Raw genomic sequence first — 237,596 nt, 5'->3', positions numbered from 1 at the left:
ACATGTCAGGACACTAAAGAATCTGCATTCCTGCTCCAGGGCAAGAGACCAGCGCTAAAACCAGGCTGCTGCCTTTATTTCAGCCACAGCAGAACTTTCATTGAGCCCACAATGCAGAGATGATCATGACCCTCAGAACTGCTAACACAGTTTTCTATCTCCCTCTCCCTCTCCCTCTCACTTCATCCTGTCTCTACCTGCCTCCTGCATTGCTGAAGTTCTTTATTTGACTTTACTGCCCACCCCCACCACAGTTCTCCTTTTAACATCTTTAAGCAGCAGGAGGGAGCAGAGGTTCCCAGTTCGGAGCTATCACCCTTGGGCGTCCTTCAGTGGAGTTCAGGCATTAGGGTTGCAGCACTGGGGTCAGACTCCACCTTCTCCCACCCTCCAAACCCAGCCCAGTCCCACCCAGCATGTCCCTGCTTTTCTTTTAGCAACATTTTCTTTAAAAAAAAACAACAACTTTGTACGAAGACGTTCAGTTGCCACTGATGAAGCGCTGCTGAATAAATGCAGCATTGCTCTGAGTGTCAAATAAAAGCTAGAAACGTGAAATACTCCACCTACTTCTTTCATTCTAAAGCTCCAAATATGTAGCGGAGGGAATGCTCGTGTTTTTTTAACATTACCAGATACTGTTGAGAAAGAAGTTAAAGTAAAAGCACAATGGCAGCAACAGAAAATCAGCTGTATAAATGAAGGAAAGTGGAATATCCTTTAGTTCGGTCCTCACACCAATTCTTGGAGCATCTGGATTCACTTAGAGCTCTACTGCTGGATGCATCATGTTCAGCTCTGCACTCCGACTTTGGCTTCCCAAACCAAACCTTATGAAGGAAGAATGAAAACTCTTCTGACGACTTCCACGTTGATGAAAAACGAGTTTATTCAAAATCTGGCATAAGCTTGGTTGGATGGTTTTTGTCATCAAACCCTAAATTGATATTTCAACCTTGTGACATTTTAAATCTTCAAAGTGAAGGCTTTGAGACAGTAATTCACATTATGTGTATCTTTTAGAAGAATCATCCTACAAAATGTTAAGCAGTAGGTACCATTTAAATCCTTCTACAGTGACATTTGAAACCTTCAGTTTTAGAGCAGACAAATCAAAATCCAGGAGGCTTGAGCAGCGTGTCAGGGGAAAAAGAGGGAGTGTTTAGTAGTGGGATGCAGCCCAGTGCCTTCTGGTTATTGTAGTTTTTAGCTCTGATGTGCTGCTCATCTTTGAGATGCTTATTTGGTAGGATTTTTATTAAGTCTGTTACTAGTGCAACAAAGAGTGAGTGTGTTTGTGTGTGTGTGTGTGTGTGTGTGTGTGTGTGTGTGTGTGTGTGTGTGTGGTGTGTGTGTGTGTGTGTGTGCCTGTTAAAAGGGAAAGTGGGAAAGGGAGCTCGTTGCTGTATAACCTTCAGGGCAGTACAGGCCAAAACAAGTACGCCACTCTTATCGTACCTAAAGGGTCGTACATTTCTATATTTCTTCCACCTCCACAACCTACATGAGCTCTATCAGACAGTTGTATTAATGAGTGTATGTCCACCTTTTGGTACATTACCTTCACGACCTCTATTTTTTTCATTCTAAATCTTGTTAAGACTTCCTCTTATTTATAAAGCAGCATAGTTGAAGCCTTAATTGATGTAGTTAGGAACATGCTAGAATTTTGAATTCCTTCCAGCTGGAACACTTTAGAGGTTTTATCTGGGCAGTCGCAGCGCTGACACGGCCTCGCCGCTGACCTAAAGTGTGCGGGTACGACCCCTGAGGGAGCAACATGCCGTGAGGCCTCAGACCCAGCAGAAGTCAGAAGAACCAACCTCTTCTGATGAGAGGCAGCGTCCATGGGAGGATCAGGAGAGAGCCAACGGATGACAACTCAAACCGTGTCCAGTACGTGTGGATCTGATTCTGCATCAGGCATCGGGAAGGGCTTCAGCCCACAGCCTTCTGGATGAATATTTCGCACATCTGCGTTAAGTGACTTAGTAAATATGTAACTTGTAAAGATCAGAACCCGACCAGGTCCCAACTAACGGTGGAACATTCATGCAACGCTGTGAGTGCTGCAATACGTGTGTGCTTCGAGCTGAAGCTGCCAGCAGCAGTCCCAGGAGGTGAAACCAACATTTCCCTTCTTGATCATTACTTGATCATACTACTGATCATATTATTGATCATGCTATTTAAAGGTTTGCCTCAAGAGCCTCAACGGTAAATCCGATATCTTTAACTCCCCCAGTCTTGATCTGTACAAGGGAAAAAAATGCCACATAAACACAACACCGTGCGATGAATATCCAAACCATGTGTTGAAGACTCAAATTCGTTGAGAGTTGGCTCCCCAGCCACAGAAGGGCCCCCTCTAGCGCCCCATTCGATAACACCCTCCAGCATTTAGGTTCAAACCAAACCTCCCAAGCTGACCGTCCATGTAAGCAGAGTGAGGTGATGACGAATGCGGATGCTTAGTCACTGAAAGGGGGGGGCATATTCCTACAGGAGAGGAGGGGGGCTGACTTTGAGATGAAATGTGAGAAGTGCGGATCATGTCTAAAGCATCCACTGGAGGAGGAGCTGCAGTGGGACCGAGCAGATGGGAGTGAAGGAGCAGACCTTAACTCTTTGAAACAAACACAATTCCTCTCAAAGAAAAGGCCAGATTTCCTCAGTCTTGGTTCTGAAACACGTAAATGGTGGAGCTTGTTCTGTCTCCCTTTCAGCCAGTCTGCTGCATTCAGAGTGTTGGACGAGGCGCGTCCTTCATGCCAGAGTTGAGATCTTTAAACCAGGAGGTCAGAGGTCAGCTGTTTACTGTTGCCAGGCGCAGACTGAAGTCGATCAGTCTCTCAGTGGGAGATTTCTTTATTTATTAATGAGAAAATGTGGCAGGGTTCCATTTTCTTCCCCTTTTTCTCTGAGCCTCTTTATTTATTCTGCCTCCGTCTCTCAGATCTTTCGCCTGTCTGTAATTGTAAATCACAGGTGCGAAACACACTCCCAGGAAGTATCAAAAAGGGAAAATGAAAGGGCTCGGTCGTGCACGTTCACTTTCCTTCAATCAAATAAAACACAAGATTTGTGCCTGAGTTTCTGTCTGTCTTCAGGAATGTCTCAACATCTGATAGCTAAGCCAGAATTTAGCCACTGGAAATGGCTTCAATACATATTTGTCTTAACAGGTGACAGTTTCCATTGGGAATATGTTGGGAATATGCAGACATGTGGAGCAGGTGACTTAGATTGCAGCATATTTCAGGCAAAAGGTAGATGAGACTTGCTCCACTAATAGTTGAGGGCGGCAGGACAGAAGAGGAGTTCAAGCGAAAGGTGGATTTTTTAATTTCACCTGTAGGTGCATCTAAAACTGGGTGCTGTCTTCAGACTGGGACTTCCTCTCATCTGAGTTTTTGAGGGCCTCCAGATTAAGAGCAGCTGCGGCTGCTGGCTGGGCTGGATCTGTGGGAGGCTGCAGCAGGCCAGCAGGGAGGAGCTCCAACATCTGGAAAAAGCAAAAAGCTGGCTCAGACAGAGACGAGAATCTCTGAGCCAACCCTCTCGCTACAGCGCTTTATGCTTTTTTTTAAAAAAAAAGAATTTCCAAAGTTGTCGGATTGGCCTGGAATCTCTAATGTAATGTCTCTGTAAAGTCTTCATTTGCTCTGAGGCGTGGGGCAGAGCGGACGGCTGGTTCAGGACTCGACCCTCTGGGCCTCCCCTGATGTCAGAGCATGTCTAAACATGTGGGAGCCACGAAGAGGAAAAGATTGGGGGGAGGTTTGAGGTGGCGCTTTTGTTGGTCAAGTCATTCTGCCGCTCCATTCAGCCATTTTGCTTTCTTAAAAATAAGGTTAAACACTGAAAAACTCAAGATTGTGGTAAGGTGGCAGCTGACAGGTAAACAATGACACACTCTGTTTTATCCAAACACCTAATTTTAGCTTACCTCAAATGAAACGTGTCAACCACCATATTTACCAGTTGTTCAGAGGTTTTCTGATACTAAAGGGAAGTAATGGTGATTTGAGCAGAATCATCAGTGCAAACATCGTTCTCTGAACTTCCACTTATTCTGATCAGGGCTGTGGGGATGCTGGGGCTGAACCCAGCAGTGACTGTGTGAGGTGCAGGAAACACCCTGGTCACATCCAACGACACACCATTCACACACAGACACACACACACACACACACACACACACACACACACACACTGAGCAGCAGTTAGGAGTCTCCAATCAAGCTAATGTGCATGTTTGGGAGGGACCTGGAGCCTGGAGAAAGCCTGTGTGGGTGCTGGGAAAACCCATTGACTCCACATAGAAGGACAAACCACATGTCCAGCAAATACATGCCGAGATTCGAGTCTATTTTTAGTCATTCTCTTCAAATTTAATTACCAAAATCCATGATCTGCGTGGCTGTTTGCACATCAGACCACCAGCGGCAGGCAGAGTTCAGGGTGAGCTTGTACAGCTCAGGGATGGAGCGCAGCAGACGGAGAGCTACTGGCATCCCACTGGCTGGCTGGACAGAAGGGGCATTCTTCTCCGAGGATCCCCTCGGCCCTCTCCGACAGACCTCAGTTTGTCAGTTAATCTGCCCAACGTTTGCTAAGGAAATGTTCACTTAGCACAGGAAGTCTGAGGTTTCACCGCACACATTTGATTTCAACAGTTACTCAAACAAATCTGAGGTTATTTGGGAGGTCAGAACAACATAGGTGGGAAGTACAGATCCCAGAGGGGATTTACAGTCAACCTGATCGTGAAACATCAATGAATCTCCTAATACACCTGATTCAAACCCCCCCAGAGTGGGCTAACGTTGCATTTCCTTTTAAGGAGATAACAGTTAAACAACTATATTGGGATATTATCCCTGTTAAAACTACATGTATCCAGGTAGAGTGTTTAAAGAAAGAAGACAATTTCCATTATTCATTTTACGCAGCACAGTAAAATGAAACAGCAGAAAACTGAGCAATGTAATGTTTATTTTAAGCTTAATATATGGGTACAACTACAAAAGCATGCGCATATCACAAAAGTTAGATCAAGCACAACTCGTACAAGCGTAATATCTCCTGAGATGTGTCTTCAAAAGTGATGACGGGGAAGAATCCTGCTAATCTGAGCCTCTTCTGGGGTCTTTGGCACCACGCACGTGAGGTCGAGCTCACTCACTCCAGCTTCTTGGCCAACTGTGCCATTTCCCGGGCTTTCCTCCTCTTCAGCTTCTTCTTGAGGAAGAGCAGGTCGATGTAGACGATGTGATTCAAAACGGCGGAGGCGCAGAGGAGGCCGCCGTGCAGGGCGCCGGCGATGCCACAGCTGAACACGTCCTGACCTGGAAACAGACGCAGAAACACAAGCTGCTCAACCTGCTTCTTGCTCCAGAAGAAAGGAAGGTGACACCCACGAGCAGCTTCTCATACCTGACATGTAGAGGTTTTTGATGGGGGTGTTGCACCTGTTCCGAGCCACGGCCTCGGCGTGGAAGCGGTCCAGGTTGTGCTCGGCGGAGTACATGGCTCCGCGCTGGGCGCCCAGATAGTGAGCGTTAGAGAGTGGAGTGGCCACTTCCTGGAAAACCAACTAAAAATAAGGCAACATAAATGTTCAGTCCTTCAGTGATCACGGAGAGTTTTGCTGTGGTACGTGCATTGACAGGTCAAGTGTCCCACCTTGTCTTTGATTTTAGGGAACACAGTACAGGCCCAGTCAAAGAGGTTTTTAGCAAATCTCATCTTGTAGTTGTAGTACTCGTCGCCCCTTTTGCGCACTGTGGTGTCCTTCCATTCCTCAAACCATTCATACTTCACCATGGTCAATATGGTCATGCAGGATTTCCCTGAGTCAGTCACAGGGCAACAGGTTTTGGAGTGGTACTGAGCACTTTTATAGATTGGTACTTTATTTTTGGTCATAAACTCCACTATGTAGCTGAGCATTAGTCTGGGGTTGTACCAGGGTGTCTTATCTTGGCCTCTGGGTCTTTGGAGGATGGTATTGTGATGAACATCATTGGGATATTGTCTGGTGCTTCCTCTTTGCTCAGGGAAAAGAAGTGTTCCATCCTAAAAATGACAAAGATATGCCTGGAAACTTTAGACTTGATTTTTTTTTTTTTTTTTTGAAGACTGCATTAGTTTGGAATTTAAACCGTGCAGCTTAAACCTGATCACGTGTGCCACCTAGAGGCCAGTGATACCATCTCCCAGTTGCTGGTTCAGTAAAGCACACATGCATGTTCATATATTCACATATTACATATTAAAGTGTAAAGAGTCAATCATTGCCGATTTAACACATTTACGTCTATTTCTGTTTAGGTTTTCCCTCCCGTTTTCAGATCTATGTTATTCCTCGGGCAATAGCACCCCCGTGTGGTATACAAACGCATCTGCTACTACTTACGACTTGTCCATGTCATTATTCTTGAACATCCAGAAGTTGGTGGACGTGAGGCCGAGCTCCTCTTCCGTTCCATCAAAGCCAGAGAAGATTAAAAATGACCCTCTGGCGTGTTTCATCATGTTCAGCCTTTCTTGAACGTCTGGGCATCAGAAGGTTCGTCATCAGTTTGAGACTAATTGACTGTTTAATGTTTTGAAGGATCTGTGTCTCACCTGGCCTGTCTTTAATCTCAGGGGGAAGAAGGGTCTGAAAGGTGGTGAAGATGCCACAGTTTGAAACGACCACGGGCGCATGAACCGCCACCTCCTCCGTACCTTTCCTCACTTTCACACCTGTCCAGAGGAAAGAGCCCAGTCAGGGAAGAAGCATCTTCATCAGCTGAATAGAGATGGAGTCAGTTCTTACCATAAGCTGTCCCCTGCTCATTTACCAGGATCTGAGAGACGGGAGCCCTGACCAGACAGTTTCCTCCATATTTCTGAATGGTGCGGATGATGTGGAACGGGATCTCACTGGCCCCGCCTTTTGGGTAGTAGGCGCCTCGTTTGTAGTGATGAACCAGGAGAGCGTTAATCAGAATGCTGGAGTCCTTGGGTGGCACCCCTGAAAGAGCATATTTGTCATAATGAGGTCTGAAAACCTGATTTTTGGACTCAATCATGCAACACGTTCGAGGACCCACCATAGAACAAATAAGAGAACATGACTTGAAGGTCCTTGTTTGTGGTCAGGCTGTTCATTAGGTCTGTTGCACATGTGCCGGAGAGGCGGAAGACTGGGGAGAAGAAGTTGGCGATGCCGGACTTCAGCAGGAACAGAGACACCCACTGCGGGATGAGCTTCAGCGTTGCCAGGTAGTGGGTCTTCTTAGCTGAGGTCTGTTGGATTAGGAGGTCTTTATCAGGCACTGATGCGGATTCATCATCTCAGGCAGACCAGTCAGGGGCACCTTCATAATTTGGAAGAACGTCTCAATGGCTTCGGTGTCTTCGGGGAACTGCTTCAACAAATGCTGTTTCATCTCAGTTTTCCCCGAGAGGACGGTGTACTCGCGCAGCTCCTCGCCGAGGCCGATCTGAATGGTGTCGAAGTGTTGCCGCAGCTTCTGGAACTCCAGCTGGCCCTCAGAGATCTGGTCGAAGGCGATCCGCAGCAGGCTGTTCTCGTGAAGCTGCCCGATGTAGTGGAGGCCTGGAGGGGAAAGAGAGACATAACCTAAATATCCAGTCTGTCTGGTTCTCAGGTGACTCACTTGGATTTAATCTCCAGCTGCCTCTTAACTCGGTTCCAACTTTAATGTTTATGGCGTTTTATTGTTCTTCCTGCAGAGGGCACTCGTGGCGAGTCGCGTTCCCTGGCAAACGCCCTTACCGACGTCAAACTCGAAGCCTTTCTCGATGAAGGTGTGGCAGCAGCCTCCCGCCTGGTCGTGTTGCTCCAGCAGCAGCACTCTCTTCCCCGCCTTGGCGAGCGTGGCCGCCGCCGTCAGCCCGCCGATGCCGCTGCCAATCACGATCACGTCCAAGTTCTGGGGCACCTTATCGAGGCTGAAGCCTGGAAGAGAAGCTCATAAAGCTGAGGCTTTATCTCGAGCAAGTCCAAAAGAGTTGCATAAGACCGTTACGTGAAGGTTTGAAGGTCAGGTTGGCCCGACCTCTCCGCCGTCAATGTGCGGCCCCTGAACCAACTCCTGTATCTCTGTCATGAAACTGACTTTATGTCATACCAATTAAGATAAGGTGCACAAATTAACAATTGCACAATTATTACTTCACACTGTCAATTTAGATAGGACCAAAACTGATTTACTGTTGACAGTAAAGTGTCTGTTTTCTTCTGTTTTCTTTTGCTTTTCAACAACAGCTGCCTAAAAATTAAGTAAATTTGAAGATTAAAATCACACACACTCCGTCATCTTACTTTGCTTTAGGACTTTATCCCTCTTCTTCTGGTCGAACTCTCGAGGTCCAGGAGGTCTCAGCGACTCCAGTGAAAACGGGCTCCGTTTCCCAAACAGGTACCAGTACGTCCCGCCGACCCATATCACCACGCAGCCCAAGAGAACCAAGAGCCACATTGTCGAGTCTTCTACTGCAGCTGCAAAACAGTAACGATCACGCCTTAAATACCATGCCAGGTGTCCAAGGTCGAGGGAAGAGGAGGCTGATCTAGATCACTTTCCTTGTCAGTGAAAGCTGTAAAGATAAAGTGACAAAAGAGCATTTGGATTCGGTTCACGTCTCAGCAGCAACGCTGACCAAATAACATCTTAACGCCTTTACAGTTGTTGATATCTCCTTTGAGATGCGCAATCTGTTCAGGTGACTCGAGTTCAGGTTTCGCGAGGTTTTTTTTTTTTTTTTTTACCCTTTTGGGTCACAGCTGCGGGCAATCGTGCCCGTGAGTCGCTTCGCCCCGCGCGCCCGTTGCGCACCTGGACACCAATGAGCCCCCTTCTTAATCCCCGGAGGCACAGCTGCTCCCGGCCAGGTCGTTATTCGTGTTCCGGTGACTTTTCAGCGTATTCCTGTTTGCCTGCCTGCCCGGTTCCGACCTTGCCTGCTCCCCGGTGAATCCTGCCTGCTGTCGGTGTCTGACAATAAAGCGGTGTTCGGCCTAACTCTGGTGTCGCATTTGGGTTTTTGTCTGGTTCGTGGCTCTCTTTTAGTCACCTGCAGAGGGGTGACGGGAGCAAGGGGACTTCTTCCTGTGGTCTATCTGGCAGTTGAATCATAGCAACTTAATTAGGCAGCATTATTTCATGCTCGGAGCTTGTTGTTGATTTGTCAACATGCGCAACACAGAGAACCAATCAGATGGCTTGATTTCACCTTTTTAAACCTGCTTTGATGTGAATACCTGAGGCAGGTTCTTTCATCCCCCGTTTCACCGCGAACCTCCAACCATCGCCAGAAAAATCACTTGTCTTTATTGAATGAAACATAAACAGAGGAAACGATACTGAACCAGTACTTTCATACGTCTGCAGGTCAGCTGATCTGCTCGTGTAGTAAATTGTATCCTGCAGGCATGGACTTTGTGCTCAAGGTAAATAATCTAGAATTGAATGTTTCTTTGGCAACGACACACAATGGATTATAAGCGTGAACATGACAATCACTTGATTTCATTTATGTGCTCTGAGTATAAAAGTTTGGAGACACCTGGATTAAATGAGGGTTTAATGACTGATAAAAAGGTTGGGGGCCATTTCAAAGTCCTAGTTTGTTGAGAAATGAAAACGGGAACACGAGGTGAACCTGATCAATCTTAAATAAAGACACATTTAATGTTTCATTCTGAATGAATCTAAATAATGCTGCACAGCCACGTGTTACCCCTTTTTCATTATCTGAAATGCGCAACAGCTTCATTTTTCCCTGTCGTAAAGGAACTTAGATAAAGCAATTTGTGTTTATCTGATAAGACAATTAAGATAAAGACTAAACTATGGACATGCATGTTTTTACAACAGTCCAGCTATACAAAACATTATTTTATGTCAATAAATGTGATAAATGAGCACTCTGTTAACATAATTGCATATAATTTATAGATATTTAATAAATTCTTAGATTTTCATCAGTAAATTTTCTATCTTGTAGTCATCGGACCTGCCTGAGGTTTCTTCCTGGTAAAAGTAAAAACCACCTCTTGCTGAATGAAAGACCTTAAGACACTATAAATTTGGGGTTTTTTTTGGTAAAGCTAACTATTGTGTAAATGAAATCCTGCACTTGCTGTAATTTATTTCATGTCAGTCTCCAGTAGTCCGCTCAGATCTTTAAATGCTTTAAGAGTCTCTGAATTTTATATCTAATTCTTTTTTAACAGACTTGTGCCACAAAAGCTCAAACGACGTATGTTTGCTGTGGCACCACCTGAAAATGATTCTAATTGGATGCGGAGCTCAGAATGGACGCAAGGTTGAAGCTGCAGGAAGAAGCTTATAGATTTGGACGCAGGAAGCAGCTCTGTGCCAACAAGCCTCTGTGGCTTAAATCCTGTTAGGAATCAGGCTAAGCAGCTCCCGCACGACTCCTCTGACTTTGCTCGCCTTTGTTCATCTGCTGATGAGTCTGGAATACTTGATAACACGCTATGTGCAGGTAAATCCTGTAGATTATTGACCAGCCACGATGTCTCAGTGCAATAAAAGCATCATATGTTTATGTCTAACAATAATGACAAAACACGATTCAGGCCAAAGCTCCATACCGCTAGTTTAATTTAATCATTACAAATCCACAGGGTGAGGGGTTTGGGAAGAGGACTATGGTACATTTTCTTGCCGGGGATCTCCACAGGAACAGTGTAACTTCCTCCCATATAAAACCTTGTGCCTTTTCCAGGGGCGTCTCTCTGCTATGTTATTAAACAGCCTCCCTTGTCTCCTTTGTACGGGTTCTTGTCATCTGAAACACCTTTGATCAGAGGATCATTGGGTAACCGCTCCTCAACGAAAGCAATGGTTTCTGCACAGTTTGCAGCCACCTGTTGTTCAAGAAGAAGGCAGAAGCAAAGTCAACTCAAGCACATCTTAAATATGGAATTCAAACTTTTATGCTCAAACATTCAGCTTCCAGCAGCTGAGCCACTGACTGCTGTTCTTGGAGTGTTGACTTCTTTCTTCAACTGGTCCAGCTCCATTTTCAGGATTTCCTTATCTGACATATCCCGGGCCATCCTGGCTGCAGGTGGACATAAAGAATCGCTCTCATTGTGGTAAATGTCCAAAAGGCTTTCATTTTTAAACTCATTCTTTGAAATAATTCCTTCAACTCTTACCTGTTGAATGGCGGGACTCCCAGTAAGCAGAGAAAAAAGGTTGGCTATGAGCTCATCAACTGGTTTCCGTCTTCTTCACCTGCTTCCTGCACTGTTACCTGCACTGACTGATCTGTGGCGTCCTACTGCTCTTCATCCCCTGCTGATCCCTGCTGCTGGCTTTTGGGTGAGGTCGTCACAGGATTGGACCTGATGTCACCAATCCGCCGTGATGGGATTAAATGAGCAGGAGCCGTGACCCCTGAGCAGGAAGGAGGAAACCAGGGGACAGATTATTATGATGCTGCTGAGAATGTGAAGAGAAAGTGACCTATTCGGGCAGAAGTAGTACAAATGATCATTGCTTCTTGATTTAGTGACCTTAGAAAAGTTCTTCTGGCTCCAAGGTCGTACAAATTAGTTTTTCTTACAGCACAACACTGGACAGGCCAGACGTCTTTTGAACCAGGGCTTCTTCATTTGAGTTTTTTTTCCAAGTTCTAAATCTGTGAAAACATCAAAATGCAGGACTAACAGTAAATTATTTTTGTTGTTCTTTGTCTACTAAAGTGTCATGGAAGGAAGCGGAAGTAGTTTCATAAAACTGGGGCCAAGTCCTCTGCATTGATACCCACCAACTGACGTATAACTCATTACAAGCTCCTGATCCTTGACTAAACCACCTTCAGGGCTCACATTAAGCCATTTTCAGAATCTGGGCCATAGTCTCATCCAGTTAGGAGTAACGTAGACAAGTCACATGGGGCTGACTTTAAGTTTAATATAATGACATTCTATTGGGTTCCTGTGTTCCATGCCAATCTCTTTTCATTAACCTCCATCTCTGTCCAGCAAGCTGTTTGTATTGAGGGTTGTCTCTTCAGTGATTATTGCCAGAGAAATAACCTTGAGAAATTTTACTATACATCCACAAAACTATTTAACTAGTAGTTTCTGAATAAGACCTACAGCCAAAATAGCCATTATCACTTAAATAATCATTCCATCCATATTTTTGTTTTCGCTATAATTCTTCATCTTTTGTTATAATTTTTTTTACATAAAAATGTAAATAGGTGAGGTAAAACAGAAAGTGCTGTATAAATTGTCATTTGTGACTGCTTAATTCATTCAACGGTATGTAGTTCTATAAGTTGACCAGCAGAGGGCAGTGTGAAATTAAAGTCATGCCCACGATAACGATCAACGTCCCCGCCCACTTGAAGCTGTCAGCCAATAGGACAACGTTACGCCTAAGCAGCATTTGATTTCAAAATAAGAGCATGTACATTTTCCTCATTGATACATTGTCTGTAAGCGAAGCACATTTAGTTTTATTTTGACAGGTGACGCGCGTTTTTAGCAGGAAGTTGTTAAACGTTGGACAAACCGTAGTCGTCGATTCACAATGGCAGCACCCAGTGGGAAGCGGGCTTTAAGGTTTCTCAGCCAGCTTGGAGCCTTTATTCTGACCCGGGTTGGATTTTGGAATTGTTTCAGTATGCTGATGCTGTTCGCTGAGCGAGCCGACTCAAAAAGGTGAAAATTAACATCGTCCGTGACAACATATTGAACGTTAGCTTGCGAGCTAGCAGCAGTAAAACGCAACGTCAACTTGTGCAAATACGGTCCAAAACTATGAAAGGATTTGATGCGTCGGTATCAGTTGGAATGTTGACATCAAGTGTGCCAGCAAGACTTTCATTTTAGTGCATAAATTAATTTGCAGTGAAGTGAGAAAAACTCTAAAAGTTTCAGCCATGTTGTGGCGAATCTGCAAAATCGCCTCAATTGGCTGGTTTTTAATCACATTCAGACACGAGTTGAGCTGTAATTTTTCCTTTCTGCTGCTCATCTTGTTTTAATCTCTTGTACTTGTCAGTCTCTTGTGGTTTGGTCAAACCTCCACACCCCTCTTATTCTGTAATTATACCAGCTGCAGAGAAAAAGGTTCCACCCAGCGTCTGAGATGCAACATTTAGGGGTTTTATTACATCTCGTTTTCTAAATGAAAACCTCAATAATTACTTCTTGTAATCAGGGACCTGCTAATGAATGATTGTGCAAAACGTTTCGCTTCAGAAATAATCCTGATGGGTTGCATTGATTAAAATTGTATACAACAGAAAACTAAAAATGTAACATTACTGTCCTGTATTAAATCTGCTTTATTTCATCTCCAGGAAGCCGGACATCCCAGTCCCATACCTGTACGTAGACATGGGGGCTGCGGTGCTCTGCTCCAGCTTCATGTCCTTTGGCGTGAAGAGAAGGTGGTTTGCCATGGCTGCAGCCATACAGCTGGCTCTCAGCACATATGCATCATACGTAGGAGAGCAAGTCCACTATGGGGAATGGCTGAAGGTGAGCCACCATTTGTGGCTTAAAAATGAGGTGTGTGTCTTTCGCGTAGGTAATTTGTGCCGCACCTCCCTGCAGGTACGGATGTATTCCAGAGCTCTGGCCATTATTGGAGGCTTCTTGATCCTGGCCAGTGGGGCAGGGGAGGTGTACAGACAGAAGGCTCGCAGCAGATCTCTGCAGTCCACGGGGCAGGTTTTCCTGGGGGTTTTCCTTATCTGCATGGTGAGTGTTTTCTTTTAACGCTTTATTAATCGACTAAATGAAAGATGATACGGAATCTTGAGAAACCTGGTGCCTTGCCTTTACAAATCAAACCAAGACATCGATTAATGCCAAACAAAGAGCATCCCAACTGCTGCTGTTTCAGTTTATGGTGCCGTTTTTATTAAAAATCAAACCTGTGCAGAAGTAGCAGGGTGTTTGTGAGAGCCAGCCAGGTAAACAAGAGGAGCGATGATGAGGGGGGTTATTTAGGCAGACCAAAAAAGAGGCAGTGAGGTCGTGAAGTCGCATCTAAAATTCTCTGTACCGGGTGGTAGAGCAGTACATGCAGACGTGCCATTCTTCCTCATTAATAGTTGTAAAACTAGATAACGAAGTATGTAACAGCTCTGAAGAGGAGCAGAGAAAGAGCTCTCTATCTGATGGTCTGGGAGGGGATTTACCAACGTGAGAGCCTTTAAAACTGAAGTGAAATGAGTCCGTTTACCTTCGACCACACACGTCATCAGCTCTCAGATGCAGTCCCTCTTCCCCCCACTAGGTGTACTCCCTCCAGCACAGTAAGGAGGATCAGCTGGCCTACCTGAACCACATCATGGGAGGAGAGATCACCATAATGCTGCTGGAGGTGCTGTTTGGAGGGCTTGCTTTGGCGTTCCTCTCGGGGTGCTACGTCCGTCTGGCGGCTCAGATCCTGGCCGTCATGCTGCCCCTGGTCATCCTGCTCATCGACGGGAACCTGGGCTACTGGCACAACACCCGGAAGGTGGAGTTCTGGAACCAGATGAAGCTGATAGGACACAACGTGGGCATCTTCGGTGCTGTTCTGATTCTGGCCACCGACGGTTAAACTCTCTCACCTTTAAAGGCAACTTTGTTTTTAAAGACTGACGCGTGTGAGCAGGGTGAGATTGTTGGCCGCCGATCTCTCAGGATTCCAAACATTTAAAGTTGGCTGTTGGGTTTAGGCGCCGATGAAGGTTCTTCCTATAAGTTTGGCACCTTCGGAAATGGAACGGCAGGAGCTTCGGTTCAAGCGCTTTAATTTATTCAGATTCGCGTTTACATTTTGTCTTGTTTTAATTTTTAAGTATTGATCTCGTGCAACGGCAGAAACGTGCTCTTCCAAATAGAACCTTAAATGGTCATTTTTACAGTGGGCTTTTGCAAATAAAGGGAACATACAACTCCTTAAGTGTTGCCTATTGAACTGAGCACTGCGCTTGTGCACATGGGGGAGTTTCAACAAATGAAGCTTTTTTTCTCATCTGGAAACACTGTCACCATTTTTGAAACGCGACAGTGCGCAGATGTCAGATAATGCTTGAATATTTGAAACGATTCAAAGTGTAAGGCTGCGTTTGGACGCTGCGTTTGGACTAATTAACAGGCGAAACAGCGCCACACAGAGACGGGAGTGGGTATTGCAGGCGGTAGCTGGGTGCAACGGCAATGAAAAAGTATTTTATCACATTCTCAACATTGTACATTTACAACTATGTTCACTTCATGAATGTTTGGGAGAAAAAACCCTTTTATATGCAGTTGCTTGAATTGTGCCTGATTGCAGGTTAAATAAAGATGTTAATCTCGCTGAACTCGTCAGATGTGCGTCTGCCTCAACAGTGAAATCTTTCCAATAAGTTTCAATAAAACTTGTGCTCGGTGTCTGCTGGGACTGGATCCCAATGGCAGCATCAGTGGTACCCCTTCAGTCCTCCACCCCTGGATCTGAAGGAGCTGGGGCGGGACAGGATTTTCCATGCTTTGCTGGATCCTGAGCGGCAATGGACCCGCCGAGTCTCGGTCCAGGACCCGGGCAACACCGAGGGTAAACAGGAAAATCTGTTCCGAACCTTGAGAGGTGGGCAAGAGAAGGAGCTGGGACACCGGTCAGTTTCTGCTCAGATACGTTTGGGAAATTTCAGATCAATTTGATCTTTTAGAAAAAAGGGAATGATTCCATTTTCAGCTAAAAAAATGTTGAGATGATCAGACTATTGATCGGTAAATGAACGAGTCCAAACTGAACAAATTAAGACAAACTGGTGCTTTTGGACCTACTTTAATGAGTCATCACTGAACAAATTAACTCCAGATTTGGTTTAAACTAAATAGAAACCATTCTGTTTCAAAGTTGAAAAACTGCATAACTGAACAAAAAGAACCCCTCTTAATCACAGGGTTTCAGCTGGATGCTCAAAGAGCGATGAAGCTCCTCAAAAATCAACAAAATGTCTCAAATAATAAATCCCCCATGATAGAAAATATACACACACACACACACACACACACACACAGGCGGGCCAGAGGCGACCTACGAGTCCAGCTTTCCTTGCATCCGTTTGCTTTTGAGTCCTCCAAAAAGTTACAGTATTACAGTCAGAATTTTTGTTAATTTTATTTTAGAAAATGTCCTTAAAGTGTGGCATTTCAAGTCACATTTTGTTTTAAAATACAGAAAATACAGACAGTAGAACATGGATACAGCAAAAAAAGGAAACGAATGACAGAAAATAAAGCTAACAAGCTTTTCTGACTGCTCTAGTTTTCTCTTTCTGAAGGCAGAGGGAGGAGGGCGGAAAAAGAAAAGGTTTCGGGGATGGAGGGAGCGGGGGCAGAAGGAGACAAGTTAGTTAAGGAAACTATGGTTGCTTCAGGGTTCATGTTTAAATTATTCTTTATAAAGTCTAATTTAAGATTTAATCTTTCCTCTCTTTTTTTGTCTTTTTCATTAAATGGTATTTTGATCTTCGGGATCCGGGGCCCTCAGCTCCTCCTCGTGGTCTCAGTCTGAGGACAAGGAATGCCGACGTAAGTCTGGCAGTGGGAACGGAACCACCGTCGCCTTCCTGACCGGCCGACCCGCACCGCCAACTCAAGAAGATAAAGTGGAGTCCTTCTGTGTTTGCTGTGCTTGTGAACGTTGCATGGACTTCTGACTTTCCACATCTCTAAAATGTTTCTCAACCTGGAAGAGTCGAAACAACAACCATCAACCATCAGCGATCCGCCGTCAGGCCCCTCGCACACGGGCAAAAACGCTGCGCCCAATTACATCACGCGCGCGGTGAAACCGTGGCGAGGAGTCGACGCCCACTCCGCTGTGATTGGGCGTCGTGGACCCAACCCTCCCGCTGCCAGCAGGCGTGCTTAAAGGGATAGTTCACCGCCGTCGTCCTCGGGGAAGCAGGAAGTCCGACCACAGGTGAGATAAGGCGCGAATGGTGGCGTTTTATGTCAAGGTCAGGAGCGGCGGGAGGCCTTTGGCGAATAAACGGCGACTTAAAACGACACGAACCTGCAGCCGTTCAGGGTTTGACAGCGAACGACGCCTTTAATTCAGCTCGGGTCATTCCTGATGCAGCAGCCTCTCGCGGCGTTCCCCGTTAACAGCAGCGGATTCTGATCCGCCGGCGCCCGCTCCCGAGGTCGAAGGTCGACAAACAAAAACCAGCGACATTATTTCCGTGTGAGTCACGCCGGCCGCTGGCCCCCGTCCAAACATTCCTGACACGTGAGCGTGCGCGCAAATGTAAACTTTTAGGATCGCAGCTCGGAAGGCCGGAGTTCGGAACGCTCGCGCACGGATCGGTCGCCACCAGGAGCCACGGAGCGCATTAAAGCTGCTGGCGTCCGTACGGCTGCGCTCACGCTTCGCTCCTGTCAGCCTCGACGTTTAAAGGCCCCATTCCCGATCCGGCTCGGCTGTAAAATTCCGGAGTGAGGAACCTCCGCCTGGTTTTCATCAGGACTAAAACCGTCAGTGTGATTAGTTACAAACACATCAGCGCATTTCTGCTGCTGCCGGACGCCGTCAAACGTTCCGGAGGTTCCTTCCTCCTCGCGTGGATTGTTCATAAATCATCGGAATATCGGAATATCATCCTTTACACATGAAAATCTGACGAATCGGCATTTTGCAGGGACTTTGAACCCCGCCCGGGTGATTAAACTGCGTACTTACTATTTTGCGTACATGACTTAAAGCGCTTCCCTCTTTGCCTTTGCAGTTTTCAGCTTGGTAAGGCGGCGAGATGACGACGTCGTCCATCACAATAATGTTCTTCTCCTGCCATTTACAGTCTTTGATGCTGCGGAGAAGAAAAACAGAACCTCGTCTCATCCCCTGTGAGTTCATGAGCCGCGCACGTGCACGTGCGTGAGGTTAAGGAGAGATGCAAACATCAACGGCTTTACGAGGACCCACTGGCTCCATGTGGGTCCCAGTTTGGAACCAGTTAACAGACTACAAACATGCAAAACTGGTTTCAAAAAAAGACGACAGCTCGGAAAAACCTGGAACTGGTTTGGTGGCGAACCCGAGACCCGAGGGCGGCGTCGGGATCCGAGTCGTGTTTATGTTCCTTTGTCAACATACATGTTGCCCGGTCGTCTTTTATTACGGGACAGTCGCACGAGGCTCTGGTGGAGTTGCGAGTGTTTGGCAGGTGTGGCAACAGATCATTCAACTCCACGCGAGACAAATCCGGTCCAGGTTTTATCGGCCCACCATTTGCCTGCATGAGAGCATCTAAGCTCTCAGCTTTGGGCCCGAGGACCGACCCCAGCTCCCCGTCCGGGTCACAGCGTTACTCATCCAGGACTTTGGCTCAGCTTCACCTGTAGTGTTGCACCACCTCCCGACTCAACTGTAGGCTCACTCATCAAAGCATTCCTTTCCCACAGACGTGGCTGTGACTTAAATACCGACGTTCCCTCCTGGGGACGAGCGGCGACCCAACGAGGACGGATCACTCACGTTTTGTGGATGGTCTGGAATAGCTGCTGGCCCTCCACGGAAACCCCAGCACTGATTGCATAGGCTTGCGACAGCTTGTCCTCCTTTTCTGACCGTGCTCGATTGGCAAGCTGTTGAAGATGAAAGAAAACGGAAGGACGTCGTCACATCAAGTGCTTTTGAAGTAGAAACCAGAGTTCTATCCTTTTAAAAACCTTTTTAAACTAGAATTCAAGGGGGATTTCAGGTTGATTACAGGACCGACAACTGCTGGTTGATACCACCGAGTGTGTAAACTAGGGCGATTCAGACCCTTTTGAAGATGGAAACTGACATTAACCAGTAGTAACCAGGAGCGGATTATCATATAATCACATTTACTTGTCTGAAAATCTAAGATATTTGCAGATTAAAGCATTTTTTTGGTTTTTAAAGATGACTGTAGCATTTAAGGGTTCAAACCTTTAGGGGAGCCAGACCCATATTACACAGAACAACTGTGTTTCTGTTCCATACAGCAGCTTTATGTTTTAGACATACACACACATACACACGTCACACACACACAGCGGGTTTACCTTGCTAACATTCAGTGATGCTAGTGGGGGTGGAGTCTCAGTGTGGTCATTTATTATGTCCACATCGGAAACATAGGCTAAGTTGATCAGGATGACGTCGTTGAGGTTTGGCTTACCACTGGAAGAAGCACATTCTTGGGAGGGTTAAGGAAGAAAAAACAGGAAGGTGCAGCATTAAATGAGCAATTCCACCTGAACACCACGAGTTAGCCCGAGCAGAGGCGGCCATCGGGCCAGACACCGACACCCGATTCTGAACACGCGCAGAAACTTGGACACGGTTACAGCAAGACCCCAGGTCTCAACCCTGCTGCTTCTCAGACATCATCTGTCATATTTGTAAGATTCTAAAGACCCTTCACACATCTGTAGGACAAATTATGATCTCTGCCCTAATTTTCCCTGAGTGACCTTTGACCTTTTGCCCTCATGGTGAGAAAATATTTAAGACCCAACACGGGATAAATGCTTACCTATTAATACAGTGGCAGCCGGTCTTTGTAACGGTACCAAAGCAAAAATGACCACTTATTGGTGCTCGATACAATATTTCTAAAGGTCACTGTCATAAATTTCAAAGGCAAAGCCGGAGTAAAAATAAATACGTAAATTTAAACCTTTGCAAATGGAGTAAAATTATAAATCAGAATGAAAAGCTTCCAAAGCGACAGAGAGGCCTAGGATGCTACATAAATGACCCGTAATAGGACCTTTATCCACAGCCTTCAACCTTGTCACGGCGAGGTCAAAAAACCCATCGAGACACGAGCGGGTTTCGAACCCTCGCCCATCCGAGCCGCAACGTTCATAATCCCGATCACGAAGGGGTGCAGACGTCGGCCGTCACCATGCCACGATGCTGCTCCCGTCCCGTCCCAAACCAGGCCCAATTCCACCAAAACACCCCGCGTTTGTCGCCGAACCCGGGCGCCGGACGCCGGATCGCGACCCGGCAGAGCCCCGGGGCGCCGACATCGTTGCCTGAGCCGAAGCCGCAGAGTTGTTAGCATGTTAGCGGTTAGCAGCTCGGAGTAGCGTGGAAGGGCGCTGGGTGTCCATTCATCCCTCGGACGAACCCCCCCACCCCCATCCCCGGGTCTTTTCGGTGGCCCCGCGAACCCGACTCAAGCAACGTATGGGAGCCACCCCGAAGGACCCGGAACCGGCCGAGCCGGAACACGCATCGGGTTTGCGGCTGCGAAGAGCGCACAGCCATGATGCCGTGCGGGCAGGCGCTGCAAGGTTGGGGTCCGGTACTACAATGAGCGGATCCAAAACACATGCACTTCCCTGCACGCGTAGCCGAGCCGCCGAACTCCCCGATACGCCGCCAAAACCCCCCACAAGCCATCGACGGCCGCGCATCTGCCCGACGAAGGGAAATGTTTAAAGAGGCAACGATTTTTACCCCGGCTACAATCAATTACGCCTGCGCGGAGCACTGTTTGACATATTTTCGGTTACCCTACAGGCCCTTGCAACCAGGCAGGCCAGCGGGCCGCCTGCAGCGCCCAGCGGACAAAGGATACTCAGAGTTAACATCTTAGACTGGTAGTCGAAGGCGACTACTTCTCCTTGCAGACGTTGGCCCAAGCATGTGAGGCAAGAGACATGGCTCCCGACGCTGAAATACTCCCCCGGTCCAGGAGCCGCCATCTTCTCCGCCAGGAAACCGGAGCGCCTGCCTTACGTAAAATGACGCGATGGCGTATTGACGAAAGCCGGGCGTGTCCCCAAATACGTCCCGATATTATAATTTATGCCGGCATAACAATTAACACTAGGCGGGAAAAAAAAGACACGACACACACCTGCATTACGCGCATTTGTGTTTAAATGAGTAATTAAGGTGGGCGCACGTTTTGGGCATTGTGTTTTACGGCATCCTTCACAATGTACTGTCAAAGCCCGCCATCTAGTGGTCGCACGGCGTACTGCTCATTACCTGCAGCGCTTCTGAAGTTCATCACAAATCCGGATTTCATTTTGGCTTTTTTTGTAGTGGGTCAGTCCGGAAAGAAAGGAGAATGGAATCGGTGTATACCCAAGGCATCTGGTTCGCTGAGAGTCTGCAGCAGAGGACGATCGACTATCAGAAACTGTGGCTAATAGTCACCCAAATTGGAGATCCAAAAGCAGCCTTTTTGCTTGTCTTTCCTCTGACATATTTCATCAGCAAACGAACTGGGACTGCGGTGCTTTGGGTAGCAGCTGTATCAGAGTGGCTAAACCTGGTGTTTAAATGGTAAGTGTTCAAACAAATAAACGCAGTTTATAGATATATACGTATAGTTTGTACACTCATAAAATGTTAATATTTGATAATGAAAACACACATGTCATGCAAAGCTTATTAGACTGCTGACGTTCAAAGTATATACATGTGTCATATTTGATTATTTGAATGTGATGTTCTCTGTTTTGTTTTGGTTCTTTTAATATTAATTGCCAAATAGTGACAATGGCTTTTCCTGTTGGCAATGGTGACGTTGTGCCAAAGATACACCATTGAGGAAAGATGCTCTACTCTCCAACCTCGAAAACGTGTGTTCGCGTAAAAATATCTGCTAAAAATAACAGGAGCCAACAGAGCAAACTTTTGCAATCACGTTTTATTTATGTTTACATCATTTTTTCCAGAAATGTGATTTTTCTTTTTTAAATTTAAAACGTGTTTAATAAAGCCATGAATGGAAACAAGGCCGGAAGCCTGACTCAGATCGTTCAAATATGTTTAGTGTGAGCCATCTTAACCTACCTTCAACAATCTTTGGTTACAGTCCAACGGCCAGCGCTGTCCGGGTTGAAAATTTAACACCGGAACTTTTCTGACATTATACATTATACTACATTATACATTATACTACAAGTATTTTTTTTATTATTATTTTAAACTATAAATGAAAGATGACGTATTAATGTATCTCTCAACCCGAAATTACCGTATTAAAAAAAGCGAAGATAGTGGTCCAAAAAATAAATAAAACACGGATTACTTTCATGTTGAAATTCCTCAGTACTGTTTATGGCTGATTCTAGTTGGGGTACAATTATGCATTATATATATTACAGAAATGTACACCATTTAATGTTTTTTTTTCTTAATCTCAGGATGCTTTTTGGAGAAAGGCCATTTTGGTGGATGGGCGAATCACATTTATTTGACACCGTGCAACCTAAAGTTCAGCAGTTTCCATCCACTTGTGAAACAGGTCCTGGTGAGTAATTATGGCAGCAATCACTAATCCACCACCCATTATAGCAAATAAGGCTAATAAAAATGATATTTCTGTCTCAGGCAGCCCTTCGGGACATGCCATGGTGACGGCGGCAACCTGGTGGGTGATGGTGTCCTCGCTGGGGTCATTTCTGTATTTGCGTACTCAGAGGTGTGCTCATCGAACACAACATATTTGCTGATTTGTCTTCAAAATTGTAGAATTAAAAATCCCCCCAAAAAATAGCAAAGCTCTATTTTTGGTGTCTCCTTCCATCCGTCTCCAGTGTGGTGTTATCGGCTGTTCCCTACCTGCTCTATGTTGGCATGTTGGTGGCTGTTGGACTCTCCCGGATCTTCATCCTCGCACACTTTCCTCACCAGGTCATTGCGGGGTCCTTAGCAGGTCTCAACTTTGTAACATTATGCAAACATATCCACATATGTCGTGAGTTGGTGATTAAAACCATCATTATTCCAGGTTTCATCCTGGGGATTATCCTGAGCCGCAGGGTCCCACAAGGTCGCTCCCTGCTCTTCATCGGTATTGTTCTGCTGCTTGGTACCGTCACCCTGCATTCTGGACTCCAGTGGCTGGGAATCAAGCTCTCCTGGTGAGCTCCCTGTTTGATGACATTTGTTGTATGTCATAATATGTTCTGCAAGGTCAGAAAGTCCTTTAAACCGCTCCACAGGTCCATTCCTTTGGCCAAGAAATGGTGCAGTCGTGCAGAATGGATCCGAATGGAGACGGCCCCCTTCTCTGCCCTGACTCGAGACTGTGGGGCTCTACTGGGTTTGGGTCTGGCCCAGTGCTGGAGGCCTTGCGGATGGCCCTTGTCCAGGGCCCCACGAGCGTTGTCTCTGGCCATTTCGTCCATGGGGCTGTACCACATTAACCGCCTGCCACTCCCGCTTCAGCCACAGGGCTTCTTCTACGGCTGTTTCTTGCTGAAGCATCTGCTGGTGCCTCAACTGGTCATGGTGCTGGTTCCGGGCCTTATTTACCTCTTCACCCCCAAAAGGAAACAGTGATGGACACCACAGTATTAGAGGGGGGGGAGTTTCAGTTGTCCCAGTTCACGCCGTATTGAATTTGATTCCTTTACATGCAGGTTTGGGAACTGAGGCCACGTCCTCGTGCTTTAAATGTTTGCTTTGTTTTTCACACGATCACGTTTATGTCCAATGAGCAAAACTTTCGGTCAGAACTTAACAGGTTTAAGAGTTTGGGGTGGGAATGCAGCCTAAATGAGCTTTGAAAGGGCAAACCACTGATTTATGATGTTTTTGTGGCCATAACAACTGAAAAGGTCTCCGAATCTTCAGATTTATCTTCCCTTGTCTGCAGCACATATAAACACGGTGTCGTGTCATCAGTCTTGGTTTCTGCTTCGGTCGTCCATGTTGACAACTTCATGCTGTCTGATGTGAAAAAGTGATTTTTTAACTACAACTATTACCATCACTGCTGATTCTGAATATTCACAACCACCCTGAATGTGTCCAGCTTGTTACAATGTTGCATTGAGACTTGTTTATGATTGTATATGATTTTAAGGTGATCCTGGCATGTTTGAAAACAACCTATTGAATTAAATCTCTTATCAATTCTAAGTCAAACAGCATGAAAGGAAATGTAAAGATGTGAGGTGGTTTAATTTAGAGACCAAAGAAAATGCAAGACAATTGAAATGATCTGAGGTGTAAAGTCAAAATGATGGTCTAGAGAGTGAAAATGAAAGATTTTTGATGTGTAAAACTGTCCTGATATCTAATAAACCAGCTGCTGTCTATTTTAGCATTTAAATGAACAAAATAAAACAACATGCAGGGTTGTTTTCTTTCCCATTTGGTAACCATTTATAAATAAGTTCTTTTATCCTTAATACACAGGTTTGGCTGTACAGATTACAATCAGTTATCATGAGATAAAAACACATTCTTTTTTATTGTTTTTAATTAAACTTTTTATCACAGCGATCTGAAAGCTCACATTTACAGACAAGAGAACTCCGCTCAGCAAGCAAACACGTTTAAAATCAACAAAAAGAACCTTTCGCTTTTGGGGAAAAAAGAAAAATCTGGGATGTGGGTCAGAACAAGCGTCTGGACCCTCCGAGTCAGGACACTTCTATACATGTTTCCACTGAAGCTCATGGAAAGAATAACAACATGCATCAGAATATTTACAGCAAACTAATATTTACACTCATTTTGGAACCATTCAGCCCCCCCAACCCCCCTCCAATAGCCTCCATATAGAAGTTTTCTTGAAATTAAGTATAATACAATTTATACCTTCATTTCTGTAAAGATAAGTGGGGCATCTCTCTGCTAGCGTCTGAAACGGAACCAAACAGAACCAAAAATTAAACGTTACAAAGAGTCTGTAACTGTCCCCACATATACAAAGAACCCGAATATTCTTTATTCCACCTGCTTTTTCCTCTCTGTTTTTTTTTTTTTTTGCAATGATATTTCGCAGCGTGTGCAAACCCAGTGGATCGGACTGGAACCACTCCACTTAATCGGCCTCGACTGACCCCCGAGCTGGACTGTTCTGTAATTACAGCTTGTGCTAGAAAGGCTCAACATCTTCGGCGGCTCAACGGCGATTGCTCTTGGTGTCGTCATCCCTCATTTGTACAGCGAACCATTCAACAACAGCGTCGATGACAGTCTGCTCAGAGGTCTGACTGATGTCTCTCTCTCTCACACACACACGCACGCACACACACACACACGCACAGTCCAGATTCAACAATTGTCGCAAGTGAAGTACATAAAGTGCACCCTCGTGAGAACTCAACAGGTGTTGTTTTTAGTGCAGATGGTGGAGTTGAAGAGCACAGAGCTGTGTGCAACAGTGTGATGCGTTTGCTTGCCTTTACCCCCCCCCCCCTCCCCCCGAGGAACGTGCGGCGCCACGGCCTGTGGAGGCGGGACAAAGGCGAGCTCCGATGTCCTGACATGGACTTCTCTGCATGAACGTAAAGTCCCTGTAGCCTGAGACCCAGGACGCGGCCGCTGGGACCTCTGGTTGCAGAAGGTGATGGTGGAGCGGAGTCAAGGTCGTCTACTGACCACAAGCAGCAGTGGCGTTTGGTTTTTGACATCGTACTAAGGCATATCATGAGGTCAGTGATACAGTAATGACTCTACAAAGAAATATATAAAGATCTGAATATACATGCCTGAGGTGACGTGTCTGGATTAACCGACAACAATTAAGCATAAATATGTGTATTTCTGCATGAACAACTTTGATTTGGGTTTTAGTTTCGGGCCATTTTGGGGGTTGAGTGGCAGAGAATAGTTACTAACCTTATTAACCTTATTAATATTAACCTATTCTGTTGTGAGGAGGATGTGAGGAGGTGCAGCTTTTCTGCTTTGATCTCATCTGCATCTAGGAGCTGTTAAATATCATAGGTTAGCTTAGTTTAGTGTTAGCATTAGCAAAATAACTGTAACTACTGTCATGGTGTGTGTGATCTATAGATACAGTGTATTGTTCGGTCCCCTTTTAACGATGGAAAATGAATATTCAGTCCCCCCCCAATCATCAACTTAAAGTTCTGCTGCATTTTGACGCAACGGGGGCAAATGTGTAGCTCAGAGTGGGGCATTTGTCCTCTTTCTTTCCCCTGATCATTCTTCCACATGTCTGACCGGCGGTGGGACACAAAGGCAAGTTAACAGAATACAATTCCAACACAAACTAGGCTTTGTTTTATTTCTATGTACAATATGGAACTTATTATATTATAAATATTGTTATTTTTCTCTAAGTACTGACTTGAGCCACCTGTGTTGTCTAAGCGATGTACAGTATCGAACATATAATATTGTCTTACATAGAATAGAGCCTACTAGCGACCTTGGTTAAGAGCACACTTTGAAGAAAGAGAAGGTGGATACGGAGTCCGCAGAGAGTCCGATGATTGGAACGCTCACTGTGTTCAGCGGTGGGAGCGTTGTGCCATCTTGGAAGTGCACTGGTCTCTGATTCCGTCCTCAGGACCCTCCTGTTGTCCCCGCGTGTGGAATAAGAAAATGGCGTCTTCTTCTCGCTGTCAGTGGCTGGCGTTTGTCAGTAGCTCGTGGTGTGTCGGCGCAGGTGGGGTCCTCTCTGACTGGACTGGCGTCCCGCGAGCAGAAGCTGGTGGGCTCCGGGATGATTCCCGTCTCGCTTCCGCCAGCCAGTCAAAGGGCGTCCATCACACGTTTGACTCCACGAAGGGTCTCTTTGGTTTGATGGGGGAGGTGGGGCCCTGGGTCCGGGAGTCACGCGAGAGCTGGCGGTACATGTTGTCCTGGTAGGCCTGGGCCACGGGCAGAGTCCTCGCCACCTTCACGTCCTGGTAGGTGGGCACCTGGCTGACTCGCTCCAGGATGTCCCCACTTCCGCGGGATCCGTTTGTTAGCTTGCCCAGCGAGGGGGGCGGGGTCTGGGAGTAGTAGTCCTCTTCTATCAGGTGTCCATTTTGGGCGTTATTTGTCTTGTTGTAGTAGGCGATATTGCCCAGCGAAGCGGGGGGGCTGTAGGTGGATCCTTGCTGAACTAGCTGGCCGGGCGAGGTGGGGCTGATGGCGGAGTCCATGGAGGTCATGGCCCTGGACCGGGAGGGCTGATGCAGGTACTGCTGAGTCCGCGCGGTCTTGTCTATGACGCCCATGAAAGGCGTGTTCCGAGAGCGCGTGGCCTCCCCCTGATAGAGCCCCCCGCCGCCCTGGGAGGGAGAAATGGGGGAGATGTCATCGCAGGTGCGCTCGTAAGTGGCCTGGAGGGGGATCTCCATCTGCTGAATAGAAATGGAAGGCCTGAAACTTGGAGCTAAGTTTGTGGTGGATCCAGTCGAGATGTTGTTGCTGGAGGGCGAGAACCGGAGGCCGACGCTCTGAGAGTGGATGAGAGGTCTGGGGGCCGTCACGTGCTGCTTCATCTCAGTAGTATTGGCACTGATGGGGCGTCTCGCCATATGGGGGATCTCGGGGGAGCCCAGCTGGCAGGGGGGCACGGCGCCGCTGCGTTCCAGTACGTGCTCGGTGACGGGGTAGTAGGCGGCCGACTGGCTGCGGCTTATCTGAGGCGTCTGGCTGTAACGGATGCCCCCCGGGCCCCCGCTGCTGGCGCGGTAGGCTGAGGAGGGGCGTTGGGGTAGCTCATCCTTCAACAGGCTCGACTCCATAACCCCTCCTCGGCCACCGTGCTGACAGAGGGCCCCAGAACTGAGGCTGGCCTGGACCTGGGACATGGACCGTCCATCCAGCGATGGCTGGTACACGAGTCGGCTCTCCACATCCACCGACCCCCCTTGGTAGCGGCCCCCCATGGAGTGTCCCATCTGGCCGCCGTAGAGGCTATTGCCCATCACGCCGGGCTGGTTTGTGCGGACGATCTGGGCTATTGAGGGCTGAAGACGAAGGCCTTGGGCTTGGTGGTGTTGGGAGGACAGAGAAGGCTGTGAGCTCAGCTGAAAGGAACGCTGGCTGCTCATTTTAGAGAGGGGCGATTTGGGTCTCCCAGGAAGCTGCTCCGTCTGATAGCGGACCGGGGACCCAGACTGGGACCGATAGAGACAAACACTCTCCAGCGGAGGACTTGATCTGTACTGAGCGGCCCGACGTAAAGGGGATGGTGGTGGGCTCTGGTGATCCATCCCCGGACCCCCAGAGCCCAGGGGAGGCGGGCTGAAGCTGTAGGACTGCTGGTGCACGGGGGAGGTGTGAGGCGGGCTGTGCCGGTAGTGTGAATTCTGATGCGTCGGGGACAAGGAGGGCGACGTGGAGTGGTACGTCCCCCGAGTTGGAGAGGACATGGAGGAGGACGTGGGATGGTATTCGTAAGGCGGACCCATGGGCGATCCTCCCGTTAGGTATATCTGATCCGGATGGGTGGGAGAGAGAGGCGGGCTCTGGATGATAGGGAGGCTGGAAGGATCCGAGAGAGATTCGGGTGGGGGAAGACCCACCGTCATGGCCTCCAACTCCTGCTCCAGGTAGTCCTCGTCCTCAAACAAGTCTTGGACGGGCTCCATGTCCTCTAGACGGGGTTCCGGGGGAGGGGGGAGAGGCATGGCCAAAGACAGCGACTCTTCCTCCTCGGGAGGAGGCGTAGGTGGGGGGGAAGGGGGAGGTTCCAGCTCCAGCTCCTGATGCTGGTGCTCCTGCTGGCTGAACTGGTGGCACTCCTCCTCCACCCGCTGGAGCAGCCTCTGGATCTCCCGGTTGTTGGGGCTATGCTTTATGGCCTCTTTTAGGTCCTCCAAGGCTTCAGGAAATTGTCTGAAAGCAGCAGGATGAAAGTGCAACGTTCAATCAGGTGCTACAAAGAAGGAGAACTCAGTTCCACACCTACTTTCTGTTTCCATTCTCTACTTTTAGCTTCATATTAAACTTGTGTCTTTACTTTTACCACGGTACTGTGACCAGAGTCTGAACTTACACTATAGTTTGGGATGGATCCGTGTTTTTAAAAACAAGCAAAGGCTAAAAGCTTCCAAAGGTATTGAGATGAGCTTCCAGCTTTACCTGCTGCTACGCTTGGCTCGCGCCCTGGCGTAATAGGCCTCGTAACATTTTGGTTTCAGTTCCAGTGCCTTTGTAGCAAATTCCTCAGCCATCCCAAAGTCCTGCAGAACGCAAAGAAAACACCTAAACTCAACACCGCCAACGGTGCGTGGTTGCCATGGTAACCCAGGAGAATTAGACAAATCTCCGAAGGCGGCCCGGAGGACTTACGTTCATTTTCCTGCGACATCGGGACAGGTTGAGGAACAGCGATACTTTTAGTTCCCTGAACGTCTTGAGGTCCTCGCTGAAGCCTTCGCGTGGGAACTTTTTGAGAGCATACTGGTAACGTTGTGCCGCTTCCTTCACCTTCCCCTTCTGTTCCACAGGAAAAAGACTAATAAACATCCCACTAGATGACCCCCCCCACGGTATATTGTCATAACTAGCAGCCCTAAAATAAAGACCAAGGTTATATTTGACATTTAATAGACAGTTAATACAGCAGATTTGTAGACGCATGTCTGCAGTCTGACCTTGTAAAAGCCGTCCCCCTCCTCGATGAGTTTGCTGAGTAAGATGATCATGATGTCGGGTTTGGAGGTGGCCATGGCCCATGTGGCCGGACCTGCATCAACACAGGAGGAGGAGGGATGAAAAGGGAGGATCCGAGAAACGAGAGACAGAAAGTCGGAGAAAGAAGAGAGCAACGCAGGAATCACCACACACACACACACACACGCACGCACACACACACACACAGTAGAAACAGGGATGAGCACAACTGTTGGGATGAGTGATGGAGGAGAGATGAGCGATCCACTGCAGAAAAAATATTAGAAAACATTTTGACAGTATGGAAACACCGCTGTGCTTCATGTGTTTGGACCGAGTTTTGGAATCAAATGACCTTCTCAACTTATAACCACATTCTAAAAAAATAAAAAATAAAAAAAAATACCCGTTGAGTTTTAAAAATGAGAAATATTCGCTTTGGACTAAAATAATCATTAACTGCAACCAAAACACAGTTGAGAAATACAAATGGCCACAGATCCCAGACCAAATTATGTGGCACAGAATTAGGAAGAGGACAAAAAGCACAATTATGAGTTAGACTTTTTGCAGACCAGAAATAGAAAAAAAATATCTGAAAATCGTTAGAAATGGTTGAATTTCAATTCACTCAACCTAGAGTGACCGCTGAGCCATAACATATATTTAGTAAAAGCATAATATTGTGGGAAGAGGAGGGGACCATGGTAACAATGAGGAGGGGACCATGAGGAGGGGACCATGGTAACAATGAGGAGGGGACCATGAGGAGGGGACCATGGTAACGATGAGGAGGGGACCATGGTAACGATGAGGAGGGGACCTTGGTAACGATGAGGAGGGGACCATGGTAACGATGAGGAGGGGACCATGGTAACGATGAGGAGGGGACCATGGTAACGATGAGGAGGGGACCATGGTAACAATGAGGAGGGGACCTTGGTAACAATGAGGAGGGGACCATGGTAACAATGAGGAGGGGACCTTGGTAACAATGAGGAGGGGACCTTGGTAACAATGAGGAGGGGACCTTGGTAACAATGAGGAGGGGACCATGGTAACGATGAGGAGGGGACCATGGTAACAATGAGGAGGGGACCATGGTAACAATGAGGAGGGGACCTTGCACAGGGAGACACAAGATAAGTGCAAAACATAAAGAGAGAGAAAAGAGCAAGCAGGGGTGCAGATGTGGACTGTTCACTGAGCTGGTGGGGGTGCTGGGGGGGGGGGGATGCTACTGTCTTATATGGCATGAGACATCTGAAGACGGTCGGTGCACAGCTGGGAGCGGTTGATCACCTCCGTCTGTGGTGGTGGTTGGACAGAGGAATCACAGACACATGCGATCGTATGCTAACTGACATACAGCTGTTACTGGGGGGGTTCCTCATGCATCTGTGGGATGGAAGGTACACACCTCTGAAGACAGGCTGGAGGCCGGGCATGCTCTTGTTAACCACTTGGATATTACAGTCCCGCCAGGAATTTGCAACATCATGATCACAGCAATTAAAGGAAATTGACGCAATCCCAGAGTGTCTCTGCACAAACTACGGTCCTCGTCTCAAAATGGGAGGAAGACGTTACCAAAGTCACATCTGTGTTGGCCGGTCCACCAAAACAAAAGACAGTTTTTGCAAGCAGCGATAAATCCACTGCATCTCAATTAGCCTGGGTTACCATGGCAACACGCAGATTTTCCAACCACAAAATACACAAAAGAGAGGCCAAAATGTCCAAACAACAGTCCGGACTAATCCCCCTGACAGAGGCGCCTGTGTCCACACGTGCCGACCTTCAAGGACGCCCATCAATGCTTGGTGCAAAGTTAAAAAATAAGCAGCCACATCTAAAAAAAAACCAGAGCATGTACGACCTGCTCAAGTGTTCCTGGGGCGATAAAGTTGGAGCAAAATATCACAATTACAAGAATCGTGTGCTCTGATCACGACGAGGCACGAGGCTGACACCCGCAACGCTCGAATCTGGCTTTTGGCAAAAAAATAAAAATAAATAAAAAAGAGTGCGAAACAATGCACCTTTCAGACTACAAAACTGCTTTAAAAAAAAAAAAAAAAGCCGCAAAAGTTTCTCCTGTGGGTTTGTCATGCTATAATGTGAAATGCAGACATTTTTGACCACATTCATTACAAAAAAAATTGCAAAATCCTGGAGGGACTGACATTAGCATCTACTGCTACGCAATCGCAACCGAGTCGCTGTCTGTGCTAATACCTTTTGTGTGTTATTATTTGTCAGTGTGGGAAGGTTTTTGGTAGCTAAGCTGGCCTGCTGACACTTAGGACGACACATACAACACAGAGAGAGGAGATAGAGCTGTCAAAATGCCTGGTGGGGTGAGAAGTCGACAGCCTTGGCTTTACCTCGGGGCCGACTGGGCAGCGTCTGACATCCTGAGGCCGAAGAAAGAGGCGGAGGGGTGAGGGGGAGAAGGAGAAGGTGGCGGAAGATATATAAGTGGTGGGGGGCACAGGGAAGGGGGAGGAGGCCAGAGTTGTCAGAGAAGTTATGGCAGTAGTGATGAAGGAGAAGTGAAGAAAAAAGGAACACAAAAAGCAGCAGTGAGACGCGCAGATACAAAAGAAAAGGAAAAAAACTGTGAAAAAACTACTACGGGCACTAATAACAACCTGTCTCTGAGCAGAGGAACAGAGAGAGAGAGAGAGAGGGGGAGACAGAAGCAAACAGAAAGCAAAGCAGGATATTGCAGCAGTAGTACAATAAAAAGAAACACACATTGGAGCCATAAATAGCTGAGAAGAAGCAGCAGAATGCAGCATGAGAGGGGGTGGACGACATACTGGAGCAGGAAGCTGTGAGCTACATGGAGACACAAACCTGATTCCATGGCTGACTGCAGTAAAACGCTACAGTGCGCTGGGATGACTTAGAAGGAAGTGCCTATTCACCCCTTTTCTCCATTCACAGTCTATTTCATGCAGCTCATGCTTCAGCTCTAGTCTGTGACCTTTTAAGTACAATCTCACACCGAATCTCATTTCGCGGCGGGCAAATAACCTTTGATTACGACACAAAGGGACGTGAGGTTTGCATTCAGAAGAGGTCCTTCTGCGAGCCCAACAATAGCCTCTTCACTCTGTTGACCTGCAATCGTACCTATCTTGGCTCCTTTCTTGAGCAGCGCCACCACCACCGAAGTGTTTCTGCAGCCCACCGCCCTGTCCAGGGGACGCATCCCGCTGTAGTCCACGTGCTCGATCATGGCCCCGTGGTCAACCAAGAACTGGACCTGAGCAGACAAAGCATTGTGACAATGGCGTTCACCTGTCAGATGAAAGTTGGACCCACATTGTGGGTGGAGTTATTATTCCAGGATGGCGTTCCCACACCAAGAACTCACCACCTCAGAGTCCCCGTAGAACGCAGCCAGATCCAGAGGGGTGCGGCCGTTCTTGTCCGCGTGGTCGGTGGCAGCACCGCTCTCCACGAGGTAGCGGACGACGGGCAGGTGACCCTTCAGACAAGCCCAACTCAGAGCGGTGAGACCCTCCTTATCCATCAGAGACAGAGAGGCTTCTGGGAAAATCAACACAAAGCACGTCAAAACAACAAACCGCCCATCCGAGTATTGACTTTTCCAGTTTATTGACTCTGTTCCGACCTTGAGCCAGTAAAAACTCCACAGTCTCCAGGTGTCCCTCTGAGGCGGCCATCATCAGAGGAGTCCGGCCCTGTTTGTCGGCCATGTTGACGTCTGCACCGTGTGATAGAAGCAGGTCCACGATCTGAAACCAGCAGTCGTGGTCGTCAGTGACATCTGATTTTATCCTCAGAGCATCCAAACGACGTCAGCTATAACCAGACTATTTGACAGGATCTCTGCATTTCCTGCCCGTGCGTTCACAGGAGCCATGTGACCGACCTGCCAGTGTCCCTGACGCACGGCGCTGAAGAGGGGGACGATGCCGCGCCTGTTGGTCTGCGCCACGGCCGCACCCTGCTCCAGCAACACGCGGCAAACCTCCAGCTTCCCCCGGCCCGATGCTGCGGTCAGAGCTGGACAGGTGGAAACACAACGGATCAGGAGACATTCGCTCATTTCATGCATAAAAAAAAGTGTATCGATTAAAGCACGTGGATCATAAATACTGGAAAGAGCCAGAAAAATACGAGCCTTCCTTTTTCAAAGGCAAAGTGCCCCGTGATCCTTTTTCAAGTGATTCTTGAAAAGAGCAAAAGAGCGAAAAGAAAGGACGAGGAGAGGAGAGAAGGAGCTGCGCCCTTCAAACCGAGGAGCGAAGACCTTTCAAAAGACGTCTTCCTGAATGTTGTCATTAAAACTGGAATCGGGAAATGAAGAGAGATGTCAGATATCAGCCTCTGAGTGACTGAGGGGATTGCCCCCATGTCAGGGCTTTTCCCACTGACACTGGACATTTAGAGGCTGATATTGATCCCAATAGGTGGATATGTGTGAAGAAAGATATTGATATATGTGTCGACAGCACAATGAACACCGTCCACATCAACCACTATACATACTAAAATGGAAACCTCCATTCCTCCATTTGCTGTTTCCTGGCTTCCCAATTAAGGAGGAAGTTGTTCTGGTTTTTATGCTAATGCACCCGCTCCTCTAAGGGACAATTATTGATTATCCTCATCTATAACAGCGTGACTGAGCGCCAAAGTAAATACAAATAATGGATCAAACTTATTCAGCTGGCTGTCTAGTTAAAATGGCTCCAGTGACTTCACTTATTAAAAATATTTGTTTGACAAAGCTGTTATTAAAGGAGCATTTGCACGATTGCTTCTCAACTCATTTAGCAAAATGTGAGGCTACATAATGATGTTACGTATAATGCGTTTACACTTAGCCAGACAAATTATTGTAGGAACTGGAAATACTCTATAATCATCTTCTGGTTTATTGAATAATTGAGCATTCAAAACTCCTCATACCTGCCTGCATCAAAATCGTTCTGTGCTTCTTTATTAGCACTGAGATGCACTCATCAAAACACTCTTTGGGCGCTCAAGCCGCCCAGGCTGAGCCTACAGGACAAAGACAGTGAACGCATCACACCAACAGTCAGCAATCTGGACCACCACCAGAGAAACAGCTGCACACACACGTGGCGTTGGCGTCACAGCGCTGCAGAAACCACGTTGACAAGTTAAAAACTGGTTTTATCCCAACAGCAGCCGGGACCACATAAACACACAACGTATCCCCTCTGGCACAATAACCTCCGTTTATATGACCTATCCGATAAAACAGCTCATCTTCCAGAACATCCCTCCTCTCAGAGATGAAACCACGGCTGAGCGGCAGCTTTTTTTCCCTACACCCTCCCTGCTTTAAACGAGGTTTCAGAGCATTAACTATAGTGATACATTACATTTCTCAACAGCAGCCCACAGGGCAATCAAACTTGTCATTTCCCTGAATCGCTCTCATCCCTCCCCCCACCCCCGGAGCGAGCCCAGCCCTGCGTGCGCGCTGATGACACCGCCGCACTGCCATCAGCACGTGACGCAGCAGTAGCTGCAGACACACGAGAACGGGCACTGAATCCGCACTGCAGGGCTCAGACTCGCCAAACAACCCACAGATTATCCACCGTCCGAGATTTCTGACACCTCCACGAGCCACCGAGCATCTGCCATCGTCTGTCAGTGTCTGTTTATCGGGCTTCTGGATAAACGAGCACTCCTACCTGTCTCCCCCCACAGGGTGTCAAAGTTATTGATCTGAATCCGCTCCACCTCCTCTTCATCTTTCTCAGGCAGGTTCAGCAGGTAAGACACAATCTGACAGAGGGGGGAAATCAGCACGGTAGAGATTAAACATGTCAAAAGCGAACAAGCCATCACATCCCATTACAAGTCATCTCTCGCGGCAAGTGGGATTTAATAATGTGATGTAAAAGGCTGAGCTTAAAATGATTGATGGTCTTCATTAACAACTACATCGACAGTCAGGAGTCAGTCAATCAGCTGTAAGAACAAACTGGCTAATTGCTTAAGCCTTCCCAGAGCCTAATTAGCATCATACATCATACACTGGTCTTCATTTCTCTTGCTTTTGCTTGTGACGAGCTTTCCCTATTCCATCCCTCTTTGCTCTAAACCTCCAACTTGTACAGACTTATTGGAGTTTTTACTCTCTCTTAAGAAAAAAATCTCAAAGAATGTTGAGCTTAAAAGCAGAAAACCACCAGTGTTGAAGCTGATATTAGATGATTCAATAGCATGGAGGCTACCTCTGTATATCCCATACTGGCAGCAGCGATGAATGCCTGCTGGGTCGCCTGGCCCTTGGTGAGGCCTGCCTGCTGCTGGGTTTGAGGTGACTGCTGCTGCTGTTGGCCCATTCCCCAGTCACAATGGATGAGGAACTTCACCACCTCCATGTGGCCCCTCAGGGCTGCGTGAACCAGCGCGCACTGGCGGTTCTTATCCAGGTGATCCACCTAGTGACGGCAACATGGTTCGTGAGAGAAAACAGACTTCTAGCTGCAGCTCCTCCCCTGTGCTCCACGCACCTTTGCTCTCCTGCGGTAGAGGGCGGACACGATGGCCATGTGCCCCCCCGCGGCGGCGTAGCACAGCGGCGTGAGACCGCTCTCGGACGGAGCGTCAACAGAGGCGCCGAACTCAAGCAGCAGAGACACCATGTCCATGTAGCCCAAGTGGGAGTGTACACACAGGACGGGGGCGTTGTTCAGCACCTCCGTACGGTAGTTCACATTAGCACCTCCGAGCATCAGCAGCCGGCTCACCTAAACGGCAGCAGAGCGGGAGACACGTGAGGGTGTGGAAAACTCTGGCGCGGACTGGAGTCATAATAATGAATTTAGGTTTCCGACATCCTCCACCTGCTGGCCAACCCCAGCCAAGCTCAAATAGGATTTTCACTATTGTGCTGAAATGGAGGCTGAAAACGTAATTTTGACAAAGTGGACAACATAGTAAACGAAAGTATATTATTTCCCAAGGCATTTAGGCTCGGAAATGGAGATGGAATTGGAAATATTGTTGATCACAAAAGAGGAAAACATCAGAGGAAGCAGAAAATGAAGGAAGTTCTTTTGATGCTCTCAAAATTCCTTGATATTCTCGATATCTCCGTCCCGAGAGAAGCTTCCTCAGAAAAACACGCTTCAGCAAGCAAAACACTTTCAGAAAATGTTGAAGTTTTACCTTGATGTTGGGAGTGTAGAGGTTCCGAAGTGAAGAGAGAGCCGCCGAGAGGCCCTCCGTGCAGTACGATACCCACAGGCCTTGCAAGATAGACGAGGAAACCCCGACTTTCTTACTGAGACCCTTGAACGGAGACAGCGTAAATATTCATTACTCTGCAGCCAGACCACAGCCGTGTGGGGGCGTGTGAGCGAGGACAAATCATGGTATACCTTGAAGATATGTGCTTTGAGGATGTGATGGCCCAGCTCAATCGTCTGCTGCCTGTTCAGCTTCTCCTGACGGGAGAACCAGAAGGCCAGGAGAGTGTGTCCGCTCCTGCGGAGGGGAGAAACGGGCAGCCTTTCAACGCTGGGGAATGACTCACCAGGTCGTTAAGTTGTGCTGCCGTCAGCACGCTCGGTGCAATCACATTTGCTTTTATTACAGGGAATAAAACATTTACAGGCTGAATAAACACAAATGCTGGCTGAAAGAGGAGTGCAGAAAAAGGATGTCCTCAGAATATGTAGCAGCAGGTGGCAGCAATAACAGCCATCATTTATTATAGCGGAAGTACTTCACTCTTAAAATGCGTACGTGGGTTTGGGAGGGGGACGATGTAATTGTATGTTATGGATGTAATGAGGTTTTCTTTCCCGTTATATCCGTATTTTCTTGACAACCACCAAAAAATAAGAAATTTCAGCTATTACAGTGGATTGTTGCTGAGCTTTCTCATACGCCAGAGCCGCGCAGGAGCAGAGGAACAAAGCCTTTTGCGTGTTTATCCTCCACAAACTGTGTCTGAAATGGGAGATTCCCACCCCCGCTCACCTGGGATCACACAGGAACTTTGTCTTTTCTCCTTCTTCTCTCCAGATCAGCCACTCCCTGAAGGAGGGGTGAACAAACATCCTGGTCCCATCCCTCCTCTTCACCAGGAAGACTGACAGGTTGTCGACGCGCTGCTGGAAATCCTCCCAGTCTAGAGTACCCTGCAGCCAGGAAAACAAGGATTCACATGTTTCCCAGCCTTCTGTCTCCTCCCTTCCTTCAGAACAATTAACCACCAAGGGCTCTCATTATTCCACATAAACCTGCGATCTTGTTCTTATTTAACGCATGTAATAATTTCAGCTTGCACTAAATACATTAATCGCGACATCTTGGTAATCACTTTTATGTAATTTTGCTGATGTTACGCTGGCGTGTCGGTTCAGAACTATAGTGTGCAGCCTTAAATATTTGAGATTTAACCATAAAAATGGAACAAATTTAATAACCTTTTCACTGATAGAAGTGCTCAATGGATAATATTTTCCCTGAACTGCTGTTTTAGCTCAAGGATAAGATTAGCATGGCACAACTTTAGCGGATATCTGATGCATAAATTGCTCTTTGCACCAGAGGCTTAACTCTGAAGGGTTTTCTTAGACATTTTAGAATGGCTACCTGCAGTGAGCCAGCATTAATGGCCTGATAGATCTGCTCATCAGTCAGCGGATGAAGCGAGGCCACGGCCACGTTGAGCAGAGGCAGCGCCCTCTCGAATGAAGACTGGGTGGGAAAACGCATGTTGCACTGCAGCAGGTAGACTTCTGCCAGGTTGACTGGCACCACCTGAGGAGGGGGAGGGAGAGAAGAACGCAGTTCTGCTTCACATCCACTCAGAATACGAATGCGGCACATTTGTACAAGCGTCGGCGCCACGCGGCCTTCCTCGGGAATTCGAAGGTTTTCCGGACGCAAGGCTGAATTCATGAAATTAAATGAAGCAGCTGGTGTCAGGTAAAACGTTTCATTATGAAACGCACACTCCTACAGCATCGTAGCGGTGTTGGGGGTGACGGTCATGAAAGAGCCACCATACAAAGAATATCAGAATGATCAGAGTTGGCTTTCAAATGAGGCCTCTAGTTTCTGTTTATTTCCTCCCACATTTTAATTGCTGATTCACCACCATTTTAAAATATCTTTACCTTGTAGCTGGAACTTTTGAGGACCAGATAGCCCTTCTCGATGAGGTCAAAGGTGAGCTTGAGGTACAGGTAGGAGCCCTGGCTCAAGGCCTTCAGGTGGGCGCTGAGCTTCCCAAAGGTGGTGTTATCCATCTTGCCATTGAGAGAGATGTTGTTCTGGATCTCCGGGCTGCTGTGGATGCGGTGCAGGATGTAGCCCTGCAGATCCTGGTCTATGGCATCGTTCTCCTCCAGGCCGTCCAAAGAGATGCGGTGAAACGGCAGGTCGCTGGTGATGTCCTGAGCATGGACAAAGGATCCAGTCAGAAGCTGGTTTTTAAGCTCTACTGATACACACAACTGCTCCTAATGAATGACAGGTCAAAGGGGTGACCTGTCTGAAACCTGTGTCCTCTACCTGTAATGTGGTTCTGACTGTGACCACCAGTTTGAGCCAGGGAGGGAACCTGTTGATGGTTTTGGTTAGGAAGGACACAATGGTGTCTCCGTAGTCTGGCTTGTGAAACTCAGCCTCATTCAGACCGTCAATTAGGATGATGAGGTCCTCCTCGGAGATGATCTTCCTCTCTGGAAGGAAAAGACGCTCTATTAACGAACACATATAATCAGCTACTATCTGCTCACCAAGAGGCAAATATACCTATTTTTTTATGCAGGGAGGTTTTTTTCCTCTTTGAAAAGAAAAATCACATGCAGCTCTAATCTTCATTAAAAATGAAAGCTTTTGGACTGTACGAGATGTATAGATGGAGGGTTGAGGGGGGGGGGAAGTACAGTGTTCTCAAAACTCCTCTAGGATGACCAAGGATTTGAGTGAAGGAATAAATTGGACAGTGAAGGTCTAAAAAGATATGAATAATATAGTAGGAAAAGCTTCATGGATGATTGTGGTGGATGAAAACCTCTAAATTTATAATGAAATTCATTTTTTTTCCCCTGAAGATGTTCCACTAGACACCTCTAATATAATCAAGGTTATGATCCTGACCAAAAGAATCGAAGGATACAGATGTGTGGGTGAAAATATCACTGTTTGCAATGGATGATTTTAAAATGCGCTCTATGTTTCACCTTTATAAAGTGCATCCAGTGGCTCAAGGACACCTCTCCTGAAGGAGGCCAAGGGGTCCTGGACGCAGGAGCGCAGACTAAGGATACTCTGCAGGTGTGGCTCCCTCAGCAGCTGCTCCCTGTAGGCAACGAGGTGTGGCGAGCGGCACAGCAGAGCCGCAACGTTGTGCACAAACTCTGGCACCAAGCAGGTGTAGGCGTTATCCGCCTGGCAGTAATGGTACGCCACCACCTGGGGGCGACAGAGAGTTGGTGGAAGGTTTGGTTAGATAACCTTTTACCCATCTTGTCTTCACAAGCTAAATTAAATATGATGTAGTTTCAGGCAGCATTGCTAAAAAAATATACTACAAACAAAGAAAATTGTATTAAGAAATTAAAAACAGGAAAACAAACTTACGCGACCCTGCAAGAACCTTCCTTTTCTGAAAAAACGACCTCTAAATCTAATTAAAATGAACCAATTTTGGTCTAGAGTCGAACATTGTGCAAAAAAAGACATTCATGCTAAAAAGTAGACAAACAAAGTAAAAATGCAATGACAACAGAACATTTATGGTAAAAAGTCCCCAGTCAGATTAGGGCTGTAAGGAACTACAGCTACAACTCATTCGGGATTGAGTCAACTTCACGGTGGGTGATTGCAGTATAATGGAACATAATACTTCTCGTTTCACCGCATGCTTCAGCCATTAATAATTCATTGCTTCCGGTCGCCGGGAGACTCAGGTCATGCCTGCGCTTACGTGCTGCCACAAGAGTCAAACACGGTCTTGTGAAATGTTTCTAGAAAGACCTGAGTGGATGAATGGAAAGTCTTCAGCTGCCCAAACTGTCGAGAGCAGGGACTTTTCTGAGGGGTTAGGCGACAAAACAAAAGCAGCAGGTGTGACCGAGCGCTCTGGGACTCAAAGATCACAAACTGTTCGACTTTTTAGAGGCGGTGGCAGCGATCAGAGGGCTCAAAGGAAAAAGGGGATGGGGGAAAAGACCAATCAAAAATGGAATGCTAATTTTTGGTCACAGTAGAATAAGGGGCTTAAGAACAAAGGGGGGTGAGAAAGGGAGTGAGCTTAATTATTAATGCACAGAGTTAACAAGATCTAATAGCTTGGCTGGGAAATGGCTTTCTGGAGGTATAAATATTTCATAAGGCTCCCTGGCAAAGTTGTTTTTTCTTTTTTAAACACATCTGCATAATGCATCAGGCTGGGACCAGGGATGCAGATGGCTGAAGCAGCCGAGGGAAGCAGAGGGGTGAGGCGCGACAGCAGACATCCATAAGAGCAGGAGAGGGAAAAGCATTTAGGTTTACACCAAAGACTGATTGCAGGGTAATCCTTCCAGCAACGATGTTTTCACAGACGAGCAGAAAATATTGAAAGGACTTTCACTTATGTCATTTGTTTTGCCCATGCTCTGAGGCAATTCCACAGAAGCTAATTATGATCCTATCCCAGAACCTGTGTTGGAACTAACTGGGAAAAGAAGACACAAAGCGGAGCCATTAAAATTATCTGGCAGTTCCTCAGTTAAAGGAAGACTGAAATTTTCACACAACAGAGAAATTAACATCACTAATGAAACGGTAAAAGGTCTATTTAACAGCTGCTTATGCAAGTGGAGCACAAATGAGACCCTGAAAAGGTTCAACCTTTGATGTGATTGTCAGTCTTCACACGTTGGAGCCAGTCTTCTCAGTGTTATCTACATATATATGTAAATTAACTCTTACTTCAATGATAAGATTTAGATTACAAATTATACCACAAAATGAATCTGCTTTGAGTCATTTGTGGGGAAAAAAAAACCCCACTCCAAGTTGAGTATCTCCAGACTTGTTTCTGCAGCAGGTGGTCGAAAGAATAAAATGACGTGATGAACATGTGAATTAGAGGGAACTTGAGCCATTAAAGCCTGGACGCAGTCACAGGTGTATGTGGTACCTGAGATGCCAGCCTCCGCATGGCTTCTTCCTGGCGCCGCCTCATCTCCGGGGTCCCGGGACAGCTGCCTCCTCCCAGGGTGCCGTGAGTGGGCTGAGGCTGAGACAGGGGGAACCCCTCTCCATCTGGACATGGGACAACACAACGCGCTGGCTGTTTAGAACTATTTCACCCTGTTCCTGCACGGCCTTTTTAAAAAATGTCTCCGGTTATTTTAAAGGAACTATAGAAAGATTGAAACCAGATACGGGAGTAAAAGACTGCTTACGTTTGGGTGAGGCCTGGGGGCTGTCGGAGGCAATCTGTCTCATACGGGTTCCGTGGCAGCTGAGTGCCACAAGGCGGGAGATGATGGCGGTCTTGCCAAAACCAATATTGGCCACCACCGCCACCCCGCGGCTGGTGCTGCCGCTGGGCCGGTTGAGATGGGCATCGATCTCTTGGAAAAGCCACTCGCGGCCCGTGAAGACGGAGTCCATGGTGATGCTGGGCACCTCGAACAGCAGAGGTTTGAGGGCGATGTCTTGGGGCCGATAAGGTGCAAAACGCACTGGTGGGTGAGGAGAATGAAAGGTGATCAGAGGTGTTGCACAGAAAAACGCAGGGAAATGCCCCCGCACACTCCAGCAGGTGCATTAACCTGTCATTGGTGTGTGTGTGAGGGGGGTATTTCTCCCCGTGAGATATACCCTATCGAGGGGCTGCACATAAGATGGCACAGATAGCCCCAGGAGAGCACTCATAGCTCTCGTTACGGTCACATTATAAAACTAGAAATGGAATAATAAATTTCCTATAATGCTGAGGGCAACAACATGCGGCTTCAAAAAGAGGGAGTGCTTAAAGAGTCCAGATTGTTGCGCTCAAGGCGCATTTGATTTCAAAAGAAAAGCAGGGGAGGGACTATTGCTGACTGTTTATTTTAGTCACTAGAGGGAGTCATTAAAGTGACGTTCTCTAGAGGTTGGGCATCTTTTCCGCGCAACATATGGACTATTAAAGACTAATGGGGTTAAAATGAATCTGATGAGAACTTCTGAAGCTGTGTGATAAATTCACTGTAAATTGGAGTCCAGTTATTCTGGCTGTCATGTCCCTGGTGTCGTCTTTAAAACAGATTCTAGCTCTGAGAATAAAAAAAAAAACCCTCTCTTTTATTCAGTTTGCAGTTTCTTCAAATGTTATATTAAGATCTGATAATTAGGCCTCATTTAGACTATGAGTGCGACGTGAATAATCCAAACACTATGCTGGCAAGGGTACGACCCACTGGGTTAGAGCACTATAACTTGCAGTCATGCAAGTGCAGCGGCTGCATGAAGGAGAACGAGCCTGTCTGGTGCAACAAAAGAAATTTAAAATAACTTACGTGACTGGGATTGCCAGGCATGGGTGTTATTAGCAGAAGCTGAAACAAACCAGCAAGCCAAAGACAGAGAGACAGAGAGGAAGAGTAATGAGGAAAGCAGTGAGAGCAGGAGCAAAAAAAACCAGGCAGCAGTGTTTCAGAGCACAAGGCAGCGCACGGTGAAAGCAAAACCAGTCGGCAGCTAAAGCATAAGCACAATGTGATGTCGGGAATATGAGTGGATCCACCACCAATGACCGAACGATCCAGATAAACGCACACAATTTCATAGACTACTGTGTGTTCCAAAATACTCTTTTTACTCAAAGTCAGGACATTTTGGCTGGTCCTCACTGTCAAAGGACTGTTTGGGGGTCAAGGCAAGGTTTTAAGGTAGAGGTTTGGTTCGAGACAGGGGGTTAGTAGGGATAGTTCGGGTAGAGAGTTGGCTAATGTATTTCACCAATCAAAGTCCTCACAAAGATAGAAGTACAAGGAAGCGTGTGTGGGTCTGGCTCTCGCAGAGACAGAATTCCTAGATTCAAGTTTTTGTGGACAGCCTGTGGAATTTTACTTTAGCTTTAAACCTAAGATTTGGTTCTTTTAGAGCGGTTAAATTGAACCAGATTGGTGCAGTGAGTAATAGCTGCCGGTCAGGTGCCGGCCAGTGCAAGAGTTCATTTCACACTCCGCAGCGTATGAGCAATAAGCACAAGGTGACTCAGAGCTTTAGGAAATCTGTATCATACATCAGTCCGGTCTGGCGTTTCGGTGCATGTGCGCTCATTTTGTGCAGGTAGCGTGTGCAGTGAAAAGCAATGGGGGCAGCAGGGAGGGGCTGTGAGCTCTACGTCTTCTGTAAGCGACTCCGGCGTGCTGATAAGAGCAGCGCCACGGAGCATAATGAGCTGATATTACTCTTTGAGCACCTTCCCACAAAGTGCTGCTGCAAGCAGGATTTCACTTCCTTTAATTTCTCCCATCTTGAATGCTAATTATAAGCAGTGAGCTAACAGGAACACAACAGTCTGGTTAAGAAAATGTCCTTTTTATGCAATCTGCAAATACCTGGAAGTGGATAAAAAAAAGCATCCATCCTTTTAAACTAGAAGAAAATCCAGTATGTTACAGTGCTCAGTGCAATAAAAGTGTCATCCATATTCCCTGGTCGGATTATTTTAGTACTAAAACAACAAATGCTGTGAGCAGAGGGACACGGAGCAAATGTCCTTCCTGTAAATTACAAACTGACTTTTGAGGGGGAAAAAAAAGAACCTGATGCAACAATGGTGAAGGGAAAGGAAAGAATTCCTTCCGCTAACAATAAAAAGAATAAAGCAGGAGAATAAAGACCCACAGCTAAATTCTTTTCAGCAACACTAAATTATATTTCGGAGTGGCAGAACGCCAAACATGTCTGAAATGTTCTATCCATCCTTGTGGAATTACTGAACACACCCTCGCATTAGTGGCTACATTCTCCAAATGACAGGAACCATTCTGCTGCGCCGTGTTCGGGATTACTGGAAAGAAAACATGGCAGCCATGTTGTCAACGACGGGCCAAGGGAGTTGTTTCCAGGAAGAATGAGGCGAGCGTGTGTGTAAAGGACGGATGGATGGATAGTTCCTCATAATCCGGCCCGTAACACCCCCCTCCCAGGCAATGCTGAGCCAGGTATCTTTCCAACTCCCCTCCCTCCCTCACCTACTGCAATCCAAACGCAGCCAGACAGAGTGCGTCTCAAACGCTTTAATTATTCACCAGGTGAGGATGAGTCAGAACTGAACAGCCTTGAGAAGGTGGAGGAAGATGAGGAGGAGGAGGAGGAGAGGAGAGAGTGTTGGCAACAGTGGTGGAGGGAGAGCGGTAATGATTGGGGGAGAGAAATGGTTTGGATGGAAATGTCTAAATTCCAAAATCTGTTCTTCTGAAAGTACAGAATATATGATCTTACGTAATTCCTGTTCTGAATATCTTATATAATTCGTACTGGAGGCTTAAAGCAACACAATAAAGCACAATATATGCAGATCTTCTAAAACCCCCTTATAACTGGAAGCTGTCATTAGACAAACTGTATTTACCGAGTTTGTGCCACAGCCAGGAAAAGGAAGCCAGCCAATGTTGAATGAAACGCAGAAAATCCACCCAAATGGAGCTATGTATCAAATCCTAAAGACCATCGGAACCAGATTAGGGCATTGGTTTCAAAAATGGGAGAAACGGCAGATAATGGCCAGATAATCATCTGAAACTCAGCGTTGTCGGCTGCTTTATTGCAAACATGTGGATGCACTGTCATCCACTTTGTGCCCTTATCTACCTCATTGGGCTGCTGCAATAAAGACTTCTGTTTGAGCCCACATTTGGAGATAATTGCTCCTATAAACACGACCCAATCATATCGATGCAGACGTTTTTTTAACCGACGTTTACTCAGGCTGCCTTTGTTTGCTATTGCCCATCTGAAAGATAGAGATCATTAATATGTTGCACTGCTACACTCACAGGCATAATTAATTCAATATCTCTGGGTAAACAAAGTAAAAGCATTTGTTCAATTGAAACAGAAGGACGAGGAGCCATATCTGACCTTTGACCTGAGAATTTCAGTCAGTCTAGTTCAATAATCCATCTTTCAGATTTAGTTTACATAGAATCACAATCCAAATCATCCATCTTGAACTATCCCAGTGGCTTTTTTAAAAGATTAATTTTACTTTTCACCCCTCTATTGCCAAGGGTGTGTCTGTACACACGGCCTAAAATGGTTGCACTTCCTGTTACCGTGTCCTGCAAACCATATTTGGACGAGTATCCTGTAGCCTTTAACGTAGGCGGATGGTGTGTTAGAGAAGCGAGTCGGTAAACCAGTGGAGACCTGCGGCGCCGTTTACAGGAGGATTTAAAAGACAATGAGTGGTAATACAATGACTTTATTTTCATGTGCATCATTTGGTGTCTTAACCAGGGAAAAACCCCCATCGGATTCTGTAGGAACTGCCGGTCAAGGAGTGTATGCAGGAGTAATAAAACCCTGTGGAGGCCAGCAGAACACAATAAAGCAAAGAGGTAGGATGAGGGGAAAGAGAGTGAGAAAGACAAACGGTGGGAAAGTAAAGATAAACGAGACATAAAATGTGTGTGAGCAGAGTGTGCGGTTGATTTTTTTTCCTGCCGAACGGATAAGGTGGGTGGTAAATCTTAGAGGTAGGCAGGCAGGAGCACAAGGAGGTCCATTACAGTCTGACTCACTCTCCTCAAAACAGCAGCACAGCTCGGGCCCCCGACGACCCACATCAAAACAGCTTTCAGCAGAACCAACAAAGATGGAGACCCAGGTGTAGCCCACGGTCTTCCTGTCCTCCCCTCACCTGCCAGTCTGCATGCGGCAGTGCTTCATGTAAAGGCAGTGACTTCAAGTGTGGACTTTTTGTGGCTTTACTTGGTTTCAATGTTGTAAGTACAGTCTTGTTCAGCACCAAAAGGGCCTTCAAAAGTACCGAACCTCTGCTTTTAGAGCTGCGCTAATGACAGAGAACATTTCACAGCTTATACAAGCTTACACTGAAGGCAGCAGTGCCACTGACTCTTTAGGCCTTTAAAAACAACCAACAATCCTGGAGGGATTTGCCACAAATGTGGCTTTTACTTCAGCGTCGAGCCATGAAAGGGTGACGCGTCTCCTCCTGTCATCAGCAAGGAAAAACCCTCTTCTCCCAGTTGGCCTGCTCCCATCCCGTCTTGCTCTCCTGGTGAATCTGCGGTGCACTCAGGGAGGCTGTGACGCTGATCCAAGGAGGCAGAACGCATGTTAGAATGCGGCGGGCTGCCGTGTAAACACACTCGGCTGCCCTTGACGGGGAAATGCTGAAACAAAGGGGCACTGACTTTCTGTTTCTTTCTGCTTCTCTTCCAATCACCCATCCAGTCTTTCACTCCGCTCCTGTCTGCCCCCGGCAGCTGACGCACACTGCATGCCCTCGCAGTAAAGTGGGGTCAGGTGGTACATTTGCATTTACTTGCAAGTCGGAGGGCTACAATTACGGTGCTCATTACTGACTAAGTGACAAAGGAAGAAGCAGAAGGGGACGTTTACTGTTGTGACATAAAGCCATTCGGTGAGGAGGCCGAGGCATTTGCCGCGTCCCAGACTTGAACAGTGTTCAGCGGAGCGCACGTTTACAGTCAACCTCTGAGCATTCAGACAAAGTTTTGGCTGACAAAACACCCATTGTGTACTCCTCTGCTATCTCTCACTCCTCTATTTCACACTTGAGGACACAGCAGAGAGCAGCTGACAGTTTAGAACGTGGAACCACCAACAGCTCAGCAGCATCACCACGGTGACGTGGGAACATACTGAAGCTTTTGTGTACAGGCAGACCCGAGCCGGTAAAACACACATCACACTGCGTATTAGCCGTCGCTGATTTTCTGTGAGGTTTTAAAATAACCGCTCATGAGTTGTGTTGCTTGTGGGAGGAAATCAGAACAACGTCCTGTCGTTGCTCCTGCTCGTTTGGATCCAAAACACCCTTTTCAGGTCAAAGCAAACATAAAATGTGTGTAGCAGATATCTGTGTGGAGCTTGTTTTGGTACTGCAGGCAGCAGCTCAGATTAGGTATGTAAAAAAAATCTGTCTGTCGTGGATAAACTGCGGAGAACTTTAAACCCATAAATAATCTGAATAGAAAAACAAGAGAAACTGTCTTTTAAGATTGACCCCAATCAGAAAGAAAAGTGGAAGTTTGGTAATTAAAAAGTTTTGTGTCTTTCTTGAAAGATGGTGAGAGGATGGTGGCCATGACTTGCAGCAGCTGAACAGTATCATAACCAAATAAATACAGTCTCACTCAACAGCGATGAAAAAAACGATTCAATAAACACGCAAACACACGACTGCGTCGCCTGGCGCAGCTTGTGTCTGTGTGAACTAACCTCTCAGGTCCTGCCCGGAGCGACACGGCCCACAGGTGGTGCTCTGTCTGGGCATGCGCAGTGAGGTGCGTAACGGTGTGTGTCTCTGCTCATCCAGGTACGCCAGGTCCTCCAGGTGGGCTGAACTGGTAGCTGCGCAGACAGAGAGCAGAAAACGAATGAATTGCCAACACGTGTGTATATGTTGAGGTTAAACACACAATACAACACACACACGACACGAACACACTCATTCTCTGGACTGGAGGCCGACGCTTTCATATTTGCCACTGGTCCTGTCCCAGAATTCCCTGTTCTCAGAGTCTGTCACCATCTCATCCGGGCCCATCTCAGGATTAATTCCGACAAATGTCTTATTCATGGAGCGAGCGCTGTCTGACGCTGGCTGCCGATTGTTCGCACCACGCTGCGTCTCCAGGGCCAACGCTCGCAACCAGTGAGTCATAGATGAGATCTGCCGCCACCAGTGCGTGTAAGTGGGGGAAGCGCTTGTTCCACACACCTGAAACTGGACGTTCATTGCAATTTACAATGAAAACAATGAAAACAAAGACGTACCTGTAGATAATGAAGACCAAAAAAAAGATCTATCTGCAACCTGTGATGGGCAGTTACAGGAGAAGCAACAACTTGGAACCCAACGTTTGCTTTTGTTCTCTTTCCAAATTGAGTTTTGGCTGTCTGAACATTTGGCTAATGGCATTTTTTGGTCCATCACCAATCTCTGAAACAGCAGCTGCGAGCACCAAGTTGTCATCGGTGGCAGAAATGAGCCATCATTCTATTTGTTAGATGTCACACTGATCTCGTCTGAAGCCGCTTTCTTTGAAGCGACGCTGAAATATTTCAAAGTCAAATTCATTTGTTTGGCGTTCGGTGCGCCTGGCCCGGCATGTCTCCGCTCACTTGGGTCCTGTTTTTCTTCAGTCACCCCTGGAATAAATGCATAGTGATGATGCTGCTGTCCTGCTACTGCGGGTCAAACAGTGCTGCAGTGCTGCTCAAGCCTTTCTGAGTCACACCAACCATCGAGACAAAAACAATCCACATGGGGTTCCGCAAAATGGAGGAAAAATGGCAGCTGGGAATGCCGCAGGCTCAGCCCTGATGGGACCGGGAGTAATGGTCATCCAACTGGGCTGAACGTAGAGAGTGCAGCAGCTTTAATCTGCTAATCTGACTCGAGCCTACGTGGTCTTCCCGCCTTAAGTTCTACTTTTCCTGCATGTAAAGACTCTTTGCCCTCATCATATCTGCAATGCAGCAGGCTGCCGGGGATCACGACAAACTCCGACTGCACACGTGGTGAAACAGCAAACAGGGAAAGGAAAACCTCCCTGGAAGAGTACGAGTGGGAAAACGGACACATCGGGCTCTTCCTGCTCTTGACGCTGACAGCCACGCAGTTAAAGACTGGCTGGGCTGCCATCCAGACGCCGTCATACTATCAGCTCGGGAGCAGATATGAGGGGGCTGCTGATGCTCTAAATGCCTCTCACTTCTCTGCTCATGTCCCCCAGCGATGACTTGAGGTGATAAAGCGGAGGTGCTGCTATTTAAACAATAATATTTCCGGGTATTACACATGAGCAGAGGTGGGATTAAGGAGAAAACCAAATCAGGATCAAACGGAAATCAATTGCTCTTGTCTGCCCCGCAAATTGAAAAACGTTATCTCGGGTGAGCTCTTATCCAAGTTCTGCGAACTCAGACGCGTGTTCGCCGAATCTCTGGTTCTTTTATGCCTTTTTATACTTCATAGAGTTATTACAGTTTCAGCGGGGTTTGGTTCAAACACATTTAATCGCTCTCTGCCTGTTCTATGGAAGCGGAAAAGTTACTTTTGTTGCATGGTTGGGTTGTAAGTTTTGCTTTTGCGGTCAGCTCAACCTGTGTCGAACTGTAATGTGTTTCTCCGCATGATTTTCATGCTTTTAACAGTCCAGACTTTTTACTTGCAGTACACTCTGTGGCTTTACATGATTGCTGGTTTGCCCTCTGGATGTCAAAAGCAGAAAGCTTTTGCTTGATATTGTTGGTATTGAACCAACTAAATGGCAGAGCAGTGATGCCGCTGCGTCTGCATCTGCTTCCCAAGTCCCCCTCATTCACAGGGGCTAGACCACTTAAAATGGAATTTTTAGGTTTTAATTTGGATGAGTTATACTCATCAATATGCACTGTGTCATGTGTTGAGGAAGGTTTTCCTGCAGACTTCATACACTGGGCTGTTTGCGACCGCTTTTCATTGCACGTAAACCAAAGGACGTCTTCAGAAAACCCTTCATCAGGTGTTCCTCATTCTATCCGCGTTCTTCTTTTCAATCTGGTGAAATCTTACAGCTTGCTCTTGAAAAGGCTGGTGAAGCTGGTGAGCACGAAGCTGAAGGTCACAGCGACAATCCATTTATTTTCTCTAAAACAGCTAAACTGTAATATTTCTAAATGTTATCAGGCTCTAAATGTCAGTTACCCACCGTACCCAGAGTGACGTAACGCGCTATCAACGGAGTTATTACTCAGCAGCATCGGCACCGTGAAGAGAGCTCCTGGCGCTGGTTATCCCACCCTGAGCTCGACCAACACGGAGCTTCATTAAAGAGAGGAGCAGGCCTCTCTGCCCCTGCTCTCCCTCTCTCTCTGCACACATCAAAGCGCGTCTGGGTGACTCTGGGGGATGGAAACGGTGAACGCCTCGGGCTTTGATGTGCCACTGCTGCAGCCGATCCTCAGCCTGCACTCGCCTCCCGCCCCTACATCGTCTAATACGTCTTTGCGGAAGAGAGACAGAGGGATTACGAAACTCTCTCACGTCCCTCTCTCTCCCCGCGCAGAATTCCCGTTCTCTAAATTCAGAAGCAGCGTTCCTTCACCCGTTGGTTGCGTCATCCGCGGCTCACGGTACGCCTTCAAAACAGGGCTGGGAGCGTATCGGGAGTGAATCCAGACAGTGGAGTCAAACAGCAGAACATGACCAGCATAAAGAGAGGGTCAGAGCTGCAGCGACACGCCTTGTCAGGCATATAACAGCATTTAGGCCAGAGTGTGTGTCTACAACACAGTGCACACACACACACACACACGCTTCTACTCGTGGGAGTGAGAGGAGTGCATAATAAAGCTCATTGTCTCTAACAGCCTCTCTGATGCTGAGAACAATAAAACAATCAGGCCCATTAGGACAGTCTCACTGTTCTAAAACTGACATTTTTTCCACTGATACTTTTAGTTGTACTTGTGGGAACATTTCTTTAGGCGTCTGTGGCCCACACTCTCAAATACCAGGTCTCCTCTGTGATATTTCTGAAGCCGCAATATAAAACAAATGTATAATTATTATTATCACCATTCTGTTTGTGGGTTCGGTCTGCAGCAGAGGGCTTTGAGACTTTAACAAAATACCGCTGCAGATTTCCAGACATTGCATGTTTTTACTTTTTGTTTTTTTATGTAAAGACTTTTGCCTCTTTGCTGACCTTATATGACCTTCCTTACATGTCAGAGTGGTGGAAAATATGACAGAGTAGATAAAGTCATAGAATTAGAATTAGAGGTAGTAAAAATCAAAGAGAAATAGTTCTTAAAAATAGCTCATTTGTAATTTGTACAAAACCATTCCTGAGGTCTACAAGGAAAAACAGCATGAATGGAGGAAGGAGAAAACATTAAGGAATCAGAAATACAGTTTACATTTGCCAGGGAAATGAAAAAAGCTCAACTCTGACCGGAGAAGGAGGGACAGGAAGGACGGAGGGACTCACCAGCCACAGAGTTAGGGCGGGGCATGAGGTACAGAGGGATGGAGTGGGCAGAGTGGGAGGACATGCTCTCCAGGTTGCGCTCTGGGATTTTGTTGAGGCTGTAGGTGGAGGCGGTCATGTTTTCATCCACCCTGTACAGGAACGAGTCCATGCCTGATTTCTGCGAATGCCACTGCTTCAGGTTTCCCCGGGAGCCCTCGCCGTATTTCCCACCTCTCTCCATGTTCTCGGAGTAGCTGGTGAGTGTTGCTGCAACACAAGAACAGCAACGATCATCCTCTCTCACTGGCTTTGGGAACTGATTGCTGACGTACTGGCGGAAGCGGAGCCTTTGTCTGGTTAAACTGTAGGTGTTGTTCCAAAAACAATTCATCAGGGTGTGTTTTATCACTCCTGGGTTCCTGCTAACAATGTGAGATCAGCAATCAGCTTTCAGGGGAACTAGAGGATTTTCATCAGATACATTTTCTCCTGTAAATCTTGCTGTGTTATTATCTTGACCTACAGAGAAACACAAGGTCCTCCACACAAAATGCAATTCTATTAAAAGCTCAAAACTATTAATTTTTCCCAAAAGATGGTCTGTCGGGGTCAATTCGTATTCATTAAATAGATCAAATTACAGCCGCAGATCACTTTTGAAATGAGAGAAACCAACAGGGAATAGGATCAGCCTGTGTTAAATGTCTCACCGATGATCCCGCTGTCTCTGCTCTCCAGGGTGGAGGTGGGACTGGTGACAGAACCGTAGGCGCAGTCCTTGTTGCCAGTCTGGCCAGGCATGGTGGGGGGAAGGGTGGAGCAGGGGCTCCCTGCAGGGGGTGAGGCAGTGCTGCTGGTCAAGGTGGAGCAGGGGCTGATCCTCTGGTTCTGGCCCTGGCGCACAAACAGATCAACACAAACAGTTCAAAAAGAGCAGTTTCAACCCAGCAACGTGAATCATTTGACTGGCGGCTCACCAGTAATCCCAGTGGCCTTCAACCACCCCCATGACTGAATCTACACAACTGTCGAGTGTTTATGAAATATCTAACCAAGTTGCTTTTTATTGGTTGTTTTTGTAAAAGAAAAGACCAATAATCATCGTTACATTCTTTTTGTATCCTAAAAGATGCAGCATTTTAAATGCTTTAGTTAGAAACGCTAAGCTTTAGACAGCGTATAATGATAGTTTAATTAACGCTGCCAGGCTCCAAGAGGTATAGACAAAGTATTTTCAGGTATCCACAGAGGCACTTCAGCAAACACGGACACAAGCATCATACCTAAAGGACACATAGTATCTGAAGTGTGCAGAGGCAAACGAGACAAAGTGGCTGTGCTGCATATGTGGAAAACACGCATCAACCCGGTGACCCTCCTTAATGGTGATGTGGATGAGTTCAGGTTCAACATCGGGGTAAAAACAGCGAGTGAAGGAGGGGTGAAGTGGCGCTCAAGGCTAAATCTAGTCAGGTTTAATCTGTAGGAAGGAGACAGAAGGACACACCAAGCTAATACACACACCCACACAACTGCTCAGCGGGGAACGGTGCTGAATCTAGCAATTGTTTTTCATTATTGATTAATCTGTCGTTTATCTGTTGACAGCCTTCTGAGGCTCGCGCTCCGAAGATAGACTGAGCTGCCAATTAATCTTGGGATAGGGGGTTTGATCCCTGGGTCCTTGATCAAGACCATTGATCTCTAATTGCTCCCAGCAGCAAACACATCACAGCCCTACTGCCAATCCTGTGTGAGGGCTGATGGAGAAGGCACGTCGGGGAAGACTTGGTTAGAACAGGTCGGTGGTGAAAAATGCTGATCATAGCTGCAGGGAGAGCAGATAACATCTCCAACCTGTTTATTCTGAGTGAAAACAGCACACAGTCTGAGTGATGCCGTTAGATAATGTACACAGCGAATACGAGATAACTTCATACGACAGATCTCCTGCTTTGACCGCCAAATACAGCCCGTTGAAATGCTGATACTCACCTTGATCGAGTGCGGTTCATTCTACCTTTTCAATTAACGTGCTGACATTTGTTAACTGGTTCTAAATATAAAGCACCCAAGGACAAGACTTTTTTACATCACCTGTATCGACTACAAACTCAAATCAAGTTCTATTTCTGGTACCTTTTAACATAAAACTATGCAGGTTCTGTGAACATCAATGCAGGACATTTGCTTGTTTACTACATTGAGCACATATGAGAAATACCCTTCGAAACATGTATAATAAAGGGTCTGCAGAACACATTATAATCACAACAGGTTTGTTTGTGTGTTTGTTTGTTTGTTTGTTGAAGGCGTTCTAAAAAGGCAGTGTAGCTTTGTCACTGTTACCTTACAAACAGGAGAATAAAAGCAAAACAACTCACTATCCTCCACAGAATGTGACCTCTGCCCTCTATTTGTGAGTGAGTGAAAGAAAAAAAACAGCGTTTTGACAGGTATTCTCTCAGTCATCTTTGCCCTCTGCTCCTCTCTTCGCTGTCACGTTTGAAGGAACTGGAGCTAAACGGCAGCAAACGTCCACGACATTAAAACAAGGAGGCCGTGCAGCTTAGTCTGCCAGGGAAATGAACTTCAGCTCGTGTGGCCCAACTTAAATGTCACATGAGGATTTGGACGGAGCTCTAACATTGCGTCTACTGAGGGTAGTGAGAGCACGAGAGTATAAAAGGCAATTAACCGCACGCTCTGCTAGTTTAAGGTCACCTTGTTCTGTCAGCTGGCGAGGTCTGGCAGCAGCTAATATGGAGATTTAACCATGTGGGATGGAGGATGAATGGTACGGCTTTAAAAGACAGTCCCTGATGCTCGCTGGTAAGGACGGAAAGGACAAACTCTGAGCCTTCTGTAAACATCGAGATGTGAATTTACTCCATTTTTGCAGTTTACTATATCAACTGCAACTGAGTCCTGAGGCAAGATTAGTCAAATTTGGTGGGTAATGAATCAGACAAATTAGTATTTGATGTTCTTATATCTAAGCAGAAAAGTATTTGGACTGTGAAATTACAACCTTTTTAACAACTGTCATACATGACACATGTTGTTAGCTATTTGTTGCAATGAATGCCTTCAAACATATTTTCATTAAGGTAAGTCAATCATTTTTTTGTCCAAAAAGAGAGCTCAAATCCCTGCCCAAACATGCCTGACTGTATCTAAAATAATAACTTTCCAGTGTGAGCACAGTGCAGCAGAATGTAACTATGATTCACGTACCTAAAAAAGAGGCGCTTGAATAGACCTCTCTCAATTTATACACCCCCTCTCCTCCAGAAGCACTCGTATCAAGCAGAAAGAGTCAGTTCGCTTTCAATGCTAACCTCATGCTAACTGCTCATCCGTACAGCTCATATCCAGGCCTGCTTCAGCAACAGGTTTGCTAATCCCTCGGGTCCTCGCTTCCCCGTCTTTAGCGACTGCTGCTAACGGAGCTTTGATTTAGAAACCTCATACATGTCAAACGGAGACAGCGGGCCATCAGTGGAGCTTCACTTTGTGTCACAGTTGTCAAACTCGCAACTTAAAAATTGCTCAAACTGCCAAACATCAAGAAGAACCTGCGGCTGGGGCTTAAAGAAGGTTCGCCAATAAATTAGACTGTTTGTTATATTTTTATTATATAGATGTTATATTTCTGTTTCTATGCCAACAGACTTCTCTTTTGATCTAGAGGTGAAGGTAAAATCAGAATCCAAAGGCACCGTGAAGGCAAATGTCAAAACAGATCAAAAGACATCAGAGGGTTTTTGTCTAAGATCTCTGGCGGTCGAAATGTGCAGAAATGACATAATAGCACAAGAGCAAAGAGAAAATGTTAATAAAACACCTACTACTGTTTTGGCAAATACATATAAGCACAGCTGAGCTCAAACGGAGGTAAATCGGATAAATCTGCCATTATCCTGTGAATGTTACAGTGGGAGGTTTGAAATAATGTCACGCTCCATTTATCTCCACACACACACACACACATATAGGAACCAACACTTAGATCAGCCTTGAGCGTTTTAGCACTATCGATGACATCACCGATATCCTGATAATCACACAGGATCAAGGTTTGTTTTAACGTGTGTCACTGTGTGTGTTTGCTGGGTGTTGCGCTAAATTGTCTGAATGAAGTAAACGCAGGGGTTGAGCTACAGACGTGACACAATAACGCAGATACCAACCTTCACAGAAACTGGCTCAAAATGTGGAGAAATGGGAGAATTAGCAGCATTTGCTGCAACCAGAACACATTTACTAGAACCCAAAAATGACCGTATTCAGTTGGATATGATTTAAAATTGAATTGAATATAGAGGCAAATGTAGAAAGAGACATCACAGGATGAAAAAGCAACGTCAGGAGTGGCGGAGGGCACCATTACCTGTCTGGCCTCAGGTTCCTCCATGCTGTACTGGGCGCCGGCTGGCCCCTCACTCACTTTGTCTCCCAAAAGAAAACCGAGGCGCGTCATCAATGTGTTGGCTGCCTCATCCACTGACGGAGGGGGGCCCAACTCCTGGCTCGACTCCCCTGCAGGGGCAAAAAGAAAGGCGAGGGCAGGAGAAAGGGGAAGGCAGAAGATGTTAGCGCAGGGCAGAGGCAGGTAACGAAAACATCCTGTGAGCTTTGCTAAACACACAGCCGGTCGGCTCCACCACAGACGTCCCAACACACGCAGGCACGCCACCTGCACAGCATACCTGAACGTCCCAACACTCTTCTTTGCATCACACAAACATTCCAACCAAGCAGGTCACCTCTGCTGAGAAGCCTTCTAACACCACGGCAAAAATCCTTCAAAGCACAACGAGAAGATGTTTACAAAAGCCTCCTTCCACGGCGACGAGTAAAAGCCCTCCACGCTGATGACAGCTCCTTCCGCACCACTCATCTCCACTGCAGCTTGTGTGACGTAATGAGATACGCCCTTCACCTGGGTGTGTGTGTGTGAGTGTGTGTGAGAGAGAGAGAGAGAGAGAGAGTTCTCAAGATAAAATGCATGTGAGTCTATCTTTATGCAGTTTACAGAGACTTCCCAGAGAGAGCGTGAACGCCTGCATGCTAATCAGATGATAAAAACAACAGCACAACACACAGAAACACACACCGCAGCGAGACACACAACAAAAATTCCCTTAAGGATGTCCTCCTTGAGCTGTGCTGCCTGGTTGCTACACGTTTAAAACAAGGCGTCGTTGCTGGTACTCTGTTTTCCAGTAGCACTCTGCAATTATTCCCCGGAGGAGCTTTCTGCCATATCAGGTTTAATTAATTTTCACTTTGTTTTTGGAGTGTCACTCTCAGCCAGGGCTGCCGATAACTCCCGTAGAAGGAGTACAAACAGCTGATTAGATGTATAAGCCTCTGAATTGGCCCGGTCATTAATGACATGGAGTGCACGAGATGGCTGGTGTTTAAATAAACAGCAGTCAGGCAGATTATGGCAGTTTCGCCTCCCTATGCTGTTTTCCTGCAGGGCAGGTTGTACCAGAATGGCAGGTAGCCCTGATGGCAGCCATTAGACAAGAGCAGGCTCCACATCTCAGGACAGACAGCTTGTCTAAAGCCTGTGGCCGCTTACTCAGAGGGACAGACAATCTGAGGCTTGGAGTCCCCTCTCTGGGTAGGGCGCCGCACGCTTCCGTATTAGATTAGCTCCAAGTATTGGAGCCAGTAAAGAAGACGGACATTTCAAGATGCACAGCTAAATTGAGCCAAATGGGAATGACATGTTACTAAAGTGCTGCAGCAAACTATAATGAGGCAATCACTGGATAAATAAGGTCCAAAACAGCTAATTACACAGCAGATGTGATGAGATGGATATGGCAGCTCAGTAATGTAGACACAGTAAGGCAGCAGAGTATGAAAGCCCCAAGGTCAACAACCCCCCCCCCATCCCTTGAGGATAATTGTTCAATGCAGTAATGTAGAAGGTGTAGGTCAGAAATCCTGCTTCAGCTAACAGGAAAATTAATGAATATGCAGTTATTAGCGGGAGAAACTGACAGGAGAACAACGCTTAGACATCAATCCAACTTCCACCAGTCACCTAACGGCACATGCATACCAAAAACATGACCCCTAAATGGCTCTGAAGAATCCCAAACCATACTAAACACAGAGGCAGATATCAATGGTATGTTTCTGTGCAGTGGGTTGACGCGAGCACACGCCACACAGTTCGGCCGCGCATTGGGAGAAAATGGAAATTTGTTCATTTCGCTCTCTGTGAAAAGGACAAATGTCTCCGTGAAGACTTTTGCACCGTATGTGCGCTGCATGTGTTAGCGGTAGCGTCTGCAGGCCTGCTTGTCTGGGCACGCGGGCAGCAAAGGCTTCCCGGTCGACACGCTGGTGGTAGTAAGTGCTGAATACATTAGCGCTGATTAGTCAACAGCTCTTGAGGGGTTTTGTGGACGTGACCGTGCACCACTCTCCTTCCAGTCTGCCTGTTATTCATCTACTTAGTATTACTCTCTTGCTGGTCATCCTCAGAGCCGGTTACTGGACGGGTGGAGACGGGCAGTTGCATTTTAACTTTGATCTGCACGCGGGAGTTACACACAATCTCCCAGTCATACATGGCGACCATTGTGGATGCGTCCAATAGACGCTTGTGTTTCGTCTGAATTAGTGGCATCTGTTTCAAACGTTCCGCAAGATGTACCCATAACTAACGAGGCCCTTTCAAAGGGGATGCATATATAACAATATTGCCAAGCTGTCCACTGATCATGTTACAGAATATGACAATCAGACACCAAAGCGATGCGGCAGATTGAGAAAAAACTCAGAAACACTTAGAGAGCCGCTGGGTAAATTTACAAGATAAAACTGAGGAAGATCAGCCCAAAAAAACCTCATTGTGGGTTTTTTTTCCCCCTCAACCAAGCCCAGACACTCTCTCTCTCGCTCTTCTACATCGGATTCCTGCACTGTGAGGGAGACAGATTGTTGCCATAGCAACTATATTTGCACGCAGCTAGGAATGCGTCTCTGTGCGAGCGCATCTGTTTCTCCCTGGCCGTCCACAGCTCAGACCCCGACGCTGCGAGAGGGGTCGGGAGAAGCATGTGCGCTGCGGGCAGGGGACTGGACGGACCAGCGGACGGCGTCAGAGACGTCCAGGCGAGACAACACCAGCCACGTGCTGCCTTCCGTCCCCCACCTGCAACTGCACCATCACCATGACCCCAAAGGTCAACAACTGACTCCTGTGGACGGTATTTAAGAAGGTGAGGTAAAATCTTTTTAAAGAACAATTTACAACAAACAATTTAAAACATGAGAAAACATAGTGAAGAATCAGCACACGCACGCACAAGCAAAGCTTCGCACATCATCCAGAAACCAGACACCGGAAGGTCAATCAAGAGATAGGAAGAGAGCACATTCCTCATGAGCACAGCGGTGGTCTTATCTGTACCACAACATCCAGGGGTTTATAAATGAAAGCACACTGGGACTCACTCAGGACGCTGGGGCTGTGCGAGGAGGGGCTGATACGATAACAGGCTGGTGGATCCACGGCTGGGAACCATTAAGAACAGGCTTTAAGAGCGCTGCAGCATCACTTCCTTTCATCTTTGTTTTGTCATCTCCAACGGCTTTGATTTTTGGCATTTTCAGAGATCACAACTGGCCACCAGGTGGCGTTTCTCAGAAATCTTCCTTTGATTTGTAAAGTTGGCTGTGTTCCGCTACAGATGAGGGCAGATTGCAAAGGTACTGTTTTAGATTCCTTTAATGGTCTTAACTCTCAATGCTGCAGCCTTAAAAACTGGCACTCACATCCCACCTTTGTGCTACACGAGCTTTCAAAGCTTTCTCTCTAATTTTAGAGGCTCTCTCACAAGCGCCGTGGCCCATAAGAATCAGCTGATACCTGGTTCCCCGCAGGCAAACAGGCTCTGTCAGCAGCAGATCACCGACTGGCGTGTGATCAGATGTTTAAGTCACTGCCCCGCTGCTACTCATGCAAGTGAGGTCTCGTTAAAGGCTAAGATGTCCATCTGTCCACCACGGCGGTGTGAGTCCTCGCCCGGAAAAACCTCATCTCTTCTTAATGCTGCATCTCCAGCTGAAGCTCTTACAGCACAGGCGGGATCGGGTCTGTCTGGAACCCCCTTTTCCTGCCTCAGTGGTGCAAGAGATCAGCACCTAAATGTTACATTTGGCTCATCATAACTCCTCATAACACTACTCTCTGTTTCACAGATGTCTAGCCTGATGAGAAAAGGAGGGGTTTTGTTCATCCATGAGACTGGCTAACAATGGCATGTGGCAAAAATATAGTCTACAAACTATCTGGAATTGGAGAAAAATAACCAAAAAGAAAACCCCATATTTCTGATATGAAATTCTATATATTCTAACGTTCTACACAACGAAGAAAGCGAAGACACGGCCACTGTAAACAATATATGAACTCTAAGAAAGAGTGACCCCTTAGTTTTTAACACCACTATTTACATTTGGCCAAGCAGACAATAGATCAATAAATATATATTTACATCGACAATATCTGTAGCAAGAATAGCAATAAACAACGCGGAAGAAGGGAACCAAAGGACAAATATATGTTCATCCATTCAAGCTTGTGCTCAAACCTCTCACCATTACTGTGCAGCTATAATGAATCTATTAAGATACACGTTTCTCCACAGACATCACCTACTTAGGAGTCCCATTGAGCAGAAGCTCAGCAGAAGAGGCTGGCAGACGTACAGCGTTGGTAACACCCTGTCCCCCATTTTCATTGGACAACCGTCACCACATCGCTCGTGTCTTTAGCCGGCCTCCTGGGCGTGCAGCCTTGTCCTGTCCACCCAACCCCAGGGACACGCATGTAAACTGACACTGCACTTCTCAGTAGCAACAGGAACGGGAGCGGCGAGATCAGAAGGCAGATATACGAGAAAGAGAGTTTAAAAGCAGGACGGCAAAGAAGAGGATGTGAAATCTGGACGGTCCACAGGATTACCGAGCAACTGCCAACTGAGGACAGAAAACAGAGACTGACAGAATCTGTGAAGAGCAGTGAGACAGCAGAGAAAGAGGATTAGAGACAGAGAGGGAGGAGGCAGCGAGGATGTGGGCGCCGGGGTTTCAATAACGACCTCAGTGATGTCACACACACTACCCAAAACTCACCCTGAGTCAAAGACATGGAAGCAACCCAGACAAAACAAGACAGAATTAAGAGAATATGCTAAATTGGTTGTAAGATCTTAATTCAGTAATCTCTTAAGTAATCCCCTGGATATAAATGCATCCTTACATGTTAATTTGATAACCACACGCATACGTGTGCAACAAAATCCAACTGTGCAAATTGTGGATTTTTTATTTTATAATCCACCTTCAGACATGACTTTATAGAAGTTTTTTATATAAGTTTAAATGCATAAATTGGGGGTTGCAGTAGGCAGTTATTGAATGTTGTAAATGAATAAATATCCCGATGCTGAAACACGTAGCAGCGCACCACAGAACGAGGTTCTCCTTGATCTGACTCTTTCCTCTGTCAATGAACTCAAGAAGCGATGTGGCCGCCTGGAAGGAAAAAAAAAACTTACCCCGGCAGTGTGTGTCCAGGTCTGGATTCTTGGCAGTGGTGAAGGTGTGTGTAGGGGAGCCAAGCTCTGATTGTGGAATGCGAGGGCTCTCCACAAACTTTGCTTTCCGCAGAGGGGCTGGGAGCAGAGGACACACATGCACACACATAGAGAAGAAGACAACACATATATATATATATATGTACACACACACACACACACACATGCGCACACACAGACAGGCCACAGAGTTGAAGGAAGAGAAAAGAGAGGGGCGACAGGGACAGGAGAGAAAGAGCTTGTGAACTTGCAGCAGCAGCAGACTAATAAAATGAAAACATCCATATGCCTTTCTGGGGCGGCTCAGTGTTTGGCCTGGGTGGAAACAGCGCTAAAGCACAGGTAAACATGCAGCACAGGTAATCAGGTGGGGGGTTAGAGCGGCGCAGGGCTGCGTCCGTGCTCGGCCACCGCCCGAAATGGAAAAATCGCCATCCTATTTCTGTCTGTCGGCGCAGAATCACCTCAGATCAACTCATTCACTGAAAACGAGGAAGTGTGATAACTAATCGTGTCATGTCGATGAGTCCGGTGTCATGATCGCCACCAAGAAATGCTAACGAGCTCCATTTTTGAACATTCTCGCGCCTTGACTCGAGCGCAAAGTCTGAGGCACCGGCAAACATTGGACAACACGTTTGGAGGGAGCTGCGTGGGGGTTGGTGTTTGTGACAGGATCTTATTCTGGAAGCTCCGTCACAACGCGAAGATTTAAAGGACATTTGCCCAGATTGGCTTCCACAACCATGAGTGACTGAAGCGGTGCAGATGGGTCTTTTACAGATAAACACTCGAGCATGTGCTGACCTCATCCACAGGAGCAACTTTGCGAGAACATTGCAGGAAAATCGGTCCCTGAAGCAGAAATACTGCTACCATGCTTCCCACACGCGGTCTTGCAGCCCACCTTTCATCTTTTCTCAGCAGCAGATGACTCTAAGTTACAACAATATTAGCACCCAATGCTAAGCGCACAGTTTAAAATTCCTGCTGCGACAGGCACAAAAAAAAAAAAAAAATCGACTCAAACCCGATGCCCGTCTCATCAGTTTGAACTTTCATACTTGCAGCGGTCTAAGTTGTTTTTAATTGATTCATCTCGCTTTAAAAGGGTGCTTTAGCACTTTTATTATGGATGTCCGAATCCATCCAGGAAGCAGTCGGAGTGGGCCGAGCAGCGAGCGGCAAGCAGCCGTGGAAACATATGTTCAAGCAACAATGGCTGCACAAAGAACAGGCTGCTTACTACATTTGTTTGGGGTTCATGTTACAGCTAATTCAAGAACAGGGTGTGTATATGTGTGTGTGCAGAGAGTGGAAATGCCCATCTGTCTCCTCATTCTTTGTTCCAGTTGAGGTGAGAACAGACAGAAATAGATCATATGGCAGCAGCCGTATAGATGTTTTGGTCAAAGCTAAACACAAGATAAAGCCTTTGAGTGGCTAATGGAAAACGCTAAAGAGTTTCTGCCTCAAGGGAGCCTTTTTTCTTTTTTTTTTAAGTTGCCATTTTAAAAATAATTTTCCCCATGTTTCATTCTTATCTGCAAAGGGACTAAAAAGTTCAGGCTTTCTCTTCAAAACGTAAACCTTTGAGGAACTAAGACTAAGTTCAAATTGAGAACCAGTGAATTCTGATCAAAATATTGGAATCACATGTGGTAACAAACATTCGTAGGTGTAGAGGGGATCTGGATCATAATGGAAAACCTTAATAAGCCCTGAACAGAAGTCTGTGTGAGTCTGGGTGGACATGAAATATCATAAAACAATAAAATGTCAATGATGAGGGGATTCCCAGCACCAGTCTCATGACATCACGAGAACAAAACTGCTCTACAGGATCCTGACAGAGACGCTAATTCTGTTAAAAAAATGCAAGATACGATATAAATAATGGATTTTGCAACTTGCCGACAACCTGAAGCAGATTTTAACATATTCTGTGCACAAACAGGAAGTAATCCACTTTGACATGAGGAACTACAGGATGCGAGTGTGTGTGTTGCGGTGTCTGGACGGTCTGGACACGTCTCCACTCACTGAGGACATGTAGGACGTGAGCCAGAGGACAACGTTACATCGGGAAACTTAGAATCTGAAGGAACCGCAGCGATCCTTCACTGGATGACTGTAACGAAGCCAAATATCTGTCAAGTTTGCCCGTTTGGTGTGTCTTCATGTGCAGGCAAGTAAAAATAGAGTCAAACAGAGTTGGAACCGAACATTTTGATCATATTTGAAGGAGTTGTTTTCATGCTGCATTCATCAGCTGACAGGACAATACTTACATCCCATGTAGCGACTGATCACAGAGTGCATTATAATTAGATGCTGCCTTTACTGCTCTTTTTCTAACTGCAAGACATCAATCACCATCTCATTGGCATTCAATGAAAATATATGGTTGTTTACGATCAAAATGAACCCTAAACATATATAAAAACCCCATATTTCTTCCCATATCAGTGGTTTTACACACAACTATTGACACCTGTACTAAGAACAGTGCTTTAATGTCTACATATTTTACAGGTTTACTTTGCTAGCATGCTGCCGCGTGGGGGTTAATCCTCAGGATATCGGTTTTTGGATAGATGCGGCTGTGGTGAATTGGATTAGAGTTTATTTTCGGTTTTGGTCTCCCTGACCTCACCTCTGCGAAATGGTGAAGTGAGTCTCGGTCTATTGGAGTAAATCCTCTCCACAGTGCTGCCTGCAGGAGACTAAATCCCAGGGAGTTCTCTCCTGCAGCTCTGTTGTCACACGGTGCCAAGCCAGGCCTGGGCGCCAGTGTGATGGATGGCAGCAGGCAAATCCACTCGTCTAATGAGCTTATGAATAAATGTATCTAGTCTAGTGTGTGCAGATGCAGGCATTGTGACACAGATATGTGTTACATCCTCTGGTGTATGAATATGCATGCGGCTGTGCACGCGTGTACGCCTGAGATTAGTGTGAAGCGGATGCCTCGGAGCCGTGATGGTTAATAAGTCGGGAGGGGGGGGGTGTTAAAATCTGAAAATGCTGATCTGTATTCCTGAGACTGTCAGCACGTACATACAAAGCCTTGGGTGAAATTGCCACCGCAAGCGTGGAAAGAAAGCAAGTCAATATTATGATTCAAATTCACGTATGGAGCTGGCTGCGCACATGAAAGAGGCGCCTCTTTTCAGCCCCCCCAGACACAACCTGAGCTTTCAACTACTAAATGACAAGATCTGAATATGAATTGGAGGCTGTACACATTCTCATTTCTCATTTGTTGCAGATTAGAGAGTGATAGACGGTACCAAGCATCGTCTGCGCCACTGTCTCAGTTACATACGACCTCAGGCGTGCGCTCAGACAAAGACACATACGCCCACGCATTAACACAAACATATACTGAAACATGATGTGGGTGAGCACATACATTCCTAGCTGTCTGCTGGCCGAGCCGAGCTCTACAGAAACCAAGCATGCATCCCCGGTCACTATGGAAACAGCAGAGCATCGGGAAACCATCAGTTTTGTCCACCTTCAGTGAAGGTGGCGAAAGCGCATGGAGAGAGACGAAGGTGATTTTGCTCAGAAACACCAGCTCAGAACAACCATGTTCACATAAAGATGACCGCCAGCGGCCTCACAGCCCTCCGCTTAGCATTCAATCCACAGAAGTTGACATTCAAAGGATGGATGGAGCCGAAGGCCTTTGTCTGCAGAGGTCCAGAGGGCGACGAAGGAGCTTTTCAGACAGAATGTTCACAAGAACATACATTAGCCAAATATGCAGAATAATCAACCCAGGATGAGCTCGGTGCCCCCCAGTTTTACTGAGCCTCACTGTGATGAATGTGCATTAACACTGTCTGATTCAACTGTGAAAAGGGACGAAAGGAGCCGAATTAATGTGAAAAAATCAGGACATCTATTTTTTACTGCTTTGAAGTCAATACTTTCTGTCCACGGGGAGCTTGGCAACGCTACAGAAGTAGAACCACCGATGTGAGTGAACATTAATGCCAGTCTGACAATGAATTCTTCTGACACGTTGCTTAATATTCATGTCGATAGTCTTTGTCTACAACCCAGAGTCTGTTCCCAGAGCGTATGCAGCGAGCTGGATGATTCCGGGATGATTCCGTGCAGTCATCCGGCCGACTTGTTGGACAAAGCGACGCAGGCCAGATGTTGCTGTGCAACAAAAGCGAGGCATTCAGTCACATCCTGACGGTCAGCAGCGAGTGCACGTCCATTAGCTAAACTGCTGCTGCTTCTTTTATGTATGTCAGCGAGGGCTTCCATCATTACAGCGTTGGGAGGATTATCTGGGGAAGGTGAGGCTCAGGCTCAATTTAAAGACCTGGAACGAGGACCTGATTTCAAACAGTTTGGTCTCTTCTGCTCTCCGATATTCTCATATGAAGTTACTGGGCCTGGATTGGACCTTTTGGACCTTTTCCCCCCAAAAAATCATATGTGGGAGAAGATTTGTACAATATCTGACTGGAAAGAATAAACTAACAACAATTGCATTTTTTTTTTAAACCAAAAAAATATACATTCAACGCCACATTCTTATGTCAAATCTTTTACCAAATCAACTTTATCTTCTACTCACCCTCATATTTCCATGACATCAGTGATGAAGCTCCTATACTGTTCACAAATGTTGCTCTCACAAGGAAAACAACAGATTATTCTAAAAATAAGCTCTCATGATTTCACTGCAACATCTTTGGGTTTTAATCCCAGTTGTGTGTGTCCTTATGTTGCCACTGCAAGCTTTTCTGTGCAGCTGTCTACTCCAGTGAAAAGCCCTCAACTCCCAGAGGAGCTCGTCTTCATGACTCAGCTCTACAGTGGAAGCACAACACATTCTAACCCGGAGCTGTTCAGACACTGCTAAAGTCCTTTTCCCCCAGTCGGGCCCTTTTTCCGGTAGAAGTGAAGTGACGGTGTGACTGTGAACATTTCAGGGAGACATGAGGGAGGGCCTGCACTCCGGGGGCCAGGGACTAATTAAATATGATACCACCACAGGAAAGTGAGAGCAGCATAATTGACACGATACAGTCCTCTAATAATATCAAAACTGGCTTGACCTCTGTCCTAAATGGAGTTTAGCTCTCTAGGGATATACATACAGACCCCCCCCCCCCCCCACACACACACACACGCCATTGTTAGCCAGTCTCATAAACAAACTTTGCTTCAAACTATACATTAAACAGACAATAGTGACACATGGCTTTTTCAATCACTTACAGTTTTAACATAGAATGAAAAAATGGGAAAATGGCATAATTTTAGACACAAGTTGTAATCACATGATGCTGCATACTGTCATTGCTAGCAGAGTTGGGATGCGAACCAATACCTCACAGTGGTTCTGTGCCCAGAGATGACTGATCAAATGCGCTAACTGCAGGCTAACGAGAAGCAAACGCTAACGCTGGTGTTGCCGAGCAGGTTAACAATGCACACACACACACACACACACACACACACACACACAATACCACAAGTCCTACTGCTCCATGTATATCACGGAGAGAACTGTTAGCTCGGCTCTCCACTTGTGAAAAGTAGTGAGGTGCTATATGTAACCCACTGTTCTGTTTTGTAAGCAGATCATTATTGGGCTATTAATAGTGCACTGTGGATTTCACTTTTCAGCTCCCCCCACCCAGAAGGTACGGTAGGCCTACAAAGCACCACGTAAAAGCACATTGAGAAGCACTAACACAGAAAAAGTAACTATTGTTCATGAAAGGAGAATAGATTATTGTGCAGAATAGATTGACCAGAATATAGCAACATAAATATATTCTATAGAGAAAGATATAACTTACTTATCTGCATTGATAGGAGACTGTATGTAATTAACTAGAAATGGACCAAACATTGTTCCCTGAGGGATGCCACAGCCCAAATCCTGCATTCTTTTAAAAATAAATTAACGTAAACGTCCACCCATTCCCCAAAAATGTCAGTTATGTTGGTGTTAAATACTGATCTGTCATTATATCAGAGCTCTTTTGTTGTTGTTTTTTAAAATTATTTTGACAAGCTAGCTCTTTATGAACCACAGAAAGGCTCATGCTTACAATAGATTCCTTTAGAAGAAACATAAGGAAGAAAATTAATGGTAAGCCTATAATTTTGAGGGTTGGCTCCTTCTGGAGCTCCTGATCAGGAATATAAGGCAGCCGCAGTTGTTTTGAAAAGGCTGGATATAAAGTTGAACAGCATATTGATGGCAAAGACAGCAGACTCAGATTTGGTAGGAGAGGGAATGAGCGTGGAATATTATTACACGTGGCCCACCGAGCACGGCCTCCCCGTTACATATCCAACCGTAAAGTTAGCCAAGAAATAAGAGAGCGAGAGGGAAAAGAGAATTGTTGCTGCTGCCAAAAAGTTAAAAACACAAAGATTCTTCCTCTATCCTTTACGAAGACAGCAGTGCCATCAAAGCCTGATTTATAGCCACCTACCAGAGGGGACACCCACAGACCTGCAGCCATATTGTAACTAGTGCACCCAGACTATAATATACTGGAAACTGAGATCATATTGATCTCCAGAGGCATCACCGCCACTCATACCTTTCGAAGGCCGCATTTTGGTTTTGGTGACACCTTAAAAACTGGCCAGACGAAGTGGAATTTGAGACCTCCTTTAATGTTGCTTTAATAACGTATCCGGAGCTCACGACTCAATTGTCTGACACACTGGAGAGATTGCATGGGAGACAAATTGGCCAATTATATGAATCAATATGACTTTGAACCATCTCAGAGAGTAAGTGGAGTCAGAGTTGGCCGAGTTTCAGGTAAGTGGGTCACATCAATTACTCTCCATTTAAATCCAGGCTTAACTGATGATTCTTGTGAAGACGTGTGAGATTTTGGGCAACGAGACATTTCCAGAAACCTGGAACTTTGGGTTCAAATTTATCACAAAAAAAAACAAGATTTGTTTCTTTATGCACACTGGAACATATGATGATGATGTTTTATTTACATTGTCCAATATTAATTTAATGAAGCCTGGCCTGACGCCCTGTCTGCCCTTAATGTTTCGTCCATTGACTGATTCTTGCTGTGCAAAATTCAGCCAAAGACATATTTGTTTTTGGACTTAACTCCTCTACTTTAACCCAACCAGGAGGCTGGGATGTCTGCTGACCCTTATATCCTTAGTTGTGCTTAGTTTATTCAAAGATATTGAAGAAAATAAAGTCAATGAGGAGTTTCATTTTTAAATCAGCTTCATAGCTAATACGTAGAACACTTCTATCGGCTTCATTAGAAAATAAAGGGTCCCGTGGATTGGGAGAGACTTCATTCACTCTGGCCCATATCCCCCCAGGAGGGATCCTAAACTCTGTCACCTTGGGCACAATCAATGAGACTACCGAGCCACCCTGAAATCGAAGTACGTGGCGTCGCTGCCACATAGATTCTCAGAGGTAGCTCGCCAGACTGGTCTGCAGGTGCGAATGCTAAGTGGTGTGAAAAAGTGGCTCATCAAAAATCAGTCACCTGAGAACGGCAATAACAGCTGCTGATGAGATGCTTTTCTGGCAGACGGTGTTATTGAGACATTTTGTTCCCTTCGCACACCAGCTTGCCGTCCCCTGGGATAACGGCAGAGCGGCAGGCAGCCTGCAGCACAGAAACCGAGCAGAGGAACCACATCCCAGCGCATGAAGATTCTGGAACACAACAAGACACTGCTGCTGCCCCTGACTGCACCAAAAAACGCCACATACAGTCACTGTACTCTGAAAGTGTGGCACACAACAACAGGAACAAGCACCATTAGCCACCCACAGCCTGTGCTTAGACACACACTCAGAGACAACTGAACGCTCACCCACGCTGACGCATGAAAAACAGCAGCTCTGCACAAAAAACAACATAAAAATATATCAAAAAAACCAGAAGGCTTTATCGCACTGGTTGATTCACCGCCCATTGAGCCTACACTGCTTTTAGAGCAGCTTTTAGAGCAGCTTTAAAGCGTCATTCCGCGGAGACAAAACACTTTTCCTCGCACCTATACAAACATGACCCACAGCAGCCGCCGCAGCAGCAGCAGCAGCAGCGGCTCTGGCCGAACACGAGGTGAAGCAGCAGGTGAGAGGAAAGAGGTGGAGGGAGGACAGAGGCAGGGCAACGAAACAAGTGAAAGAGGGTGTGGCAGAGCTCACCATTCTCAAACCAAATCTTGCATTCCTGGCGGCTGGAATACTCCACCAGTTCCCCTCCTCCTTCCTCCTCCAGCACAAGCAGTCTGTCCTCACCGAGTGATGACCAGTTCATCAAAAAATGAAAGAAAAAAGAAAAAAGAAAACGGGACGCGAAAAAAAAAAAAAACACCCAAAAAGAAGATGTGGAGGACACAGACGACCTGCGTCTCTCCTGCTTCTTGTTTTTCCTGGGAGGAAATCTCCACAGGTTTCGGGGCTGATGCTGCCCGCTCGGTTCAGTCGCAGTAACTGATACAGAGTCAGGACGATGGAGCAGCGACGGGAGGAGCGAGAGGAGGAGGAGGAGGAGGAAGAGAGAGAGAGAAGAACGAAGAAGTCGCTGCGGGACACAGAAGAGGTGACACCTTTGCTTTGCCAAGAACTGAAGGTGACGGAAACCATTGACGGCAGCAGAACGAGATTTGAAAGAATAGAAAACGTCCCCAGCGAGACGGAAGCGAGCGGCTCACTCGCCTGCGCGATTCTGCATTAGCGTTTAGCGTGTTATGTATAGATGTGAGAGGTGCTCTCTCTCTCCCTCTCTCTCTCCAGGAACAGGAGCCCAGGTCTCCAACAGATGAATGGTGCAGTGCTGCTGTTGTCATGGCAACGGTGGAGGAAAAAAAAAAAAGAGGGGGAGGAGAAGGGTGGGTACTGAGGGAGGAAAGAAAATGGCATAAAAAAGCGGAGGGGGAGGGAGGGAGGGCAATATCGGGGAGAGACTTTTGGCTGCATGTGGACGTTTCAGATCAAAAGTGTGGAAAGACGAGGTATCGCAGCAATTCCGATACTCTGCCTTCCTCCCGGGCTCTGGAATTCCCGCCTGTCCTTGTTTTACCCTTGAAACTGTATTTGTACAGCTGCAGCCATGTTTTACGGCTTTTTAGGGGTTCACACCCACGGGGGCTGGGGGGTTTATTGTGTGCCGTCTTTGTCGGGGGGTTGATATCTGTGGTCCCGCTGCTTCTAAAGTGCTTTTTATTAATCTCCTCCAGTCACACTTATTTCCCCAGGGTGATGCGTGCAAACGCCATTTACAGCTTGTTACCAACAAGCTGTAAATGACGTACAGACAGAGGTCAAGGTTTTTGAGCTGCGGGTGGCAGTCTGGCAGTGCTGGAACCTGGAAAGACTTGGAAAAAAAACTTTACATTTTCATCCGTCACGTGTCATCAGGCGCAAACGGCACCATCCTGCAGCATAATCTAGTGAGATGGCAAAGACGAGGTGGCTGCTCACATGCCTGCACGGACCGTATTTTCTGGACTATATGTCGCTCCGGAGTTTAAGTCGCACTAGCCAAAAATGCATAATAAAGAAGAAAAATAGATATATAAGTCGCATTTTAGGGGGAAATTTATTTGATAAAATCCGAGACCAAAAACATACATTTCATCTTGAAAGGCAATTAGCAATCCATTTGCATGGATTAGCAATAGCGTTACGGTATGCTAACGTAACAAATTCAGCTACATGACCCACAACGAACTGAGTACGTGTCTGCTTTGTTAACGTAACATAATAACAGTTATTTAGATAATTATAGCATAAAGAACATCCGAGCAAGTTTACCAAACAATCAAGTCTAACTCCAGACGAAGCTTCTTCTTCTGCGTCGCTAAAGGAACTCGTTCCTCAGTACACGCGCCTAGAGCGCCCTCTTGTGGTCGTCAGTGTGAAAATAACGAACATGTGAAATTCTGTAATAATGTATTAATATAAGTCGCTCCGGAGTACAAGTACCTCCTGACAAACTATGAAAAAAAAGTGCGACTTATAGTCCGGAAAATACGGTAACTGCAGGACAATAAGATCACAACAACAGGCAGACAAGCAGAAAGTATTTGTTGCTGACTTGTGTAAAACTCTAAAATAGTATTTTTGTTCAAGTGTGAACTGCCGTCTGAGCATTGTTATATACTTGCCTGAAGGTATAAAAATATCCTGATTCTCATTTGTGCTAAAGACAGTTTTAATAGGATTATGTGCAGTTTTATCATTCTGAGTGTGCCAGCTCTGTCGAACACAAACAATGTTGATTCTTTTTAAAATAATAAGCCAATGCTTATTATGTACCAAAAAATGTAGCATTAAACATAAAAATAACAAACAGCACATTGAACCCTTAAAATGAGTTTTGGAGCCTTTATTGTTGCTTTATTGTTGCTGTAGTTTTCCCTCTGTATGAACCCTAAAAAAATCCATTTTTGTCAATGACTTTAATTTCCAACACATTGATTTCCTCTTGTTCTATAGTCCATTTCCATAATGTTATTATTTAAAAACATGCAGGATTAGCAGAATCTTAATTAATTTCAATCAATGGATTTGCACATTGAAAGAAACACAGTTATAACAGTATGTTCAATAATAAATAGATATATAAGAGCCAAATCTCTTCAGGATGCTGCATGTCAGAACAGGTTAATGATGCTTTTACTGCCATTTTTGTGTAATTACTTACCGTTAAAAAATTAAAAACCTCCTGCTTAAACAGTTTCAATATTCTTGATAAGGAAAATATGCTAATCGAAGCAACAACTCTGAATTCTAAAGAGATGAGTGTAAACCAAACACAGGATCATGAAATATCAATTTAATTCTAACAAGAAAAATAAAGTGAAATAGTAATACAATTGTACTGCATATTTAGGGCGAACATGCGTTCACAAACAAACAAACAAAGCTCCAGCCTTTAGCTGGAGCACCATAAAAAGCTGAATTTATGTGTATTTTCTTTATTCTAGACCGGATATTGTCCAATTCAATTTCTCCTGACATAAAATAAGATATTTTTTTTAGCTGTTCTGCATGTGGCTCATCAATACTGTCAGCAGAATTTAATCAACCCAACAAGCCGCCTCAGAGTCACATACTTTCACACACTTAATGAAGAAAAGGCAGCGCTGTGATGACTGGGGAGACTGAACTATGACAAGAATCTTTATTGCTGCTCTGTATCCACCTGCGTCGAGTCTTCCTCCTGAGAACATTTCACTTCTGTTTCAATGGCCTCTCTCCGCTTAACCTTCACTCTTTGACGCTGGAGCCACAAGTGTCAAATAAAGGCAGAATAATCCATAAAAGATTTTCAGTCTGCAACCCCGAGCATGGAATGGAAGCTGAGATGTTGTAAATGTCACCGTTCTTTCCAAACATGGCACGGAATCCGCACGAGCACGGCGAGACGGGATCAGGGAAAACAATTAAGACACAACGTGTCAACCTTTTTTTGCAAAAACAGGCAGGGATCATTAAATCCCAAAGCACAATGCAGTCCTGGCTTGTTATTAAAGGTTAATTAGGTCAGTCAGTTCTTCAGCATGTGTATTTTAAAGTATTAAGGCTGGATTAGAAGCTCTTTTTTAATACTTAATGACGAGGAGGATTCTTATGGGCTGGTCGTATTGCAGCATTTAGGGGAACAAATATAGTACAGCATTTCTGAAATGGAGTGCAGGAACGTTTACTTGGAGCACATTTTGATGGATACTGTTATTTTGCTCCTTTTGCCGAATAACAACATTATTCACAGAAACTTATGAAATGTTTTGCTGTAATTTTTCCAGCCGATTCTCTTTCGGTAATAGCGGGTTTTATTTCCCCAAACCCCCACAGTAACAGCTCTCACCGAGGAAGAATAAATTCTTAATATGTACGCGCAAAACATTGTAACAAGTGGCCCTTTTGCTGCCACAAAAACACATAATATCCAACCCCAACACCAGCAGCAGGACTGAAATACCCACTCACAGCCAACTCTGCTAACTCTGTAGCTCAACTGTCTTAACGTAGATGCTTAAGAGCACCCACACGATGAGCGAGGAGACATGACAGAGCAGTGGTGCACCATGCTAATTCCAAAGCATCCACAGTGCAGCTGATGAGCTTTGCTCAGGAACGATGTCGGCAACTCGTTGTTGTGTCAGCATGGAGGGAGAGAAATGAGGCAGCACAATTAAAGAAGCTTGTTCTTTGGAGTTTTTGTCTAAATATATAGAAGTTTCACCTTTACGTAAAGCTGGGAAACTGCAGGGAGACAAAAACCCAAAGAATAAGCTCGATTGATTGATTTCTATGATGAATTAGAGGAGTATCATTTGTGGAAAGACACTTGATGGGTGTTGATTGAGGAACAAATAAGCAAACGATGATCACGGCTCAGAACAATCAACCACTGAGAATATCATGGTAAGGATGAGAACGGCACTTTGTATTCTCAGACACTGATGAGTTGAAAAAGATGGATGGAGATGAAAGAACGCTGCTCCGAACAGAGCTGCTGAGAAAACCTGTTTAATGAGAGCAGGAGGCCGAGTATCCCGACGTGATGCAACCAACTGAGCGAGAAGTCGAAATGGAATGGAAATGTGTGGAACTTTGGAGTCAGACAGCGTGCTCCGAGCAGACCCAGGCTTGGCAAACACTCCGCGGAACAATCTCTGAACTGTGCTGTCTGACCTTTAGACAAGCGAAGAGATTAAAAAACAGACCTTCAGGGTTTACCACTGTCGAAATCTAAATCAATTTATCTATGGTAAACACAAGCCACACATCAGCATGATATTATAGCCGATATTCAATCAATGGTAACCTGGTCTCAAGGCGGGTCCAGACTGAGGTCATCGCAGCGTCTTCCCCGCTCGGTCTCGTGGATTCACCCCTCGAGCAACCGCGGCCCCTCGAGTGCCATCGTGCAGGCAGAGGGGATTAAATCAAAGACTCAATGATTCTCTAAAAAGGTCAATGCTTTCATCGCTGTTTTCATTCCACCACAACCTTGAGGTTGAATAACTCAGGTCCATACAAACACCCCCACTCTGCCTCCCCGAGGCCAAACAGAGGAGAGCAAAGAGACGCTGGCTGAAGGGATCAAAGGGCTGCAGCCTTTACCTGCTGCTGCTGCTGCTGCTGGCTCTCTGAAGCCCTCTGCTATGGGAGGACTTCTGGCCTCTGATGCCAGCGCAAGCACACGAATGTGGTACCGTCAAGCTGTGCAGGAAGTGGTGCTGAGTTGAATTAATTAAGGGGTGAGAGCGCCTGGGTGTGCAGCACTGAGCGCAATCTGGCGTCCCAGGATTTGGAGAGGACACAGGTCTTCCAGGGCTGTAGGGCAAAGTCGTGGCCTGAGGAGCCCCCCCCCCACGGAGGGTTGGGCCTTCTCTTGAGTTTGTTGCAAGTCATTTTTCACAAGGAGGGCCTGTAATACAGAAGCTCCTGCAGAACACAGTTTCAGTCTGTCACTGTGAGTAACTTCATCACGCAAACGCAATCTTGACTTCAGGAAGTGTGACTAAAGACACTTATCAGGAAGTCTCGCCAAAATAAAGGGCGGATTCGTTCACTTCTGTGAGCACCAACACAAGTCAAGTGACATGATTATGAGCTTTAGCAGGAGGTATTGGGCCAATCAAAGACAGAGGGGGCAGAGCTGACAGGAGAAATGATAAATTGAGAGGACGACCAACTTAGAATCTAGAATTTAAAAGCATCTCTCAAGACCAGAAGCAGGTGACTGTGCCAATATAACTGAGCCAGTCATAGTGTGACAGATAGCAAATAGCGCAATGCTAAGGAGGAGAGCGCTGTCCATCACCGTTATTATTTAACCATTAAGTGAGCGCTTTAAAGACCTGATCCACACACAGATTCATTTGATGATCTCACCATCTGACGCCACACCTGACCGCATCGAGGTTAAACTAACCCCAGTGGAACAAAGCGTCCCAACAGACAGCAGAGAGAAAAACAGAACATGTGATTCTTGGTTCTGTAAGCTCCCCCAATAAGGCGCTCTGACTGTTGGATCCCAGCACCCACACAGAGCCACTTTTAGTACCACAGCTCACAATGAACAGGGAGAACGGAAACATTTTTGGTGGCTTTCCTCTTTAAAACCCACACTCTGGATGACCCGGCAGAGTGGATAAATCATTCTGTATGATGTAAAACACACACTCACACACACACACACACACACACACACACACACACACACACACACAACAACCCAGAGATCCCACAGCATATCAGACATGGGTGATGATGTGAGCTACCGTAGCTGAAAGGCTGGTGCACCCTAGTGGTGGCTACCGAGTCAGGCTTGAAAATCCTTCACACCCACTCTGTGGAGGTTTGTATGGCTACCTGGCAAAGCTGCAGTGTCAATATTTCACTTTGCAATATGAGACGGAGCGCTAAGCCTCTGCTGTCGGCGCTACCGTGGACCAAACCGCATCTTCCCCCATGACAACAGCAGAGGGAACATGACACGAGACCTCTAATCCGGTTAATGGGGAGATGCGCCCATCTTCCACGTTCCTTGAATGTCTGAGATGAGTGTGGACGGATGTGGAGCAATTAAAGAGGGCAGAGACGACCACAGCTCACGGCCCTTCAGTTGTTCCTGGAACTGTCAATTAAGAATAGCGTGCAAACAGGAAACTAGACGGAGCTGACCCTGCTTCGCAGAACGCTTCTGATATCCACTCCCCCTCACTTTGTGCCAGAAAATTCTCTCTGTGCTCCCATTTCTCTGCCTACAGTAGTACAGTGAAGAGTTTCAGGAGGTGTTGGTACAGCAAGTGTTTGGGGGAGGACAGAGACAAGCAACGGAAGTTTGTACAGAACAAATCCAAACACGTCCAGCCCACAATATCTGCTGGCTTCCTGTCAGATGGTTCCTTGTGATATGTGATATTCGGCTAAATTGGACTCCTTCTACGTCACATGACCGCGGGGCGTCCTTACCTGTGAGTTTCTTGACAGGCTGCAGCCGCATGCTGATGGTTTGGTGGGTGAGCAGCGGAGAGGAGGGCAGCGAGCGCGACATGCCCTCCATAATGCGAATATGCTGCATACCCTCGGTCATGGAGAACGGGGGCACAGCGTAGTCCGGATCAAAGGCACAATCACTGTCTATGCTGCCACCTGCAGGATGGAATATGGGAAAGGACGTAGCATGAGATGCTTTCTCTCCTAAACTTTAGATGAGCATCATGCAACAGTGACATAATGCAGCGATATGAGTTCAAAGTTTCAGGCCTTTTTCATGTGGGGCGTGGCCAATAAACGTCAAGGCTATTCCTGACACACATGTGGCTTGGTTTTTGTTTCAATTTAGGATGACGCTATCAGAAAATCCTCATTAAACATATTAATTACTTCCGTTATTGTCGGGAATATTGGTTTCTGTATGTGAAAATGGTGCAGGGGTGCACATTGGGGTGTCCCCGAGCTTGGTGCTTCAAAAAAACTTGGGAGAGAATCGACTTTACTTTATAAAATGTAATTGTTTTATTTCTCTAATCCAGGATGTTACTAAAGTTTCTCTGTTTTGATTGTGGGCAGTTTCTGTTGGCAGAAAGTGTGTGTTACATCCCTGTCTGGGTTCTGGATCCTGATACCAACAATATTGAGTGTAACAAGATTGGCCTGACCTAGAAGAGAGAACAGCCCTGGAGGCAACACGTGCTGTTTACTTCCATTGTTGTAAGCTATACCCAGCCCGACCTCTGGAAGTCAACAGGAACTCACCAACAAACCTTATTTTACAGTAATGGTGGTTCTTCTAAGCAGCTGTGCTTAAATAACTCAAACCCGGGATGAATCAAGACTACAATACATTGTGTTTTGTTTTGTTCTTTTTTAAATAAGGGCTCCGAAACAATGGGCAGAAATTACAGATGCAGCAAAAACAGCCAACGCTCAGCACACAACCCCCACTTTTCCTTTTCCAAAAACCACAAATTATGACAACTGGAGGTTTTCTTTCCTGAGGACAACATCACACATGCTGAGCCAGATGTCTGTTAGCACACCATGCTGTCTCAGACTGACCACTTCCCCACAGACAGAGCTGCAAAAATAAAGTGGCCAAGCAATAGCTTTGCAGAAGAAAGCTGGTTGAACATACAGACATAAATGAAATGATCAGCTTCCAGCCTGCGGCACACCCCAAGGAGCATCACCCAAAAAGCATCAACAAAGATCTTGAATGCATGTATAGTGCACCCTAGAGCAAAATCTGAGGAGTCCAAACCATTATACCTGCTGTTGGATGCAGGATGGAGTAGGAGTAACAAGGGAGAGATGATGGGGTTTATCATAAACGAGGTGACAGATGCGTATAAGAGCCACTCTTTACCTCAGAATAAGCGAGAACACCTACTCATCAAGGTGTTTGGATCAAAACAACCACAGGGAGGGAAAAACAAGGCAACGTGAAATTACAATTAGCCCAAATACTTCCTGCAGAACACTGGCGTTCCCGACCTTGACAAATATCTCCGGTTTTGTACAGCCTAGTTCCACTGGAAGTTACTCTGCCAGGCACAGCAGAGCGGCTCTCCTCCGCTGGCTACAATCATTACACGATATCTGTTCCCCTGTAAATGAGTCACCTGTGGCTTTGTGCTATGGCAAAACTAAGGTGAAGAAATGGAGTAAAAATCGAAAGAGGCAAATTTAAATTGGGACCACGGCGCTCGCGTGATCTTTCTCATCAAATGTCCACATGTTTACATGTGTAGAGCATTTCCATATTACATATATGTGAACAGTTCAGTCCCACTTCAGTACACTCGCTGACCGCACGGTCCCAAAAGGCAAGAAAGTGCTTTGAAAACTTTTCTTACCTTGGCCGAAGTGGCTGAATTGAGGGTCTACACCGGGTGAGCGCGGGTCTGCCAGGTCCTCGCTCCCACCATCTGCGGAGGGAGAAAAGAAGGAGAAAGACAGAGAGTGAGCCCGGCGGTCCTGGCAGTGAGGCGGGGAGTCGTGTCCCAGCAGCAGCCCCACATCCTGTCCTCCCATCAGCCAGGTGTGAGACCGGAGGACCCCCAGCAGGCTGCTCACACACAGACCCTCCACACCCTTCCTCCTGTGGCCCAAGTGGCCCCTGATGGTTGCAAAAGGGTTCCGCGCCACCAGGCTCCACTTTCTATGCCTGCCCATGTTTAGACTGTGAGCCTCTATCTCTAGGGCAAGGCCCCACAGATAAGGAAAGCGTTTACATTGCAACCGTTGTTGCATGCAGGAGGTCCTGGTTGGTATAGCTGACTGGTGCAGCGCTTCAGTGAGCGAGTGCTAAATCAGTGGGCGTGTCCCAGGAGAGATCCTCATACGTTAATGATATGAGGATCAATTACGCCCAGGGGAGCAGGCAGGCAAAATTAGCCACAGTAGATGGAGCTGTGAGAGGGGGGGGGCATCACTGGGCAGCACAGTGTCGCTGGGGGATGTTTTCATAATCCTGTTCTAGTGTGAATCTATGAACAAGCAGAGGAGGAGAGGAGGAATGGAATAAATGATACACGCTCAGCGGAATCATCTTAGATGCTAATAAAATTAAAAGTACATTGCTGTATTAAATCAAGAATTCACTCCGGGACCCTCTGTGTTTAGACAGATCAAAGATTGTTGACTTGAGTACAAAGGCTAGAAGGAATTTTAAAGATGTTTTATGTTTTGGCAAGTCCCGCATTGTCTTTGATGATGGAGCCCAAACAGACTCTTCAGTATTATCTGAGGCATCGCCGGTTCAGACCGGGCTTGCTGCGGCCACACAGCGGGCCAGACCGGCTCACTGGCGAAAAGATCAAGCTTGTCGATGGATGGATGGAGTAAGCCGGGGGGCGTGATCTGGTGAGAACTGGGCCGGCCTCCAATTGACACTGATTGCGGGAGGGAGTCATCCTGCACTGGATTTTCACTGCTGCTTTTCTGACCTGAGCCACAGCGTCGGAGTGAGTAGATTAACGCCTGAACCAAAACAATAGGTGCAATTTATTGTAAAATAATCATTATTAATATTGCCAGTGTTTGCTGATGAAAATATAGACCCTGCCAACACTTCAACTCTGACGCTTCTTGTTATCTGAGTTAGCAGAAGCAACCAAGCCTCCAAAAATAGCTTCTCACTTCGTGTACCCGATGAGCTGTTTCTCTGAGTAAAATCAATGTCGTGACAATCAATAGAGGCTTTGAAGGCGCTGCTCTGCAGCTAAAGGTGCCGCTAGCGCGCTGTGCCGCGAGAACACGTATGTACATAAAGAGTGTGATGTGGGGTGCAGAGAGCTCAATGCTAATCTGAGCTGTGATGAATTGAACACACTTGTTATCCTCCTGTGAAATATCTTATTAGCGCCTCGCGTGATACTTTCAGCAGCTTGAACGCATCAGACAAAATCTACATGCACTGTTCAGGGTTAATAAAATTGGTGAATTACAGATGGAGAAGGGAATAATTCCAAAAGTTTAAGGTACATGTGGACTTCTTTATGCATAAAACATGAACAAGGAGAGAGTTTAGAGCTGCAGATTTTGCTGGACAGGAGGGAGCTTTTATTTCAGTGCCATAGATTGTTCCTGTCGTATAACCTTGGTGGTTTTATGGCTCTATCCCTTGAACCACATCTCTATTCTGCCTTTGAGAATGAGTCCTATTCTATTCTTCCATGTAAATTGCTTCCTTCTCTACATTGATGGCAGCAGAATATGATGCCACAAACATGAATGGCCTGACAGGCACAAAGTACAAGCACCTACGGCTGAAACGAGCACTCGCAATGGGGATAATACGGGACAGATTGAGCGTTTCGACTGTTAATATGGGTAGCAGACCTTCTCCAGAACGAGAGACATCACAGTGCTCCTGTCCTGAGCTGTGCAGGGATGGCAAACCAGTTTCTCTGACAGCGATCTCAGGGAGGATGTCTGGTAACTCCTCCGTCATTACTGGTCAGACACTCAGGAACCTGCTGCCTGTGCTCACGCTGCTCGACCTGACATCCGCTCACAAATGGGGCTTCGGGTGACAACCAGTCGTCTTTGTGTGAGTGCTATTGTTCAAGTCAGCGGCTCAAAAGTATTCATCATTTAAGGTGATTCAACCAGAAATAATGGACCAGGAAGAAAAATGACGAGCAATTTTCATCTCTAGATAATTGATTTTGTCAGGAAGCGGGAAGTGACGGGCCTGACCTAGAAGTGCAATCCATGCTTGTCTTTTGCCTTTTCATCTCGGGGAGAAGAGACTGCGACGGAGCCGTGTAACGGAGAACAATCCTGAATGTTAGGAGCCTGGAGAATTAGATCCTTCAGCTCCATGACTTCGCTCGGTGACAGCGCAGTGATTCAAAGTCTGGTTTAGTCAGTTTCTGCCTTATTTCTAACCTCTGCTGATTACCTCTGCAGGGCCCTAACACTGTTGCCTTGCCAACGTGCTGCCACTCTTGTTTCTCACCAGGCAGCAAAACAGGACCCCTAATTAAACACCTCAAGTCCCTGATTCTGTCCAGCTCACAGCTAGAGTTCAGAATTCAAATAAAAAGTGTGATACTGATTATAAGTACACCCATTTCTTATTAAATTTCCAGCGAGGTAAATTCTGTAGTATCTAAATTCACTATAAAATCTGAATCTAGGGTGAGGGAAAACATATAGTCAGTAGTCAACTTGCAGCCAAAGCAAGTGATGCCACTATGGATCAGATGGAGTCGTAACACGTGCACGGATTCTCCAGGGATAATTACCGAAAAGGGAGATTTCATTTCAGGACTGTTTGACAGAAAAGTTTTCAGATTGGGAAGAGTAAAATGCCAAGCAGTGAATCATGGCTGCGTCCTGTGGAGAGCAACAGTCGGGGCTGCCAAATTACAGCTCCCAAGGCTGCTGGGAGAAGAGGCTGAGATGTGACGGCTCCAGCACCTTTGAGCAAGGACACCTACTTAAACTGCAACTCAGAGATTACAGTTTGTCCACGTGTAAACTGCATCATCAAGTCACGCAAAGTGACTGAGTGCCTGAGTGCTTCACAAACTGTCCCCGAGCAAGCTGTAATTCCTATTAAAACTAATTTATGCAGATTTCAACGACATTTAGAGAAGAGTAAACACCTAATGAATGAACCAATGAACAGGATGTGACATTAGTGCAACACAAAGGTGTGTTTTAATCTCAGGTTGTTCCAAGAGAGCTTTCAGAGGTGAAGCCTGTGTGAGACTCGAACCTCTAGTGAGACTAACAGTCCCCTTCTGGACTCTGGCTTTGACCTGCGGCAGCTCTGAGGGGAGATGTGGCGAGGGGAGCGTAGCAGGACGGACAAATCACTCAGAAAAACCAAAATGCAGCAATAGGTTCTACTAAATGATTAACTGGTCATTTAGATTTTAATCTGAAATGATTCCTGCCATAATCTCTGGCTAAAAACCATCCTTTTTAAAGTGTTATTTGTGAGCTAAACTTTTGTTTTGTGATGGATTAAGCATCATAAAAAGAGTGAGGAGACTGTGGACTCTGTGGCTGGGAGTTTTACCTCCAGCTAAAAGCCAAGTTACTCTGAGGAAGGATTAAGTGCAGCATTTATGAGCACTCCCAATAGAGGAAAGATTCTGTTACGGACGTCGGTTGTTCTGGGTCTGTGGGGAGAGCATAATGCTGGTTTACTGAGCAGAAAAGGAGGTTGCCTGGGAGTAGAAGATCCAGCCAAGCCAGCAGTTTCACAAGCTGTTAACTGCATTTGGGACAGTGCCTATATTAGCTTTGATTTAATATATGTGCCCTAATATCTAAGAGTAGAGAAAGGGAACCAGAAAGAAAATGGCCACTTCAGTATTAATGCCTAACACATTCTGCTCCAGTTGTTCACTACTAAAGTTTTAAACAAGTACATTTCTCCAAAGCAAGTTAACAAAGCAGTACAAGATATCCCGGCATGTTAGCAGGACACCAATCCATGAATCCTGCATCGACCGGTCAAATCTGAACAACTGCAACCAAGAGCATGTTAGCTACCTTTGACCAAAACCAACATTTAGCCATAATCTGTTTATGGTCATTAAATATATGTTTTTGTTTTCTGGCAATCATTTTAAACCCTTTTTTATGATGCTTATCACATTATTTAAAATGTAAAATATAAAACAAATATAGAATAAATATAAAATATAGAAGCAGCACGTGGTGTTAATGCCACATAAACTACAGCCACTAGAGGGTGATCAAGATGCTTGGATCAAAGTTTGGGGAGGACTCCCATCATGCATCTGTACATACAGTCCACATATATAGGATCAAAAAAATTAACCACCAGATTAGCTATATTTGCAGAAAAACAAATAAAAACTGTCCTCCGATGTTAACACACAACGTAGATGAATGATGGCGTTCCACTTTAGCTCCTCCCACCTTTTAGAAAAAGCCAACTGCGTCTGACCCTGGCCACCGAGGTATGCGTGGAGGACAAGGAGCAGCACGACGGCGGCGGCGGGCCAGCAAGGTGACGCATGTGTGAGCGGCCGAGTGCGTCAGGATCTGGCTGACAGCAGCGCTACTCAGCAGTGTCCTGGACGGACGGATGGATGGATGGAGGTGTTGGGATGGAGGAAGTAGGGAGAAGCGGAGAATGTGAGAAAGAAAAGAAGAAAAGAGCGACTCCCACACTGCCATCCGATGCCGAGAAAAGCTGTGTCGCAGCACCGAGTGGGTGGGCTTCATTTAAAGAATAAAGCAGTCGGTGAAAAATAGAGCCTGAGGGGGGGGGAGAGGGGTCACACCAAGCATCTCCTACCTCCAGTCTGACACACCACTGGGGTTACATCACTACGCAGAGTGAAAAGCAGCAGCAGTAAAAATAACCAAACGGAAATGGAAGAGATGTGGGGATGAAAGAGAGAAGGAATAAGAGCAAAGAAATAAAGAGCCTCTTCTGGTCTGTCTGAAGATGTACGCTTTAATGTTAATCCACTTTAAATCCTCAATTTCATGTATACTTGGGTCTCTCCCGAATGACCCAAAATATCATTTTTATTCAAGCAAACGGAGGTTCACAGGTAAACGCTGTCTAGCTGCCTATAGCTAACTCCTCACACAGCGCAGCCATTCATAGACCCCAAAAAGTCCGGTGAAAGAAACTAGAAACTAAAAGCCAGGATTAGGACAAAACACCATTTTCATCTAGATCTTGTTCAGGTCTTGGTCCAGTCTTGTTCAAAACGTCTGTTTAGGTTGAGAATATGTGAAAGGCCACAGCAGGAAGCTGCATATTAAAATCATTATAAAGTCAACACGGAAATGGTGCTTAGGTTGATGTATTTAATATATTTTTTAGCTTGTATGTCACACGTATTGAATATCAGTATCAGTAATACAATAGGAAAATCAGAGCAACTGTAAAAAAAATGGGATTGGAAACAAAGTGCCTCATTTGTGAACTGGCCTTCAGACAGTCAGCTGCTGATGAATTTCCTGCCGGCTGATTAATTAACTTTCCGAATAAGCACGCATTCTAAGTAAATCCCGGTTTGGGTTCTTCTGTTGCTTTATTTCAGCTAATCTCTAAAGCCCAGTCTGCAGAACCGGATCAGCTCCAGCTCTCTCCGACCTCTGGCTGTCTGCACCGAGCTGTGGACTCCTGCTAAGGTCGCAGATGCTTCGTTCTGTGCTAACATGTCTAATGACAAAAGATCAAAATCCTGAAAAATGCAGACAGGGAGGGGAAAAGACACAACATTGCTCATTAATTGGACAGTATTTATTTATATTTGTTTAGCAATGCAGTGAATGGCAGAGAAATCGTTTAAAATGCAGCAGCTTTAATGGAAATTCTGCCGTATTTAAGTGTTTGTACAGCTCAGACATGTAAAAGATGTCGTCTGCGCCTCACCCTAGCCTTAAACTGGTTCCCAGAGGATTGTTAAAATGACATTTATGGGACTTGAGAATGTTTCTGTCAATCATTGCTAACATACTAAAAAGCTATTAGGGCCCCATGAAGGAATACGTCGCTGCTATTCTACTACAAACTCTGCAGCTACTTAGTTCGCATTTTTTATCTGTTTCTCTCTGAAGCACAGATCATAATGTTATAAAATCCAAAGAAACCTGCCTAAAAACACAAAAGTCCACAGAAGCAACCACAGTCACAGGCTAAATTAGAAATTAGGCTTGTATAAAATGCTTTGTCCCTTTTGGGGTCACATGTGGGTCCATTGCAGGGTCCACTATGAGCATTTGTGCCTTTGGTACCTTGCTCAAGGGGAACGTGGCAGCGCTCTGAAGGTGTTCTGGCACCTTCTCCTACTAACTGAGCACCTTCTGCTTCTCTGCCCAGTCCCCCAACAGTCTGAGCTTCCACCGCCTGTAAATTATCGTATTTATCGCAGAACTTATTTACCACTAATAACAGAGTGATTTTGCAGCTTTGGGGACAGAACTGGCTGAATGCCCTCATGCTGTGTCTGCCTGAAAACATCTTTAACTCCTCTATCAAAGAAACTCAAATTCTATCTGTGATGTTCTCCAAATGTCAGGAGAATATAGATTACGATAGAATCACAATCAGGACTTTTAGACGTTTAATCTGGCCATGAAAGAAAAGGAGGGAAGAGCCAAACACATGAAAAAAACGTGTCCAAAATAGCCTAGAGCAAAAAAAGTGAATCACAAAATGAGCATAAGACAGAAACTGGCCCAGAGGCAGACAAGCCAAGCGTCATTTTGCTTTTCTCCTCATTCCAAAGCAAACAGAGCAGACCAACCCTGGTGTCCATAGCGACGGCGGTGGCAGGGTGAAGCCTAAAGACGACAGAGGACGACCTCGCCGCCGTGCCCTCGATCGCGGCTGCCTCTTATTCTTACCCCGCGGTTGCCCACAGAAGTGAAATAATTCATTCTGTTCTGTGCCGTGAAAACACGAGAGTTGAAGCTGGAGTCACACACACAACATGGCCACACACCCTCTCAACTGCAACAGAGACGGGCGAACAACACACACGCGGGCCTGAATTATGAAATCCACATTAAATATAAAGAGGAGGAGACGGCAGCCGCACAGCAGACAGACACACGGACAGAGGGCAGTAGGCTACGCTACCTAGCTGCATATCTTTAGCATGAAGTAAACTGACCCTGTTCGCTCACAGACTAAAGGATTCTTTCAGAAATAAAAGAAAAAAAAAAAAAAAACACAGCAACATTAAAGACAGAAGTGAAAAGAGTGAACAGAAACCGCTCTGACAAGCCAGCGGGATATGGGTCAGTGTGTGAAGGAGAGAAGAATATTGTTTTTCACAGATTCAGCACAATGTTCTTACTGTACATGAATTTTTCACGCGCACTTTTCACATGATTCTGTTGACACGTTCGTGTCAGCTGCACAGCTGCGAATGTGTGAAGATCAGAACCCAATTCCAATTATAACTTTACACATATATTATTTATTCTGCCAGCTCCGGGGAATAAATAATGAGACATGCACATGATATGAATCCTCTCCCCAATCTGGTGATACGTGTGGCTAAGAAAGCAAAGTCAACACGAAATCTGAGGATCTGAAACACAGAAGAATGAAATCAGGCTGAAACAATCACATAAAAGCCAGAGAACCTGAGAACAAACAGATGCTAGAATCCAGTGATGACTACAGATGCACGTGCCTGCCTGCCTGCGTGTGTGTGTGTGTGTGTGTGTGTGTGTGTGTGTGTGTGTGTGTGTGTGTCTGTTTCAACACCACGTTGCTGCAGCTCTTGTGAAGTGAAGACACACGATCTTCAGCAGCAATAAGGAGAACAGCCACATGAAGAGCTACAGTTTCTGGGCTGGCCGACGCACCAGAATGCCTCCGCAGATGGACCCACTGAGCCCTGCGTGGACTTAAAATTTAAAATTAAAAAAACGGGCCAACACCGAGTAACTTCACAGCTCACAGCCAAATGTGCAAACTTGCTGCGTTGTAAATGCATGATTCTTTTTGGGAGAGCTAATGTGTCGGTGTGTGGTAAGCAGGGGAAAGGACTCAATACAGATACATTGAAGTCTTTGAGAAGGAAAGACAAGTGATGTGAATTAGCACCCGTAAGATAAGAATAGGCTCGTGATGAATGTGAGGGATGAGTGTCCAACGACAACAGAAAGAGGATTTGAGGGTGATGAAAACATGGAAGCAAATGGACTAATGAAAAGAGATGAAGGAGGAGGAACGCTGCCCTCTGGAGACAGTCGTTTATGAGATGATGAGGAGAAAATGGACATGGGGGGATGTGGAATGAAAAAAATCAAGAGGATGGGGAAAGCGAGGGGGATGGAGTGATGAAGGCTCATTAGCCTACGCACAGCTACACCCAGCCTACCCTGATCTCCTGTTTTATCTCACTCTATTCTCTCCCTTCTTTTGTTCTCCAGAAATATCCGAGTGGGTGGGAGAGACAGAGAGTGCGAGAAAGTTACAGTAAGTGATGACAGAGTGAGGGGGAGAGCGACAGAGGAAGGAGCAGACTTGAAAACGTTCGACGTCATTTCAGATTTCTATCTGGTAAACTGATCTTCCTGAAAGCCCAGTAACTTTGTGTGGAGAGCGCGGACGAGGGAAATATACCTGCGGGGCTCCCTGCAGGCTGCAGGACTGGTGCCACGCCTCAGCGGCAACAGGGAGCTTCTTTTAGAAGATCAGAGCACTTGCAAGTCTGGATGCTAATGAAGCCTCAGTCTTCATCACCTTTCCAACCTCCACCCATCCATCTCACTTCTGTTACTCGGGGCGACGTCATTGTCATAACGAAAGTTAAAGAGTGGCAAGCAAAGACCTAACGGCGACGATTTGTAAAAAGGTGGAGCTCCAGGATAAGGTCTCAACGTTATACTGCACAATTTGCATCCTTCTTGTGCAAAAGAACACACGAGAGAAAAGGATGAGCAATTTAACGCTTATTTATTGAACCAGTGTATTGATTTAGACTGGACTTTCAAAGCTCACCCCCCAATCCCCAGTCACTGAAACAATGACGCTCTCCCGTCATGGAGCCTCACAACACTGGAAGATAATATTGGAGAAGTAGCAAAGAGACTTGGGACATTTAGTGAGATGTTATTACTATTCCCAGTTAAATTGTGTGAAGAAGATGACGACTCACTGAGAAACTTGATCTAGACTCACTTGTCTGCCCGACACACACTGACACACACACACACACACACACACACACACACACACACACACACATCCAGAGCTTAAGGTGTGGCACCATGCTGCCAAGAAGCTGACGGCTGCGAGAGCACACTACCAGGGTCAAGGTGACTGAGCAGAGCAGCCACGGGGAAGCAGACGGAGGGATGGTGGGACTGCTGGGAGGCAACAATGCTCTTAAATCACACACTTCAGGCTGCTTCCCGTTAAAAAACACACATGCTGCCCAGACAGCCCCCCTCCACAACACCAAAACACCTCCAACATTTAACGAAGGAAACCTTTAGGATTAATTAGCAGCGGAACTTTGATTCATCCACTCATCCATCCATCCATCCATGCACTCACCTCTGTCAGCAGAGCAGCTCGTCTGCCCTGGCGATAAAAATCCTGCACCATCGTAGGAGGAAAAAGGGTGGGCGAGAAGAAAAAATAAAGCAGGGAGGAAAAGCGGAGAGAAAGGGGCAAGAGATGGAGAGGGAGGATAAAAGGGAAAAAGGTAGAGAGAGAAAGAAGGGCCCAGACGAGCAGAGAGCTCTCCACATATGAGCGGCGAGGGAGGGCGAGCGGCAGGTGTCAGTACACATACACCGACTGCACACACAGACACGCAGGCAACTCTCTCTCTCTCTCTTCCTCCTCCTCCTCCTCCTCCTCCTTCACTCTGACAGCAATAATTCTCTCTCATCCGTCTCCCTCTCTCTCCCCTTTCAGCTGGGGCAGAAGTCCTTAACTCTTTCACAGCCAGTGAAAAGGACGGATGTGCCTTCACACACGCTCTGCTCCGACGTCTCCTTTCCCCATCGCTGCTCCCCATTGTTGGGTTTTTTACTGCTCAGAGTGACTGTAAAATTGGAATTTCAGGCATTTGCACAAGTGAATATTTCAATCAGACAAAGCAATTGATCTGATTGCCTGTAGGGGAAAGGAAGTAAACACACTTTTGACACAATTGCCTCAGAAAAGAGTTGATTCTAATAGATTAGGCAGATAGGAGTAACATGTATTTGGATCTGCCTGTCGGGCCTCCTGGTGGATTTGGCCGTCTCCTGGCCTACACAGAGCTGCCACTTTCTGCCCCTTCTTTTTGGGATGAGGGTGATGCTATACAGTTTACTTTCTGTAGGAGCTGACACTTTTAAAATTACAAAAAGCCTCTTTTTGTTCAGGCGCCCGAAGAGATCATTCTCATTTCCGTGCCAACGTTGCCGAGGTGTAATGGGGGTCCAGGTTGTTGCACCTCTGAGATGGCTTCGGGGTTAATGACAACGTTTAATTTTTCTGCTTGAATCCAGCCGAGCAGAACGATGCGACAAAGCTGGGATGTTTGGTGAAAGTGTCGCCCAAAATGGTGGATTTTTCTGCAGCTTGTATTCTAAAGGTTAATATTTAAATTTGGACATCATTTCATCATGAAAGTGACAACTGAAGGGTGTAGATGTGTCTCTCCTTCCATCAAATTCAGCTTTGGTCGCTGCCCAGAATAAACAACAGTGGTCTATTAATAAGACAGATTTGAAAGATTCTCAAATAACTTTCGAGCAAATTAGAGCGTGTACATTTTCTGAATTCGAGGCATCAAATACAGGTGAATGAGTAAAGCTGACTTTGTCTACAGAAGCTACTTATTCGACTTTAATTTACAGATTATTCCACACAATCCGATGATCATTAATCACAAGACAGATTTAACAATAATGAATAAACATTCAGGGTTATCCAAAAAACAGTCCAAAAATATCTTTTTCATTGATTTGAGGTGAACAGCTGTTTGGCCGTCATTACAGGTAGAGATACGGACAGGGAGCAACGTCTTTAGAGCTCACAGGGAAGTGAAACACCTCTGGAGAAGCTGCAGAGCAAGTGCATCTCTAAACCATCAATTACCCATCCAAGCAAACAGGGAAGGACGAGACCTCCATGAAAACCGACCTTTCCTAATTCTAATGCACTAATGTACTGAAACATCACCAACGCACCAGTACGAAAAGCCCAAGATCTGTTCCCTCGCACAATTTTGTTAAAAGTTGCATTTTTAAAATTAACTTTTGGTTTTTACTCGATTAGCACGACCTTCAGAAATGCTCCTTAATCTGAACTGTAAAAAGCCTAATGGAAAGCGTGGCGATGTGCCATCCTGGTACAGTTTATAATCAAAAAGCATATTTGGAAGTCCTTGGAGGAAAGAAAACTGACTTAAGCTATTTCTTTAAAAATTATTTCATCAAATATGAACGTCAACCCATTCTCCGTGGTGGATCGTTCCATGAAAAACTGGAATTATCTTGCAAAATTTGACTAAATAAATATTATTCCAGAACAATTTATAGAACTAAGGGAAGCAACCATTAAAAAAACTCTGTAAATATTCACTTATATTGTATCAGTTCATCAACGCTGCCAGCAAAAACAGTAAAAGCCACAACCATCCAAACAACTCTCACAATAATTTGTCCAACAACACGACCACTGGGGGCAGAAATCAGAGGAGGAAGATGGACACGCTGAGAAAAGAGACGTCTTAATATTGACGGCGTGGTCAGAGATTTCAGCAGAGATTAGAGCCGTACCACTGCTCAAAACCTGTTCTTGGCTTCATAAAAGAGCTTAATGGTAGAGACGGCGCCACGGGACGCGGGGACGCTTTCCATTTAAGTGTCGCTACTTATGCACAGCGAGTGAAATTGGGACATCGGGAGAACAGTCAAAGCCCAGGACAATGCCAGTGTCATTGGGATATTAGAGCCCCTGCTGTGGGCAGCACGCAGCTGATGGAAGACGCTAACGTGTCGTGCTGGGTTCAGACACGCTTCATATTTATGATGGCGGTGGATCCAGGAGACGTACAGCGAGACCGGCTTCGCACCACCTTTGGACATGGGAGCATCGGTGCACAAAGAATAAAAAAACTTATTGAGGAATTGGATTTGTCACTTTATACTGTGACATGGCAGGAGGGTTCCTTTGGATTGTAGCTAAAAGAAATCTACTGCCGCGTCGCTACAGCAACCATTACAAGCTGTTGTCATGGAAAAAGCCCAGGTGAGGCTTTTACTAATTTTACTAAAGATGGATGTGGTCCAAAGACAAAATGGAACGCAGCCCTTAATAAATACATCATTTACAGCTGTGGGTCTATATTAATAGCATCAAATGAAGATGCAGATGCTATTAAGTGTTCGTAATCCTGTTCCTCCCATCGTCCAAAAGCCACAGCACCAGTCAAGCCAGCCACGTTTTTGAGGTCACCTGTTGCTATTAAAAAAAGCAACGAAGATTTGGGCTGGATACTGAAGGACTCAAAGGAGGTATTACAGTGAAGGCAGCATGGGCGGATGTGACAGGACTGGTGCGTGAAGTGGTGCTGCTGAAGCAGAATGATGGAGCCATAAGTGCCTCCCACACTTCCTGAGACAGAAGAGCACCTCGGCTGACTCTTGGAGCCATCATCGAGCAGCACTCTTGACACCAGATATGAATGGTCTTTGACCTTGACACCTTTTTCGCAATGCTGCGGTTGCTCAGAGACCAGGCCACGGGAGCCTGCTGATTAGGTTGCTAACGTCTGGCTCCTTTAGCGCCACCTGATCAACAGATAGATGAACTCTGACCTCAGGCAAGACAGGGAAAAACTTCTATACTGTGTTGATTCCCTTGTAAGCTGATGAAACCACAGAATAGATAAAGTCTTCGAAGCAGCGGCTGTTTTTAACTTTGTGGACCATCTGCACGCCGTGCTGTGGAGTCGACTTTATAAATGATAATAAGCTTTCCAGACAGGACTGGAGAATGCACAAGGCAACCCCCAGGGGAAGATGAAAAATCCTGCAACACCTGATCACTCAAGCCCTGATGAGGAAAACAGATCCTGCATTCATTTACACGACAAGACAGAAACTTCAGTACGACGAGTAGCTGTTGCCTCGGTCTGGGAAATAAATGTCTCCAGCTGAACGTAAATGATGCGTTACAACAAGGTTGTAGACATCACATTGTTGACCGCGTTAAACAAAGGTCGGCGGCTGTCGGCCATATTGATTCAGTGATTTACTGTGTGGTTTCCCGTCAATTTGCATGGGTCCGGAACAACAACAGCGTACCGAGATGCTGAGAACTGGCACTGGAAAAGGAAACATTTGCACTGATGAACCTGAAAGGATTTGTATGCAGTCCACCGTCACTCTTCATTCCCCAATTCCTTCTAGCTTCTATATTATTATAGCTAAAGTGACCTTTGCTTTATAGGCTGTTTAACAGGCAAATGCTTATTGAAGTAAGATCCCGCAGTGCATGGAAACTGCCCAAAGGAAACTACGTAAGAATTGATTGTAAATTAATCTGCACCCAGATGAACAGTTATTAGCTGTTTCACACATCTAAAAACAAATTCTCTTTAATTTAAGGAGTAAATAAGGAGCTCTTGGCACATTCCTCTGCAGGAGAGCAGCAATGTTCATTATCAAAAACCCGGTCAGCTCAAACATCCACGTTCATTCAGGGTTTCTCCTTCTGGGCTCATTAATACAGGGAGGAAGGGAACATTCTGTGGAGCAGGAGGTGCCAATCTGTCACATTGTGGAGATCAGCCAGGCTCCACTCATGTTTAGCTTCTGCTCTTCCTGCTTACATCACTCTCATTGGCGAAATGATGAATTTCTATGCAGTAAACGTGTGTGGCAAACATAAATGGCAATATATATGTAAATGTGCATAGGCTGTGCATGTGTTCCAATTACATGTATCAAACTGCAAACCCATCACAAATGGTGCATAAAGATCAAAAAAGACCCCAGACAAATAAATAAGAGCATTCAATAACCACTGATTGCAACAGATGTGCATTAAGAAGTTTTGTAGTGGCTAAATTATTCCACATACAACACAGCGAAGTGATGACTTGTTAAACGAGCCACTTGAAAGCTCCACTGGCGGCCTATGCACAGAACTATGGATATTACGTGGTATTTTCCACTTTCTTTATATACAGCATTGTGTGGGTGGTGGAAGCTAATCTAGGAGTGAGAGAAGGGCTGCGAGAGAAAAGAGCCGCAACTACGAATGGTGTGGTCTGGAAAATCAGTCAAGAGTAATTTTAGCACATCAGTTATACAAACAAGTCGGATCAAACCTCCCACAGATAAATGAACATCACAGAAATAAATAAATAGACAATATATCGCATATATATCACTGCTGCTTGTGCCACTGCGCTATCGGTCCAGACTCAGCTTGAAGCGTGTTTGCTGATCTGATGATCTTTAATTAGATTTCTCACCACACTGGAAAATGAGCCATCAATTACTGTGTTGTGATTAGGGGCTTCAATTTGATTCCTGTCAAACACCTTCTGTCTTAAGACTCACCAAATTACTGGAATGTTATGGTGTCTGAAGGCTGGAATGTTGCTGCTGGTGGAGGAGATTTACATCTTGTGCAGCTCCACAAACCTGTTTGAAAATGTACTGGCGATCACAAACGTCAAGGGAGTGCCTTATTTAATCTAAAACAATCTAATTGGGATCAGTTTAAAAATGAATCACCCGTAAACGGATCCAAATTTAGACCAGTTTAACTTGCAACCGAATGGATTTGGATTTTTCCCGTGCGAGTCCGTGCGGCACCAGTGTACTTTATTATATTTTACAACCAAGTCAGCCCTAATCTCCGAATGCATCTGAAGAGGAACGTGTGTAAGATGCATCTGCTCTGCTGCCCATCTTTCACGCTGCTCATTAGTCATGCAACAGCTCCCTGTCCAGATTCCCACAAACCCTTTCAACCCCATTTCTCATTTTCCAATCAGCCACTGCCACAACGTGTAATTGCAGTGTCAACCTGAAACGCTGTTTCAAGTCAAGAAGCAGTGACTGTAGCAAAAAGAAGATGGCAGTCTGAATCTTTTTTTTTTTTTTCGGGAAAAACAAATGCCTTTAAACGCACCTAAATTGGTTAAGCTGGAAGGTTCACAGATGGGACGCTCTTTATCTCTGCTCTCCAGACAGGAGGAGGTTGCACATGGAATCGCCATGGGCAACCGTAGCAGTGAGGCTCAAACAAAAACCTTAAATACAAGCTGAAGTTCCATTTGAGTCTTAGCAAAAAGGCTCGTATCAAATATGTGAACGGCCAGAAGCTGGACCGCTTCACACATGTTCCTCCGGTCGACTCACTGCGGAGTGGCTGGATTCATGGCAGCAGACACTGAGGCTAATTCAACCATCATTCATTCTAAAAAACAAGGCATAGTTTCCACACGATAATAAGAATTAAGATCAGGATAACACAACAGTTTGCTCAAAAAGCAACTCCAATGATGACCCAGGAACAATATTAGTAAATCTCTTTTGCACCAAAGCAGGACATACTGTACAATAAGATGCACCTGTAAAAATATAGGAAATTCTAAATAGAAATCTAAAAAAGCCCCATCTGGTACTTGATATTGAATTATATTAGCTGATTATTTCCATACAAATAACACCCTGAGGACAAATTGCCTGAACAATGTACTTTCCTCAGATAAAACCAGCCAATTCCCTCAGTGCGCCACAGTCCAGATAAATCCATCCAGCACTGTCACAATCACAGCAGCTAATCTGCTACCTAATTTAAAAAATGTCCCATGCTACTTTAGGAACTTGGGGCCTCATGCAAATGTCCCCTGCACACATCAAGGGAGTCTGTGGTTCTAATCTGCGGTTGTCAGATTAGCGGGAATATTCCCAGTCAAGACGCTGGGATGCCTGAAGCGCCGCTGCGTCGAATGCCAATGAGGAGGGCCTGATCTCACCAGCTCCCATCAGAACCAGACCAGATCCAGCGTTGCCAGTATGTGCACACAGAGGGAGCCTTGGAGCCAAACCAGCCCTCTCCTTTCTCTGTGTGCTTCCTCTGGGTTCAAACGTGCATGTACGTGCACCACTTCACAAACTTTAAATAAGGTCTTAAAATCTGCACATGCTATTGAAAAAAATCCCCCTCAAAATGTCCCTGACTCAACACACAAAAATATTGACACTTTCCAACAAAGCCCCCTTCACACTGTTAGGAGGGGGGGGGGGGGGATGGTTATCCAGAAGGTACAAATGTGGTGTTTATTGATAATCCTGATTGTTTGCAGATGAAGGTTTTAAACAGTCAATACACACTGAAAAATAGTGTGCAACCGTGATTGTTTTCATCTTTTTTTTTATTATTGAATCGCACTTCATTCAACAGGCATAAGAATCCTCCAAAGCCTCGAGTACCGAAAAGTAGTTCCAGCAAAAACAGTTTATTCAGAAGAAAAGAATAAACCAATGATGTTTTTAGTCCACTGAGGAACAACAAATCACTGAAGATCAAGCGGACTTTGTGAAAAAGAAAATAGGGTTTTTATAGAAGTGAAACATTATTTTCTCCTTAGAGATACATCAATAAATATCTATGTGGTGAGCGGAATAAAGGTAAGTTAATTGCCATTTTTAAACTGACAGAAGTTTTAAAATGATGACAAATCCCCCAATATATAATAAGAATAATACATTGATACACAAAGAGCTTAAAATGTGTTTCAGGGACGCTGATACAAAACATTCAGATATTTCAAGCTTTAAAATTCATTCATTCATCCTTTCAAATCAGGTTCTTGGCTGGACAAAGCAATGGGACGGCGCTTTGTCACACTACAATGCAGCTTGGAGAAGCTTTGGGAGAGCGTTAGGAGAGCAGAGGTTGTCATAGTGGCCTGGCAATAACCTGAAAGTTATTACATTCAGCTAAACGAGAGCTGCGCTGTTACCAAATGAACACTTCAACCTCTCCCCAGCGACGCTCTTGGTGGTGACATCAATCAGCCCTGCTCCTCCGGGCCGATGCTTCATGAGGTCTGACTGGTCGTAATGTGACAGAACTACAGGTATCGTGTGGCTCAGGTGAACCGGTGACAGGATTTAACGGCGTAATGGCTTTTAATCCGCGCATCAAAAACGAAAATGCGTTTTAGAGGCGCGCACTCCTTCTGTTGTTGTGCCACGGCTCTTCCAAAAATAAACACTGAATGAACGAACCCCTCCTGTGCGTGGATAGGCGGTGCGTCACTGTTTGCAGGCGGCATCAGTAAACAGACTCACCACTGCTGCGACTCTTGCGGTTGGCCTTGCCCCCCGTCAGCAACATCTTCAAACTGTTCCTAAACATGACTGCAGCAGGCGTCCAGGACGTGTCTACAGAAAGATCTGTGGGGGGGGGAGAAGAGAGAATTGCATCTCAATGTTTTGAGAGAGTGTCAGCTGTGATGTACAAATTACATTTCTAATAATAGACACCAGGAGTTAAAAGCACTGCCAAAGCACAAAGCCAGAGGAAAAAAAAACATTCTTAAATCTTGTAATTATCACCTCTGAAACGGTATTATCAACACATCTACGGCAAATTCATGAATCTCAATGTATGTGTGTAATAGTGGGGGTCAAACTAGCGCGCAGCATTGGAAACAAAGGTTGTACCAGCATTTCTGCCCATCATGATCCTAAACAGCACAGGTCTGTTTGCACTCCTCAGTCAAACACTGTCAATCTGGAGAATGTGGGAGCAGGAAGCTGCCTCTGCCAGAGGGGAAGAGACAGTTGATATAGTAACGCCGGTTGCCATGATACTAAACCAAACTGTGAGGTTCACAAAAGCTTTGATTGAGATGAATTGGCAGGAAGGTCAAAGAAACACACACAATATATTTCTGGCTTCGGTAAAGACAAAAGGCCTGGGTGACGTTGCAACGTTAGCTCCAGCTGTCCAAAGGCAGCAGGAGCTGTGAGGTGAGCAGGGAGTCTTTAAACTGTCAGGGCAGAACAACCACAGTCGCATTAGAAACCAGAGTTTGATGATGGAAGGCCGACTTCACTGCACAACAAAGTGTGTTGTTTGTGTCGTTGTTGCAGCCTGACGGAATCCTCGACTAGTTGTTGAAAGGCCCGTTTAAATATTGATTCTTCACCATAGAAATTCTGAATGAATAATCTTAATCATGTCTTCAGACCCAAGCCAGTAGGTGAAGTTAGGTATTGACTAGTGTTCTGTATTGATCCATTAGCAACCCACCACTGTGATGCAGTAAAGGTTGCTTTGCCTGGACCTTCCCAGGGGTCCGGTCATTTCGTGTGTGGTCCTGAACTTTAATTAAAAAGTTTAACATTCAGATTCTGCACCACTGTTTTCAATCTCGTACAGCAAACTGAAATAAAAAGGGGATGTTTGGAAGTCGTCTAAAAAGACCCACGCTAGCTAGCTAGCCGGCTAAAGCCCTTTGCTGTCAAGAGACTAAATGTAACTGGGAAAACTGTAATAAAACAAGCACAATGTGTCAGTTTTAGAAGTCCAAGGTCACATTAGAATGGCCCTTTTGGCGTGGATGATATACACATTGTTCTATAGAGCAACATTAAGTGGAGGATTTAGTCCACAAACGGATTTACTGCCAGCAGATAAGGACTTAAACCAAAAGACTGTCTTAATTATATTGAGCAGCTTGCTTTGTTCCGCTAATTCCTCCCCTCAATCTCCCCACCCTCCGACCCCCCCATTGTACACATATCTCTGCTGCCTGCTGTAGCTCCTAAAAAGCACGGCAGCAGATGTTCTCCATTTAATGATTCAGCAAAAAACCAAGGGATGAGCTCCAGCTGAGGACCCAAACAATAAAAAAACGGGGCGACGTGGAAAACGAATCCCTTAAATAAGGTCCAGAATAACACGGAAAACGGTGGAAACAAATGACACCAATCATTCACCAGCTATTAATAAGTTTTGCTTGTTTAATTTTGTTAATAAATCCACAGGGTCTGTAAAGCTTGAATGTAATGCAGCTAATAACAATGACCCCATTAGGCTGTTGGAAATGTGGCGTTACGTCATTTTTATTATTTTGTTATTTGACATAAACTCGGGGCGTATTTCATAATTCTACTGCTCATAAAAAGGACATCCTAGCTGGTCTGCTTTTACCGATCATTTTTGACCTTGTCTGCAGTCGTACCGCCGTTTTCGGGTTCACTCAATCACACACTATGAAAACGGCTCCTGATGCGAGTCCTTGAGGAAAGGCTGACATTTGTCCGCGAAAATTTAGCCCTGATCCTGAAATAATTGTTCTCTACACGAAGAGCCTCCAAGCAGTTCAAATCAGACACGTTACCAACTTCTGAAGTCACCGTCTTGGCAACTGAACAGAGCGTGTTAATTGACATTGCTATTGACATCACACTGCTTTAACTTGAGAAAATTAACCTAAAAATCCACCAATTATACATGAGGGCACAAAACTCAACGTGCAGCTTTACAATCCTAGAAGGAAACAGCTCGACGGACGCTGGTTTTCTCCCAACAAATGACGACCCAGTAAATGTGAGACTCTAGTCTGGTTATTCTACTCACTCATTAAGTTGCATAGCTGGGGAACTCAATTATAGGGACGATTTTAACGGTCTATTTATCTGATCTTCATCTGAGATCTCTACACCCTGTTGATGTGATTGTTTGTGTTTGTACCGGTAATGTGAACAACAGAACATAATTAGCTTACAGCTAAACATCAATAACTTTTTATCTTTGTCTAATTTTTTATTGGCCTGGGAGACACTGGCAGGTTTAAGAGGTTTATTAGGAGGTTTTCCATTCTGAAGAGGGAAGCTAAAGCTGTAAATCCTAAAAAAGTAAAAGTTTGCCTGCATTTTGTATCTTCAACAGTCATGAGAAAGTGTCTGGACCAAAGAAAAGATGGAGCAGAGAGTTTAAAGTGGCAGAAAATTTAAATACCGGGTGAGGTCTCAAACAATTGTCCATAAATAAAGTACTTGGGGAAGTGAACAAGGACGTTCCATCACTGCCCATACGTGCGAACACTCCAGTGAACTTGTGATGGATCTGACTGGAACCTCTCAGATGTGGGACATCAGGAGTTAATAGCCAGATTAATCACAGCGATGGCTCCAGCTGCTTCGCGCTATGATGACACAACTGATCTCTCCACCGGGTGGAGGGGGAGACGAAAGCGCATTAGTCACCGCAGAAGCAGCGGCGCCGGTTCACGGTGGTTGAGCGATGACACACGCCAGGTGTGATTTGCTCGCGGCAGATTTTTCACAGGGCGAGCGCGCGGATTGTGGACGCTCGCTGATCGTCACCATCGCCCAAGAAAAGTAGCGAGATTAAAGCAAACTGAATATGTGGAGTGGCCAACTGTTATGTAATTAAAGGCCACACTTCATAAATGCAGATGTTCGGCCACTACACCAAACAAAGGATCCTTAAAGGACAACAAAGGATGAGCGAACACAGTAGAATTCCCCCGTTATGGGATAAACAGTGTTTTATCTTATGGTATTTATTGATGGATACTGCAAATCTACACCTACAGTCATAACTGTGTTTGAACAATTGATTTAATATGTCGGGTTTGTACACTCGTATTTGCTTTAATGACTTCAAGAATACCTTTTAGCTACGTAAATCTTCATTCAAGAGCAGTAATGAGGAGCGGGCTTTCTGACGCAGAGCCTTTTCTTCTCCCCTCATTGATATTAATCATCCAGCCTTTCTGTGACAGGATGTAGACAGAGGTAAGAGAGCGTCAGATGGCAGCGGGTCACTTCTATTTGCATGCGCAGACGTCTCGAGCGATTGAGTCAAGGCCATGCAAGAACATCTCCGCACAATTCACCATAGCATCACCTCGGTATAAATTATGAGCTGCGAGCAGCTTATTATGTCTGTTCAGGTTTGCCCGGAGGCTAGGAGGCATTCTGTGCTTACAATGCTAAAGCAAATTCATGATTCTAAAAGTCATGATTTTATAAGTAGGCACTGCAGCTGAGAATGAAATACTGAGGACTCCACAGTCCGGGCCCATAAATCTTTTTCTATATGCATAGTGGTGCGCTAACCAGGCAAGGCCGGAGCAGTTTGCTAGCTGCTAGAGCAGAAAATAGGGGAAGAACATTACCATCCACTTGTAGGAGGCAATCAATGTATGCAATCTTAGAAAACAGGATACTGAGTAGGCAAGTAAGCACGCATGGACTGACAGGGTCGCCGTAGCAAGATAACCAAGCCCCCAGAAATCTCCCATAGACACACAGCAAAGGCAACGTTTCATCAGAGGGTGTACACGCACACACGCGCACACACAAACCTTTCATTCCCACTCTCTCTGACCCTGTGTACCGGCCTTTGTGAAGGGAAGCCAAGAACCAGCATGCTCTCCCAGATAATGTGCGTAAGCGGATGCAGGCCTTCTCGGGCTTTTCCACAGCTTGGCCATAATGCTCCTCCACCATGTTAGGAAGCACTTAAAGGCACATTCACCAGCCCGGCGTGATGGCCGGCTTTTATCTGGGGGACCAAAACAGCGGCGCACTTGTTTGTTGTGATGACATACTAAAACAGGTTGCTAATTTCCTAAAGGGACACACAAAGGCGGCTTCAAGGTCTCGAAAGCGGGGCAGAGAACTTAATATTTATTTACTACAACTGCTTTAAGAGCCTCAGTCATTAAACCTTATGATCGGATGATAAAGGATTATCTTACCTTCCCTTTCTACGTTTAAAACCTTTCTATACGATGAAATAAATGATCAAATCAGAGCTCCATCCTGCTTTTCTCTCTTAAAAATACAATGAATCCAGCTGGGGGCAGGTGCTCTAAGCCTTGACTGAGAAGCACCATTAATTAGAGCTTTCTCTCCAATCAATAAAGTATCCTTTAATGGGGCCAGCGATGGCAAAGGCCAGTTTATCAGGGCAACCACTTGCATTTATCTCGTGTTACAACGGGCCTTCAAATTAGAACTCATGTGGGAGGAAACCATGCAGACCTACTCATGGAATTAGCAAGAATGCATGTTTCCCATGGGAGCGCTGTTACTGTGATTACCTGTAACACAGACTTATAGCAGCCATGGAGCCGACAGGGGAGCTTTAAACTGGCCATATAGTTTATGGAGTTGAAACATAACAGTCATAATATATATCAAATCAGCAATAAATATAAATGAAGTATGAAGGAAGTGAAGTAATATTGTTTTTTTCCTTCTATTGGATGGCTGTAATTGCTAAGGGTCTGATAAAACCAGCATGGCAAAGGGCTTTGATCTCCTATGAGATTAAAAAGAAAGCTTTCCAAACTAATTATCTAACAAGGCACCATCTGAATAAATGCAAAATTATGAGAGCAGGAGTTACATTTGCAGTTTGGGGAAGGAGGGTTGTGTTAAAATGAATTAAATTAACAAAAATACAAAGAAATAGGTGGATGAGCAGCCTTAGGAGTCAGCTTGATATTAAAATGATAAATCTCTCATCAACCAAAGCATAATGAGTCGCCACAAAAGCAACAGCTGGAAAATGACAGATGAAATCCGCCTGGGAACAACTTTCTTGGAGCCATTAGAAAGGAACTGGACGACGTGATTGCAGAACATGAATGTCAGCCTGTTATCAAAGCAGATGAAAGCTTCCATTGATTTCCTTACTTCGACTTGCTTTTAGAGTTCATTAACATACGTTACCAGAGTCGCCGGTGCAACTGTTCCCTCAAGTGAAAGAGGTTTTTCCTTCTTTTTGTCCAACCTCAACACTAAACAGGAATAGATCAAACACCTCTGTCCTGTTGGGGAATGTTCAGGGGAGCAGGATTCCATTAATCACCCAGATATCAATAACGGGAGGTGTCAGGTCACGGTTCAGCAGGTGAGAGTTCCACCAGGTGATCCAGAAACCATTAAAGGTTGCCATTTTAATCCTGCCAAGCAGATTATTTATTAATCTAGATTAATGTTCCTGGGTCTGCATACATCAGGAGGTAAATGATAATAGCTGTATCCTGATAGGGAACCATGATGTCACCATACAACTAATTATTAAAATAGTCTCCCAAACAATAATTTGTCGGGTGTAAAATACATTTAACAATACACAATCTTTAAATGACTGAACTGTAGAACAGAACAGAACAGAACAGAACAGAATAGAACAGAACAGAACAGAACAGAACAGAACAGAACAGAACAGAACAGAACATCCACTTGCTTGACATTCAATGTGTGTCTGTTTCCCAGCCAATAGATGATTCAACAGTTTGGGACACAAAAGGCCAACTTTGTTCAAGACCAGCCAGCAACACCAGATGGTCATCCTCCAGTTTGGTGCCGTCCTGCCTCAGGAGATGCGCAACAATCAGAATGTCTTGTTGCTTCTAAAGCACAATACCACAGTTAGGAAAATCCATCCCAAGTCTGCTGACAATAAGCAATTGACTCAATCTACTCGATTGCCAAACCTGGACCACTGCCTCAACGTGTGTAGGCAAAGCTTGTGCTCATCTAAACCTTCAACCACCAGCTGTCGATGCAGAAAATGAATGCGGCTTTAAATACCTCCTCCACTTCTGCAGGCTGCTGCTGTCGCACTGAAATCCAGTAATTCACCCACTCCTCGCTGACACTTGAGCCGTCTCTACATCTAAAGTCATCGCACCATCTGCGACCTCAGGCCCCAACAGTCCGATGCTAAAAAGCACAGGAGACATTTGCTGCAGGTGTCAGGTTACCAGAGTCACACACCCGCGTAAAATAGCCAATTTCCACAAGCCTGACCGTGTCTAAAGTTTAAAAGTAACCATTATGCAAGTAGGGGCCATCAGGCTGTGGGGCTGAGTTCATGTCTTCCTTTGTACCGACGCAAAGTTGGAATTAATTTGCTTCTTCACGCCGACGTTGCCCACATACATCTGAGTAAATGATGTGATATGGTTATGTCATCTCCCTGTGGGGGACAGACGTCCTCCTACGCAGGCCAACTGGCACACACCTTCATTAGCAGACCTGTGACCAGTTTAATGCAGCTCCGGCAGCTCTCTCACATCCGTTCAGACCTTTTCCTTCAAAGGAAAATGACTGCAGTGATATGTCGGCCTCAATCAGAGTCTAGAGAGCCAAACGAAGGTGGACCTCGTTCATTGTTCCTTTATTTTCCCCCGTGTTCTGGCCAAGCCCGAATAATGGGATAAAACACCACGAGTCATGTCGTCAGGTGAGGAAATTTCCCGACCATGGGTGGAAATTAATCAACAACGTGCACAAACACAATTTGGTCTCAAAGAGATGGATGGGCCTTTTTTTTTTAAAGTTCAGTTCAGTCTCTTTTCCAGAAAAACTCATTTGTCAGTGATTAATAAAGAAGTATTTTTCCTCGCAGACAGAAAAACAACAACAGAAGCTGAGCAGTGATGTTAATACGTTGTGAATGTGCTACTTTGATGCTGCCTGGCTCTTATTTTGGCCACCGCTGTGAGAGGGAATATGGTGGAAAGCTTGGCGGGGTGGAGGTATTTGCAGTTTCCTCGTGTCATGAATTCCAATATGAGAAATACCCACATGCACATGTTCAGAAACAACAACAATCAAGAGGAGCAGCCAAGTCAGGCATCAGTAAAGACTAGAAAAAGCTGAGAAAGAGCAGAGAAGACATCAGGATTCCTGTAGTGATGGAAGCTGTGACCCCCGAAGCAGATCAGTGGAACAGCATGTGAGATCTCTGTGCAGAAGAGTACAGTGCTGGGGCTCAGATCAGCTCCCAGGCACCTGGGAGAGGACCCGGAGCTTCAGGGATACGGAATGTGGATAAGTCCCGAGATAATTGCAGCCACACAGAAAGAACACACCGGAGAAGGAGGATATAACATTATTTATATATGACGATATAACATTAGCTCCATGATTCTTCCACGGCTGCCGCGGAGGGGACTATTCTTATTGGTCTGCCATTTTAGCAACACATGAAGCTAAATGATGCTGTGAAAGGTCAAACGGTAAATATTGTGCACACAGAGAGGGATGTGGAAACAGTTCGATTCATTCTGCCTCCTCCCTCCCTCCCTCCCTCCCCCCCTCCCTCCTTCATCCACAGACCTAAGTGCTACACCTGCTGGCCATTCGGAAGTGCTGCTGGTTAGAGAAAAGATGAGATGGATGGAAAGCCGGTCCAACACGCAGCCTTCCATCCCTGCGGCTGAGATATGACGCCGACATGGCTATCGTGTAGCGTGTCAAGTAACAGGGAGAAAAACATTTCTGCTGAAATCCTCGCAGAGCTCCTGTTATGCCAGCGGCTGCCTGATCCGGTTCGTACAAACAGACTGGTGCTTCAGGAAAAAGGGCTGTTTTTGACAGGCTGCTTAAAGGGCCAAGGAGAGTCATGACATAAGGAGGGAAGGTCAGTCTGCCCACGTCAGATAATTAAGGATGACACGTGTGCACTTTTGCTTTCGGACACAGTCATTTTCAAACCAGCCAGCGTCTCCAGTCTAGACAGAGGATGAAATTAAATTCTCAAATATGAAAAGGCTTGGGCGGTATCTCCTCATTTCCTTCACTTTTCTTCTTCTAGGGCACTCAGTGGCAATTGGGAGGCTCGGGTTTTATTCTCTGGGCTCACTATTCCAGACAAAAAAAGTTCACAGCTCAGGTTGGGATCTAAAAGAGAATTACTGCACCTATAAAAAAGTATTTAACCCCGTTGCCTTTTATATTGTTTTAGGACATTCAATCACAGCGTGGTGTAAATTTAATCACACTGATTAAAAGTTAGGTTTGACCTACGAAGTGCACAGGGCGTGGCGTGTTGTTTTGTGAATCCTTCACCATGAAGTCTTTGTTGTGTTCATGGGAGAACATAAAAACGACTATATTTATCAGTGAGGCACATGTAATGATCCGAAAGGCAGATTCAGATTCCACGGCTTAATATTATAGTAACTCCGTGCTATTAAAACTTTGCTTTATATTGTGGTTGCTTTTATTGCTCAATAGGGTGTAACAAAGACAAAAAAAGTGAGTGAAGAGGACCTATTTAATTATTTTAAGTGTAGCTTTGGCCATTTCTGTGTGTGATCTTTTTGCACGTCCTCATTCTTTAATCATCAAACTGTTTGTGGAATTACAGTCTGCACATTTAAAAGCAGACACAGCCGAAGAAGAGGAGCCATTTGGACAACATTGATGTTGGGGGGGCCCCTGTGCCACATTACCCGTCTCAATATGTTGCTGCCCAGATAGTATACAATAGAATGGACGTGTCACCAAGTCTGACACCAGATTTTTAATTTGAGGACAGCTTTCATCACAAGGGTTCCGCTTGAAAATGATCAAAGACGTACATTATGAGCAGTAAACTGAAGATGAACGTTTTCATACATGTGGTCCAATTTAAGGGTCAACTGACTGATGCAACATCAGTCCACATTACAGCCGCAGTGGATGCAAGACAGAGTAAATGCTCTTGGATTACGTTGATCGTTATATGGAAGGCAAAAGCGGAATTACCGTATTATTACAGTTTAAAATTTGTTATCTTGGAGTATTCTCTTCAGTTTTGTATTTTTGCTTCTTCTCCCCAACACTAGAATATTGGCTTTGGCGAACGCTGGCTTTTTAATTTTCAGATCTTCATATAGTTTTTACGTGGTTGTGTGTAGGCTGATGAGAGATTAGTCATATTCCCTCAAGAGCTTGAGAAGAACGGTCCAGCTGAATTGCGCAATACCTGCATTAAAATATCACTGAACAGTAACATGGTTTTGTTTTAGCTACACATGCATGTGCCCACACATGAAAACATGGCACTGAACAGAGTTGAAGGCATCATTTGCCACATGTAGTGTATTTTTGAGCATATCTCCATTTCTATGGTTAATTTGCAACAACCTATTCTATAAATACAGCATTTTCTTGTATTATTTGAGCCCTCGCAAGCCTGGTTAGAGCTCACAGCATGTTCCTATCTATGTGCAGCGCTGTGTTTCCTTGCCCTTGGCTATTGTAAATCAAGACCAGACGAGTGAACAATAGGCTTAACGTGGCTGCTAAGTGAAGTGAAACCATAAGGGCATTCCTGTGTTGCTGTATTTCATAAACTTTGAGAGTTATAAAAGTTCTCATCTGAAATTATCTTCAGAAGGGCACTCGAGCGGGGAGTCTGGAGCTGCGTGAGATAAAATCCAGCCACGCATTTGGAGCAGAAAGGCTCCCCATGAACCCTGAAGACTTCACCAGAAAATAAGACTGCACCATATGTTCTTGAGCACTTTTCGCTATAATGCATCGATTTTCTAACAACATCTTTGACAACGACGGATTCAGAATCAAGGTTTGTTGTTGTCTGGAAACTGAAAAGCTACAGTTGGGTAAAGTAAAGGAACACAGCTTAAGGGCAATGCTTTGTGGCTAATAGCTGCTAACCGATGGCAATGGACCATACCAAGAAATGAACTAAAGCTAGCAAAATGGAAGTGACGATGTAAGCTATATGTAGTTAGCAAAGGATGTCAGAGTGCCACTGAAATGAGGCTATACTTGTATTTATAGCCAACACATTGTTGTGTAGGTGAGAGATGCACGTCGACCACGTTGTTTATGTTGTAATGTGCTGTTAATGAGGCTGCACCCTTCTGTTCTGCTGCTCTTGTGATGCAAATATCAATACATACTTTATCAACCTTATTAAGCCCTTGAATGAGAAATAGAACTCAACCCTAAAAGAATGAATGAATAAAGTTCAATTTCCTTTCAGAGGTTCATGTGATGATGTTTTTAGTGCCTGTGACGTAAGGAAAACCACCAGACCTTCAGCAGCTGGATGCAGTTTCACCAGCACAGGACAGGAATAGAGCTGATCAATAAGGTGGTGTCATCCACACAGACCAAGGTGGAGATTGGAGATGGCGCATGGGTAGCTTGACTATGTCAAAATGTTACCCATGATGCCATTTGGGTCTGACCAAACGGGATTTTCCTCAACCCAGCCTTCATAAAGACGTTAGAATCTCACATCCGTGTGAGAGCCACTGAGAACCTGCAGTTTTTTTTCATGCCACCAGTAATTAGACAGGTATGAAAATGTACTTGAACCGGACTCGCTTCGCCTGCCACAGATTAATCTTTCTTTCTGAATGATGTATTGTTATTGGCCTGTATTACCATGTAAATCACCACATTCCCTCTGTGAAGAACATTATTGTTCCCTGCGGATTAACATCACCTCTCCAATTTCCTTTTAGCTCATCCAGAGTCTGTTTCCATGGGAGATGTGAATGCCTTTAGGGTGGAAAGAACTGGATTTAAGAGTGGGAAAAGGAGCACCTGAGAGGTTTCAGGAACATGTATCATTTTTGAAAAAGCTTTTGCTTTGGGGGGGCCAGAAGAATCTTTGATCTATCCACAACGCTAATATTTCATTAGCGATTGGTTGCCTGCTTTAAATGTCCGTCATGTGTATCGTGTTATAAATAAAACTCTCTTTTTGCCCAGACTCACTATTTATTCCAGAGAGCGTGCTACAATAACACAAGATAAGCCGGCAGTGTGACTTCCAAGGGCAACGATACCTTCGGGGTAGCTATGAACCTGGCTCTGAGGAGATGGAAGCTGCGTGGGCAGGAGAGAAAAACATCTTAAATTGCTTGCTCATCCAGTTCCACCACAAGATTGCTGTCAGTTTGGACAGACGTTTGATTGAAAGCACAGATGGGACGGTGGGAAATGGAGACCCAATTAGCTTGTTAGCTGGCCAATGACCTCTGCGAGTCCCAATAAAGCCTCTGACAGTGCAGCCATTGTCGCCGCGTGTGTCGATCCCGTGGCCCAGGCGCTGATATGAGGGCTAAGTGATGTGACCCTCGCAACTCGGAGCAGAGCACCCGTTCAAGCCTCGCCACAATGTGTCACACAAGCTTTTAATTGAAAGATACTTATCACAAATCATTCAATTAAAAGCCTTTTCACTGTTTTCATGGCACGTCGCTATTATTTTCCCTTTGTTATGGTGAGTAATCCAAGCGCTCAGTGGATGAGGCAGTAAATACTTTACTGTACACAAAAGAAATTAATTATTTTATCTCAGTCTGGTCCCAATTAATTTCACTTAAAGAAGTCGTCTGCCCTAAAATGATGCCCCATTTGTATCAGTTAGAAATTAAACATTTAATTTAGATGGTTGCTTTTAAAACGCTGGTGTACTTTACATTAACCTTGGAGTTTAATGTAATTTAAAGAAATAAAAAAGCTATTATTATTATCTATGTATTCAGCAGTGATGTGACACAACTGACGTTTGTGCTGTGCACGTTTGTTTCCACGCATAAGATGAAGACGCATGATGCCGCACCTAAAGACCATCAGGAGATCCGTGAGGTCTGCCGGGTTCCTGAGTGTAAATAATACACAAACAGGAAGGATTTACGGGAAAATTGGATGAAATAAGAATGAAGGGGCTTTAAATTTGAACTAAGAGTGAACGCTGCAGGTGAATTACCTATGAAGTTAGCATCATTATTTGTGTAATAACCATCAGGAGTCAACAACGACTGCTGAGCCAAATTTGGAAACATCAGGCCACATGAGTTGAAGTCACTCTGTTTATCCATGTGGGGTTTTGGTGAAAGCTTTAATAGCATTAAAGGGATCTCTATCGCGTCTTTAGAACAGAAGAATGACCTGTTGATGACCCAAACAAAAGCTTGAGGTTAAATTTCAATTTTATAAGTAAAAAATAATCATTGTGCATCGTGCATGGTAAAAAATTGATATTTTGAGGGCCTGAATTTTAGGCGGAGAATCTCAATTTTTAACCCTAAAGTTAGTCTAGACCTCCCTCTCCTAGAAGCCACACTCTTTCAACTCTTTATGTTTATTACTGCATTCAGTTTAGGGGGAGGGGGGCAGCTGTTAACTGGCCCAGCTGCCAATGACGGCTGGGCCAGTTTAAAGCAAAGGCGTTGAGCTCGTGCATTACTGATTCCTAAACGAATTCCCACAGAACCCCAGAGGATCAGCGCACATCAGTGTTTCCCTCTGCATCTGCAGCAGAGTTTTAATCCCATTAATTACGATAAATACTCTGATTCAGGCTAAAAGGAAAAATGAAATAGTAAAAATCAACTTCATTTGAGAAAAGTGGGGAAATAGAAATATGCAAACTAAGTTTGATACAATAAAAATGTATGTTTTATTTTCAAAGTTATATTAATTTCTAAACTAACTTTCAGTGGGCAGTGTAATGATGCTTATAACTATATTAAGGTAGATTTTATTTTGGCAGCCATCATTGAACCACATATGTTTTGCCAGAATAATAGAAATAAAGACCTTATATGTGCCTGTAGATGAGTTTTTGGTTGTCAGAACCGATTCCTGGGGACGTTTTCATTAACGTCTTTAGCTGTCTGAGACCGCGGTTGGTGTCTATTATAAACAAAACTCATGAGCAAAAGCTGGCGCGTGTGTGGTCATACACCCAAGATGACATTTTCAGTCTCACTAAAAATACATCTGTAACCCAAATGACAGGACGAATATAGAACTGCTCATAACTCAAACAGTTAAAACCTCTTGGCAATGTTGTTATGTATAATTTTCTATATTGGCAGCTTGAGTCTGGGTTTAAAGCCAATGCTGCTTCCTCAAACCACTGACTCCAGCGCTAATCGATACATCCAGCTTCAAAGCCTTGGAGTAGAAAAATGAGACCGAGCAGCATGACAATTAGACTAGCAAGAGGCTATTACACACGAGCTGGAAGACTGTCAAAAGTTTCCCCATGAAGGTGGGTTAACCCAGCAAGTCAAAAGTTGTTTTCCTTTTCTGCCGCTGCTATTCATCCTGAAGCCCACTGTGCTCGGTGCAGTGACCAGAACGAAATCCCTCGGTGGCTTCCCACTTGAAATCCCAACAGTGTTCAATGGAATGCATGACTAAGCCTGAGGTAGCCCTGCTAGGAATTGAGGCCACATCAATGTGGGCGAGAGTTCTGTGTGTGAAATGCATGCAGAAGACAGAGGGTCCACATGCATGGCATTCCTCTGTCTTCAACCAACCACCTTTAAAGTGTTAAGAGATCGAAGGGTGCGGCTTCTATTTCCGTGCTAATGTGCCCCCGCCGACCTGATGGTACAAGTTTTTAGGTCCATTTCAGAAACTTGGAAAAACAAACCATCTTTCAATCCCGACATTTCTGACTGCATGTCAAAACACGGCCCGTAAAGAAAGCCGGGCAAACATGCAAGGATCACGAAACACTGCAAACAGGAAAGCAGCGAGATCGGAGCAGGAAGGACAACACGCCCACAACTCAAACAGAATTCATCATCTGGCCTGTGAGCTGGATTTCGTCACAACTGGCTGTCAGTGCTGGCATCCGTGGGCTTAAGCATGTCACATTTGACACAGCTCCCCTCCAGCAGCTGAGGGCTGCTGCTACCCACCCACACCCTTCACTGGGGAGCAACCATTTCCCTCAGATCCCCTCCAACAACTTGACAACACTGATCACTCTCGTCAATATCGCCTCCGCCTCCGGAGCCTGAAGCATCTGGCTGCTGCAGGCGCGAACGACAAACTCTCAGATAAAGGTATCAAAAACCTGACGCGTGCACGCTTTGTACACGCGTGCTGGGAACATGAGTGGTTGGACCACTGATGGACGGCTGCTAGATGCACGGCTGCACTCAGGACACTGCTGACGCTCCATCGTTTGGACCACGTTCAGAGGTGCAACGTTCCTCCAACACCAGAAGGCAACGGCGCGTCACAATTTGTCGCACGTACGCTTTGATACCTTAGAATAAGAACATTATACGCCCAAAGGCGCTGTCATGTTTCTGCATCCTCACACCAGTGACCAACACAGGAGCCCTGCCACGTCAAATGCACGCGGCTGCACGCCGGAGGGGACAAGGCCGCCTCCGGACGCTCCAGGAAATTAGTGAAGCGTCTCTGAAATGATGTCCGAGAAAATCCTCCATGGCGAGAGGGGAAGGAAAATGACAATTCACAGCTCAAACAAAACAAATTCCTCCTTCACTCTCTGAAATGTCAGAGCTGCGGACCTTTGAACCAGTTTATGCTATAATTATAATTCACGCCACCTCTGAAGCGAAGGTCACAAACTGTGTCTCTATTGTGCAGCAGCAAATTGGTGCGAGTGGAATCTCAGAGGAAGAAAAGAGCCACTGTCGTGCGCTCAGAAGGCATTTTAGTCAAACCAAAAAATAATTAGAGTCCACACTTTGGGAGCACCAGCTAGCAAGCTGTTGGCCTCCTTTTCAGGAGACAGAGGGAGAGTTTAATGGGACTAATCATACAGAGTGTTGAATTGACATATGCAGCTCACAGCTACACACATGGGAGCCAGCGCCTGTCACTCTCACAGTGGCCCATCAGCCCTAAAACTGATCAACTGTGCTTAACTGAAGCAACAGGTTTGGGAGGCTGAACAGGATGTTTAGGTATAACATATGTGGGTAGCACAATTCTAAATGCTGCTATTGAGGCTGTGAGCAACCTTCGGTCCATCATCCTATTAAATCTTTCTGCCTCCCTTCAGTTTAGAGCAATATAGAAGACCCCACTCCCCAAAAAAGTTCTTATGAAATAACTCTGGATCTATTTCAGAGCTAAACAACAATTTCATGGCTGGTCGGTCTCAGAGTAATTACAGATGGCCCCAAGCCAGCACATCGATCAGCGCTCGGGACATTTCTTAGAAATAAGACTTTTTCTCTGACAGACAGCTTCTTCTTGCAGACGCGATGACACCTTGGTAGAAGAAAGTTCCAAAGAAAAAGTTTGTCTCCTGGTGATAATTTCACTTTGACTGCACTCCACTTTCCCACAGCCTGAAAATGATTTGATTATATAATCTTAAACTTTTCGTTCTCCGGGGTGAACCTTCCCTGGTTTGTTAGAACATCTGCCACGCGGACAGAGTTATATTTAGCAATTCTGCTGAATAATAAACAATTGGAAGATTATTTTCAGAGATAGCAGAAGCTTTGTTCTTAGTTTCACATGCAGCACTCCTCACCAGCAGAGTGACGCATATTTTTAATGGTGTCATTTTAATAATCATCATCAATTATTCATTCTATACTGTTGGTGCGGGTACACTTCCTCAAAGACGGATGAATAAAAGATCAACATAATTCAGCTTTGGAAGCTTTTCAGGATTTGCTTGTGTTTGGATGATGGTCCTTCAAACGATGAGATAAAACATTTACCAACTGTCATCGTGGCTTTGGAAAGGTCGAGAGACGACTCACCATGAGTAGACGGAGCTCAGGTCTTCGCGTCCACCTCTGACGGCAGCCAGGTGCTACATTTCGTTGGGCTGAACCTGGCTAACGTTCTCACTCCAGAGGGGGAAACCGACAGTTCTCTGCAAAGACAAGCACAGAGGGGGAAAAAGGTTAGCTGGAGACTCGCGGCCGGGAGAGCCCTGTGGTGACGCACAACAGAGGCAAACTGAAGAGACTGTTGATCTTTATTTTCTGTCAGAGAATAACAAACGGGGGTCGATGATGCCCACAAGATTTTGGAGCGTGGACAAGGGCCGGTTGTCAAAGGGCAGACAGTAGACAGTTGTCACCCTCCTCAGGGGCGGACCTGACACAAAGCGCTGCTTTCAGAGATGCCAGTCCCGACTCAGTCTGACTAAATGTGTGATTTAGTGGCCAGTTAGGCACTGGAGCAGAGGCGGGACTGAATTCTGCTGTGTGGGGGACGCAGATCATGTGGTAAACACTGTGACAACGGGGCAGGGAGGGACGTACAGATGTTCAGCCTGAGAAATGTACACTGCTATTTTCAAATCATTCGCAAACAAGGCCAGAAGATCAGCAAAGCCTCCAAAATATTAATATTAATGGCCTAATGCCTTCAGAAACACATGTTGAGCTTATCTGGTAAGCACTTTAATAACCCACAAATGGGGAAGCAGGAGCGTTTCAAGAGTCAAGAGTCGAGTCCTTTAAGTGTCAGCACTGAATACAAAGTCTCCCAACCTAATTTACCAAATTCATTTATGTTTTTCAGAGTCCCTGCACCATCCCTCATTTCTCCCAGACGAGCAGGCAGCTTTTTTCTCCGTATTCGTGGAGGACAGCCAGGGTCAATCTTCCAGAGTAAAAAAAAAAAAGTAGCGCAGTGTTAATTCTTTAGACAAAACTCAGCCACAACAATCAAGCTCCTCTCAAGGGCATCACAAGCCTCATAATGTCTTTTCCATTTTCTAATTATAGTTTGCACAATGCTCTCTGCAGGGAATACTTTAAAGGACTTTATCTGAATTTCACATTGTGTTGCCAACACAATAATTAAGTTGCACGAGCCAACGGGAGTGTAAATAAGTTGCAGGAGCAATATGTTGGATAGTAACACCAGCGCATCTCAGTTTGATTACATTATATGTAGATGATATACAGAAATATTGTTCATAGCTCTGAAGGCTTGAGAAAGGAATTTAAATGAGTGATGATTACATTTGGGTTTGTTTTTTGTTTTTTTAATTTGAAGTAAAAAAAAATCTCACAGACCGACAAAACTTCTGAATAATTGTTTCTGCAACCATGTTACTATGGTTGTATGAGACAGTTTGTTTTCAGTGATGAAAAATTTAAATAAAGCAGCAATCATTTCCAACTCAATTTTTAAAAAAAAATAATTTCTTGTAGTTTTACAAAAAAGTGACCAAAGGGTGATGTTGGATTGGATTCCTCCCTGATTGATAATGTTGGGGAATATGATGCCGTTTGAGTTGAGAGCTCTATTCTGAGCTCGGTGAAGACCAGGAGTCCCCGACCTCCTTGAGCCAAAGAGGTCACCGAGCCAACGGCGCTGCCCCGCCCCCGCCGCCAATTTCCCAAAACAGATGATGATTCAAAAGAGGAGGAAAACAAAAAGCCTCCCTCTGCTGCTGGCCTGGCTAACAGCGATACGGAGCGCTGAAGCAAACAAAAAGCACCGAATTAGGAAAGAAAAACAAGCTCTTTCGAAACTCGGCAATGCGTCATAAAGTATAATTGCCGCTGGGCTTCTGAATTATAAACTCAAAAAGGCCACAGAAAGGATGGAAACAAATTACTCCAGCAACATTATATGTCCCAATTTCCCAGATAGATGTGACATTTAAGCCTTGCCTCTCATCTCCTTCTCAGAGGCCAGGCGTGTTTAAGCTTTGCTGCAACACAAATGCTTCTGTGTGGAGACCGGAGCGAGAAGAAACAACAGTGTCTGTTGGAGAAGTGGCTGCTCCAATAAATTGGCCTGCTCAGACCAGACGGCACGACTGGAACAAGGTGACTGAGACCTCCTGTGGCAACATTTGCACGACAACTAATGGCGTCAATAAAATAAAAAAAAGGGGCTTCTGCAATTTAATAGTTCTTACCAGTTATTCTGGGCTGCAGCAGATGATGAAATGGGATTATTAAAAAGAGGAAAAGTGGCATTTGTTGCTGAAATTATTTAATAACTTCTAAACACTGAAAAACGACCTTTCACCCAGTCGTTGCAGACGCTGTAGTCATTTTATATCTTAATAAACTATGATGAGCCTGTTTTCTGTTTATTGTGCACTGTTGCTGTTTAACTCTCATAAATTTTGGGTTCAACTATAAAACATGATAGAATAATGCACAAATACTGCAATTGTTATGATTCTGCAGCTCCCATGAAGTCATAAGGCTTCGGAGGTTATTTAAGGCTATCTCTGTGTTCGTGCTGGGTCCCACATGGTATAGACTCGTCATCTGTCAAAATTAATCCCACGTCTCTGACTGCACCGCCCCTCATTTATCGGCAAGTCAGTCATCATTAGCAGATGTAATCCATTAGAAACTTACCAATTAAAAAGGCATTGAAGGAAGAAAGGCCTAGCAGCTCATTAATCAAGCCATCGCTGCATCACCAATAGCCAATGTTTTAATAAATTGGCTAAATTTTGCAGCTACTGTTTCATAAAGGCCAGTTTAACAGTAATCAGCCTTCAGTCCACAGCAGCCTTTGCCCAGTTTTCAGGGCCTACAGTTAAACGTTTAAGCGCTTCTTTTATTCATGCTGCTGGCCAGTCCTGCTGTACCTTTGAAGGCTGCTCCAGCTGCTTGTACCGGCCCATATTCAGCAGTTCCTCCATTACCTTGCTGAGCACTTGTTCACATTCAGCATATTGGAAATATATCCAGCAGTGGTGGCATGTCGAGCACGGCACACATCTAGTGCTGTGGAGCTTCTTCTGAAATGGATTTTTAGGTGCTGCCGAGTCATTTGTTCCTTCTGTCTCCAACCCAAATGAAATTTCTGTGCTGTGTCCTCCAAACACCCTCTTTTCCAAACGCTGCTGCGTCCTTTAAGCACATTTATGCCCTTTCCTCCCAACCCCTCAAACACCTGTGGTACTCGGACCTTGACTGGTCAAAACAGGATGCTGAGAAACAACGTGCACCAGTCAAACCCAGCTTCTCTGAAGGGGTTTTAGTGTAAGCTGTAGAATAGCACCATCATCTCCAACACCTACTTGGACATCTGAAATAATGATGAAATGCAGCAGTTCATCAAAAGGAAGAGAAATGAACATTGGAACGGCAGCCTGGCAGGTTTCTTTTCTCTAAGTGGCAGGTGCTAGTCTGAACAAAACAGGGGAAAAAAATGATTGTTGAGCCGATTGTCATCCGAGAACCTTCAATTAAGAGGGATTACATGAAACACAGGCTCCAACTCCCAGTCTAGTCCCAACAAAGCATGAAAGGTCTGTTACTGTTACAGCAACAGCTATTTTGGGCACCAGTTTGGTCTTTGCATATCAAGATGGATGAAACATTTTTGCAAATACAGTATGAAAGCTGCCCTGGCAGAGCGGCTAGAGGCTTGAAAAAGTGTGGAGAATGTGATCTGGTGAGGGAGCTGGATTAAAGCATTGCCAAAGATTAGACCCACTCTTCAGATCCATCTAATTCCAGCTGGTACATTCAATAAAGAAAATGTGGAATGATGGAAATTTCAACCTTTCAACTGACACCGAGGAAATAAATGAAAAGAGTTTCTTGCTTCATATTGAGGTCTCAGAAATTCGGAGCGATATTAAGGGGGCTTTCAAAGCTACTATGTTTGAACTGGACCAACAGACAAAGACCCAAGTCAACTGCAATTTGGAGAATAATAACGATGCTTTGACTGTGAAATGGCCCAGCTGAAAGAGCAACAGAGGATATATGAGGGTATATTGCGTGGCATGAAATGAAACGCCTCCTAAGAGTAAAGAAAAGGATGACTGCAGTGCATCCAGGTGCACCACACGATCCAAAAGTGGAGCAGGAAGCAGTGAGAAAGATCCTTTTACCTGTTTCCCAACAAGCGCTCCCATTATAACAGCCTTGCTTATGGTTTCTGTAAACCACAGCCACGTCCATCACACAGAGGTGTTGGTGTGTGTAGCTGTTTAAAGATAAACATATAAAAGTGACTGGGACCTGGATTGTAGGTTGTGTTTAAATATCTGCTCCGAACAATGGAGGGCCTTGCATTAAAAAAAATGAAAAGCTTCTGTTATTCCTCCTGTCACAGTAAAAACACTGTCATTAACACTCATTACCTCCATGACTACATGATAAAATGCATGCTTCAGGGCCTTCTATGTTTTCCTGGCCAAATGAGAAGAGAACATAGTTTCCTTGGAACTGGCATTAACACAGTGGGATGTTCAGCTGGATATCAATTAGTGGCTCATTAGGCATTTACAGATGACAGACCCTCTGGCTTCCTGTCACCCACTGAGATACTGACTGACCCTGACCTTGACGGAAGGCTGGCCTCCTCAGCCTCAAGTCACCGGCGATCGAGCGGCCACATCTTGCACGCTTCCTTCAACGGTCGTCTACAACGGTGGAAAAGCTCGTACATGCGGGTCAGAGAGCAACACAAACGCAACAAAAACAGCAAAATAACAGTGCTGAAAGATGCCTGAGACCCAGATGGAGCAAACATGGCAGGACTCTTGCCACATTCCTCCAACGTTCTGGTGATATCTGACAGCAAAGGAAGCCGTCCAACATTTTGACCACAATAACATCTGATCTGCTGTCTGTCTGCATGTGATTTCAGCATCAATATTATATGATACAGAAACTAGCGTTTGATAAACGAGGGGCGCTACAAAACAGATTAAAAGCAGCATGATTAATTGACCAGCACAAAAAGGCAAATAATTCATTGCAACTGGTTCTTAATTATGATGGTGCGCTGCTGTAACCAGAGATGGTTTGACAGGAAGACTCCACTCAATACAAAGATGTTGCTTCTAATCAACATGAGCGAAGCTAACATTTCTAATAGAGTGGTCTTGGGGCTTCTTTTGGACATGTTTGCGTAACTACAACTTGATTTATTCACTCTAAAATTCTTTTTATGACATTTATCTTGTATATTTAGTCATCCAGCTCTATGCAGATCCTATTACCTCCTGCCCTTTGGTGTGTTTGGGGCAGAGGTGGTATGGAGTATTTTTAGCCAGACTCCATGGGGACTTCTGACCGCCAACATAATGGATTTCAATTAAATTAGGACTTGTTTTATTTTAATGAACAAAGGCTTGTTGGCAGTACTGCTGCATTAACAAACAGCATGGTGTTGTGTGGACAACAGGGTCGTTTTTATTCCCATTTGGGAAAGCATGGAAAGGCTTTTAGGTTAAAGTTATTATCCATTTTCAAGACTTATTTAGAAACACACACACGCACACACACACACGTTGGCTCTCTGGGGCTAAACTGCTATAGATTCCAGAGCTTCACAGTCGTATTTGGACTTGCAATCCTTGCCACTGCAAACAATGTGGTCGGCGTTCCCCATTTGGTGAAACCAAGAAAACAACATACATCTTTAATGTGCATATTTTCCTGAAACTTACAAGGAGCCAAGTCCTGGGTAAAGCACAATAGTTTGGCTGAAAGGAGCTCCAAAAATAGCCGCCGTGCTATGCCACGTAGCATTACAAGGCTCCGCGCTGACAGCATGCAGACCAAGCCCCATTCCACTTAACTTTGATTCATTCCATCAAAATGTATTGCTCTGTATTCAGCATATTTAGTCAAGCACTCCCTCTGCACTATTGCTGCTTTGTTTACTTCGCCATTCTGAATTCATATGCCCGGAAACAACAATTCTGAAAGTCTACTTTTGTAGCCTCACTAACCCAAGAATGTAAGGGTATTGTTAGGTCAGATAAAGCTAAAGCATCAAAAAGTGGTAAAGTGTTTTGGTGTACAACTGCACAACAACAAAGCCAATTATGACATTTTACGTTGAAAACATATTCAGTTGAAGTTCAGCTGTATGTATAGTGTGGTGAGAGTAACCACAGAAGGGGATTTCAGGGCTCCAAATTCGTTAGAAGCCTTACATATACTTAAATATGAAATTGTAAAAAGCAATTTGAGTGGAAAAGGTCATTTAATTTTCAGGTGAATATGGTAAACTATTCACAAAGAGCAAACCTCTCTCCTTGATCTTTAGAGCCTTGAATTTATTGATAAAAAACTTTTCTACTTTTCATGAAATCATCTATGCTCCTGCCCTTGTCGCCATGCCATATATTAGCTCACAAAGCCAAAAGTAGTGGCTGGATGGGGAAAAGAATGAGCCATTTATAATCAAGTTATCCCATTGAAGGCACACGTCATATCACGGAGCTGAGGCCCATCGTGGACTGTTAACAGAGTTACACAAAGGAACAGTGTGGCTATTTAGATATGACAGAGCACCAGTGTTTCACTGGCAAACTCAGGCCGGCCTACAGATCACATTGCTGTGCCTTGGTGGCGGCACCATCAACGTCTCACCATCAGGAAGGTGGCGTGGCAGCAACCCCCATTTGTCTTGAGCTGAACCCATTATGGCGTGCAGTTAAAATGTGCTGCTTTGTCCCTGGTAATCCACTAATGGCGAGAGCAGATGTTGCGAGGACGAGTAGCACACTTGGATGATGACGGCTCCGGTGTGCACAGACGGAGACCAGCCAAGGAATTGTCTGGTGGCTGTAAACTGTGCACTTTCACCGCGGAAATACGAGCGGGGGGTGACTGCTTGCTCCTAAAGTGAGAGCAGTTGCTTCCAAAGCTGCTGTTCCAACTACGAGACACAGCTTTCAAGCCTGATGAATACTCTTCCACCCATCTGCCTTGTGCCAGCGAGGTTGGCTCAAGCAGCTGCCTAATAGGCTAAAAGGGATCTCAGGATCCCCTGAGGAAAGTTTGAGTGACAGGCTGACTGAATGGAGCAGCATCGCTAATCTTTGTTATCTCAAACCTGAGCTATTCTTGTCAGAATCAGGTAGCATCAAGCCATTTAAGCGGTAGCAAAGAATGCATGTAACTCCTCCTCTTGTCCAGACAGAGGTGATTAACATGATTTCATTTAAGCTGCAATGCAGCAATAAGCTCGGAGACTCCAGTCGCAGCAGTAACTGCCAATATGAAATACATCAGTGCAGACTTCAGGGGATACGTGGTAGAAATGAGCTCTCATATTTCCCTCAGCAGAAACCAGCTTCTGATTTCAGGCCACATTCGCGCAACTGTGTAACTGATGATTTTAGCAGCTTTCTTTCAGATCTTAGCAGCGTTTTAGATGAGAGTTTTTTCACATTTTACAGTAATATGCCAAACATAACACTACCTGAGATTAAATTCAGCAGGAGATTGACAGACCACTCATGGTCGGGAAGTCTCTTTCTACTGTTTTCTTTTGATTAGTGGTAATAGATGTAGTCAAGATGAGATAGCAGTCTTAAGATTAGCTTTGATGGGGCTCTGCACATGGTTGAGAAGCCATATATGGACACATTTTGCTTTAGCAATGCATTACTGATCATGGCAACAACAGAAATTCAACAATATCAGTGAACACACACACACACACACACACACACACCTTTAACACAACAATGGTGACCACAATCAGCAAAGGTTGGACAAAAGTGACCTCATGCTTCTAAATTCGTTGCTAAAAAACCAGAAGTGAAACTATAAATAGGCTCCAATATGATTAGAGCCTCTATGCAGGGGTGCAAAAGCACTTTGATTCTCTGCTCTAGTTTTACTGAAGTTGCTGTGTTTTCAGGTGTGTATCCAGCTCCTTTGTTGAGAGGCGGGCATACAAAAACGTCTCAGGCAGTTCTCTGAAAGGAATTCAGCTGGATTCTAATCACAGAGCTCCCACTGAAATTGTGGCATTGATGAAAGCATTTACCTGCAACACAGATGCTTTTGATAGGTGGAGAAAGATATTTTCCTCAAGATGAATGGCAGCAGCCGAGGGTCGATACTGAACGCTCGCTATAAAAATCTTCATCAGTCCCAAGCAGGATGGCACAAATGGGCGAGAAAACATGCCAAAAGTACATCACAACAAAATAAATGTCCCCAACGATACATTCTGTTGTAACTCTGTTTAAATTCCCCTAACAGGATGGAGTGGCACACAAAGACAGCCCTCTCTTTCACATTATTATTACAAAGTCAAAATCCTGCACCAAAACGAGAAACCTACCTGGGGACAATCTGGCTCTCATTAGAGGTCTTTGGTGCACCATTATGTCCTGTAAATGAGGCAATTTCATAGAGTTTTACAGGCTATCAGGAATATATTTTCCCCAATATTGCAGCTGCAGATGATGTGTCTGTGGCAGCTTATTTTCTGATGGGGGGGTGGAATTTGCCAGTATGGCTTCTCTCCCTTCTGCTTTTCAGTTGAATTACTGGCCAAGGGAGGGATAAGTTATGAGCAAAATGTCAATTTCCATTCCATTTACACTGCATGTTTTTTTTCCTCCAAAAGTGATGATTAAGCTGCTGCGTACATGCTACACAAACATAGCGAAGTAGAAAGCCAAGCATCTTTTCCTGTCCCTCTTTTCCTTGACTGCTTTTTCCCCGATTAAATACTGCATAAAAGCGTCACGGCTTGATGAAATGAAACAAACCATCCCAGAGGATAACACCTTTACTCCTCGCACGGGAAATAATCTGGTATTTTTCAGAGCCGATACGATCGGGAAGGGTGACACGCTGTGATGTGCGGCTCAGCCATGGGCGTGCGTTGGAAAAGCACCGTTGGCTCGTTAAGCAACAGACGTTTTCATATCTGAAGGAGTGATTAAAAACACTTGCGCCATTTTAATTAATGCTAACCACTTCAAAGAACACACAGCCATGAATAAATTGCATGAAAGTGCCCAAGAAAGCAGCTGGTGAAAGTTTTAACTTGAAACCAAGTTATATTTCAAGAAAAGCTGCATTTTGTGTGCTTCATTTTTGGGTTTATAGACTGAAAGATGGAAATCTGAGGTTTTAATAATATCATCTTGGGTATAAGTAAAGGTTAGGGAAATGAAATTTATGTTCCTCGATCTTTTAACATGAAGAACGAAGCCTCTTATGATGAAGCCATCTTAATTAGAACAAAAGAACAGAGCCTCCATCAGTGGAGTTGGATTCTATTCTGAACAAGCACCTTTGTAGATGAGACAGATCTATTCACAAATATCCTGCTGAGCAAGAAAAACACACTAACAGTCCCTTGATGATCATTCTGAATTATCTGCCACAGATGCCATCATCAGAGTTCTGCAACAACAGCGGAATGAGACCAATCTGTGAATTAACAAAGCTAACAATTACACTCAAGTCCGCCTTAGTAATCAGCCGTGAGTGCAGGGATTATTTGTTTTTCAAGCTTTGGTCTGATGCTGGAAGGCTGAGTGCCTCCTTTTAAGATTTAAAGATTTGGAACATGATTTATTTATACGGGGAAACTGAAGGCTATTTTTTGTCAATGTAAGTTTCAGAGTAATCCCATTTGCAACAGCAGATTCTTTTTTGCTGTGACCTCTAACCTCTCAGTGAGTGTGAGGAGCAGAGGCTGCATTGGCCTGGAGAGTGGAAAACAAGGCCCTGTCACCTCCCGACACACACACACACACACAGCAGATAAGCACTGAAAGGACAAATGTTAGAGACAAGGAAGAAACTTTACAGCCGGTCATGTAAAAGCACACAGGCAAAAAAAAAAAAGTTAGATGTGTGAAAGACGGGGGTAGTAAGAGAGGAGCAGAAACTAGCGCATGTCACTGATGTGATGAGAGAACACTTTGAGGATGAATGTCTTTTATCTGCGCCAAGCCGAGCTGACAACCGAGAGCTTGAATAAGAAAGCACAGCGAGACGGCGGCAGCTCCAGTCTCATACAAAAACCATGAGAGCTGGGGCAACATTTCACCAGTCTGCGGCCCCATTTCTTCTGATAAATGCTTTATCACAGCAGCTCGGAGCCGCCGAACATAACAGCGAGTGGAAGCTTGCTTTGCCCTAAAATTACTTTTTTTTCTTGGTGCAGTTTATTTGTAACCACATAAAAAAAAAAAAAAGACATTATGTGGTTAGAAAACATCTACAACAACTGCCAACGTCTCCCAAGGTTCCCCCGTTCAAAGACTCTGCAGGTTCCACCATGTGAAGTGCAGGATGGAAGCAGCGGGAAATGAGCGTTTTCCCTTCCATAACAACAGACATTACACAGATTAACAGCCTTTGTTGAAACATACTATTAGTACACAAGTTTCCGTCAAGGACCACCAGATGTCAGATGATAGGTTGTGCTGACGGAGGTGGGTGCTGGCCCGGAGCCACTGAGCAAGTAAGAACAGCTCCCCCCCCCCAACCTATAGTTCAGGATGTAGGTTAATCGCAGGTAACTTGACTGGAGTGACAATACAGGGTGGCAATTTAAAACTCCCACATTCAGAAGAGCCTCCAACAGTAACACACACAAATAGTGCTTCACATAAAAGACAATCATTGGACCATCGAGGATCGAAGGTCAAATAGAATGTGCTGCAGTTCTTACATGTCATAAAATAAAATGAAGGCCATGTTGCAGACTGCTGAGAAAAGAGCTTCTCATTGTGTACAAAGGAGCCGCCAAGTCAATCTCATTAAACACAACTGCGGGTGTTTATTGGCTTAGCTCGTAGGTTGTGTTTTGAGCAGCAACTTCAGAGCCTTTATAAACTGGTTCTGCAAGAGGCTGGCAACTTTCTTTCTTTCCTTTAAGGCGATTGAATTAGATATGAAATGCAAGTGGTGCGCGGGGAGGACAGGTTACCTTTCCTTGACTTGAACCTTTGTTATTTCTTGCTGGCATCACATCGGCGCCTCCGCGGCTGCTGCGGCGGCGGCTGCGGCTGTTGTTGCGGCTCCTCCGGGTGTCTGCGCTGCTGCAGCGCTCCGTGCGGCTCCTCGATCCAAAAATCACCCAACGGGTCAGCGCGTTTCCGAATCGCTGCCAAGCAGCTTTGACAAGAGAGCCCCCCCGGCACTGAGACGAGCAGAGCTGTTAGACTTCGCTCCGAATGTGGGAGGCGTTCACGGACGCGGCTGGACGCTGGGACCGCAGCAGGTAGCGGGGTCCGCTCCCTGGCCGCTACATGCGCAAAGTTGGGGGGAGGAAAGCGGCCGGGACAGGAGTCAGGAGCGCGGTGCCGTCAGTGCCAGAGGGTGCCCAGTGCCACGCAGCGCCGCAACATGGAGTGCTGACCTGCCTAGCGCTGCGTAAAGGTGGCGGAAGCTCTAAAACACCTGGCTTCCGCTATGGCCTTTCACAATAAAATGAACCTGCCCCCCCTTCCTGTGAATTCACGAAGCGTGTTGAATTAACGCCTAAACCTCAATCATATGTGCCACATGTTGTTTTGCGTAATTGTTGAATATGCGGTCTAATTTTGTATTTTTTCTTGCTGATTTGTCGCTGCTGGGTCCAACCATGTAAAACTATGCAGGGGGGGGGGGGGGGGGGGGCACTGGGGATGGGGGTGGATTTAATAAATTATTTAGGATCTAGTTGAGAGCACCTACATCATTTATAATTATTAAAAAGAAACAAGGTCGATACTAATCAAGGTTCACTTTTCCTCCCGTGCAGATCAGAGCATCTGACATCTGTAGATGACCGATGGGGAAGAGGGTTCCCAGTGTCAGACATTACCCTGACCCCCCCAGTCAATAATATTACAGGAACATCAGCCAGAATTACGACCAAGGGTGCTGTATAAGGTAAAAATCAAATATCCAGTGCTTTGCCAAACGGCCTTGAGTGAAATGGATGTTCTCTGAGGCACCGACGGAACGTATCATAATGAAATCAATACCTATTTACCGAAGGGGCCATTTAAAAGCAACTTGCAACATTTAAAGAGTGAAGTAACGTTTTATATCAATTAAACGCAGATTTTAATAACTGGTGGGGTTTTCCTCCTGCCAGTGCGTTGACAAAATGCATTTGGTTTAAGCGGTTTGACGGTGTTTAAAAGGAGACGGTTCTGTCCATAAAAGAGATGCCAGCTTGACTGTAATGAAAGCTAATGCATCTTTCAGTTGACAGGCAAAACAAACGCGCAACAGGACAGATTTGTACAAGAAAAGGTTACCTCTTGACAAATGGGGCGAAGAAATACCTGAAGGAAGCCCTGGAAACCGGCCGTGCTGTGAGCTCAGAGCAGCGTGGACCTCATGACTGTGGTGGCTACAGAGCGACGGATGGTTGGATCCCACAGTCCTCCAGAAACACACTCTTCCTTCCTTGTTGTTCACCCACCGTCTGAATTCAAAGCCTAGAGAGAGTCGCGATTCAGCCGCCTCTCCCCAGAATGGACTGAGACGCCTAATCGGGATGCCTTACGCAAGACTGCGGAGAGATGGCAGGAGTTGTGAGGGGCCAGAGGAGTGTGAGTCAGTCGAGCCTGGCCCTGGATCTCCTGCTTATCTATTGGACCTCCTCTGACACAGACGGCTGCACGTGTCAGGCTGGAGGATCAGTCGATCCTTGAACGCACAAGTGTAGTATTTTAACTGTGAACAAAGCAGAGCGGGTTTCCTCAGACATTGTTTACGCTCGTGTCTTAGTCGATAAAGTACTCTACTTACACATTTGCATCCTCTCTGTGGCCGTTCAGTGACATGTATGATATGAAACTTCCGAGAATACACGCGCACGCATGGACGAAGCTCACAGTAAAAGAGGTAGTTTGTGTTTGATAATTAAAGGTGTCCTACTGAAGAAATAGACTGATCCTCATAAAAAGTTCAGAATTCTGCGGCTTCTCTCTTCTTTATCTCCCTTTCTTCTTGATAGCCAGCAGGTGTTTTGTTGTGGGGGGAAATATACACTCACCTCACATCTTCAGTCGGCGGCTGCACTGAAATATCACCCTGGCCTCCGGCTCATCCAACCACAATACACCTGACAGCAGATACAGGTGTTCCACTTGGCTGGAGCTTTGCTTTCTGCGGGATTATTTCACACCTGCAGTGATGATTCAGACAAATGCTCCACCATGCTGGGGAGCTGCCGTCTGTTGTGATGCGGGAATCAATGTTACAGACATTAGGAATTCCTTTCAAACTCACTCTTGGGCCTCAAACCTCTGCAGGCCAACAGAAAAACTCCTGCAATTCACTGTCCAAATATCCGATGGACAAGATCGATTAACTGGGAACGTGGTCCTTGACGGCTCTGTTGAAGACCTTAAGGTTAATATATATGACATCACAGTAACAAATATACCGTTATTACAGCCATTAATTAGACAGGGATGCAGATACTGACCAGTTATTTGAGATCGATCAAAGCGGCACCAAACATCCAGTAATATATCTTCAAAAAGAGCCACTCTTCACCCACAGTTGATCACTTGCAGTAACGGGATCAATTGATCCTGAAGAGTCCGACTGAGGCCTAAACATCATGCCTTCAGAACGTCCACAGAGCTGCCGAGGAACTGGATCTTCTATTATAAGCTGTTCTCAGTTCCTGTGCTGTTTTTAGACTAAATGTCTGCTGTTGGTTGATACCTGCTTTGTTTTTATTAGCTTGACAATATCCCTGGCTTCTGGAGGAGCGCGGCGGTTGTGCGTCTCATTTTTTGAGGCAATAACGTAACCCCGCAGGGTATCAGGAGCAGCGCAGGTCTGAGCATGTGAAGGACGCAGCATGAAAGGGATCCACCCATGGGAGGACAAAAACATGAGAACAGAACACCCTGAAGAGGCAACACGATGACACACCTTTAAACAAACCCCAAGAGCAAAACCTCCCGGGAGGCATCGTCGCAGCACACGTCCCTACAAAGCTGATCCGCCGCTCCTGCAAGTGACAACCTTGTGCAGTAGTTACGGTACTGGTGGTGATCACCAACATCTCCCTCTTCTACAGGGAGAACAACCTGCCAACACTGGCTGGATCACAGAAAAACCAAGGCAGCATCACTTATGAGTTTCTAGATGCACACACAAGAATATCAGGTGGCCCCCAAACACAAGGACTCCAGCAGACAGTCAGAAAGAGGCACAGCGTGATGGTCATGTGACACAGTGAGCATGTGTGTTCAATTACTGCTCAAGCCTCCGGTGCTAACCTTTAACAAATCATCAGACTAATTAAGAAAAACCATGCAGCGTATAGTTGTGAAGGCAGGAAATAGGATGACTGTAAAATTACATAAGTATAGGTTGACAGAATATTACCTCCCTGGAATATTATTATTTAGCTATTTTTGTAGGTTACCAACTGAGTTTCATCACATTTCAAGGGATCAAAAGACAAAAACTCATTTCCCAAGAATGATAGATGTCATTTTTTTAGTGACTACAGACTTAAAACAGGCAACTAAGCATCTTTATTGAATTGTGAGTAATAATTCTAGCCCTTAACACTGCTTCCAAATCTTAGAACAGTCTAAACTAACACTAACATACTCCTGCCAACAACAGACAGGTAGAAAATAATGCAACCCCGCAAATAGTTTCTTCATCCCTCTCCCTAAATGAGGTATTTCCATTAACAGATTTTGTCCTGTTCTAATCCAATTGTCTCACTTACGGCAACAGTACACATGCTGCGTCAGTATCTATTCATAGGAACAACATTAAACATACACTAAGAGTATAAAGAAGCAGTCAGGGAAGGTGGTTACAGGAAGAAGGGTCTCTAACGATGTGCATCAGTGTCACACGAGCAAAATCGCTGATGCTTCTGCTTGAGATTCCCGTGATGTGACTCAGCTCTTCTACAATCTGCAATGCATTAAAATAAAGCTTACATCAACACAAAACGGTAAAGACTTGAAGTGTTGCAGGGTTACTGTGCATTAACAATGGCTCGGGGTAAGTTGCATGACCTTATGAACGCCTGCTTGTAATGTAAATGCGTTGCGGATGCATTTATTGGTGTTTTACCTGTTTCCATTTTTCCAACCAGTGAATGAATGAAGCCACAGCGATGACTCCAACACCAAGAAGCATGTAGTCTTCAGTCACAGCCACAAACTTCTCTCTGTTCAGAGTTGAGTTGGGTAATTTTCTTAAATTTGCTTTCTTTTTCAGCACCGCACACTCCAGTTCAGCCTCACGTTGACAGATGCTGGCTTGACAAAAAGAACTCTGACGTGCTTTGTGACAGCCGAATCTACAGACCAGCTAGTGAATATAGCAAAGCGTTTGTCAAGCAAGAAGAGGAATAACTCCCAAAGGAATCTGCAGAAATGACAACAGAGCTAAAGGACTATTTATAAAATAACAGTGCCGGTGCTCCCCAGTGTCTGAACGTGCTTCCCCTCAGCTACTTTAAAAGCTAACCAGGTTTTGATGACAGGCTGTTTTCTACTGCCCCCAAGTGGTCAAAACCGGAACATAACCTGTTATTCTAAGTACTCTTTGTTATCAGGCGGTATAAAGATGTACCAATTAACAATTAATAGCCCTTTGTTGATGCGTAAAAACAACAATACCGACAGCTAACAGCTGTCTGGAGCGCCAACCCAGCTGCTCATCCACTCGGCCATGACAGCAACCACCTGTCCCGGAACAACAACGCCATACCTCTGTTCTTTGGATGGGCTGGCGCACTGAGTGGTAGACACTAACAAGGAGTCGAAGATGGCCTTTCTCTCCAGGCTGACAAACTGGAGGACGTGGTGGCACAGCTCATGGAGCCGCTCCACAGGGATGGACGGCTGATTGTTTCCTAGGAAAGTTTAGTCCCCTGAACACTATGTACCAGTTTGTCAAAGAGTGCACCAAACAATGTTTGGTAAAAGTAATTCAGTTCTCAATTCCAGTGTAAAAACACAGCAATTATGGGTAGAAGGCAAACTTTTCTTCATATTTGTGTATCTAAGTATCTTACCGAGCACCTCCAGAAGAACCTCCACATACGTCAGTGGGTTCGGGTCATTTATTCTGAACTCCAGCACTTTTAAAACCATCAGCTCTGATTCCAACAGTGCCTGCTTAGACACGCTGTGGCCCACTGAGTGCAGGAAGCGTACAGCAGTGTCATTGTCGATCCTCTGAAAAGATGTTTTTTTTAAAATAATGAACACAGGGCTGCAATGGTTTAGCAGAACTTTGTCAAAGAAACTGCCTGCAGAACGTACCTGGGTGAGAAAAGAGAGTTTGCTTGAAAGCTGCACACAGGAGAAGATGAGGACGGGGAAGTTCTCCTTCAGCATGTCAAACATCCCACCCTCAGTTGCACCTTGAGGCGTCGGCTCAGTCAGCAGCTCTGAAAGGTGCTTCACAATGAATCTGTGGGAGATGTTTCACATCCAGCCACAGCTGAGCAAACATCACCAGTGGTGGGCCAAGATAAGGCAGACGTGCCCCACTCACTTTTGCAGTATTTCAACGGCGTGGAATCCAGCCGCCGGGTCGAGCTTTAGCTCTTTGGTCATCAGGAAGATGTATTCTGAGTTAGAGGGGAAAGCGAAGGCAGGAAACCAAATCAAAGGTGTTTGTTTTGAACAGATTTATGCGTTCAGCAGAGAGGAATGTGTAAGGCAGTAAATAGAGACACAGTTATTCTGATAAACACCTCTCTGCTTCTTACTGACAGTCAGTTATTCCCTCTGAGCAACTCATCATGAGTTTTATGGGTTTTTAAATATTTAAATATATGATATTAAATATATGATGAATGACAGACATCTCACTTTTATATCCTTTATCCCCCCATGAAACACACAATAGCTAATGGTATCCGCCATGTATTATTTTTGTGAATAAACGTCTATAAACATCTGGATGCTGACTGGAGGCCGTTCGCAGCTGCTTCCATCTGTCAGCAGAGGCGCTAACATCTGGAGGGATTCAGCCAAATTGGACATTTCTACTTAAGAATCAGCCTCAATCATAACAGCCCTAATTCCATGGTGTAATAATCCACATGCACTCCAGCTGGAATAATTAACACCGAATTTGATAATAAACCCCCACTGTTAAAGAAGAGAGGTTTTCCGGCTAGCTTACTGATACAACGTTTAAAAGATAGAAAAACAAAGTTACTTAGAAAAGGGTATTTTTAAAAAAAAAATCATGTAATTTATGAAGCGCAAGATAGCGTTTGTTAGGAGTTTAAGGGTAAAGCGTTAGCTTTTTATGCGTTAGCCCTGTGGGCTAGGTGACGCACTTACCAGTGAGCCTCGCGTCTCGGAAGTTTTCGCTACAGTTCGATACATTTCTGAGTTTAAATTTGTTTATTTTGTTAAGATTAGTGAGGAAGTCAGAAAGCAGGTCGGCAGAAGCGTCTCGAAACTTCATGTTTCGACTTGATATGTAATGTGTATTTTTAATAATTTCATCGGGAATAATGTAAAAGCTATCGAAATGTAGTTAGGTTGTTATAGAACCAGAGAGGTACTACTGTCAAGGGAACTTAAGTCGAAAAATTGCGGAATGTAATTTTTTGAAAGATTCCGTGTGGTTTTCCGAAAGATGGCGCCATGTGCACGAATTTTACTCGAATTGAAAAACGCTCGTCAGCGGCGCCCTCGGTAGGAACGTTTATGTTCTTTCTTCCTATCTGGGACTCTTTTGTAAGTTGCACCGTTCTTGGTGGCGCGCGTGACGCTCTGCGCAGATCTCACAGTGTATTGATGCACTTCCTTCCTCTGCTACGTGTATCCATATTGTTTGAAACTCTGCGGTAGCTATTGCGAAACGGACCTTCCTGTGTCACTGACAGCAGGCATGGCCGACAAGAAGCCGAAGGAAGGCAATGCTCCCTTTGCGACTAGGATAGACCCAACCAAAGAGGGTCTTTCTCAAGATCAGCTCCATTACATCCGCCAGGTAGAACTCGAACAATGGAAAAAGAAAACGCAGAAGTTGCGAACAAGAAATGTCGCAACAGGACTCGCCATCGGAGCACTCGTCCTGGGTATTTGTATCCTTGGCATGTATGCTAACATCAACGCAAGGTGAACTATGTAATTGTAGCCTAGCCTGCTACACTTACTTAACGCGCATATTATCGAATTAATAACAATTAGGCAATACGTTATCGTGTTAATCAATAGGGAATCGTTTAATACGCCGGCTAGATGGCATCTAAATTTCAAAAGGGAGTTAAAGTGTCTCATTGATGCTTATCCAACAAGTTAGCTGATATTGTTTTGTACCAACGTTTGCATAAATATGAGACAAGATCAGTATTGGCGACTAGTGCAGAGTAATTTTATATCATATCAGTTTTGTAGGTGTAATGAGATTATTTAAATTATTTAAAGTGTATCAAGACTTTGGTTAAAAAGACAAAAGACCTTTAACTCTTAGGATGTTTCAGTGAATGGGAATATAGTCATGTCACCAATGACAGACAAATCTGCTTTTACTCACCTGCTGATTTGCCGTTTGCGTCGCTTCCACGTGATGTAATTATATCCCTTCTTTACCAAACCTTGGCCTTGACCTTTTGCTCACCTGCCAGACGGCTACACATTTTATTCTGTGTCCCAGGAGCGAATCATGGATGAGATGGACGAGGAGGCCAAGCGTGCCAGAACACAAGGACCAAAGACTGGTGCCAACTGAGCTGCATTTCCTGACCATTGTTGGACTGTGTGTTGGTCTAGTACCCGACTAAGAAGGCACTAATGTGGATTATGTTGATTTATATTCCAACAGAGATTGATGATTCTAAGTTGGAGACATCACGTGACTTCTTCTTGGCTTTTATTGTAATGCGAGTTCTTCTGCTGACTGATACTAGACTTGGTTTGGATGTTTGTCTGTTTGTCTGTGGAAAGGACTAAATCACTGGCCTCCAAATAAGTGCACGTGCTACCCTGAAGGCCTCAACTGAATTTTCAGTCCTTAAGTGGTCTGAACTGAATGAGGATCTCGGTTAATAATGGTGATCTCAGCTAGTAATGTTAAATCTGCAGTGGCCTTTAACAACAGACAGAGTTAGCCAGTGGTAACATATTTGTGTTGGTTAAAATAAGGATTTGTAAAAATTTATATATATTGTATTTCACAAAAAAAAAATTACAAGAAACAACTTATGCAAGAAAGTGATTGTTGATGAAACAGTAAAGATTTCACAACTGGTATTTACCATCGTATTTATTTTGTCAAAATCTGATACACTGAGTCGGACCTTGCTATCAAATCTCGAGAATAAAAAATAAGACATTATAAGGGAAAGGCACAGATTCAGCATGGCAGAACAGCAGCAGCTTCAGAAAGCAATACGATGACTTATTTACATTCAAATGTTTGAAATGTGAATATATTATGACATTAGACAGAAGTCTTCTAGGGGCTCCACTGCCAGGACTATTCAGTGTGTGTTGGGAAGATTTCATAAGGCATTTTCTCAGCTTCACATTCACAGTTTGGACTGTTTTCTCCATCTCTCACAACGTTTTGGCTTTATAAGTGGGAGGGCAGAACAAATCTGAGGTGAAATACTGCAAAGATGAACTTGGGCAACATTCTCAACCTCCCTGGAGGACAAACGACAGGAAATATATTTCACTCACAAATGTGTTAAAGTAGATGTGACTAAAGTGCACGATGCGTTTGCTCAAAGGAACAAGCGCCGAAGAAAGCAAGATTTAAGGTCTAGTTTACTCCTGACTTGTAAACCTGATCTATAGATACACTCTACTATATACACACACGTACAGTCAACAGGAAAACCAGTAGTCTAAGTCCTAGGTGCATACAAAGAAATCATTTCTAATGTTACGTCAGTCATGTTGAATGAAAGTCTGAACAATATAAACATTTTCCCAGCTAAATAACTGATTCTCCCTCAATTTGACGGTACTTGCTGAAACTCAACCATCATATGTAATGGTGTATATATATATATCTGCATTTGACTTCTGTACAGTGTGGGGGGGGAAATCCTTTGGCTTGATCTAATAAAGTAAAAGTTGAGTCGAGGAACATCAACCATCTCAACACTTCCCGTGACTAAAGTAACCCAAGATGTAACAGAAACCTCGTCATCATACGCGTTTGAATGAATCAAACTATAGAATGAATCTAGATTGTTCTCGTCAGCCGCTGGAAGGCAGTGATCAAAGTAAATTCCCTGTGCAGTCAGCTGGTGCTGAGACATCAATTAACAACAGCTTGAGTTCCCAGATGGATTCTTTATGAGGAAAAGAACCGTCCATCAAGCTGTCACACGCCGAGTCACATTGTTAATACGTTAAAAATGGCAGCGAATCACACCAGCAGGAAAACGGCAGCGACCTGGTTCAGAGTCTGTAGCCTAAAAACGTCACATTTGGTACCATCATTGGAAGGAATGAAAGCATGAACCAGATTGTTCGATATTTCTTGTGCTTATTTACATCTATATGTGAACGCTCGTGTGTAAATTCTGTTATTTTTTTTGACAACAGCTCTCTGGGAAGGTTGAGGTAAGTGACCACTGGTAGAAAGGAAGAAGCGGTTTTGCTGATCAGGTGCGTTGGGAGGGCACGTTGGCGTGATCCTCCCGTGTGGGGGGGGGCCTGACCGCAGCAGCCTTGCTTCAGATGAGGTAGTCCTGATAAACAGCCTGCTTGGCTGGAGGTTTTCTCACTAGGTAAATGGAGGGAAATGTGTCATTTCTGTAGGTTTTATAAGGAGGTTTGCTAATTTGACATCATCTCACCATTCTGATATCGCTGGAAAAGGTGACGCCTTTGCTTGGTTTATCCTGGGAGCCGCTGCTGCTGCCACCTAAAGAGTTTCTCCTGATGATACCTGGAAGGACGGAAATGACCATCATGTTCATTTTGAGTGAAACGAGGCGGTGATTATGTTTGAGGGATATTCTCTCTCACCCTGGAGCGGAAGGATGTCCAAGCGCTGCAGGCTGTTCCTGCGAGAGGAGGGGAAGCCGCCACCCTTTGACAGGCGACGCTGCCGCCTGGACAGCACGGCGGCGGGAGAGACGATACCCGCCGGAGGGACCTTCCCCATCTTCTCGTACAACTCCTCGATCTCTCTCTTCTGGGCAGCCTGCAGGGTCTGGACCTCCGTCAGATGTCTGTACACAGAGATCATTAAAAAGTGAATATCGTGCAGTAGCCTGGCTCTTAAGGGTCATTCTATCCATGGACAGATTCATGGCCGGAACCCAGGTTCGATGTCAGCAGGCCTGAGTGTGTGCTGGACTTACTTCTCTCTGAGCTCCTGAAGCTCCTCCAGTATTTCCTCGCCATCGCTGTCGGATTCATCGCTGCTCAGGTACGGAGTGCTGCGACTGTAGGTCATCATCCATAAATGGTGAAGGGCGTTGCTGTACTGGGGGCTGCCGGCCGCTCCATCCCACAGTCGACCCTCCAGCTCAGCGGCCGTCACAGAGAGCCCACTGTCTGCCGACGTCCCCAGCAAACTCAGGCTGTAGGCCCTCCTGCGATTTCTCTTCCTCAGCCTCTGTCGGTCCCCCACTTCCTCCTCCTCCTCTTCCTCTTCCACCTCCTCATCTTCCTCCTCTTCCACTCGGGCCTGTTCCTGCTCTGGGCTGCTAGCCCATCCAGACTGTGGGTCGACCTCCTGGAGGTGTCCGGCAGGCCCTCTGTGGGGGTGTGGATGAGGAGGGGACATGGTGAGGGAGGTGGCCAGGCTGGTCTCGGACTCGACCTGCTCCTCTGTGCTGCTCTCTGATGGGGTGCCACTGCTCTCTGCAGCCGCTGCGGACACGACAGGGGCAGGAGGCGCCAGGATCTCCATGCTGGGCGTCACCTGGAATCTCCCAACAGTGACTGGTGCAGGCTGGACTCCTGTCAAGCCAAAGAGAAAATATTCGCCAATCCCTTTCAAATCAAAAGCGTCGGTATCGGAAAAATCCCTGAAATGTGCGATGAAGATAAACTAAGGACTCGTACATCCTCCATCCATGATCACAAGTGGGACAAGAGTGACTTATGAGTGGCAACAACAGTGATTGATCTGTGATCTGATCAGATCACAGATCATTAGAACAAAGGTTAGCCTTTCCTAACTGCCAAACATTGATTAAAATCTAATCAGCATGTCACTTTAGATTAGATGGCAGAAGCATGTTAGTGCTACAAAGGGTCTTCTTAATGACCCACATTAATTCACTCAAAACAGGCCTCGGGAGGAACCTTTAAAATACGGAGATTTACATAGAAAATTATACTCAGAAGGACCGAATGGCTGAATGATTGTGCAGAGATTTATCTCGCGTTCAGAATTGTGTATGTTGACTGAGAAAGTACATTTTCCAATGTTGTTATGCAGCTTTTTAGCACATCGTCTCTATTTTCTTTGAGTTGAGCTTCTTTAGATATGTCTGCAACTCATGATCAAATTTATGGTTAAAATGCAATCTCATATCAGCTCGTCTTCAACAATTAATTAGGTCAAAACATGTATATAAATCTCAGTGGAATTTCCAATCATATATGTAAAAACGTGACAGTTCTTTATCTACAGAACGATTTTAAATCATGCAGTTTCCCAATCTGGCCACTAGGGGTCTCCCTTACACCAAACACAGCAAAATATGACGCCTGGGTCTGAGTCAACTAAAACAGAGGGTCTCTGTTGAATGTGGACATCCAGTAGAGTAGAGTAGAGTGTAAATACTGACAGGTGTGTGTGTGTGTGTGTGTGTGTGTGTGTGTGTGTTGTGTGTGTGTGTGTGTGTGTGTTGGGGGCAGCATTAGGAGGAGGCCCTAATGAGCACAGCTACCCGCTGATTGGTCTTCAGCAGTGGGAAGGACCAGCATCACTCCTACGTTTGTGTTTGTTGCAAATGGAACATTATATCCAGACCTGTGGTTACGCAATGACTCCCAGGGTAATAAGTGATGATGTGACCAAAAATATGGCAGATAGGAGGTGGGTGTGGGGGGCTGAAAACAACCCCAAACCCAAAAATGGCTGTGAAATAAACATCGGTTTCTGACTTCACAAAACACCAGAGAAAACGTGTAATATTTGGCTGTAGGTGGATATATAAGGGTAAGTGTGCGTGTGTTTGGGCTGCAAACATAAACCTTGTAAAATATCCCATTTTCCGGCTCTGCCCGACGTTCGACTAATTTGGTGTTTAAGACCCATGATGGAGGAACAACTGATTCAGAGAAGGCAAAAAAAAACACATACAGAATTTCTTACCAGATTCCTTACAAGGTGTTTTTGGTTTGGGGGAACTGGTGGTCATCTCAGCTCCACTGGGGAGGAGCTGACTGGCAAAGGGTGACAACTAAAAAGGAAGTAAACAAGCGGACATGAGTTATAAAACACAAAGGTCAAAGAAAAGCAGTTTAATACTTGATGCTTTTTTAATAATCAGACTTTCAGTTTGTATGAGTGTGATGGATCGTCATCTACCAACATTTGCTCCAATGATTCCATATCATCACACATTTGATTGATTTTGATGACTGAATGTGACTCACGGTGCTTTTTGTGCTCTCTGGAGAAAGATCTGATAAAGAGTTTGGGCTGGAAACATCTGATCTGAGTTCAGTCTGGGTTTGGACCTGCGCTGTATGTGGGGGCGCATATCCATGGAGATGGTCCTCCTGGGTGAGTCTGGGGGAACTGGAAAATCCCGCCTGCTGCTCCTGGGGAACCAGGGGAGGGGTGGAAGCCATTGAGGGGGGTGAGACAGGATGCTGCCAGTTGAGGTTACTGGACTGGGGCAAAGTTTCCATCTGAGGCTCAGGCCTGTGGTAGACATTGTTCTGTGCTGGGATGCCTACAGAGGGGTAAGAGAACTCTCCTGGTGGGCTCTGGTAATGAGGTGGGTAGACGGAGGGGTAACCAGTCTGTGGGGGAATGGGACCAGACATCTGTGGGTGAAAGCCTGGATAGGTGATCATCCCCTGGGTGGGCAGGCCAGTGGGAGGGATGAAAGACTGGGCCATGCTCATGGCCATGGAGATCACGTTTGCTAAAGAAAAAAGGGGCTGCGTGTGGGGGGGCCACATGTTGGGATGCTGAGTCACAGGTGGGGACAGGGTGATACTGTCGTTGCTACCTGGATGCGGGGCCTCGTTGAGGGAATTGGGCGAACCGGGGGCAGGGGAGTGAACGGAAGGGAAGGTGGGGTTACTGGCTACACGTGTGAGCGGTGGGTGGTGGGCCGGCTTGGGGGAGCCTGGAGAGCCGGGGTACGGGAATGGGAAGTTACTGTAAGGCAAGTGGTAATGCTGGTGGTGCGGCAGGGCAGGTGCAGGATGGTAGTGGTGGTGATGATGGAGAGGAGAACCTAAAGGATAACATCATACAACATTGATTAAAAACATCTTAAAAGTTCAAATTCTCTGTACAAACACAACAGATGAAACATTGTCTTTAAATCAAAACGGCTCTTTTGGAGTCCCTGTGCTGTGCCTGCTCTGCCCCTTTTACACATCTTATATTAAAGTAAATGTAGCTTAATGATGTTAGTGGATTATTTGGGTCCACGATCCATTAAAAATACCATATCAGCAGGTCAAAAAGATTAAAGACGTGCTTATTATCAGAAAAGGTTTAACCAAGACTAAAACAGTAAATTGCTAATCCAGATAATACGAGATGAAGGAATTATAGGTTTACATTCACTGAAAGGTTTGGTTGAGCCAATGTTCCCCTCTCCCCTGACTTTTATTTAGTTTTTCCTGCTAGAACTTGCAACACAGGAAGCTTAAACCTTTCCTCTACTAAATCAGGCTTTCCACAATGAACAAGGGCCCACTTTTGCTTTCAGCACCATCTGATTATAATTGCATTTGTAAGCGGGAGCAGTTGCGCCCGGGGTTGATTGAAGCTCTCATATATGACATTTTGGATTAGTTTAGTTCCTTATGGGAGCAATTCAGGGCGCAAAATATTGATTACACATGTACCTAAACAATGGCGCTACAGTTAAAAAGCACACGTCCTGTTGCTGATGATGCAGACCAGCCTCTACATTTTTTTTTCCACACGTGGAAACGTGTGTTAGGCAACGTTCTGAGATGGTGGCGAGTGGCCAAGAAATCATTGCATAAGCAAGCATGCGGAGGGCATCCAGCAGAGTGAGGGGACGTGGGACAGGAGGATGTTCAGATGGCTGCTGAGGCTAAAACAGGCCTCTCATGCAGGATGTGTGTTCTTTAAGTAACTTCAAATGCCCCCGTGGAGAGGGAGGGATCGGTAGTGGTGGGGGTGGGGGTGGATCTGGGCGGTTTTCTTGGAAATTCTGCAGTTTGTGCTGGCAAACAGATGTGGCCGACTATCGCAGCAGTTGAGTAAAAGCTCGCTCTCTACAGTGACAGTATTCACAGCTCACCAAAACCCAAACTCCCTTCGAGTGAGGTAATTACCCAAGAGGCCCTGCTGCAAGGCAGACACAGACGAGGGCTTTGAGGTGTGGGGATGGCGATGGCGCCATGCGAGCGTCTGAACAATACTAAGAGCCGGCCCTGAGTGCACGTAGAGACATTAATGAGGTAGTGAAACTTCCCTTGGACGCATTCTTTGCCAAATGAGTGAAACTATTCCTCAGTGTTCTGAAACAGTAAACAATGCGAGGCCTCTTCGTGGCCGCAGCGAGAGGCCGAAGGGCCATTTACCTGGGCTGTTGTGGAAAGACTGTGAGCGTATTAAAGGTCGCTCAGGTGAAGTAATGTCTGCACCGAAGATGTCGCCACTGGGGCCACCCAGCCCAGCTCTTGGGTTAGCCACGCTAAAGTCTAAGACAAGACACACACACACACGCGCGCGCATATGCGCAGGTCAGTCACGTACTGCTCATGCAGGGTAAACATGCAAGTTCATGCTGTGAGAGCAGAGGGCACGCTGGTAAGACATTCATTCGAGACATTTCATCGTCTTCAGCATCGCCACTTAGGATATCGTGTCTTACCAGGTAGAGATGAGGAGGAGCTGGTGCGAGGGCGGTTGTGGCTGTGCAGATTAGGCTGTAAGGAACAATGTGCAGGCACACGTTAGGACTCAGAGCAGGATTCTAGACAAGCAACCTTAATCACTGCAGTACAGTTGTATCAGTATTAGAGCTTCAGTCAATTTAACATGGATATGCTCATTAGACAAGGATGGACCGGCTTTGATACCAGGCGACACAGAAGCGTGAGCTCAGGAGCGTCTACTGTCTGCCAGACGAGCACAGCGTGCATAAACTGAAGAATAAAGTTAAACCAACACAGCTGTGGAGAATTTATTATTAATCTGAAACAGTCTGTTTCCATAGTAAATCCTTTGTTATTTGCCAGCTAATATTGCTGTTGTTGCATCTTTGGGAATTTCATGAAGTCATTTAACTCCGTAATCTGCATAATTTCCTGCCGTCCTCCGATTCCCTCAGAGATGCATGTTTATTGTTGGTGTTGTTGTTGGTAGTATTTGTAATATTTGATGTCGTTGTCGCATTATTGGTAAGTCTATTGTGTCTCTACTTGCATTGGTTCGACATACTGGTTGAACGGTGTTCAGCAGTGGTTGACAGGGGGTGGCGCTACACCTCAGGAGGCAGAAATAATTTGTTTACAGTGTTTGGGGGTAATTATGTAGCCAGGGGTTCAAACTGTGGAGAAGCTCTGTCTCGCATTCCCCATGGTTTATGTTTTTTTTCTCTTTTCTTTGACTAAGGAACAAAAACAGATGTTCATTTTGTTGTAAGGGAACATTGGAGAACATCATATGCAGTGCAGGGTGGCATCACTTCCAATAACAGTCTCTATTTTCCAGGAAGGTTTCGCTGATGGTCACGTAGGTAAATATCTGGAGTAAGTAAACGTGCTCTGTGTTTCCATATATCACAGCAATTTATTGCATTGAGCGGTTTTAGTTTGATGATATTAAGCTCTAAATGAAAGTGTTGTCTCAGGTGGCTTATGAGACAATTAACCTTCAGCGCGAGTCTCAGGCGACATGATGGACAATGGTGAAAGTGTGAGTTCACAGCTTTCCGTTAACGGCAGATTTATGGGTCCTGATAAACGCAGCTCGGCTCTAAATCCAGCCTGATTTATGAGGTTCAGACAGCACGTTTGAACACTGCTGCTCGTTTCACAGTTACTTCCTTAATTCTCAGCTATGGGCACTGCGGTGTTGGACGACCGACCTGTGACGAAGACAGTGAATTAGCCCCACTGTGGAAAGCGGGCTGTGTGAGGCGGTGCACGCTGGCGTGGCCTGGCTGCCCTTTGGCCATCAGAGACTCTGCACGCTTGATGATGTCCCCCATACGGTGGATGAAGCCCTCTTTCTCCGACGGCAGGATGAACTCATTGTGCACCTTGAAAGAAAAGCAACAAGTCTAAATCTCCTTAAACAGGAAAACTTTGGATTTTCCATCTGATACACGGTGAAGATTGAGAAGAAAAATACACAGCGCAGAGAACACGGCAGGAATTCTGTTCCGAGGTATCCAAATGAGTTCCAATTACAACTACCAACACACTTAAATCATCAGCTAATGCATTTCGCAGCGCTGCGCTTAACTGCAGTTGTGGGGTGAGGTGACTGTTTCCCTGTTCAGTCCATTTAAAAATGCTGGGCTGAAAACCAGGTTGGCCGTTGTGATGCCAGGCACCCCGCCGGTGCCAAGACTCAGTAAACAAAAGGACCTCTGTGTTTTAGCCCTAAGTTACGTCCAGCAAACGTGAAGTGCTTCTGCTTCATCATGTACAGCTTTTCTACGCTAAATAACAACAACACAAGGGGGTTGGTGGTGATTACCTGCGTCACAGTAGGTTAGCTAATCTATGAAAGCCTGATAAAGGACTGTAAATCATCTGTGCGTGCAGGAGAGATGGAGGATTATCTCAAATATGTCAATAAGGTCTAACTTTATTAGGGGACATAGACACTAACGCATGTAAGAGAAGCAGTTTTATATGAACCATTATTCACTTTAAATCTAAAAGGCTGCATTACAGTAGGAAAGAATAAGATGAGAAGGGAGACGGCAATTATAGGATGCTGACGGCCGTCTCACCATGACAGTGGCGATGTCTTCGGGATTGTCTCCGTCCAGGTCGAACTTGAACGTCACCATCTTGTCGTTGTGCGTCTGCAGCTGGCACTCCACCACCCGGTCCACTTTATCAGAGAGCTGCAGAGAAACGGGATCAACAGTCACCACAGGCTTCTGTTTGTTCTCCAAACCACCCAGCAAAGCTGAACACAAACGGAACAATATGTTTCTGTGTGTGGGCAAACACATGAAAATGTCTTTGGGTCCCCTGTAAAGCACATGGTATGTACTCTGTGTTAGATGTACTCGTCGCGCTGCTGTTTTCCTTGAATTTATCTTTCATGTCTGGAAATTTAAAACACTCATTTAAAGAGAGTCAAGTGTTCTGATTAGAAACTGAGGCCTCCTGAAAAGGACAAACGCACCTCACATTGCTAATCAGACCTTACTGACTAATCAAGCTAAACTTCAGAGGGATCGTACCCCTGTGATGCGCAGCCTTGATCGCGCCCTCCTTCTGAACATCTTCCCAGCAGTTTTCCTGGCGGCCGTTTTCTCGCTCTTCTCCGATAGGCCCTCGTAGCCATCACTCAAACCCGAGGTCACGTCAGAGGCGTAACTGCAAGGACACATGGTTGTTTTTAGAAAAAAATGACCCCCAGAGTCATCTCTCATTTCATCACCTACAACATAAAGATACATAAAAGTAAATCAAGCATCCTTCATGGCCTTTGCTGTTAGCCCGCTAACGCGTCTAATAAAGCACTAATGTGCTCTCTGGGCTATAAATAACATTAAACCCAACGTGCTCACAGTCTTTAAGAAGCTGCTGTTCCTTCTAGGCTTTTGTATTTATACAGTAAAAGAGTTTTTGATATGTTGGGTTATTTAAAACTCCTGTGTGAGCTAATTGCGCCTCATGGATCTTTTTGGATTACTGCACCCAGAGACTGCTTCCATCTACATTCTGCAAACATTAACAGGCCTTCTGTTTGGCACCATCTGCCCGTCTGTTTAAAAGAAAACTCCCCAACTCAGGAGTTACTGTAGCTGCAAGAAAACCAAGCTTTCACCAAATACATACTGATAAAATGAAATATTAGTCTTCAAAAAGGTTTGTGATTAAACATCTGCTCGTTAGTAATGAGAAAGAGCTGAGGGTGTGAATGTAGCCCATCACTGGTGGTGCCTTAATAGTCACCTTCTAAAATAGTAAGACTTTGGGATCCTGAGTGAAACGGCCACATTGTTTTAGGTGGTGTTTAGGTAACGGTTTTATATGCTGCTCTCTCCTCAACATCCCACAAACATGGTAAACAGGGCCTTAGTTACAGCAGGGAGTGCAACCTGTGAGAGGCCACTGCAATAAAAACACAGACCCCTGAAAGCCCCGAGCTCGGTGTCACAGCCTCACAGATGTGGAGGAGGGAGGGAGAAAAAGAAGACATTTCTGCAATAGAAGCTGCAGAATGTTACCTGTCCACAGGTGAGTTGAGGCCACTCGGAGATCTCGAGTTTCCGTTCTCTATGCTGTTGGATACAGCGATGCTCTGTGAATACAAATGAGGGATCACAGAAGGGTAAAAATCGTGTTTTAAACTTAAACAAAGACTACGACTTCTTCCATCATCTGCTATCTTTGTAGAGGCGGCCAAATATTCCGCGCCACGTCTCCCTCCGCCCACCTTTCTATCTGCTGCCATAATTAGACGCTAATTTCTGATTCATAATTTGGTTTTGACTCAGATTCAATTAAAACTAATGACATTTCCATTAGCTTCAGCTGCGCCCAAGGTGTGCACGCTGAGCTGTGAGCACAGCTCCAGATAAAAGAGGTTACACCGGCGACCTCTGACCACAAACACGTGCGTTTCAGTAAATACTAATAACATGCTGTTGCCAAGACTGATTAGCTTCAGCTGCTGGGAAAAGCCATTACTTTGAAAGGATCTGAGACACATAAAGTCTGAATGGCACGTCGTGGGCGGAGTCCAATCTTTCAGTGAGGTCTCTTTAATGTCAGTCATCCACCAATTTCACCATCAAGGTCACTCACTGAGGGGAAGCGCAGAGCCGCGATGGGGAAACCGTTTCCAGTTGGTGCGCCTTCGTTGTATGTGGCAGGAGGTGTGGCCTGCGAGTTAAAGCTGGCGGCCTCCAGTGGATCCTGAAGACCAGAGGAGCTCAGATAGCCGTCTGTCTCGCAGTCAGCTGTTTCAACAAAGTACAAAAGCCGTTGGCATGTGACCAGCTGAAGCCTGACCAGCGCAAATGTCTCTCTACGAATAGGCGCGACACAATAAAAGTTCCAGTGTGGAGTCGTACTGTTCTGGGGACACGTGAGGTTACCGTGGTTCAGCCGAAGAGATTATTTGGGGTGAAAAATCCTTCAGAAAAGCACGCACTACATGAGAGTGAAGGATTTTAATGTCCCACTCCGAATATCCCATCTTCATTTATGTTTAGTTGTCATAATAAAGGACGGAACAAATGCACGTTAACCAGTTAATAATAAAGAGCAGAAATGATTCCAAATCTCTGGAACTGTATTTACTCATCACACCTGGTGATATTCTCATATCTGACGTGACTGTCGGCATATTATCTTGCTACTTTCGTTTAAATGTTTCCGGGTTTTGGGGGGACAAAACATGAGTGTGATGTTAGACAGCTCACAGTTAGCAGATGACAGGCTGTTGTGGCGCATGTGGAAGTGCTGGTCGGCCTCAGGCTCCTCCGGCTCTGCGGGGTAGCTGGAGCTGACGCCAGAGTCCACGGAGCTGGTGACCGGGGACAGGATGGGAGCCAGCGGGGTTAGGGCTTGGGGCGGAGGCTCCACCGGGACGGCGTCGGAAACTTTGGGCAAAACAGGCGGAGGTTCCGGCTCTTCTTCTATGGCTTCCTGCTGCTGCTTCTTCTTATGCTCCTCCGCCTGCTTCCTCATCTTCTCCCTTTGCCGCTTGATGGCCGTCACCCTGTCCCGTATGGCCTTGGCCACGATTTTGAAGTCGGCTTCGCACACGAACCCGAGCACCACCTGCATCACGGGTAACAGACAACACAGATATGATCAGAGTGCACCCTCAACGCCTCCACTGATCTGTGCCAAGCTTTCCAGGATCTAATAGAGTAAAATCTCCTCAGATTACACCGCTGACGGTTACATTAGCAGTGTGAATTTCTAAAAGAAATGTCCTTCAAACCTGTAATGGAGTACATGTACTCTCTTCCACAGCAGCGGGACACTCAGTCTGATCTGACCTCTCAGCACATAATTAGATTACACCAGATTACATCGGTGGGACTTGATTTCAACTGATACTAAATTTGATTTTGATGAAAACGTCGGCTAAGAAGTAAACGTGTGAGGCCTGGCCTTTTCATTAAAAGTGACCTCCACCGGGGGGGCTCTGGAGGACACGACAAGCCGTTTCGTAACAAGCGAGAGCACCATTATATTATTAAAGGCGCGACCTCGGCTGCTTCCTGAGACGCGCTCTCACATTTCGAGCGACTGATGATTAAATGTCCAGCCGCGACCTTGACACAGTCCGATCTGTGTATCTCAGAACGGAACCATTCGAGAGAACAAAGGGCAGCAGGGTGCATCGGTGAGGCTGTTTTTCACTGTAAAAACCATGAAATCAAAACACCCATAATGCTAAATAAATGACATCACTTGCTTTGATGTGATTTAAACCACAACAGAATCAGAATCTAAAGGCTAATGTCTTTCTTTCTTTTTAAAAAAAAAGCCTCTTCACAGAGTTCAATATCTGACACTATTCTGCTCCCTTGAGAAATGACCAGAGTCTGACGTCACCTCCGTTTCATAATCTGGTACCGACGACTCTGTTTTCTGACTAATGTCTGCGTCAAACCGTGAGAGAAGACGGTGCTTCTGCGTCATCGTACCATCTCCTGAGCCACCTCCTCGGGCACGTCTTTGTAGAGCTCAAAGAGGAACTCGATGGCGTTGTTGTCCTTGTACTTCCCGTGGAGCTTCTTTGTGTCGTCCATGCGCAGCCACAGCTTCAGGCCTGGCTTCACCATGTCGTCCTCCTCCGCCAGCTCCACGTGCACGCCGTTGTTCTCCTGGAAGAAGGGGTGATCCAAGAGGTCCTGAATGGTGTACCTGCGGAGAAAATCATTGTGGATGTGCACAAGGTGGTTGTTTAATGTTGCAGTTTAAGAATGGGGCAGAAAAAACCTTGTTGAATATTCAGTTAGGCTAAAAAATGCAGTTAAAGTATGAATTTTGTTTTCTTTTTGTCAGCTCTTTCAATGTAATGTTATATTTTTTAAGAATAATATAAAATTGACATTCAATTAGATACTTTTAAAAGGGATTTTCAGCTGAAAAATAAAAGCTCTGGTTAGTTTAAATCAGAATTACTGGTGATGGCAGCCTGTTTTCTCTCCTACCTTTCATCGTTGTTCATGCGAATGCAGCCCCCGATGATCTCTTTGAGCTCCGGGACTTTGACTTTGTAGAAACTGTCTGGTTTAATCCCCTGTGAAGATGAAAAAGAGGTTTCACGTCACTTCAAGCAGAGGGCACGATTGGCAACACCATAAATTAGTCCACACTTCTCCCATCAGAGGATCTATTTCAAGCCCAATGGCCACTCCCGAACGGCGCTGTATGCTAACGCCATCCTCACGTTTGTCGTGTTTACCACGAGCCAGCATGACATTCAGCTCTGCGATCATGTCAACACGAGAGAATAACACCGACTCCGGCCTGTGGAAACGAAAAAAAACCTCCACAGGATTCTCTCCTGCCTCATTTGTCTCTGCAGAGTTTACCTCAAAACAGAATCCTGCAGGGCTGCGTGCTTTACATGAAATGAGGGAATTTTCCTCAGCGCTATCATGAGAATATTCAGAGATCACAGCAGAGCTGGCAGCCCTGTAAAAACACTGATATCAACACCGAGAGTCGAGGTCAAAGAGATGTTTGGCCCGCAGATACCCAAGCAACCAGCTTCTGTTGGGTCAAAACACTGAAGCAAGCAGAGGGAAAAGCAGATATGCTTTTATCATATTCACAGCCTGTCATGTTTCACAGTTAACTGACGTCTTGTGTTGTGAACGGAGATATCATATTGTTAAGATTGTTCTGCTTCCTGTTTTGGAGGGACAAAGCTTTGCTTTGTGTTTCATACAAACTGTGCGGCTGCTTTAATGCCGCTACTTCTTGACTGTGATTCGGAGGCTTCTGAGGCTTTGTTGCGTCCTCGCCGACACCTCCAGAGCAAATTAGCTTTTTTCCTCAATCCAAATCTAATTTGGGACGCTGTCCTTCCCCAGGAGGAGCCCAGATAGGATCTGCAGAAACAATGCTTTTCATATTGGCTGTTCACTGTGTCCCAGTTTAAAGGGAGGAGCTTTATTTAATTAAATGCCAACACAGGAGCTTCCTGTCACTCAGTAGAACAACACATTTAGTGTATTTAGTGTGTACAAACTTAAACAATTTAGTTGCGAAATGCCACTCAGGTCAGAAAAAAAAGCCTATTTTCCCGTAACTCCTCGTACTCACATTTATCAGATATGTTTATATACTGGAACCGACAGTTATTTTCTGTATTTTGCATCACAAATTAGCTGCAATGTTGTTTCACAACCAAACTGTATCGGCCCATTTTAAGGAAAAAGCGCCAAAAAAGTCCGAAAAAGTGACCGTGCATTTCCTAATTTGTCACGTGCAATTTAAAAAAACCAACTATTTATTATTATTAAATTATTGTATGTTATATTAAAAGACAGAACTCAGTAGCAGTGACCACCCAGGTGAAAACTAGTTCCATGTAGCCTCATAATATTGTTGAGTCTCCACTCTGCTTCCATAGGTGCAACTGTATGTTTTCCATCCTGGGGGATTTAATGGCGGCTGATGTCACACAGAAGTCAGTCATGCAAGTGAAAAGTTACAGTAGGTCAAGTTTATAGGTTACTCTTCAATGTCGTAAGAGATCTTAAAACCCTGCCAATAAACTGACAGATGCCATAAACCCGAGGCTTGAACAAATCGTGAAAGTGGCCGGGTTAGCTCGTGGGGCCGCGCACGGAAAATCAGTGCGTGTGGCGCCGTTGCGGAAGGAGCCAGGAGCACCGCGGCTTGTTGCCATTGTCGCTTTCTCACTTTCCAGCCTCCGTCAGACGTTGTTTGGCTTGCACAGGTGACACGTGGGAAAGAAACTGCACTCTTTGTGGAGTCGGGGTTGAGACACGTTTTCCAAAACATATAATTCTACCATCACCTGCTTTTGACCAATGGTGGCGGCGTTCCCTGTGTTTTGACACCGGGAGAGACTTAAAATACAACTTTATAAAGCCACGACTGTAACGACCAACACAGCTACGAGGCGTCTGGTCCTTTTTTACAGTCACGTCGATAGTTTCTCCTCATTTCTTGACTTTATTTACTGATTCAAAACAAATTCCGACCTAAACATGCAGCTCCGAGCTACATGGGAATATTCGATTGATGATGGCAGACAGAACTAATCAAACTGGGCCTTTGAACTCAGTGGCAATCAGTGAGTTGCCCACGACTCTGGGCTGAAATGTGGTCAGTTTATGCTCGGGTTTCCCCCGGTTGGCCTGGTAAAGGGCAACAATGATCCTTTAATAAACAAAATGCGGCTTTCGTTACATACGGGCCCCATTTTTTCCAAGAATTCCGGAAATCCAGATGTATACACGGCATATCCTGGATCCTCTGAACCTAATTCCAGCGCGAGCGTGTGGATAATCATGTCTGTGTCTCTTTCCTTTACTCACACTGGTGACTTTGCGGTAGATCTGGGCGGCGTTTTGGCACTCGGAGTACGGATACTCAGAGGTGGCCATCTCCAGGATGCACATTCCGAAGGCGTAGACGTCCACCGCTTCGTCATACTTCTCCTCGTACATCTCCGGGGCCATGAACTCTGGCGTTCCTGAAAGAGACGAGAGCTGAATCCAGCATCTATCACGGGAGAGTTTAAAATAACTACTTTCTTTCTTTTTTTTTGTTGAATTTTGTTTGCTTGTTTGTTGTCGGCTCCAAGGCGTAAAAAAAAAATTAACTAAGGCTAAGGGTTGAAATTAAAACCACCAGATCCTTTTAAGTACAGCACATAAAACACTTCTGTAGAAAAGGTCATCTGAAAGGGATGGAAAATGCAACATTGGGCAGATGTTTGCATTTATTTACACTCACCAATGACACTTTTAGCAAAAGAGGCACTTTTAAGAGTGGCAAGTCCCAGATCTCCAATCTTGACAGAGCCAGTGGGGCCCGTGATGAAGATGTTGTCACACTTCAGGTCTCTGTGGATGATGGGAGGCGTTCGCGTGTGCAGGAAGTGAAGCCCTTTGAGGATTTGTCGACTCCAACGCTGGAGCAGCTTTAGCTTCATCTCCTTGAATCTCTTCAAGTACCTTTAAATAAACAAAGGAGGACAAGGCTAAATCAGACAGACGCTTCCTGAATCATCGTCATCCTCTTTTCTCCAAACTATAAATTGAAGCATTAAAGACACGACAGGTTGACAGACAAGACACAGTTATCCTCTTTCTATGATAACCATGAAGAATTAACTTAAAAAATTAGATTTTTACCATGAAACTAATTTTAAAAAAAATCCCAAAACCTAAATTTTAGGCCCAATCCCTGTAAATGACGTGTGGGGTTTTAGTCTAAACTACGGGCAGATGCTCACGTTTTGAGCGTGCCCGACGTCATCAGTTCCGTCACCAGGATGATGCATTTGAGGCCCTTCACCGTCGACTTCCAGGAGTCGTGGAAGCGGACGATGTTGGGGTGCTGCAGGCACTTCAGCATTTCCACCTCCTCGCTGAAACGCTGCCGCTCCGCCTTGGTCAGCTTCCGAGTCTGCGGAGAAAAGTCACACCTGTGTCAGCATGTTCAGCTTCGAAACGTTTCCTCCAAATGGAAATAAAAGGCTTTCAAACTCGACCACGACAGCAAGATAAACCATTTATTCCAATTAACTGAATCCAGCCAGTTAGAGTCCATGTTATCTGATTTCAGACCAATTTTGCCCTGACAGATATTGATCTACATTTTTCACATATATGCTTATAAATTGCACATCTTTGTCTCCCTCACATGCAGTTGTTGCTATTTTCTGTGCATATTTTGCCAGTGGGGAACAGAACATCCACCCAGGTCTGTTATTCTAGCTGTAAAGTTCTGAATGGCTGCCTTGTTTTTCCGAAGAAGGGAAGCATCAGTAAACACACTGATCAGATTCGACAGAAATTCCCCACAAGCGCTGCATCTGTTGAGACACTGACTTTTTTATTCCACCACGTTCTTCATCAGAACAACCGTTACAACCACTCTGTTTTAAAATAATTGCTGGTAAAGTCACCTAAACTTTGGACAGGGAAGAACTTTTCTGTAATTGTTTTTTAACCTGTGATAAGAAGGATAGAGATGTACTGTATGCATTTATATAGTAACATAAACAAAGCCCTTTTATTGGTTGGGCCTCATCAATCATGACGTTTCTCCTATTTCCCAGCATTAAAAAGGTGAACAGATTAAAACTTAAACGTAGAACAATCACAGCTTATCGTGGGGTGTGGCAAAGCCAGTTTTGCTGGCTAGATGGCATAAAACTGAAACCTCAACAGGCTTATAGGCAGGGCAAGGGTTGGATTTAATTACATAATCAAGCATTTCATCCTTTCACTGAGCTATAACAGTGTAATCGGGTTCCCAGTCCTCAGCTCCCAGGTGTTCTGCCTGCTCAGCAGAAAGCTAATATAATGTGCGAGGTCTGCAGGGAGAACAGAAGAGTCGCCACTCTTGTGCACGCGAGCACATCCGTTACAGCCCAAACCTGGATATTCATCAGAACGGGAGATTTACAAGGTGTTGCATAGCAGAGGAGCCAGCGTCCCATCTCCACCGCGCACCAAAGCTACTGAAATGTCAACTTGCCAACTCTAGAAGGTTTATTTTAAGCTTACTTGCGTAATGTTGCACCGCCTGACGTTACGGAGATGCTAGGGGGAACAAAACGGCCCTACAACACACCTTATTGACAGTGACACTCCAAAGTGCGTGCAAGTGTTTTTGCCATCTTGACATTTAGTCCTGTTTGCATCAGTAGCGAGATGGGAATTACAGCACTGACGGCAGACCAGTTGGGTGATACTGGGCGGAAGGGACAGCCCAGTAAAACGGCTAAATGGACCTTACAGCCAGGTTGTTTTGTCAACCAGAAAAGTGCAGTTGTGTTGACAGTCGAGTTTCAGAGCTGAGGTGCGATTACGTAAGCCGGCAACAATAAACACAACATATAAATCTACTGGAACCACTTGGATAAGTCACCGTGACGGGCTCGCTAATGAGGCTGCTGCAGGTCTGGAAACCGCAGGTCCGTCCATCTGGGTGACCCTGCCATTACATAATCACATTTTCCTTTAAGGGGAGCTCTGACATTACAAACTAAAAGACGCTTCCAAAACTCACCGCAATCATGGAACAAAGACATTTTTGTGCTTCCTCTCGGATGAATAGCCCAATTTAGCTTCTGTTGGTCTAACTCTGCCAGTGGCCGCCGGTTAGTGGAAAACTCCTCGGAGTCGCCAAGACTGTGAATTCTGCATTGAGGCAGACTTCTGGGAAAAAATGCTGTACATATGTTAATGCCTACAAACAACCCGACCACCACGTTCTCCCCTTCCACTCGACTCTTTCCGTGTTAATACAAAGCTAATGCTAAAGCTTGGCAGCCACAGCGGGACAGAACGCGGACTGTTTACACGCCACGGGGCCCTTTTAGCCGCGTCAGTCACCTGCCATGTTACTCCAGCAACTCAAACATGAGGCAACAAACTCAAACACAAGACACTGTGGCCCCTTTGGAAAAAGGTGCTTTGCTTTTGGGTCGATAGCGATCGGTTGACGATGCAGTGAATACAGGCTACGGCTTATTCCTCATGAACCGTATTCAAAAAGGAAAAACATTTTAATCAAGAGGAAAAGCAAATGATGTAATTTGTCCAGGTAAGTCTTACTACATCTTCTGAATAAGCCGGTTCAGGTTTAATTTAATTTTTGGCTTCACGCGCTCAATTCACTGAAAAATATCCCTGCTACACAGTAGACCGCTGTAGCCGTGAGTGGTGGCTGTATACGCATGTTTAGTGTGTCTCAGGGTTAATGAGTCAGTGGGTTTAGGTGTGCATCTGGACATTTATGTTTTTAAGAGCGATAACATCAGACCCCCACGTGGAGAGCGTCATCTCATGTGGATAGCGGCCTGTTTTCAGGGGAAATCACATTCCCCGTGGCGTCCAGCCGAGCCACATGTTGGCCGGGATGCTTTAAGAGCCGCAGGACTTACTGGAGCAGCGGCGCGCTGGATGGCGGCCTTGTTAAATTTAAGGAGTGCTTGAGCTGCCGACCTTTGCCAGTTTCCAATGAGCAGGAGCAGAACATTAGAATCCTGTGGCTGCGGGAGCCACATTAAAGCCAAAGGAGAAACAACAACAGAGAAGTGGAGGAACATTGAGTACAAGCAGGAACAACACAGCCTAATCTGTGCGATGCTGTCATTTGACTGTATTACAATATTAGTGCTGGCTGATTTCAGGCAGCGTAACCAAACACCTCCTCCCAGCAAACACATGCGCTTAATCTGTGACAGATGGTACAAGGATGAAAACCAGACCAACTATGATGCTTCAGAACCACTCTTTTAACATCAAAGCAGCCCGGCTTTCATAAAAGAACAGCACATTTTGCGGGTTACCACAATTATCGCGTCTGAATTACAGGGAATCTGCCTGGAACGTCAGCCAGGGGAGAACATCTCCACTTTTTCTGCGGTTTGGATGCTCCAAAGCAGTTTTTTTTCCTCCTACTGTCTCTCCTTTTTGTAAAACGAGGCCGCGAAATGTTGCGTAACAATGAAAAAGCTACGCGGGGGGGACCCACAAAAAACAAACTGTGCCTGTTTGGAAACGACGGGACGTGCATTCATCAAACCGAAAGGTCTGTGGAGGAGCCCCTGCCAGAGGTGCGTGCTCGCGTAGTGCGCGCTCGTGTTGGAGGTCTGCAGCGCACGGTGCTGGAAATACTCGGTGTCATATAAGTGGAGTTACATAATCGCTGCTGATGGTAGAGGAGCCCCTGGCATTAAGGAGCCCCTGTCAACGCCCCTATTATGACAACCAGGACATGGACACCGCATATCAGCCAACACTAGACGGGGGGTGTACACCACTCCTTTAATACTGTACATTTAGCACACATGCACACACAGCCTGAAGAAGTCTTAATAGACAGAGTGAGCATCTGCGTATATGTTGGTCACGTCGACACAGAGTGAGAAGTAGGTCAAATAAAATACTGAATCAGTCATATTTTGTTCTGCAGTGAGTGCGCGCCTGGGCCTGTGTGTGTGTGTGTGTGTGTGTGTGTGTGGAGACCGGGGTATCAGTGTGACGTGTTGCGTCTCTGCCGCAGCCTCGAAGCAAATAATGCTGGAGTAGGCCATAAATGTAGAGACCAGACCACAAATATGTCGTTTCATATGCTTAAAGAGGTGGTGAATTCCTGCTAAAGTGGATGATCACTGTCGTCTCTTCCAAACAAAAGGAAAACAAGATCCAGAGAGACAAACTAAATCAGTTTTATGTTCCTATTTTCTTTTTCCTCGGCTTTGCTTTTGGGACGCTTTCTCCAGGAGTAAAACAACAAATACAAGGTTGTTAGAAATTGCGGTGTACATTAAACTGAACTTCCTGACTTCAAAGAGAGAATAAGAGCAGTGCTGCTCAGGGACAGACAACTTAAGTGGAATACTGTCATTGTGCGAGTTTACTTTTCCATTCTTCTTCACCTCTGTCCGAACCCTTTTAGGGACCAAAGTGGAAGCCTTCGCTCCACTTCATCCCATCAATCTGTTATTACAGTAGCTTTTAAAAGGACATACCCCCCACAACTCTCCAGATACTGACAGTGGGAAGCCCTGCAGATAACACAGGCAGCATCTGACCGAGCTCAGATCGAGGTGAAAGGCAAAGAGAAAGTTCTTTAAATAAGAACCAACACCCTGACCTCACCTCTCTACAGCATACCTGCCCTGACTGACGTGCACTTGGTATAAACAAGCACGTAGGCACCGACACTGGCACAGTGTTGCATTCAGATGTTTGCAGGTGAGAACTGAGGTGGCAGTGTGCTCTTTCCAAGGAAAGCCCGTCATGCTGTGTAAATGGAGCGGGCAGTGGGAGGTTAGCCATTAATCCCGTAAGGATTGAGGACTCAAACCTGCCTCTCACTGCTGCTATCACCTGATCCGACCTGTGGCGCCCAGCTAATTACCTGTCCAAGGAAAAGAGGCCTAGATGCGGGATTACACTATCTCTCATGTATCTGAGTGGTGAAAAGCGACTTGTCGAGAGAGCTCATTTGGGCTTTTCTAGCCTGATTAATCCTGTGTAGTTAAAGACGACACTCATAAATAGAAGGAAACTGTACTTGTTCACACCGAGATCACACAATAAATCCCGAAAAGAGATTTACCTTTCGGCGAAACTAATAGAATACTATCTGATCCTAACATCGAACTTAGCTCCAGACATAAGGGGGCAAATCTAAAATCAGTGACCAAGCAGCTAATATTGGTCAGCGTGTGGGCAGGTCAGCGTGTCGGGGCTGGGGTGTGTTTGCACAGGTAGAAGCTGCCCCCCCCCCCCCAGTGCCAGCTGCGTTGCATCACACCGCTGGAGAGACTGGAGCTGGTTTGATCTCATATCTTTAGTCTGTTTACTCTGGTATTCTTAACATCTCTTAACCAGTCGGGTGTTTGCCTGTCGTGACTCACTAAAACCCCTGTTAGCCTTCCATCAACTCACAGTGCTCACGGGACATTCCTTTAAGACCACTCTCCTTAAATAATCCCTCCGCCTTTTCAAGCTGAGCTTCGTGTTGTGCAGTTTCAGCACCTGCTACGTTTGGGCCGCCCCCTCCGTCCACGCCGTCGAAGACAACGCCGAGCGTCGGTAAATGTAAATACCTCGGATGTTTGAGACCTCTCGGTCATTTCGGAACAATCCTCTCTCTATGCCTGCTTGTGTGAGGACCAGTTTGACCTCTGACACGTCACATGTGACCTCTGATTCCTCCCTGCTCAGGTAAATACTGATAAGATGACACCAATCTGATCCCAATAACCCCTGAAAGAGCTCTGTTGCTCTTTTACAGTGAAGAATGTGTGTGAAACAAGCATTTTATTCCTTTAAAGGACAAACCACAGAATAATCACAAGATGCCGGCGCCAGTTTCCGCCGCAACAACACAGCAAAGCGGCCGAATCCACATGACCGGTTGGAGAAAAATAGAAAAAAGGGGAGTCAAGAGCTTAGAACACGTCCAAATTGAATTGGAAACGCAATCAGACACGTACAGAGACGTCAGGCGTGAAGATCAAAGTTTAACCGAGACGTCAGGAGCCATTTTCGGCGCTGAAGAAGACAGCGGCTTGTTTGTTTTTTACGTCTTTGCCGCTCATGGATTTTCGAACCAGACTGATGTGACTTCTGCACTTATTGGAGGAATCTTTATGAAAATGTAATAAAGCAGTAATGGGTCACACGAGGGTCCTTTAGAGATAAACATATGTTGAACTGGGCCTCGTTCAGGGCGCCGAAGGACGTTTTGGTCATCTGAGGTTTTCAGTTTCCCGACCAAACTATGTGACACAGGACATAAATCACCGCTTTAAAGGACACCTGGAATGATGTCAAAAGGTTTTGTTCACAATTACCGCCGACATTTATCTTCCAGTCCACACATTTTTCAGTCATTTTCTCAGCCTTAATTATTTTAAGATGTTCTTTCTCCCTCTTGAAGACAAAATGTGCAGCGGGTTTCAACAAGTTCTGTCCTTGTCATATTGGGTGGCTGTTGACAGGTACGTTCCTCATGAGATTGTCTGGCTGTGTTTCTTTCTTTTTATGGGAAGAACCTGCACTTAAACGTATTTGCACATTCTTTCTTTACAGCGTTGCACACAAGTGCAAGCTGAAGAGAAAACATGGCCAAATCATCCAATAAGCTTATTCCACATGGCTGACGTGTGACCACCACCATAATTATCTGTCCCAGCTGCAGCTGCATGAGGCGGCCCTCCTGTAAAGCCTCCTATTTTTGTTCCTGTATATAATGAGCATTAAAAATCAAGATCACATGTATAAATAGATACAACTTTTGCCAACAAATCCATCAAAACGAGGCTCAATTTTGATGTTATTTTTCAAAACACAGAGATACTTTGACCCGAGGAAGGGAGCCAGGTTTTTCTCTGGTTGATAACAAAGACTCCACGCAGCTCCGCACGTGGGCAGCGTACAAAGATTTAAGGGTAAATCCCGCTGGAGAGAGATCTGACCCTTTGTGGTGTTACAGCGGAGCCCGTTTGGACCCCGGGCTCAGCAGCAGGCCCAGAAGGTGCCCTCCTCTCCACGCAGCATCGCGTCAGCTTTTAATAACGCCGAAAGAAATCCCTGAATATCGCTTGGAATTTCAAACATCTTTTGAATGAGTAGCTTTGATTCACTTGGTGATCACAAAAGGATTTATTTTTGCGCAGCTGTGTTCCAGCGCATCGCAAAGAGCTCCCTCGATAAAATAATGAAAGCTGGGACTTGTTCTCTTGGCTGCTAAACCAAACCAACTGGGGCTGAGCGGAAATGACGATGAGCAGGCACGTTTGGAAACCGACTTTCCAGTTTAGCCAGGTTAAAGCGTCCATTTTCTGTTGGTACGAGCATCCTGCCACCAGGACGGGACTCTGTTCCAGGCATGTGGAGATGTTGCACATGATATCTTTACCTGAAATGGAACATGAAGCGATGCATCACATGCTTGGACAGCATGATTGCCAGCTAGATTATTGGCGCTCCTCTTTAGCTCTCGCAGCGGGAGGCCTGCAGCCGGCCGCGTCGGGTTACGCTCACAAACAAGGATGTGCTATCAAGTGTGACCGGCAAACGGGACTGGATAGCATTTACGGAGCGACGCACGTGGAGTCGCAGGCAACGTTAAAGATTTAGGAGTCCTGGGCTGACGGCTCAACGCGGTGTGTCCCGCAAATAGTAAAAACGGAATATTTTTAGCGCGCTAATGTGAGCTTAGTTTAGAAACCCGCAGAGTTGGAAGGCACACTTTAACTTGGGCAAGGGTCAGATCTGGGAGGAACACGACTTATTAGCTTCTGTTGACTAAGAAAACACAAACAGCATTTTGTTGATGTCTATTGCGAGGCGCCGGACGCCAACGGAGCACAGGAGCGGCTGTGTGGTCGAGTCGTCCCACACGGCAGCTCGAGCTCGCGACACCTTCGTCCCACACTTTCCCAACACGAGCTCGGTTCAGAAATGACCAAAGGTAACACCGTGGAGCTTTGCCCTCCAGCCGCTTCAGCAGGTATGAAAACACGGTGTTTGTTTAGGAAGCAGGAGTCAAGGAGGCAGAAAATGTAGGGCGAACATGCGCTTCCCTAGAAACCAGAACTGTAAAATTACCTTGAACTAATGATACTTAGAACAAGTCATTTCTCCTCAAATTGATGCACTAAACATGTTGACACAATAAGGCATTGTTTTCTTTTCCAGACTGATATTCAATTAACCTACAAGGCTGCTCTAGTTGCAGTGTATTGATACACCTTAAGAGTGGATTATGTGCTAATCTGAGACCTTAAAGACAGGCCTCAGCACAGGTAGGCTGCAGCTTTATTTAGAACACTTGAAGCACAGAATTCTGTGAATGCTGAGTGGAGGGACTAATTCAGAAGGCCTAAGAATGAAGTAGCGGTAGCTTGAGACTGTGAAACACCAGAACATTCCTGGGAACTGGAAAACAGATTTTTGAAAGCTGTCATGGGAAAAGAATTGATCCACAGAAGGATTCTGTGTCAGGAGCGTCTATGCCAGCGTCAGGACTTCTGCAGCATAAAGGCTCAGTCATAACATCTGGCCGGTGGAACCGGTTCGCTCGATGGGTTTCCCACCTGGCGGGCCGTTGGGAATATTATAAACCCTTCATTTGTCATTTGTCAGGGCATTAAGCCTAACGGCTTACGTTATAAAAGAATGAAATGTTGTTCATCAATCTTCTGCCATTCTACAGTCGCTAATGATCATTTGTGTTGACTCATTATTTCACGTCCAGCTGCATCAATATTGGAAATAATTTGGCCTCTAATCCAAACCAGCGATTGTGCTGGTCTTCCCTGAAAAAAATGGGGGTTTTGGCTTCTCTGAACCCTTAAAAGTGTCCTTCTGAATCCCCGGTTTAAAGCAAATGTACGCACCAACCTTACTTGACCTTTTCAAACACACCAAACAGCCCCGGGCGCTTCACCACGCTGTACATTATCCACCCAAAACAAGACAGTAACGCATCAGCTGCAGCCAATGACGGCATTATCTCGCTCCAGTGCGGCGGCGCCCAGACCGGGCAATCACCAAACGGGTGCACATTCAGTACAGTACAAGTTTAATAGGTGGCATGGCGTGCCCTTCCAACCAAGCTGATGAAAACAAACAGCCCTCACGTCACAGTGTCATGTGTAAATGTAGGCTATCGGCGGGGGCCTCCATCAGTTCCTCCTCAGAGAACACTGGCAGGCTCAGATAAGGCGGCCCTTCGAGTGAAGGCGCTGATATTGGCTGCAGGGGGGGCCGATAGGGAGCCTTCAGATGGCGTTACGTCACCGAACATGAGCCGCGCTCTGATGAAGGTGACACAGCGAGGCGTGGAGGGACCCAGGGGCCAGCGCAGATCTGCTCCGCGTCGCATCACGATGAGATGTTAGCGAGGTTTTACAGCTTCGACTTGATCCGCTCCAGTTATACGGTGCTGGTTCCCACCTCCCACCGCAGCAGGGGAGATTCTTTTCCCCTTACTTTTGTCCTGAAATGTTCTCTTAAATGTTCCCTTAAGATAAATGAGACAGTTGAGGCAGCTAAAATCGGTTGCTGTCAATAATATCGCAGCCAGTTGGAACATTTCTACTAATTCTTCACCGCTAACGTCATTTAAATTTAACGAGTCATTCAAACAGCGCTTGAGAAGGTCTCTTTCTGTAACATGTGGAAATAACTGATTCGTGTGTGAGAGAGCTTTTGATTTTGTGCTCATTTTTAATTAAGATAATATCTGTATCCTGGTGACGATGTTGATTTGTTTGTCAAGCAGTAATTACCGTTTTCTTTATATTGTGTTATATTTAGACACATCAGAGCTTCATACAGTGACGGTGAAGCTGCTATTTTTGCTCGCTCTCGCTCGCTATCGTCAACTTCAGCCTGTCCCGATGCACCCGTGGTGATGGGTGCTGAGGTATTTTTATAATGCACACAAGCCGACCCGGGAGCGTGACCCTCGTAAACATCAGCCGCGCAGAACACACAGGTGAGTGTGGCGAGACGGCGGCGACGCCGTGTACACAGAGCTGGAGGAACAGATAAGTGGCGGTTGAGGGTTAAAAATGAAACACGGGTCACAACTGTCTGCTGTCCGCCGCCCCTGAATAGAGGCGCTTATTGTGCAATCTTTTCCCTATACGGGGGCTTGATACAGCGGCGTGCTAATGAGACAGCAGCAGAAATGGTGATTCACTGTTTCCTATTAATTGCACTTTCATAGTGGTGAAAATAATACAGAATTTAAAAGATTTGTTCTACGTTTGGAGACAGAAAGGGCAGAAGGGGACAATACTGGGGGTAATCAAGCTTTTATTGCCTTTGCATTTCCTACAGAGCACAGTTTATATGGCCTATATGCCACCTAAATCACCCATGAGCCTGTGGGAGAAGGGTTGCTAGGTAACTGCCACCTGGGGAGGTTTTTTTTGTCTTGCTTACTCTAAAAACACCCCTGAACTTGTGTTACCTTTTTTGGGTACTGCTAAAAAAAAGTCTTTCACTTTACAAAACTGCTGCAAGATTTTGTGGAATTTTCAGATCTCCACCTTAGATGTACAGTCACAACAGGGGGCGGAACAATCAATGCAGCACTAGCTGCAAAAGACATTTAACGAAAGACATTTAATATCATCGAGACTTTTCTCCTTATATCTGAACCGAGGAGCAGCTCCTAACAAGTGGCCATGCTGACGTATTCTACAGCCTCTTGCATTTGCCGTGAACCCTTCTCAAGCGAGACGGCGAGGGTGTGTGCTTGACTCGACATATTGCAAATCAATTGGGGATCTGTGGACATCCGGAGCTTTTGATGAGGGCAGATGAGGAGCATGGAGCTATTAAAAAAGGGTGAACTGGCAGAAGCCATGTCTTCTGATCCCTGTCCTGACGGCGGCCTCTGCATGTCATGGAAGATTTGAAGTGCAATGTTTACTCTGTGTGTGTGTTTGTGCGTGTGTGTGTGGGTGTGTGTGTGTGCGAACATAAAAAGTTCCTGTGGCACCCGCCCAGACGGAGTGGCGATGACAGCGCAGACAATACACTGTTGGCAAGTGGATACCTGTGACTTTCTTAGTTAAAAAGTAACTAATTCACTCTTGTATAAGCAGGAATGAGGACAAACAGATGCTGTTTGACCATCTGAACTTCCTCTAGATTACAGCTCAGGCTCTGGAACACGCAGTTAGAAGAGATTAGGGGCACCTTTTTTTTTTCTATACCTGACTCGCAATGACGCACCTTTGACTGCTGCTCCGTCAACATGACCAGGGCAGTGGGGGGATGGGGGGGGGGTTGTTTAGCCACCAACAGACAGATGCCGTGTTGATTAATGTGATCAAGGGCACGCGCGGAGGACGAGCCGCTGAAGCCAGATCAGAAGAAGCCACCGCAGCCATATCCGTGTCTTTGAGGTTAACCAACCACAACAGTAAGCACATCAACAATGGCCACCTTTAAGCTTATTAGGAGCGATTAGGCAGCTCCACTGGCTCGTGCTTCAAGGAAAGAGATGAAATGGCCTGCTGGTTTCGGCCGTGGCCTCGGGCCAGCGAGCTGCAGCACACACTGTGTATACTGTTCACACTACAAAACCTTAAAAACAAGGGTGTTGCCGCGGGCATTAATGGACCCCCTGCCGATGTTTGGAGAAGGAAGCATCTACACCGGCTTAGTGACGAAACCCCATTGACCGGGAGCCATTTTGTTTCTACTCAATCATCCCTTCTGGAACGATCGAACCGATCGGTTTAAAAAGGGACGTTTCTGGTTCAGCGAGTACAAACGGTAACCATAGGAAACAACATTATACCTGAGGCAGCTTCCGTGGCTGCCAGACTGTCACGCACATCGGCAAATATTAAGGGAGGACTTCATTCTTTAAATCCTCCGCTGCGTTATCAAACCATGTCAGCCGGAGACGAGGCAGCTGCTGCCCAGGCTGGTGCCTGCGTGTCAACACGTTGGCACACAAAAATTAAAAATAAAGGGACACATTTTTTAGAATTTGACCAAAGCACCAAAGGATCTCAAAGGTGTGTTCAAGTGGCAGGTGATGCTTCCAGGGCGCAGGCGAGGCGCGCTCTTCGGGCCAGTTGAAAGAGTTCTGGCACTCTAATGCCGAAAAGATCTCCCGATCGGGCTCGTTTTGCACGCTAGGAGCTGTGAGAGCGAGCCTTGTTAATGAAAACAGAGATTAGAGGGATCACAGCAGGCAGTGTGGTTCACTTGCAGCTGACTGCTGACAGCATGACCCGGGTTGCCATGAGCGGACCCGGCACAGACTGGCTCAAGGTCAACAAGGAATAATGTGCACTAGATTAGCTGCTTGCCATCAACCCTGATAACCTGAGAGGAGAATTAGTGTCTAGTGGGGCAGGAAAGTAGGGAAAGCGTCAGCTCGTGTGGAGCGGAGCCTGACCTTAGTTTACTCCAGGAGGAACGTGAGGAGGAGGAGGAGGAGAAGGAGGAGTTGGTTGGAAGAGAAAAGCACTTTGACGTGGGATTATACACACAGGAAATTACTTTAAATGGAATTTCAGAGGAATTATTTGTTTCTAATCTGATGCAAATTCAAACTTATTAAAAGTGTTACAACAGTCAGCTCTGGTGTTCAAAAGGGAAACCTGAGAGGTGTCATCCTACCTGTAACTCACACCACGCCACTTCCACCGTCGTTTCAGTGTCCAGTCCCTTATAGACCGTCTTGAACGAGCCCCTCCCGATCTCAATGTTGAATTTGAGGTATCTTCCATCGGGCGAAGTCGCCACCGCTTTGGTCTCGACGTCTTCTTTCTCGTCCTGCTCCCACTGAGCATCGAACTTGACGCGAGAGAGGATCTTTTGCTGCTTATTCTGAACTTCGTTTTCAGACTCCGAACTCTGTGCGCTGGATCCCTGCGCGGCGGCGTCTGGCTCCTGGCTGCAGGGGGGCGTGATGGAGCCGGTGGCCGGGCTGGACACCGGCGACGGAGACGGCGGGGAGTAGTCGTTTTTTTCCTCCTCTACTCTGGACTCGGGCAGCGTCAGAATGTTCTCAGCAGACCAAGACAAGGCTTTGGAAAGTGTGCCGCTGTACAGAGGAGAATCGATGTCCATGCTGATTTTATGCAGACCGTACGAGTTCCTCCGTGCGCCCAAACCGTGCGCCCTCAGCACGGATGGGACGGGGGATAAGCAGTCGTCGGTCATGTCCATAGGGTGTCCCGGGAAGCCGCGTCCTGCTATCTCAAGCTGTGCGTGTGACATGGCAGCAGGTTGTTGGTTTAGAGCCTAAACGTGTAAATAGCAGGACGAGAGTACAATTACTGCGAGTTCCGAGTTACTTTCCCATGATGTCAGTGAAGGGTTCCAACAAATGACAGGACTGTTACCCCCACTATCGAGACGTGTTCTAACACGACTGTCTCAAAGTTACGCTGCATTTACCTGCACATGTATCTAACTAAAAGAACAAACCGATGGGGCAAATCGATACTTACTCGTTCCGGCCGCTGCGTAAAATAATCACCGAGTTGAGGACAAAAGTGCTGAATGAGGCATGATTACAAGTTCTTTGAGAGAAAAAAAGAATCGTCCTGGTACCTTCTCTTTGCCAAGTCTTCTGCCATAATAACCTCCTCAGAGAGAACTGGGCTGTCTATATCAACAGAGCCTTGAGGGCTGTGCGTCCTGTGCGCGCTCCAAACTCCGCCCTGGGCGGCGCTGACGCACGGATCCTTCGCTCTGGATCCAGTGATCCAAAGGGAGCAATTGCGGCACGATTGGAAATGTTTGCAGACTCTTTCAAACATCCGTGTGTAAAAAAGTTTTTCTAATTGTGGCTCGCGATTCGTAGGAAACCATTACTGATCCTGATAGATCGATAGATCGATAGATCGATAGATAGATAGATAGATAGATAGATAGATAGATAGATAGATAGGGGCCAATATTAGGGCATTCATAACCTGTCTTTATCTTTCTTGGTAACGTGCACGCTGACAGGTGCACGGTCATGATTGCAGCCAGATGATCTTTTTCCTCCTAAATTTCTTTGAAACTGATGAGTGATGTCACTTCCAAGGAAGATGCCAGCATCAGTAGCTTTATCACTCCTTGACGGCTCTGTTGACGTTTCCATCCGCCCCCAGGGGTGTTGTGAGGGGGGCCGGCCTGTAGGGGGAGCCCCGCCACGGACGCCTTCGCGCTGCTGCTGAAACAGGACACCTTTATCACGCAAGGCCACATTGGGGCCCCACCTGTTGCGCACGAGCACGCTGGGTGTTATCAGAACCACCCAGAAGTCCCTGGAGCTGTATCGCCCGCACAGGCAGGAACACACAGCCCACGATAGGAGCGGATCGTCCCGTCAGCTGCGGGGACAAAACGGAGCTTGACGGCTCCGAATATCTCTGCGGGCCTGGTTCGTATCACAGATCAGAAGCCCAAAAGGTGACTTATCACAGTAACAGAGGCACAAGCAGATTTAACAAACGCATTATTTATTTTCTTTTTACCCCCATTATATGAAAAGGAAGCATGGATATACATCTTTAAAAGACAGAGAGGAAAAACAGGAGTGTCACAGTAGCTACTGCACGAGAACCGGAAGTCCATCAAGTCCGGTATTATTACACTCTGCTGGTCAGTTCCTCTCCTGCAAGCGCATACTGCTGAAATAAAGAAGTCCCCCACCTGGTGTTGTGTCCTGGGATCTCTTTGGATTGGACTACTGGGACGACAGGTAATAACAGCCAAGCACACTGTTCCAGAGCTAATTACACCGAGGATATTTGTTGAGATAAAACTAGACGTATATACAAAAAAAAGAAGAAAACTACAGCAGGCAGGGAGAGAGTTCCCCTGATGGTTACATGTTTAAATGGCAACAATTTCACCCTGAAAAAAGAGCGACAAGTTGTATCAGTTACTGCTGATAAATGACAATAGTTCCAACTATCAAAGGCTTTGAAATGGAACAAACCACCAGTTGCCTGACCAGCATCCTCTGAGCACTGAGGTGCCTCATATTTATCCTGCAACTCCAGCAGGTTTTAGAAGAATTTGACACCCTTTCCATCATCCATGGTGATGATTTCTGCTTTGCCTTCTGCCTGTAGTGCCTGCAATGAACGCAGCAGCATCCATTCTTCTAGACCGTGGAACTCTGGAAAAACAGGGGGTGGAAATAAAAACAAACCTATAAACTACAAAGCACCTCTTCACATAAAGCTCCATGCTGCTTTGCATTTATATCCACAGTCAGATTTTATTACTGGTGTGAGAAATAGGCATTAAAACACAGGTGCGTTACCTATGCCTCATGTAAATATGTAAAGAATGCAGCACACCTTCACCCTCCGTGTCATCCCCGTTGGACAACTCGTAAAGTGTAAAAACAGCGTTGACCATCCCATTTCTGGAAACCTAAAAAGAGGAGAACATCAATCCATCTCAGGGTACGACTAAAGATGGTGCTTTAGTTCATCGAACCCATGAAAGTTTAACTAAGGCAGAAATCATAAAAATTAAGTCCTAACGTAATGGATCCATGTTTGGTGACAAGAACCTCATGGAGGCTTCTCGACTCACCCACTGGTACATTAACTTGCCCCATTCCTCCGGTCGTCTCCACATGACTAAACACCGCGACTTGTTCTTATCCAGCCACTCCAGGTTCCCTGATGTCAAAAAACACGCACCTGAACGCCCGATGTCATCAGCAAACCGACATATAAAGGGAATAAATTTACCTTTTTTCCTCAATTCCTCAAATACAACTTGAATTGCTTCCATTGATAGTTTTCCTGAAGTTCAGTTAAGATCAATAGACAGAAGTGCAACGTGTGTCTTGCGGTCTGGCCGTATGTACAGTATGTACATAGGCCTTGTTAGGATACGTTCTATCTTCTTGTTGTTGAACACCGGGCTTTCCTGAGCCTCCAGCACATCCAGGGTGTAAAGTTTGTGATGCCGGCAGTAAGAAAGAGCCAGGGAACACCATGCTGCCAGCTGTTTCTGTCTCGTATCAACATTGGGCTGTAAACTGGAAAGAGATAAACATAGAATGCAATGAAGAGTTCACAAAATGGAGCGCCCGCTCACAATATTCTGATATTTTATCTTACATTCATCCATTTTATAGGTCTGCCAGCACCTACAATCAGTCCTAAAGATTTAAAAGATTTAAAGATTTAATTAATAGTTCTCATGGGTTACAAATGAGGTGTGCCTTTGGTGTTTAGTTTTATATGTGCGTCATTATTAATGACAAAATAAATAATGGATTGACTTTAGCAATATGAAAAACGGTGACACGTTTATAGCTCTGAACATTTCCATGATAACAGCAATAAACAACTGGGTTGAGATTAATATGTTGCATCTAATATCACAGTTAAAAAGTCGGTTTGGTTATGATTACATCATTCTAAAGCAGACTGTCTATATTTGATAGTTTTGTGTGTAATCCTTTTAAGTTAATGATGTTTGATTTTGGATAAATATGTAACCAACATCAGCGCTGCACGTCATTCGTGTCTAAATGTGGCACAAATGTCCCTTTGAACAGAGTCTATGACTTTTCTGTCAGGTACATGGTGGCCAATACACACACAGTAGACAAATCAAAGGTCACAACATTGCACGTTTCTAGGAATCGTTTATAAAAATTAATTACTAAGCATGGCGAGCAACAGGCAGTCTGAAAATCTGACACGCATTTAGTGGGTTAATAACACTGGAATTAACATTTGCAGCAGGACACCTCAAACAGTTACAGGCCATGTATCCAGATTAAGAGGAGGTGAATATTAAGTAGTATGTGGACACAAGTTCAACAGCTAAAGCTAACAATCAAACAGGTGAAGCCACATAATATTAAATCCATGCGAGACAACGTTGATTAACACCCGCCCATAGGTTTAATCTGTCGCAGAGTAAAAACGTTGGGAAAGTAGATGTTTAGAAAAACTTATGGTTAAGTGTGGATGTGCAAATTTACTTCCTTAGCAATCTGTAAGTTAGCTAGTTAGCCGCCGGAAACCAACAAGATAGCTCGTAAATGAACGCTTACTTTTCAGTAACATGGAAACAAGAGAGGTAATTGGTTTTTCAAGTTTTAATGCTGCTTGCATATACAAAAGGGACGATTACTTACGTAAAAAATGGTGGGAAATTATATTGCCAGGGCCACTCAAAACTCATTTCAGATGATGTAGCGTCCACAGCTGACCGGTTCCGGAAGCGTGTCCACCTCTCAAATGGCTCCGACAAGATACAAAAATAAAAAGATTTTACATCTGGTGAATGTGTTAATTCTTAAACTCATGTATTATACGGTATGATTTTTGGCTTTATATGTGGGCATTTCCTTGCAAGGATCCAGGCTCAATTCCGAATTTTGGCATAGCGTTTGTACGCCGGAGCGATACTTATCAGCATAGAAATTAACCATTAAAATGGGAAACCATGTAAATGTTCTTTAGCATAGACTATCATATGATACTGATACGAATCACTTTCAACTTAAATTAATTCAATTGAGTATTTTTAAGCATTTTTACACACATATCACATTATGTATCCAAATTAAATAAACAATACTTTTGGTTTGCAAAGTTATTTTATTACGAATAATCTGTGCTTTTTGACAATCGAAATAGCATCTATTTCTATGTACATGTCAAACCTTTTCTAGAATCCATTTTTATCGTTCAATGTCCTTTTCTTTGACAGACGTCAAACAATTCTAGATTATATTTCTAAGAAAACACTATACATCCTTTTCATTGAGAAAATTATGTTTTACCCTTTACTGGAAAATAATCTATAGATTGCACAAATACTCTATATCAAACTCTACTTCACAGCAAGATTCATAAGGCTTTTTATACATTACTATATTACAGTAAAAGTCATGAGTAAAACTGAAACCAAGAAATAAAAGCTCAGTATTAGAATAAAATGACAGTTATTGCCATAAGTGACATATTGCAATTTAAAAATGAAAACAATCAGAATCAGAATTAGATTTTCTAAAATAAAGACAGAAGCATTTACACTTAAAGACAGAATTAATGCATTGGTCCAAGGATTTTTCACGGTGATCTGAACAAACAATACAACCAGAATATGACTCATGAGGTTAAATCGGCTACGTGAGCAAGTCACCCAGGCTTTCTCCGACAAAGTGATGAGCTTAAGCTGCGACACAGGAGGTAACACCTGGTTCCACGTGTGTGGCGCCACTTCCTGTCACAAAACAATACTGCCAGGGATAACAACGTCCAGCTCCTTTGGAGTAAATCTGGGCACAGCAGTGGTTGAACGTGCTTCATATTTTCTACTTGAGGATCATTTTGTGAAATTTCTGTACATGGTTAGAACGTCGAAACACTCTGAGCAGAGAAAACTGGTAGAAACCTTTAGCCAATTTCATGACAGGAGGTTTGTTTTCAGTGTAGCACTCAACTTGCATGTAAACCCAAGAGAAACATCTAAACCTTGGAGCATGTTGACATTCATACAGGTCTGTGATTGTTGCCTCTTTAGCTGGAGTAGAAGAGGCGATCGTATTCATTCAAGATGAACTCTACAATCTGATTCTGGAAGACCATGTGCAAAGCGATGTTTTGCGACTCCATCTCAGGCCGGAGGAGAGTCGGACCAAATACAATTGCCACGTTCTGCACAGTCATTCGATTGTCATCCCCGTACTGAATGACCCTGTCGGAGGGGAAAAAGAAGCAATCATTCTGGTTTCATAGTGTCAAGACAATGTTTTCCATTCATGTTTTAGAAGGGAAATTATGGACATTCTGGATTTGAAGTGTTAGACTGGCATCCGTCCGTCTGCTGGGAATGTTACAGGATGATAAATGCTTTGATGGAAGTGATCTAACCTTCGTAAATGCCCGAAAAGAAGCTTCATGGTATCGTGATTTGCCGAAGGAAGGGAGTTGACCAGCTCGTAAATGCATGACAGCTTTTTGTTGTAATCAGGGATCCCTGGAAAAACATAACATGTGAATATAACATCAATTACCCAGAGATAATTGCATCAAACCAGATGATAGTATCCGTTTGTTGGATTAAAAATGGGACACTGGTTTTGAAATGTGCTTACTGATAGCTGCGACAAACTTATTGAAGTGGCTGAAGGGGAAAAGGGGCTCGGGAAGCTCTCGAAAAAACAACTTGAGCGCTCCAGTGATGACGTGAACATCCCCCCACTGACCATCCTCCAGGTCCAGTTCCTCTGTGGGCACACAGCACATGCACCTCTCATTACAGCACAGCAGGGGGCAGTGTTGTCCACAACGTAGACCTGCACCGACTTAGAAACGTCCTCTATATCCTAAAATCACATGCGGGTTTTACCGTGATCGGCCTTGTAACGGAGCTTCTGAATGACAGCGAGATTTCCGCTCACTCTGTAAAGTCCATCAATGTCCAAACCTTAAAATCAAAAGAAAAGGAATGTTTACAAAGTAATCCATGACCCACACCATAATTTTATTCATGTGTCAGGCAGAGAGTACCTCTTTTTTCCACTGCTTTGATGCATTTCTCCACAAAACGTGGGACCGTGGTCTTCTCTTGTGCACACAGTGTGGCCAAATGGCAGCCAAACACATTGTCTATGAGGAAAAAGTACATTATTATGAATAAGAATTTAGGTGTAGTAAGAGTGGGTGGGTACTTTTCAATCTAATGCACTATAAGTGCATGTGGAGCTGCAATCACCTCGAATGTATCCTTTCTCCTTGACGGACTGCAGCGTGGGGCGTTTCATGAGGAACTTCATCAGCTTGGTTCGAACCCTTTTTGGGTCCGTGTCCCCCGCAGAGCTGGACGAATGTGTGACACTCGGCCTATTGGCTGAAAAGTTTCAGACATTTATAGACACTCCGCCTGCCGTTCCAACTGGGTCGACACTGATGACGTCAACTGTTCAACCTACATCGACGCTTATCGGGGCCGCTTCCAAACCGGTCGTCCCGAGCCGCGTCGGTGCAGCCGATCTTCTCGTACAAGTCTCCGTCCTCCTCGTCAGAAGGGTGGTCCTGGTACTCCTGGAGGGCACCAATAAACACGCCAGTCATCATCATATCTATATTTTCTAATAAGGCTTCCATTTTAATTTTTTGCTATCATTATTTCATTTAAAGTTGGACAGATCTGACTGACTTCAGGGCAATGATGACAGGAATCTTGTCATCAGTTAGCGGTTAGCAAGTGTGAATGTTTTTCACTACAGCTGCTAAACTTCTCACCAGTTGTCGTATGGTATCGGTCAGGACTCGGTGCCAGTCAACAATGATGCTTTCTGTGTCGTACTGTATCAGGAATTCCAAGGCGTTCTTAGTTTTTAACTGGGGAGGAGATAAAGAGACGCGTTTCATCAAGCATTGGCAGTTTATGTTGATAAAAACTGAGTTTGGGTCCAGAAGAGGTGGCTCCCTTCGTGGATCTGGAGTTTAATCCGCCCACAAACCTCCAAAACATTCTTTTTGCTGGATTTGTCTTTTGTGGCCCAGCAAATAGTCGCTCCTTTCAGGTCCACTGTGACCTCTGGGACAATCTGATTGGTTTTGTTCTGCATGAAATAATAAAAAACTCAGTGTTTAGATTCCACAAAACAAAGAGAACTCTAACCTGACGGCTCACCTGCATGAATATATATAAATAACACACTTAAAATTCACCAAAAATGGAGTATTCCAATAAAATTATTTTAAATCTAACCTGCGGGCTCCTGAGATAATAGTAATGGATAAAAGGTGTGTGTAATTATCTACACTTACAAAACACGAGAACATTCATGTGGATGAGCGCTTTTATTATGTATTATTAACTGTTACTATTATGACTATTGCAGCATACCGATGCTCCGGTGGTGGTGGATTTGGGGTCTTTGTGGAATGTGAGCACCCCTCCGTGGAGAACCGTCCACGTCTGGGTCCAGTTTTTCCTGAAACGTTGGAGTGACCACAGAAGAAGATGACGCGTGACGCCGAACACACCCAGGAACACGTGAGACCTGCGTCAAGTCCGAGCTCACCTTACTTTCTTGCCGTTTTCAGACACCTTTGTTTTATTGAGGATTCCGGCTTTTTCCAGGTTCTGCACCTAAAAACGATGAAGATGTTTTAAATCGTGATTTATGTACGAATGTTGATGAGCTCAGCTGGACACACACACACACACACACAATGAGACGTTTGAACAGAATATGGAATCTTTGTCTGATTAACGTTAATAATTAATTAATCATAGTGAAAACACTAAAAACAGCTCATTGTCTCCAAATGACACCAATAAACGTGCGACTCCCTTCCTGTGAGCATAACTCTCTCTCCCTGAGTCACCGGTTAAATAGATCAGAGCAACGGGCTCTGATCATAATGTCACAATGATGAAACTGACCAACACTTCCACATTCTGTCCCATTACACTGTGGGAAATGGCGCTAGAATTATTTACAAGGTCCAGAGAGTGAAACATCAGACGCCGTCACATGACTGAGACAGAGAATTCCCCTGTTGCCGGGGTTATTTTAAAAACCTGGCCCGTCATAGATAGACGACGCTATCTATGAACTGAGCTCAGGTGAGCACTCGAACCAACAACCCACGTTATAGCGAAGCCACCTGGAGGTCAGGTAATAGGGCTTCCTCCAGCATCTGTACCCAAAAGCCTTTAGAGAGACAGAGTGGCGTTCAGAGGGGCACCGAGCTGAGTGGAGGGTCGTGATTCTGGTTCAGGATTGAGTGCAAACTCACATGATGCTGCGTCTCTGGAGAGTTTCCAGTGCTGGAGCTGTCGCTGCTGTAGTCTGACGTTTTCCTCCGGTGCGTCGGGAAGAACCTCTGCAGGAGGAGGACAGCAGATGCCAGAGAGGATCAGAACCAGGCAGAATTCCCCTCATCTGAGCACCACGTTCAGGCTGATTCATAACCTCCATAAATAGAGGAACAGTCACCAAAGTTACAGTTCTCATGGTGAGAACCTCCTCTGGCCTTTTGATTCTGATTCTGATTCTATATTGATAAAGTTTAGAAGTTAAAAGTGCAGAGAGAGGTGAAGACAGTTGTCCAGACTACAGTTAAATAAAACCCAACACGCAAAGGACCCAGAATTGAGAAGGCTGGGCGGACAACCTGAGTGGAAAACCTCACCTTCTCTTAGTCAAAAGTGTCCACATACTTGTGGCAGCGTGTTTATTTAAGCGGAGAATTACTGATAGCAAAAAAATAAAAATAGAAAAAGGACCATATTTTTAGAAACCGCCTGCCGAGTGTTTCTGCATCAAGAGTCTATCTTCCGCGTCCGTGTTGTGGAGCTCTGAACGCGCCAGACTGGATTTGCTTTGCTAAATAAGGGCTCAAAAACATGGGAGCGTCTGTCGTTAAACAGGGACCTGGCCCGACGGCTCCTGTCTGACTAAAGCATTCAGCTAAAGCCAGCAGACACACCCTGGATGTGTGACACCACGTGTGCACGCAGGCCTGTGCATGTGTGTGTGTGTGTGTGTGTGTGTGTGTGTGTGTACCCCGTCATCCTGGGGCGAGCCCAGCTGTGCAGGTCCCACGGTGTGTCTCCAGTTTTTGATGACCGACGTGTTTTCGCCTTCGACGCCGTTCTCGGCCCTGGACTGGCCTGGAGCTACGGGAGCCTGGAAGAGTCAAAATAATTCCATTAACCAGCACAGACCCATATTTTTTTCATGCAGAATGGTAAAACCATTTTTTTTTGTTCTTGTTTTGAAGATGCACAAACCTGTTTACCTCAGGTAGGTTCCAGAGAGACCTGCTTCCATCTCTTAGGTAATAGTAGGTGTGTCCTCTATCATCCACAGACTTGATCCACTGTTAAATAACAAACATGCAAGTAAAAAAATGACTCACAATAATTACCCCGCTAAGTGAATGCTGGATTATCTGCTATGTTATACAATATAACAAGCATTCCTGCTAACAAACGTTGAGCGTGTGTGCAGGTTCTCAATGCTGCTACGAGATGCTGCCAAGTTTCTTCTTAACTCAAGTCTCTGACCTGAGGATTTTCACTGTTTAACCCCCCCCCCTTTCACTCGGTCCTCCGTGCTACCTGCTCTGGAGAGTGCTCGCTGGTGAACACCCACGCCCCGGTAGGATCCACGCTGAGGCTCCAGCCTGCAGGGGTGCTGCGGTCCAGGCTGGCCCGGGGGATGATGGGCCGACCCACGTGACGCAGCATGTACTCTTTGGGCAGCATGGGGGGGCCTGTGGCGAGGAGCTCCTCTGGCTCTTCTGCGTCTTGGTCCTCATCCTGAGGATAGTCCTCCTCAGGTAAAGGGGGCTGAGGGCGCACACAAATAAAACACCTAAAGGTGGTGGAATGACTAATGGAACACTTTATAACCCTTTAGCTTAGCATAACCACAAGCTAAAGCTTATTTTAACTAAATTCTTTCACTCTGAAACCTTTTTCAATTGCTGGACTTCTCTTAAGATCTAAAGATGTTTTGCTTTTGAGCTAAAGGCTTTGAGAAGCTCCACAGACGTATCTTTGAAGTAAAACAAAACGGTAATTTGTGGTGCTACCAGCGACTTCCTGCCTCATCCGAGACGCTTCCTCCAAGCATTGCGTCATTGCAGGCCATGTGCCAAACTTAGACTGTTTCATACACGCTTTGTGCATTTCTACCTTTTTAAACGTACAGCGTGAATGAAACCGTATGTTCTTCTAAAGTTGGACACTTTATCCTCTGTTGGGGATATTCTGCGCTGGTGCTGTGGGACGTTTCCGAGTGAAAATGAGTCTGGTTTGCTCTGTGGTTTCCATTAAACTAGACTGTATTTACAGCTTTCCCCTGGGTGAAGCTAAAAGCGGAGCCAGCCTAAGTGGAGCAGCCGGGTCGTCCTTACCGGCCCGTCCTCGTGAAACCTGTGCACGCTCATGGGCTCCATCAGCGGAGGGTACGGGCTCAGCTGCTCCGGAGGCTCCCAGGTCGTCTCCCCAGACATCGGGTTGTAGAAGTAGGGGCGACCGCTCGTCTCATCCACCAGCTGCTCCCAGTCTGAGCTCCACACAGGAGTAGGAGAGGCGGGGGATGGAGAGAAGGCAGGAGAAAGAGGAGGCGAAGGGGGCAGAGGATTCCCTGCTGTGAGGTGTTCAGAGTAAGTGGGGGATTCTAAGCAAGGCTTGTCCCAGGTGGTCTGCCCCGTGCTGGGGTGGTAATAATACTCCTGTCCACTTTCCTGGTCAACGTGCACCTCCCATCCAGTCAGATCCAGGTAGGAAGGAGAGCAGGAAGACGTAGACTCGGAAACGCTTTGGCGAAGCTGCTCTACGTTCACGTAAACAGCCGACGGGGACGTTTCATCCTCCACCTGCGATGAAACCAAAAAAGAAACTGCTTAGAAGAAGCTGGAGCATAAACAGACTGCTCCCAGTTGTACAACCAATAAAAAAAAACATTCTTATTGCGCTCATAAACGCTGCTGCATCATCGCTTTTACAGTCGAGCGAAGCAAAAATACTTTGACCAGCTTGCAAACAGCTAGCCGCTAAAGCAAGAACAAGAAGAGCGAAACAGAAGGGACAGAAGTGCCGTAGTTAGATGTTCCTGCTGCAGCTGCAGTGGTGACAGCAACAACCCAGAATCCACCGAGTCATTTAAGATGGCGCAGGGCCTGGAACAGAGGCGTGCACACTTTATCCTGTCAGATAGTTTAGAGTTGACCAGAAATCTCTGGTCCCCCCCACCTAAAAAATAAAATCCAGTTTTTGGAAAAGCGGAACTGTTTTCAGTCCACAATTTCAGCGGTGGTGGTGATGGTGGGGTGGTGGTGGTCTGTTTCATAGTAAACACAAGCTCAACACAGACGGTGTGCAACACTTCTTTATGTCCACAATACATCACAAGCTTTAACTAATAAACAGTGGGAGTTACCAAGTTACAACCCACAAAGTTCCACCATAAAATGCTCCAACACGCATGAGCGATTATATTTGAAACCGGGCCGATCGCTCGTGGACACATGACTTCACCCCCCGTCACCCCTCTAGGCGGTGCGTTCAGGGTCCTCTATTGAACGATATCAGTGTGCCGACTTCCGCTGCCTCCACTTTGGTGGAGATATAACCCCGAGACAAATCGATGCGGACAGCTAGACGAGCGACCCAGAAGCCAGGGCAGGAAATGAAAGAATTGCTTCATTGATCTCTGACAGTGTGACACAGGAACGCCCCGACCCTGAAGGCAGCGGCAGCAGAGGGCTATCGAGAGTAAACAGTGCAAATGTGGCGTTTCGCCTGTAAATATTGCTCTTTGATTGATGCTTTTTTTGGTCATTTTGCAACTTCCTGCTGCTTTTTACATCAGCTGATTACTTCACTTACAGAGAAAAACGCCACCTAACACCCCACCTTGGTTTTTTAACCAGCTTATCTGTGAGTTGGCCTCAGCCCTGGTCACTCTAAACATGTCAGTGAAGTTGCCTCCATTCTGAGGAATCTGAAACAACACTGTGATGCGTTCGTGCGTCATGCAGCTGTTCTCCATCCATTACCTGCGCACTTCAAAAATCAGTGTTTGAGCACCAAGTTAGTGGTTTTGATCAGCACGACGTGCTGAGTCTGTTTGTATTGTTTACAAAAGCAGAACATTTGAGAAGAAAGGAAGCATTCTATTTCCTTCTGAAATGTTTCCTATGTTTTGACTCAGAACGGCGTGAAAACAGAAGAGAACCGTGTTTGCTGCCGACAGACGACCATGTGACTCAAGGCCAAAAGCATCGATCTAACCCTCTTCACAAGACCGTTGTTTAATTGACATCTGTCAGTGGCACTTTCTCAGTACAGGAAAACATGCGGGGACAAAAAACAAAACAGGAAGTACAAGAAAAGGTGGAAGCGTCCTGACAATACCCGCTGAAAAATCATAAAGAAAGCAAGTCTGATGGTGGCTTACCTGCGGACCCACCGGCAGACTCAAGCCCCGCTGGGCCCGGTGACCCGACCAAGCCCTCGAGTACATGTCCACCATGTTCATATCATGGTTACTTGATGATTGACGGGAGCCGTGATCCGACCGCGAGCGCACAAATGTGTCGCACAAACTTGTGATGCCACAGAGACGAGACGCCCTCGGCCGCCTCTCAGCTACGACTGCTGCAGCCCAGACAGAAAGCAGAACTGTGGGCTGTGTTACAGAAGCAGCAGGAAGGGACTGTGTGTGTGTGTGTGTGTGTGTGTGTGTGTGTGTGTGCGTGTGTGTGTGTGTGAATTAATCCACGCAGGATGGAGTGTAGAGGGTAACCGTCTGCCAAAACAGAGTCAAAGGCAAAAGACAAAGCGCACTGCAATCTACTTCCTGCTTCTGTGCACCACCAGTAGAAAGGAAACGTTAGCTTAGCTCGGACTTATTTTAGGATCGCTCTCGAAAGAAGAACAACGGCAGAATACCAAAGATATGATCAAAAGTCCGGATGTGCAGCACCTGTATCAGACCCTGACCTCCCAGAATGCCTTGACAGCTGCTTTGGGCTCTAAAGAGATCGCAGTAAAGGAAAATTAGAAATAGGAAGTTCTCGGAACCAAATATTCCGTTAGTGTGCCAGAACGTCCTTCTACATGTGGCAACATCTGGAAGACAGCTGGCACTTTTATGGCTACTTTCTGTTGAGTGTTCTGGGGCAAAGGTTAATCTCAAATAGACTTTACTGTGTGTCTGTCGTGCTAATTGGTACATGTTTCGTGATTTTGTTAGCTAATATTTGTAATTGGTTGGGAAATACGAACCCAACGCATTAGCGATCCTCTGTGATGACTTTGCTTTAATATGACTTTATGGTGGTCAGAGACCTTTATGGCATAGATTTATAGATTGTGATCATGCGTTAGCATGTTTGTTGACCTCTTGGACTCGTGTCCAAGGTCGAGGTTTTGCTCAGAAAAGAAATGTACTAAAAAACAGGACAATAGCACGGGAAGTCATCAAGGCGTCCTCTGGTGGCCAATCGGAATGTCAGAAAAGGCTAAAGAAATCTAACAAAGTCTAGATTACACTGCAAAAATAAGAAATTATCCTGCATTATTGCAACATTTGACGAAAAACCAATCATTTATTTCATTTTGTCGCTGGTGGAAATGCTTTTTTTTTCCAAAAACGACCTGTGTAATACGGAGACGTGGGAGTCAGAACGTACGGAGGTCAGTGGGCCTTGAGTGTCCCCCTGGTTGCATAAGCTGTGCTCCTTTTACACTTGGAAGACGCTGCCAAATATATCATGTACATATTCACACAATGAGGAACTACAACATCCTCCATAGAAACGGCGTTTCCTGAAATACTCAGACCATTTGGTTTTATTGCCCAAATATTTGACAGTCCCTCAGATGTACCAAGAATAAGGGTTAGGGTTCCTTCATGGCTTTACAGATGCTTTGACCCTGGCGTCTTCTTCCAGCACAACCTAACCTAAACGCCGACCTTAGGCGAGATCGAGGCTGAAAGGCTCCCAGCAGGAAAACTCGCTGCCCTCTGCGAAGCCATGAAGCAGCAATATGCGTGATTACTTAACCACATTAGCGCTGATCCAGTCAAACAACGGAGAACCAAATTGAGCCCCAAATCACGCCACAAAGAAGACAGTTGGGCCATTGAATCCGCTAAGCTCCGCCCCCGTCTCTTACATCACATTCCTCCTGGCCCAAATACAGACAATTCCATCGTCCTTATCGGCGCATTAAAGGCAGAATTCCAACACATTTTGTGTGGGAGGGACATTATTAATTGCTCTTAGAGTCCTCGGATTCCAGAGCGTGTGTGGGTATCACCAGCACCAGCACAGAACCTGAGAGTCCATCTTTAAAGATTCCAGCTGACTGCGATACTCAGCGCTCAGGTAGTCGTCAGACTCTGAGACATTCTGCAAATGGGAGCGACACCGATACCATGTGACTCACGCAGCCGGGAACAAAAGCCCAGCTGAAGCTTCTTCCACAATGGCTTTACAGGACTCTCAGCACAACCAGGCGTCTCAAGTCGCCTGGAGAAGAAAGTCAAAGTGAAAGTCTGGAAAAATGCAGGCGTTCTGCTTTCCAAGCCCGTGCTCCACGTGCTAGGTGAACAAACTACTTTACAGCCCGGAACCCTGTAATTTATAGGCGCTCTAAAACATTCTCTTGAGATGTGCTGTAAAAATAAAGGCCTTCTGCTGTAACTTCTCATCTGGCTGAACAAATATCCCATTTATCTCACACACGAAGCTGCTCGAGCCGTTTTCAAGTGTATTCCCAAATCCAAACAAAGATGGTGCCTGAACGGGAGGTTTATTTAGCCAAATTCATGCTCTCAGAGGGGTGGTTTATAGGGAATACTGCTGTTCCCTGGGCCTCCCCAGGTCTCATTCACCTTCCACTGCTTCATATATGACGTCTGTCTCATCCGTGTGAAAGAATCGGGAGCAGTACGAAAGCACTCGATCCATAAATATTACCAGTTTGCCCTAGTAGAGATATTTAAAAATCCAATGTTTGATACTGTAAATGATTGATTCCTCCTCATAAAACAGACAAATACTGAAGTTTCCGTTGGAGTCGGTTCCCAGGCTTCTTCGGAAATACGGCAGAACAACATTCTTGTGGCCCTGGAGGCGGAGCCACATCTGCATTTATAAAATATTTCACTTCTACATGAATAAACAGGCAGCTAATAATATACTCAGGTGCTTGTCCACCTGGCTGCTCCTAAACTACATCTAACTGGCTGAGATTAAATCACAGTAGCACATTCAGGCCCCTCTCTAACCATCCATAAAGAGATGAGGCTCCTCCCCAGGGCAGCAACTCCCCACCTCATCTCTAAAGGTGCACGTGTGCCGTCACAGGGTTCAGCTCAAATATGTGTGTGAGGCGTTCAGCACGGGCAAAAATAAGACGTCTCCTTAAATACACAACAATTAAAAAAAGATTTCAGATGGTTGGAATTTTAGTGGCAGCAAAATGCAAAGTTCCTTTAACCACAAACTGCTGATGGCTGCGTTTATCAGTGTGGAGTAAGATTTAAAGAGCACGTGTGTGTGTGTGTGTGTGTGTGTGAGGCACTGATGATGTACAGCGAGCCCTGATAACATTCTCACACTACCTGTCGGAGCAGTTCTTGTCTTGTTTTGGCATTAGATTTGTCGTAGAGCAGCTGGAATTACCTGCAGGCGAGCTGCTCTCCAGCAAGCTCACCTGCCAAACATCAAAATGCTCGTTTTGCTCAAGATGGAGAGCAGCACCAGTCCCCTGGACACCCGCTGACAGCAGCCTCCATCAGCCGTACCGGCGGTGCAGCCATCAAACAGAGAAAACCCACTCGTCTTTATAACTACCTGCAACACGACCACAAAAAACCCTCCATAAACTAATAAAGGTTCCGAGCATTTCTGCTTTCATTATCCAACATAAATATCACATAAAGGGCGCCAGGGTTCCTCCTGCAGCAGCTCTTGCAGCAATTGAAGATTTTAGACTTATTGTTCATTAGAAGTTTGATTTCTTCGGCAGAATTCTGCAGAAAAAATGACATTCACACCCTATTAAAAGAAGAACGCAGGAAATAAGGGCACAGGCCAGCGTGTTGTGCACAACACCCGCAGAAGCCTCCAGTTGAGGCGACCTACATTTGAGCCAATTGCTTGGCCCATTATGCGCGCGCACGTACGTGCAGAGAGGGAGAAAGTTGGGCCAGACTCCCCCTCACATCACCATGGAGATAGCTCCTCTATTGTGGGGTGAGAATAGAGGTTTTTGAGGGGTCCTGGCACGTCTCCGGCCTCGCTCCAACAGCCGGACCCCCCCCCCCCCCCCCCCTCCACAGCAAATCTCAGGCTATGAGCAGCGTTTATCTCACAATTGCTTGTTAAAGCGCTTCAGACCCCCCAGGAAAGAACCAAACGCGCCGGTTATGATGCGCACGGAGAGACTGGTTCTACTGGAGAGGCTGCAGCCATTACACGACTTTCTCCTCCACGGGCGGGCTGGAACTCTGCAACAGGTGTACGAAAGCGGACTTACCTGACAGCCACATTAAAGTGTCCTTAAATCTAACAGGTTACATCTCGGGTGGCACACGCGCGCATCTGAGCGCAAAAGCGTCGCGCGTTCTCCCAGTGGTGCTTTTAATCAGAATTCCCAGGATCTCCACCAAAGCCGGGAAAGCAGGTAGCAGCTGGAGGTTTGGGAGTGGCTGGCAGCTTTCGGACTTAACTCCTTCCTGCTCTCCGAAGACACCACCCAGCCGACGCGACCTGTTTGTTACCTGTTTTGCATCCGAGTGCGCGCCGAGCGGAGCCGATTCCTCAGACCTTCGATGTCGGGTCGAATCCCCGCACCGGAAAAGTTGAACTCTCTGCCGAAATAGTTCGGCTTCTACCAAATTTAGTCCGGATCCAACGCTGTAGGCGTACACACCCGTGAAAAGCTCCCGCCCGAGGGTGAATCAGCTGGTTTTACTGGGCTATTTCTCGAGAGAAAACACCTCTCTTCATCCACCGAGATGGTTCGGATGGACCGCTCATTCATATGCTGATGAGCTGGCACAGATAGCGTGAACTCAACTAGCGTGGTGTTCCAAGTTAGGAGGCTCCTCGATGTGAAGGGGATCTTCAGTTTATTCTCTCTCTGTCAACTCTAATTCAATCAAGTTTATTCCTGATCAATGGCGCAAAGTCCACACTGAGTTATTTAGTCAGTGCCGTGAGGAATTCTGCTTAATAGCTGTAATTGGTGGACTGTATGTCAGTTTGAATACGTGCGTTTAAACACTGAGGGAGAACACTGAGAGAAAACCAGTTTCCAAATTTAAAAATACAAAAAAAGTTTCAGTTTTGTGCAGGAAGGGTTAATGAACTATAACATGGCCCGCCACTAGGGGGCGATCAGGAAACATATTTTAAATCAACACATTCTTATTCGCTCTAATATTTTTTTTTATTATTTATATGATATGATATATTATTTAGCTGACGCCAATAAAAGTAAAGGGTTTCAAATTACGAAACAAGTAGCTTTAGTTGTGAAAGCAAAAAAGCCTTGACTGGGTTTAAAAGGCGACGCGGTTACGTGGACGTTTCTGACAATAATGGCGCCGCAGCGACATCTGCCGGTTAATGTAATTACTACTTTTTTAAATCACAGAATGACAACGTAAAAGGCATCAATGGAAATGTTATTGCAGGCTGAAAACCTTACCTGAGCAGTCGATGCTTCTGCAGAGAACGTTCCATCTGCTGCTTGTCTCCCTGGTTCTCCTTTAAACTCAGGCTCGGTCGGCTCAAACTGTTCACCACAATCTGGGAGGTTTTCCTCTGGCGCGGGGTCCAATGGAGGTAAATTCGGGGGTTCAGGGAAATCCTCGTCATCGTCGTGTTTTGAGTTATGATCCTGCAGTGAATCTTCCGACTGTTTTCTATATCGTGGCACAGGTTTCATATAAAGTTCTGAGATGTCAGGATGCTGAGAGTTAAGCAAGGACCCGGAGCGGTATTCCTTATCCATAATTTGTTCTGGTTTCTCTGTCTCTGGGACATCCCCCCAGAATACAAAATCCTCCCCCAAAGCACCCTGAGAGGACGGCTGAGTCGCCACTGCTGTCATTTTGTCGCCCCTCTCAGGTGACGCAGATCTGCTGGGCATCTCCTTCACATACTGGGCTGGGACATAAAAGGGCCTGCTGCGCTGGTCCCTGCGGACGCGCCACCAGTGCTCGTTGGTCTTGCAGACCAGGATGTAACTCTCATTGGGCTTGATGGACACGAGGCGACCATCCTTGGCTGTGTAGTGGAAGTCATACTCCACCAACACGAGCATCGTTGTTGAGGCCCTTCCTGTCAGTATGGATACAAGGTCCACATCTCAGTACCTGAAAATAAAGGAAATATGACTTCTGGTGGTTTCTAACATGTAGTTGTTGGAAATGTCACCACTTACATCTTTTTGCTGTGTGTGTGTGTGTGTGTGTGTGTGTGTGTGTGTGTGTGTGTGTGTGTGTGTGTGTGTGTGGATGTGTTTCTATCTTTTCTTCTTTAATATTACTTTTATGTGTCCTGGTCATGCTGTGATTTTTGTGCTCATGTTTATTTTGTTGCAATAATAATTCTTGTTTTGTGTCGCTGTTTTCTTTAATGAAATATTTGTCATCTCTTTCCATCTCTGGGGGTATTTTGGGGAATCATTTGGTGCTTTTTCTTTCCTCTCTCCCATTTCACCGCCTGTTATTTAGGGGTCAGAGTGTCTATTTCTAAATCCATCCAGTGTTTGACATATTCAAGCTTTCTGCTTGCGTTTAGTAAAGACTTTGATGCTGATGCATTAGCTTAAACGTCTGCCTTGGGTAAAAGCTTCTGTGTTAAGGATGAGACAGGAAATAGTTTCCATTTGCAGCAGACCCACTTCAACCTGAGCGTGCACAGGCAAGAGCAGCAGCCTCAAAACCGGCTCTCCACAAAACAGGAAGCCTGCATAAAACCCAACACATCACATCGATCGAGCTCACACTGGCTTATCAGGCGCTGTTTCCCAGAAAACACTCACAACCTGGTGTCTTATAGCACCACAAATAGATGCAGATGTTCATTGTTTGATATGAAAAAGGTATGTCCCTGCAGACATTTAAATCTAAAGCTGTAGGTAAAAGTTGTACAAATTACAATTTTAACGCATTATGCACTGAAAATAATTAATCAACATCAGTTTCTTGTTAAACAGAGCACGTTTTAGTAGATGACGTTGACTGGTTTCATCCTGCGCACAGTAGCGCAAATCAGTGCATTAAAACAATAAAGACCACAATGACATCATACAGATCTGGGTGAAGACTTCATCTACTTGCCTGATGAGTTTTCCAGAGACTTTAATTGAATCTGTCTTCCCTGGAAGAGGGTTGAGTCCCGTTGGCTGCAGAGCCCAAACTGCTGCTGACTGTTGGACATCTGCTCGATTCAGGCTCTTGTTTCCTGTTCTGTGAGCAACGGGGTTTTCGTTTAAGTACGGTGCCCAGGCCCCCGCCCCCCTCGCAAAAGACAAGACACACAAAAGAGGAAGTCTGAATTTAACCATACTTCCCAGTCTGGTCTTGTTGCGTGTGCATGATGTTTGCGAATCAGAAGTCTGGAAATAAACCATGATGATAACATTCCCAGTCTTGTGTCTCTTACTGGCATATTGCGTCTGCCCCCGTTGATTTGCATTGCTTTGTGCCCCACTCGGCCCTCTGATGGAATTCAGGTGTTTAACACCGATTTCCCTATATAGGCAGCCACTATAGTTCTGCTATATAGTAGTAGTGGATATTATATATTACAGGAATCAATTTTTTGTCAGTGCGAAATCGGAAAAAAGTTGAGGTAATTGCATTGAAATGGTTGTTTGCCAGATGTAAATAAAAAACTACTTTCACGTTTGTCAATAATCGCAATAGTGCGTTAACAACTTTTAGTTGGCATCATAGAGCGTTACTCCTACACGTTATCCCACAGAGGATTCTGGGTAATGTAGTTGGAATTACGTTTTTTTTTTTCAACAGTATTGGAAGCCCCGCACGAGGCAGGGCAGCAAAAAATTAATAAAAACTCATGTTGTTCCTCCCCACGGAAATCTTTAGTAAAAGGCGAAAGATTTATACGATCTGAAGAGAAACATGAGTGTACTACCTTAGCTACGTTGTCCAGACAGGTGTAACTCTCAGTCAAAGAATATACGATGATGGTTGTCACACGCAGTCAGTGCGTTATTGATCACATGTAACATAAATTAACATAATCATCATTTGCAATTATATTTAACACAAGATTTAAGTATTTTACTCATAAATGTGCGCTTTAAAATTGCTTTGAAGGGTGTACGCAAGGCATGATGGGTAATGCTACATGATTTCTGCCTCATATAGCTTTTGAAGGAACGACCCTGCGTTTAAAATAACACAAACATAAGATAATTTCGATTTAGGATTATTTTACAATCAAAATGTATTTGGGCGTTTAAAAGGCGATATAAAATGTTTTAGAAATGTACGCATGCGCTCTGTGGACGCGAGACTCAGACTATGGTCTTCCGCCCACGGACCGGAAATTCTTCCGGACTTTCCCAGCGTTGCATGACAGAACTGTCCAGTAAACGTTAACGTTTAAAATTGCTGATAGATGCACCGTGTATGCAATTTATTTTCCTTGCCAAGAATCATTCATTCGTACTCCGATCCAAATTAATGATTTCCTTTATAATTGACACGAAGCCGCTGTGGGATTCAAGACATTCGGACAGATTAAACATCTGTCCTGACCATGAGCAGGTCAAAAGCGTTTATGCGCAAAATTATAATTTTATTGTTTTGCACAAAGTGCATGCATTTTTAAACATGATTTAGTCGTGATTTGCCAAGGAGCAGACAGTTCGATGGGGTGGAGGTCAACACACTCCGCAAAGTGAATCCAGACCAGCATGACTTCCATTCACCTCCACCTCCAACTTTGATGGTTAAAGTTATAAAATATTGATTTACATTCACAAAGATGTCACACTACAGACTTCAGAACATCATGGATGCGGTTTATTTCTGGAAATGCTTTACACTGTAATATTTAAAACATAAATTACATAACTGATCAATCTACCAGCACAATTCTAATAAGCAAAAAAAGAGCGCCACAATCCAAATTTTAAAGATACAAAAGACAAATGGCAGTTTTTGTGCAAATACATCGAATGTATCAGTTCTCAGCTTTTTAATGGCATCTGTGTAAATGTACAGTAAAACTCAACTCTGAAGTGCAGCTTCCACGCACTATCAGCAGCACTCTGAATTTAAGTTTTGAAGTTTTTTTTAATTCTAACATCAAATTGTGGCACTCATAATTTTAATCCACCCTTTAAAACCAGATCATGTTTTTAAAATACTGTTAATGATGGTGGCCTGTCTTTAAGACACACCGTTTTGGTCCACCTACAACCAAATATACAGATTAATTCTTCTTCCATTTTTGGTCAACTGTTAAAATATAAATATAGATTAATATTTTAATAGAAAAATAAGGCAGATTCTTGTCTTAAAATCAGCTGTGTTATTTCCTATTTCCTATTCCTTTGTCCACAAAAGCCACAATTTTCGATGATTTCATGGAAGTCCATTTCGACCAATATGAATAACAAATAATAAATAACAAGTCCTTACAATGAGAAACTTTCATTACCATCTCTAAAGTTGTATCTCAGCATTTTGGCTTAGCATCTCATAATAAAGAGAAATGTCTCAATAATGTGAGGTAGTAACTAAGCAGTACGTATCTAATTCTGCTGAATTCAAAGTGTTTACAACGGCAGAAGTGGACTTCTACACAAACGAATGGTGAAGAGGACAATTTGAAAAGTGTCTGTGTGCAGCTTCAGACCATTTCCTTTAAGTTCATATGGCCTTGACATCAATGAGATGGCCCTGCTGGGAACCCTGCCTCAGGGTCTTGATCCCCTGCAGCTTGCGACCGTGAAGCGTGAAGCGGGACCAGGCGGCCAGCTGGAGAAGGGCACAGGTGATAGGCACAAACACCAACATGTAGAAGCAGCCCAGACGCAGAGGTGGAGTCCCTAAACCACTGGCGGTGTCAGGCACCGACACCAGGGAGTCCTTGACAGGCTGCCTCTCAAAAATATCGTAACCTAGGGAGACAAGAGGTAGCTCCTTTAGACACGACTAAACACAATAGCAATCTCATGTATACGACTAAATCTGTTACTTAAGACAAACTGTGATTGGAACATGACAACTGTTTAGCACAAAAACATTGAGAGTACTCTGTTACACTGATGCCAATATCCGTTCTGAGCATTTCTATTTCTACCTGTGTAAACACAGAGCAGCCAGGTGCCAATGAGAGGAGCAAATGTCTGGCCTGGTTTGGTCAACAAGGCAACCATCCCAAACAGAAGTGCCGACGCGGCCTGCCGCCGCCGATTGATGACAAAATCCTCATCTACGAGGTCAGAAATAACCAGTTTCAGCAGCTTGCACGTCCCCTCTGTGAACACCCGGTTACTGGAAGAAAGAGAAGGAGTTACATTCCCCAGTGAGCGCTGCGTGAGGACAAACACCTGACAAAAATCTGGACAATCATGCTTCAAAAACATCTTTTTAAGTCAAGTGGGTTTGACTTAAAAAGATGCACTAGTGTGTCCAAACCACACTGTCATGTTGACACCTCAAACACTGCACCAGGGCTTGGCTGCTGATTGCATTGTAGCGTGCAATAAAGCTTTACAACGATAAAGCTCAAACCTCCACGACCATGCGAACTCAGGTTTTTCTATGCCGTACAAGGATGCTCCGTTTGGGCTCTGCTACTACAGCAGTGATGGTGATGATGAGGCTAAAACAAACCGAAGCAAAGCTTGTACTTTCCAAAAAAGTGAGGTTTGTTGGGTTAACCATGAAAACATGTCCTTGCTGCATGCTTCAATGTGTTTGTATATTCAGCGCTGAAAATAATAAAACCTTGGAGAAAAAGGACAAACATAAAAGGTCAAGCTGTCAAACATCAGACCCCACAAAGCAAGCGCTGATGTGTGTGCATTGCCGTACCTAGCAATGAAGATGCACAGCAGATAAATGTGGTCAGCCCCTGCCAGCAGCATAGCCACACTAAGTCCCAGTTTGAGAATAAATAACCAGCGGATAACCTGGTAAACTCCATAGCGTTGGCACAGCGTCAGGAAATATAAGTTATTTAGGTGAGGAGCAATAAAAGAGATGCCTGCAGGAGAGCACAACAAAAAAAAGAAATTAAATGATTAAAAATCTGAAAAGTAGCATAGAATATTATAGGCTGCCTTGTTTATGTGATCTAATTTATCTTTGACATTTATTGTTATATGACTTGTACACTTCAAAATGAAAGTTTAGATGATTTTTTTTTTAAAAGACAAAAATATCACAACTATGAGTGCAGTTTGAATTTATATTGTAGTGGTTGGTGTCTTTTACCGAGTAGGACGGAACCTGTCGAGGCAGAAATGTTGTCCGACAAGAGATGTTCCAGGAAAAGAGGAAAGAAGTTGCTGTTAAAATGGCAGTGAAAAACCTGTTGGGGGAGCAGAGAACAGCGACGAACAGCTGTATTATAGGAGGGAACAAAACTAAGGAGGTCAGAAATGAAAGCACCAGTTACTCCAACATACAAGAAACAGTGTTTGTCTACTGATAAAGGCAGAATGTGAAAGAAAGAATCAACACATGTGAGCTTAAAACAAGGTTAGAATACTCTAAAAACCACGCAGCTTATGTGATCAAGCACTACTGTGGTGCCAAACTCATCTGGGACCTGTTACATCTACTTGTAGCACACCCAACAGGATATAGTCTATTTTACCTGGACAAGATTCATCGATGCAAACCACATAAAGTTCCTGTGTCTGGAGAGCTGCCTGAGGTACTGTGCTATTGTGACTGGTTTGTCTGAATGGGCAGGTGAACCAAGATCGACAGTCAATCTGGGGGAGGACAAAAGAAAGGGAGCAGTGAGATAAATGGGGAGAGGACAAACGCCACCGTCCAAGCGTCCAGTTCTCTTACTCCTTAAGGGTCTGTGCTTCAGCCCGTCTCACAAGGACTTCCTTTTGGAAATGGTGCTGTAGCACATGAGACACAAATAAAAATCCCACGACGGAAAAAGCCGCCAAAGCGATGCAGAAAAGTCGGAAGGAGTAAAAGTCCTCCTTATTCCAGAAAGAGTAGGAGAGAAACACGGAAGCTGAGCCCAGAGCGCTGAACACGGAACAGTGGAAGTTGAGGCGCGTTCGATCGGAGGCCGACACAGCGAGGTCGGCCAACAGCGCGCTGTGGTGGAGGTCCACCAGAGTGAGGAACCCATCGTACAGACACAGGCACAACAGGAACTGAAGCCCCGGTCTGGCCCAGGACACCCAGAATGCCAGGAAGGACAGGGCAAAAAGAGGGCCACTTGTTGAGAGCGCTTTGAGGCGCCGCAGCACGACCTCTGAATTTGTGATCGGAGAGCCTGACCTGAAAAACAAAGTGGCAAAATGGGTCATTCTATTTCTTAGTAATTATGAAGATAAACTGTACAATTACAGGACTTCTTGAAATATCTGCTGTCCTCAACCTGGCGTAAATAAATGTCTAATATTGGACAAAAAAAATGTAATATCTAGTAGATTAGATATTTTAATCATTATCGCTGCATTTATTGACCAGGGTTCTTCTGTTTTGCATTTGTTGTTATATTAAATTACATTGAACCTTCATTCGCCAGTGTTGTTTCAGAGAGGAGAGAGAAAATAGCTGACGGAACTTACTGAGGAGAACTGAGAAAGGAGCGATCACTCAGCCAACCAAAGAGAGGGTCGTTGAAACTGTTCCAGATGAGGAACACCGTCTACCAGGCAGAAAGAAACAAAACTATCCTTTAAGTTGCAAGTTGAAAACTTTAGTAGCTTGTTAACATAGTTAAGACATTTAACTAGACCTGTAAGAGGTTTCTATTAAAAAATAATCATTTGGTATGGACTTGGAGGGACCTCAGTAATAAAACCACTTAACATGAAACACCAAACTGGACAAACACCACCTGTGACTCCTGGTTATATTAGTTAGTGATTTCACACTTGTCAACAGGTAAAAATGTAGACTGCATTTTAAACAACTTATCCAAACCCACATACCTCGCCCACCCAGAACGACACTTTATCGATCTTGTAGACGGACACAAATGTCTCCACGTAGTAGAGGAGGAAAACATTGTGGAGGATGGAAGTAAAGAGAGCCAGAGAGCCATAGAGCACTGCAGTGGAGAAGGTGTGTTGCCAAAAGCCTAAAACACTCCTGCCCATTCTTCCTCAGTCACTCTGCTCCGTCTTTGTTCTGTGCCAATGTGGAATCATCTCAGGGCCTGGCGCAGCCAACGTTACCACCTCATGGTCACCTACGAGAAACAGGTAAATAAAGATATTAAGGCCTGACAGAAATGTTCATGGCGTTTTGGGTTTAAGGCTTTCTTTATAACAAGTGGTGAAATGTGCCAAAAGGTGGTTGGTTGGTTTTACAGTGGAATCATAAACTAGTTTGCTCTTTACGGACCCTTTCTAATTTGCTGTCCTTGGGATTTCCAGCCTTTTGTAAAACAGTTCCGGAACATAAGTATCTGATGGGTTTAACAGCAGCCGCTGTTTCACTTCCCTTGTTCACAGACGCCATTCAATGTAGCAACCGTGAAACAATAGATCGAATTAGAAAACAACACCTGATTCTCACAGGTTCACACCTGTTGTGAATCTAAATCTATAATCAGTTGGAAAGAGACGTACTTTTGCTTTATTAAAACCGTATCTTAGGATGGTGGGATGGTGTAAAAAGAGCAAAACTATGTCGAATTAATGTGATCTCAGGGGACTTCAGGCAGGAAATCTGCGACATAATCATCAACGGCCCCATTTTACACCGTTTCTCACTCACGTAAACAACAAATAAGCATCGTTTGGACTGAAAAGTGAACGAGAAGACGCTTCAGATTCCTCATTTGAATGAAATCACTGCTGTGCTGCTACGAACCGAGATGATCCCAAGTGTTCGGTGACGACCAACTCGATCATCGTTTAAGACGTTTTCATTTTCGTGCAGCAGCAAAAAATAATTTTAAGGTCGATCTATAATTCAACAGGTAATCGTTCTTCATTACCGTTTGCGGTTAGCATTAGCTAGCATTAGCACGCTACTAATGGTAATTCCAGACATGCGATTACAACTAGATCAAAACACGGTCACGGTGGCGTTATTAAATGTTCGGTGGTACATACCGCCAATAGCGCTGTCAGTTGTTAGTATTAACCATAAATGTCTCCAAAAAACCAGGCTAAAGTGAAGCTTACTACGTTGCGTCTCCTCTTCCGGAAGACGGCTAATACGTCACGGCCACGCGAGCGCGTCTCACATCCGCAACAGCAGGATGTCACGGTATGACGTCATGTTAGCGTTCGTTAGCAACATTAGCGGTTGAACCTGTAGCCTCTCGTTATCGACAACCCAGTAGTTTAACCGAGGAAGCTGTAGATTCAAGTAAAGTTGGAAACTAACTAATTTAATACATGTGTTTAAAAAAAATTTTTAAAAAATATTTAGAAATGTCTTGTAAGAGTCTCTGTGATAAGAGCAATCAAACAGCCCAGTACAAATGTGATGGGAAAATACATTTCCCAATTACTGTGTTAAATCATTGCTTTAGATGTCAGAATAATACTTACTGAGATTGTCAGAGTTTGTCCTAATCACTGCCCAGTTTTTGGAGGTACAGTAGATATTCTGACTTCAAATCAGAATCACTCTGTTTAAGACCTCTAAAAACGTACTGATGCCTAATTACGGTAGATGACTCTATCATATTTAACCGTCTTCAATACCAGGAAGCAACAGGTGTGTGTTGGCAGCCACCTATCATAAATTTGCAGTGTATTTTGAATATTTTAAAAATCCTGTTGATGGATATTTAATTATAAGTGGGGTTTTTAGGATTTTTTGTTGTTTTGTGGGTACATTTTGATGGACTTTTTTCCCTGTACACTAGTGACTGCACTTCCAGCCCCCCTCCATCAAGCTGAGGTCACTGATGACATCAGGGTGCGTCATGGACACCAATGAATGGGTCTAGAGAAGGACCCCAGGGTGCAACACAGTGATGGGGACAGAAACTACGACTTACCATTGAGACCTAAACACAAAGATGAGGGTTTCTGGGAAAAGTGCACTAACGTTAGTTTTATTTGCATTATCGTCAGCATGTGTGTTCAGTTCATGCCCAGCAGGGGTCAGTCACAAGTCAGAACACAAACAGAAAACGCTCAAAAATTACGATATCTTTGAAAAAAAGATGTTGTTTGACCTCATCAGACGCAATTACAGCATTCAAGATTTATGAGATATGTTCCAGTCAGAGCTTATTCAACAGTAAATTAATGAGGTGGCTTTACTGACACAACTCCAGTTCATCCTGGGAAGTATTCTCTTTCAAAATAAATATTTATTTAATCTATTTAATGTGCATATTTGCAGTCAGGCAAGGGGAGACGGCTGTTAGAAAGACACATTAGCATATACAGACACACACAATAATTGGGACTGGAGAAATGGGACGCTGTCATTCTATTAATAAAGTATCGCCCAAAAGGCGACGGAGGGCGTGCGCGAGTCCGTGCGTGTTTCTCTCGGGTGGAGGGAGGGAAGGAGAGGAGGGGGCACTGGGCTGTGCAGCGAGCGGGTCTGCAGCAGAGGAGATGTGTGTTGCGCTGCGGTGAGGTCGCCACGCAGGATTGTTGCGCGCTCCTGCAGGAAACATCAGGCAGGTGAGGTTGTGCCGCCGCCGCGTCCATTCTCAGGCTGTCTCCGCGGCCACGGAGGTGACTGAAACGCCTGCGCAGGACAGGTGCACACGCGTTCACGACTGCTGCCTTCGCGTCCTGCTCCGTGTCGGTTCGGCTCTGACGTGAATTTATGTCCTTAGAAGTTCACCTGCATCTGTGCGCGGTGGTGTTTGGGGGGGAAACAAAGACGTGAGGCCATTTGTACTTCTCTAATATTTAAAGCTCAAAGGTTTCTCGCTTTTTTTAAAATTCAAATTACAGCGCAGCAACGTGAGGAGATAAAGAGTAATAAAAGAACAGGAGGTCATCGGAGTTTAATGTGACGAAAAGTTGGCCAAACTTCAATTCTTAGAACTCAGAAATGATTAAAACGTTCAGAGGAAAAAGAAGCATGATTATTCTGCCATTGGCTAAACGTGGGGGGATTATATACACCATAATTATAGAAACTATATTCCGATTTCTGAAGTTATTCTTTATTACTGGCTATTTGTCTTTGCTTATTTAGTGACTTTGCTTATTCTGTGACAGCTCACTGATCGTATTGGTGCACAAAGTGTCTGATATGTCTGCGTAACGGCAGAAACGAGCAGTTTATCCCTCTAAAACAATAAAAGAATGAATTCTTTGAAATTTGACTCCAGCACACAACTTATGGAGTTGTTATAGAGGAGGTTTTCTTCCAAAATGATCACGAAAAAGGTCTGTTCTTCAGATCAGTTAATATGCAATCAATAAATCAAACACCAGCCACTAATTTCACAGTCAATATATGTTGAATATTACTTAATTATCCATTTACAAGTCAATGCGTTTTATTCCATTAAACTGTAACAAATAAACACTAAATTTTTTAAAAGTCAAATCAGTTTCTACACTGACTGGCTAAACTAAGGACTTCCTTTAATGACTTAACCTCTGGGGAGACAAGGACAGTGCGCCTTCCTCAGAATATTATGTAGGGGATGAATTTATTAGCTGTTAATGCTCAGAGCACAATAACGGCACGACATGACGCCACATTTTACACTTTTTCCCCCTGTAGTTTACTAAACATCACAGGAATCACAGAATGAGGTCAATCACAGCTTGTTATTATTTCCTGGCAAGAGCCGATATTGATTTTAAAACAAGATGCACCTGTTGTTAAAAGAAGCTGATATTTCAGTTTGATATAAGTAAATAAAAATTGCTGTAACAAGTTGGTAGCTTTGTTTTTGTTCTATCCATCTTCTTATTCAAATCAATAAAGGAGGATACTTTTCAACAAGAGACTTATCATAATTCTGCTGTTGATTTCATTATTTGGGTGTTTGATGAGCTCATGTCGGCAGAGGCCAATCAGTGAAACGAGGCTAACGCCTCCCTAAAGATCTGATGCTAAACCAGCTCTGTGGGTCAATAAACAAGAACAAACTGAGACTCTCCGTTAAGTGAACGGTGCTTCAGAGGCCGCCTGCTGCTGCTGCTGCTGCTGTTGCTGTGTTTGGGTTCTCTCCTCCTCCTCGGCCGTGCCACCGGAGAGGTTCAGCAGTTTACCTTTCCCCAGAGTTTCCAGGCTTTTGTCAGAGAGGCGACAGTGTTTCGACACGGCTGGAGCTCCTCAAAAGTTCAGATGTGTTCAACACTGTTGTGTTTGCTGCACGTTGGGTGAGGGCAGCAGCTGACGACGCCACATTAAAGGGCTACGCTCCAGCCGTTGTCCTGCGCGTTGCCACAGTTTTGTTGCTTTGGTAAGTTGCTTTCCTCCTGCAATTGTTAAGGCCGCTCCGCTGTCAAATTCGAAGGTTGGCAAATTTGCATGACTAAACTGTTGTGAGTCGGTGTGTCATGAGTTGAGTTACGTCACTGGAGTGATCTGAGTCACAGATCTGCTGGTTTGGAAAACAGGTATTCCAGAAAGAGAAAGACCTGAGTTTTTTAATGCATTTAACATCATTTCTGCTGGAGCGTTGTGGACATCAAGCTTTGAGTCGTTGTCTCCTGTTCTGCTACATTAGAATCAGCTTCTTTTAGAAATTGGCATCATAACTCCAACATTGTTGTGGAATCCTCCCTAAAGATCCCTTTATCATGGCAGTTCCCCTCGGTTCTGGTCATAATGAGCCCACTGTGAGCTTTCTGCTGTGTCGAGGTTGTAGGCCCAACACATTCAGTCCTGACCTTTGGAACAGTAGTGTGGTAGATGTTGAGTTTGCAGAGTACAGGTGACACACAAAAACACACCAGCCCCTCCAGCCCTTACCGTCAGAGGAAAACTACTAATCCTGGTGGCGACAGAGGCAATGGAGCGACGTTCATTTTATCCAAGTTAGATCAGCTTTGATAAACGCAAGGTCAAAGAGGGGTCTTCAAAAATGCCAACTTTGCCCCTTTTATCTCTCGTTCTCATTCTATGGTTTGATTTCAGCGCTTGGCCCCCAAAACTGCTAACAGAGAAGCAATTAGCTCCACTGTGCTTCGTGCTGCCAGTGATTAACTGTGCCAGCAGTGAAGATTAAGTGGGGAGAATTCTGTGGCGTCACCATGTGGGGAGCGGGATTCTCAGTGTTGACCCTTTGATCAGTGATGGAGCCAGAGAACGGGCAGCCAGGCGAAGATTGTGCTGATGGCACGAGGCCTAATCTTCAGATTACCCGTCATGCTGCTCCAGTCTGCACACGGTTAATTAAGAGATGGAGCTGCGTTTCCAACGATCCTATGACAGGGCAGCGTTATTAAACTCTCCTAGCTTTTTTTTTAGGTTGTCTCTCCTTTGCATAGGCTAATTGGCTGTAATCCGAAGGTGATGATTCATATCTGTAATTAATTTCCTGGCCTTTCTGTCATGTTGACAGAGAATGGTCAAACATCTCTTTAGCAAGGTTAAAATGCTATTAGTGCCAACTTCTATGTGCCTGACTTAAACCCACTTTTGGCCCTCCTCCACACAGATTGAGCGATTTCTGCTCACGCTCAGAGAGACTGTATCTCCGCAGAGGTGCTGAGGTTCGCCGCCAGATTTGTGTGACAAGCATGGGAGGCCAGAGATCAGCCCCATCCTGTCTGCACCTGCTGCTGTCTCTGCTGCTCGCCGCCACCATGTCGCAGCTCTGGGCCTTCCCCTTCACCGCCTCCCTGGACCTGGACGTCACTCCCAGGACTACAGTCCTCTCCAAAGGTGAGGAGGCGGACGGAATAATGTATCGGTGGCTGCCGATCAACTGGTGTCAAAATAAATAAAATAGTCTAAATGATAAAATATACCTGATATACTGTTTACTGTATATGATAAAATGGCTTAAAAAGTTGTATATAACATTAGGTCCAGCAGTGTCCAGACAGGAACTGTTGATGTGCTTCCAAGGATTCCAATTTCTCAAACTCTCTCCCCAAAAGAACAACAACGCACTTCCTGTTTTTTGAGCCGTTAAACCGTGATGGGAACCGGAACATGAGTATCCCCCACAGAGATTAGGGTTACAGCACAACATCCACAATCCCATCACGGCCTATTGGATGCTGCTCTGACTCCTTCCAGCCCGTCCTTTAAAAAAAAATGGAGCAGTTTCTGTGACGCTGGACCAGACGACGGCTCCGTGCAGCCACTTATTAACGGCCTCTCGCTGCGCCTGTCCTAGATCACGCGGCTCAGCCGAGGCTCTAATGACACGATTGACAGGAGGCCCCCCATACAGGAACAAGAAAGCTGAGGATCTGATTAGTGTCGGAGCGGGAATTACTGCCGATTCATAGTATCTTGGCAGGCGTCATCAGCATCTTCTCCCTCTCACCTTCCTGCCTCTCCACTCACCTTCCCCCCCCCTCACTGCAGCAGTTTCCTCTGCAGCTGCAGCCAGAAGTGAAGCCCAACTGGACTCAAAACTCGGAGGACAAGTACTATTAGAGGAAGGGTGGCGTGAACAAGGCCAGCGCTGGTTTTACCTGAGCTCAGCACGTGCGATATCACGAGAGCCGTCACCACGCACGTGGAGGAGATTCTGCTGGAGCCACTGAATCCTTATAATAACATGAGCAGATGAGGAATCGGCTACTCGTGTTTGTTTGCCAATTTATTTGGACTTTTTCTTGCTCCGGTTTCAGAGGCTCCAAAAAAAATAACCTGCTTTTGTGGCAGAACGTGAAGAAATAAGTTAAATGTAATCAGGTACTGCAGAAATTTGATTCCAGTATTTTATTTCCACTTAGTTGATTATTAATATTCATGGTTTTAATAACTTACAGTAGACGTCACGCATAAATCTGTACGCAGTCAATTTTCTTCTATACGAGTGGGGAATAATAGCCTAGAATAATGGTTGATCCGTGTAGATTAAGGGTTCCTTATAGGATTATAAGTGTATCATAGATGGAACCCGTAATCTCGCCTGAAAAATCATCTTGTAATTGTCGTGTTCCTGCGTCCACGAGTCAGATTATAAATCCTACGATTGAATGTTTTCTGTCTTTTCCATCCAAGGAAGCTGCCCTTGACCTACTTTTCCAATCATCGGGGGGGGCATGTGAGTGCACGTGTCAGCATGCGTTTCATCAGCCTTGCTGCGTGTTTACTTGCATGTGCTTGTAGTCACACCATCCGACGATGTGTCTGTCTGGGCTTGATTTGGCGTACGTGGACGTGTACGGTGTCATGTGGGGGTGTCGGTCCCCGTGGGAGGAATTACATTAGACTCCTCAGCTGAGCATTTATTAATTTACCCAGTGCAGATGGGCTGCATAAGTGGGAGTAGAGGAACATGTAGATCAGATTCAAATGGAAGAAAATGACCTGAGGTCCCACTTGTGCTTTGTGTAAATTGTAAATGTCGACCTGGTAAACACAATCTTCCGCGATGCTTTGACAAAAATCCATGATTCGGGAGGACTTTGTCTGGAACTGGTTGGTCAATAATTGGCTTTTGTCGGTCAGAATGTTTGCTCTCTGTGCTCTGATATCTTGTTTTAGTTCAGAAGTGTTCCGTCGTGCAGGTATGAGATCGAGTTTTCTCTCCAGAGGTGAAATTGAAGCTTCTTGACTGCGTTGTGAACTCTACACGCTCTGCCCACGGGGGTTTCTTCCCTTTTCTGTGCCTCTGCCACCAGACCTGAAGTAATGGCCTTGTGCAATATTAATGCACAGTAAGTCATTTGTTGCTGTTATGACAAGCTGAGGCAGCAGGGTCGGGCCGGTGAGATTCTCTGGGGTCGGGATCATTATTAGACCCTGTTTGATTTGATGATTTCTTTGGAGATGAAGTAATTATTGTGTGGTGGCGACGGGCCCCCGATGGTCACCGACTTACAGCACAGCTGAGTCTCTCTATCTTTGCGGAGCCGCAGTTTGGCTCTTTGACTAGAGTTTTAAAATCAGAATCACAGTTTTGTGATAAGAGTTTTATTTGCACTTTTTAATTTTTACCCTCCTCCTGCTTCCTCAAACCCGCAGAGACGTCCACGGTGCCTTGATCTCATTTCCATCTGGCAGTGGCGATGTCAGACCGACCGAGTCTTATTGGTGATTCACCGAAATAGACCTGAAGCGACACAGAAAGTATCGTGCGTGTTAATTGAGGCTGTCGCCTCATTCTGAAGCGTACCTGAGCTTAAAAGTCTAGCGAACGTATCTCCGGGACTCGCATTTTTAGCAGGTTGTTGTATTGAAGCATCTTAAATTTTCAAATTTGAAATGTGTGCCGATCAAACCGACCCTTCAATTTACCATCTAAAGCTCCGGTGATGATTGTAACCTTATTTCCCTTCAGCATTTGACTATTAGACAGTAACACGTCCATGTTGCACCATTTGGTTCCTATTCCCAGACTCCAAGGCGCTGAGTTGTGTATTACTTCTTATATAATCTACGGTCATTTTCATTGACTCCGGGCTGAGAGGGGAAGCGCGGGGGTGCTTATATAACGCAGAAAGTTGACAACAAGTCACAGTTCCGACACTGTCCAACGAAGTTAAGTCAGCCTCACCTTCCAGCAGTCCTTCCCAGGCACGTGTGTGTTGGTGTCACACGGCCTCCACGTTGGATCTAGTGATCATTGAGTCACATAGGAAGTCACAAAGGAAATCCCGCAGTCAGATGACTTTGGCGGACACACGCGCGCACTCGCTGCTGACAAATGTGCAGTGGATCCAGCATCACGACGCTGAATCACAACACAAACACACCACACACACTTGTCAGATCCTCCGAACCGCTGACAGAATTGTCTTCATTCTTGAAAGCTGTGAACAAGCACGTGGGTTCGTTCAATCCCCGGCGGCAAACCTGACGGATCTTTCCAGAAGGCCGGTTTGACCTGTTTCCTCATCAAATCATGCATTCTGAAATTTGCACAAAGAGGCAGAAAAACACACACCTGCGTGTGCACGTGGACGACAAGAGTAAATAGAGGCGGGTGTACAGGCGGGACAGTTTCTGGCACACCTCGGCTCTCTGTTGACATTCCTCATTGATCTTGCAGCACCGCTCGGGCTGTGTGTGCTTTGGCTACTCTGGCGGACACGTTTTAAACTCCGGGCCAGTTCATGGAAGATGTTTTGGGGCAGAGCCGTGCTCCCAGCGGGTGTAAATCAAGAATAAATCAGATCTTAAATCAGATCGGAACAGCGTCCCTCGAATTTAGCGTTGCTTCTGTCGTCTTTGGTTTCTTTTTCCTCACTTTTATTTTAGCCGCACTGATCGATATTTTCCTTAACAATGGAAGCGATGACGGCGTGTGAAAGCGGTTGATGAGGCCCACGCGGGATCGAAAACGCTGACTCTGCAGTTTTTTAGAGCCAGGTACTGTTACAAGTGTAGCAGCAGTGAGGTAAAAAGAGAGACCCGACTCCCGATGGCTTCTTATCTTCCGGACTGTTTGCTCACGTCAACCTAAAATGAACGAGGGGAGAGTCGATCTTGGATTATTTTTAGGCCGGCACTGTGCTTTTCTGGAAAGTTCGAGCTTGTTCCGCCAAGACCAAGGTCGTGGCCTCGGGCCCGGGACATTTTCGCGTCACAGTAGCCCTTCTCATTAACACGTCAGCGCTGTTATGTCACATCAACACTATTTTTATTAGGCAGAAACCAAGGCTTTTGCTCATTCTTTGATGATTCACATTGAGTGGGCCCATGATACGGCCCCGGGCTGCCATTGTGTTTACGTAACCTCTTCTTTGAATCCAATCTCGTGATCTTGTTCACGACGCAAGTGATGTTTCAGTGCATGAGATGTGGCCGTGTTTGTGCCCAGGACGCGCGCGTGTCTGTGCGCCCCCCGCTGTGTGGCTCCTGCCAGCAGAGTCCCCCCACCCTTCGGATGAATCGCACCCCCGGCGTGTCCTGACCTTTGGCTGCGTCAGGAGTTGCTCGTTGCCCGCTCAAATCTGAGGCAGACTGTCTGTGAAAAATAATATCTGACAATCACACTGGGCCGTCTTTAGCGTTACATAAGGTTTCCCCAACATGGAAGGCAGCACTTCTTGGAAGGGTCGTATTTAAATCCATAAAAAGGCTGCGCCCTTTTTCTCCAAAGCTGATATGACAGCGGGATAATCTCAAGGATTATTTGAGCTATTACAAGATTGAGCTCACGTTTCGCCGGTGCTGATTTTAACTCCTCAAGTCCTTATTTTTCTTGTCTCGATTGCTTAAACTTGGAATTCTGACGTCAGTCCAAATTTTTTAAACTTTCTTCTAAATTTTACATTTTGACACAATGGCATTTTAAATGCTTCTTTTAAACTTTAGATTCTTTACATTTTCTCAACTGGCTCAAATTCATTGTTTTACATTTGCAGTATTTCCGTATATACAGTATTCGTGTACTTTTTAAACTTTCTATGTGTTATAGTGTCAGTGTGTATGTCTGGTATTATATGATTAAAGAACTTTGCACTCTTTGTTCTGCTTTTAAAACAAGTCCAGATCTTGTCATCAGGATCATAAAAACCCGTCTGACTGCAGGAAATCACCTTTTTACTTTGATCAAACCTCAAAGTTTGTTCAAAGATGTCAGATTGTCCTTTATTGGAAACACGAACACTTTCATCTATTTAATTTTCTTTCTACCTGATTGTATTTTATACGTTTTTGGTTGTGAATTTCTTGGTTGGCTTCCTCTGCCGGTCTCAAATTTTTGGAGCTGTCATGCATAACATCAGTCTGACGGCCATGACGGAGCTCGTACGAAAATAACCTAATTATTGACCAGTGAGGGTCCCTGCGGTTGCCTGGCTGTCAGTGATAAAACCAGTAAGAAAGGGCTAGCAGGGAGGAAGGTGGCCAGTGGGGGAGTCTGGCCTTCACGGGTGTTCCCAGAGTTTCTGTCATGCCCCCAGTGGGGGGGAGATGTGTGGGGGGGATAACATGGCGTTGGGATGTTGCACGCTGTGGTATTATTGCGAGGTTGACACTGGCTGTCACCCGCTTCGCGATGGTGGGGAATCCTACCGTTAAAACGCCTCAGTAACGCTGTAGCTGCCGTCCCAGAGGGGACTCAAGGCCTCGAGGAAGGTTTCTGTTTGTCCTGTTCTGTTTCCACATTTGCATCAGGAGGGATTACGTCTTCCTCAACTGGTCTGACAGCTTTTACTGACTTAAACTAACATTTCCTCTGCAGTTTTTTCACGAAGTTTACTTTGAGGAAACTGTAAATCTTTGCTCTTCGTCTTTAACAAGGCCTCTGCATAATAACCACTAGTTCTCATTTACCACCTAAATACTTAAGTGGAGACTACGGCCTCAACAATAACAACGAGTTATTCAAAGCTAGACCACAACACTGTTCTGAAATTATAACAAGAACATCAACACTACTCCTACTCTTTCTGCTACAGTTGATAAGCCTCCAACCCCCCTAAACAAATACCTTCATAAGTCCTTTTACCTGAAAAATACAACAAAGATAACTGGTAAGATTAGAGATAAAACCAGTCAGTCAGATGGTGGAATTATGCAAAACCAGCCAGAACAAAGTCAGCTGCTACATCTAGTTTCACCGCAGTTGAAGCTGAAGTTGCTCTCCTGACGTAATGCCATCAGAACTGTCGTGATGTCGATCGAGACCGATTTTCAGCAGATAATAAATAGCTGACTTGTTCCCGAAGCCATTAAGGTAGCGTTTATTAAAATAGAGCGCCGGATGTTTCAACGTTAACTTCAGAACTATCAGAAATCCTCCTTTCAAACCCGAGAGCTGCAGAATAGATTGTGCTATTGTCTACAACCCTCTAAATGGATTAGGTCCAAAAATACATTAATGATATGCTGATACAGCAGAATTCAGGATTTAGGAAGGCGAGAGCGTCGAGTGTTGTCACCTTCCTGGGAGCTGGGACATGTTGGCCTCTGGTTTACAATTTAAAATGGAATGACGCCTCCCTGTGTCTCTCAGAACTCTCAGACCGGAGCTCTGTAAACCTGCTTCAGAGATCCTCCATATCCGCAGAAAAAAAGAAAACAATGTCCTCATTTCTTATTGCCTCACAGCATCAGGCCAACCTGCCCCCATTTCTGAAGTGCTGGGGCGGTTTCAAATATTTAGTTCTGTGCACCAGGACGGCCACGTCGCACTGTGACCGATATAAAGCGTTTGTCTCCACTGAGGATGAAATAGATCACAAATCAAACATGGAGCAGCTGAACACCTAGAATTTGACTCACTCACAGGCGCAACGTCTCTGTGGCAGAGCTGCTGATGGGATTTGGCGTTACTGGGGCATGGTTAACACTGAATGCCCCAATATTTGTTCCTCCCAGTGCTTCCCCCTCCCTCCCCCCCTTTCTCAGCCTTCGCTCCAGGAACCACCCCCGTGTTGCTGCTCTCCTCTGAGACTCAAACTCATGCATTTAGAGCAATTTTGGTGTTTGAGATCCAAATTTCCACGATCTCCACAGGTCTGTTGGGCAGCTCCCATTTCTTTGGCTCGTCCCGGAACTACAGCGCCCTGCTGCTGGAAGAGGAGTCCGGGCTGCTGTACGTGGGCGGCAGAGGAGCTCTGTACGCTCTCAACACCTCCAACATCTCCACAGCCACGGGCCTCAGAGTGAGTCCACCACATTGTTGCATTAGACAGAGAAACTGGAAAAATAGCTGCACCCCCCCCCCCCCCAGTTCTCTTCAAGGGGAGAAACCCCAAAGCTGATCTGGTAAATCCATCCTGTTATGGATTAAATGCGGCAGAAGTTTATTAATTTGTCTTCAAAGAAAGATGGAAATCTAATTATGCTCTCTTTCTAATTTCTTTTTTTTTACCTTATTGTCACATCCAATTGTATTTTCCCTTTTATCTTCCCTTTCTTCCACTGATCATGGAATCAATGTCTGTTCCTTTTTTTGGCTTCGTATTGAGCTAATCACATCTTTCTTGCACTCCCCCCCCCCCCCCCCAATTGTTTGCAGATCGATTGGGATGCTTCCCCTGAACAAAAGAAGCTTTGCCTGAACAAAGGCAGAGACAATCAGGTACAAGGCTGCACCATCCCCATCTATTATTATGATTATCGACAGCTACAACAGCTCCTGCTGTGTGTCGGCATGTTTCCTCCATCCCTCCTTATTATGAGGTCACATATATATATATTTATTTTGTGGCGTCCTCTCTTTGCAGACAGAGTGCTACAACCACATCCGCTTTCTGCAGAGATACAACGAGTCTCACTTATACACCTGTGGAACAAACGCCTTCAGACCGCTCTGCGCTTACGTAGTAAGAACCTTGAGACGCGATTTCGCTGCAGCTCTGCCGCCGTAAGATGATAAAAAAAATAAATTAATCCAGTCCCAACCGCTCTGACAGGACGCGGAGCGGTTCAGCCTGTTATCAGGCATTGAGGAAGGCAGGGACAGATGCCCGTATGATCCGGCGAAGGGCTACACTGGCCTTCTTGTCGGTATGTGTCCCGTACCAGCATTTAATCAGTTTTATCTTGCTTTAGTCAAAATTCAGGATCATATCCTGTATTTACACACAAGCTGCTTCAAATAAAGGCTGGCATCATCGTGCTGTGGGCCTGTCGTCATCCCACAAAGAACACCTCCATCGTTTTAACACTATTTTTCCCCTTTTTTTAAAATAAAGATGGAGAGATGTTCACTGCCACTCAGTACGAGTTTCGCAGCTCCCCAGACGTGCGCCGAAACTTCCCCTTCCCTACGCTCAGGACAGAGGAGGCCCCCACCCGATGGCTTCTGGGTAAATTCAAGGGAAATTGTGCAAGAGCAGGCGAAGTGTTTGCCAATCCAAACCTCTTTTTCAGTCTTGCTTCACATATAGTTTCCAAGGAAACCCTGTTCGTAAGACTGTTGTTGGTCCTGTGTGTTTCCCTGGTGTACAGAGGCAGATTTTGTGGGCTCAGTGCTGCTGAAGGAGAGCTTCAACAGCTCTGTAGGTGACGACGACAAGATTTATTTCTTTTTCACGGAGAGAAGCCAGGAGCAGATCGCCTACCCGAGCCAGACGAAGGTGTCCAGGATCGCCCGCGTCTGCAAGGTCAGAGACATCAACCAGCCTCAGTACTATTAACCATAATTGTCTTAATGGTTTCACTGGATTTGGAGAATTAGCAGGGTTAGTGTGGCTGCAAGGTCACGAGAAGAAAGGGCGGAAGGAGGCGGGAGAAAAATTACAAAATGGTGGGATTATTGAAGGCGTCACATCTGCCGTAGCCACGATTTTCTTTGGATAATTTCCTCCCAGTGTCTCGCGTCTTGGTTTCTTCTTTCTGTGCCACTGTTGCCAGGGAAAACTGCAATTTTCACCAGGCTCCACCTCCAGTGGCGAACCATCTCTCCCGATGTAGTGCCATCTCGCCCTGCTTCGGTCCTCCTCCCCCTCTCTTTCCCTCTCACCTCATTTCACTTGCGATCAGTATTCCCAGGCTAGGCAGCGTCTCAAAGCAACTCTTCCTAGAGGTCCTGCTGTTTCTTATGGTTGTGCGTCTCACAATGCTCTAATTACTGCCGCTGTTTTGTGCTGCGCTGAATCTGTGTTGCAGTGATGTCAGAAACATCCCAACTAGCTTTAACTTCTTATGCTATATTAGTGATGCATTTAAGGCCCTTGTTGATGACAAGGCTCAGGGATGAAACAGTGCCCTTTTTTGCTGCCTGATTCTGTTTTTCCAAGATAAAATGAACATCCTTGTGCACGCATCTTTAATTATCACAGTGCTAGCTGGCTAAACATGTTCAATATGCCTGCAGCCGTGCCCGTTGAGTTCTTCTTTTAAATTTGCATGTTTGTCCCGCTGTGACAGGCAGCTTTTCCACGTCAGTCTGTCAACTCCTCAGCCACGTGTTGAAAATGTAAAAAAAAAACTGGCGGAGATGTCCATCATGACGTCTGAGTACACGTGACGCTGGTGCTTGTTCAGACACGACACAGCCTGTGGAAATGCCGTCATGTTGGCGATGAATTCACCTGTGAATACAGTTAAAGTTATTTACGACAGGCTCTCGCTCCATCTGAAGATGCCGGAGATACACTTTGGCCTCCTTCCGCTGTAGTTGCAGAGAGTGTAATGAGAAGCAACTGTAATGGCTCAAAATGAAGTAGGCCACAGTGGCACGTGCGTATGACGTGCCGCCCCCAGCTGCCACATCCACAAGGCTCTGGCAGCAGCCATATGCCTCAAACCACAGAAGACCAGCTATTCTGTTAGCCGCGTAGCCCGTTGCCACTTTGTTTCTGTGTAAAGAGGGTTGCACAAGCTGTCTTTTTCTCTGCAGCACCTGATTTAACAGTAGTAACACTTTTGCATCATCTAATCAAGGATTATGGTGCCCTCAGACATATAGCGATGGTGCCGCACCCTCACGTCCTGTTATATTCACAGATTCACGTCATGACAGCCTGCTGACCTGCACATCGCTTTGACTGACACAAATTGTAATCTGTCAGAACATCCCTTTAGCTGTTCCCATGTTAATATCACAGTAACAAACGCTTCTGTTTGTGATGCATTTGAACTCCGTTTCTCTCTCTTTTTCTCTTTTTCTCTTCCTCACATGCATAAAAATTACTTACAGTTACTAATGCACATTTTTCGTTTGCGTAAGCGTTTTATGACTTTGTTGTTTTTTGAGCGTAGGAGGCTGCAGGGAGACAAACAGCAGCACATCTGCAGAGGACATAAACAGAGAGATATGAAGCACTTTACTTCCAACAGAAGGAAAAGGATCCTTCATATTTTTTGCTCCGCTCCCTAAATGAGCTGTTCTAAATGACTCTTTTATGCTGAGATTTCGTGCGGCATCACCACCCACTGCTGCCATAACTCAATTTGAGCCAAAATGCCCAAGCAGCCACACTTTCTTCATACTCTTTTCCAACTACTCTTTAAATGTAGTGAAGGATCTGGTGTCTACTGTGTGCAGAATGACTGGGGGGGTCAGCGGACCCTGCAGAGGAAGTGGACCTCCTTCCTCAAGGCCAGAATGGTGTGCACCGTCCCAGAATATGAGCTGCACCTCAATATCCTGCGCAGCGTGTTTGTCCTACAGGGTCGAGACGCACGGAGCAGCATTTTCTACGGCATCTTTGGCCTGGAATGGTGAGACAGAATGTTGCTTTGCTCTGCTAAAAGCCTTATTTTACATGAGGTCAATGAACATCGTGCAGACGCTGAATATTCTGCTCAACTTTACATGTGACAACAGGAAGTTTGTCAGCAGAAATATCAGGAGTGTCTTTGATCTCATGAGAAAGATTTAATATCTAAGATTCCTTTTCAACATGACTGGAAGGTTTTACAACACTGAACAAGCCAATTAAAACTGCAGCGAGGAAACACACGGTGGACCATCCATTATTTAGATGTAAACACGTCGCTTTTATTTATGAAATCATCACCGCCGTCTTTTGCGAGATGAAAAATAATGAATTCCCAGCTCGTGTGTCTGTGCAACAAGGCTGCTTGTCGAGCGGACGTGACGTTCTCGGAGGACGATGACAGACAGGAGAATAACTGGCAGCCGTGTGACTGTTCATGCGGAGTCACGCTTCATCCTGACAGGACCGCTTTTGTTCCCCAACGCCGCTTTCTTAAGGAAAAACGCGTGCACCTGCGTGTGGCGTGTAGTCACCCCCAGTTAGTGCACAAACGATGAAGCCCCTGAGCAATACTGCTCATCACGACTTGAAAACAGACTCTGGTTTCACTTCTGACTCATCTCTCTCACGTGAGTGCGTTTGAAGGCTGAGTTGGGTGCACAATGGGCGTAAGAATGTGACACGCCCACGCCCCCCCCATCACTAATTTCACCTTTAGGCTGTACATTTTGCGGTCAGCTGGATCCCAGCTCATGCTGTTGCTATGTTGGAGGAGCCTCTCTCTTTCACAGGTGCTGTGACAAAACCACAAATTAGGCTGACTCACCTTAAAAACCTGAAAAAACTCGGCAGGACAAATGATCCCCCCTGGAGTAGATCCCAGGAGCAGCTACTGGAGATAAAGAGGGAAAATCACATGCCTGCCAGTGATGGCCCTCCCACGCATCCACACAAGAAGCACTGATAAGATCTAAGAGGGCCTAAAGATCATAACACCCACACTCTTAGCCACAAAGGTGCATTGTTTTCCCAAGAGTGGAAGTTTCTGATCTGCGATGCGTTTGAAATGTGATCTGGGTGACAGATAATGACCTCCCGGTGAATCATTAATCCCCAGCTTGACCTCTGGATGTGCCTCTGTGGTGGCTGATTGTTTTTCCAGGAAGAATATCAAAGCCTCCGCTATCTGCCAGTACGCTTTCTCGGATGTACAGAAAGTTTTCGAGGGGCCCTACATGGAGGTTCAGGACTCGAAGTGGAGGGAGTACACGGGGAAAGTTCCAGAGCCGAGACCCGGATCGGTACGCTTCCAGCACTCCCCGTCTGTCTCCTTCAGCGTCCCTCTTCCGTAATCCGCTGTGCTCATACGTTTCTCTGCAGTGTATTACAGATTTGCACAGGTCCCAGAGCATCAACACCTCTCGAGACCTCCCTGACAACGTCCTCACTTTCGCCAGAAGGCACCCGCTGATGGCCGGTCAGGTGCACCCCGTCGGGCTGCGCCCGCTCATGTTCAAACGCAGCGTCAACTACGTGAGGATAGCGGTGCACAAGGAGCCGGCGCTGGACGGGAACCTTTACACCGTTCTGTTTTTGGGAACTGGTGAGCTTCATGACGAAACCCTAACGAGTTCATCTGCTTTCGACGGGCTTTCGCGTGAAATCTGAATTCTGAGCCGTGTCTCGTCATGTCTCGTCCTTCAGACGATGGCTGGCTGCATCGAGCCGTCGACGTCCAGGGGGAGATGCACATCATCGAGGAGCTGCAGTTGTTTGATAAACCCCAGCCTGTAGAGGGCCTGGTCATTTCCTCTGCTCTGGTAGGCGCCCCATCGGGCTTTTCTGACGCCCCAGTTCTGCGTGAATGATTCAATGTTCCCTTGCACAGAGGAGCATCTACATCAGCGCCGCCTCTGGACTCGTGCAGTTACCCATGTCGGCCTGCCAGAGGTACACCTCCTGCTACGACTGCGTCTTCGCCAGAGATCCCTTCTGTGGCTGGGACGGGAAGGTGTGCGTGGAAGTAGCCTCACGTGCACAGAGGTGAGGGAAGGGCGGCCCCTGCAGCGCACGCTGTCTCAGAGTACAAAGTACTTTGACACATATTTGGACAAACATCAACACTCTCGTCGTGACAGACACATTTGCAGAGTTTCCATTTCCTCCGCGGTTGGTTCTTTCACTTCCTCCTTAAATCCCTTTTTTCTTGTCTTTCTGCTGACAGCTGACGGACGTGAATCATTCCGATGTGTTCATTTTTGAATTAGCTGACCTTTACAGCCCGGCGGAAATACCAGAGTCTCATAATCATAAATACAAGAAAAATGAATACTTCTTTTTCTTTGGTTTCTATGAAAACAGGTCTGAGTCAATGGCGGCGATCGGGGCGTTCATCTCCGCAGAGCCTCGTTTTAGTAGAATCAGAGTTAACGAATGGCCAGTAATTAGTAAATCAGCATCTGAATGAGGTTGAAAAGTGCAACTGCGTAATTCTTAATTAAAACTGCAACCACTGTCATTTTGTTCTGAATCGATCACTTGTATTTATGACCAGTGGTATTAATGGAGCAGTCGGGAATTTTAGTTGCATATTATTTTACCAAAAGCATTTTTATTCTGTAATGCACCTCGTCTAATTTTGGTGTGAAAGTGAAATCTTTATTTATATAGGAGGGATGAACTTTAGGATATAAAAATGAAAGTTCCCACATCCACGGAGGCTCAGATTAGTTGGGTCCACTCCAGAGACTGTTTGCGTCCCTCCGCCATCCCTCTGCCTGACTGAGCATCAGACATCTTAATCTCCATAATGGCTGCAGAAACATCAGCCTCGCCTGTTGGTTTTGTCAAAAGAGACATCGAGATTTTAATGCCACACAATATGCAGTTAAATTCTTTCTTAATTCAAAGCTGCATTCTGAGTAAATATGAGCGGTTCTCTCCTTTGAAATGGTCATTCAGTGGGTTTATTTTGCAGTTTTATGTGAAATACTTGCTGTTTTGTTCATTTGGGAGTTTTTTCTGATCCCAAATATGAACTCTAATGTTGAGGATGTGAGTAGCAGTATGTTCTTGTTATATTCTGCAGCGGCTCTCACCCCGAATCTCTGTTATGCTTCAGGTCAAATCTAACCCAGGATGTCTTAAGAGGGATCAGGGGCTGCAGAGAAAACTCCGGAAACGGTACGTGCACACTCGCAAGCACAGGCTGTACATTTTGACTATGTCATATGAACCTTTGAAGTTTAAACGTACGTCCCATCCTTCCTTTCCGCCCCGTTTTCACACGCTTTGAGGTCAGACAGACTAACGCAAACGCCTTCCTCGTCCGGCTGAAAACTTAGCAGCTATTAAGGGATTTCACAGGTGTGCGCTCCTCGCTCATCCCTCAGGTCCCAGCGCACACATTTTAATCAGTTTCTGTCCTGCTGAAGGTCAGCTGGTCATTCTAGCTATATTACAGGACTCATTGTGCTTAAATAGGCTTAAGAAATGCTGTGGGATATGATTCCAAACATCAGAGCTACACAGGTGGCTCACCTTCACCTTGCAAAGGTGACGCTGGTGACCTCCTGCTCCCTCCTGCTCTGCACCCTCCTGCTTTGCTCCAGCTCCTGCGGGTCTGTTAAATGTCTCCTCTTCTCTGTCTGATCAGTGATACACAGGAAGCGTTCCGTGATGGCGGGCGACGACGTGCTCCTCCAGTGTGAGTTGCGCTCCAACCTCGCGTCCCCTCGCTGGACCCTCAACGGAAGGGAGCTCATGGGATACGGCCTCAATTCGGGCTACCGCATCGGGACAGACGGCCTCCTCATAATCGGAGCTCGTGCGCAGCAGAGCGGCTCCTACCGCTGCTTCGCCGTGGAGAACTCTGTGTCTGTCCTGGTTTATCTTTACTCAGTCCAGGTGCACACAGACCCTTACTTCCCTGCGGAGCCAACAGCCGCCACTGAACCAACCGAAGTCCCCAGCACGACCGTCATGGCCACCAGCGTCCCCTCCGAGCAGCCCCTGCCTTCACCTCCGGCCCCCTTGCCTCCGCAGTTCCAGACGTACAGACACATGGAGGCTGTGTACATCTCCCTGGTGGCGATTCTGGGGGGCCTCTGCTTGGTGTTAACCGTGGTGCTGCTGTATGTGAGCTTCTGCACCAGGCGGGCCGTGCAGGGCAGGAAGTTCTCCCAGCAGGGGCTGCAGGTCTTGGGGGCCTCTGACAGAAAGCGAAGCTCGCACTTTGAACTTAAAACCATCGCTAGCCACTGTAACGGCCGCCAGGATCGCCGTTCCATCTCTGTGCCGACCTTTGGGGACCTGGGTGACGGCTTCCTGCAGATAGTACCGGGAGAGGGCCAGTTGTCTCCCGCCAAGACCCCTCCTCCAGCCCCACCGCTCCCCATGCCGCCACCGCTGCCCAACATGGACTACGCCAACGGTCTGTCGGCCACGCTGCCCAGCGTGCTGCGCAAGATGAACGGGAACAGCTACGTGTTGCTGCGGCAGGCCGACTCCGAGGGCATGTCCCCCCTTTATCATTCCTTCACAGAGGAGCTCAACAGGATCCTGGAGAAGAGGAAACACACACAGCTGAGCCTGCAGCCTGACGAGAGCTCAATTTAGACCTGCTTTTGTTGATTGTCACACTTATTTATTCATACCTAACCTGGAATTGTGGGAGGAGCCGAGTGTTTGTGTCGAATGCTGCTTTGATTCCAAACGGTCTCAGAAAAGTCTGCAGGTTGTTGCTAAGGCAAATGGCCCAGAATTTCACTCGAAAGGACAATGGAGCGAGCGGAGACGGTGTGAAGCTGTAAAATGTGCACGTGGCGCAACATGTTGGGAGCAAAATGACGCTACCTCAGAGTAGACTGTTCTGGAAAGGCTGGCAACGTAACGTGTCAGGAACATCAGTATTAACTCTACGGAGGGTAAACTCCTACTCTAAAACCATTTCAGGTGGCCGCGGGACGTTTTAAAAAACCAAGCAGCCACTTAATGTGTCCCCAACCTCCCGAGACTCTCAGCGAGGCCGGTGGCACTTGTGGCTCCTTAATGGGCCGGAAGGATGAAATAAATGCCAGCTCATGCTTTTAGATGGCATCCCAGCTGCCGCGGTGAGGCTCCGGCTGTTTTGGATTTGAAGCCGCTGTCTCCCATAAAAGTTTCTGACAAAAAAAACAACAATTCATTTCTTTTTTGCAGTTTAAGATTAAGAATCAAAACCCGGTGAAATCAGTAAAATCGAGCTACAAGGCAGATTCAAGAACTGATTAATAGTTTGACCGCTTCTGTCATGAATAATATGAAATGTTATAGAATCTTTTAACCGATTTGATCGAATCTTGTCCATGTGAGGCTTCTGGGGGAGTTATTACAACCACATTAAATGCATATTATGTGTTTATTAATGTCGTTAGTAGTTCTGTTGTAGTTGCATGAGAGCTTCTGTGATAACACGGCTCATACTTGTAGTTTTTCCTGATTTTGTGGTGAAAATTGATAGAATTTCCATCAGTTTTGCGGGTCACCTCGGCGAAGTGGCAGCTGTGTGGCAGAAACAAACGGTCGTTTCGGTTACGGTCGTTTCGGTTACGGTCTATCCGACCGGCGTCGCCGCTGCTGTGATCGTTTTTCTGTATGAAACTTGTGGTGACCTTGAAGAGGATGCTCCCAAAGGCACGCGCTGGCACGCCCCAGACTGCGGCACCTACAGACGGCGTTTCCTCGCCAAGGTTAATAAGACTATGATTGAATAGCACAAGTGTCATTCAGAGGGAAGTGACCAAAATGAATCGCTGAATGGTGCAAAAATCTGTCGCCGACAGCTGTAAATAAAAGATCCATCTTTCCCCAAAGTGATGAATCAGCTCTTATGGCGGCGGCCGTGTCTGCGGCGTCTCCCTACGTGTGTCTGTCCGCTTGGCTTGGGTCCACGGGGGGTGGGGGGGGGTCTGTTTGCACAGAACCTTGTCGCCTCTGTAGGTAGAAGCAGTAGACATTTGACCCGAGTGTCCTCAGTAGCCACGCAGGATGCAGATGATGATACAAGAAGGCAGGAACGCTTTTGCACTTGCATGCCCCCCCCCCCTTTTTTTCCCCCTGTGAGAATATGAGAAAATGCACTTTATGAGGTTTTAAGAATTCCCCAGGCCTGTTGGAAGAGATTCCCGCTTCAAAGGTTACCGAGCTGCCCTGCTACTGCACTTGCATATCAGATGTTCCCCCGTATGTGCGCAACACCAGGAACGTTGCGCTACGCTCTCTCGTATACCAGCAGACCACTTTGGGTCAGTGAATGCATCACCTACTGAGTGTGCTAGTCACTCTTAAGCCTGGGATAATGTGTCCATTTATTGTGAGAGGAGAGATTTCCAACAAATGTGTTGGTTTTTTTCAGTAAAATTTATCCCGATGCTTCGTCTTTAATGCCAAATGGCATTTAAAGAAATTACACACAAGTTAATACACACGTTTGTTACAAAAAGCCATTAAAAGGGATGTTAGGAAATATTTTAGTAGATGCCAAAAAGCAATATCTCTGCTTGGAATACATTTGCCAAAAACCCTGAAGAAATGTTTTATAGCTTGGCTACATTCCTGATGATGGGGTAGCATCATCCTGGCGCTCAAACCGGTTCTTTCATTTTCCTTTTTGACTGTTTGTCTCTATGGTTGGACATGGAGGGAAATGGCATTATATGCAGACGATCCGCGTCTGTGCGTTTTAGATCTGGCGGAACAAAAAGCACCTTCACACCTTCATAACCTCAATCCGATTGCTTGTTTTAACTTCCTCATGTATCACTAGCTTCACTGAAAATGTAACGTTTCTGTTTGGAACCGTGCAGCAAGGATGAACCTGCGACTTTTGGTTTTTTGATCCCTTAATTTCAAACTGAGGGAGGTTTTGGGCTCAGAGACGCGGGCACTACTGGAGACCTTTATATTTGCTAGCTGTTTTCTCGTTTATTGCTGAAAGGTTTCGGTGTGGTGTCAGCGCGCCCCCGCGTTTGACCCGGGTAATTATGTACAAAGCAGCTGATGTTCCAAGCGCACACATGTCAAAAGGCTTCCCGCCTTTATTTTGTGGTCCTACTGCTTGTTTTTCCTCCTTATCTCTATTCCTCCCATCCCTACAGCTTTGGTTCCATCACCACTCAGCGTTACTGTGTCCGTACACGTGCACATTATCTCCAGCAGCCTGCTGAGTTCACAAATGGCTGCGGTGGCTCCCTGAACAATTAGCTAGCGGTTTTGAAAGAGTCCTGGAGTTTCTGTTTGCATTAGCAGCTGAGCTTCCTGTCTTAGTTCTCACATTAAAGACGGCAAAACAGGGTTCTGTGTGTGTGCAGAAAATATTATGTTCTGTAAAAATGTGTCCCAGAATTAACAAGATGTCGACGGTTTTTTAATGCTATAGCGCTAAATCCAGGCTTGCTTCTGGTGGTGTATTAGCTACAGATACGTTAGCAGCTTCTGTGCCCCTGTGAGGTTGTGGACGACCTGTACGACATAAAGGAATCTGAATCTGTGAACATTGCTGCTGCTCTTGCTTCCTGCCCACAAGGACGTCTGTTTACTACTTTCACTGGCTCAGCTGATTAAACTGTATTGTACTTTTAGGCAAAATAGCTCTATTAGTTTAACATCCACAGTTGTGCACACATGGCCACAGTGAATTATTATACTTGTTTTTGTGAATTAATTTCATCCTATTGTGCCAACTTGCGAGGTATTTTCTGTGAAGTGAGACATTTGTGCCCCGTTCTGCTGTTAACAGTATGTACATGTACCATTGTAAACTGTGATGCTTTTCATCAAGTTAGTTTTTTTTAATTAATTTTGAGATTTTGTCATCTTAAGTGATGTCCTTGCTCCTCCGGCAACCACATCAGCTCTTCAGAAGGGGCCTTTTTAAAAAAAATGTCAACTCTGATGTCTAATTTATTTGACTTTGTTGAATTATTTCCTGCTGATAATAAAACACACTGCGATGTTTAACCCTCGAGGACCAGAAAGACGAGTCTGGACAGCTCTGAGCGGACGTCGGCACGTTACAAGCAACACTTTCCTCTTCAGTTCTACTTCATGTCACACGCAGATCTGAAACTGTTTTAATATAAATCTGACAGTCTAAAGGTATAGCATATACAGTAGGTAGTGATTAAATGTAATTTTTAGGGCAGCAGTCAAGGTGGTAACTTAGCAACAGCATCTTTATATAGCCTTTACTGTCCTTGCTTTGGGTCTCGCTGTGCCAGGCCCCTTTGGGAATAGCAGGGCTGACGAAAAACACAGAGATTTCTGCTGTTGCTGCCAGATTAAACGCAGGGGAGTGATTGAAAAAACAAACCTCATTTTCACATCCACGTCAACTTTCTTTGATTTTGATGGGTTTGACTGAAGCAAACTCCCAATCATGGACTAGTTTGTCTACATTTAGTTGTTTCTCTTCATCATAAAACTGTGAAGGTGAATTAAAGTGCAGCAATATCCACATTATTATAAATACATCTCCAGGGTTGATGTTGCAAAGAAATCTGGAGCAGCAGTTTAGCCGCCTCCCTTCTTAAAAATGGGAAACTCAGCAACTGAGGGAGTTGGGTATCTTTTTCCTACAGCCAACCCTGACCCTGAAGCTACCACACAACTATCTGTCATTTTGATTTAAGGTATGGAGAGATCTAAAGAGCTACTGTAAATTCTAGGATATCCCCCCACAAGTGTGTACGTTAGCTAAACGCTGGGGATAAATCTGTTACACCTAACAACAAAGCAAAATGTATACACCTCTGCCCACATTTGCACAACTTTATTCAACAAAAATGCTGCAGTTTGTATGTATAATTTGTCAGCTGGGGAGTCTCTGGTGGCTTCTCGTACGGTCGATCCAGATGCTGCAGGAGCTCTGCTCCCACCATCAGACAGACGGAAGTGCTGAAATATACCACTTTAGCTTCCTTCTAAAGATGCCAGACCATTCACTGGGTTTCACTGTCTATTTTCACTGGGCGGATGGGCCCGATCGATGGGGGCCGGTTGGTGAACGGGTGCCACTGACCCTGGATGCTGGGGTTGTTTGTGTGGAAAGGCTTGCGGATGCGGATGATGTCCAGGCCGGACTGGTTGGTCAGCTTGGTCAAGAGCTGTGAAATCTGCGAAGATGTTTTGTTTGTGACCGTTTCCTCTCTCACGTTGCCGTTGACTGTGGGAATAGAGAAGAAAAAGGATGGGGTAAGACTTGGTACTTGATTCCTGTTATCCGTAGATGCTCAAGAACATGAAAGTCTGCCCGAGAATCTCGGTGAATCCACCTGAAATCCCCCCCCAAAAAATCCTTGCGTTGTAGCGCCCCCTGTTGAAACTAACCAATGATTACAGCGCTCTCATCCATCTCACAGATTTAATGTTTAAACTGAATAAACCTTTAAAAAAAGGGTTTTCACGTCAACAACATTCTGACAAATTAATGAATTAATCTTTGGAATTTGATAAGTGGAACTGTAAAATGAAATTTGATTCGTCCGGTGGAGGTGTTCACGACATAATCATAAACAGCTTAACATCAGTCACAACCTTTCTATTTTTCATTATATCGATTTCATACAGCAGCTTTTCTGCAATGAATAAGTCTGGCGACCCCGAAGCGTTTTTAACAGCGCACACACACACACACACACACAGTAAAATACACTTTTTAAAGCATAAAACACAAAGGAAAAACAAAGACAGACAGAAATCAAATGCAAATACGCTCCAAGACAATGGAGAATATGGGGAGTATCTGAACTCACATCAAAATCGGAAGTTACTTACGGTATTCTGCAACAATTTTGGGTATTCTGCATGCTTGAGGAGCCACATACACCACAGTTGAGGGGTTCTTGTTGGCGTAGTCTATCGCTCCGTTCTCAATAAATTCTCTAAACAAGAACATCACAGTCAAATTTGAACCGTGGGCACCATGAATGTTAGTGGTTGCCACAACACATCAAGAATACTTTGTCGCTTAATACTGGTGTTTACGACAGCTTTAGTATTTTTGCTTTTAATGGCAAATTACATTAGACGTAGCGACGTATCATTCCCACAATATTTTTATGTTTATTACCTGACTCCGAGGGAGCTTTGTGCGTTTTTGGAGAAGATGATTGAGATTCGTTTTAGCTGACAGACATACCGACCGACACCGTTATGGAGAACGCTTTGAAGAAAGCGACTTGGCCCTGCTCTGGATCCCATTACAAAAGTAAAACGTTGACTGAATCGGGATTTTGTTTAAATTGTTCAAACTACCGCATCGAACGTGTTTTAAAAGCCACGACAGCGACAGAGGACAAGTTAGCGGACGTGCTTTTACGGCAGTCCGTCAGAAACTGGTTCCGGAATGAAACATGAACTATACGAGTTCCAAAGAGAATACGAAAGAAATAGGAACATATATTGAAATGATATGTTTTCCATTTTTATTTGGAGCTATTAAATATGTTATCGAAATCATTCACGTATTTTTATTCGTACTTCAGTCACGAGATTACGATTTGCACGATGGTGCGCTGCTCTTTGTTCCACACGGACTTGTTTTGAATGCGAACAGAAAAGCCCGGGTTGGGGTAGCATGAGCGGAAAGGAGGACGAATAAGATGAGCCGTAAGTTTGGATTTTGTACACGTGTTTAATTGATAAACGCATCAGTATTCCCACTTATGGCTTTGGCAGAGGTGCGTTGCAAACACTGGGCCATTCGTTGCCCGTTTAAACGACGAGTTTTGCACCCCTTCACCTGACCGAGTTCAGCACCCATGTATATTGATGCATATTGTTCCCTGCACTAAGTTAATGCTTCAGTTTTGTGTCTGACATTTTCTAATTTGCCTCATCTTTGTAGGGCCGTGGTTCTAACCAACCCATGTGGAGGAGCTTGCTGCTGAAGGGCACCGCCTGCATCTGGCAGGTGGCAGCCCCGAGGTTTCTCCATCACAGACACTTTCCAAACTTCTGGGCAACACTCCAAACTCGGGGCTTCTTTGCTCAGCAGACGCGGCGTGTTTTGCAAAATGAAGACCGTCACCTGACCGGCACACACAGGCGAGCCTATAAAAAGGATGCAAAGGCTACCCTTGAATTTCCTGTGAGCCCCATCACAGTCACAGACATAAAACATTATCTGCGTTCTAAAGACATTTCCTTCCACGATGGCTACAGTTGCCTCCACATCCAGAGCATCTTTGTCGAACCATCAGCCAGGAAGGACAACTTCTCCTTATTCATTGACAAAACAACTGGACAGTTTCTGTGTAAGGACACTTTAGTGGAAGGAAGCTGGGAGGATCTCCAGGATTGCCTGGAGGTGATGCCGACGGACGGGCAGGATTTTCTCAGGCCTCATGTGCTGCTGGGGTATTCAGAGAGTTTGGAGGAGCAGGAGGAGAGGGAGAGGGAGCTGAGGGAGGTGCAGAGGATCTGGTGCAGCTCTGAACCCTTCACTGACCTTCCTGAGGATGAAGCCCAGCTGGTTAAAACCATGTTCCAGGTATTTTTGTTGTTGTAGTTTGTTAGGAGCCTGAGCTAATGAACTAAAAACACCCTAAATGTTAATGGTTAACAGAAAAAAACATGTAAAACGGGGCTGCTGAAAAAAGGAACTTCACGTAAACTATTATCAACATGCAATGTTAAGGAAATTGTCAGAGCTCTCCTAGGCTGCATTTGATTGTTTTGGGTGTTTTTTTTTTCCTTCTTTCCAGATCTCAAAGATCTCAAACGCAACTTTAAAGAGATTTGGTGTGAGGCTCTTCAGGCCCACCAAAAGCCTGGTTCTCCCCTGGTTTGGTGGTCCTGACTCTTCGCTCAAGGGAGTGAAGCTTCTCTCTGCCCAAAGCACAGACTCCGGGAGTGTCGCGTATAACGAAGCTACTGTCCCAAAGAGTAATTCTTACTACAACTTGTTTGGTCTCCACCTGGTTGGACGCAAGGACACTGAAGTGGTTCTAACTGGACATGAACTGGACACAATGGCTGTGAGTCAGGCCACTGGACTCCCCAGTGTTGCTCTCCCACGTGGGGTCAGCTGTCTTCCCCCCATCCTGCTGCCTTACCTGGAGCAGTTTAAGCGGGTGACGCTGTGGCTCGGCGGGGACATTCGTTCGTGGGAGGCCTCAAAGATCTTCTCACGCAAGCTGGGGCTGAGGCGCTGTTCGCTGGTGCGGCCCGGAGAGTATCGGCCGTGTCCCCTGGAGGCGTTCGCCATGGGGAAAAACTTTGGTCACATTATAAAATCATCTATTCCAGCAGCTCATAAGTCCATAGTGTCCTTCAAGCAGCTGAGGGACGACGTGTACGGGGAGCTGATGAATACGGACCAGGTGGCTGGAGTGAAGTGGATGAGGTTTCCAGAGCTCACCAGGATCCTCAAGGGTCACCGCAAAGGAGAACTAACTGTCTTTACAGGTATAGCTAACTAGGTGACCTCCAACTTCATGTAAATTGCACATTTTCACTGTAAACCATTACCCCATTTTAAAAACGACTTCTTTTTTTTTCTAACATTGCGGGCAGTAGACATTACCCACAGCTTTTATGTATTAATTTTGTCATTAATAATCAGTTTTGATTAAAGCCCAATTTGATTTCTTTGTTATATTAAATTGCTTGATTAGGAGGGAAGTCCTAAAAGCCCTGACACTGAGGCGTGCGTCTGTGTTTAACAGGTCCTACAGGCAGTGGGAAGACAACATTTATCAGCGAGGTGGCCTTGGACCTTTGCATGCAGGGAGTCAACACGTTGTGGGGCAGCTTTGAGATCAACAACGTGCGCCTGGCCAAGATCATGTTGACGCAGTTTGCTATGCAGAGGCTGGAGGACAATCTGGAGCAGTACGACTTCTGGGCCGACAACTTTGAGGAGCTGCCCCTTTATTTCATGACCTTCCACGGGCAACAGAACATCAAGTATGTGCAATAAGAGTCTGGGGAACCTTTGCTGCACGCATAGGGCAGCCTCATTTCTCCATACGATTAAAGGCACAACGTGATGTAATTAATCTAAATCTGCTTTACATTTTTGTTATTATACCAAAGTTGGACTTTAAGTTTTCTCCCCCTACAACTTGCACCTTGTTGAGCATGTAATGAACTCAATCAATCTTTATTTATATAGCGTCTTATACAATCAAAATTGTTTCTAGGCCCTTTCCAGAATCCCAGGGCCTGACCCCCAACAAGCAACAGTAGCAGGAAAAACTCCCCGTTAACAGGAAGAAACCTTGAGCAGGACCAGGCCCATATAGGGGGACCCTCCTGTTTCTCCTGTATTTTGGTCTAATAGAGATCTTTGCTGTAGCTACTTTAATATTTCTTAATTATTGCAGAATGTATTAAATGATACAAACACCTGCAGTTCACACCAACAGGTTTATGTTAAAATTGTGGGGGTTTTTTTAAACAAAAATGCTTACATTTGTTCCTGTTGACAGGGCAGTTTTGGACACCATGCAACACGCTGTCTACATGTATGATATCAACCACGTCATCATAGATAACCTGCAGTTCATGATGGGCCAGGAAAACCTCTCAGTAGACAAGTGAGTGCGCGTAAATTCCGTCCCGTGTCGATTCGAACGACATCCCTCGTTTCGAAGCCTCTGAACGCGTCGCAACGTGTCGCCCGGTCCAGGTTTGCGGTGCAGGACCACATCATCGGAGCGTTCAGGAAGTTCGCCACCAGCAGCAGCTGCCACGTCACTCTGATCATCCACCCCAGAAAAGAGGAGGACGACCGAGAGCTGCAAATGGCGTCCATCTTTGGTTCTGCGAAGGTAACGAGGAAGCTTCCTGTAGATTAGCATAAAAGCAGAATTTTGATTTTTTTTAAAAAACTTATGTTTAAGATCATAAAAACCCTTTTAACCCTTTCCAGGCCAGCCAGGAAGCCGACAACGTCCTCATCCTGCAGGAGAAGAAGCTGGTGACATGTCCTGGTCGCCGATCGCTGCAGGTGACCAAGAACCGCTTCGACGGCGATGTGGGCATCTTCCCTCTGGATTTCATCAAATCGTCGCTCACCTTCTCGTCTCCCGTCAAAGGCAAGCACAAACTGAGGAAAGTGAACCACAAACAGGAGAACGAGGAGGCCGAGGAGGCCACGGCAAAGAAGGAAGAAGTGAAAAAGGAGAAAGCGGCCAAAACGACAAAGGCACCACGAGCAGTTAAAAACGTGACAGAAAAGGAAAACCCACCGAAATAAGAATGATGCGTTTAAGTGATCCAGATCATTTCTTAAGATTCAACATTTATATTTGAATGATTAAACTGAGGATAAGTGACATAAGAGATCTGACTGAGTTTGTCATTGGCAAATAAGGCAAATAAGTACTGTTGTGACTGTGAGAGCTGTATGCTTTGGAAAGCACTATTATGTTGACTGACACTGATGAACACCTTAAACTGGGTCCCGCTGCTGTATTTTTGATAATGTGAGTTCAGTTTTTAAAATAAAACCAAAAATGTCGACACGTCTGGTCTGCTCTGTGTTACAGTGGCCGGCAGGGGGCAGCATTACCCCTGCAGAATCTTTCACAAATGTTCTTTATATCCTTTCTGATGCGCCTCATCCAGATTTTATTTTACTGTAGTTGCTGGAAGAGTGAATTCAAGTGTGACTTGTTTTAGAACACGACCCTGAGTCCATTCACAGACTTTAAATTCGATCGAGTTTCTCTCTTTAACGTTTCTCTGACACCTTCACTGTCTCTCAGATGTTTCTGCCCAGTGAACCCTCAGCCACCAGAGTCACTTTAAACCTGGTATGTGGACCCCCGTGCTCCCCAGAGGTGGTCGAGACGGTGAAACATCGCACATGCTGTTGGACGTTGCCTGGAGAACACAAATCACTGTGGATGAACAGCAGGAGACAGACAGATGTGCTGGACTCCAGGTTTTTGTTCCAAGCTCTTGTTTTGTCTTGAAACTGTGTTTTCATGCTCAGATGTTTCCCTGTGAAGGTTTTCCTGGTGTGCAAAGACGCACGGCTCTGCGTAATGACTGCAGGCTGCTGGATGGCTCCCAGTGTCCTTTGGCTGCGTGGGTGTGGTGGAGCTTCTAAGCCTTTGAATGAGCTCTTTGTATTCTGAGGTATGAGTGGACCCGGACGATGGTTGTGCCATCTGCCAGATCAACAAAATGGGGAAGAAACACACAAAATTGCAGTCAATGAGCCACATTATTAAATCCAGGAGCACGGTTTTCCAACGTTGACTGCCAGTCGTATTTTTGTCGAACATTTTTCAGCTTCCCAAGTAAAATTTTGATGATAATACTTAAAGTTTTGCTCATTTTCATCCCCGGCTGGACAGAACGCAGCGCCGCTCTCTGGGTTGAAATAACCTGTGCTGATTGCAGGCCTATTTAAATAGCTGCCATCTGGAGAGGAGAGGAAGTGGAACTCCTCCGCTCTTGATCGTGATGGAAAAGTCACACAAAGAGAACAAACAAATTCCACAACATCAGAAGACCACTAAGTATTAGAGGACATCAAAGAGTCTTGAATTAATCGAGACCAAGAATAGAGCTGCAGACAAACAGCTACTTGACCTACAATCCACCTCATGGAGGTTTTTATGAAGGGAAGGAAAACTGCGACTATCACGGCAGAATAAGGAACACAAAGAGGCCCTGAGCTACTTCTGGTGCTGATGATGGGATGCACATGCATGCATGGCTCTGCACCATTAGCTGCCCTTCATTAGGCCAAACATGTGACTGAGGTCTGGAGTTAGACAGTCTCTGGCTCTGCCTCTGCAACTCCCAAGATCCAGAAGGGATTCTTGTTGTTTCTGTTCGCCCCATAACAACAGATCAACACTCCCCCCGCCCCCCTCAAATGTCACAAAAAACGCCCTTGAGCTGCCACCAAGGTTACATTTACAGTAATTCCCACTCGAGGAATGAGGAGTGAGGCTCAGGTATCCAGAACTAATTAAAACCAAAACAGTTCAAATCATTTTCAAATCAGGGTGAGGATAATTAGCAGAACTACAGAAAACTTTCGGACGAACCTGTCCGAGGTGTATTTTAAATGTATGGAAGATCCTGTCTGATCGGGTCGAGGTGTTATGAACTATTCCAAATACCACCACTAGGGGGCGAACACTGACTTTTAAGAAGTTTTCGACAATAAAAGAGAACTTTTTTTTTTTTTCCTTTGGCATGAAACCACAGAATTGCTCTCTGCCAATTATTTTTTCATATATTAAATGAAATCACCATCGTTATTTGGTCAATAATTCAGTTCAAGTGAACCACATCTTTAACATCTTCAAGAGGGAGCGAGCTGAATTAAACTGACATCCGAATAGGAAGCGTGACAGCTCCTGCTGGGAGAACATTAACCTGTAGAGCAGGTTCCCTGTGTGTTCTTTCACCTTTGAAAACAAGTAAGTTTCCCTCTGAGATGAGCAGATTGGAAGATTCCGCCACACCGACGCACTGTTTTCCAGGACACATGCAGCTTGCAGACAATCCAGAGGCTGTTTCAGATGGAAGACGACCCACCCTGGCCTCATGTCGGGACGGTGGGGGATTCAGTCTGCATCGCTAGTGTGCACCCCACACGTCTGACCCACATTGTCTAACAATACACCCACTGCCGTGCACTGATTATTAACAAGCTTGTGCACATCTTTTCTGGTGTGTCTCTGGGCTCCCAGCCGTCGTTTCAGGTCACTGTGAAGTATAAAGGCCCCACTTCTATACCTAAAAAAAGCATTTTGGATGATAGATGTCATCTATCTTCCAACATCTATAAAAAAAAATCAACATCAACTATCGATAAAAAGTTAATAGATAATAAATAAATAATAAACAAGTGGAATATTTGTCATTTTAAAGTGCCTTAGTGACTCAAGCTGCTAATGAACATACGGAGCACATCCAGGCCAAAAATAGACGTGAAAAAGAGTGACCTCACTGATTGAATTGGGTCTAATCTCGCTGTTGAAGCTCACGATTTAAACCGTTTTCTCAGAGTAAAATTCCCAGCTTTGAACTGCAGATCTGTAACTGAAGGAGCCTCTGAGGATGCAGCTGCTGCTGCTCTCTGATGGAGGAATGCAGATCTGATTTCTCCCAGAGTTCAAGCAGTGCGTGGTTGTGTACTCGTCTGTTTTCCACCGGGTCGAGTCCTGATCCTCCTCACAACCTCTATCCCCTTCGAGGATACAGGGTGCTCGGGTCTTAAATGCTCAACTGTCATGTAGCATTAGCAATGGGCTTTTAGTCAACCATCTGCTCCAAGTGACGGAGCTCTACTGTGAACACCATCTCTTTATTCTCCCCCAGCCCTCTTCTGCTCATTGAACACGACGGGAAAAGCTTACGAGGGACAGCAGCATGCCTGAGACTTATGTAATGCTGAGATCTGGCAAAACAGAGCCTTGAGGGACTTAATCTGCTGTGGCACCATGGGTGTGGATGTTGTTCAGGAGGTCTGCAGAAGCAGAAGTGGGTCCGCCACAGCCAACTCTGCTGGTGATGGAAATTCCAGCTCCTTTGGCTGGAGCTTTTGTCTCAGCTCAGCAATAAAACCAAGCTTTTGAAACCAGTTGTAGTTGCTATATTTAACTAAACGCACGTATTCAAACTACATTTGGCTGTAAAGTTGTGGTGGCAGAGAGCAGGACTGCATTCTCCAGCAACCACCTACAACGTCAGAATCCTGGTCCGTCGGCCCTTTTTAGCTCACGACAAATTGTATTTTGGCAAATGATGCGGTGCATTAACTTTGCCCTCTCGTTTAGGTTGTAAGTCAGGAAATTAGGTACTAGCACTTGCAGCCATTATGCCTCAGATGTGGACCAATTGGGACTTCATCGTGGCTTTCTTACATACAGAACACGGAACAGACCCATCGCTGTGCTGTAGAGTAGAAAACAACAGAACAATGTTGACTCTGAGTCGGGACACAGATCCACAGAGACGGCTCATTTAGGTTTGACCACTAATGAAACATCGAGGTTGGGGCGGATGGGCAGGATGGGGTGACAATAAGAGCTTAATTAGGGTACTTTAGTGATCAGGCAAATGACGTCTGAGTTAGCGGGACCCGTCCATGGGCTTTGGAGGAGCTCCCCACTAGAATGAGAGTCCTGGCGGAGCTTCAACGCCACGCCGGCTTCAATTCACCCCGAGCCAGAAAGGGAGACAGAGGCATGCTTTGCCCAGTCACCCAGGCAGCCTCCACGTCCAGTCCAGAGAAAATGCCCATTGAGCCTCAAATTAGCCGTCTGCACGGCCACCTTCAGAGGAGGCCCCTGTCTGGCTAATCTGCTCAGAGTGTGTGCACACACTGAGCGTCTGCTCCATGAAAGCGTGAGCACAGAGAAGCAGCAGCAGCACAGCAGTTAAGTGATGCATTATCAGCAGGAGCGAGGCCGCTTAAGCTGATTATCTGACAGCGCAACTCAGTTTTGGTGTAGAGGAGCTTCAAACCAACAAAGAGCTCATCGATTATATGTTCCTCTCACGCTGCGAAGGCAACACAATGGGTAATGACAGTCGGTGTGAGCGCGCTACGTAATTACTGACAAGGGAACAGAGACGACAGAAAAGGTGCAGGAACATCTAATGAAAACACCCAGAAAGGAACATTTTCCAGAATTTCAGGAAGAAGAAAAGCAGAAACCTAATTAAACTTCTACTAAAAGGAGTAGACAAACAGTACACGTGCAGCACGTTAGACACACGGAAATGGGGTTAATAATCCACTTATGTGTGATGAGGCAGCATCCAGAATCCATACGGTTGATCTGAGATAAACTCATAGATGTGAGTGCATCAAAAACATCCGGGGGGGGGGGGGGGCAGACGGGCAGCTGTCGCCGTGCTCAATCTTTAAAACGCAAGATAATGAGGCTTTAATGAAACATCCTGTTTTGCTGTGACCAGACGCTGCTTCATTGTTCAAACAGAATCCCTCTGTGGTTTATTGGCTCTTTATTTTAAATAGATGTTATTAGGATTAAAAATACAAGCTAATAAAGAAAATGACCGCGTGCCCCAACGCTTAGGTGCAGGACTGGGAATACCAAATGCTGTGTCCCATAAAAGGGCAGCTTAAAGCTGGATTCTCCAACATACCTGTAATGCATCATAATGGGAAGTACTACAGTTCCACTTTCAGGAAATTGACTCTCAGAGGAGAACTGGGGGTTGTTTCAGAGCAAAATGAGCTGCAGCATCATCAGCTTACTTTCCAGCAATTATTTCCAGAAGGGTGGGCATTATCGGCGGCGTAATTGCAGGAGAGAGGCAGCGATAGGCATCTGGTGCAGGCACGCGGCGGGCAGCGCCAGGAAGAGAGGGCGCTGGAGCGCGACGTCTCTGCACTGGAGTGGTGACGTGCAGGCTCGGGGTTCTGCTTTAGGCAATTGATTATCATTAGCACACGTCAGTCCTCTCGAAATATAGGAACAGTTGTTACGCATTTGCTGTCAGACTTTGTTGGAGACTTTGGGTGTCGGTGGGGTTCATCAGTGTTGGGCTGCTCTTACTGTGGGCTACAGAATGTTAGCGTTGCTCTGTCATCATGTCAGTGTCAGCCCACTGAAGAGCTGGAGAACTCTCCCCTGCCTTCATCCACTGACATCCTCCTGTGACTGTGTAGGATGCATGTATAATGGATCAATTGATTGCTTTGCAACACAGTATAAGCTACCTACAGCACCGACATCTGCATTAGCATTAGAAAGTTCGTAGGCCTGTATGTGGGATTCATGATTCAACGTGCTTCAACACAGAATTTTAGATTATTCAAACCCTTTTCCATATTTAGCATAGTCACATACACGTTCTTATATGGATTAAATGATGTACAGCTGTCTTTGGGACTTTGTGTAGCCCTATTATGCCTCCTATAAGGCAAAAAGGCTTGCCGTAATCAGTTATGACCTTGCTCTACATAAAGAGAATGCCAAACTCAGAACTGGTCCTGCAAGAAAAGGCTACAGGAAACAGTGATATTTTGTCTACACTCAATTCGCCTCAGAGGTTTCTTGGCAGTACCTTTGTATTATGTAGCATTATTAAACATTTTGTTTTAATACTACTGTGTTGCTGTTGTATGGATTTATTATAACCAGTGCTTTTATTTTGCCGTTCAATTAGATGTAAATTGTTGTTACCTTTTTCACCTTCGGGGCCTGTGTGTGTGTGTGCGTGCGTGCGTGCGTGCGTGCGTGTGTGTGTTAGAGAGAGAGAGAGCACAGTCCCAAACGTCAAGTGAGTCACAATCCGGAAACGTGTTACACATCAGCGTTCAAAATAAGGTCAGGTAAACTTACAAACTGCTCCTCCTCCTAATTTCATTAGTGCTAATATTAATATTACTATTGTAATTCTAATTTTTGCTCCTAATTAAGAGCAACCTCTTCACGCTGTCGATAAATGTTTGCCCAGACTGTATTTTATTTTGAAATTCCACCGGATGTAGCCGTCACTCTACTAGCTAACTTGCTAGCCCAGCAGCAGTCCCCAAACATGAGCACGTCCTGTCCAGCTCCGCGGAATACAACGGCCGAGTTTTCCACAACGCGAAGGTAATCCGGAGAGAGACAGAAGGCGTTGTGTGTATTTAAGTAAACACATCTTGCAAAGTCACCTGTTTGCTGAACAAAGGCTTTAAAGGGGACAAAGAATACGTCTCATTCAGGTTGTCATAGCAGTTTGGTGCGTATCACCCGCCAGGACTGGCAACCCGCCGTACAAGGTAAGTTTCTCTGCAATTCGGACTGTAACACCTAAATAATAATGTCAGAAATTCCATTTATGGCTTTCCTCTTCGGACACACGCGTGTCCCGACAACTTTGTGCGTAGTAAACTTTGCTCCGCGTTCAGGTGTTAAGGTTTAATTAATTGTTCCAGGCGTGGTTGCCTGTAACGCTTGAAGCACACGTAGTATGGAAATCATGCGGGAATTCAAGAGTGGTGGTTTATACTCTGCGTTTCTAGCTTTTCAACGCACCCATTAGTCTGGAATCTTTACGGTTTTCCTGTAGATCAAGGGACCGACCTACTTTTTTATCAACATATGCATCAGACGGGACAGGTTGGCCGAGTTCAGACATAACAAAGAACTTCCTAAAATGACCACAGGCTTAGTTCCTGTTCAGCTTCAGTCTGCAATCACAGAAAAACAACCTTGACGTTATAAGGGATTTATTTATTTTTGTCCACCATTTATCCCTCTGGTGTTGGGAATTAATTGTGGGTGAACTTTTAATTCTCTACAATAACCCCCTCCAACCTTTACTGTCCCCTATATCCATTATAGGGTCTTATCATCACAACACCCTGGTTGTCATTGTCATAGTTGCAGCCAGACTGTTAGTGTCTGTCTATGGGAACCACTTTTCCATTCAGGCGATGGACAACAACACTCAGCCTGTGTCCAGTTTGTGCGTTGGGGGAAAGTGTTAATTTTCTTGTCCGGACGGAGCCGACATGCCGTGCACGTGTGAGATGTAAATGGCGTTCCTCTTACCCCCACACAGATGCTGTTTTTATGGTATTTCTGCAATGCCAAGTGGGCACGTTGACAAAAACCCCGGACTTTCTATGAGAAACAACTAGTCTTTGTGTATTTAGGGTGCGTACAGTATTTACACTTTCTCCCCCATGAAGTCCCACTTGTGCTCGTTTCTCTAATGAGGTTTAAATGTAGTCTATTTTTACACGCGGCTGCCATTTCTGTGGACTCGGGCCAATCACGTGAAAGAAGATGAGGACCGGCGAAAGAAATCAGACAGCATATCAGCTCTGTCACCCCCCCCCCCCCCCCTGAAACACTGCAGGATATTCTATTTAAATTCCTTTAGGGTAAATGCAGGGGGAGGCCAAGCGCTTACCTCAGCTCGCTTGCAAACTTGCACTGTGTGTGTGTGTGTGGGGGGGGGGGTATTTACATTGATAATTTCTCAAGTGATTTGGTTGGAGAAGGCTCTCTCAGAGGAACTGCTCCATCAGCTTTATTTGGGTCAGGTAGTCAGCAAATGTGCGGAGCTCCCTGGTCAATCAAATCTGGGTCCCTTTGACCGTTTTGCTTTAAAAAGAAACCTTCAGTGCGTCAAACTCGTCGCAAACTGCACGACCGGTTGGACACAAAGAACAGGAACAGTCGTTTCCAACAGCGAGATGAAGGAAACGTTAATCTGAGGAGGTCCTGAATCTGCGCTGGATTCCACACAGCTCCTTGGAGGTCACATGCTAGTTTGATTTGTTCCACCTCCGAGCGATCCGTGTCGGCCGTAAAGCTGCCGTTAATAGGTTCTGTTTACGTCCTCAGACACTGAGACTGAACAGACCGGTTGTAAAATCATGGCTGAGAACATCCCCTCGACACGTCTGCTGGAGTCGCCGCTTCTGTACCTGCAGGAGGAGAAACTGGGCGTTGAGAATATTTACTGGGCAATTATTTCCAGATTATCCGAGCTGTGATTAGTTCCCTGATGCCGTGCTGATTATCGCTGACAGGCGCTGAATAGACCCTCCTACGTTTACTAGAACGCTCTTTCAGCTTTGGGTCGCGCTACGTTTTAATCAGCGTGTCGTGGGATCTCCTTCTGCACCGTCATGCTAATTACCCGTTTTAGAGCCAGGCCGACTCCTGCGGCGTCCTGAGCCACAACAACAGCGATCCCAACATCAGCGCTGGGTCTGGAGTGGACGTGCACCTGTGCACACACCACCTATTCACCTGTGCTCCTTTAATGGCAGCTGATTAACTGTCTGTCTGTGGTGTCCAGGTGAAATCTGTGGAACTGTATTAGCTCAAAAAGGCTTTTGTAGGAGATCCCTCCCTGTTTTGCTGTGGTGCGTGTTGCCCTTGAGGTCAAGAGCAACGCCGTGTTTGTATTTCAAACCGTCTCCTTGCCGAACAGGAAGTCGGAGCGCGGGGCAACAAAGGGAGCACAACCCTGAGGTGTTCCCTGCCATGAAATGCTTGACTTGGTGTTTTGGCTGTTATTGTTGTGGAGGAATTATGGACGTCTCCTACACCAGCGTGTTTTAAAATGGTCTGAAAGGTTGAGACAGTGAGAGGCAAAACACTGTCCGGGCTTGGACGCGTTCCTCCGTCCACCCCTGTCGGAGTTCCAGTTGAATAAATCTCCAGTGTCCTCACTTTAAAAGGTTTCTCGCCAGTCTCTGTGCAGATCCGATGCTGTGGGATTGGATCTGAGGTGGTGGTTCGGATCAGATTAAGTTGTCCCAGAAGTCCGCTTTGACCTGGTCCCGGAGCGATTCAGCCCCCTCTTGTCCACGCAATTTGCTGACTCGGCAGAGCTAATTAAAACCCAACGCTTTGGCTTCGATCATTTTCCTGTCGCCGCTGTTTCCATCAGATGAAGCGGAACGCCGAGCGATCACACATCACCTCAACACGTCTGCTCGCATCACCCAGCCCAGGTCTGTTCTCGTCTTTTGCTGCCGCGTTTCCAGGTGTCTCTGTTAATCTATAATCTCTTCAGGTTAATCTCGTAAATTGCTTTTATAAACAGGAGAAGTGCTTATTAAATGCGTCTCGTGAATTCCTCTTTTCCTGGAAACGACGTCGTCTCCAACGGTTGTCAACATTACTTTGAGTTTTCTTTTTAATGGAGGTTATACAACAAATACAGTAAGATTTCGATGGCAGTTAAAAGGGTATTGGGTTAAAAACTAGGTTTTTTTATAGGATGGTTTAAAATATGGCTAAATATGATTGGTCCAGATTCCTGGGCCATCATGGCTGACAGTGACGGTCAACCTTGGAATTCAGCGCTTCACACAATGGCTATTGAATAAAAGGAACCGCTATCTGTGCATTTATTGGCTTTGGTCTCAGCGTTATGTAACGTGCTGACATGTTTATGTAGGTGGGAATATTCCTGTCATCGGCCTGCCCAAGTAGCCCGTCCCTGCTGTCAGAAATGGGATATTTCTCTGGGTTTTTAGAGAATATCGAAGGCTTCCGGGTCAGAATCCAGGGGTTTAGTTGGAGAACGTGGGTGCACTCCCTGTTTTTCCCACGGGGGGCAGCGTTGAGTGTGGTGGTTCTGCGCTCTCGCCGATACGGGCCGATGGTGCACAGCGAAGGCCGTCCTGCTCCTGTTCTCCAATGTCAAAATGTTGAGAGTTGGCAGATGCCGGCGCAAAAATGGGTTTGGTTTGTTGAAAGCAGGCGTCGCAGCGCCTCCGTGTTCTGGCGGGCGGCGTAAAAAAGGGCCAGTGTGCAACTGGGTCAAATCCTCCCCGAGGTTTGTTGTGTTTTGATATTTTTAAACACATTTCACCCCGATCTCAGCGTGATCCCTGGCCCGGTTGTCCGCTGCCGCGCGGCCATGTGACGGGCGCCGCAGGAGCACGTCCGCCATTATGTAACGCAGAAAAAACAGATACTTTCCATTTGTTCTGTCCACCCGGTGCTGTTGATCAGTGTCTCGTAATTACCAGCACAAACACGGAGCCGAGGAGGCTTTTAAGTGGACTCGGTCACCCTCCGTTAGGAGTCAGACGGCGATATTGATGGTGGCCATAAGGGCCGCGGATGAGGCGGCGATCAGAAGCTTTGTGGGTGGTGGGATGCGTGGCCGCTGCATCACCGTGGTTGCATAAGGGCTTACGTGTGCATGGGGGGGGGGGGAAGTAATTACGGTGTAGTCGCTTTTCCTGCTTCAGCAGCACTTTCCTGAAATGATTCGGAATGATTAGCAATAACGATCAACACGGGGAGAGGATCCCGTGTCCCGGTGCCCGGCTCCACTCCAGTTGTTGGCTCCACCCGGCTACATTTTTGTTGTTCCACGCTTGTTTTCACGATAGCAGGACTTCTGGTCCTCATTTTCTCTTGGTCTTGTCTTCCCTCGCAGAACGGACGGCGTTCCTCTGCCAGCTTGTGTAATGTGGGAGGATGTTTGAGGTTTGGCCGGGGTTATCCTAAAGGCCTGAGAAAATACAGATTTTTGTACTGTTTACAATAGAAGGTGATGCTTTCCATGTGGAGGATCTTCTTAATATCCAGGCCAGGCAGATGTGCTCGTTTTCCCAGGAGAACGACGCCCAGGCCTCCACTTTTAAAAAATCCTTTGAAACGAACATATAGTTTAAAACACACACTTCCTCATTTCCCCCCGTATGTTGCGTTCACTGACACTCTCACCACGGCAGGTTCTTTGTTACAGCCCCGCACGTGCATAAATGAACCGACAGGTTGCATAAACTGTAGGATCAACTCTGCATATTTATGGAGACCTTCGGGGTGTGTAGCTGCCGTCCTCTCTGGTGTGGTTCGTTCGCTTGCCTTTGACTTTACCTTTGAAAGGTTAAACATTAAAATAACAAACCTGAGAGCTGTAGGCTGGTGGTGTTTGTAGAGCAAAGCCACCTCCTTTTTTTAAAATAATACTTTCTTTGTACTCACCTGCTTTTGTGGATCGCTCTGTATGGACACCTGTGTTGCACTGGGCAAGGCAAATGGTGGTCGCATTTGTGTGACCTTTGAACCCCCCCCCGATACAGGTAAACTGTACATTTTAGAGGCCACACATTTAGATAACATTCGAGAGAAACGGGCCTTTTGGGTGCACAGAAAAAGTCTTAAACTTTTGAGTTCAGCTCATGAAAAGGGGAGCAAAAGCAACAGCGCAGGGTTAACACTTACATGTGTGTACTATTAATGAGCCACACACACACTCCTGCGGCCTTCTAAGAGTGTTTCTGTAGTTTTCAGCTGGTGGCTCTGGCGGTTCTGCTGGTTCTGGCCTGGTTCTGAAGCTCAGCCCGACGCTGGAGTTGATGTTAAATCAAGAACGGGCCTGAATAAAAGGGAGAGGTATTGTTTGCTTTTGATAAAGTAATTTTCCCTCCAGAGGAACTTCCTGGGCGAGGTTAACGTCTGCAAATAAAACGCGACGAGCCGTGTTTGAGCTCATTAATGTGCGGTGCAACGTTAAAGTCGGGCTTATTGAGGTCTTTGTGGCTTTGAAGGTGTCTGTTGAGGCGCTTCCCTTTTATGACAGAATAGCCGGCGAATAAATCAGCAGAATTTCGGTGTTATTGCACCGTTCAACGTATGAAACTCAGGATCGTTTCAGCAAACGCGCCTGGTCCTGCTGATAAAATAGGGCTGACCCAGTCAGCAGCTGTTCCACCTTAACGTCTTCGCCTCCTTCATCCTCTCAGCTGGTGTAGGTGACGCTCGGATAAACAGCTCTCTTGAACATCTCCAGAGCATCTTGGCCCTCGCTCAAAATTCCTCCACCGTTTTCCCCTCCCAAGTCTTTTGCAACCACATCCGCTGCTTTTCTGCTCCACCGACGTCTCACCTGGTCGCCCACGAGGTCTCTACTTTATCGTGTGCGTCACCTTTCTTGTTGCTTCGGTCTTTTAACCGAAGACATCCGCCTGTTGCTCGCTGGGGCTTCGGAGTTTTATCGACATCCGTGGAGATAAACTGAGATCTGAGCACATTTAGGTCAGTGCAGAATCCAGGTCATTGCACGCGCAGCCTATTGTGAACGTTGCACCTCTCTGTCAACCTCTGAACGCTCTGAATTATTCATGAACGCCGTAACTTGGACACAATGTCTCTGGAGGCAGGACCGGCAATTAGTCCAGCGCTCTGGTTCTGCAGAAATGTGGGAAATCCAGTTAAAGGTGGACACCAGAGAAAAGGGCAGAGCTGGGAAAAGTTTGTTTCCCCGCGACATCACGTCCGTTCTGTTGTCGTTTCTCAGTGTTGCGCTGTACGTTTCACATAGAGGGTCCGTCTAATACAGCTGTGGAGGCATAATTTGAGCTCGGGAATGTTTTTTCACTTTAAATCCGAACCTGCGAAACAGGTTAGTTCACTTCCAGATTGCTCGGCGCACCGACGCTTGGGTGACCACAGAACATGACAAGAATTTCCTGGGAAACCACAACCCTTGATGATGCTCCGCAGCCTCCTTTAAAGTCAGGGGATGGATGTCGGCGAGCTGGGGGCTTGGGCTCGGACTTCGCTCTTGCCGATGTGGAAAATCCCCCAGTCCCAGCCTTCCTTCAGGAGAGGCGTCTTTGCCATCGTGACTCACATTTTCCTGTTTTTCTCCAACTTCTATAAACACTCCTGTCACATTTCAGGTTTTCCTCTTCTCCACAGTGATGTTGGTCTCACGGCTCCTCTTCTTTCCGTTATGTCCCCTCAGCCTGGAGACCAGAGGAGAGCAGATCTTCGCACCAGCATGAGTTCACGGATGCTTGACGGACCCGGATCCTGGTTTTTCTAAGGCATCCAGAAACTAAAGTGTCATCGAGAGGTAGGTAGAGCCTTTTCTTTAGTTGTTGTTGCGGTGTCTGATATGAAAGAGCATGTTCACGCACATCTTCACGCACATCTTCATCGTGGGTAGAGTTTTAATCCACCAATCTAGTCAAGTCAGTCGGCATTCAGCTCTGTTTAAGCAGTCTAATAGTGTAGTTAGGGTTAATTACTGGGTTAATTACAGTACTTGTATTATCGACTCCACAGCTGCTCCCCGTTCTTCTCGTCTAAAACGCAGCACACCCCGCCGCCGTGTTAATCCTCCGCACTGGTTTCATTTCCGGTGGGTTGGCGGATTGCTTTGTGGCGTGCTGGATTATTTTGGACGTACGCGGTCCAAAGGGTCGACTGATTGCGGCTGGTTTTAGCTGAAGTGTCCAGAGGGACTGATGTAGAGCGGGCGTTTGATGGATGGCCTAGCTTTCTGTCATATTCTCTCCTCACACGTGGGCCCTTGTTATGAAAATACTGATAGGAAGCAGGTTGAGGGCCTGTGATGGATGACCGTGTGCTGGGAAACATGACAGACACAGATAAGCCAGCACTTCCACCATACACTAGGAATCATCCCACTCCTAAACATTTGCCCCTTCATGCTCCGGATAAACTGCTAAACCCCAAACAGATGCGAAAAGCCTCACTGGAATTATGCGTTTCAGCTCCAATTTGTAATTTCCCTCTTGGGTTTTTATTTATTTTTTTGCCATCTGTCCTCCAGACGCAGTAGGAAGGACATCATTTTATTTTGATGATTTGACTTGTAAATCGCCTCCACAGAAATGTGCTGAGTCATGCCGGTCCTCAGACGGGCCTGGAAACAAGCAGTGTTAATGGCGGCGCTCCGAGAGGTGATTTACGGAATTCTCTTTTGTCCCAGCACTGGTGGCCTGTCGTTGGGGGGGCTGATTGATGGTGTTGTCGTCCACGCTTGGAGTCTAACAGCCTTTTCTGCTGGCCCGCACTTGGCTCGTGCCACTTTCTCCGTTCTCCAGACCTCCCAAAGCGATGTGCCCGAGCGTGACCTTGAACTCCCTCAATGACATCTCACTGCCTGCCGGACAAACTTCAAGCCCACCAGTATGACCCAGTTGTAGGAGAGGTGGGAGAGAGGGAGCGTAGAAGAAAAGAGATCTGTGATTTGGTGTGTGTGTGTGTGAGAGCGTCTGAGGCTATGGCAGGGCATAGCCTACTTCTCGTACCCCATTTTTACATCTGGGAGCAGCTGAGCAACAGCGTCTCCATCTTGTCCTGTTAGTTCCTAATTTGTTTTGACCATCATTTGGAAATCCTGAATCCTGGACGGGTCTCTGCTCATCGACTCCTCGTTGCTGACCGTTCCCCTCCATTGTGGCCTTTCACACCAGGCCTCATCCCCATCTGAAGGAGGCGTTTCTCTTTTCGTGAATTAGCTGATTGCAGCTCCGGGACATTCCGAAGCACCAGGGAGGTCTCCCTGGAGATGGTGCAAGCCGGACCTGGAGGAAGGGTAAATAATGGATGTCATTTCAGGTGTCACAAAACACCAGTTGGACATTCAGCACGGCTCACATCTGCTGGATGTCTAGATCGTCTCAGCTCCTTGTTTCTCTTGGAAAGAGTGTCCTTGCATGGTTATTCATGTTTTTACTGAGCGTATGTGTGGCTCTGTCCATTCTAAATCCTTCTGAGCCCATATTCATTCATATTTCTTCTTAATTTACCCAATAAATGAGGTCAAATATTACACAGGCCCTGTTCTTCATCGGAAGGGGGCAACTTGTCAGAGTTTTGACTGACAGCTTGTCCCTGGTTTCCTTTTTCCTCCTTCCTTTTCTTCTTTTCTGTGGCCTGACAATGGCCGTTGGGCACTTTGTAGTGTTGTTTCTATGGTCAAAGCAAATGGAAGAGGAGGAGCAGGGAGGGAGAGAGGAGGTGTATCTGTCAGGGAGGCTGGGCTGTGCAGACGGAGAGGTGGGAGGAATGGGAGGGGACTGGGATCCGATTCACATTGGCGGCATTTGGCCTGAGAATGAGCTGGTCCCATTTTTTTTATTTTTTTTTTGGAGGGGCGCTAGAGAAGTTTTCCTCTGGAGAAACGGTCAGAAACGGAGCCAAACATCCATGAGAATAGGAACACAGTGGATGTGGTGGTGACGGAGGCTGCAGAAGTGGAAATGCTGGGAGCAGACTGGGGTAAGGAACTCTGAGGCAAGGCAAGTTGGAGCAAAGAGGTTCATTTAAGCTCCATGTTTTCTGTTAATATGGAGGTAAACCCACCAAAGGCACATTCTGGGATGCCTACCTCTCAAATCTGATCAAATGATCTCAACATTCTAAAGTCTTTAATGAAATAATGCCTTTTATAGATCGGCAGCAGTTCGTTAAGTATTAAGTAGGTGAACTAGGCATTTTGATGACACGTTTGAACATATCTGACGTGGGAGAGGGACTAATACCCACTCTGGGGGGCAGCAGGGGTGTCGCGTGCATGCTCGGGACAAGGTGGGCTTTCTGCAAAACTAAAATAGTTCTGTCACAATTTTCTGTCTGCGTTCCAGTTTTGGGAAAGAACGGGGAGGGAAGACTGGAGAGGCTGGTGGTGGGGTGCTGCACAGAAAGAAGGAATGTGATACAGAAGTTTGGGCAGTGAGGGGGGGGGGGTCATCAGATTAATCTGTTTGGACCCTCATGCAGACGCTCCCGGCTGGAAACTGAGCCAACCTCCTCTTCCTTTACTCCCTCTGAGCTGTTGCTCAGAAAAGGGCCAGTATAACATAGACCCCCCCCACCACCAGTCCTTGCACCTCACCTGGCGAAGCCTTGTTTTATTTTTAGCCTTCTACTACATCTTGAGTGCTTATGACTCCGACAAGGAGGGATTTAGTGAAGCGCTCGTTCAGTGAAAGCAGGTTTGTGTGACGTCGCGCTCCTCCAGGAGGCAGCCTGGGAACTGTGGATAGACTGTATTTTATCACAGGGCCTTTAGAAAAGGGCTTTTATACAGTTCATTCCTCCGATTGTAGCCCCGGTAGCCTCGGTCTGCATATCTAGACATGAAGCTGTATGTGTTGTTGAACCAGACGTGTTGCTCTGGTTCCCTGAATCCTCCCTGAATCTGTCAGCGAGGCTTCAAACACCAGCAGGAGCTTTTGAACGATGGTTCATCCGCTACAACCCTGCTCTCACCCCAGAAATGAGATGGTTCTATCAAATTACACGTATAAAAGCAGCTTTAGGCTGCAAATACATCATCTGATGGTTGATTTAAGCGTTGATGTGGAGTCACGGCTTGGTTAAACTAGTGTCTGTCTGTATTCCAGTAGCATCTCACGCCAAGACGTCGCTCCTGCTGCCGTTTGAACGTGTTGCTGGTAGATTGTCCTCATGGTGTTTGAGCCAGTGGAGACCTTCTGTTACGGCTGAGGACAAATCTCGAAGCCTGGAGGTGACGGCACCGCTCAGGGCTGCAGCAAAGCCCCCCCCGTAAAAAAGTGCTTGGCGCTTGAGAATAGCTCCTTTCACTCGTCTTTGATGACGCATCAGAAAATGAAGAGACTTTCCGTCCACCCGCTGACCACCACCAATGCCGCCCTTGTTTACACTCTCCAGCCGATGTGACTGCACATTCCTCCTGCTGGAGGAGTGACGGTCAGACGGGACGGGTATGAAAACCTTCATGGGGTTTTTCCAGGCACGGACCCTTTGTTCACACAGTGGTCGTCAGCTGACACCAGATTGTACTTGCTTTTGTGTGTGAGGTGGAATTATTTTTAAAAAAAAGAGGCAGTAGCTCCACTCCGGTACATGTGTGCCGACCCCATTCAGCCCCTGCGGGGTTGTTATTGGCCCTTCTTCCCACTTTAATGGCCAAGAGGAAGCGTGTGGAAAACAGCCATATCTGAAGAACAACTGAAGCATCAAGAGGGGTCGTTCCCTCCCTGCCGGCCGTCTGACCGCCTCCTCTTTCCTTCATGTCCTCCCCTTTTCATTGTCGGGGGCCCCTCGTCACATGGACGGCAAAAGCAAAACCGGGGCCTCACGATCATGACGGGGGCCTTAAAAACAGTTCTGGACCCGTTTGCTTTCCTTTCTAGCGTCTGTGCAGCGTCTCAGGCGTCTCCTGCCCGGGGGGATTAAAGCTTATTCACTCATCTGAAGAGGATTGGAAGGCAACAAGGGGGCCCTGGGGGACTGATTAGAAGCCACCATAGCAGGAAGCCTGGAGACACACAAGTAAGGCCTCGGGCCTGGTCCGTGCACGTGCACGATTTAGAACTTGCAGTTAAAAAATGAATCCTTCCCAATCCCGCCCATTTCCTCCCAATTAACCAGCATAAAACACAATTACAGCATTGTAGGAGCAGCCGAGCCAACAGCTCAGAGCTCTTCTTACTAAATTAGCTACTTTGCTGCTAATGTGCTGACAAGGGTGCAGCCCCATCAACAAGGTTCGTATCCAGCAAAGCCCATCGTGGACAGTTGAGATAAAAAGGTTCATGGACAAGAATACTGCCTCATAAGACTGACTTATAATATTAACATCCTACAATTTTAAGCAGCTCTAGCTCTTTTTTTGGGGAAATTCTCCACTCTCCATGTGGCAAATCTAATCTGAGCTGTGGGGAGTTTTAGATAAGCACGTTCCTGTGAGTGTGTCGGAGACGTGGACGTTGTCAACACTGAGTATTTGGCTTCTTTAGGTCCACAACAATCCTACAGCCTCTGCCTATGAGGAAGGTTACAGGTCCAGTTTGTAAGATTGCTGATAATCTTTTTTGCTGTGTGGCTAAGATGTGATTAGTGACGATAATGATCTCGCTTATTAAGATGCTGATTACACTGCAATCACAGCAGTAGCTTTGTAGGCTCTCACTTTATGTGGCAGGTTGCTAATTGACTTGGCATGGTGGAGTCCGCACTGTGTCCAGCCAACCTGCCCTCTGTCGTCCCTCTTTAGTTTATTAGCCCTCTACACCTCCAATCACAGATAGTCTTTTCCTAAAGTTCTTTTCTTTGTGTGAACAGGAAGGTCAGGAAAGTCCCGGCATGGAGTCCTGGGCAGCAATCTTCAGTCTCTCCGAGCCTTTAAAGAGTTCTTGTCACTCACTTGTACTCCAGAACAGGACACGCCTGCGCGTCGGATATCCTCAGATTCTGTGTCTGAATATTTTTAGAGAGCTGCCTCTGCTGTTGGTGACCTCATCCTCACACGTCCTGTCGGCTATTGTTCGGCTCACAACGCTCAACTGTTCAGTCCGCTGTTGACATCAGTTTAAAATGCCAATATTTACCATCGGACCTGTGGCTACGAGCGCTTTTGAAGGAGCACGTTTACCTTCACGTTGGACCTTAATACAGGTCGAGTTGCTCGCCTTCTTTTCCCGGATACTTCAGATTTCAACTGCATGTTTTGCAGGAAGATATTTTAATTCACATTTATCAGATTTGTGTTTCATTAATAGTCATATTGTTAGTTTTAGATCGATGCTGGGTGTCTTTTATTGTGTGAAGGTTGTTGTGGTATTTCTATGTCAGCTAATGCTATATTTGTGACGCCATCAGTAATCTTTCATTAGTATCTATCTGAGCAGTCTGCAGGCAGCATATATATTTATATATATATATATATATATATATATATCTATATCTCATCTCAGCCAACACCAGAATGCGTTGAAATGTTGGAGGCCACCTTCCTTCTGAAATGAAAAGAGACCTTTCTTCTTCTGCCTCATTCCTCACAAGCCTCGTAGCTCAGGCTTTGTTTGTGCTGCTTGAATAAGCACCATGAATGGCCTCTCCTGGCTCTCCGTGTGTGGGCCACCGTGGCCTTGTGGGACATTTCAGGACCACATTCTACTGTATTCCATCTCATGGGTCTCGGGTGACGTTGCCCTGTTGTCGTTGTTGTTGATGGGAACGTTCCTTGTGAGCCCTCTGGTGTATTAATTAAGCTCAACTGGAGCGGAATTCTCACATACGTCATTGCTGGTTTTCTTTTTTAGAACACGTGACCCCCCTGAGCTGCCACCATGGCCCTGGTTCAGGCTCTGCCCATATCTGCTGAGCCCCACAACCCAGGCCTCAGCGTAGGGGCCCGCAGGAGACATCCTTCTGGTTCCTCACCCCCCATCAATGCCCTGCCCTCTACTCGGGAACCGATGGGCTCTGTCAGCAGTCTCATCGCCACCCGGCCCGGCCCCTACCTGGACCACCACTCTGGTGCTGAGCTAGGAGCCAGGGTCAGGCGGCAGACCCCAGGTGCCCCGTGCCTGGGCTCCGAGTCTCCCCAGGACCCCTTACTGCACAACATCCTGCCCCTGAAGAAGCAAAGCTCTACAATGTCCAGCAGGGGGCCGGAGAGGGAGAACACAAACGGGAACTACGCGTATGTGAGTGAGGACTATGTCGATGACTGGAATGACAACTATGTGACAGCGGCCAGCCTCGGAAACGACATGGATGAGATTAAAGGAGGATCAGGGATTAATGGGAATCTGGAAGGACCTCCACCTAAACTGATACCAGTGTCAGGAAAACTTGAAAAGGTAAGTCGATTAAAGTCTACTGATAAATATGAGGGTGAAATGAATGAATGAATATCGCTGGAATACTTAATGCAGCTGAACTGCACGACTTTAGATACAGGACTGACTGAGTTGTGCTCAGGGGTGATGGAGACACCCTTATCCGGTGGGACTTCAGGCCTCTAACCTCCCTGTGTTCTCATCACGCATCCAGAACATGGAGAAGACGGTGCTGCGGCCCACCGCCTTCAAGCCCATCGTTCCCAAGAGCCGTGCTTCCATGCAGTACCTGTCCCCCCGCCACTCTGCCAGCGTGTCAGAAAGCCAAAACAACCTGAACCTCCTGAGGGAGCTGTCGCCCTCCGCCTCTGAAAAAAGCCATTTGTACAGCAGGACCCGTAACAGCATTGGCGGGATGCAGCTGTCGGACTGTGAGCGCAGCTCCCTGTCCAGCCTCCCGCCTTACAGCAGCGCCATCTACGGTCAGGCGCCAGGAGAGGCTCCCGCTGGCCCCCAGGAGCCCATCAAATGTGCTGCGCCCGTCGGCGGACACTCCAACTCTGACAGCGGCCGCTCGTCGTCTAAGAGCACCGGCTCCGGCTCGATCAGCGGCAGAGGACAACCTCTGTCTGACAGTGGGTCGAGTGGACGCTCCCCAGGCCCCGTTGAGGGCTACGAGGGGGTGGTGAGGGACCTGGAGGACAAGCTGAGGGAGAGGGAGCTGGAGCTGCAGCAACTCAGAAACAACCTGGATGATAACGAAGCCGCCATCTGTCAGGTGGGTCAGGGAAGCCGTCGGTCATCTGGAACGACCGCGGGTTCCCATTTCGGCTAGAAATCAGACCGTGGCGCAAGTTGGCTCGTTAAGTCGCGAACTCTCATTTTTGCAGGTTTATGAGGAGAAACAGAAGCGGTTTGAGCTGGAGCTGGAGGAGCTGAGGCAGGGCTGTGCCACCAGGATGCAGGTGGCCTCACAGAAAGCCCAGCGAGCACAGCAGGTTCTCCAGTTACAGGTCAGAAGTTCTCCACACACGGTCCAGAACCACAGTCCCGCGTGATGATCTCAACTCGTACCGTAAACAGTCGTTTCAATAAGAAATCTCAAGTCTTTAGCGTTCATCTTTAAGATAAACTGTATCCGATTTGCTCCGGTCTCCAAACTTTACATTTTTGCTTGCAGATTTATCAGCTTCAGCAGGACAAGAAGAAGCTGCAGGAGGAGTTTGCGCAGCTTCTTAAGGAGCGGGAGCAGCTAGAGGAGCGCTGCACCTCCTATGAGCATGAGAAGATCCAGCTGGGGCCTCGATTGGAGGAGAGCAAGTGGGAGGTGAGCATAAGGAGCGCACAAATGACGAGTAAATCACACGGAAATCCTGAATGATCATCTGGAATCTTTCTAAATCCTCAGGTCTGCCAGAAATCTGGGGAGATCTCGTTGCTGAAGCAACAGCTGAAGGAAGTGCAGGGTGAATTATCCCAGCGGGTCGGGGAGATCGTTTCTCTTCGGGGTCAACTCAGGGACACTCGTGGTGAGCTGACAAACACCCAGGTCCTGCTCCAGGAGGCCCACGGTACAACCCGAACCCGGACCCTTGAGCTGGAGGTGTGTGAGAATGAGCTCCAGCGCCGCAAGAGCGAAGCCGAGCTGCTCAGAGAGAAGGTGGGGCGTCTGGAGACGGAGCTGGCTCACCTCAGAGACGCCCCGGCCGGCCAGGGCCCGGGACACAGGCAGTGCCAGGCGTTCCCTCAGGATGAGGAGCAGCTGCTCGCCTATCAGAGCGACGAGGCCAGAGCCCTGGAGCAGGCCAGCGGCGAGGTCCTGCAGAACATGACGGCGAA

At 45.8% G+C, this 237,596-nt stretch overlaps 16 protein-coding genes, 3 long non-coding RNA genes and 1 other non-coding gene across 49 annotated transcripts in view; 9 read left to right on the top strand and 11 right to left on the bottom strand.

Moving 5' to 3' along the window:
• Positions 1-4,980: 4,980 nt before the first annotated feature.
• si:ch1073-13h15.3 (inactive all-trans-retinol 13,14-reductase) lies at positions 4,981-8,811 on the bottom strand. Its single transcript, XM_057058130.1, has 12 exons — positions 8,605-8,811; positions 8,342-8,520; positions 7,793-7,975; positions 7,371-7,612; positions 7,104-7,299; positions 6,827-7,024; positions 6,634-6,753; positions 6,422-6,560; positions 5,972-6,081; positions 5,689-5,855; positions 5,440-5,599; positions 4,981-5,351 (listed from the first exon to the last, which is right to left on the bottom strand). Exons 2-12 carry the CDS (start codon positions 8,496-8,498, stop codon positions 5,185-5,187), a joined length of 1,839 nt encoding a protein of 612 aa, XP_056914110.1. The 5' UTR covers positions 8,499-8,520; positions 8,605-8,811; the 3' UTR covers positions 4,981-5,184.
• A 438-nt stretch (positions 8,812-9,249) lies between these two features.
• Positions 9,250-10,772, top strand: LOC130539752 (uncharacterized). Its single transcript, XR_008954213.1, has 2 exons — positions 9,250-9,469; positions 10,256-10,772. It is a non-coding gene; the product is annotated as an uncharacterized LOC130539752 (long non-coding RNA).
• Positions 10,620-11,380, bottom strand: gngt2b (guanine nucleotide binding protein (G protein), gamma transducing activity polypeptide 2b). Its single transcript, XM_057058314.1, has 3 exons — positions 11,210-11,380; positions 11,024-11,112; positions 10,620-10,915 (listed from the first exon to the last, which is right to left on the bottom strand). The coding sequence occupies exons 2-3, from the start codon at positions 11,105-11,107 to the stop codon at positions 10,787-10,789; spliced, it is 213 nt and encodes a 70-aa protein (XP_056914294.1). The 5' UTR covers positions 11,108-11,112; positions 11,210-11,380; the 3' UTR covers positions 10,620-10,786.
• Positions 11,381-12,566: 1,186 nt separating this feature from the next.
• Positions 12,567-15,372, top strand: tmem101 (transmembrane protein 101). Its single transcript, XM_057058250.1, has 4 exons — positions 12,567-12,727; positions 13,372-13,552; positions 13,628-13,774; positions 14,316-15,372. Exons 1-4 carry the CDS (start codon positions 12,597-12,599, stop codon positions 14,622-14,624), a joined length of 768 nt encoding a protein of 255 aa, XP_056914230.1. The 5' UTR covers positions 12,567-12,596; the 3' UTR covers positions 14,625-15,372.
• A 778-nt stretch (positions 15,373-16,150) lies between these two features.
• Positions 16,151-20,813, bottom strand: lsm12b (LSM12 homolog b). The gene is made up of 5 exons (XM_057058264.1): positions 20,623-20,813; positions 19,094-19,227; positions 18,537-18,646; positions 17,742-17,868; positions 16,151-16,745 (listed from the first exon to the last, which is right to left on the bottom strand). Exons 1-5 carry the CDS (start codon positions 20,747-20,749, stop codon positions 16,653-16,655), a joined length of 591 nt encoding a protein of 196 aa, XP_056914244.1. The 5' UTR covers positions 20,750-20,813; the 3' UTR covers positions 16,151-16,652.
• Positions 20,814-20,956: 143 nt separating this feature from the next.
• On the top strand, positions 20,957-24,148 carry g6pc3 (glucose-6-phosphatase catalytic subunit 3). The gene is made up of 6 exons (XM_057058202.1): positions 20,957-21,338; positions 22,205-22,311; positions 22,392-22,482; positions 22,598-22,716; positions 22,792-22,924; positions 23,006-24,148. The coding sequence occupies exons 1-6, from the start codon at positions 21,121-21,123 to the stop codon at positions 23,343-23,345; spliced, it is 1,008 nt and encodes a 335-aa protein (XP_056914182.1). The 5' UTR covers positions 20,957-21,120; the 3' UTR covers positions 23,346-24,148.
• A 104-nt stretch (positions 24,149-24,252) lies between these two features.
• Positions 24,253-122,891, bottom strand: tanc2b (tetratricopeptide repeat, ankyrin repeat and coiled-coil containing 2b). Of its 20 annotated transcripts, XM_057057938.1 has the most exons (32): positions 122,441-122,891; positions 111,550-111,665; positions 95,537-95,641; positions 78,100-78,171; positions 76,214-76,393; positions 61,183-61,299; positions 55,983-56,131; positions 52,300-52,483; positions 51,608-51,856; positions 47,847-47,978; positions 42,923-42,961; positions 41,822-42,103; positions 41,554-41,678; positions 39,608-39,839; positions 38,934-39,103; positions 38,537-38,815; positions 38,010-38,177; positions 37,392-37,552; positions 36,788-36,893; positions 36,576-36,698; positions 35,918-36,154; positions 35,636-35,845; positions 35,090-35,183; positions 33,289-33,422; positions 33,028-33,151; positions 32,767-32,942; positions 32,523-32,655; positions 31,769-31,798; positions 29,363-29,454; positions 29,058-29,204; positions 28,848-28,948; positions 24,253-28,601 (listed from the first exon to the last, which is right to left on the bottom strand). In XM_057057938.1, exons 3-32 carry the CDS (start codon positions 95,601-95,603, stop codon positions 26,534-26,536), a joined length of 6,381 nt encoding a protein of 2,126 aa, XP_056913918.1. In that variant the 5' UTR covers positions 95,604-95,641; positions 111,550-111,665; positions 122,441-122,891; the 3' UTR covers positions 24,253-26,533. The 20 variants fall into 20 exon arrangements, with proteins under 20 accessions (XP_056913918.1, XP_056913953.1, XP_056913908.1 ...); XM_057057973.1 differs by lacking the exon at positions 95,537-95,641; XM_057057928.1 differs by lacking the exons at positions 111,550-111,665; positions 122,441-122,891 and adding an exon at positions 95,912-95,942.
• LOC130539759 (uncharacterized) lies at positions 58,674-61,098 on the top strand. The gene is made up of 2 exons (XR_008954215.1): positions 58,674-58,839; positions 60,271-61,098. It is a non-coding gene; the product is annotated as an uncharacterized LOC130539759 (long non-coding RNA).
• A 3,062-nt stretch (positions 122,892-125,953) lies between the features above and the next one.
• cntd1 (cyclin N-terminal domain containing 1) lies at positions 125,954-129,428 on the bottom strand. The gene is made up of 7 exons (XM_057058237.1): positions 128,802-129,428; positions 128,002-128,077; positions 127,767-127,917; positions 127,517-127,679; positions 127,210-127,354; positions 126,568-126,664; positions 125,954-126,405 (listed from the first exon to the last, which is right to left on the bottom strand). Exons 1-7 carry the CDS (start codon positions 128,926-128,928, stop codon positions 126,289-126,291), a joined length of 876 nt encoding a protein of 291 aa, XP_056914217.1. The 5' UTR covers positions 128,929-129,428; the 3' UTR covers positions 125,954-126,288.
• LOC130539741 (cytochrome c oxidase assembly factor 3 homolog, mitochondrial) lies at positions 129,304-130,721 on the top strand. Its single transcript, XM_057058299.1, has 2 exons — positions 129,304-129,553; positions 130,097-130,721. The coding sequence occupies exons 1-2, from the start codon at positions 129,358-129,360 to the stop codon at positions 130,198-130,200; spliced, it is 300 nt and encodes a 99-aa protein (XP_056914279.1). The 5' UTR covers positions 129,304-129,357; the 3' UTR covers positions 130,201-130,721.
• Positions 130,717-160,810, bottom strand: wnk4a (WNK lysine deficient protein kinase 4a). 3 transcript variants are annotated; one of them, XM_057058059.1, is made up of 21 exons: positions 160,504-160,810; positions 159,668-160,294; positions 147,271-147,443; positions 146,769-146,989; positions 146,348-146,505; positions 143,984-144,072; positions 143,474-143,693; positions 142,235-142,595; positions 141,615-141,769; positions 141,035-141,108; positions 140,042-140,177; positions 139,580-139,696; positions 138,704-138,877; positions 137,486-137,540; positions 137,193-137,312; positions 135,048-135,862; positions 134,764-134,851; positions 132,794-133,397; positions 132,456-132,661; positions 132,284-132,375; positions 130,717-132,210 (listed from the first exon to the last, which is right to left on the bottom strand). In XM_057058059.1, the coding sequence occupies exons 2-21, from the start codon at positions 160,268-160,270 to the stop codon at positions 132,208-132,210; spliced, it is 4,464 nt and encodes a 1,487-aa protein (XP_056914039.1). In that variant the 5' UTR covers positions 160,271-160,294; positions 160,504-160,810; the 3' UTR covers positions 130,717-132,207. The 3 variants fall into 3 exon arrangements, with proteins under 3 accessions (XP_056914039.1, XP_056914050.1, XP_056914059.1); XM_057058070.1 differs by lacking the exon at positions 137,193-137,312; XM_057058079.1 differs by lacking the exons at positions 159,668-160,294; positions 160,504-160,810 and adding an exon at positions 149,055-149,209.
• LOC130539764 (uncharacterized) lies at positions 133,426-133,839 on the top strand. Its single transcript, XR_008954216.1, has 2 exons — positions 133,426-133,557; positions 133,589-133,839. It is a non-coding gene; the product is annotated as an uncharacterized LOC130539764 (long non-coding RNA).
• Positions 160,811-161,484: 674 nt separating the features above from the next.
• Positions 161,485-164,289, bottom strand: vps25 (vacuolar protein sorting 25 homolog). Its single transcript, XM_057058275.1, has 6 exons — positions 164,163-164,289; positions 162,904-163,049; positions 162,757-162,810; positions 162,596-162,684; positions 162,355-162,430; positions 161,485-162,170 (listed from the first exon to the last, which is right to left on the bottom strand). The coding sequence occupies exons 1-6, from the start codon at positions 164,207-164,209 to the stop codon at positions 162,058-162,060; spliced, it is 525 nt and encodes a 174-aa protein (XP_056914255.1). The 5' UTR covers positions 164,210-164,289; the 3' UTR covers positions 161,485-162,057.
• A 319-nt stretch (positions 164,290-164,608) lies between these two features.
• Positions 164,609-180,022, bottom strand: LOC130528962 (rho GTPase-activating protein 15-like). Of its 4 annotated transcripts, XM_057038810.1 has the most exons (19): positions 179,874-180,022; positions 178,235-178,904; positions 170,917-171,381; positions 170,117-170,347; positions 169,795-169,875; positions 169,560-169,682; positions 168,790-168,876; positions 168,642-168,704; positions 168,069-168,136; positions 167,891-167,978; positions 167,502-167,603; positions 167,281-167,379; positions 166,968-167,079; positions 166,751-166,885; positions 166,546-166,644; positions 166,385-166,462; positions 166,131-166,262; positions 165,907-166,012; positions 164,609-165,730 (listed from the first exon to the last, which is right to left on the bottom strand). In XM_057038810.1, exons 2-19 carry the CDS (start codon positions 178,850-178,852, stop codon positions 165,553-165,555), a joined length of 2,865 nt encoding a protein of 954 aa, XP_056894790.1. In that variant the 5' UTR covers positions 178,853-178,904; positions 179,874-180,022; the 3' UTR covers positions 164,609-165,552. The 4 variants fall into 4 exon arrangements, with proteins under 4 accessions (XP_056894790.1, XP_056894799.1, XP_056894818.1 ...); XM_057038819.1 differs by lacking the exon at positions 168,642-168,704; XM_057038838.1 differs by lacking the exons at positions 178,235-178,904; positions 179,874-180,022 and adding an exon at positions 177,059-177,272.
• Positions 180,023-180,573: 551 nt separating this feature from the next.
• On the bottom strand, positions 180,574-180,688 carry LOC130513248 (U5 spliceosomal RNA). The gene has a single exon (XR_008946656.1). It is a non-coding gene; the product is annotated as a U5 spliceosomal RNA (small nuclear RNA).
• Positions 180,689-181,567: 879 nt separating this feature from the next.
• Positions 181,568-186,980, bottom strand: mfsd13a (major facilitator superfamily domain containing 13A). Its single transcript, XM_057030857.1, has 9 exons — positions 186,842-186,980; positions 185,711-185,970; positions 185,345-185,424; positions 184,602-185,051; positions 184,399-184,519; positions 184,014-184,110; positions 183,612-183,783; positions 182,875-183,068; positions 181,568-182,692 (listed from the first exon to the last, which is right to left on the bottom strand). Exons 2-9 carry the CDS (start codon positions 185,876-185,878, stop codon positions 182,442-182,444), a joined length of 1,533 nt encoding a protein of 510 aa, XP_056886837.1. The 5' UTR covers positions 185,879-185,970; positions 186,842-186,980; the 3' UTR covers positions 181,568-182,441.
• Positions 186,981-188,226: 1,246 nt separating this feature from the next.
• sema4gb (sema domain, immunoglobulin domain (Ig), transmembrane domain (TM) and short cytoplasmic domain, (semaphorin) 4Gb) lies at positions 188,227-209,937 on the top strand. Of its 2 annotated transcripts, none has more exons than XM_057030824.1 (15): positions 188,227-188,380; positions 191,332-191,558; positions 198,267-198,415; positions 198,772-198,834; positions 198,980-199,078; positions 199,169-199,262; positions 199,451-199,564; positions 199,707-199,861; positions 201,748-201,923; positions 203,085-203,223; positions 203,303-203,525; positions 203,627-203,742; positions 203,811-203,965; positions 205,044-205,105; positions 205,578-209,937. In XM_057030824.1, the coding sequence occupies exons 2-15, from the start codon at positions 191,414-191,416 to the stop codon at positions 206,537-206,539; spliced, it is 2,652 nt and encodes an 883-aa protein (XP_056886804.1). In that variant the 5' UTR covers positions 188,227-188,380; positions 191,332-191,413; the 3' UTR covers positions 206,540-209,937. The 2 variants fall into 2 exon arrangements, with proteins under 2 accessions (XP_056886804.1, XP_056886812.1); XM_057030832.1 differs by having other exon boundaries at positions 188,255-188,380; positions 191,377-191,558.
• A 775-nt stretch (positions 209,938-210,712) lies between these two features.
• On the bottom strand, positions 210,713-212,304 carry mrpl43 (mitochondrial ribosomal protein L43). The gene is made up of 3 exons (XM_057030870.1): positions 212,031-212,304; positions 211,736-211,842; positions 210,713-211,124 (listed from the first exon to the last, which is right to left on the bottom strand). Exons 1-3 carry the CDS (start codon positions 212,159-212,161, stop codon positions 210,901-210,903), a joined length of 462 nt encoding a protein of 153 aa, XP_056886850.1. The 5' UTR covers positions 212,162-212,304; the 3' UTR covers positions 210,713-210,900.
• A 122-nt stretch (positions 212,305-212,426) lies between these two features.
• Positions 212,427-216,432, top strand: twnk (twinkle mtDNA helicase). Its single transcript, XM_057030845.1, has 7 exons — positions 212,427-212,569; positions 212,808-213,452; positions 213,667-214,369; positions 214,630-214,870; positions 215,395-215,502; positions 215,595-215,736; positions 215,838-216,432. The coding sequence occupies exons 2-7, from the start codon at positions 212,829-212,831 to the stop codon at positions 216,162-216,164; spliced, it is 2,145 nt and encodes a 714-aa protein (XP_056886825.1). The 5' UTR covers positions 212,427-212,569; positions 212,808-212,828; the 3' UTR covers positions 216,165-216,432.
• Positions 216,433-222,407: 5,975 nt separating this feature from the next.
• The window catches only part of LOC130539819 (leucine zipper putative tumor suppressor 2 homolog), a 16,716-nt gene continuing 1,527 nt past the window's right edge, over positions 222,408-237,596 (top strand). The window contains exons 1-7 of one of the 5 annotated variants that reach the window (XM_057058439.1): positions 222,408-222,680; positions 229,136-229,246; positions 235,236-235,778; positions 235,972-236,535; positions 236,648-236,770; positions 236,938-237,084; positions 237,166-237,596. The exon at positions 237,166-237,596 is cut by the window's right edge and continues 1,527 nt beyond it. In XM_057058439.1, the coding sequence (XP_056914419.1) occupies positions 235,263-235,778; positions 235,972-236,535; positions 236,648-236,770; positions 236,938-237,084; positions 237,166-237,596 (1,781 nt within the window). In that variant the 5' untranslated portion in view covers positions 222,408-222,680; positions 229,136-229,246; positions 235,236-235,262. Of the gene's footprint in view, positions 222,681-227,762; positions 227,782-229,135; positions 229,247-231,296; positions 231,424-233,893; positions 234,589-235,235; positions 235,779-235,971; positions 236,536-236,647; positions 236,771-236,937; positions 237,085-237,165 lie in introns of those variants that run through there. The other 4 variants (XM_057058455.1, XM_057058462.1, XM_057058448.1 and 1 more) reach the window with 4 other exon arrangements.

The sequence above is a fragment of the Takifugu flavidus genome, chromosome 1 (genome assembly GCF_003711565.1).
Source record: "Takifugu flavidus isolate HTHZ2018 chromosome 1, ASM371156v2, whole genome shotgun sequence".
Lineage (NCBI taxonomy): Eukaryota > Metazoa > Chordata > Actinopteri > Tetraodontiformes > Tetraodontidae > Takifugu > Takifugu flavidus.
This window is presented reverse-complemented; position numbering and strand designations above follow the sequence as displayed.

Excerpts from the sequence above, each read along its gene's own strand:
- wnk4a (XM_057058059.1), bottom strand. The coding sequence starts at position 160,270 with ATGTCACACGCACAGCTTGAGATAGCAGGACGCGGCTTCCCGGGACAC. Across the intron at positions 143,694-143,983 it reads CGCATGAACAACGATGAAAG|GTACACCATTCAGGACCTCT; the intron begins GTAGGAGAGAAA and ends TTTTCTCCGCAG. Across the intron at positions 139,697-140,041 it reads CAAGGCTGCGCATCACAGGG|CTCTCTGATAAAGTGGACCG; the intron begins GTACGATCCCTC and ends GTTTCTCTGCAG.
- si:ch1073-13h15.3 (XM_057058130.1), bottom strand. The coding sequence starts at position 8,498 with ATGTGGCTCTTGGTTCTCTTGGGCTGCGTGGTGATATGGGTCGGCGGG. Across the intron at positions 7,976-8,341 it reads GGATAAAGTCCTAAAGCAAA|GCTTCAGCCTCGATAAGGTG; the intron begins GTAAGATGACGG and ends CTTCTCTTCCAG. Across the intron at positions 6,754-6,826 it reads TGAGCAGGGGACAGCTTATG|GTGTGAAAGTGAGGAAAGGT; the intron begins GTAAGAACTGAC and ends TCCTCTGGACAG.
- mrpl43 (XM_057030870.1), bottom strand. The coding sequence starts at position 212,161 with ATGGGATCCAGAGCAGGGCCAAGTCGCTTTCTTCAAAGCGTTCTCCAT. Across the intron at positions 211,843-212,030 it reads CAAAGCTCCCTCGGAGTCAG|AGAATTTATTGAGAACGGAG; the intron begins GTAATAAACATA and ends GTTCTTGTTTAG. Across the intron at positions 211,125-211,735 it reads CAAAATTGTTGCAGAATACC|TCAACGGCAACGTGAGAGAG; the intron begins GTAAGTAACTTC and ends CTATTCCCACAG.
- lsm12b (XM_057058264.1), bottom strand. The coding sequence starts at position 20,749 with ATGGCGGCTCCTGGACCGGGGGAGTATTTCAGCGTCGGGAGCCATGTC. Across the intron at positions 18,647-19,093 it reads CATCACTGAATGTTAGCAAG|CTTGCCAATCGAGCACGGTC; the intron begins GTAAACCCGCTG and ends CATCTTCAACAG. Across the intron at positions 16,746-17,741 it reads TAAGTCATGTACGCAAAATA|GTTGAGAAACATTTTAGAGA; the intron begins GTAAGTACGCAG and ends CGACTCTTCCAG.
- vps25 (XM_057058275.1), bottom strand. The coding sequence starts at position 164,209 with ATGAGTTTTGAGTGGCCCTGGCAATATAATTTCCCACCATTTTTTAC. Across the intron at positions 162,811-162,903 it reads CAACAACAAGAAGATAGAAC|GAAAACTATCAATGGAAGCA; the intron begins GTATCCTAACAA and ends ACTGAACTTCAG. Across the intron at positions 162,685-162,756 it reads TGAGGAATTGAGGAAAAAAG|GGAACCTGGAGTGGCTGGAT; the intron begins GTAAATTTATTC and ends TTTTGACATCAG.
- LOC130528962 (XM_057038810.1), bottom strand. The coding sequence starts at position 178,852 with ATGCTCGTGTTGGTGGAGTATGACTTCCACTACACAGCCAAGGATGGT. Across the intron at positions 166,645-166,750 it reads GGAGAAAGGATACATTCGAG|ACAATGTGTTTGGCTGCCAT; the intron begins GTGATTGCAGCT and ends TTTTCCTCATAG. Across the intron at positions 165,731-165,906 it reads CTTTTCGGGCATTTACGAAG|GGTCATTCAGTACGGGGATG; the intron begins GTTAGATCACTT and ends CCCCTCCGACAG.
- mfsd13a (XM_057030857.1), bottom strand. The coding sequence starts at position 185,878 with ATGGGCAGGAGTGTTTTAGGCTTTTGGCAACACACCTTCTCCACTGCA. Across the intron at positions 185,052-185,344 it reads TCCTTTCTCAGTTCTCCTCA|GTCAGGCTCTCCGATCACAA; the intron begins GTAAGTTCCGTC and ends TTTGTTTTTCAG. Across the intron at positions 184,520-184,601 it reads GAAGCACAGACCCTTAAGGA|ATTGACTGTCGATCTTGGTT; the intron begins GTAAGAGAACTG and ends GTCCTCCCCCAG.
- gngt2b (XM_057058314.1), bottom strand. The coding sequence starts at position 11,107 with ATGGCCCGGGATATGTCAGATAAGGAAATCCTGAAAATGGAGCTGGAC. Across the intron at positions 10,916-11,023 it reads TCAACACTCCAAGAACAGCA|GTGGCTGCAAACTGTGCAGA; the intron begins GTCAGTGGCTCA and ends CTTGAACAACAG.
- sema4gb (XM_057030824.1), top strand. The coding sequence starts at position 191,414 with ATGGGAGGCCAGAGATCAGCCCCATCCTGTCTGCACCTGCTGCTGTCT. Across the intron at positions 199,079-199,168 it reads GACCGCTCTGCGCTTACGTA|GACGCGGAGCGGTTCAGCCT; the intron begins GTAAGAACCTTG and ends CCGCTCTGACAG. Across the intron at positions 199,862-201,747 it reads GGATCGCCCGCGTCTGCAAG|AATGACTGGGGGGGTCAGCG; the intron begins GTCAGAGACATC and ends TACTGTGTGCAG.
- tanc2b (XM_057057870.1), bottom strand. The coding sequence starts at position 88,113 with ATGAGAGAGAATTATTGCTGTCAGAGTGAAGGAGGAGGAGGAGGAGGA. Across the intron at positions 38,178-38,536 it reads TCAAAAGTTCCAGCTACAAG|GTGGTGCCAGTCAACCTGGC; the intron begins GTAAAGATATTT and ends CCCCCTCCTCAG. Across the intron at positions 35,184-35,635 it reads CCAGTATGGGATATACAGAG|ATTGTGTCTTACCTGCTGAA; the intron begins GTAGCCTCCATG and ends CCCCTCTGTCAG.
- cntd1 (XM_057058237.1), bottom strand. The coding sequence starts at position 128,928 with ATGAAGTTTCGAGACGCTTCTGCCGACCTGCTTTCTGACTTCCTCACT. Across the intron at positions 127,918-128,001 it reads GCCGTTGAAATACTGCAAAA|ATTCATTGTGAAGCACCTTT; the intron begins GTGAGTGGGGCA and ends CATCTCCCACAG. Across the intron at positions 127,680-127,766 it reads AACTCTCTTTTCTCACCCAG|AGGATCGACAATGACACTGC; the intron begins GTACGTTCTGCA and ends ACATCTTTTCAG.
- tmem101 (XM_057058250.1), top strand. The coding sequence starts at position 12,597 with ATGGCAGCACCCAGTGGGAAGCGGGCTTTAAGGTTTCTCAGCCAGCTT. Across the intron at positions 12,728-13,371 it reads GAGCGAGCCGACTCAAAAAG|GAAGCCGGACATCCCAGTCC; the intron begins GTGAAAATTAAC and ends TTTCATCTCCAG. Across the intron at positions 13,553-13,627 it reads ACTATGGGGAATGGCTGAAG|GTACGGATGTATTCCAGAGC; the intron begins GTGAGCCACCAT and ends ACCTCCCTGCAG.
- twnk (XM_057030845.1), top strand. The coding sequence starts at position 212,829 with ATGTGGAGGAGCTTGCTGCTGAAGGGCACCGCCTGCATCTGGCAGGTG. Across the intron at positions 213,453-213,666 it reads TGGTTAAAACCATGTTCCAG|ATCTCAAAGATCTCAAACGC; the intron begins GTATTTTTGTTG and ends CCTTCTTTCCAG. Across the intron at positions 215,737-215,837 it reads CCATCTTTGGTTCTGCGAAG|GCCAGCCAGGAAGCCGACAA; the intron begins GTAACGAGGAAG and ends AACCCTTTCCAG.
- g6pc3 (XM_057058202.1), top strand. The coding sequence starts at position 21,121 with ATGGAATCGGTGTATACCCAAGGCATCTGGTTCGCTGAGAGTCTGCAG. Across the intron at positions 22,483-22,597 it reads CTGTATTTGCGTACTCAGAG|TGTGGTGTTATCGGCTGTTC; the intron begins GTGTGCTCATCG and ends ATCCGTCTCCAG. Across the intron at positions 22,925-23,005 it reads CTGGGAATCAAGCTCTCCTG|GTCCATTCCTTTGGCCAAGA; the intron begins GTGAGCTCCCTG and ends ACCGCTCCACAG.
- LOC130539741 (XM_057058299.1), top strand. The coding sequence starts at position 129,358 with ATGGCCGACAAGAAGCCGAAGGAAGGCAATGCTCCCTTTGCGACTAGG. Across the intron at positions 129,554-130,096 it reads AGCACTCGTCCTGGGTATTT|ACGGCTACACATTTTATTCT; the intron begins GTATCCTTGGCA and ends CTCACCTGCCAG.